We start from the raw sequence: 288,358 nt of genomic DNA on the forward strand, positions 1-288,358 counted from the left end.
CAGACAGGCTACTGGGCTAGATGGACCTTTGGTCTGACCCAGGACGGCCATTGTAAGCTCAGGGCTCAGTGTCGGGGGTCTCAGTGGACCCCCTTGATTTTCATGCACACCTGGTCCTGGGTGGCCAGGCTGGCAGCTCTCCTGCCCTAGACAGCCACTTTCCTGTGCCTAGTGCGGAGATCGTGGACGAGGTCCACGATGTCCGCACTAGCCCAGGAAGGTGCCCGCCTCTTGCGGTCCAGGGCAAGCTCCCGGGAGCCGCCAGCCTGGTCCCGGCAAGAGGGGGAGGGCTGGGGGGCATCGGGTGGGTGGCTCTGTGCCGTGCCAGGTGCTGGCAGGCTTGCACCTGGCACGGGCACCGTAGCCAGCCCGTGCCCCTTTAAGGGGTCCGGGGCCGGGAGGGGGGCATAGAGTTTCCCTGGTGTTGGCCAGAGTGGCCACCAGGGAAACCTGGGGAGGGCTAGCCTCCCACTAGTTCGAACTAAAGGGCTACACAGCCCTTAGTTCGAACTAGCTAGTTCGAACTAGGCGTTAGTCCTCGTAAAATGAGGTTTACCTAGTTCGAACTAAGCGCTCCGCTAGTTCGATTCAAATTCGAACTAGCGGAGCGCTAGTGTAGCACCTATTAAAGTTAGTTCGAACTAACGTCCGTTAGTTCGAACTAACTTTGTAGTGTAGACATACCCCTAGGGACTGATCTGAGTTACACTGGTGTAAACCCAGGATAATTCAATTGATTCTGTGGTAGAGCTCCAGATTTACATCTGAGTAACTGAGAGCAGAATCTGGCCCAGTGACTATACAACCCACTTTGGGGGTGGAGAGGGATAGAGAAGAAGGGACGGGAGAGTTTATAAAAATGCATTATCTCATCTTTATGGTCCCCTGGTATCTAGACAAAGAGGTGCAAATAATCTCTGCCCATTTCATGAGCTGTACAGTAGCCATCTATTGAAGTGTTTGCAGACATACGTCATTCAAATGAAAGGAAAGACCGATCATGCACATTGACTCCTACTCTATATGTATGTTCATGTTTCTCCTTTGCTAATGAGATTTTTTTTGTAAGTCTGCCCACATGCCTTCAACCCCCAAGCCATTCTAAGTGCTGTATAATTGTTGTATTAGCAGTTGTACACTCTAAGAGGTACAGACTTGCCCGCATTAAATACAGTAAGATCCCAGGAAATTGGGTGCTGGCACTCCTTGAAATGATGCTTCTGACTTCAGGTTTTGGTAGAGAAGGGAGGTTGCTTGTTGTAGGTTTTCTCTTTGTTTTCAGAATGCTGAACAGTTGTACACTTCCAAGTCTGATGCCTCAGAACAGGAGACTCATGTATCATCATGCATCCGTGAAGGGCATAGGTGGAGTGATTTGTTTAGTGCTGTGAAGCCGCTGCTCATGCTGCATCTTGACAAGTTCAATGTTCAGTGCAACCTGGATGGCAGCAGGCATACCTGAACTAACAGTTTCAAGATGAGCTTTTGAGGCCCCAGAGAAAATTTGAGTTCGGTAGAAAAATGGAACAAATTGTGAGATGCCAAGAAGACTTGGCACTGCTTAGTGCCAGTTTTACAGCTGCACTCCAGCTGCTTTTAATCAGTTGTCCCCTCAGAACATCCCTCTTCCCCTCAAGAGGTCAGGACTGGGAGCTCCTGAGCTTCTCTCTTCATTATTGAACGCTTCCCACGGCTTCCACACCCTCTCTTTTTATCCTCTAAGGCTACGTCTAGAATGCAGGCTTCTTTCAGAAGAAGCTTTTCCAGAAGAGATCTTCCAAAAAAAACTTTGTCCGAAAGAGAGTGTCCACGCTGCCAAAGTGCACTGAAAAACTATCTTTTTCGAAAAATAGCATCCACACCGAATGGACACTATCTCGCATGTAAACTGTAATTACTATGGGCGGAAGAGCCACCAGGGCACCTGTGCTTTTTCCTCTTTCCTCTTCTTGCGAAAGAACTCCCTCTTCCCCGTCCACACACGCCTTTTTCTGAATGAGCTCTTTCGGAAAAAAGGCTTCTTCCTCATAGAAAGAGGATTACCAATGTCGGAAAAAAAACCTCTCTGTTCTTTCAATTTTCTTTTGGAAGAATGTGATTGCAGTGTGGACGTAATTGAAGGTTTTTTTGGAAAAACGGCTATTTTTCCAAAAAAAACCCTCTGTAGAGTAGACATACCCTCAATCCCTCTTCAAACACCCTTCCTTTTGTGACGCCTTCATCCCCCATGACAGTATCTCCAGGCCTCTTGCTTCGAGCCATGGCCCAGTGGATCATTCTGCTCAAGTACCTGATCCCATAAGTGTCTTTGTGAGGTAGACCTTTCTATAGACATGTGGGGCCCAAACTGTGGGAAATCAGTTGCAGAACCGTGATCTGAGATTGCAAGGTATTCAGGGCCAGAATCTTGTCTCCGTGCATGTTTTGTGAAGGAATAATGACAGGGTCTCATACTCCAGGGAAAAGACTACATACAGAAAGGATGATCGTGCACCATCCAAGTCAAACTGGGCCCTCGTTATCTCCAGTTGGATTCTTATGCTGTGACCAGCCATGCGAAATCTGAGCAAACCTTTCAAATACAGCTCTTGTCCAATATAAAGTAACTTCAAATAAAAAAATTCCAGAGGCACCAGATCAACCTTCATTACACTTAAAAGCAAAAACTCCTTTAGTAGCAAGAGTGACATTTCAAAGCTAACCTTGTACAAATAAAAGTGACACTTACATAACTGTAGATTTGATGGGTGCAGGCATGACAAGCCAAACCTGCTTCTGCCCTTTTATATCCACAGTGTGTCTAGACAAATTCACTTCTCAAAAACAGCCTTTGAGATGTGTGGTTAATGAATATCTCAAAGATGGGCCATGTGCAGGGGACTGCAGATATTTATTGGCCTGAGGTAACGAATAGCTACAAGTCATTTTAAATAGACTCAGAATAAATCACTGGGTAGGTCTTAACTTTTTTATTAGAAGATTGTAATCTGCAATTTTCTGGGGGAATTTTGCAGATGATTAAACCTCCCCAACAGATGTGTCAGGGATTACTCTGACTTTATGTACGGAAGAGAGTCAACCCTGCTGCAGTGCTATGGTCAAAGCAGTTTTCTGTTTGCGTGTACAACTTCAAAAGGTGCTATCTGAAAGCCCCTGGGTCTGATTACTGCCACATGCACTTGCCTAGATTGTAAAATGCAGCATGTCTTTAACCCCTAAAAATATATTTTGTATACAGGCCCACCAAGGGAGAGAGGGCAAAGAGGCCAGTTGTCCGGGAGCCCAGCAGTACAAAAGAGCCCGGAGCTCCCGGCCACCACTACCCCATGCCCTTTAAATAGCTGCATCATGTGGTGAATTCCAGGCAGCAATGAGGGCAGAGGGGAGCATGTCGAGAGGCATTCTGTGGTCTGGGCAGCTCTGAGGGCTGGCTGCCTCCAGTCCTGCCCCCTGTGCCCAAGGCCCTACACCTTCCGGAAGCACAGAGCATGGCTACCCCTCACCTTGCCCGGAGACCTGGTGAGGCTGTCAGCCCCCCTGATTGTACGATGGTAGTCTCTGAATGTGGTGTCCTGGCTCACTTTGGCTATGTCTACACTGCACATTTATTTCGGAATAAGCTATTTTGGAATAGTTATTGTGAAATAGCTTATTTCAAAATTGCATGTCTACACTGCAGGGAAGCCTCAAAATTAGTCTGAGGCATGCTTCCCTAATGTAGATGGGCTATTTCAATTCAGAGCCCCAGCAGGCACTGGGGAAGAATAAGTTAGAATGGCCCTGGTGAGGGGCTATTTCAAAATAGCAGAAGTGGAGCCTCTACACAGCCCGTATTTCAAAATAACTAATTCGGAATCAGCGTTATTCTTCATAGAATGAGGTTTACAGAAGTCAGAATAAGCCTCCTGTTATTTCAAATTATTTCAAAATAACACTATTACTGTGTAGACACTCGCATTGTTATTTCGGAATAATGGCCGTTATTCCAAAATAACGTTGCTGTGTAGACACACTCAAATTTGAGAAGCATCTTTCCCCACAGGCAATCCATCTAGGGCTTTATAAAATGCCACAGTGGCTGTTGCTATTATTTACTTGTCCCAACTCCAAAGAGCAGGTGAAAAGCTAAAGAGGGAAGACGGTCCAGTGGTAGGGCACTAGTCTTGAACACCGTTTCAATTCCCTGATCTGCTATAGACTTTTTGTGTGATCTGGGATAAATCATTTAATCTGTATGTGCTGCAGTACTCCCTCTGTAAAATGGGGATAACAGTATTCCATTGTCTCCCCAGGGAGGTTGCAGATATATATATTAAAGAGTGTGAGGTGCTCCAATTACTAAAGCAAAAGAGGGACATATAAGTACCATACACAGCCTGAATAAATTGCAAACACAGATATGGTCATTTCATACTTTAAGTCAATCAAACTCTAATCCTGGAGAGACACTGTAAAGAGCAGTCAAGTTAAATACAAATGTATTAACTCACAGAGTTGTTGTTTTTTTTAAACAGCTGCCATAGTAATAAATTAAACTTCAAAATGTGCTATCCATTTTACTTGTTAGTGCTGGATAGAAAACAGATGAAGGGGTTGGGATGTCACAGCAGTTTATATAGAAGACATTGTACTTATTCACCCTGCATAGCTCCCATCGTCAGAATAGTTATATGGAAGCCTGTCTCTACAGACACTGAATGCAAATGGAGTCACCTCCTCCCCCTTCTGATTCAAGCAGGGTATGACTACACATCCTCTGTGTTAGAGTGCTCTCTGTGGCATAGCTTGTTAGGGCCATATGTTCAAGATTGTCATCCCAGCATAGTGAAAAATGAAACACTCATAGGTGCCAATGTCCCCTCTAACTGGAGGATGCTTGACTACTCCCTCCCACCTCAGGCCTTACCCTCTCTTCATCCCTCCCCCAAATCCCCACCTTCATTCTGCATCTTCCTACCTATGGTCTTCCTGTTATAAAAGACAATTTACTCTCACTCTGCCCCAACATGAAAAAAACAAAACAGTGTGGGGGAGGTGTGGGGGGGGGGGGCGGGGAATTGGTTCAACATCTTTCCAGATTTTTTGACATTCAGGGAATTTTAACATGTCTATGTCTATAATATAGAGGTACAAATATTTGGTTGGATATTAGCTGTGGTAGTGGTTAATTCCCTTCCAGGTTAGATTCATAGATCTCAAGGCCAGAAGACCTTGTGATCCTCCTTCTAACATCTATCTCTTAAAAAGATGTATTTTTAGCATGGGAATAACAGGTGTTGCTGTGTAATTAAAGGATATGCGGACAACTAAATGATCCATAATTGCAAATATGTCCATCCCATGGTCATCAGAGGAGATCAGACTTCAGATCATCACAACCAAATCATTTGAGCTAAGCACAGCCCCAATGGCTGTTAGTCCTCTTTGAGTCCAACCACTAGAGGGAGAGAGGATCTAACTCAGCTGCATTTTGCACTAGAGTGTTTCTAGATTTTAATCCAACAGCCTTCAGTGCCACGTAGGTATAAAAAGGTATAAAATAAACAGTAGCTAGTTCAAAATAGGAGGGGATTTCAAGTTTTTTTATTTTAGCATCAGTGAAATAAGACCACAAAAAATTATCTTCAGAGTTTGTGACGTCATCCATATATCACAATGGACATTTGTTCCTTTAGCCCATCCACTTGCTATGACTTTATATCTCCGGGGATTTGCTGTTTTACAAGCTGGTCGTCTTCCATCTTTAGTCAATGCTTTAAACATGCTCTACACCCTCCTAGTGATGTAGCTTAAAGGCCTGGCCCTGCTATATGGAAAACTCATTAGAATGTCCCAGTTCCTCAAGCTGGCAAATCAAGAACTCCACAAATTGGAAACATTCTCTCCTGCCCCTTCCTCCAGCCAAAGGACATCAACTGTGAGCCCCTTTACAGAATCACAGATTCACAGAATACTAGAACTGCAAGGGACCTTGAAAGATCTTCCAGTCCCCTGTCCTCACCCCGGGACCAAGGACATGATAACACTTTTCAAGTACCTAAAAGGGTGTTACAAGGAGGGAGAAATGTAGTGTAGCCACGCGGCACGGGGTTCGAACTAGCCGGCATTTAAAAATGGCGCCGGCCGGCTTCATGCAAATGAAGCCCGGGAAATTCAAATCCCGGGCTTCATTTGCAACTGTGGATGACTACATTACCCCCGCTAGTTCGAACTAGCGGGGTAGTGTAGACATACCCCATCACTGGAGAATTTTAAACGCAGGTTAGACAGACATCCGTCAGGGATGATTGAGATGTCCTCTCTCAGTCTTCCCTTTTCCAAACTAAACATACCAATTGTTTTTCAGTCTTCCCTCATAGGTCATGTTTTCTAGACCTTTAATCATTTTTGTTGCTCTTCTCTAAATCCTCTCCAATTTCTCCGCCTTTCCTGAAATGTGGTACCCAGAACTGGACACAATACTCCAATTAATGTCTAATCAGTGCAGAGTAGAGCAGAAGAATTAGTTCTTGTGTCTTACTCACAATACTCCTGTTAATGCACCTGTGGAGGAGGGTAAGGAGTTGCAAGGCAGCCTTCATTCCCTTGTATGCTTTATCCACATTACTACAGGGGGAGAATAGCTATCACAGGCTGTTACTTCTGGGCCTATGCTGGTGAGATGGAGTCTTAGATCATCAGTGCTCCTCCATATGCTGGTCAATGCAGGTAGGCTGTCTCAGAGGACTAAGTAAAATGCATCAGATTAGGCCTGGGTCAGCTTAGTTTTCCTCTGGAGCAAGAGAAGGTGGAGCTGAAACATGAAGGTGGAGCTGAAACATGATTCAGTCACAATTCAGTCCCTTTTCTCCTGCTGAGCAGTGCAGCTTACACAAGGTTATGCTCTGCCCCTTACACAAGGCATGTTGTAATTCCACCATCTCCATTCCTGGCTAGTAGCCCATTCATTAGTTAAAACACTGTGATGAGATGCGTGGCTAAAGATCACGGGTGCACACAAGCCCATTGGCAAAGGGTCCCCTGGTCTCAGTAAAGACCACTCCCCTTAGACCTGACAACCCAGGTTTACACCAAACACATGTGCAGGGTATTTAGCCATAAGGAATATCATCTTCATTATTGACAGAAAGCTCATAACTTGTCAAGACTCTTAATCAGTGTGAGCTCTATGGATGGATAATATTTAATGGACAATGTATTTATACTGAAAATCTGCTTTATGGATCTGCAAGGCTCAGCTGAGCACCCTTGCTCCTTCTCAAAACCATCAATGGAAACTACTAGTGGCACCACCAACCAATGGAAATCTCTTGGAGATGCATCAGACAGGGGTCGCCAGGGCCATGAATGAGAACAAAAGGCTGTTTGCAGTATAACAAAGGAGGAAGTAGCTCTCTGGCTCCATTCCCTAAGAAGATCCTTTTGGGAGTGAAGGGGCTTTCATGAATGATCGGTTCTGGTTCTACTGAAACCAGCCATCTCTGCAAAATGCTGAACTTTTGGGGGAAAACCTACTTGATTATCCAGGAAAGGTAAATGTTTGATAAATGTAGATCTAAATTAATGTTTCATGACTTTCGTTTTGCGTTGTGCACATTTATTTCCCTCACTTCTGTAGTGTCTAGTTAAATCTTTATTCTTACTGAAATAAACCCGCTTTGATTTTATTTGAAGTGCTCACAAGTGCTGTGTGATTTACAGGAGTGGGTGTTTAATGTAAAATTGGTAAACTGGGGTACATTGTACCCTTGGACACAGAGGATCGGGAATTTCTGTGAGTAGCCAGTGTCAGGGACTAGATATTGCAGGGGAACAATTCAAAGGGACTCCTAGGCCTTGTCTAAACTACACCCTTCAGTCGGCAGAGGGATGTAGATTAGGCACTTTGAAAGTGCAAATGAAGCGGGGATTTAAATACCCCATGCTTCATTTGCATAATCCCGTCATGGCGCTGTTTCGATCAAGCGCCATTTCAAAATTGAAATAGCCGTTTAGCTGCTGTTCTGCCGATAGCAGGGTGATTTTTCAACAGATCTTGTACTCCTTGTTTTTTGAGGAGTAAAAGATCTGTTGAAAAATCACTCCGCTGTTGGCAGAACCGTGGCTAAACCGCGGTTTCGGTTTCGAAATGGTGCTTGATAGAAACAGTGCCATGACGGGATTATGCAAATGAAGTATGGGATATTTAAATCCCCACTCCATCTGCACTTTTGAAGTGCCTAATCTATATCCCTCTGCCAACAGAAGGGTGTAGTTTAGACGTAGCCCTCAGGTTCATCTACACAGAGGGGCAAAACTCGAATTTAGGTAAGAAACCTTGAGCTACTCAATTGTGTAGCTTATGTTGAAATAGCTTAACTTGGCTTTTGGTGCTGTCTACACAGCAGGAAGTTGAAGGAAGAACACTCTTCCTTTGACTTCCCTCACTCCTAGTGAAATGAGGGTTACACGAGTCAGAGTAAGAAGTCCTCCAGCTCAACATTATTTTGAAATAAAGGCTCGTAGTGCAGACAGACTCTTTGTTATTCCGAAATAACGCTGCTGTGTAGACATAGCCTAGTTGTTAACCTGCAAGGTGAAGTTAGGGTGGACATAACTCTGAGAAGAAAGCTTGAGTGGCTGAAAGGCTGATGGTGCCAAGAAGCTGAGACCCAGCTATCACACAAATGAGGGCTTCCCACGGGAGGGTGACTCACAGCCCTGGGCACCGCAAGAACCATCACACTGTTGTTCTTCAAAGCCCCCCTCAAGGCCCACTTATACCATCATGAAATTGCCAGCTGATAACAGGTAGGGCTCTGTCCAACAGAGATTTCTGAGCACTGTTTCATTCACTGTATTAACTCCATTTATCTGAAGAAGTGGGCTGTACCCACAAAAGCTTATGGTATCATCTTCATGTTTTGTTAGTCCCTAAGGTGCTACAAGACTATTCATTGTTTTTTAAGTTTTTTCATTTGTCTCTTGCCACTTTCAAAAATTATTTGACTTGAAACCATCTCGTTCTTCAAGATTGCAGGCCAATATAACCACCTTCTTCTATAGCTGTTACGATCAGTAACGTGTTTCTATTACTTGTCCTCCCGTCCTTATTCCTTCCATTTATTTGCAATACCAAATCAGATTGTAAGTTTTTGGGGGACAGCGACCACTCTTTACTCTGGGTATGTTTACACTGCCACCCTAGTTCGAACTAGGGCGGCTAATGTAGCCATTCGAACTTGCAAATGAAGCCCGGGATTTAAATATCCCGGGCTTCATTTGCATGTCCCCTCCTGCAATGAGGAGTAATGGTAGTTCAAATTAGGAGCTTTAATTCGAACTACCTAGCCCATGCCGAGTGTAGCCGCGGGTAGGTAGTTCGAACTACCGGGCATTTAAAAATGGTGGTGCCTGGGAACATGCAAATGAAGCCCGGGATATTTAAATCCTGGGCTTCATTTGCAAGTTTGAATGACTACATTAGCCACCCTAGTTTGAACTAGGGTGGCTAGTGTAGACATACCCTCTGTGTTTTACCAATCATAAGGGGTACTACTGCAATACTACTACTGATAATAATTAATAATAGGTCTGAGCCAATCCATAATGTAGGCAGAGATGCGTTAAACACTCACTCCAAAGCTCTGCTAATGCATACTGCCCTGACATACTCTCTTCACCCTGCAATTCAACCATCTCTTTTGGGCAGAGATGATAAGAAAAGTATTGAGACCTTTACATTCCTTTCTCTAGTTGCCTGAAACAGATTTTCATCTGCAGGCCTGCAGCCATGTGTTGTGAGCCTACGGGAGCAGATACATGGCAACTCAGTACTAGGATGGGAGGTGTCCAAGGAGCACTAAACTGCAGCAGAAAGTGCAGAATCAGTGCCCCAAGGGCCACTATGCTGCTGGGGTCACCTCGTTTTGGAGGAGAGATAGAACCAAGGTCTTACTTGAGTACTCTTGGGTATTAAAGATTCCGAGGCAGTTGTTGGAAAACAAAACAGTAACAGAGAGAGCTACCCACAAAGCTCTGGGCAAATCCCAGCTCCAGTAATTGCAATCTCTTTAAGATCCCCCCTGCAGCTTTCATTGGATATGCTGTTTTAAAAGGTTCTACCCTAGTCTGGTGCCTTGTTTTTCTGTACTGTGCTGTTAACATTGGCTGTATGTCACCTCAGGGGGGGACTACATATCTGTAGTGGGGGAAGCAACCTTTACTTCATTCAGAATTCTATATAAGTGAAAGCTCTATTATATTTATCATACATATATGATCCTTTTTTTCATTATATTTTATCATAAAGCTGCATGACCTGAAGATAAGCCACAGGCACTTCATACAATTCTGGTTCTAAAACATTTCCAAAACTAGGACAAATATTAAGTGCCATCTTTAAACAATACAAGTAGGAAGTGATTGTGGTCACAAGGCAACAGCCGGGGCGTGGCAAGCAGAACTCTTGTGCACTAGTCCTATCTCTGCCTTTGGAATAGGCTAACCCCTCAGTGCCTCCATTTCCCCCTTGATGTGATTGTTTTGGTGCTGGCTTCCCACAAGAGTGTTGTGAGGTTCAATTGATTAATCTTCCCCAGGGGCTTTGAGCTCTTCAGATGGAAGACTCTGGCAGAGTGCAAAATATTACCTGTCAAGTTCATGTCTGGAGCAAATCCTTAAAATAAACCATGAAAATCAGAGTTTAGAGAGGAGATGCTGATCCAGCCTACCATTGAATTGCAGCAGGGAGTGGGCACAGGGTCTCCTTTTATGTTGCTTATTTCAAACAAACAAGTCTGGGAGACTCCTGTGGAAACTAAATGTAAAAACCAAAGCCCATTTCATGGGTATTTTTGGTTTAGCTCCACATGAAGCTCAAATTTATCATGTGGAGAGAATGTGAAACACATTTTTTCCCCACATAACACTCGCTTTCCCACAATGAATAAAAAATCATTTTCTTACATGGAGAAACAGATTTTTCAGTTCATTCACATGGGGGTAAAAAAAATAGCTCAGAAGGCAGGAACTCTACATCCCTCAGCCATGCCAAAACACCAGGGGCGACCCTGAGGGTTCCTCTAAAAAGCTTCAGTATGTAAAATAGTGTATACAGTGGCCACCTACACACAGTTTCCTAATTCCTTAGCTATTGCTCAGCAGTGAGTAATAAACTCTACAAATCTAACTCACATGGGCTCCAAACTGCATGCCAAGTTATTGTCAATAAACCCTCAAGATTTTAGGGACAGGAGAGTAGGTGGCAGAAGTCCAGCTTTTTATCTGACTGTGTGATCAAACGTGGGAGACATTTGGCTAATGTGAAGACACTACACAGTTTTGTTGTACATTCTAGTTGGAGTGGCTGGTATGCAAAATAACATGCAACTGTTTATCAAAACATTTGCCAGAGTAAGGGACTCTCGTTCATATTTTCTTTCTTCTCTGGGTTATTTCCCTCCTTTTTCTCTTCCCAGAATTGCATTCACTCTTGAGTGAAAAACACTTCAGTAAGAAAACAAAACCCAAACAGTAATAATTGCCCCCTCCTTACCAAAACCATTTCTTAAGAGCTGAAAAGTGCCATGGGATAATCAAACATCAAACCTGTGTTTTAATAGTGAATACAGTGCTCAGTGACTAGTGAAAGAAGCAGGGAACTGCAGGAAGACATAGGATGGTTTCATGGTTAAGGCAAGTGAGTATTATCCTGGGCTACGTCTAGACTGCAAGCCTCTTTCGAAAAAGAGCGTCTAGACTGCAAGCAGTACTTTTGAAAAAGCAAGCCGCTTTTTCGAAAGAGAGCACCCAGGCAGTCTGGATGCTCTCTTTCGAAAAAGCCCTGTTTGCATTCAAGACCGCCTTTTTTCGAAAGAGCACTTTCGAAAAAAGGCGTTCTTCCTCGTGAAATGAGGAGTACCGCCGTCGAAAGAAAAGCCGCGTTCTTTCGATTTAATTTTGAAAGAACGCGGCTGTAGTCTAGACGCAGGTGAAGTTTTTTCAAAAAAAGGCTACTTTTTTCAAAAAAACCCTGCAGTCTAGACACAGCCCTGGAGAACTGGATTCCATCCCTGGCTCAAAGTTCCTGAGTGATGTCAAGTCACTTAAGTCAAGCTTTTCCAAGGTGGGCACTAATTGTGTCTTTTTCCTCATCTTCTGGATGCTCAACTTGATATACTGAGGTCTGATTTGCAGAGTGCTGAGTACTGAGAACGGCAACAGAACACGATTGGAACTATGCTTTGAACATATACAATGCTATACAAATATGAATACCCTGCTTCTCCCAACCCCTTTGCATCTGTCCACTCCACCATCCTAATTCCTGCTCCCTCCTTCTCCTCTTCGCTATCCTACTGGTTATATGACCTCCTTCTCCTCCCTTATCCATCCCAGACTCCTACCTCTTGGGGATGGGGGTGTCCTTTGAGGCCTTACCGGTTCCACAGCAAACCTCTTCCTTTACATACATTTACTCTTCGTGTTACATTTACTATACATTCTATTGCATGTTTTGGGATTGGCTTGGTCTTTTTGTAGGAACTAATACCTTCACAGCATGCTCTGTCTATTCACTACCTTCCCTTTACCTCATCTTTACATTCCTGAATTATCTTATTCATTGATATCCAATCCATTGTAAGTGGTTCCTGGGTGAGACCCTTCTCTGAGCTAGTACAGACAGTCTGTTTTCAGCCTGCTTGATTCATTTACCTCCCTAATCCTGTCTTTCAAGAAATGAGACTTCAATTCCCACCTCTCCTCTTCTTGGTTTAACTTCCCCACCCATCTCTAGGCACCCGTCCCCCTTCATCTCTGCTCTTCTCCACCCTATTGGCTCTTGTGAACCCCTCTCCCAGTCTGGTCTTTTCCCTTCTGCATTCCAGTCAGGTTATTTCCTTTGCCTGGGTGTCAGCAAGAGGAGCACTGGTAAGACAGGAGCCCCTGACTGCCCAGAGAAGCAATTGCAGGGAAAATCCTGCTTAGCTCTTGCATCCTTTCAATGGAGCTTGTTCAGTGCAGATGGAATCATCAGAGAATTTAGCTGTCAACCTTTAACAAATCTCTGAGGCTAATGGTTTGGCCTTATAATTTTTTTTTAATGTGGGCAAATCATTTTTTCTAGTGTTCAGGATTCAAACATTAAAAAAGAGAGAATCAAGCTAGTGCAACATACAGGCTTTATTCCTTCCTCCGCAGACACAATCCTTTCTCATTAAGCATGTCCTGAAATTAGAATTGGGTGTTCCTAAATATTACCCTATACATAAGCATACTATCACGTGAAAACACCCTCTATTAGGAAGCTATCATAATGTCCCTCATCATATTTATTTGAGATTGTAAAATTAAACATGAACGTGATCCTAGTAGTGGGTGAATGTGTTAGCAGTTTCACTGATATATATGACCATTCACTGCCATGTCATATGAACAAGGTTTTATCTGTTTATCACATGGAGCTTTCTTTCAAAAGCATGATTTGTGCAGAGGAAATAATTTGATCCTGACAGGGTTCTCCGGGTTATAATGTTGGGAAGCTCTTTAGCATAATTTTGAAAGGTCTGTAGCTTTCCAGTTGCATAGGCCTCTGTGTGCCTCTCTTCCATTTCATCTACCACTCTTTGCACTATTGCTGGTTTTAGTAATGCTGGATCCCCAATAAGTTTACCAGGCTATATTAAGGTCTTCTGTGAAAGCATTGCTCCATTCAGTAATGGCTTGCCCTATATTTTCTCTTCGTTTTGCAGCTTTCCCTGTGCTACTTAGTGAATTGTATTTGTCTATGTCTCCTACACTTACTTTCTGTGTCTGGAAGTGAGCTTATTAACTAGCTCTGCATATGTCTATAGCTCTTGGAAGCATTGGTGAAGGTTCTGTGAATATTCTCGTTCAAGCTTTTGTATCTTTTGTCCCTAAATCTACCAAAAACTCATTCACCTTTTCAGATTTGACAATCGCATGCATCTGCCATTTTGCACAGTCTGACAATGCACCGATCTCTTGTTTCTCCACATTTTTATTACAATTCTTGAAAACATACCTTTTGCATTGGATTTTTGATGCATTCAAAATACTTTAGGAACACTTCTAGGGTTTTACATGGTCCCTTCTAGTCTGATGGGGTATGTCTGCACTAGCTCGTTAATTTGAGCTAGGTAGGCAAATGAGGCAACTGGAGTTGCAAATGAAGCCCTGGATATTAAAATCCATGAGGAGTAACAGTTAATTTGAACTAAGGACTTAGTTCGAATTAACGTTTCACTGCCGCGTGTAGCCGCACAGAAGTGAGTTTGAGCTAGTGAAATTTCAAAATGGCGACCGGACGGGAACATGCAAATGAAGCCTGGGATATTTAAATCCCGGGCTTCATTTGCAACTCTGGTCGCCTCATTTGCCTACCTAGCTCGAATTAACGAGCTAATGTAGACATACCCTTATTGACATATCCAGATGCTGTTGGAACAGGTGGCAACCTTTTTCTATTACAGCTAATAGTGTTTCTTGTCTTATCTTGTTTTCCTTTTTATCCACCTCCATTGCAATGTCATTGCTTTCCCCATATCATCAAAAGATTGTCCAGGTGCTAGACACATCCCCGTTCAGGAGCAATGTCCCTGTGCTCTTAGATAGGAATCTGGGATGACTCTACAATTACTCTTTTCTCCCTTTGTTTTCGTTTTTTGCAATATTCTTAATTTCTGCTTTCACATGCCAACAGGAACCAACACACTGCTGACACCTTGCTGAGGGGTGCAGGCATAAAAAGAAAGATATCCAAGACAATGTAACATTCAGGTTTAATTCCTTCCTCTACCTATAGGCTACATCTACACTAGAGGCTACTTGCACAAGAAGCTTTTTGCGGAAGAGTCTTCCACAAAAACTCTTGCGCAAGAGCACGTCCACACTGCAAAAGCGTATTGGAAAAGCAATGTGCTTTTGTGAAAGGGAGAATCCAGACTGCATAGACACTCTCTCTCAAGAAAGTTCTGATTTCCATTAACAGAATGGCCACCAGGGCACCTGTGCTTCCTCCAATAGGCTGTTTTTGTGCAAAAAACCTGTTTCCCATCCACACACACCATTTTGCATAAGAGCTCTTATGCAAAAAGGCTTATTCCTTGTAGAAAGAGGAATACCTATACCACAAAAACCACTCTTTTCTGTCGATTCACTGTAAATTTTCTTGTACAAAAACGTGCTTGAGATGTGGACACTCCACGGGTTTTTGCACAAAAACAGCCATTTTTGCACAAAAACCCTGTAGTGTAGATGTAGCCATAGTGTCTTCTCTCATCAAGCACCGAGGCTATGTCTAGACTGCAGGCTTCTTTCGAAAGAAGCTTTTCCAGAAGAGATCATCTACACTGCCAAAGCACATCGAAAAAGTGTTCTGCTTTTTTGAAAAATAGTGTCCACACTAAATGGACACTATCTTGCATTTAAGATGTGATTACTATGGATGGAGTGGCCACCAGGGCACCTCTTTCCTCTTTCGAAAGAACTTCCTCTTCCCTGTCCACACACGCCTTTTTCTGAAAGAGCTCTTTAGGAGAAAGGCTTCTTTCTCATAGAAAGAGGTTTACTGATGTCGGAAAAATGCCTCTCTTCTTTCGATTTTTTTTTAAAGAATGTGATTGCAGTGTGGAAGTAAGTGAACTTTTTTTGGAAAACAGATGCTTCTCCGGAAAAAAAACTCTGCAGTGTAGACCTACCCTTAGTGAATGGAGTGTTATCTCCATCTCTAGCTACCAACCTATTCATAAGCATACTACCATGCTGTAATGCCCTCTGTTGGTAAGCAATTTGCTGTAACACCTAGACTTGTTCTTAGAATCAGTGGAACCATTTTAGATAAAAAGCTGAGGCAGAAACCCAGCTCTTAAAATGGAAAAAAAATGTTAGGTAAACTTTACAAAAGAGAGTTCTAAGCTCCTCTACCAAAAATAAAAAATTGTCATTAAAACTCCTTAGCTCTAATTCTACAACTGCACAAACAGTCAGGTTCCATGACATTAGCTTCACTGCCTGGATTGAATCACATCATCTCTGCAGGAATAGCTGAACACAAGTATTCCTTGTTTCTGACCTAATGGTAGATACAACATTTAAACTGGATTAACTGCTTTTTATCAATACGTAACTGACTGCTATTTTAATAAATATTGTATATGTGTCAGTTTACCGTGATTTTGTTGTGGAGTTTTCCATTTACTTACACACACACACACACACACACACACACACATACAACAAGAAGAAAAAGATGCTACTTTATATAGTTATTACTTCATTGGATCAATTCCTGAGATGGTATAAATTAGTATGGCCTATACTGATTTACATCAGTTGAGGATATGATTTGCTAACTTTGAAAGAATTGCTTCCAATTTGTGCCAATGCAAGTCTGGTCAGTCTTTCTGGTGGTTCAGTAGCTAGTGCAATGTTATACTACATCACTTAACTGCCTGGTAACTCTGATTTTTCTAATGTGTGGCAGTGTGGAGTGTTTGTTTTGTGTGGTGCAATTACAAAGTTATCTCTTTATTTGGCAGAAACTGGCTGTTTTCAGAAAAGATTTGCTCTGGGAATGGTAACATGCCAATACTTTAAAATATCTGTACCTACTGAATAATCTGTTTCGCCCGAGTGACCTTTCAAACCATTTCTCACTTTCTCTTTGTTTAGTTTTGTTATCAGTTTGGTATCTTGTCAGTGTTCTGATGTGCAGTGTAACATGCAACTAGGAGGACTGGCAAAGCCAGAGGGATACCTGCTGAAAGCAGTAAATTGGTTAACGACAGATTTCTTATACATTGTTCCTTTGCTACTAAGGTTGAAGATAACACACTTTCTGACATAATGCTGGTGCACTAAACTCACCAATAGGTGGCCATGATGAAACAGGAAATTGAATACGTGAACACACTAATTTCATGCAGAGAATGTGCAGTTATTTGTTGTTGATTATAAAGCAGAACTTCATTTAAGATTTGGTTATCATGGGGTGCCAAAGTCTTCATCAAATACATTTATTCTCAGAGTTGGTGATACAAACCGTAAGGACCTAGGCCATTCTAGGGGACTCAAAAACCTTATGATAAGCAGCAATATTTTTGCTGCTATTCATATGGCACCTGAAATTGTTTGCAAGATTTGTAATGGAATTAGTGCTGTAGTAATGGGCTGGAGCACTGAGCTGTCAGCACAGCACTGAGAAAGTGCTTTGCATTGCACTGAGACCACTTGGCTCCTAAGAACAGTTATTAAAACAAAGAGAGAACTGCTACACCATTATCAAGTGTGTAGGGGAGGCGTTGGTTCACTTGATTCTCTGATGTGTTTTCATGATATTCACTTTTGTGCAGCCTGATTAAATATTGTGTCTCTCACTTGGTGGCATTAAAATATTTAAAATATTAAAACAATCTTTTCACGCGCGCATGAGCACATACATACACACACACACACACACACACACACACACACACACACACACACATAACCCCTGGAGACCCCGGTAAGCAGGCTCAGCAAGGAGACCAATAAGTAAAACGGGTATGGGCCTAGAATTACTATCTTTCATTAAAGACTTGTCCATAGAACATGACCTAGGAGAACTAAAATAATACAGATTATACTGACCAGACAATTTCTTTAGGGAAGGACAAGTTGTGTTTAGCATTATTTCAGCTAGTTGTGGTTAAATCTCCTGAGACCAGTCTTTAATCATAACTAGCAGACCCAATGCTAAACAGGACTTGACCTAGTCATGGCCAGTATTGTGTTAGATAACTCAGCTTGTCAAAAAGTCACAGAAGGGTAGCCATGTTAGTCTGTAACTTTAAAAACGAGTAATCCTGTGGCAATTTAAAGACTAACATAATGTATATAGTATTATGAACTTTCATGGGCAAAACCCACTTCATCAGATGAGATGATCTTGAGTGGACTCCTTGTGCAGCTGAAGGATTTCCACTACATATGGCTGAGTGCAGTGCCTTTTATTTTTAAAAGTCTACGGGTATGTCTACACTACCACCCTAGTTCGAACTAGGGTGGTTAATGTAGGCAACCGAAGTTGCAAATGAAGCCGGGGATATTTAAATCCCGGGCTTCATTTGCATCTTGCCAGGCGCTGCCATTTTTAAAGCCCCGCTAGTTCGGACTCCGTGCCCACGGCTACACGCGGCACGGAGTAGGTAGTTCAGATTAGGCTTCCTATTCCGAACTACCGTTACTCCTCGTGGAACAAGGTGTACCGGTAGTTCGGAATAGGAAGCCTAATCCGAACTACCTACTCCATGCCGCGGGTAGCCGCAGGCACGGAGTCCAAACTAGCGGGGCTTTAAAAATGGCGGTGCCCGGCAAGATGCAAATGAAGCCCAGGATATTTAAATCCCGGGCTTCATTTGCAACTTCGGTTGCCTACATTAACCACCCTAGTTTGAACTAGGGTGGTAGTGTAGACATACCCTCCGAGAGGTAGCCATGTTAGTCTGTAACTTTAAAAACAAAGAGTAGACTTGTGGCACCTTAGAGTCTAACAAATATATATATGGTATCATGAGCTTCATGGGTGAAACTCACTTCTTCAGATAAGATGATCAAGATAATCTCATCTTGTCAAGGTCACAATCCAACATGATAAAGGCTAATCCCTTAAGGACAGCTTCCAGCAAGACTGAGAGATGGTAATGCAACTCCTGTTACCACTGTATATGTTGTATATACATTATAGATTAATAAAGCCCTTCAGTTTTCATTGCTGTCTATCTAGCACCTTTCATTAGCAATACATTTTCCAAACATTTAGGGGAAAGATTCACCTACTTTTATTCTTTGAAGACTTGTTTCTTACACCAGTTCTGTGCCAGAGGAATTCAAACTATACTCCCTATAACTGAAGAAGGGATATTATTGGATAGACATGAAAACTTACATCTGCATTTTACCAAGACATATTTTTAAACAACAGAAAACATGAATTCTTTTAGTCTAAAGCAATTGGACAATGAGCCCAATACTGAGTCTATTGACGTCAATAGCAGAACTCACCTTATCTCCAATGGGGACAGATTCACAGCCTATTACCTTTGAAGAACTAATGTGATATTCCGAAGAAGTTTGAAGCTTGTTACTTTCAGATCGTTGTCATTTTTTTAAAACAACCTAGTATGACTTTATGGAGTTTGTTGCCTTTGCTCTAATGCCCCTTCCCTCCTTACATACTTTACTTCGGGAATATCTACACTTACTGGAGGATTGGTGCTGCAGCGATTGATTCCTTGGGGGTCAATTTAGCGGGCCTAGTAAAGACCTGCTAAATCGATCACTGATTGCTCTCTTGTCAACTTTGATACTCCACTGGAATAAGAAGAGTGAGGGAAGTCAAGGGGACAATGTCTCTTGTCAGCCCCCTGCAGAGGAGACCCTGTGACAACTCAACCTAAGGTATGTCGAATCCAGCTATGCTATTCATGTAGCTGGAGTTGTGTAAAATTAGGTCAACTTCACCCCATAGTGTAGACCTGCCCTCAAATATCAAATTTTATTTACTTCCAAGACAAAATCTGAATCTGATCTAGGAGGAAATAGGACTGAACTAGCCTTACAATCTGCAAGCTGGGATGTCTCATTTTTTGACCTGGAATGAATCAGTGCGCATGGGAATTAATAGCCTACATGTTGAACGATAACAGTGTGCCAGAACCAGAAATATTGATCTTATTGTCAAGACACAAGTTCAGAGTTCAATGGCAACCTCAACGGCTGTTTGTTGGGTTGAAAGATAACAGTGATAACACCATGTGAAATTGATATGATACAGCTAAATCTGTACAAAGCGTAAACTAGAAGTGTGCCCCTGTGGCTGTGCTTTTGATACCAGCAAGCTTGGAGAATCAGATATTTGCATGTCAGGATTAATGTAATACTTTGGGCAGAACGTGCAAGATGACAATAAAATCTGCCAACAAATAGACTGTTCCCTCACAGTACAGGGGAGATTATTTTGTCAGTGTGACTGGAATCTCCTTATCTCCAGGCTTATTTTTCACTTTAAGAGGCATAAGTGTAAGTCATCATCATTATCATTTACAGCCAGTCAAAGCTAGGAACAGGGTCTGTAAGTCTGGCCAAGACAATTCACTGCACAGCTACAGATGGTTTTTGTCCAGATGATGGTTAAATTCATTACCACTAAAATACCAGCGTAACTAGGAAAGTAAAGGAAGTAAATTGTGGCAAAGGGAGTTCAGGGGTGACAAGCAGAGGAGACAAAGTGAGGATTTAAGGATTCTATTCTGTTCCTGGCTCCATCACTGTCCAACTGGACAAATCACTTGATCTCTCTGGGTCTCTGTCTTTAATGTGGGAATGATAATACTTAATGCTTTGTCCGGAGTGCTGTGGATCATGCTACAGATTCAAAGATTTTTAAGACCAGAGGGGACTATTACGATAATCTAGTCTGACCGACTGCATAAGACATCCCTAGAATCTCACTCAGAGATTCCTGCCTTGAACCCATAACTTCCTTTACATACGTGCATCTATGCTAGATAGCAATGTAGCTGCAAGGCCAAATGTGTTTTAGTCATCCTATGCCCAATAAGTTTGTGAAGCTTTTTCTTTTGGATGGAGACCTCACAAAGGTTTTCTGTGCCTCTGGCAGCTCCTGCTTGGATTACTACAAATATTCTTATGGTTCTTGATGAGGGTTGTTTCTATTGTGGTAGCACCATCAGAAATCATGGCTCCATTGCACTAGGCTTTGCACACATGTAACATGAAGAAGCTCTTTGCCCCAGAAAGCTCAGTAGCTAGATTTTGACTTTAAAGTTAGTAATCCCAATGGTCACTCCATAACAGCCACTCCTGAAGACTATTCAGAAATCAGCCTCTGCTCAATCATAAAATCACGGGGTTAGACAGGGCTGCAAGGGCCAGCTAATCTAACCTATTGTGAAGATCCAGGATTTGTTCCATCTAAACTATTCCAGACAGATGGCTACCCACCCTCCTTTTGAAAAGCAACCAGTAGACGAGCTTCCACACCCTCCCTAGGCATCTGTTCCATTGCCCGACTGTTCTTACTAATAGGAACTTTTTCCTGAGATTTAATCTAAATCTGCTATGCCAGAGGTGGGCAAAGGGGGCCTCTGCAGACTGGATCTGGCCCACCAAGCGGATCCTCTGCCATTCACTCACCCCTGAGGCCAATCAGGACCTGGGGATGGGAGGCAAGTACAAAGTCTCTCGCTCCCTGCCCCTGCCCTGTAAGCACCATGTGACCCTTGCAGGACGGGGGCAGGGAGTGAGAGACTTTGTGCGTTCCTCCTGCTCCCAGGGTCTGACTGGCTTCAGGTTGGGGGGAGCTCACAAAGTCTCTCCCTGCCCTGCAAGGGGGCAGGTACCTCAAGGGATCGCGGTCTGTGGGTGGGGAAGCACAGATGTGTCCTGACCCCACCCCTTCTGCCAGAGGCCCTAACCGGTCTGGAGCAGCCCAGGGCCACTTCAAAAATTAGTGAAGTGCCCCCCATCTAAAATTATTGCCCACCCCTGTGCTATGCTGTAGTTTGCACACATGACCCCTTATCCTGCCCTGCTTGTAGAGCACAATGGGGTGGTTCTAGGCACTCCTGTGATATTCCTCCTTCTCCTCCCCACCTGCTCTTGGATAAAGAAGGAAAAACTCAGGACAAGCTTTAGGTTTCTATAGTTGTCAGGCACTCAGATAGAGTGATGGACAGAGGCTAGACAGGCTGCAATGCAAGGGCCTGACCTGGATCTCTTTGGGATTTAGCTGCTGTCTTGTTTATAGCGCACCCCTCCTCCCAGTCTCATGCTAATGGTTCAGTAGAAGCTGAGGTGCTCAAGCTAATGCCGCAGCATCTGGGACTGAAGGAAGGATGTGGTCTTGACCCGGACACTGTGGGTAGTGTCAAGCCCCCAGTTCACTTCCCCAGCTGGAGCTGGTTGGCACTGAGGCAGCCCAGTGAGGCCTAGCTGTTTGATCATGCATGACAGGCTGTGTTCGGGGAGGGGTGGTTTATGTTTTTAGGGAAGCTGTTGAGTCCTTTTGTTGGCACTGAGTCAGTTCAGTTGGGCTTTAGTTGTGTGTTTTTTGGTGGTGTGCATGTAACCAGAGCGTGCACACCACATATTTACAGCATCATATACAAGTAGGGCAGGAAGGAATCTCGAGACCGTCTAGCCCCCCCACACCGCATACTGACACTGGCTTCGTTCATAAGGACACTCGCACAGCTTCTGAAAGGCACCTCCATGCACACTTCAGGAAGCATAGTAATGAGTGGGCCCAGTTCTAGAAGTGCAGAACTCCCATCCATTTCCCACTGACTTAGTACGAGCTGAGGGTGCTCGGCCTGTGGGATCTGGCAGACTGAAAATCTACCCAGGCTCATGAATCGGGAGGTGGTAAATACCCCCCTCGTATGTTTTTCCTTCCTCCTCACTCCCCTGCCTTCTGTTGAACAAACACAGGGAGCAAATTTGCTCTTCATTATCTGCTGCCCTCTTCCCACAGCAGCTGTTCTGCTCATTTTGGGCTTCTGCATCTTGCCTTTAACAGTTGCCTGATTGTCTAACTCTTGACACAGGCCTAGGCAGTGTATTTCAGAGCACAAAGGAGGAGCACGTTGGAAGGATTAGGAGGAGGCTCGCTACATGGTTTGTAGCTATAGAAGCCAAGAATTCCCTGCCCTGCCCCCAAACGAAAGGCACTATCTCGTCAGTGTTTCCTACAGCTGAGTGCTTCCAAACAGTCAAAGCAACAGTCTGAAAAATGGATGTGCTTGCTCAAGCTAGCCAAAGGATGTTCATTATTGTTCATATGAAATGGAGGGTGAAAATTATTTACAGCAGTTTTTTAATTGGTATTTTAATTTATCACCAAACCCGAAAAAAATTGTTTTGCAAAAACTACTTTCAGTCAGAAGATTTTAGGTTTTTGAAAAATGAAATTTGTTTTACTAAAAAATGTTTTGTTTTCAAAATTGCAACCTCAACAAAAATATTATATGATAATGTACATTTTATTCATTTCCCCCCACGCACCCCGAAACTTTCAACCACTCTAGTTTTTCCCTAATATTTTGTACTTCCATAACACACACCTTCCATGTGAGAATATCAGTGTCAGCTCATGTGGTCCATTCCTTGGCCAGTGCGGGAGAGTTCCCTGCAGTATATTCTACGGGTCAGTTGGGCCTGCAGGTGAGCGCCCTGGACAGTCTCCTATTCACGCAGAATATAACAATCACCTCCTCAGTGAGCTGGGTCTTTGGGAGCATATCACACATACTCAGATCCCTCCATTTGCTGCCTGTCCATTTCCACTGACAGTCCAAGGGCCTGATCTTCAGAGCCATCAACAGATTACATTAGCAGCCAGCTCTCTATCCTCTAAGACAGCTCCTCTAGGACAATGCAGTTTGTAAAGCCAAGGAGAAAGCAAATGACAGCTGGAAACAAGGTGTTCTCATCTGAAGGGCTTCAGCTGTGGAATGAGTTAGAAGAAATTAGACTAATTCAAATCCTGCCCACCTTTATAACTAATTTGCCTAGGAAGCACTTAGATACTATGCATACACTTTTCAACCCTACAGATGGATAATGTTGCTAGTTTGTCATGGTTTGTTCTCCTTTCATCTTGCCCACCATAACTTTCTCTCTGCATGTCACCTCACCTCCTCCACTATCATCACTGAAATTATTGTCTGTCAGCTCTTGCATATATTTTTCAAACACTATGGCTACATCTAGACTGGCATGATTTTCTGGAAATGCTTTTAAAGGAAAAGTTTTCCATTAAAAGCATTTTCGGAAAAGCGCGTCCAGATTGGCACGGACGCTTTTATGCTAAAGCACTTTTTGCGGAAAAGCGTCTGTGGCCAATCTAGACGCGCTTTTGCGCAAAAAAGCCCCGATTGCCATTTTTGCAATCGGGGCTTTTTTGCGGAAAACAAATCTCAGCTGTTTACACTGGCCCTTTTGTGCAAAAGTTTTGCGCAAAAGGGACTTTTGCCCGAATGGGAGCAACATAGTATTTCCGCAAAATGCACTGATTTCTTATAGTAGGAAGTCAGTGCTTTTGCGAAAATTCAAGCGGCCAGTGTAGACAGCTGGCAAGTTTTTCCGGAAAAGTGGCTGATTTTCCGGAAAAACTGGCCAGTCTAGACACAGCCTAAGAGTCCAGCCAAAACTAACAAAACCTACACTGAATATATTGGTTCTCCCCAATTACTGGCCAGCGTCCAACCTGAGAAGGAGGTTCACAACAAAGCTAGCCAAAGGCTAAATACAAACTCACCTAACTGAACCTAACCTTCTAGAACCAACATAATCTGGATTCAAGCCAGGAAATGGGATTGAAATTGCTTTAGTGGGACTGATGGATGACCTCCTCCTGCCACTGGATTGTGGGCAGACATCCATTCTTACCCTCCAGGAACTGTCCATAGTATCCAACACTGCTTACCATAAGATACTGCTGCCACACCTGGAAGAGGTGACAGGGACCCACAATAATACTACAATGATATGAGTTCTTCCTAAAGGGATGCACCCAATGAGAGATGATGGAAAACTGCACCTTCGCCACTAATATGCAGATGAAGCACAGCTCCACCTACCCATCACCACTTATGATCACACCACTTCCACCAAGATGAAATCAGCTCTCAGATGAAGAACAGTTGGCTGAAACTGAGCCCAAACCTAAGCAAGACAGTGGTGATGTTGGTGAGTAGAGGAAAGCACTTTGACGATGGTTAGTGACTATATGCGGTCTCTATTTGCTGGAGGTACACAAACTGGTCAATTCACTCTATGGTAGTCTAGGAGGGATGGACTTTGAGTAAGACTATGAGATAGAAAGCATAAAGAAAGAATGTACACAGAGGAGAAATGAATGCAAGATCTCCAAAGACCCCTTTGACCTGGGAAATGTAGGTATATGACTGGACTTTTTTTGTGATGCCCAAAAGAAGGGTGATCTTGTGATTGAAGTATAGACTTAAGAGTCAAGAGATTTGGGTTCTCCCCCCAGGGTCTGCGTCAGACCTATCTCATCTCGTTGGTGGTCATTTTAGACAAATTTCTCAAATACTAGTGTCACAAGCCATAGTTGGGGGGCCTTACCCAGATTTGAAAATTGTGCCCTTAAAGAGAATAAGGATGGCTCAGTGGTTAGGATCTTGGGTAGGGATTTGAGAGACCTAGCTTTAATTCCCTGCTCTGCTACAGACTGCTAGTATCACCCTGGCTAAGTTTCTTAGGCTATGTCCAGACTGCAGGCTTCTTTCGGAAGAAGTTTTTCTGGAAGAGACCTTCTGGAAAAACTTCTTTCGGAAGAGAGCGTCCACACAGCAAAAGCGCATTGAAAAACCGATCAGCTTTTTCAAAAGATAGCATCCACATTGATTGGACTCTATCTTGCATTTAAGTTGTGATTACTATGGATGGAATGGCCACCAGGGCACCTGTGCTTTTTCCTGGAGGCCTCTTCTTTCAAAAAAAACCAACCCCTTTTTCCCCATACACACACACCTTTTTCCAAAAGAGCTCGTAGAAAGAGGTTTACCACTGTCGGAAAACTCCCTGTGTTCTTTCAACTTTCTGTCAAAAGAACGCAATTTCAGTATGGACATAAGTGTAGTTTTTCCAGAAAAACAGACGTTTTTCAGGAAAAACTCTGCAGTGCGGACATACCCTTAGGCTATGTCTACACTACGAGTTTTCTCAGTAAAAAATATGCTGATGAGGGACTCACTGCATGAGTCATGATCTCATTTGCATATTTTCTGCCAATCTGTTTTTGCGCTAGGGGTTTTTGCACAAAAACAAGCAGTGTGGACATTTTCTTTTTGCGCAAACCCCCTTTTTCTGCAAGATATTTATGCCCCAAAAAAGAAGGTATACTAATACTTCCTTTTAAAAAAAACGGTTTTTGTGCAAAAGAAAACGTCCACACTGCTTGTTTTTGTGCAAAAAGGGATCGGCATAAAATATTCAAATGAGACTGCGACTCATGCAAATGAGTCCCTCATTTGCGTATTTTTTGCCAAGAAAACTCGTAGTGTAGACGTAGCCTTAATATCTCTCTGTGCTTCAGTTTCCCATCTGTAAATGGAGAAAGGCAGTATTTCCCTAACTCACAGGGTATTGTGAGGCTAACGGGGAGCCATACGAGTATCCGGATTCATAGAAATTCACCATGCCACAGTTTCCCCTCTGTAAAGTAGTGGTGATAGAAGAAGAAGCAGTAACTAAATTCTACCGGTCCATCATGGTTTTTGTACTGCTCCCATCATTGTGGAATCTGGATGCCTCATAAATATTTGCATAGTGTAGTGATGTGGGATGGGGACATCGCTATTAAAAATGCAAAGTATTATTTTTGGTATCTCAGCTATATGAATAATAACATCAGAGGTAAGTGGAGCTCAGAATGTCCAAATACACTTTGCAGCAGGGACTCTGTAGTTACACAGCTCTTTTTTCTATATCAGCTTATTAGAGCAAGTGGAGAAAACATATGCACAGAGCCAATTAAAACTTTATCTTGTAATTTGGCAAGGCTGAATGTTGAGTGGTCTTCTTGGAACTCTGAGACTTGTTTAGTTATAGCCATTTCTGGGGCATTTGCGTTCATAGCTCCAGAGGGTCTTCCAAACGTTAATAAACAAAAGAGCCACCAGTCAGTAATGCCTGGAAATGGTTTCAGTGCTATTGTAATAAGTAACACATGGGAAATTAAGGCGAGAAACCACATTTTTTCCCCGTTAGCCAATCGACATACATTTTGTGTGTAATCAATGCCACTGTTTCCCATGCTGAGTTAGTCAGCTTCCCTGGTTGTGTTTTTGTTGTTCTTTTTTGTTTCTTCCACATAACTAAGCAGGAAAGAGAGACATCAAAAAACAGGAAAAACGGGATTATACAATGAAATTGACCCTGGAGCAGATGTAGGAACTAATCCTGGGCTGTTGTTTTTTTCCAGTTGTTTACATGCCAAGTCTGTCTGGGTATGTCTACACTACCCTCCTAGTTCGAACTAGGAGGGTAATGTAGGCATACTGCACTTGCAAATGAAGCCCGGGATTTGAATTTCCCGGGCTTCATTTGCATAAGCGGGGAGCCGCCATTTTTAAATCCCCGCTGCTTCGAACCCCGTGCAGCGCGGCTACACGGGGCTCGAACTAGGTAGTTCGGACTAGGTTCCTATTCCAAACTACCGTTACGCCTCGTGAAATGAGGTGTACCGGTAGTTCGGAATAGGCACCCTAGTCCGAACTACCTAGTTCGAGCCCCGTGTAGCTGCGCTGCACGGGGTTCGAAGCAGCGGGGATTTAAAAATGGCGGCACCCCGCTTATGCAAATGAAGCCCGGGAAATTAAAATCCCGGGCTTCATTTGCAAGTGCGGTATGCCTACATTACCCCGCTAGTTCGAACTAGCGGGGTAGTGTAGACATACCCTCTGTCTGTCTATCTAGATAAGGTATAGGTATGGCCCTGATTACCTGATTTGTCCTCACAATACCCCCATGAAGTACAGGGCATTATCTCCCATTTACAGAACAGGTAATGCTTAGATACTTACAGCTAGGGAAATATTCCTGAGAAGCTGGGCCTAAGTGACTTGCCCAAGATCCCACAGGAAATCTGTGAAGAAGCAGGAATTTGAACTCTAGTCTCCTAAATCCTCAGCTACTGCCCATAGGCTAAGCAGTGAGCTAAAGTCCTCTTCTGAGGAATGTCCCTTTAAAGCCCCATGGCATCCTTGGTTGAGCAACACATGCTAGCTACATTTTGCAGATAGAGAAACTGAGGTATGGCTGGTTAGTGCTCCCAGCTCACAAAGGAAGTCTGAAGCCAAGCCAGAATTGTAAACCAAATTTCCTGATTCTTAGTCCTTTGTCCCAATTGCATGGTTGAAGGTTGTATGAGAAGGCTTTGGGAAAGGACTGATATTCCCTAGATTTGCAGATGCCTCTGTTGCAACCCATGACATCAGTGTCACACTAATTTAGCCATACTTAATATGCCACTTTCTTTATTCTTGTTGGTTTCCTTCCTTCCTTCCAGGGGGCTATTTATTTAGGAGGTTTTAACAAGTTTACAAATCCTTCCCACATCACTATCAGAAACCATCCAATCATTACAACAGGCAGCTTTTGTTTAAAGAGACATTAAACAGGAATACAGTCATGAGGCCTTTCTGTTTAACAGGGTGTTATTACCGAGAGCGCATCATTAAAACATCTGTGGGGGAGTGAGCAGCACAGCCCACCATGCAGGCTCTTTCCGACCAGTTCCTCAGGGATCACATGTCCAGAAACTCCAGATCTATTTTTGAAGGTGGAGCCTGCAGCTCCCGGACCCTAAGTCACTGCTGCCAACTTTGGCATGTATGAATCTCTGCAGCCCTAGGTCTCTCTGCTGCTGCCTTGCAGGATGCAGTGTGTGGAGGAATCTAGCTCCAGGTTCTCTCCCAGCTGCCTGCTCCAGGGGTGCAGAGAAGGGATGGCCAAGCCCAGGGGAGGGCAAAATATGGTCAATGGGAGCTGCCTGGGCCATGCTGGCAGCACAAGCAGCGTGCAGAGGTGTGCACAGCATGCAGATTCGCACATGACCCCAAGAGCCAGTCTCTTTGAGCAGCATGAGGGGATGCAGTAGGCAGGGAGCCTGCCCCAGGCTGTTGCTGGGCTGCTGGCTGGGAGCTGCTTAAGGTAAGCACCTCCTAGTCAGGGCCTGCACCTGGCACCCCTCCCCCTCCTACACTGCAACTCCCTGTCCCAAGTCACATCCTAAGCCCTCTGAGCCCCCTCACTTGTGCCCCAAGTCACAAGCCAATCTTTCTGCACCCCCACTCTTGCATCCATACCCCATCCCAGATCCTGCATCTCAATCCCCTACCCCATGTACCAACCCCACCTGTCCTAGATCACAACCCAAACCTTGAACCTGCACCCCAAGTCACGGCTCCCTGCACTAGAGATGTCAATGTGTAATACACTACACAATTAACTGATAAGCCTGGGTTTATCAATTAATTTTATCAACTACATGCACTCCCCCCTCCTTGCCATCTCTGTATCAGAGGCAGCAAGTGAGGGGGGGTCCGTGAGGAGTTGGCTTTACGCAAGCTTCCCACAAGCAATGGATCCATCTGCCCCCCTCACACCCTGATGCTGCTGCCTCTGATAGAGATGCAGCAGCATGGAGGGCAAGGGGGCAGTCTGGAGCCAATACGGACAGGAAGCCAACTTTTGGCTCTCTGTGCATGCTAGCTCCATGGACCTGCTTCCCACCCTCAACCTCTTACAGAGGCAGTGTGTGGGGGGGGAGGGGGAGGCAGGAACTGGTGCTGGGGGAAGCTGGCTTAAAAGCCGGATCCCCCAGCACTAGCGCCACAGTGCTGCCACTGCACTGGGGTGGGAGGAGCAGGGAAGGCTGCTGCAAAGCAGGCTCTATCCGCAGCAGCCCAAGCTCACCATAGACAGAAGCTGGTCCGTAGCAGCAGAAGCTCAGAGCTCAGACCCCCGCGGACAGGGACTGCAGCCACCCTGCGCTGCTGCCTCTGTATCTGCTGGTCCATGCGGGGAGCTGGTTTTTAAACTGGCTCCCGCCTACCATCCCATGGTACTGCCTCTGATACAGGGGTGCCAGGGGTCTTACCAGGAGTGGGGCGGGGAGCGCACTGGCTGCCGGCCCCACCACCACTGACAATTGAATAGTCATGTAACCCATAAGCTGTCGTGTGGTTACATGACTATTCAGTTACACGATAGCTTCCATTCCCACCCTGTACCCCCTCTTCCAGGTCCGAATCCTCTCCTGTGCCATAGCCCTTCCCAGAACCTCTACCCCCTGCTGAGCCCCTCTCCTGTCACAACCCCCCTCACCCAGATCCCACGCCCTGCACCCCATTCTCCTACCCTGAGCTCCCTTCTGCACCCACCCTCCATCCCAGACCTGCACCCCCTCCATTAATGTCAGGGACGGGTGCGGCCCTGGACCACTTAGCAAAGCCTTGCTGTGGCCCCCTGCCCTCCCCGCCCGGCTCCCTCATTCCCGTTCCTGCCGGGGGAGGAACCCAGCCCCGAGCCTCAGCCCTGCTGCCTGGGCTGGCTTTGAGGGAGGGAGCAGAGCCGCTAGGGTTGTTGTGTGGGTGGCCCAGGGCAGAGGGGTCCCTCCCGGTGCAGGGGAGCTGGGAGGAGGCGCTGCCTCCGCCGCAGCCAGGCCCGGGCTGGCAGCTGCTACTTGATCTGCTTCCTGGGTTTGCTTTCGCTTTGCAGGGTCGCTCCAGGGGCTGCGGCTCTTGCTGGGCGGGGAGCACGGATCCCTGCGGTGCCTGAGCCCCAGCCGCGGGCAGCTCCCCCCGCCAGCCCCGCCCCGGGGCAGAGCTGGTGCCTCGCCCGCCCCGAGTCTCCCCCACCTGGGCCGGCCCCTGGGGAGAGCTGCCCGGTGGAGCGCGTCACCCGGGATCGCACCTAGCACCGAGAGCCGGGCTGCGGGGACGATGCTGCCGCTTTGCCACTCAGCTGGGCGCCGCCTGCTGCGGCTGGCGAGGGCGAGCCAGTGGCTGCCCCTCCTGAGCCCCCAGCCGGGCAGAGGCTGCCGATCCGAGATGCCCCGGGGCCTCCCGGCCAGCGCCACCAAGAAGCGAGGCTACGACATCACCAGGAACCCGCATCTCAACAAGGTGCGTGCCCCTGCGGCGGGCGTCGCGCGTCCACATGGGGCGGGGGTCGTGCGCTGGGACACGTGTGCGGGGCTCCGGGCTGTGCTGGACGCTGGGGCTGGCCGGGCCCCCTGCGCGTGCCAAGGACCAATCAGACCCCGGCGTGGCAGGAGCTTCTATCGCAGCGACTTTGATTGGCCAGTGCGGTCCGGCCGCGGACAGGGTTGGAGCCCAGCTGTCCGCACAGTGATCCGGGCATGGCCCCGGCTGGGATCAGGGGCAGGGTGCCACCACACAGCCCCAGCGTGCGTTTGGCCACTTGCTGCTCTGCCCCTGTGTGGCCACCTCCACTTGCCTTTGCATTCTGGGACAGTCTCTCCTTTCTCTCTTTGGGGGTTGTAGTAACACCCAAATCGGTCCTGCCAGCTGGGACCTAGTTAACAGAATTGGGTGTGTATTGAGGATGTTAAATATCCTGTAACTGACTAATCGAATTGTCCATGCATTTTTTGCATCGCCTATTCAGTTAGTGGATAGGGTGGCCCCTTTGAAATGCCAGGAGCCTGGGTCAGCTGGAGACTCCCCAGCTGATCCCAGGCTCCTTGTGGCTCTGCCCCTTTGAAACGTGGCCTGCGATATTCAAAGCAGTAGCCTGCGGTATTCAAAGCGGATGCCACACAAAGTAGCTGACCCCCAGGCTTTGTGCAGCCCTGCTGCTTTGAAGTAAACCCCTCTTTCCCCCACTTGCTGCCTCTATTTGATAGAGGCAGCAAGGGGGGAAGTGACTTGTCCTTAACAACCCTATTGTGTATGATCCAAATGAACTTCATTTAATCAAAATTAGTGTAGGGGGAAATGTCATAGCTCCTCAAAAGACCGTTTGCAACAGGTAGGAGACTGCACCATTAGAAATAGAATCCGCCATTTATTTCTTTGCATTAAGGTAGGACAGTCTGAGTTTGATTGCCTTGGTTTTTAAGCTTCTATTGAATGGGTTGACAGTGGTTATGCCCTAATACCACTTCCCATGTGGAATTGATTCTCAGTATTGCTCAAGCTGCAGCACAGAGAAACTTTGTAGCAGGGCATCTTAGTCTTCATTCCTTACTCCGGAAATACTCAGGGAGAATGCAAAATAGGATGGAAAGAAATTTATCTATGACTCAGACAGCTCCACATTTTAGATTGAATATGAGAACAGTATAAATATGTGAGTTTCAGAAACTTTGTGTCCAAATTTGTTACATTAATATTGTTACTAATTATTCAAAATACTTCATCTTTCTTAGAAATGATGCCTACTGTACATCTGGCAATGACTAGTTAGCTGATCACTTTTGAACTGATCAAAATTGTTACCTTATTATCCCCAGCTGTCTTTTGTGTCAGTCCATCATCTCTTGTCTTGTACTTGGATTGTAAACTCTCTGCACAGGAGGATATTTTATTTTAATGTTTGTACAGTGCACAGTGTCACTGTGAGAGACACTGCTCTATGCACTGATCACAAAGAAAAAACAGTTTCTTGCCATTTCAACCAGAAAGGACACTGTCTCAATGACTTAACTACCTGCATTCTGCTACAAAGACCTTTTAAATCTGCACTTGAAAGGGAATTCTCTGAACTGTCATTCATGCTAAAATTCGACACTCTCGGGGGAGGGGGGAGTTGAACAAAGACACCAACTACCTTACCCATTACAAAGATAGCTTCCCCAATTATCACCTCTAATACCATTAGCTCACAGACATTTACCTTCCTTTCCCCCCCCCCCCCCCCGCATCCCCCTTCTGTTCTGAAATGTGATTTGTCCTTTTCATATGTGTTCATTTTTTAAAATTGTATCCTTTGGTATATATGGTTGTGACTATTTTCTTCCACTATTTGATCGGAGGAAGTGGGTCTGGCCCATGAAAGCTCATCATCTAATAAACCATCTTGTTAGTCTTTAAAGTGCTACATTGTCCTGCATTTTACTACAACTCAAGGCAGTCCTGAATATGCAGTTTTGCAGATCATCTGTATAGTAGGGTTCTGGACTTCTGCCTCACTTTGAATCACTTTATGGCAAAATCTGTAAGGCTGAAAAGATTCTGAACATTGTCAGCTATGCATGAACATTGATCAATTGCTAGTGCTAAAGCATTGCAAATACTTTTTTCTTCAGATGATATCGTGTCATCTAGCCTTGTGCGATAGTACTTCATGCAGAGCAAAGTGTCTGGTGTTGCTATTGAGATTATGTGTATTGATTATTACTGAGTAATTATTACCTTAACCTTTGGAAGTGAATTGTTTGGTATGGTGCAATATAATATTGCTTCAAATTGGAATGGTTCACACACTAGAACAGATATCTATATGTGTTTTTTCTTTAGCACATGATCCTGCTCTCATTGAAGTTCATGGTAGAGGAGTGGAGATGGAGTGCAAATCAGTGAATTTATGGCCCTCTGAAAGTGCTGGGAGGGAGGGGGAGGAGAAAGTTCAGGGCTCTAGTTCCCCAGTGCACTAGAGGCATGTGTGTGGAAACAAGACAGGGGATCTGCAGGCCACAGGTGGAGCTCCAGTGGGCTGCAGGCTGCTGCAGCCTGCTGAGATGAAGGAGGACCCCTCATGCAGCCTGCTGACTATTCTTGGTTGCCCATTGCTGTTATAGACTGTAATCATCACCCCTTAACCTTCTCTTTGATAATCTAAATAGATTTTGCTTCTTGTGTCTATTCCTATAAGGCATATTTTTTCATCCATTAATCATTCTCATGGCTCTTTGAACCCTCTCTACTTTATCAACATTCTTCATTAATTGTGGGCACCAAATCTAGACTCCGTGGTATTCCAGCAGTGGTTACACCAGTGCCAAATACAAGAGGTACAATAACCTCTCTACTCCCATTTGAGATTCCCCTTTGTATGCATCTAAGAATCACCTTAGCTCTTTTAAACAAAATACAGGACTATGTAGCACTTTAAAGACTAACAAGATGGTTTATTAGATGATGAGCTTTCGTGGGCCAGACCCACTTCCTCAGATCAAATAGTGGAAGAAAATAGTCACAACCATATATACCAAAGGATACAATTTTAAAAAATGAACACATTTAATTGTATCCTTTGGTATATATGGCTGTGACTATTTTCTTCCACTATTTGATCTGAGGAAGTGGGTCTGGCCCACGAAAGCTCATCACCTAATAAACCATCTTGTTAGTCTTTAAAGTGCTACATAGTCCTGTATTTTGTTTCAGCTACACCAGACTAACAAGGCTATATTTCTATCCCTTAGCTCTTTTGACCACCATGTCACACCAGGTGATCATATTCAGCTGATTATCCTCCACAACCCCCAAATCCTTTCCAGAGTCACTGCTTTCCAGGATAGAGTCCCCTATCCTGTAAATATCACCTACATTCCTTGCTCCTAACTGTATACTTGAACATGTAGCAGCATTTCTAAGATAACTATGGTATTTAGAATAGCGTATAGTAATATTAATGTGTGCAATTGGTAGGAGCAGTTCATGGTCTAAGAGACATGGGGCTATGTTAAGGATGTGAATGGTTAACCAGTGAGGACTGTGGACTGGAGTGTGGTTGAGGGATGCTCTACCCCAGCTGGAGCAGCTCCTGCAGGCTTTGGCTACCTCGACACTGGCACCCTTTTCCGGAAATGCTTAAAACAGAACAGTTTTCCGTTATAAGTATTTCCGGAAAAAGCGTGTCTACATTGGCAGGATGCTTTTCCGGAAAAGCACTTTTCCCGGAAAAGTGTCCGTGGCCGATGTAGATGCGCTTTTCCGGAAAAAAGCTCCGATCGTCATTTTCGCGATCGGGGCTTTTTTGCAGAAAAGACTACTGTGCTGTCTACACTGACCCTTTTCTGGAACAGTTTTTCCGGAAAAGGACTTTTGCCCGAATGGGAGCAGCATAGTTTTTCCGGAAAAACACTGACAATTTTACAGTAGATCGTCATTGCTTTTCCAGAAAAGCAAGCGGCCAGTGTAGACACAGCCTCTATGTTTAACCAGTTAGCCAATTAAATGGGATTTTACACCCTTAGTCTACTCTACCACTAGTGATCAATATAAATTGTGCAACTTCAGCTATGTGTGTAACTAAGCTGAAATCAATGTATTTAGATCTACTGATTGCGGTTTCTTCACTGCAGTGCATTGACTGGAGATGCTCTCCAGTTGACACTCCTGGTGATTCTCATTAAGGGGGAGTACTGGAGTGGACGAGAGTGTGATTGCTAGTCAATTTATTGTCTCTATACTAGACATAATAGATCCATCACTGCCCAGTTGATCCAGTCCATAGTGAAGACATGCCTCTGATATGGGCTGTTGAGGCCAGAGAGGCTGCACTGGTGGAGCTAAGGGAGATACAGAGGTCCACAGAAGATACTTTCAGGGACACAATAGAGCAGTATCCCCTCGTCCAGGCGTGGGCAATAATTTTTGGCTGGGGGCCACTTCAAAATGTTTAGGGGCGGGGCCTAATTCAGAAGGGGCAGGCCAGAGTGCTTCTGGGCTTCCCCACCCCCAGACCATATTTGGTTAGTTATAAGGAAGAGCTAGGTAATAGTAATGGGGGATTTGATTATTAGAAATCTAGGTAGTTGGGTTTGTGATGACAGGAAGAGCACATGGTAAATTGCCTGCTGGGCACAAAGCTTGTGGATCTTATGAAACACTTAAACAGATTTATGTGCTGTGCTTGGAAGGAGCTGATGTCTTGGTACATACAGGCACCAATGGCACAGGGGAAAAAAGGAGAGGGGTACTGAAGGCCAAATTTAAGCTTCTAGATAAGAGATTAAAATCCTGCCCCTCTGTGGTAGTATTTTCTGGAATGCTTCCAGTTGAACACTATAAACCAGAAAGACAAGACACAGCTTCACGGGTTTAAGGCATGGATATGATGATCATAGATTCATAGAATCATAGGGATGGAAGAGACCGCAGGAGGTCATCAAGTCCAACCCCCACTAAAAGCAGGACCAATCCCAACTAAATTATCCCAGCCAGGATGTCAAGCTGGGACTTAAAAACCTCTAGGGATGGAGATTCTACCACCTCCCTAGACCGCCCCCACTGTAACTTGAGACAATTGTTCCTCATTCTGTCATCTGTCACTACTAAGAACAGCCTCTCTCCATCCTCTTTGGACCCTTCCTCCCCCTTTTCAGATAGTTGAAGGCTGCTATCAAATCCCCAGCTGATCTCAGGTTCCGCGGAAATGCTGTGCAAAGCCCAGGATCACATAGGGAGTCCCCAGCTGACTCTGGGCTCCGCATGGCATTTCAAAGTGGCAGCGCAGCATGGAGCCCAGGCCACTGATCCTAGGCTCCATGAGGGCACTTCCGCTTTGAAATGCACAAGAGCCCCCTCTGGAGACTCTGGTACATTTCAGAGCTGGCACGCCCGCGTGCAGCCTGGAATCAGCAAGACTTCCCGCTGGCCCCGGGCTGCACACTGAGTTCCGCATTTCTCCTTTGAAAAGTACAAGAGCCCCTAATTTTCAAAGGAGGAATACAGAAGTGCCTATCAAGTAGTTAAGTAGTCGATGGAAATTCCATCGACTCCTCAACTAGTAAATTAATCGTTAGTTAACATCTCTGCTCCAGTCCCCAATCATTTTGTTGCCTTCTGCTGGACTTTCTCCAATGCGTCCACATCCTTTTTGTAATGGGGGTCCCAGAAATGGACACAGTACACCAAATGTGGCCTCACCAGTGCTGAATAAAGGAGAATGATCGCTTTTTTAGATTTGTTGGCAATGCTGCTCTTACTGATGCACCCCAAAACACTGTTAGCCTTCTTCGTTACAAGGGCACACTGTTTGCTCATATCCATCTTCTCATCCACTGTAATCCCATCTCTATCTCTATATATAGTTTATTACAGGATAGGCTACTATATAAAGCCATGATACATCCACATTCTGTTCTGATCACCCCCTCTCAGAAAAGATACATTAAAACTGAAAAGGGGGCAAACAAAGGCAACACAAATTATTAGGATTAAGGAAGTGCTTCCATATAAGGAGACATTAAAAAGACTAGAACTATACATTTTAGAAAAGAGATGACTGGTGGGGCATTGTGAACCTAACTGTATCCAAGTGCAAAAGAGCAAGGGGTACAGTAGTATCTGGAATCTGGTAATGAGTTTCCACTGGCTTGACCAGTTTAGTGTATCCCAGTTCATTAATATCATTAACTTTATCTGATATGTGTCATATAAGTTATTATTGGGAAACTAATAACATACTAATCATTAATATTCTTGCATGGTGCGTGCACAGTAAATGCCCAAGGTCCTATCCAACTGTGAAAGAAATGTGCAATTAAAATGTGTTTTCCTGGACAAGTCTGAGGAGAGAATAAATAGGTTTCTTGCAGATAAAGGACAAACCAGTGCCTCTGGCCAGTTGTCCTCAGAGTTGATTAGCAATCATGTCAAGTTTTGCATTGCAGAGGACAGGAACAGATCACTCTGCATCTTAGCAAACACCAGTCTGGAAAGAAACCACCATAGCACTTCCTTCACCACCAGATCCCATCTCCCCATCCTCACAGCCTGAATAAACTTTATTTTGTGGGTAATCTGCAGAAGAATCCATTTCAAAGGTTCAATGGACAGTGACAGGCAAAGAATCCCAAGTTATCTTTCACCTAGAAGCCAAAGGTACTGAGCACTTTGGGTGTGTCTAGACTACATGCCTCCTTCGACGGAGGCATGTAGATTAGCCAGATCGGAAGAGGGAAATGAAGCCGCGATTAAAATAATCGCGGCTTCATTTAAATTTAAATGGCTGCCCCGATCTGCCGATCAGCTGTTTGTCGGCAGATCGGGGGAGTCTGGACGCGATGCCCCGACAAAGAAGCCTTTCTTCATCGACACAGGTAAGCCTCGTGAAACCAGGTTTACCTGTGTCGATGAAGAAAGGCTTCTTTGTCGGGGCATCGCGTCCAGACTCCCCCGATCTGCCGACAAACAGCTGATCGGCAGATCGGGGCAGCCATTTAAATTTAAATGAAGCCGCGATTATTTTAATCGCGGCTTCATTTCCCTCTTCCGATCTGGCTAATCTACATGCCTCCGTCGAAGGAGGCATGTAGTCTAGACACACCCTTTGTGTGTGTGTGAGATCCTGCCTCAGGTTATGTCTACACTACCCTCCTAGTTCGAACTAGGAGGGTAATGTATGCATACCGCACTTGCTAATGAAGCCCGGGATTTGAATTTCCCGGGCTTCATTAGCATAAGCGGGGAGCCGCCATTTTTAAATCCCCGCTGCTTCGAACCCCGTGCAGCGCGGCTACACGGGGCTCGAACTAGGTAGTTCGGACTAGGGTGCCTATTCCGAACTACCGGTACACCTCGTTTCACGAGGAGTAACGGTAGTTCGGAGTAGGAACCTAGTCCGAACTACCTAGTTCGAGCCCCGTGTAGCCGCGCTGCACGGGGTTTGAAGCAGCGGGGATTTAAAAATGGCGGCTCCCCGCTTATGCTAATGAAGCCCGGGAAATTCAAATCCCGGGCTTCATTAGCAAGTGCGGTATGCATACATTACCCTGCCAGTTCGAACTAGCGGGGTAGTGTAGACATACCCTCAGTGTGTAGACAGCCATCTCTCTGGAAGTAAGAGTGGTTAGGATCTTACCTTGATCAAAGTCTATATTTTTGATGAGTCTACACTGCAGAGAGTCCCATCTCATTATTTTAATAACTTGTTGACCGGCTATCAATATGATGAGCCTAGTATAAGATGAGTGCTAAGACTGAATCACTATAGTCTTCTGTGTCCATACTATGAGCTTGGAGGTTTCTGTCTTTTCTGTTCATTTGAAGGTCTAGGTCAGGGGTAGGCAATAATTTTTGGTGGGAGAGCCACTCTAAGATTTTGGTAAGTGGTCGAGGGCTTCACTTTTCAGTGGAGGAGGTGTGGGGTCTAGGGTGGAGGTTGGGTGCAGAAGGGCGCATGGGGTAAAAAACTGGGGTGCAGGAGATAGTGTGAGGTCTGAGTGGGAATTTGGGTGAAGGAGGGGGTTGTGATCTGGGTCAGGGGAGTGGGGTGTAGGATCAGAGAGGGGGTATGGGTGCAGGAGAGAATTCTGGTGTGGGGGAGGGCTATAAGAGGGGGTACAGAGTCTGGGAGGGAGTTGTGATCTGAGGTAGGGGGGGTGCAGAGGCTTTTGATGGTGACCTGGCAGAGGGAGTTATGGTGCAGGATGGGCAAGGGTGCCAGATGCTTACTTAAGCATCTCCTGTCCAGCAGCCCTGCAGCACCCCCAAGGCAGGCTGTGTTCCCTTCCCTGCCTGCTGCAGCCCCAGACCGCTGGAAAATGCAGGCCATTCCCTCCATGTGGCCCTCAGCTCCTGGAGGGGGGAGAGGCTTACTCTGCTCTATCCCTTAGGTCAATCTCTCAGCTTCCTATTGGCTGGTTGTTTCTGGCCAATAGGAGCTGAGGATTGGGTTGGGGGCGGGATATCACACAAAGCCTCTCCTTTCCTCCAGAGTAGAGAGGCATACAGAGCAGCCCTGTATTTAAAACCGCGGCTGCTCTGTCCCTGAGGGACCTGGCAGGGTGTCCATGGGCTGGATCCAATGGCTTGGTGGGCCGGATCCAGCCTGTGAGAGGTATCTTGCTCACTCCTGGTCTAGGTGTAGGGTGGAGGGAGATTTGATCTTATGCTTTTGATTTTTAAGGAGTCTCTTTCTGGCTTCAAAAACAGATGGCTGCTTTTCCATCTCTATTCCTCAGCCTGCAGGCCCCCTGGAGATTATCTAGTTGGAACAAACAATATCTGAAGCAACTGTGCTCCCTAGAAGGTTGTACTTTTTAAGCCCTTGTTTGGTCTGAGCTAATACATTCATAATCATGCTGGCCACTGGAGGATGCGGCATGATGAGTCTCTGCTAATATTTGTCATGAAGAGAAATGTTTTATCTCTCCAGCTCAGCAGTTGTTGGGCTAAATTCATCCTCAGTAAAACTCCATTGATTTCAGTGGAATTACAGCAAGGATGGGTTAGTCTTGGTATCCGGGGAGATCTCTTTCATTCCGGATCCAGCACTGCTTTGTCACTGTTTATACAATGTCCTGAATAGACAGTACGAGGCTCCAATTTAGTTCCAAATATTTCCTGCTAAGGGTGGGTTGTAACATTTTGGGACAAAGAAGTCAAGTCAAGGATATTGAATATGTGAAGCAACTGGCTAAACATCTCTTGTATCTACACCCATACTTTGCTTCCCAGGCCTGTGTTTATTCTGATGTTTTCCAGACCCATTTTAGAAGTCCTTTGGTGCTGTGACCAGAACACAAAAGATGTTCTCTGTGTGCTGGCACACGTCCTAGTGCAGCGGGAAGCAAGGTCAGCATTGCAGTAGCACGTGGTCATGCTGTCTCCAAACACTTGCTCGGCAGCCTGGTTCAAGAGGTGCCGTTGTAACATTGTGTTTCCAGCGTCCGCACAAAATTGGGATAAAATGCATTTGTGGCTGCAGGGATCCTCCGTGCAAAGCTCTGAAGTACTGGAGAAAGGTGCTGTGCTTTGTGTTTGATTTTCGAGCTGCAGGTGATAGGAAGCTTAAAAAATCCAACACTCATCTGCTTTTAAATCGGCAAATATGGGGAGAGGAGTCCAATTGGCGCCGCTTACTCTCATTTCAAAGTGCAAATACCAGCATGATTTTTCTGCACAAGGGGTATGCAACCATGCAGTTATCCTGGTGGCTGGCCAGCAACAGTGGTGATGGGCAGGGCAAATTCCCAATGTACACATGGCCTCAGAGTCTAACATGATCTAACAATATGGAATTTGGACTGGACTGAATGGTCAGAGAGAGACCTGTGTGTTCAATCTAAAAGTGGTTTCTGTATATCAGGGCTCAAGGCTGGACTACACTAGAAATGGTTGCTAGCCTAGAAGCATAGGGGACTGGTGCCTGTGAGGGAGGGGTGCAGGGAACGCCACTCAAAAGGACTCGGGGGGGGGGGGGAGATGAGGGAACATCCCATTAAGCAATCAGAAGTTTGGTAGGGGCACACAGGGGCAGTGTCTATGCTAAACGGTGCCAGTTAAGGTGGGGGTGATTGTAGTGTTTCAGTGCTACCAAAAGCCCTCGTGTCAGCTATGTTTATATATCAACAAAAATTGCTTTTCCTGGGACAGCTAATTTCACTGGCTGAGCCAATGTGAGTTTCAGCAGCGAAAGCCCATTTGTGCTGATATCAGTTGTGTCAACAATAGGAGTGTTTTGCCTGTATTTGGTGGTAAAACTTTTACACATAGACTAGGCCTGCATGCGCTGTGCCAGTTCTGGGGACAGATAAGTGCTTGGCCACTGTTAGCCCTTTGCAAATAAATAAGTCTAGGGGTGCTGAGGTATCCATTGGGAAACTTTTGCAGACACTTAAATTCATACACTGAGGTTATATCTACACTTGCACCCTCTTTGGAGAGAGGGATGCAAATGAAGACATTCGAAATTGCAAATGAAGCTGGGATTTAAATATCCTTCACTTTATTTGCATAATTGTGTTATGGCGCTATTTCAAAATAGCACTATTTCGAAATAAAACACTCTGTGTAGACGTGTTATTTTGAGAGAAAATCCTTCTCTCGAAATAACCCTTATTATTAAAATGAGGTTTTACAGTTATTTAACAGTTATTTCAAGAGAAGGGTTTTCTCTTGAAATAACGCATCTATACAGCGTGTTTTATTTTGAAATTGCACTATTTTGAAATAGCGCCATAAGGCGATTATGCAAATGACATGCGGGATATTTAAATCCCAGCTTCATTTGCAATTTCGAATGTCTTCATTTACATCCCGTCTTCATTTGCATCCCTATATCGAAAGAGGGTGCAAGTGTAGACATACCCACAGGGACCAATTGGTACAAAATAATAAACAAAAATTGTAACTCAGGCTAGAAACTGTCTCTGGAAATTAAATAGAAATAGGGAGCAAGTTTCACTATAAAAATGAAAACTTATAAAGCACAGAGGTTCACTTATTGGCAATTTCTTATGCTTTTTATACAGACACACTCGATCTTCTTTAAGGAAAGTTTGCCCTCGTCAAGCCAGGCTCAGTCAGTTTATGCCAGGGCTGAATCGTATGTGTGTGTGTGCATGCGCACGCACATGTGTGTGTATGTGTGTGTAAAAAAGAAACACATTTAAAACAACATGAGCTATCATTTGAAAGTTGCAGCAATAACTGTTTGGATAATACTTGAAATGTATCTCTTGCTGTGTGTTACAGCATATCCAGCATTCTCTTTTATTAGAGCCTGTTCCCACTGAAGTCAGTAAGGGTACATCTACACTGCACCCATAGCTCAAAATAAACTATGCAATTTGAGCTATGCAAATTGTGTACCTTATTTTGAGTCAATTTTGAAATAGCTTATTTTATAATTTGGTGCTGTCTACACAGCGCCATATTTCGAAATAACCCATTACTCTGAAGCGTCCCTTGCTCCTCGTGGAATGAGATTTACAGGGACATTGGGATAGAGAGCCTGTTATATTTCAAAATAATGAGCTTGTTGTAAGACACAGGATAGCTATTTTGAGATACCTCTAGTATCCTGAAATAACACTGCAGTGTAGATGTAGCCTAAATGACCAATAGACGTCACTGAGAGCTTAATGGGATCCAGGATGTCTGAGGAAAACTTTAGACTGAGGAATTCTGTATGTGGGGTGAGTCTCTGTAGAGTTTCTTCTTTAGGTGCTGATCCAAAGACAGTTGAAGACCATGGGAATTTTTTTTTTTTTTGGCTTCACATAGTTTCTGGATCTGGCCCTTAATGAGCAGCTCACAGCAATTACAACAGATACTTCGTAATAGTGTCATTGACCTTCTGTGTACCGATATGTGCCAGGAAATATTAATGAAATAATGACTCTGGATTAGCTGCATCTGGAATCTTAACACTTCAATTTTCAAGCAGCTGCTGAGAACACTGGGGAGTGGGGTGGAGCGTTGTTTATTTATATTTATTCTTGACATGTCACTGGATTTGCCTTGCATTTGTGCCTCTGTTAAAGGTACTGGTGTAACTGATGATCCAGTAGCTGAGCTATTGCATTGGTGCATGGCAGAGTCACATTTGACATTGATTCCTAGGATTGCCAACCCTTCCAGTTTCATCAGAAGGTTCCTGGAATCAGGCTTTATCTCCTGGAAGCTACTGAAGTCAAACTGGGAAATTTTTACCCCTTTTACCCCTTCTCTACTTATGCTACATCGATGACATCTTTATGATCTGGACACATGGCCAAGAAACACTGGAGACATTCCACAGAGATTTCAACAACCTACACCCCACCATTAACCTCAGCCTGGACCATTCCACACGAGAGATCCATTTCCTGGACACCACAGTACAAATCAACAATGGAAAATTAGACACCACCCTCTACAGAAAACCCACTGACTCATAAAGTTACCTACATGCTTCCAGCTCCCATCCAGCACACACCACACGATCCATCGTCTATAGCCAAGCCCTTCGATACAACCGCCTCTGCTCTAATCCCACTGACAGAGACCAGAAACTTCAGAATCTCTACCAAGCATTTATAAATCTCAACTACCCACCCGGAGAAATAAAAAAGCAAATTGAAAGAGCCAAACAAATACCTAGAAACCATCTACTACAAGACAGACCCAAGAAAACCAACAATAGAACACCACTTGTCATCACCTACAGCTCCCAACTTAAACCTGTCCAACACATTATCAATAAATTACAGCCTATACTGGAACAGGACACTAAACCCAAGAAGCTCTGGGAGACAGACCCACAGTCTCCTATAGACAACCACCTAACCTCAAGATGATTCTTACCAACAGCCACAGGACATACCACACTAATACCAACCCTGGTACTTTCCCTTGCAACAAACCCGTTGCCAGCTTTGTCCACATATTCACTCTGCTGACACCATTATTGGGCCTAACCAAGTGAGTTATAAGATCAAGAATACATATTCCTGCGCATCCAGAAATATAATTTATGCTATCATGTGCCGAAAGTGTCCGTCTGCTATGTACATCGGACAAACATCTCAGACACTTTGCCAATGAATCAATGCCCACAAAACAGACATTAGACAGGATCACAAAGTAAAACAGTTTCTTGCCATTTCAACCAGAAAGGACACTGTCTCAATGACTTAACCACGTGCATCCTACTCAAGAAGACTTTCAAATCTGCACTTGAAAGGGAATCCTCTGAACTGGCATTCATGCTAAAATTCAACACTCTCTGCAGGGGGTTGAACAAAGACCCCAACTACCTTACCCATTACAAAGATAGCTTCCCCAATTATCACCTCTAATACCATTAGCTCACAGACATTTATCTTTCCCCACCTCTAATATCATTAACTCACAGACATTCACCTTCCTTTCCCCACCTTCCTACATCCCCCTTCTGTTCTGAAATGTGATTTGTCCTTTTCATATGTGTTCATTTTTTTAATTGTATCCTTTGGTATATATGGTTGTGATTATTTTCTTCCACTATTTGATCGGAGGAAGTGGGTCTGGCCCACGAAAGCTCATCATCTAATAAACCATCTTGTTAGTCTTTAAAGTGCTACATAGTCCTGTATTTTATGGGAAATTTTAGGCCACTAAGGATGCGTTTAGACTAGGCTGTATTTTCGAAAGAGGATATGCAAATTCCACAGGAATCTGCATGTCTTCTTCTGATCTCACTTTCAAAAGCGGGTCTGGACATGGTTTTTTCGGAATCCCCCCCCTTTTTTCGAAAAACCACGTAAACCTCATTTTTAAGGAAGAGCGGTTTTTCAAAAAAGGGGAGAGGGAGTGTTCTGAAAAATCCTGTTCAGACTACTTTCACTTTAGAAAGACTTGCTTTCTAAAGTGAAATTGGAAGAAGAAATGCAAATTTCTGCGGAATTTGCATATCCTCTTTCGAAAATACAGCATAGTCTAGACATAGCCTAATAGTCCAGCAGTGCCTTGGGGCTAAAGCTGGCTCCCTGCCTGCCCTGGCTCTGCACTGCTCTCAGAAGTGGCCACCATGTCCTGGTAGCCCCTAGAAGGAAGGATGGCCGCAGTGTCTCAGTGCACTGCTCTTGCCCCAAGTGCTGACTCCACAGCTCCCATTGGCTGGGAATCATATCCAGTGGGATCTGCGGGGATGGCGCTTGTGGGCATGGGCAGCAAATGGAGCTGGGACCTCAGGCACATGCTGGCTGCTTCTGGAAGCAATTCAGAGCCAGGGCAGACAAGGAGCCTGCCTTAGCTCTAGTGTACCGCCGACCAGGAGCCACCTGAGTTACACATCACCTGGCTGGAGCCCACACCCCTCACCTCCTCCTGCACCCCAACTTCCTGCCCCAAACTCAGCCAAAGCCCCTCCCATGCTCCAAACCCTTTGGCCCCAGCCCAGAACCTGCATTCCCTGCCCCAGCCTGGTGAAAGTGTGAGAGTCGGGGAGAGTGAGTGATGTACAGAGGGGAGATGGAGTGAGCAGAGCGGGACCACATAGATGGGGCAGGAGTGGGGCACGGGTGTTTGCGTTTATGTGGTTAGACAGTTAGCACCCTGCTGGGGTCTTGTTCTTTGTGCACTACAGATTTTAACTCACTGAGCCAGATGCATCTATTGCAAGCAGGTGAAACTGTGATTTTGGATGGAAAGAATGTAAAATGAATTTCTTTAGCACCCCCCCCCCCCAGTCATAAAGCACCATTAAACACTTTATTCACGTTGCCACCATTTTGGCTGATAGGATTAGTTCAGAACTGCTGCTGCTGCTACATAAGCAGATGAGAACTCTAAGGAAAAGACAGTGTCTTGGAAAGAAGGTGTGGGAAACCTAACTAATTCCACCTTTGAACTGTCCTAGAGCTTGATCCAGTGAGCTGCTATGGACTGCTCATACTCCTCCAGATTGAGATCCTGATTTGCAGTCCTTGCTTGTAAACTTCCCTTAGTCCTGGGCTAGCACTTCCTTATTCTTTAGTGGCAACAGCCCATAAATAAAGTTAAAACTGGTTACAGGGGGTGATGGAAAAAGGAGTTATATAGAAGCCTTCAATAAAAAGTTTAATATAATAGAAAATGAAATCAACTTATTTTTCCATCTGTTTCTGCTTCCTGCTTCCTCTGTCCTTGTTTTTCCATAACTATTTAATATTATGTTGAGATGAGACAGTAAGTAAGTTAGATTTCTTTTGGACTTTGATTTACTGATCTCAAGGCAGATTGGATTTATAAACCATAAATAGGACAACTTTGGACATTGAACTTGACCCTTTTTCCAAGGTCTTTAAATACCATCATGTTATTTGTATGTCAAATAGATGGTTGTTTCCATTGTTCCCAAGCAGGGCAAATGACATGATTGACTGTTTATAACACCTAGAGTTCTCTTGAGCTTTGGCAGTATGTTTTGCCTTTCTCCATTTCCTACAAGTGAGGCCTACAAGTGATTGGCTTCTTCGGGTGTGGAAGGATGTGTGATGTAGTGGGGCATCTTGCTGGTCGCTAGTCTTGGGCTGTCCCCTACTGGCCCTTTCTGTGACCACGGCCCAGCAGGGGGGCCAGACACTGCCCTGACCGGTTCTGACTGGTGGGAGGGAAGGAGGTTGGAACAAAGGAAGTACATGGGGAGAGGAAGAGTGAGTCTGATTGCCTCTGATTAGCCTCAGGCTCAGCCTTCCCCTGTGTGACTCAGAAGGGGGCAGGCCTGACCTAGGCAAGCAGGCTTTAAAAAGCCAGAGCAGTGCGACCAGGGGAGCGAAGCGGACAGGGGACTGCAGACAGGGGAGTTGGGCAGAGGGAGTGACTGATGGTGATGAAGACCCGAAGCGCTTGTGCCAGTACTTCTCCTGTCTCCTCCACCTGTGCCTGTATCCAGACAGAGAACCTGAGCATGGATGCCTCTACCCAGGTCCTGGTGTGGTCTTGCTGTATTTGTGGCTTGCAATTCCCACTGAGTGATCTCCAGGCTGGGGGAGACAACCATTGTGAAAGGTGCCTGCTGGTGGAATCTCTCAGGCAGCAGGTGGGAGAGCTACAGGAGGAGGTGGCCAGGCTGAGGAGCATTCGAAGCCATGAGGAATTCCTGGACAGTATTCCTGTGGAGTCCACGGAGGTCACTGTCCTAGGATGTGGGACTGTTGACCAGCCAGTTATGGAGGAGGCGGTGGTGCAGGGTGAGAACTGGCAGCTGGTTACTTCCGGCAGCAGGCAGTGTTCCACCCCTGCTCCTAACCCTCCCACTGTGTTGTTACATAACCGTTACACTTTACTTTCAGCAGGAGACAAGGAGTCACCCCCCACAGTGGAGGAGACCAGGCCTTGCACCACCAAGGTTGAGCAGTCTCCTGCCACCACTGCGAGGAGGAAGCGTAGGGTAGTGGTGGTTGGAGACTCTCTTCTGAGGGGAACGGAGGCACCCATCTGTCGCCCTGACAGCTCATCTCGAGAGGTATGCTGTCTGCCAGGGGCCCGTATCCGAGATGTTACGGAGGCATTGTCGAGGATTATCCGGCCCTCTGACTACTACCCCATGCTACTCATCCACGTGGGCACAAATGATACTGCCAGGTGTGACACTGAGCGGATCAAGTGTGACTACAGGGCTTTGGGAGTACGGGTGAAGGAGTTTGGAGCGCAGGTGGTATTCTCTTCTATCCTTCCTGTCAAAGGTAGGGGCCCGGGCAGAGAGAGGTGCATCCTGGAGGTGAATGCCTGGCTGCGACGATGGTGTCGCCAGGAGGGATTCGGCTTCCTTGATCACGGGGTGCTCTTCCAGGAAGGACTGCTTGGCGGAGATGGAGTTCACCTTTCCAGGAGCGGGAAGGCCTTGTTTGGACACAGACTGGCTAACCTTGTGAGGAGGGCTTTAAACTAGGTTTGTTGGGGGCAGGTGAACAAAGCCCACAGGTAAGTGCTGCATGTGCGGGACTGGGAGATGGGTTGGAAATGGGGGGGACTACGGCCTATAATGGGAAGGAGAAAGGAGGGTCAGGGCACAACAGGGAGGCAAGATCAAATCAGTATCTTAGATGCCTATATACAAATGCGAGAAGTATGGGTAATAAGCAGGAAGAACTGGAATTGCTAACCAATAAATACAACTATGATATCATTGGTATTACAGAAACCTGGTGGGATGGGACGCATGATTGGAATGTTGGTATGGAAGGGTACGGCTTGCTCAGGAAGGACAGACAGGGAAAAAAGGGAGGAGGGGTTGCCTTGTATATTAAAAATGTACACACTTGGACTGAAGTGGAGATGAATGTAGGAGATAGCTGTGTGGAGAGTCTCTGGGTTAAGCTAAAAGGGGTAAAAAACGAGGGTGATATCATGCTAGGAGTCTACTACAGGCCACCTAGCCAGGTGGAGGAGGTGGATGAGGCCTTTTTTAAACAATTAACAAAACTATCCAAAGCCCAAGATTTGGTGGTGATGGGGGACTTCAACTATCCAGACATATGTTGGGAAACTAACACAGCGAGGCACAGGCTATCCAATAAGTTTCTGGACTGCATTGGAGACAACTTTCTGTTTCAGAAGGTTGAAAAAGCTACCAGAGGAGAAGCTGTTCTGGATTTGGTTTTAACAAATAGGGAGGAACTAGTTGAGAACTTGAAAGTGGAAGACAGTATAGGGGACAGTGATCACGAAATAATAGAGTTCATGATCTTAAGGAAAGGTAGAAGGGAGACCAGCACAATTGAGGTAATGGATTTCAGGAAGGCAGATTTTGATAAGCTCAGAGAACTTGTAGGTAAGGTCCCATGGGAAGCAAGACTGAAGGGAAAAACAACTGAGGAGAGTTGGAAGTATTTCAAAGGGACGTTGTTAAGGGCCCAAAAGCAAACAATTCCGCTGTGTAGGAAAGATAGAAAATATGGCAAAAGACCAGCTTGGCTTAACAAGGAGATCTTGCACGATCTCAAAATAAAAAAGGAGTCATATAAAAAATGGAAACTAGGACAACTAACAAAGGAGGAATATAGGCAAGCAACACGGGAATGCAGGGGCAAGATTAGAAAGGCAAAGGCACAAAATGAGATCAAACTAGCTACAGGCATAAAGGGAAACAAGAAGACCTTTTATAAATACATTAAAAGCAAGAGGAAGACCAAGGACAGGGTAGGCCCACTGCTTAGTGAGGAGGGAGAAGCAGTAACAGGGAACTTGGAAATGGCGGAGATGCTCAATGACTTCTTTGTTTCGGTCTTCACCGAGAAGTCTGGAGGTGTGCCAAACGTAGTGAATACAAGCAGAGAGAGGGTAAGTTTAGAAGATAGGATACACAAAGAACAAGTTAAAAATCACGTAGGAAAGTTAGATGTCAGCAAGTCACCAGGTCCTGATGAAATGCATCCCAGGATACTCAAGGAGCTGATAGAGGAGGTATCTGAGCCTTTAGCTATGATCTTTGAAAAATCATGGCAGACAGGGGAAATTCCAGAAGACTGGAAAAGGGCAAATATTGTGCCCATCTATAAAAAGGGGAATAAGAACAACCCAGGAAACTACAGACCGGTCAGTTTAACGTCTGTCCCAGGGAAGATAATGGAGCAGGTAATTAAGGAAATCATATGCAAACACTTGGAAGGTAATAAAGTGATAGGGAATAGCCAGCATGGGTTTGTGAAGAACAAGTCATGCCAAACTAATCTGATAGCTTTCTTTGATAAGATAACAAGCCTTGTGGATAAGGGAGAAGCAGTGGATGTCATATACCTAGACTTTAGTAAGGCATTTGATACGGTCTCGCATGATATTCTTATTGATAAACTAGGCAAATATAACTTAGATAGGGCCACGATAAGGTGGGTGCATAATTGGCTGGATAACCGTAGTCAGAGAGTTGTTGTTAACGGTTCTAAATCCTGCTGGAAAGGGATAACAAGTGGAGTTCCTCAAGGGTCTGTTTTGGGACCCGTACTGTTCAATATCTTCATCAATGATGTAGATATTGGGATAGAGAGTACGCTTATTAAGTTTGCAGATGATACCAAACTGGGTGGGGTTGCAACTTCTTTGGAGGATAGGGACATAATTCAAAATGACCTTAGCAAGTTAGAGAAATGGTCAGAGGTAAACAGGATGAGGTTTAATAAGGAGAAATGCAAAGTGCTCCACTTAGGAAGGAACAATCAGTTCCATACATACAAGATGGGAAGCGACTGTCTAGGAAGGAGCATGGCGGAAAGGGATCTAGGGGTCATAGTGGACCACAAGTTGAATATGAGCCAACAGTGTGATGCTGTTGCAAAAAAAGCAAATATGATTCTAGGTTGTATCAACAGGTGTGTTGTAAGCAAAACTCGTGAAGTCATTCTGCCACTCTACTCTGCACTAGTTAGGCCTCAGCTGGAGTACTGTGTCCAGTTCTGGGCGCCACATTTCAAGAAAGATGTGGAGAAATTGGAAAGGGTACAGAGAAGAGCGACAAGAATGATTAAAGGTTTAGAGAACATGACCTATGAAGCCAGGCTTCATGAACTGGGCTTGTTTAGTTTGGAAAAAAGAAGATTAAGGGGGGACATGATAGCGGTTTTCAAATATCTAAAAGGGTGTCACAAGGAGGAAGGAGAAAATTTGTTCCTCTTGGTTTCTGAGGACAGGACAAGGAGTAATGGGCTTAAAGTGCAGCAAGGGAGGTTTAGATTGGACATTAGGAAAAAATTCCTAACTGTCAGGGTGGTCAAATATTGGAATAAATTGCCAAGGGAGGTGGTGGAATCTCCCTCTCTGGAGATATTTAAGAACAGGTTAGATAGACATCTGTCAGGGATGGTGTAGACGGAGCTTGATCCTGCCTTGAGGGCGGGGGGCTGGACTCGATGACCTCTCGAGGTCCCTTCCAGTCCTATTATTCTATGATTCTATGGGGCTGGAAACATGATGGAGACAGCCTAGGGAGGGGGCTTGGAGACTAGGGGCTCAGGCACCCCGCCTTAAGAGGTTTGGGGCATCCTAGCCCCCCTCCTATTGCCACATCACGTCTATGCTGTGCTGTATTCTGGAAAATCAATAAACCCCTTTCTATTCTGCTGGCTGGTGGAGGCTGTTGTGGCTGCTACGGGGGTGCAGGATCGGGGGAACCCCAACTGCGTCGTCACAAAGGGATTCACCATCCTGAGCCCTAATGCGTTACACCTGGTTTGGTCAAAGGAGGACATTTTTGCCTTAAGACAAATTATCTGATTTGCAGCTTTTGGGCCTTTTCTAAGCTAACAGATGTTGTTCCCCCATGCACTAGTGCTAGAACCAGTGCAGATGAGACTGGCATTTTGAGCCCCATGGCCCACACAGCTTCAGTGTGCCCAGCACATTGCAATAGTGCTGAAAAAGTTTTTCAGCCAGGCTTTTACCACTGGTAGCTCTGGAGCAGCTGCAGTCTCTGGGAAAGTGGCACACAGCTGTCACTGAAATGTATCTTTTCAGTGCCCCCCTGGCCCAGTGAGTGCTGTGTGGTGTTGTTGGCAAGAGAAGCCTCAGCTAAGCAGCTGTGATTAGAGCTGATGTGGGATTATAGATGGTCTTATTTCTATTCAGTGTAGCAGGAGCAGTGAGCTAAAAGACAAATGGTTGTTTTAACTATGCTTGGGATTTTGAAGCCAAGAATACTATACAAGCAAAATTTAGGAGGTAAGTCAGGCTGAAAAATGGAAGCTTTTTAGACGAGTACTCCATCTTCTCATCCCTTCCCAGTTATGTTTTATTGGGGCTATTATTAAAACTCTAACTCTCTATTCAGACCTGTGTATCTTTTGGAGGGGCTTAATTTTAGAACTACCATGAATAGAAACAGGTCAGACAAGCTGTAAAGCTTTGGGCATGGTGAAACCTCTCCTACTAGTAAGGCTCTCTCACTCTGTGAGCAGCCTACATCAAGAAAAGACTTAGTACAAAAGCAAACTTATCTGTTCTTGGTTCTTAATGTGTGTCAATAGGGAAGATAAACCATCCTCTTTCTATTTTAAACCTCACTTTTGTGTGTGGGGGGATTTCTATCTTCAGTTTTAAATCTTTGATGCTTAACCAACAAATTGCTGCTATAATGTAATTTCTTTTCATTAAGAATATTTGAAATAACAAAGCTTTCTGTTCTTTGAAAGCTGCCAAAAGAGGGGAGGGAGGGAGAAAGAGAGATTCTGTCAAAAAAACAACCCCCCAAGCCCACACCCCATAGTTTTATTTGCTGCACTTCACATTTTTATTGTCTTATCCTACCAAGAGCATGTGCTGTATGATTTATTATATTTTTAAGCATTGGCAGAGTGCTAACTTAGTATAAAACAGAAGAAGACACAGTCACTACTTAGGCATGTTTATGCTCTAACCAGATTGTAAACACTTTTGGATTGTAAATTTGCCAAAATAGGGACCGTCTTGTTCTCTGTTTTGCACAACATTGTAAAGCATAGAATGAACTGGGAGACAGAGGAAAGACCTCTCTCAGAGGGGTTTCCTTTTTTTTAGTAGGGCTGGCTGGGTGGGTGTATTAATGGCAATACTTATCATGGATATGGTCGCTACAGCAAAGAGCACCAGCTAGAGTTGCAGTATGTTCTTCGAAGGATCCAAATGTGTTGCAGTCCTAAGTCGCCAAGAGGAGGGCTGCTATCTCAGCATTGTATGAGTAAAATGTTCCATTTCAGCCCACACTGAGAGAACATTTGTGACCCGTTCTGTGTGTGGAACAAGGATGGGTTTGCAGTAAACATGCTTGTGGGTAAATGATCAGCAATATGGCCCCAAGAAATTTTCTCCATGGGATTAAAGTATGAATTGACGAGCCTGTCCCTCGTCCAAACAGATTAACTGTATTCAGTTTTGTAAAACATGCAGTTAAGTCTTTATTATGTTGCATAACAAGGCTTTTGAGGGCAGTAGTACAGATATTTCAGATAAAGCAGCATTACGTTCTGCGTAGATACATGTCTAGATACATGTCAGCACCTTTAATTATTGGCATGGCTCAGTCCTAAGCAAATAACTCTTCCCCTTTCCTGCCTAGAGGACTGTTTCATTATGAACTTAGTTTGGTTATAAGTGCTGCATCCCAACCTACCACATCATGGGTGCAGTGTTGTTGCCGAAGATTTTGTTTGCAATTTGCAGTGGAAATGACAGAATATCAGAGGTGAAAGTCCGGTGCACTCTCCCAGCCAGGCTCCTGCACCCAGCCAGGCGAGGCAGGCAGCTGGATTACTGGTGCATCTGCACCTGTTCTGCTGTCCCTTCAGAGGACACTGAGCAGCACACATGCCATCCGTGGTGTGCACTGTTGCCAGTGATCCCTGGGAAGAAGCCATGAGAAGGGAGCAGCAGGCTAGGGGGGTTCTAGCATTGCTGCCGGTTTCCCTGAAGCAGCGCCTCCACACAGCCAGCCCACAGCTCCCTTATTGCAGCAGCAGGGACCTGTCCACCAGCCAGGTAAGGTAACCAGGCATCCCCACATACTCTCCCTCCCACTCCCAGCCCTGTGGCCTGACTCCTGGACCTACACACCCGCTGCTCTGAGCCTTCCCCCCACATTCCCAGCCCTGTACTCTGTCTCCTGCATATACTCCCACACACACCACAATCCTCTGCCCTAAGCCCCCCACACTCCACCACACACTTACATTTCTCACAGGTACTGTCATATTGCAACGCCTCAGCTCCTGCGCTGAGACCCCCTACTGCACTGAGATCCCTATGATGGACAGTACGTGTAAGAAATTTGTTACTTTCATCCCTGTAGTATCCTATATACATCAAACTCTCTGATCCATGGAAGCACTCAGAGAATTAGATGTGTGATGCTGTCACTTGTGAGCACTACTAACTGCAGGTACAACACAATACAACAAAATGAAGTCCAGTGCATACTGGTGCTACAGAGACAAACCACAGGGGAAAAACCTAATACTAAAGGTATCTTGCTATCAGATTCACCAAGCCAAGGAAATTCTGTGCAGACATTCTGTGGACCTGAGTACAGTGAAGGCCAAGATATCATCTGCTAAGAAATATTTCACATTGGCGGAGATTGTTAAAATATGGTCCCTTTAAAAACATGGCTGAGAGAATAAGGAATTGCTGCAAGTTGAATCCTTTGAGTCAGCGTGGCAAGAACTTGCTTTGAGTTCAGAAAGACTCTCATCTAAGGAGGATTGGGAAGAAAAGAGAAAGTCTTCAGTCTCATCACCTTAGCTTCACTCCATACTTCTCTCCTTCATATGGTCCTTCCCTGTCTCACTTATCGATTTGATTGATTTCTCTCCTAACTAAACCACCCATCCTGCTTGCATGTCAGGTCCCTTCTCCCTCCCTGTTTCTTTCTTGTCTATTTCGACTATAAGCTCTTTGTGGCAGGGACCAGCTACAACTCTGTATTTGTACAGCGCCTAGCACAATGGAGCCCCATACTTGGTTGGCCTGTAGGTTTTACTGTAATAAATGTGATTTATTAATACAAATATAATGATGTGTTCAGACAGCACCTTCAGTGATAGGGTTAAATTGCCATCATGTTGGATATGGTTGATCTGAAATGGGGCGGGGAGCCATCAGGAAGTTCAGTCCAGCCCATGTGCTGGAATTGGTACCTGCAGCGTTCCAATATGTCTCTGTGATTCTGTAAGGACTTGTCTATACTATAGAGGAGATCGATCCTCTGGAGGTTGGTCTTCTAGCATTCGAATTAACAGGTCTAGTGAAGACCTGCTAATTCGAACTGAGAGGGCACCCCCATCCGCACCGCCAGTTCTGCTTGTCACGAGGAGTAAGGGAAGTTGACAGGAGCATTTGCAGCCCAAAAATACGATTTATGTGATTAACGTAGCTGGAGTTTCACATCTTATGTCGACTTCCCCTTTAGTGTAGACCGGGCCTAAGGGACTATTATGCTAATAGAGTTTCCTCACCCTTTCCCACCCTCTTGTGGAGGGGATGGCTTGATAGGTGAAACAGGTGTGAAAGCTACAGTAAGACATACCACAGCCTCTGAATAGGGTGGTTCCTGAGGACTGGACTAGTTTGTTCTTTGCAGCATCTGCCTTGGTACCTTCACTAATGAGTTGTATGTTTACATGAGATTTTTTTAATAAACACGTGTCAGCTAAATCACATTTGAATGCCACTCCTGGGCATTCTGGGACTCATTCATTTTCACTTTTTGAAGGGGCTTCAGGGCACATGCTAAGGAGTCAGCTATGTGACATGACTCCCTCTGCACTGGCATGCCTCAGGGACCTCCCCTCTCCCTCCCAGCACTCTGCCTTCCAAAACTCAGCATGGGTGTATCCAATTGGGCCTCTTTCCATTGACTTCAGTGGACCCCAGGGCCCTTCTGAGTAAAAAGAGCTCCACAGATGGGTCATTGCTGGTTCTCAGGGTCAGGGCTGGATTAAGGGGGGGACTAGCCGGGCAGCTGCCTGGGGCGCCAACCTATGGGGGGTGCCTGATTGAAGTGGGAAGGGGCGCCGCGCGCCCGGGGGCGGGGCCACGCATGCACCGCTCGCCCACTGCCCAGGGCACAAGTATGGCTCAGTCCAGCACTGCTCAGGGTGTAAACTAAGGTCCGTGCGCTGTGGCACTTCCTAGTTTTGCTTTGTAAGTGACTTGCGGTAGAAACGGGAATATCTATTCATGCAGCTTCTTAATGATTTAAGCTGAAATCTCAGCAAGTGAAAATAGAGTTTGGCACAGGTGACATGATTGTTACTGCTACTTAATGTGCAGGTCCCTGCTGTACCCACAGCCACTGCCAAAGAACACCAGAACCAAACTACTTTGTGGTACATTGTCTCTCAACTTCATCCACCTCACGCTGCCTGTCTCCTTCCGAGTGCATTTCCTGCAACATTTGGAGGCACAATTAGTTAACTGAAAGTAGCCTTGTGGTCTGCTGGGAAATATATTCACTTTTTTTTAACAGCAGTTATTGGAGAAAAGTTAGGCATATTTCTTAAAAAGCCAAAGAAAGGTTAGTGATGGTCTAGAGTTGTCCTATAGTAATACCTAGATCTTATATAGTCCTTTTAGGTTGTATTCTATAAGGCCTTTGCAAAAGAGATAAAGTTCATTATCCCGCCTCTGTAAAATGGGGAGACTGAGGCACAAGAGTGCAGGTTAGTGGCAGAGCTGGGACAGGAATCCAGATTTCCTGAGCCCCAGTCTAGTGCTTTATCTATTAGGCCACACTGCCTATGAAAGTTACACAAATGCCTTTGAGACCTGTCTTTGCAAATTGTTATCAGTCAAGGGACATTTTCAATGTGAAGCCAGCAGGAATGCATGGCCAATGCATACTATCTTAGGAAGGTCTACCTAAGAGTGACCTGTTTTTGTCCATTTAACTTGCCTATCTCATGCAATCTCCAAAGAAGCTAATTAAATTAATTGACATACTTCAGAAAACAGTCCAGGAAAACAGCAATGAAGCTTTGGTTGGTGCCGTCATATTAATCTGTGATTTTCTGCTTGCTAAAAGTTAATGAATGCAGCGAGGGTATAACTGTAACTAAATCTTGTTTAGCACAACCACCTTTAGGATTTCTGTGCAAGGTCAAGTACCGCGTCTACTGGCAGCCCAAGAGCACTGCAGTATAGTTGCAAAATAAGCTTCCCATTGAAGCCAGAAATAAAGTAGATGGGAGTCCAGCAATCTTATTTCCTGGAAAGCTGGAAACCCTTCTGGCATTTATTAGGACTTTCCAGGGGCGTTTTCCTCTCACTTCACTTGCAAAAATGCCGGTGTTTGCCTTGCAGTTTATAATGTGAAGCCAGGCTCTTTGACTGCCAATTCTGATGGGAATAACAAATTGACATGAGGGGTGGTGTTTAATTCTTTATTTTTTGGGAGGGGATAATTAGAGCAGTTCACAGGACTATAAACATGCCAGAGTGTGACACTAGGGCAAGTGGGACAAACACCTTTACAGCTCTTCTAGGAAGCAATATACACCTTAGGACTTCATTTCTCCCTGTCTTCATGTTAGATGTCAGCAAGTCACCAGGTTCTGATGAAATGCATCCCAGGATACTCAAGGAGCTGATAGAGGAGGTATCTGAGCCTTTAGCTATGATTTTTGAAAAAACATGGCAGACAGGGGAGATTCCAGAAGACTGGAAAAGGGCAAATATTGTGCCCATCTATAAAAAGGGGAATAAGAACAACCCAGGAAACTACAGACCGGTCAGTTTAACGTCTGTCCCAGGGAAGATAATTGAGCAGGTAATTAAGGAAATAATATGCAAACACTTGGAAGGTAATAAAGTGATAGGGAATAGCCGGCATGGGTTTGTGAAGAACAAGTCATGCCAAACTAATCTGATAGCTTTCTTTGATAGGATAACGAGCCTTGTGGATAAGGGAGAAGCGGTGGATGTCATATACCTAGACTTTAGTAAGGCATTTGATACGGTCTCGCATGATATTCTTATTGATAAACTAGGCAAATATAACTTAGATAGGGCCACGATAAGGTGGGTGCATAATTGGCTGGATAACCGTAGTCAGAGAGTTGTTGTTAACGGTGCTAAATCCTGCTGGAAAGGGATAACAAGTGGAGTTCCGCAAGGGTCTGTTTTGGGACCCGTACTGTTCAATATCTTCATCAATGATGTAGATATTGGGATAGAGAGTACGCTTATTAAGTTTGCAGATGATACCAAACTGGGTGGGATTGCAACTTCTTTGGAGGATAGGGACATAATTCAAAATGACCTTAGCAAGTTAGAGAAATGGTCAGAGGTAAACAGGATGAGGTTTAATAAAGAGAAATGCAAAGTGCTCCACTTAGGAAGAAACAATCAGTTCCATACATACAAGATGGGAAGCGACTGTCTAGGAAGGAGCATGGCGGAAAGGAATCTAGGGGTCATAGTGGACCACAAGTTGAATATGAGTCAACAATGTGATACTGTTGCAAAAAAAGCAAATATGATTCTAGGTTGTATCAACAGGTGTGTTGTAAGCAAAACTCGTGAAGTCATTCTGCCGCTCTACTCTGCACTAGTTAGGCCTCAGCTGGAGTACTGTGTCCAGTTCTGGGCGCCACATTTCAAGAAAGATGTGGAGAAATTGGAAAGGGTACAGAGAAGAGTGACAAGAATGATTAAAGGTTTAGAGAACATGACCTATGAAGCCAGGCTTCATGAACTGGGCTTGTTTAGTTTGGAAAAAAGAAGATTAAGGGGGGACATGATAGCGGTTTTCAAATATCTAAAAGGGTGTCACAAGGAGGAAGGAGAAAATTTGTTCCTCTTGGTTTCTGAAAAGCCTGGTCTGCTGGGGAGGGGGAAGGGGGGACACTAGCTGCACCCCCCCCCCCCAGCAGACCAGGGAGACGCGGGTGGCGGACCGCCCGCATCCTCCACGGCTTTGCTCTGTCTCCCTGGTCTGCTGACCAGGGAGACGGGGAGCAAAGCCGGGGAGCCCGCAGCGGGACAGCCCAGGTGCGCCCGGGCTGTCCCGCTGCGGGCGTGCTCCACGGCTTTGCTCTGCATCTCCCTGGTCTGCAAAGCCTCTGGACCCCCCCCCAGCAGACCAGGGACACCCAAGCAAAGCCGCCGCCTGGGCGGCTTTGCTCCCGGGCAAACGAGCAAAGCCGCCCAGGCGGCGGCTTTGCTCGGGTGTCTCTGGTCTGCTGGGGGGGGGTCCAGCGGCTTTGCTGGACTCCCCCAGCAGACCAGGGAGACCGGGAGAAGCTTTTCTCGCTGCGGAGGACACGGGTGGCGACCCACCGCCCGTGAGCTCCGGGGCGAGAAAAGCCCCGTTCGTAAGTGCGGATCCGACATAAGTCGGATCCGCGTAAGTCGGGGACTGCCTGTACCTCAAATTCCCAGTGGCAAGGCTCAGCACCTCTTAAGATTTCTCTCACAGAGAAAGTAAATGAAGACAGTGAATATTGTGGTTTGAAGGGGTTGTGTGGAGTGTTTTTTTTAACCTGGGCAGACTTTTGACCAAAAACTATACCAAAAATTGCTTTTTATTGGACAAAAATCTTGATGTCTTGACCTTGATGAGAGAGAGGTCAGTTGCTGCTCCACACTTATATCAGGGTACATAGGGAATTCTAGCCTATGATATTCTATACATACCTGCCAAGTGATAGACGAATTTGAGGGTCTTGGGTGGGATTGTGCTTGTGGTAGCTAGTTCATCCCACTGTACCCGCACCACCACGGCTGCGCTTGTATTTTAGCATGCTAGCTTGCCCAGAACTAGCGTGGACCTCTACCCAAGATGGAAATCAAATCTTCAACTTGAGTGACTAGACCAAGGACACACAGCAAATTAGTGGTGCGACAGGCAGTTAAACCCAGTTCCCCCACAGCAGGTGCCCTGACCACGGAATCAGCCACTCTCCCACCTAGAATTGTTAGTGTATTGCCTCCAGTCTCCACTGAGGAAGTGTGCCGTTCTCAGCTCATTGACTAACATACTAATATATCACCTGGCAGATCAGCTGCTGCATTCCTTTGCTGTGTCAGCTAGCCATTCTTGTTTATAAAAAGAGGAGACACATTTCATGGTGTGTTGCCAAAAGGTTATATGGACAAGAATTGAGCAGCGAGAAACCACTGATCTGGGGAGAGGTATAATTCCAGCCACTAAAACTGGGTCATTATGTCTCCATTCAGAACACCTCATTAATCATTCAGATTACATTTCCAGCTATGGTGTGGCTAGACTACAGAAGTGAATGTCTGTATATTTTTATAAGCACTTGAACTGTGTTATTGAATGAGTAATATTTCAAATACAGAGCTCATGTAAGATACAAGCTTACTCTAAAAGCTGGTGGAAAGGCAATCTGGCTGTGATGTCTGGTTGTATCTTTGCTGATTGCTGCACGTGACTCCTGACTGGGCAGGTGCTGTGATGGGGATTTGATGAAGACTGAAAGATCAGTGTTCCAAGTTTTCTTTTGCTTTCCTTATGGCAAAGCATTTACAGCCTGATCCAAAGCTTACTGAAGTTGGCAGTAGTTTTTAAGGGTTTGGATCAGGCCCAAAAGCACATGAGTGTTTTCATCCTATGCAGCAAAGCACATAAGCCTGTACTTAACAGTGTAAACCTGCTCTGGAGCCCTGTGGCTTTACTTTCAGAGAGGAAAGATGCACAAATGAAATGCAATAGCATATATTGTATTAAAACAGACTTGAAAGGTAAATTCTTAAATAAAAAAATCCCAAAAGACTAATGCATGGTTAAGGATGAGAAGTGGACTCAGCCAGTAACTTGCCATATTATTATTTATGTTTAACCAGGAAGTTTAAAGTTAAAGCAGGAGGCGTCCTGTGGCAACTTAAAGACTAACAAATATATTAGGACATATATTTTGTGGTGGAACCCACTTTGTGCATTTGACGAAGTGGGTTCCAGCTCATGAAAGCATATACTCTAATATATTTGTTAATTTTTAAGGTACCATAGGACTCCTTGTCGTTTTTGTTGAAACAGACTAACATGGGCACCCCTATGAAACATGTAAGTCAACGGTGCTATAGAACATTTTGAATGCTCCGAATTCTCAATATTCATGTCACATCAACTTTAGAATTTAATTTAATTTACTTCTTGGGGAGGTCTGGGAATAGTCTGTTACTTTTGGAAGACAGAATTACCATGACAAACGTTCAACTTTAGCTAATAGCTGTCCACTTACAAGGTTCTTTGCAATGAAAAGGGCTGGAATTTAAAAAAAAAGTAAAAGCTGAAATCAGAGTAATGTCTAAAGCAGGGAGGGGTCTCAAACTCAATTTACCTTAGGGCCAGTGCCAGTCCTCAAATTCTCCTAATAAGCCAGCTTGCACCACCTCTGACAGGGCTCTGGGGGCAGGCAGTGAGTCTCTGCGCATTTACACACACACACACACACACACACACACACACACACACACACCTCTGCGCATTTACACACACACACACACACACACACCCATACACTAATCGAGCTAATCGAGTAGTCGAGGGAATTTCCATCAACTACTCGATTAGTCGAGAAGAGGGAAGGGGGACACTCGCTATCCTTGCTGCGCCTCTGCCTTTGCAATGTAGTAAGAGCTGTCTGCAGAGGTGCAGCAGGGAACCTGGTGCGAACGGGGACTGTTTAAGAGGACTGCTTCATTGAAGCCTGCTTCAGGCTGCGGGCAGCTCTTACTACATTGCAAAAGCAGAGGGGTAGTAGAGAACCTGGCATAGGCTCTGCTCACGCTGGGTCCCAACTGCTGCATTTCTGCCTTTGAAATGTAAAGGCAGAGGTGCAGCAGTTACGACCCGATGCCAGCAGGGACTGCTTCAGCTTTTAAGCTGGCTGCCCCCAGCTCCAGCTTCTGCTTCCCCTCCTTGCTGCTTCTGATATAGAGGCAGCAATGGGGTGGGGGGGGGAGGAGAGAGAGAGAGAATGCGATTAGTCCACTATACAACTACTTTTTTACATTCCTAATTTAAATTCCCCCTAAGCCCCCCAGGGCCACAACTGATAGCACAACGGGGCTAAAGCAGCTTCTGGCTCTTTTTGGTTCAACCATCTGGCAACCCTAGCAGCAACCCTATGGAAGGGGTTTGATGGAAACAGTGTGACTGGGGGGGAGAGCTGGGGAAGGAAGTGGCAGGGCAGGAGCGGAGCAGGGACTGGACTTGGGGGAAGGGTATGGACACCCTTCCCCAGGGCTACCAGGATTCATGTGCCAAGAGCCATGCGCGGGCCAGATTGTGGAACTGCTCGGGCTGCAGATGGCCCAGAGGGCCATGAGTTTGAGAACCCCTCATCTAAAAGTTTCATCTCAAATGGGCTTGATTCTGTGAGCAGTTTACTGAGATATAGTGCTTACTGACACAAGCAGAATCTCATGAGGCTGCTCATGATAATTAATCTGAAGTCCAGTATATTTTCAGGATTGAACCCAAAGTACATGCACTCTCCCATCAGGTCTTGGCAGAGTTCAAAAGTGTGGAGAATAGCCCTAAAAATAACAACCCAGACTGCCTAAAAATACTCAGGCATGAATTCTCATTGAGGACAATTGAGCAAAATAACACCATGCTGTGTCTGAACAGTGATCTTCCAAGACAAACAAAGTTAGAGGCTTTTGGAAAAATCAAATAGTTCATCTCTTCCCATTGCCTTTTCCAAGTAACCTTGAACTTTGCTGAACAATTCTCTTCCTGCTAGAGAACCTGCTGGAGAAATATCAGAAGGAAAACTTAAAGTAAATTTTGATGGGGATTATTGAAATTGGGGAGGGGGCACTTTTAAAATTAGGCTTATAACAGAAAACTAGATTTAATTCTGCATCATAGCTGTGTGCCCATGATATATGATAGTCTGTGGTGGAATGTTCTAGGGCTGTCTGTTTAAATGGCCTTCAAGACATAGTATATGAGCACCGATTTATAGAACGTAGCAAGTAACAAGGCAAACCTCTAAATGAAACTTGGGCTCAAATTGTACATATGCACACACACTCTATTTGGGTACGGCTAGACTTTCAGTATCCCGAAAAAACTCCACCTCATCTAGGGAATGCATTTGCTCTTCCGCTTTTTTTTGCGGCAGAGCAAACATACTCTTTCAAAAGCCCGTGTATTCCTCGTCCCAGGAGGAAGAAGGGGGCTTTCAAAAGAGAGTTTTTTTCTAAAATTCGGCCCAGTCTAGACAGGCCAAATTTTGGAAAAGCCTGTCCCAACAAAAGTAGGCATAAGGGATTGGTCAGCAAAGGCTTCCCCAGCCGACCGATCCACGTCTAGACTACTGCGCTGTGCCGGATCAGCTGATTGTCGGCACAGCGCGGTGGCCAGGTTTATTTTAATTAAGCGGGGATTATTTAAATCTCCGCTTCTTTGCCTATGCCGGGTAAACTAGTTTACATGTCTCCGTCGACGGAGTCATGTAGTCTAGACCAGGGGTTCCCAAACTTTTTGACACAGGGACCAGTAAAGCCATTCACGAGCTTCTGGAGTACCAGTAACATTCATTTGCATATTCAATAAGCAAATGATGAATATTCAAATAAGTTGTTTCTGGTCCTCCCAAAGCACCCAGTGCCAGTGTTAGCAAAGCTTTTGATACAGTCACCCACAATATTCTTGCCAGCAAGTTAAGGGCATATGGATTGGATAAATGGACTGTAAGATGGATAGAAGCTGGCTAGATCAGGGTTTCCCAAACTTTATACTTTAGTTAGAACCCGTTTTTTTTTCAGTACTGTCTTTTGCAGCCCAAAAATAAAAATGCATATAAAAAAAAGAATAAAAATGAATACATTTTCAGTGTTTCACCCGGCTGCATCCTCCACCCAGCCTGGGCCAGGGCTTGGGGGACCTGGCGCCACAAGAGCACTTCAGGAGGCGGGAGCAGGAGCAGATTGGGGGTAAGGTATCTGGCTAAGAGGGAGGGTGCAAGGAAGGGTAGGGTTGCCAGGTGTCCGGTTTTGTATTGGACACTCCAGTATTTGAAGGTTTGTCTGGGAAAGAAATTGAGAAATTACCAGACATATAAAATACCTGGTATTTTCTAATTAGGAACGTTTTATTATAATTAGGTGTATTAGTCCTCAGCTGCCTGGCTGGTAGATGTGCTCACGCTGTCTGAGTGTGTCTACCTGCCAGGCAGTTCGCAACTATTCCAGGGAGGGTATGGGGGGGGGGAGGAGGCAAAATGGAATCCCTGGCCAGACTCACTCGTCTGCCAGGGTCTGCATGTGCCCAGGTCAGTCCTGCTCCCCCTCCTTTCTCTTCCTGATCTCCCCAGTCCAGCCCTGCTGCCCCCGTCCAGCCCTGCTTCCAGCGGCCGTTTCCCCCTGCCTCCCACCAATCTCCCCCGGTCAGCCCCACTCTCCCGACGACCCTCCCCACCAGGCCCGCTGCCCCGACCAGCCCTGCTTCTGGCAGCTGATTCACCCGTCCTCCTCCTCCTGATCTCCCCCAGTCAGCTCCCCCTCCGCCCATGCAGCCCTGGTTCCACGGCCTGCCGTCTCTGATCTCCGCTGCCGGACAGCCCCGCTGCCCCCAACCCTGCTTCTGCCGCCTGCCCGTCTGCCCACATGCTCAGATCTCCATGGGACAGCCCCACTCCCCCAGTCCTGCTTGCGCCACCCACATCTCCGCGGGACAGCCCCGCTGCCCCCAGCCCTGCTTTCGCAACCCGCCTGCCCAGATCTCTGTGGGACAGCCCCACCGCTCCCGGCACTGCTTTCACCACCCGCCTGGATCTCCACAGGAGAGCTGCGCTGCTCCCAGCCCTGCTTTGGCCGCCTGCCTGTCCGCCTGCCCGGATCTCCACCGAGACAGCCCCGCTGCCCCCAGCACTGCTTCCCGGCAGCCAGTTCCTCCCCCACCCCTCCCAGCCCACCCCGCTCTGCTCCCCTCCCGGCAGTCATGCTGAGGCCTGGTATTTTTTTCCATAGTTTGGGAAATGCTGATCTAGACATACCCCTGTTCTGAAGGCATGGCTCATGGTAAGAATACTACTGCTGGTATGTGGCACCTTCATATCCTGAGTACTGAAAGGACACCCACCATCTTCCCCACTGTTCTCTGAAATGAAAACCCTCTGACTCTTCAGCAATGATAGAATCAGCGATAAAATCAGTGAGACTTCTGCATTGACCGGCAAACTCTCAACATCTTTGATATACAGTAGACTTCTGATAATCCGGCACCTTTGGGACCTAGGTGGTGCCAGATTATCGGATATGCTGGAATATCGGGAGGTACTCTGGCAGGGGGCTGTGATGGGTCTGCCAGGACCCGCACTGCGTCCAGGGGCTGGGTGGGGAACAGCACGGCAAGGGGAGAACCCTCCGCCGTTTTGCAGGAAGGCGAGGGAAGCCCCGCGCCGCCACCAAGAGTTTCCGGCCCAAGTCTGCCGCTCGTCAGTTTCAGCAGCAGCAGTGGCGGACTTGGGAAAGCAGCGCAGAGCAAAGCAGCTGGGGTGCTGCTGGGCGCCGAGCAGGGGGGTGAGGGGCGGCGCTGCAGGACCAATCTGGCAGCACCCCAGCTGTTTTGCTCTGCAGTGTCCCCAAGTCCGCTGCTGGTCAGTTTCAGCAGCGGCAATGGCAGCGGCAGACTTGAGGAAGAGGCGCAGAGCAGCTCCAATTGCCTGGCTGGCCGGAGCATTTCCAGGTTCTAGTTGGTGCCGGACTATCAGGAGTGCCGGACCTCTGGATGCTGGACAATTGGAGTTTTACTGTAGTAAAAAAATTTGCCACAGAGTGTGAATGTATGATGACAATGGAAATGTTCAAAGCCATCGTCTAGTCTTCTGTGAACAGTGAAATAGAGAATGATTATTTATAGCATCCTATCAGTATTTTTGCTCATTGCCTGTTGGTTGATTTATGGCATTTATGATCAGTGATCACTCCATGCTTCAGATCTTGTGTGTTTGTGGGAAACTAATGTATTTTGCAACTTGCTGCTGACCCATCATTTTTATGTACTTCTTACCTTACAATCAGATGATAAGCACGTCTTTATGTCAATAATGGCTTACAAAAACCAGTTTTCCAGTAAGTGACTTTTAATGTGCTTCATGAGCGATCTTATTTCTTTTGCCTCTTTTCCAGTTCTCTTTTTAGTAAGTGTAGGGCCCCTCTCCACCTGGTTACCTTCTTTATTGCCAATCTGCTTACAGGTTTTGATGGGCAGGTCTGGGTTCTTCTGGATCCCGCCACCCACTCAACTTTATTTTTTCCGATGGATTTATTTGGCGGTGCCTCCACTCCCCTCACTTCTTCCTGGCAGGGTCACCAGGGCAGCTTGGGAGGAAAATTCTAACCCAGGGTAATCCCCATGTACTTGCCAGATAGTTGGAGGTTCCCAGAAAATAACACAAACACATACACTATAGTAAACACAATTATATTAAACAGGAGACAAATATAACAGAACAGGGTAAAATACTATTTTTAGGGTCACCGGTGCCCAGCAACTGTAAGATCAGTGTCCCGTTGGTACGCGTACTTTATTGGGGCCCTTGATGACTTATGACCACAAATTTCTTCTCTGCAGTGGTTTAGCAGTGGAGTGGACTGGGTCCAGTACAGCCCGAAGGACTCACAAGTGGGAGAAGGTGGTAAATCCCTCCACAGGTTTAATATGCAGCAGGTTATAAAATCCTCAAACAAATTCCCTGACTAACTAAAAGATGGTGCACTCACACACTCCTTGAATGAGCCTCCAGTTCAGAGATGACTCAGTCTCTGCAGAGGGGCTGGTCTCTTCTGGCAGGGATCCTCTTCAGGCAGGAATCAGGCTGCTTTGGTCCCAGAATTTCCCCTCACCACAAAGGGGTGCAAGGCTCAAGGTGCAGGTTACACAACTGCACTAAAATTCAAACTGTAATCTCCTACCCCAGCATTCCTTGAAAGTAGGAATAAGAAATCCTCCGGAAAAGGCTTTATTTTCCGGAGAATAACGTCTAGACTGGCGCTTTTCTCCGGCTTTTCCCCAAGCCGGAAAAAAGCGGCAGCCATGTAAATGCAAATCTCGCGGGGGATATTTAAATCCCCCGCGGAATTTGCAATTGCGATGTGCTACATTAGCATCCCTTTTCCGGAAGGGATGCCAGTGTAGACACAGCCACAGAGAGAGCAGGCAGCAGCCCTGAACTAGCAGAGAGAGCAGAGCTGACCATGCGGTGACTCGTCTCACCTAGGCAGCTGGAGAGCTAATTCAGCCTGGCTGGGGAAATTTCCCAGCAAACTCTACAAACTGGGAATCAACAGAGGAGAAATAAAACCCAGCTGAGGGATCTTGCTTTCAGATCCCTAGAGGCTAGTTCTCAGGGGGAAACCCTGCATGCAGGCCTGGGGCTTTCCAGCTCCCACACAGCCAGCCCTCCCTTGCCCTGGCTGGCTCCAGACCCCTCAAACAATAGCTTCTCCTCCCCGTCCTGAACTCCCTGGAAGGGGCATCTCACTCCCTATAGGTTGCCAGGCAGACTCTGTCCCTGGTAGGGGGGGAGCCAAGGCAAACTCAGTGTGCCTCTCCCTGAGCTGCCAGCTGACAGAGCCCCGGGAATCTAGGTAATCTCCTTGGGGGTTACATAAGGTTGACTGGAAGCCATCAGTGGAAATGTTTGGGAAATGAATGTACAGTTGCAAGTCCATGGTTTAAAGGAATTAAATGAAATCAGAACTTTTGAAGTTTCACCATAGTATTGCTCAGTCTGTTTTCTGTGGTTAATCTTTAGTATTTTGCTTTTAGATGTTTCACTTTTTCATGTTACTTGTATACCCTTCTCTTACAAAACAGATACAGACACACAGAAAAAAGAGTTTAAGAATTGGCACTAATGTCTTAAAGAGTGGAAGACATGGAACAGAGAGGGTTTCATTTCAGTGCTACTGTGAAAACCATGGCACAGGTAGTAGCTCTGGTATAGTGTTACTATGTTATGCGCAAGATTTTGTTCATGTCCAACCCCCAGTATATTTTGATGATGTTCTGAGAGGTTACGTCTACACAGCAGCGCTATTTCACATCTTAAGAGCAAGCCCGTTATTTTGAAATATAACGGGCTTGCTATTCTCGTGTTCCTGTAAACCTCATTGCATGAGGGACATTTGAGAATAGAACATTGAAATTACATCTAAATAAGCTACGCAATTTGCACAGTGCACATTGCACAGCTTATTTTGAGGTAAGGATGCTGTGTAGATGCACCCACAGCGCGCGTGCGCACACACACATACACACACACACGTTTAGAAAATGTCAGCATGATAAGAGAAGACTGGTGGGAGGAGCTGATGTGTTTTTATATTTAACCATATGGGGTAGGTATGGCACAGAGTATTCTGTTTGCTGAAATGTGATATATTTTGCTTATTCCGCTGTGTGTATGGATATGACATTTTTGGTCTATACACGCACAGGGCCACTGATGGGGGAGGGGAAGGGCAGCTGCCCCAGGGCCCAGCAATTTAACAAGGCCTGGGGCATCCAGCTGCTGCTGTTATTGAAGTAGTGGCTAGAGTCCAGAGCAGGGTAGGCTAGGCAGTGCTGAAAGACTGGCTTCTGTCAGACAGGCTGGTATCACAGAGCCAGGCCCCATAACCCACAAAATAATCCCAACTCCTTATTGTGGGAATTGCTCAGCTGTGTCATCAGGCGCAAAGAACTGGGTAACTGAGTGTACGGGGTTCCCCTCATCCCCGAGTATCCCTCTCCCGGTTTCCCTACAACAAACCCACTTAGTCTGGTCAATGTCTATAAGTTTATTACACTTAGGTCACGTTATAGACACGCCAGGGCGAATTATCCCCTGCCCCGATTGGCGTCGACTGGTGTGCCGGCCCACTGGGGAAGGGGGTTCGGGCCCACCCTCGCTCTGAACCCCGGCCCAGGGCCCTAAGGTTCAGACCTAAGTCCGACCTAGCGGAGGGGGTCGGAAAACCCCTAAACCCCCTGCTCTCGGGGTCCACTCCCCCGCCCTGGGCCGCTTCTTCCCCCCTGTGTTTCCTACTTGGGGTCAGAGGACCCCGGGGTTATGCCTCACCCCAAGGCCTCCAAAGTTTCCGACCTGCTAGTCGCCGACTCCCTTCGCTGTTCGCCCGGGAACCTCCTTCCCTCGCTGGCCCAGATCCCACATTTAAATCGCCCGCCCGGATGGCGTCCCCTCCGACGTCATCCCCTCGCGCCACTTCTGGGTCGCCTGAGGGTGACGTCCCTGGTGACCTCACTATGCCCGGCCCCTGGCCTCTCCGGCGCTGTCCTTCTGCCCTGCCGCCCGTTACCGGCCCCAGCACTCCCCGCCCAAGACTCTCCGCGGCGTCCTGCGCCCGTGCCCCCCCGCCCCCGTCCTCCGGACACAGCGGGGACCATGGGGCTTCCGGAGGGGGCGGGTCTGACCAGCCACACTGAGCTGATAACCACCCAGAACAGTTTGTTTGATCAAGATTTGCTGGACTCTGTGAAGCCAAACTCTCTTTGTCTCAACACCTGACTTGGAAAACACCTGGGCTACATCTACACTGGAATGAATTTCCGGAAATGCTTAAAACGGAACAGTTTTCCGTTATAAGTATTTCCGGAAAAAGAGCGTCTACATTGGCAGGATGCTTTTCCGGAAAAGCATCCATGGCCAATGTAGACGTGCTTTTCCGGAAAAAAGCCCCGATCGTCATTTTCGCGATCGGGGCTTTTTTCCGGAAAACACTACTGTGTTGTCTACACTGGCCCTTTTCTGGAACAGTTTTCCGGAAAAAGGACTTTTGCCCGAGCGGGAGCAGCATAGTTTTTCCGGAAAAGCAGCTGATTTCTTACAGTAGATCGTCAGTGCTTTTCCGGAAATTCAAGGGGCCAGTGTAGACAGCTCGCAGCTTATTCCGGAAAAGAGGCTGATTTTCCAGAATAAGTGGCCCAGTGTAGACACAGCCCTGATGCTACAGACTTTCTGATTTGGAGTGAGGCTTCCTCCACGGAAGTGCTAACTGTCTTCCCTCTTGCCTCCATCACTCTCAGACTGAGTACCTTGGTGGCCTTGTAGCAGGCTTTATTGAGTATTAAACTAAATTGTAAAGGATAGAAATGGCAGATCAGAAAGCATGAGTTCCTGAAGCTGATGGTCATTGGCTTTTATGTGAGTTGGTGTTTTTTTTTCTTCTTTGGGATGTTGGGGGGGAAAGGATAAGAAGTGGAGGGTTGGTCAAGTATAGACTCATAAATCGATCGCTGGAGGCAGTTCCAGATGGTGTCAGTATTCCTCGCAGTCATGAGGAGTAAGGGAAGCTGGCAGGAGCATTTGCTCCTGTTGGCCTCCCACAGTGTGGACAGTGCCAAGCTCTGCTCAAGGAGTGTAGACCTGGCCAAAGTGATTTTTAACTTGTTCTTTCACTCTCTTAGGCCCAAATCTTAACTCATTTTCACTGTTGTTCCCATGTTTGACATCCATTTACTATGATCCTTTCTGGTTATCTCAACTGTCCTAGGTCAATATGGCCCAATAATATTTCTCAAATGTCCCTCATTTTAGTCCCCAAGTTACTCATGTTCCATACAAAATTTAGTGTGCCCTCACTTTTAATGTTGAAAACTTTAGTACTTACATCGGAAAAAGAATCCTGAAATAGAGACCTTGCTCTCTTTGTGGGACAAGAGGAAGGGATTCCCCACGCACACACATAGAAGGAATTCTTTCTAAACAAAATTTCTTGTGGGCTACCACAATAGTGGTGATTCATGAGGCACTAAACCACAGATTATATGCTGGTTAAATGCTCTTGGGAGAAAAAGAATCTTCAGTACTTGAATTGCATCTTATAGGAAAGGGCTCGCCTGCCAAGTTCAGGATAAGCAGAAAAATAAGGTGACTGACTTTTTTGGGAAATAAGTCTGTTTGGGCAGTCTGGAAGGGGGATCTTGTTTGTGGTTTCCCACAACTCTGTTTCCCTTGATGATTCTCACAAAGCCAGAGAGAATTTTTACCTACATATAGTGACTTAAGGAATAAAATATATTTAAAAAATTGTGAGCTTTCCTTCATTATGTTTTCTCAGAGACATAAATAGGAAGCTTTGAGATAATGGAATTCTTCAATGGATGCTCTTTGTAATTTAAATTTTCTCAGAAAAACATTTTCCATCAGAATAATTGCTATATGACCATGAAATGGCAATTTCTTTATGAGAGCTTCTTTGCTTCCATTCCACCTGTTCCCCAAAGTCCCCGGCCTCTCCTCTCCTGAGTGATCCTGGGAGCCAGTGAAATGGAGAGCAAGACTGCCCCAAACCATCCAATGTAACATACCCTCTGCATGCTCTTAAAAGCTAATTCCCCCAGCACCATCTCTGTGAGAGGCAGGGGAGACAGAGGAGTAGTGGGGATCAGGAGCAAGCCAGGAATCAGCTGATTCTCAGTTTGCGCCTAGTCCTAGACATTGCACCTCTGCTTTTTAAATGTATTAAGAGCTTGACGGCTCTTAATACATTTAAAAGGCAGAGCCACAGCGGAATTAGCTCCCAGGGCTGGAAGCTAATCCGCTGCAGCTCCCCAACTAATTGACTAATCAATGGAAATTCCATCGACTAGTCGATTAGATGATTAAACTAAATTTAACATCCCTATGTTCACTCACAGAGGATAATATGTTTCTGGTTATTTGAGAGAGCAGCGATTGTCTGGTTTTACCCACACAGTTGTTACTAGGGTATTCAGTGGATGAGGTACACCACATGTTGTGAGGGGCATGTGTAGGACCCATGGATTTTGAAAGGTGTGTTGTGGAGAGTGTTGATCATTGTAGCAGAAGAGCAATGTCTGCAGGTTTGTATCTGTTGTTCCTGACTGATTTTTCTCTGGGTCAGTAACCCCTGACTCAAAAAAGGTTCCCCATCCATGCCATAAATGAACATAATGTTGAAACCTTGTGTGTTGGACATAAATTAATATTTTACTTTATTTAAAATGAAGTTTGGTAAACCAATGACTTTTTGGGACCCAAAGCCTTTGGCATACTGGAGCTGAAGAGCTAAGTTCAGAGAAGGGTGTAAGTTAATTTGACTTACAACTCCTTAATATTTGCCCTTATACACCGATTTAGACATTTGTACACTTAGCAACATGTGACACAAGCAGGATAAACACAGTCTTTCCTCAACTTTTTCCTATCATTCAACTTTTTCCTATCATTTTCCTATCATTTCACTTTTTCCTCAACTCTTCTGAATTTGTCCCACAGAGTCCAAACCAATTCGTGGTCATCAAATACAGGCAGTCCCCGACTTATGCGGATCCGACTTATGTCGGATCCACACTTACGAACGGGGCTTTCTCACTCCGGAGCTCGCAGGCAGCGGTCCCGCCACCTCGACCTCCGAGCAAGAAAAGCTGCTCACGGTGCCCCTGGTCAGTTGGGGACCGTCTCCAGCAGACCAGCGGCACCGGGAGCAAAGCCGCAGCAGCAAAGCCTCAGAAGCGCGGGAACCCGCCACGGCTGCGGCTTTGCTCCCGGTGCCCCTGGTCTGCTGGGGACCGTCTCCAGCAGACCAGGGACACGGGGAGCAAAGCCGCAGCGGCAGCGGGGTCCCGCACCTCTGAGGCTTTGCCAGAGCAAAGCCTCAGAGGCGCGGGACCCCGCTGCCGCTGCGGCTTTGCTCCCCGTGTCCCTGGTCTGCTGGGGGGGGGGGGCGCAGCTAGTGTGCCCCCCCCAGCAGCCCAGGCTTTTGTTGTGGACCCTGGGGCAGAGCAGCTGGGGTGCTGCCGGTTGGTCCCGCAGCGCCGCTCTGGGCACTACTGGACCAACCCGGCAGCACCCCAGCTGCTCTGCCCCAGGCGTCCTGATTCAGCCGCTGCTGGTCAGTTTCAGCAGCGGCTGAATCAGGACGCCTGGGGCAGAGCAGCTGGGGTGCTGCTGGGTTGGTCCAGTAGCTCTGAGGAGCGGCGCTACTGGAGCAACCCAGCAGCACCCCAGCTGCTCTGCCCCAGGCGTCCCCAAGTCAGCCGCTGCTGAAACTGACCAGCGCTGACTACAGGAAGCCCGAGGCAGAGTTGCTCTGCCCCGGGCTTCCTGGAATCAGCCGCTGATCAGTTTCAGCAGCAGCTGACTTGGGGATGCTTGGGGTTCTTAAGTTGAATCTATATGTAAGTCAGAACTGGCGGTCAGTTTCAGCAGCGGCTGAATCTGGATACCAGTTCCGACTTACATACAGATTCAACTTAAGAACAAACCTACAGTCCCTATCTTGTACGTAACCCGGGGACTGCCTGTAAAAACCTTTCAAGATTAACTTCTATGGAAATTACATGAGGGATGAGTTTGCATGGCATCTTTTTTCTATTGTCCACTAGAGGAGCTCTAAGGGCTTGCAAAATGTAACTGATATTTCAAACAAGTTTTGAGTCCAATATCAAGAAACTGGTTCATAACAATTACTGTACAGTGTGGGGAAACTGCACATTTCTCTAAATTTTATTGTTAAAACTCATCTTCTTTAAAATAACACCATCACCACCCCCAATCAGAACTAAAACAGAACACTGACTGTCAATGTAGTGCCAACAGACAGTACTGAACCAAGAAGCCTCTACTACGGCTTGAGCTAAAAGATGTCTGGCTCTCAGCTAAGGCTGTAGAGCGCACTCATTCTTTCCCTCTGCAAGCGGCCTACGGGCCATTACATGGGACAGTGAACCGCACTCATTAGGTGTGTGGGTTACATAAGCTCTTTAGAACAGGGCAACTATCTCTTTTGTTCTGTGTTTTTGCAAAGCTTAGCACAGTGGGATCCAGCCTGTGACTGGGGCTCTAGGCGCTACTGTAATATAAGTAGTAGCATAGTACTGTTGAGTTATACACACACTGGGAGGTGGGATCTTACAAAAACAAACTTGGTGGAGGTGGAAGTTTTGTTAGTAAGTTGGAATGGTGCCATGGGTTTTCCCCTTCACATTCCTCAACTTTTTATGTTCTCCAGACAAAGGCCTCATGGAATAAGTTCCAGCCTAAAGCAAATGTTCCTGACTGAGCATAGAGCTTTGTCCTTATCACAAATTAAAAACCTTTCCATAACCTTCAACGATAGCATCACACAGTGCCACCCTGAATTGGACCAGACATGTTGGAAGATCTGATACATCTGTGAGGAAAAAGGATGATAGAGCAATAATTACAGAGCCATGATTTCAGCTGAAGGGGAGACTTGTCAATTTAATCCACTAATTTGTAGATTTGTCCAGTTTCTTTAATAAAATAAAGATCGAGCATGCTGTATGGAGTCCTCTTTTTTAGAATAAAAGTGTGTTATTTTTCTTACTAGAGATGGGTCTCAGATTAGACAGTTACACAGAAAAGCCTTCTGGCTGTGCCCTGGGTGTTAATTAGTTCAGAATCACGGTCACATCTTGTATGTATTATTGATTCATTCAGATCTGCTGGCTGAGGGGAAGAAGATGGTTGGGCATAACAAATTCCTTCTGTTTTACTTTCTCTCATTTTGAAAGGACTCCCATTTCATCACAGATACATTAACCATTTTACAAGTCAGACTGCTTTTCAGCCCCAAGTTCCTCAGTCACAGACCACCAGTTTTTTTCCTACTCACTCACCTGAATAGAGCAAGTATATTATCCTGCACGTGCTGTTAGAAGGATAAAGCATAACAAGATGTAGCACATGGAGTTTGGAGGTTTTAGTCAGGGGCTGGTCCAGTGTGCCTATTTTGGTTCAAAGATCAACTTTGTGTCTTGATAGTCTTTTTAGAAACATTCCAGGGAGTGTTTTTCTGAAAGCAATCTGTGGCTACGGAGATTTGTAGACATGCCAGAAATCTGTATGACTGTCTATGTATATTCAATCATTAGAAGATACAGCTTATTTGTAACTTGTTTTCTGTAGAAGTATTTTTTTTCTTGGTAACCTTGCATTAGGGACACTCTTGCATCCAAGGTATTTCAAATTTGAAAACGTGTTTTCTTTGTTAGTTCAGAGACCTCAAGTTTAGCACATAGCACTGGTTACTTTGTATATGTTGCTTGTGTCCAAAGCTACATTTGGACTTTTAATCGTGTTTAGCAGAACTATTTTCATAACTCCACCTGAACCATGTTACAACTAACATCATGTCAAGATTTTTAGCTGCCTGTATTGGCTGGGATCATATCTTCTTTAGAAAACAGATTCTTGCCTATGTAAAGATGTTGACCATCCGTGGTTTCAAAACACATTTTTTCTCAGTTCATGCAGTGTGGCTAACCAAAATGACTCAAAGTATCCTTCCTCCTTCCACTCACTCTCTGACCAGTTTTTGCCTATTCCCTAAATTTAGAAAGGAAGTACCTGAAAGGGAAGAAATCTCTAACACTTAATATCTTGTTCCCAGTCTCCTGCAATTAGGAAAGCTAATGTTTTAAATGAATAGCAATCCTGGTATATGTAGTACAAAGGTTGGCTACTGAAGCAAAAATACAACCATGTTAAGGGTTCGTATCGATTGTTCAGTGTGGAAATATTTGTGCCATTTTTGGAATTGTGCTATTTTAATGTTTTGTGAAGTACTAACTAGAACATTCTTTTGCCTTATTAGGGGATTTTGTTGTAAACCTCTTTTTGGTGGTTCCAGGATTCCAAATTCTGTACTAACTGTGGTGAGAGGCGCTGGCATGTGTCTTGGTTCTGGAGTGGAGAGGCCTGGGAAAGTCAATACTAAAATGTGTGTGGGCAAAATACAATATTAAAAGCCATCACATGAGACGTTTGAACTGATTTAGGGTTTCACTGTGTTATGCCAATTCAATAACTCTTCATATTCTGCATTGTCTTGTATCCCATGTGGCTTTGAGTAAAACAAGCTTAGGATGGGAGTAAGCTGCTGCCTTGTTCTGCCCTTTCTGTAAATAGGAGTGGTAGTTAGAATGCCCTGCGTCTCTGGAATGCTTTCAGTTCTGTGAGGTGGGAAAATAAGGCTGGGAGACAGGAGGTCCTAGGTTTGTTTGCAGCAAACTGACTGGGCCAAGCCATTTAGTGTTTGTCTATGTAATGCCAACAGATGGAACTTGACCTTAGTGCGTGAGCCTCTACCACCTGAGCTAAAAGTCAGCTGGCTCTTAGCTAAGGCTGTAGAGCAGACTCATTCTTCTCTCTGTAAATTGTCTCAGTGCCACTAGATGGGACAGTACACCACACCCAGAAAATGTGTGGGTTACATCTACACTGCAATAAAAAACTAGTGGCATCAAGTCTCAGATTTTGGGTCAATTGACTTGGGCTTGCGTAGCTTGGGCTCTAGCCCTCAGCACTGCCATGTAGATGTTTGGGCTCAGACTGGATCAGAGTTTCAGAGCCCGGGCTTGGGCTGAAGCCCAAATGTCTACGCTGCAGTTTTTAACCCTGCAGCCCAAGCCAATTGACCCAGGCCAACCATGGCATTGCAGCAGTGTTGTCATAGAATACTAGAACAGGGGGACCTTGAGAGGTCATCACAATGGCAGGATCAAGCACCATCTCCATCATCCCTGAGAGATGTCTATCTACCCTGCTCTTAAATATTTCCAGTGATGGAGATTCCACAATCTCCCTAGGCAATTTATTCCAGTGTTGAACCATCCTGACAGGAAGTTTTCCCTAATGTCCAACCTAACCCCCACCTCCTCTTTCCCCCGGCTGCAATTTAAGCCCATTGCTCCTTATCCTATCATCAGTAATCAAGTAGAACAATTTTTCTCCCTCTTCCTTGTAACTTTCGTTAGGTACTTGAGAACTAGGCTCCTCTCACTGAAGCCAGGTACCCTAGATAGCATAAGTTGGGCACCAAAAATTGAAGCATGTAAAATTAGCGCTGTTTTTAAAAATATTTGGGGTCAAAGGATTTACAGCAAATCGATGGCAGAGCTGAGAATAAGCAGAATATGAGCTGAGAAATAATCAGTGTTGATGAGTGATTAAGAAGAATTAGGCTTGATTGCAGCCTATAGATTGGTTGTGCTAGGAGCTATTGAAACACATAGTGAGAAATGCTCCTTGCTGTGAGGAGCTCACAATCTAAGGTCACGGGTAGCGAGGTGAGACAAGGAGGAAAGTGGGGTGGGGAGAATGAGCACATGTGTTGACTTTTATTTTTCCAGTGGGTGCTCTGCCCCCCCTCTGCTAGAGGCCTCACCTCCCTCTGCTCCTTTCCCTGAAGCCCCACCCTCACTCCATCTTTCCAACCTCACTCTTTCCTGTCCCTCCCCTGAGGCCCCCTGCCTGCCTTCTGCTGGCTCCTTTCCAACTGCTCCCATACTCCTTCTGCCAGCCATCGAACATCCCTGCCAAACAGATGGAGCTGCTGGATAGTGAGCACTCCCTATTTTTTTTCCATGGGTGCTTGAGCCCTGAAGCATCCACAGGGTCGATGCCTATAAGGATGACTACAGATTATTTGGGTGTACAGACTCTGATCCTGCAGTTAGAGCTGCAGTTTTGGACACAGACACCTGGGTAGAGCCACATGGAAGTGGATGAGTGCTTGTGTAGAACTTGCAGGATCAGGGGGCTGGAGCTAGACTGCACTAGACTGTATCCTGACCCTCCCCATCCTTTTTTTTTTTTTTTTTTTTTTTTTGTCTTTTCTATTCCTGGTTGATTTGTTTATAAAAATCTTTGTTGCTTATGAGAGTTCAGAAATGTGACCATTTTTGAGGACACAATTTATGTTTTCATTCTTTTTATCCCAGAAAGTGAATCTGAGTGATGACAGAACTTGCCCCCGTTTTGTCTTCAACACTCTCTGTTCCTTGTTCATTTTTGAGAGAGGTTTCTCTTACTAAGAAAAATGTTACTTTAATGGGCAATGCAGCTGCCCCTCAGGCTGTTTGACATTGAGTAATCCAGTCATTGGGCAGTTAGGTGATGTTTTAGTACTGTCCTAGAGTCTAAGGAGAACAAGTCTGCCCTTGAAATTTGAGTCATCAGTCAAGGGTCTGTAGAACAATGTATGACATATGCCTAGTTAATAAATGATTGGTTGGATTCGTTTTGTTTCATTTGACATTAATTGATGCTTTGTTGCAGCAGAAGAAATGTAAAATCTAGATTTTAATGTTCTGCACCATTCAAAGGAGACATTAAATTGCAACTCTTGGCACTGGGTGTAATTTTTCTAAAATCTATGCCGAACAGAACAGTTGTTTCCATTCCTTCTTTCCTAGGGACAAAGCTCTTGAAGTTACAAGTTCCATATATTTTTTAAAGTCCCCTAAAGCGGGTGTGTTGTGTAATACCACTGAGGTCCTGGTCAACAAATGAGGTTCCAGGTATTCTCACCTTCTTATCCACATCCACCCTGACTGAATTAGCTCTGATGCAACTCTCCCATTTCTGTATCCTACTATCCGTTTATTTTTCTTTCACTTCATGAATCTGATGAAGTGAGTTGCAAAGGTTATGCCAGAATAAAATTCTCAGAGAAGTAGCCATGTTAATCTGTATCTGCAAAAACAATGAGGACTGTTATGTCACCTTAAAGACTGAGGCTATGTCTAGACTACAATGATTTATCAGAAAAAGATATGCAAATTGGCTCCGTCTACACTGGGCCAAATTTCAGAAAAACCTCCTCTTTTGGAAGAGCCCTTCTTCCTCGTGGGAGGAAGAAGACAGGGCTTCCGAAAGAGTGCATCTTTTCTTCCGCAAAAAAAATAAGCAGAAGAGCAGATGCATTCCCTGGATGCGGTGGAGTTTTTCTGGGATACCAGAGGTATCCCGGAAAAACCCTGTAGTGTAGACATAACCTACCAGATTTATTTGGGCATAAGCTTTCCTACATAAAAAACATTTCATTAAATGCATCTGATGAAGTGGTTTTTACCCACAAAATCTTATGCCCAGGTAAATCTGTTAGTTTTTGAGGTGATACAAAATTCCTCCTTGTTTTTGCATAATAAAATTGTTAGTCTTAGGGTACATCTACACAACAGAACTTAACTCAAAATAAGCTATGCAAACTAAGCTATGTCAGTTGTGTAGCTTATTTAAAAATTGGGACCATCTACACAGCACTTATTTTGAAATAGAGCACTCTTCTTCTGACTTCCCTTACTCCTCATACAATGAAGATTACAGGAGTTGGAGTAAGAAGTCCTCCAGCTCAACAATATTTTGACATTATTTCAAAATAACTGCCTGCTGCGTAGATGCGGACTAAGTTATTTCAAAATAATGCTAATTATTTTGAAATAATGTTGCTGTGTAGATGTACCCTTAGATGCCACTGAATGTTTCAGGGTTGGGTTTTTTTTTTGTGAAACAGACTAACATGGCGGTCTCTGAAATCTTTCATTACGTGGAAGTGAACATTAACTCATTTCTATGAAAAGAATAAAAGTCCTGTTGTGCTCATGTGTGCTACATTAAAACATTTCAGGCATTCTAATAAAGATCACCATAAATTAATTTTGAATCACTTAGAAGGCTGGGCTGTCAAAAGGAATCCCAGATATTGTATATTAAAATGTTGGTGTACATGTGATGAAGTAACCGTAAAGAGCAGCTATTCTCTTTCTTTGAAGTCTTTGCAAAGCTGTTACAAACCTTGATTTTGAAACACGAGAGAATTTTGAATATCTGGCACATTTGGTTTAGGAATGTCAACCTTGCCCAAAGGCCTTACAATTAAGATAGAAGGCTACGGGACAGACTTTGATCTCAGATACATGGTACAGATTGGCTATTACAGAGAAAAATCTGCTACTTCTATTGCCTGTGCAGCTGCAATAATGGATGTTTTATGTGATACTTGGCAAACAGATTAGGATCTGGCCATAGTTTCAAATGCCTGTCCCGAGTAAAATGTGTTCTGTGAACAGCTCACTTTTCTGTTCGGTGTGGCTCCATCTATGGTTAAGTAATAAGTAATATGGTTAACCTGCCATAGAGGGTATTGGACTTCTCTACTGCAGCTGAGCTTTCCCTCTTTGGGGCATAAGATCATATCTGGGGTTGCCAACTTTCCTGACCAGACAGACTGGTGCCATTGCCATGAATGGTATCTGGTTGGGAAAGTTGGCATCTCTACTTCCTACACTAATATTAGGTGAGACTGTAGAATATGAAACTATGTTATGATTTAAATTATTGTGCTTGTGTTACAGTAGCACTCAGAGTATATAAGGTGCTCTATACAGACTGCCCCTTGAATAGCAAAAGGCCTCTACATGATAAGATGTCTCTTTATCCTGGTTTGAGTTGTCTATACTGTACTTTTTTTTTTGTCTTCCCTGTGTGTAGCCATTCATGGAAAATGAATTATGAATCTACCATTATTTCCATGTATCTTGAGTATGTGCATTAATACATCATGTATATTCTCTCTCTGTCTTATCTAGCTTATGGGCTTGTGTGTGAGAGAGAGTGAATGAAAGAGGACAGTGTGACGGTACTAAAAGCTCCAGATAGTGCCACACTAAGGAATACATTCTGCCCTCATTTCAGTGTAAGCAAATCACACTGAATTTAGTGGGAACTTCATGTTCCTAAATAAGAATGGAATGTGTCCCATAGGGGAGATAAAGATCTAATGCGTCATGAGGAGCTTCTGTGATCTGTCATCAGAGTCCAATGCAGATGGAAAGGAAACTGAATTTACTGAAGGGAATCTACTTTCACATTGATCATGAGCAGCTTGTGTAAGTGCCGACAAGCAGATTCAAACGTGGGAACTCTGCAGTTTAGTGGAGGAGCCGCTACAGCTTGTGCTGTAAAGCCAGTTGGTTCTCAGCTTAAGCTGTAGGGCTCACTCATTCTTAGCTCTTGCTGTAAGTTGTCTAAGTGCCACTACATGCATCTGACAAAGTGGGTCTTTGCCCACAAAAGCTTATGCTCCAACACTTCAGTTAGTCTATAAGGTGCCACAGGACTCCTCGCCGCTTTTGCAGATTCAGACTAACACGGGTACCCCTCTGATACATGGGACAGTGAATCACACCCACCAGGTGTGTGGGACTATGTCTAGGCTGCAGAGCTTTTCCGGGATACCAGAAGTATCCCGGAAAAACTCTGCCATGTCCAAGAAACACGTCCACTTTTCCACACACAAAAAAGTTGGAAAAGCGGCCACATTTTTTCGGCCTCCCTGTAAACCTCATTTTACGAGGAAGAAGGGATGTTCCGAAAGAGGTTTTTTTTATGAAATTTGGCTTCATGTAGATAGGCCAAATTTTGGGACAGCCTCTTTCGGAAGTAAATCGGAAAAAGACACGCAATTTACGTACCACAAATTGCGTTTCTTTTTCTATTTATCTTTGTAGTGTAGACATAGCCTGGGTTACACTCAGGCATTCAACACAACATGGTCCAGGTCAGCCAGAGATGTAGTATGTGTGTGATCTGTCAACAGACATAGGTCTGTGAAAGGAGACAACAGACATAGGTCAGTGAAAACTTTCCCTGAGCTGTTGGTAGACAGCTGTTTGTGCCATCTCAGGCTGCATGTGTTTGACAAAGTGCTAAACAGTTCCCACAGCAGGTCAGAGACTCCAGAAGGCCAATACTCATGGAATGGCACTTGAATTCATCATCTCCATAGCACCTTTTAACCTCTGAAAACCTGCATTCACATTCCAGCTTAGGTAGCAATTGAAAATTCAAATATGACTTTGTGTTTGTTCTTATGTGTGACCAGTGCAGCTCTCCATACAATTCATATAGAGCTTCATGACAGATTGCTTGTGCTCAAGAGAGTTCTGGTCTTAAGTAAAGTCATGCTCAGGCTGTGTTGGCAGAATGCAAGTCTCTTCTAGAGGCTATTTATGTCCTGTTGTTTTTGCATTCATGCTAGAGCTCCGGCCTTTGGGTCTTAATGCCTCGAGTGTTCTCTCAACTCTGAACTTTAGATTATTGAGCAAGGCAGAGAGTTTACATGATATACTGAATAGGGTTGCCAGGTGTCCGGTTTTCTATTGGACAGTCCCGTTTTTGGGGCCTCTGTCCAGAAAAAAAATCCAGAAAATAACGGACACCTCTGGTATTTCCTGGTTTTCTGGCTGGGCCCCGGACGGAAGCCTGGCGGGGGCAGGGAAGTGACTGGAAGGCGGGGCACGATCGGTGCTGGGAGCCCTGGTTGCATGTGAGAAGGAGGGGCAGCCCGGTCCATGCTTCTGCTTGTTTGTCAACCACGTGGTGGAGTCACAGCCGGACTGACTCGCATGGGACTGGAGCGCCCTAGGATCTGCACAGCCTGGGTCAGTCCTGCTCCCCGCCGGCTGATTCGCTCCCCTGCTCCCTCCGCCAGCTTTGCGTCCCGCTGGCTGGTTCCTGCTCTGGATGTCCCCCGACCAGTTCCCTCTCCCCCCCCCCGCCACCAGCTCTGCGTCCCGCTGGCCGGTTCCTGCTCCAGATCTTCCCCGGCCAGCCCCGCTGCACCCCCCGCCAGCCCTGCTTCTGGCAACCAGTTCTCTCCTCCTCCTGAGCTCCCCTGGCCAGCTCCACCCCTGCCGGCTGTCTCCCTCCCCGATATCCCGCGGCCAGCCCCGTTCCGCCCGACCTCCCCCACACCAACCAGCCCTGCTTCCCATCGGTGCCCCCATCTCCCCCAGCCAGCCCCGTTGCCCCCCCCCCGTTAGCTCTGTTCTCCCCTTCCCCCCCCCCCCCCCCGCTTCCCAGCCAGCACCACTCCCAGCCGGTCCTTCCCCCCGTCCCCCTATGAAGCGTGTCCGATGGTTTTTTTTTTTTTTGACTACCTGGTAACCCTAGCAGTGATCCTATCCCTGTGATTACCACAGAGATTTAAACTGAGACTGGGCCTCACTCCCAGGGGCCTCACTCCCTGGGCCTCACTCCCAGGGGCGGCGCTGTCCTCCTGGGGTGCATGAATGTCTCGGGCCGGCCCTGTCCAGACCCCATGCTTACCTGGTTCTGCAAGGCTGCCTGCACAAAATGGTCTTGGAGTCTTTTTTTTTTTTTGCTCAACAACTTTGGTCTCCCCCCCCTTTTTTTCCCCCTTCAACAGAATTTTTTCTCAGTGGGGTTTTTTTTGGGAGGGGGGGTTGGTATTTTTGTTTCAACCACCTGGCAACCCTAGCTCCACCCAAAGTTTCTGATGACTTTTGTCCCAGCCCAAGGAAGGGTTCAGGGCTGCTCTCATTCTGAATGCTCATCATAGGGTGATACAGGCCACATGCCAGTTGTCCTTGTCTCTCTCTGATGGGGTGTCTGTCCCATTTGAATTGCTTGTTTCAAACTTTGCTGCCACAGTGGAGGGAAATATGCTGAACCCCAAATGCACTTTCCAAGGGGCTGGACCACCCGATTGTGCTCCGATTGTGCTTGACCCTTCTTTTTCAGGGCTCCAAGCTATCCCAAAATGGTCTGCTTCACAGGACCCATCACTTCATATCCTGTCCCTGGCCATTTTGGGTTCATGGCTCCTTTCTTGGCCTCTTCTTCTTTTTTCTCCATTCCAGTCTGGCTACCTTCTGATCCGGGAAAGGCAACACACAGCTGGGATGGCCCCATGCATCAAGCATATCAGATAACCCATCCTGCTGCCCCATTGTGTGTGGGTAGCCATACACCACAGTGTACGGCTACTCTTCATGCTTACACAGTCTTGGCACACCGGTGTGCTACCCGTGGTCCCAGCACTGCAAGTGGGCAGTCACTTGCCCAGCCTAGAATGGAAGAGCAGGTTTTGGTTGCGACCAGAATGCTGACAAGCAGCAGGGCTCTCCGGGTTTGGGGACTGACTGGCAACCCCTGGAAGCCCCCAGGAATATGGGCAGTCTAACAGATTTAAAATATTTCAGTTAGGCCTAGGGACAGCTTAGGGAGTGATGTTTTCCCTTCCAAATAGGGCTGACTTGTTTCCAGTCATCCATGGCTTTCTGTTTTGTACCCAGCACGTTTCTGTGAATGGTTTATTGTTGGGACCCAAAGTCTTGTGTCTGGCCTCCACTAGCATGCTGAGCTGTTATGCTCTTGGCTTGAGACAGAAATCTTTTGGCTACTTTGCCTCACTAACTCATATTCTCCTGGCTAATAGCCTCTGTGACTTTATTTTTTCCTTTTTCCTCGTTGCTAGATGAAATCAGGTAAATCTGTTCATGGTCATGCAGTTCCCCACTTGTGCTATAGTTTTAAGTGAATTTCTTGGCCATTAGCTAGGGTCTGATTTAAACTCGGAGAGTTTAGGGAGAATGTTTGGCTAGAATCCCAGGCGGTCAATGAGTTAATGCACATACCTAAACGGATCACCTGCTGGGGGTTGGGAAGGAATTCCTCCCTCAGAGCCTTGCACAATTAGCTTGGTGCATTCTTGAGGGAGGGAAGGGTTCACATTCCTCGTAAGCATCAGCTACTGGACACTGCTGGGGGTCTCATACAAGACTGGACTGGCCAGTAGCTTGATCAGGAGTCTGATTATTCCTGTACTTGTAGATATGTGTCTCTTCTTCTCCCTTCTCACTGGGCTGTTTGTTTAACATTCTCTCAGGAGAGCTCCTCAAATCATGCTTGATAGACTTAGGTTCTGATAGTATTTACTTTCCTATACATTGAGTGAGCCAAAGGGTGGTGTGGTCTGTAGCTCCCCTCAGTGGAATCTCTCTGGTATTTCTTCAGGCCTGGCTAGGTCTGCAGAGACGCGTTTTACTATTTCTGCCCATTTCCCCCTTTGCAGGAGGTGAAGTATGTCCCAGCTAATGAGATTTTTGTTAAGACTTTATCTGCTAGATTTACAGCTGAGTGATGTGTGGAGCTTTTGTCTCCCATTTGGAAAAAAATGTGAGATCCAGGTACCTTTTGCATTCATGCTGGGCAGACTCTGTCTCGGATTCCAGTACTTTGGTGATGAGGGCGGAATGTCTTTCATGCCTATGGAATATATTTTTCACTGACATGACTTTTAGTAACACTTGGGACCTGCACCACCCTCCTATGCCTGCACCAAAATTTTAATTGCTAAATGGGATGCCCCCACATGTCCCTTCCCTGTCCCTCTGAATGGTCTTTTCTGCATCCCCTCCCCTGCAGGCATCAATTGCCACTGATTTTTCATGCACAGTATTTGCATATTATTGGCAAGGACAGCTACATACCTAATTAAACACTCACAAGATGCATAATGGTGTTTAAAAACACAACATCTACCCTAATTTGCCTTGTTCTATAACCCTGTGATTAACAGTCATCTCAGTTTCTGTGAATAATGCTCATTTCCAGAGTCAGCCTTTATGCGAGAGAGAGAGAGAGAGTGTAGACAAAGGCAACACAAGGGTTCTTCTGTCTTTGCTTGTCCCCACAGCCTGCAATCTTTTGGGGAGAATTTTTCCTGTTTTCCCTGTGACTCCCTGTAAATGGTATGTTCCTGAAATGGGGCAAGATGGGGAGAAAGTTTTTTCAAGGCTTGATGGGACCGTTGTGATCATCTAATACAACCTCCAGTATAGTTCAGCCATCCGAAAAAATAATTCCTATAGCAGATCTTTTGGGAAAATCCAACCTTGGTTCATAAATTGTCAGTAATAGAAAATCCACCATGATTCTTGGTGAATGTTTCCCATGGTTAATTCCTCTCACTATTGAAAATTTACAGTCTGTGTTGTCTAGCTTCAACTTCCAATCATTGAATTGTGTTATTCCTTTCTCTGCTATGACTGAGGAGCCCACTATTAAATATTTGTTTCCCATGTAGATTCTTACAGACTGTAATCAAGTCATCCCTTAACCTTCTCTTTGTTAAACTAAATAGATTGGTCTAAGGCAGGTTTTCTAATCCTTTAATCATTCTCATGGCTCTTCTCTGAACCTTCCCCAATTTATTAACTTCCTTCTTGAATTGTGGGCACCAGTACTAGACTTCGTATTCCAGCAGCAGTTGCCAGTGCCAAATACACAGATAAAATAATCACTCCTTGTTGAAATTTCCCTGTTTATACAACCCTGGATTGCATTAGGTCTTTTGGCCACCACACTGCACTGGGAGCTCACGTTCTGCTGTTTATTCACCCATCCCACCAAATCTTCAGAGTCACTCTTTCCAGAATAGAGTCCTTCCTCCTGTAAGTGTGCTCTGCCTTCTTTGTTCCTCGATGTATACATTTACAGTCATATTAAATCCATACTGTTTGCTTGTGCCCAGCTTACCAAGCAATCCAGTGACCTGTCCTCTTCATTATTTACCGCTGCCCCAATTTTTGTGTCACTTGCAAACTTCGTCAGTGATAATTTTATGTTTTCTTCCAGGTCACCGATAAAACTACTTAATAGTATGGGCAAAAAACTGATTTCTGTGGGACCCTACTGGAAATAGACCCACTTGATTATGATTCCTCATTTACAGTTACATTGTTAGACTTATCAGTTAGGCAGAGATGTCCCTCCCATCCCAGCTAGCAGAGCAGTGGTCAGCTTGCTAAGCCTTCTTCAAGGACGTTGTCTGCTGGACTAGCATGTGTGGAGTTGGGTGGAATTCTTCAGGAGATCTAAATATTCTGTACCCCTTCCTCCCTCCCCACACACACACAATGTTCAGGCAGTGTTTAGGGTTCAGGAAAGTATTGGGTTCATGCAAGTCACATGTTTTGATTTTGTCTTTGTAACCACGTAGGTGCACACATTTATTTATATAAAACCATATTTTAATAAAAGACGAGACTGATGTCCTCATAGGACCCTGGGTGCTGGGACCTAAGGCACAGCCCTGCAGGGTGTTTCTAGACTGGAGCTGGAGCTGGAGCTGGAGCTGGAGCTGGAGCTGGAGCTGGAGCTGGAGCTGGAGCTGGGTGAGAGCCAACCAGCCCAGAAAGAACGACTCACACTAGCACACTAAAAACAGCTGGGTGGGTGTTTGTAGCACTCGCAGAGGCTCAGGCTAACCATCTGAGCTTGGAAAAGATGGCTAGAGCCTTGGTGGCTGGCCCAAACCTCCACCATTGCAGCAACATCCACACAGGTGTATTTAGCACTCTAGTGTGGGCCCTGTGAACATAAGTCTGACTACCTAGGTGGGGGGAGGGGATCGCTACCAGCTTCAGTGTAGACATACCCATAGCATCTTATCCTGCCCACCCAGCTTTGGAGGCTTCTGAAATATAAAAGGCATTTGAGGGGCACTAGAAGACTCCCAAAGTATTTAAAGGATCCTACCCAGTTTCAGTCCCTACAGCTATAAGAAAGTCAGGGAGTAATCGATTCAATGAATTGGCTGTTACACTTCAAGGACACTTTGTGGTTCTTTTTAAAAAAATGATCAGTAAGTGGTTTCAAGGAGCAATATTATTGTTAACAAAAAAGAGAAATCCTTTATCTCCCCTGCTAAGTGTATTCAACAGTTATTCCTTCCAGTGCAATTGGAAATTAGCTCAGGTGCTTTGGATAAAAGTAATTTCCTAGCACTTAGTGACACCACTTGTTTGTTCTTCCATGGTCAGATCTGGTAGCCCACCACGTAGCCTAGTTCAGAATATTGCTGCTGCTTTCCAGAGTTGCTAAAGCCATACGCTAATGGGCCAGAGATAATAATTGGCTTGGCAGGTTGTTGAAGGGATTTTACATGAGTAATAGTCACGCGACATATGGGGTCCAGTCCTTTTTATTTCTTGTATCCTTGCGATGAAGGAAGCCTGCAATAACATCTCTGCTGTCTGTGAGCAGGCTGACAGATACACCCAAAGCAAACATTTCCTGTCATTTTTTCATCTTCTTTGTTAGACCCAGATCTCCTGGGACAGTCAAGTGGAAACTCTTTGACAAGGAACCTAGACCTTGAGTGTGTCTATTAACATGTTTCACTTTCCTAATTAAAGTCATTTGTATCCTCTGACCTGCATTTTAACATGCTACTATTTAGCAGGATTTGTAACACGCCCCATTGGGGCTCTTGTACATTCAAAGGAGGAATGCGGAACTCCGCGTGCAGTCCAGGGCCAGCTGACTCCGGGCTGCATGAAGGTGCCAGCTTTGAAATGTACAAGAGTCTCCAGCGGTGGCTGTTGTGCATTTCAAATCAGAAGCACCTGCACGGAGCCTGGGGTCAGCAGGAAACTCAGAGTCCCAGGTGTGCTGCCGGTTTAAAATGTCGCTCTGGAACCCTGGATCAGCTGGGAAGTCCATAGTGGCGTTTCAAAGGGGCAGCGCTGCATGGAGTTCGGTAGGGACTCCGTGAGACGCTGCCACTTTGAAGTACCTCCTCTTACCCCCCACTTTGCTGCCTCTATAGAGGCAGCAAGGGGGGAGGGAATTGACTAGTAGACTCAACTATCTGATAAGTATTTGCTTGCCAGATAGTCAACTAGTCCTTAACATCCTTAGTCAGAAAGGCGATACTGGACTTGGTCTGTATACACACCTGGCTGTAGGCCACCCTGCTTGCTGGGGTTTTTTCCCAGCCCCACAGACTCCTGCCTCCACTGCTGCCTCTACTGCAGGCTAAGATGGGGTCTTTTCTACTAGGGAGCCCTACTGCTGCTGGCTCACCCTTCCAGCGGCAGAGTTGTTTGGTCAGGTCCCAGTGAGCCCATCTGACTCAAAGCCCAATGCCCTGGCCAAGTGAGAGGTGGGGCGTCAAGGCAGCACAGCATCAGTTGCCCTTTGAGGTTCCTGAAAATCTGTCTGTAGCATCTCAAGGGATTCTAGGCCAGTCCCCCCCTGCACCCAGCTGCTTCCCCTTCCTTTGTATTCTGGCTCTATGGAGAGGCTAAAGGGAAGGAAGAAAGCTGCTGGCCTGACCTTGCGGCTCATCCAGTTCCATGCTGGAGTCCTGAGGTAGTGATACAAATTGTCCTGGCTGCCTCTTCGCTTTTCTCTCAGGCCCAGGAAGAGAAAAGAGACACTCACTCAGCTCCCAACTCTGGTATTACTGAACTACAGTTAAGAACTCTTCTCTAGTCGGCTCCTAAAGACAGAGGGCTTGAACCACGAACCAGCCACATCAAAGCCCTGGGGAATATTGCTGGCATAAGGGCTTCTCTTGGTGCTGGAGAGTTGCTGGAATGGGCTTATGCTTCAACCCTCGAAGTGAGTGGTGTGCTGGAGCTTTGTTCATTTGGAACAGTAATTGGTGCACTTCTCATGTCAGCTGAGGCTCCTCCAGACTTTTTAGCCCCAACAGACTCCCACAGTGGGTGAGAACTACTGCCAGAGGGTCCAAAGAGCTGTGACCCTTCTAGCCATGCATCCCTTTCTTCATCCAGTCTCTGCTGCACAGGGATTTGTACTGGCAGTAGATTCTCTGGAGGGATTCCCTATTTTGGCCCCTTCCTCCACCACATAGTGGTTTCAGGCTAGTTCTGCTGGCAGGGGACAGTCATAGAGTTGAATTTGCTTCTTGGGGCACACGACTGGAGCAATGGAATGCAAAGAGGATTCACTTTCATGCTACTAGTTGAATGGGAAATATCTGATTTGCATTGGCTGTTGCTGAGTTTAGGGGAGTTAGTGCCCTCAGTGTATTCTGAGATCAGAATTTAAACACAGAAATGTATGTGCCACCCAGGTCAGCATTGACATTCACATCCCCTGCAATCTGGTCTCTCATCTACCCTGTGTAAACAGCTGCCTTCCCCCTCCCCTCATGCAACAACGGCCTTTTTAACCAAGAGGAAAATTGGTATTGAGTGAATGCTGATTTTTAACAAGATTGCTGTTGAACTCAGAATACAAACCAACTTTCCTCCATGGTCTAAGGCAGGGGTAATCAATTATTTTTTGACAAGGCCCAAATTCTTGGCCAAGGGATAGTCAAGACCCAGAAGTGAGAGAAAATAATACAAGAATAATAACAATCATGATAATAAATAAAACGATGCAGGGCTCTGTTTAAAAGCATCTGGCGGTTTAGATTTGACTTGTGGTTTGCTTGTTGAATTCCCCTGCTCAAAGGAATCAAAAAGATTTTGTTATTTTTCTCTCTGCAGTGTTTCAGGAGCATAAAAATATCTCATTATTTGGGGGTTTTTTAGGCAGCCTTGGCAGTCTTGCATATTTACTTGGACGGTAGAAGAGAAATCTAAGTTGGGGTCCCGTTCAGCATAAAATAAACAATCTCTCCCACCCTCCCCGCCCCCAGCACTGACATGACGGTACTCCAGTGTAGAAGTCTGAACACATTTCCAGTTCAGACTTTGCCATTGACTTGTACAATTAACTTTGATGTTTTGCCTTTTTCACAAATATAAAGATAAAAAATCCTGAGGCTCTTGTGGGCCTGGACTTGCATCCCTTGAAGTCCCTTTCAATTTTGCCACTTGCTTCAGTGGGAGCAGCATGGGAGCTGGTATGGGTGGATGGATGAATATATTTTGTCTCCAGTCTGTTATTGAATTTTCCTTGATCTGGGAGTTAAGCTATGTAAATAAATTAACAAATGGAAAGTGTGTGTAGGCATGTGCCTTTTTTTTAAACACGTTGAAAATATTAACACTGGATGAGAGGAGAATTCATAAAGCATTTTACTCATTCCTGAAATATGCAGCAGATCCAGGAATAAAATAAGTGAAGCTTGTAGAGAAAAGCCTTGTCACAGAGGTCAGCATACATCTGGCTGCAATTAAAGCATGCATTTTTTAATACTGAATGAAAAATCGCTTTATAAATATGAAATGTCCTGGGGTGTGAACAGTGAAAGGGAATGGCAGTCAAGGGGACTATAAACCAAGGTCAGTGCTGCTGGGAAAAATATGCAATAGGTTAGGAAAATTCAAGATATTTTTTTCCTTGGCTCCAAATATCATAAATGCAGAGGCCTTCAGAATTCAGAGAGAAATTTAGAAAAGAAAAAAATCCCTTTTGATCTCTGTGCTCTGTCACACTATTAATTAAATGAGGCTTCTTTCAAAGCTGAAGCTCTTAGTCTAGTTCCCCTGGGATGGGTATCCATCTCCCGAAAACCACTACCCTGACTGACAACAGCAAGTTCAATAAAGAAGAATGTGATTGGCTTTGCACAGCGCCGGAGCTTCAATATAATGTTTGGGGGTAATCTTTTAGTGGGGGGACTGCCCAAGCTGGACGTTTTCAGTGGGATCATGCACTAGTCGTTGGCAGTGTCAGACCGATCCTTCCAAATCCCCTGACAGTGTTGTGCCTACACACAATCTCTACTCCCCGCCACTCCTCTCCTCCTAAAACACCTCCACTTCCCGATAGGGCAGCTGTATTGGAACCATGTTGCAAACACTTTTTCCAGTTTCTGCTTTCTCTAGATCCAGCCTTTAACTGGGATTTCCCACACCCAGCTAGCCACCCAGGACAAGAGGGAGCTCTGCATTAAGTCATAACGGGCTTTTTTGGAGAGGGAGATGTCTCATAAAACATGTCCTTCCCACCCTGGGCTGCTGCCTACTTCCCACCCACAGACCATGGAGAGTGGGTCTTCAAAATCCAGGTTTGTGGGCACAGTCCTGCAGAAGTGGCTAAAATGTCCATAAATATACCTAAAATATACCTGGGAGGAAAACAACCCATGGTAAGAGTCCTTACTTTAAAGCGGTGGTCTCCAACCTTTTTAACCACAAGATCACTTTTTTCAGTTTAATTGCAATGTAAGAGCTACCTCAAACCCAATACCCTTGCCCCACTTCCTTCCCGCCACTTCTTTGAGGCCCTGCCCCTGCTCCACCCATTCTCTGAGGCCTCACCTTGCTCTCTCCATTCCCCTTCCTCCCGCATCCATAAGGCTGAGGTAGGAGGTTGGGGTGCAGGCTCTGGTCTTGGGCCAAGGAGTTTGGAGTGTGGGAGGAGCTCCAGGCTTAGCCTGGGGTGGAATATTGGGGTGCAGGAGGGGTCTCTGGGTGCAAGCTCTGAGAAGGAGTTTGGCTGCAGGGAGACTCATGTCTAGGATAGGACATTGGGTGCAGGAGGGAGTTCAGGGCTGGGACAGGGGTCCAGGAAGCAGACTCTGGCTGGGTACCATTTAAATGACAGGGCTTCCAGGTGGTGGAGTAGTGGGGTTAAGGCAGGCTGCCATGTACAACAATGACTCCATGGTGCCATGTGCTGCCCCCATCTACAGGCCCTGAGCCCACAGCTTCTACTGGCCACGGTTCCCCGTTACTGATCAATGGGAGCTGCAGGAGTGGTGTCTGCAGGCAAGGACTGGATGTGGAGACCCCCTGCTCTGCATCTCTTAGGGGCTGCAGGGACATGCCAGCCACTTCCAGGAGCAGCAATTACCACAGGGATAATGACTCCAGCCACAACAGGTTCGGCATTTTAGAACTCACTACTCAACTTTGTGTTAGAGAAATGAAAATTATGAAATGCACAGACCAGTCAAAACCAAAACTAACCCGCTTTGCAATCAGTAAAAGAAGTAATAACAACCCCCCATGTATGTGTTGGGCTGGGAGAGGAGAGTGAAGGACAGTGTGTGTTTGTGAGAATGGGAGAGACATAGTGTGTGAGAGCGACAGAGATTTGCATTGCTAAACTTCCTCCATCCCCTTCTTTCTGTGTGGAGATACGGTACAGGAGTGGGGGGAGGAGGGACACCCTGATATCAGCACCCCTCCTCTTTTCCCTCTCACACCCTGCGCAGCAAGCAGGAGGCAGCTCCAAGGCAGAAGGCAGGAGCAGCATGAGAGATGGTGGAGGTGCAACTGAAGTGCCAGCTCTTGATAGGTTCATAGCAAACCAGTTAGAATCACCTGTCAGAGGCTCCAAGATTTACCGGTATGTCCTGACTTTCTGGTTGGTGACCACTGCCTTAAGGTAACATCAAATACTGCTTTTCTGAAAAGGATGTCTCTAAGGGTAAGTCTAGTCTACATGCCTCTGCCGACAGAGGCAAGTAAATTAGACATACCGACATATGTATCCCCCTCTTCATTAAAATAAAAATGACCGCCATGTTGTGCCAGTTCAGTGGATCATCGGCACAGCGCAGCAGTCAAGGCATGGATCAGTCAACAGGGAATGCCTTTGTCGACCACTCCCTTATGCCTCGTGAAACGAGGTTTACAGAAGCGGTCGACAAAGGCGTTCCCTGTCGACCGATTTGCATCTTGACTGCGCACTGTGCCAATGATCAGCTGAGCCAGCACAACACAGCGGCCATTTTTACTTTAATAAAGCAGGGGATATTTAAATCCCCGCTTCATTGACTATGTCGATATGTCTAATTTACATGCCTCTGTTGGCAGAGGCATGTAGTCTAGACATACCCTAATAGAGTGATAAATTTCTAGCCTTGTGGAGGAGAAGTTTTGAAACTGTGCTCTAAAAATGCACACTCTCTGTATATATAATCTTAATCTTAAAGCACAGATGCTTCTTAGGCCTTGCCTTCAAGGACAAGAAAGGGGTGGTTGTCAATTGTTATAGTACAATTGAATCAGTTGGCTGTGTCCTAACTTCAGCTAGTGATGATATCAGTAAGTTTCAGTCTGCCTTTTAATAAGCATTGAGGGCTTTTCATTTATGCTAAGCTATCTTCAATGACATAATTGAAAACTGCACACTTTTTGCTCATCAGGTCTTGGGGCAAAGAGGACATACTTATTGTTATCCACAAGGTACTTATGTCTGCAGTCTGTGTAGTGTAAATCATCACATGGCTTCTGCAATGGCCTAAGGGTTAAGGAAAGACAATGTTCTTTTAGCTTCTTTCTAAACGTTGTTTTCTTACTCTTTTATTAAGTAAATTCAGGTAATGAATTAATATCACTCTGGTCTATAAAGTGCTATGCTGCTGTAACTAGCATTCTCCCTAAAGGAATGTGCTGGAATACATTTTGTCCAGTGTCATAGAAATGAAACAGTATATTTCAGTTTTTGGCTCTCACTCTTCTGCAGCCCAGAAAGATTCCTGCTGGTGCTGTCAAACTGACAATTCATCATATGCTCTAAAGGCAGATCAAGAAATGCTATTTGTGTGTTTGAGTTGCAGCAGCATTGGAAAGCCTATGTGTATCTGTATTTTCTGTACAAGGCTTATGGAAGGTGAGGCTGCAAGAATCTAGGTCACATATCAGTCAGTGCCTGCATGCATTTAGCATCAGTTCATTTCAAAAGATTGCTAAGCATGTCACAAGCTATAGGAATGCTGCACCACTGTAATGCAGCCACTCTCTGAGGCTATGTCTAGACTGCAAGCCTCTTTCGAAAGAGAGCGTCTAGACTGCACGCGGAACTTTCGAAAGAGCAATCCGCTTTTTCAAAAGAAAGCACCCAGTGAGTCTGGATGCTCTCTTTCGAAGAAGCCCTATTTACATTCAAGAACGCCTTCTTTCAAAAGAAGCATTTTCGAAAGAAGGCGTTCTTTCTCGTGAAATGAGGTTTACCGCCGTCGAAAGAAAAGCCGCGTTCTTTCGATTTAATTTCGAAAGAACGCGGCTGCAGTCTAGACGCAGGTGAAGTTTTTTCGGAAAAAGGCTACTTTTCCCGAAAAAACCCTGAGTCTGGACACAGTCAGAACATCTTTATCAATCATCTTATGAGTCAATCCCTGGCCATTAATTAACTTATTCTTGCAGCTCCATAATGACAAATTGAAGTTGTGATACTGAGTTACACATGGGAATCTAAGAGCCAGAGCCAGAAACTGAACCCTGGTCTCCAAATCCTGCTTTACTGCTTGAACCAGAAGACCGTGTCTTCAGTAACAGCAAACAATAGCACAGCAGGTCTGCACAGCAGTCAGAGGGAATTTTCCAGGATAGGAGCAAACCCTAGTTCTTTTGAAAATTCCATGGGCTCTTCAGCGCCTATGCAGATTACACAGGATTTGCAGTCTTCACAAAGTCCTCTCAGAAGAGCCCACGTACAATAACCTGCATGTCACTGAATTCATTTACATTAGAAAGAGATATGTGACTGATATCAGCTCTCCTGGTATTTAACCTATGTTTCCTGAGACTCTAGGGCTGCATCTAGATTGGCATGATTTTCCGGAAATGCTTTTAATGGAAAAGTTTTCTGTTAAAAGCATTTTCGGAACAGAGCGTCTAGATTGGCACGGACGCTTTTCCGCAAAAGCACTTTTTGCGTAAAAGTGTCCGTGCCAATCTAGACGTGCTTTTGCGCAGAAAAGCCCCGATCGCCATTTTCGCGATTGGGGCTTTTTTGCGGAAAACAAATCTCAGCTGTCTACACTGGCCCTTTTGCGCAAAAGTTTAGCACAAAAGGGACTTTTGCGTGAACGGGAGCAGAATAGTATTTCCACAAGAAGCACTGATTTCTTACAGTAGGAAGTCAGTGCTTTTGCGGAAATTCAAGCTGCCAGTGTAGACAGCTGACAAGTTTTTGCGGAAAAGCGGCTGATTTTCCGGAAAACTGGCCAGTCTAGACACAGCCTAGGTATTTTACACTTGAGCATGGGCCATTAACTTATCCCTTTCAGCACCTGTTTAGGGTTGTGATTTTTTTTTTTAATGCTCCTTATTGTTTGTGTTTCCTGCCAGAAGCAGTATCTATATAGAGCCATCATCCACCTGACTTGTAACCAGGTGCTATGCCTGATACATAAAGCAATACATAGCAATATTCTGTGCTTTTCTCCTAGTGCAGGTTTACAATATGCTCATTTCAGGCAAGTGCTATGTTCTCAAACCAGTATCCCCATCAGAGTATACATAGGCCTTCTCTACACTGGAATCTTCTCCTTGGAATGTTCCAGCTCCACCAGTAGGAGTTCTACTGTAGAGTAGCATTGAGCCAGCACGTTTTCAAGACTTTCTTTAAACACGTTCAGATAATGAAGTGGTTAAAGCATAGATTGTAGTGCTAGAGCCTCTGTCACTGCTACCATCAGGTGAACTACATCAGAAGGAAATGCTAAGGGGGAAAAGACTAACATCCTTTGAGTCTCATCTCCGCTTACTCTGACTGGCCTTCCTCTCTGAGTGCAGGTCTACAGCTACCCAGAGATTGACACTATGGCAATCGATCCCTGGGGTCAATTTAATGCAGTGGTCCCCAACGCGGTGCCCGCGGACACCATGGCGTCCGCTGGGGCATTTATGTGCACCTGCCAAAACATCTGGGCTGGCCCCGCCCCCGGCGCGTGGTACATGCATGGTGCTGGCTCCAGGCATGTGGCGCATGGGTGGCCCCTGCCCCGGATGCGTGGCACATGCACGGTGCTGGCCCAGGGTGCGTGGGCGGCCCCTGCCCCGGGCGCACGGCACATACACGGTGCTAGCCCTGGGCTCAGGGCATGTGGGCGGCCCCTGCCCCCAGCGTGCGTGCAGTGCCGGCCCCAGGCGCAGGGCACGTGGGCGGCCCCTGCCCCGGGCACATGGCATATGCGTGGTGCCGGCCCTGGGCTCAGGGCGCGTAGGCAGCCCCCACCCCTGGGCACGCAGAGAATGCGTGGCCTCCTCCCAGAAGTGCGGTGTGTGAATGGCCCCGCCCCCGGCGCGTGGTACATGCATGGTGCTGGCTCCAGGCATGTGGCGCATGGGTGGCCCCTGCCCCGGATGCGTGGCACATGCACGGTGCTGGCCCAGGGTGCGTGGGCGGCCCCTGCCCCGGGCGCACGGCACATACACGGTGCTAGCCCTGGGCTCAGGGCATGTGGGCGGCCCCTGCCCCCAGCGTGCGTGCAGTGCCGGCCCCAGGCGCAGGGCACGTGGGCGGCCCCTGCCCCGGGCACATGGCATATGCGTGGTGCCGGCCCTGGGCTCAGGGCGCGTAGGCAGCCCCCACCCCTGGGCACGCAGAGAATGCGTGGCCTCCTCCCAGAAGTGCGGTGTGTGAATGGCCCCGCCCCCGGTGCGTGGTACATGCATGGTGCTGGCTCCAGGCATGTGGCGCATGGGTGGCCCCTGCCCCGGATGCGTGGCACATGCACGGTGCTGGCCCAGGGTGCGTGGGCGGCCCCTGCCCCGGGCGCACGGCACATACACGGTGCTAGCCCTGGGCTCAGGGCATGTGGGCGGCCCCTGCCCCCAGCGTGCGTGCAGTGCCGGCCCCAGGCGCAGGGCACGTGGGCGGCCCCTGCCCCGGGCACATGGCATATGCGTGGTGCCGGCCCTGGGCTCAGGGCGCGTAGGCAGCCCCCACCCCTGGGCACGCAGAGAATGCGTGGCCTCCTCCCAGAAGTGCGGTGTGTGAATGGCCCTGCCCCCGGACGCCTGGCACATGAGCGGCCCCACCTCTGGGCTCCCGGCAGCCACAAAAGGTTGGGGACCACTGATTTAATGGATCTAGTGAAGACCCATTAAATCGACCACCAATCGCTCTTTCATCAACTCCAGTACTGCACCAGAATGAGCAGTGTAAGGGAAGTCAATGGAAGAGTGTCTTCCATCATCCCCCCTACAGTGGAAACCCCGTGGCAACTCAACCTAAGGTACGTCAGCTCCAGCTATGCTTACCTTAGGTCAACATTGCCCCTAGTGTAGGCCTGCCCTGATTCATCAGCTTAATTCTGAGTGTTACTTTTTAGACAACTTGTGTGTGTCTAGACTACATGGCTCCGTTGACGGAGCCATGTAAAGTAGTTTACCCAACATAGTCAATGAAGCGGGGATTTAAATAATCCCCATTTCATTAAAGCAAAAATGGCTGCTGCGCTGTACCGACAATCAGCTGATCTGGCACAGCGCAGCAGTCTAGACGCAGAATGGTCAACAAGGGTAGCCTTTGTCGACCGTTCCCTTATGCCTCGTGAAACGAGGTTTACGGGAGCAGTCGACAAAGGCTTCCCTTGTCGACTGATCCCCGTCTAGACTGCCGCGCTGTGCCAGATCAGCTGATTGTCAGCAGTGCAGCGCCCATTTTTATTTTAATGAAGCGGGGATTATTTAAATCCCCGCTTCATTGACTATGTCGGGTAAACTATGTTACATGGCTCCGCTGACGGAGCCATGTAGTCTAGACACATCCCTAATGATCAAGTAAATTATGCTGGTTAAGCACCATCTGTGACTGGTAACACATCCAGATTACATGCCTGTTTTTTCACATGAATCAAGAAAAAACGTAGACTCTCCTTTTCAGTGATCCCCTTTCAAAAAAAGCATAAACAAGCATGTTCTTTCCCCATCCCCATGAGTCCCAATTCTCTGTTCAGCAGCCTTGCTGCCTCTTGGTGGCAGATGACCAACAAATGTTGTCATCTGTCACTCTTCAGCCTGGTCTCTTGCCTACCTGTGTCTCCCCTGGCTGAAAGCACAGCTAATGCTGAGATCTTCAGCACAAATGTTTCTAATTTGTGCAGCATGCTCAATTGGGTGTGTGCAGTTTTTAAGGGTAGTCATAATTTCCTATGCTAACATTTCAATGAGACAATAAGCAGCAACTCACCCTCCCATGGGAAGATTTGCTCATGTAATTTGCAGTAATAATTCAGCAGGCACCTTTTCCACAGAACTTCAGGGGGAAAGTATGGCCCAAAGCACAACTACTTGCACAGAAGTATAATGTCCATAAAACTACAGCTGATATTGTTTTATTTTTATAATTATTACCAGTGGTTAGGTTGTGGGTGTGCTGAGGCCAGTGCCTAGCATGCTGATCAGCACTGTCTCATCGGTTCATAGAATACTAAAATTGAAAGGGACCTCAAGAGGTCATTGAGTCCAGTCCCCTGCTTTGACAGTAGGACCAAGCACCTTCCAGATCATCCTTGAGAGAAGTCTAACTAACCTGCTCTTGAATATCTTCAGTGGTGGAGATTCCACAACCTCTCTAGGCAATTTATCCCCTTGTTTAATCACACTGGGTATGTCTACCCTACAGAGGTTTTTTTGGGAAAACAGCGATTTTCCAAAAAAACTTCAGTTATGTCTAGACTCCAGTTGCGTTCTTTTGAAAGAAAATCGAAAGAACAGAGGAGGTTTTCTGGCATTGGCATTTGGCAATCGTCTTTCCACAAGGAAGAAGCCTTTTTCTGAAAGAGCTCTTTCGGAAAAAGGCATGTGTGGACAGGGAAAAGGGAGTTCTTTTGGAAGAAGAGGAAAGAGGAAAAAGGGCCTGGTGGTCACTCAGTCCATAGTAATCACAGTTTAAATGTGAGATAGCATCCATTCAGTGTGGATGCTATCTTCTGAAAAGGCAGATCGCTTTTTCAATGCGCTTTGGCAGTGTGGAAGCTCTATTTCAGAAGAAGTTTTTTCAGAAGATCTCTTCCAGAAAAGCTTCTTCTGAAAGAAGCCAATAGCCCCTGACATTTAGGAAGTTTTTCCTAATGTCCAACCTAAACCTTCCTAGTTGCAGCTCAAGCCTATTGTTTCTTGTCCTGTCATCAGAGACCAAGGAGGACAATGTTTCTCCCTCCTCTTTGTAACACCCTTTTAGATATTTGAAAACTGCTATCAAGTTCCCTCTCAGTCTTCTCTTTTCTCCTTTGTTTTATTTTAGTTGGAGGTCAAAAATTGATGTTATTTAATCTTATTAAGTTCTGGTGTTTAGTTTCCTATGGAAAAAGATGTTATTTCCATAGTCTGTCTGGTCACGTTACCCTTCCCTCTACAGTAAAAACAAGCCAATACAGAATGACTCCAACAACAGGGTCCTAATGTAGGCCTGAGTAACAGTAGCAAATCCACATGTGTTAATAGCCAAGTTGTAGTCCCATTGACACTGTGTGGCAAAACTCCCAGAGGCTGAAATGGGGACAGGATTTATTTTGCCCTAAGAAAAGTTTCCATCTGAACTGCCCAGCTATTTGAGTGTCTTAGAAAAAAGCTAGTTGTTGCCTCAGAGGCACCAAAATAACACTGAGGCTGAGTTTGTGTCAAAACCGGGAAAGGCTGTCGAGAGGTCAGTAAATTCCTGTCATTTCATTTCTATGGCGACTTCATTACTTGAAGTCATGAAGCACCAATCTGTGTACAGTTCTGATGATATGTCTGAGAGGAGAAAGTCTGAAAGAATTGTATTGTAACCCATAAAAAGAAGCTGTTTTCATCAGCCACCTTTTCAAGTAATTTGGCAATGGGTAGAAGCAGAAGGATCTCTTTTAGTGACTGCCCTACAGTGCGTTTCCCTTCTTTCAGTACAGTAAACAGGCGCTCCACTGGCTCTGCTCCAATCTCCAAGACAGCTCCAAGAAATCAAAGATTTGCTGACAAAACCATGTTAACTGAATATATCTGTATCCAAAGGTTACATCTTCATATCTGTGGATTAATGTTTCCTATTCCTTGAACTAAAATAATTGTTACAAATCCTAGGTGGTTAAATTTGAAAAGGTGTGTTGTGGTTTGTTTTTCTCTGCAAGTAACCTCTGATTGTGGCTATCTCCCTTGGGGATACCCAGCTAGAGATGTCCCTTGCCTGGTATTTTAGAAGTACTAAGAACACACAGCTCTTTGGGGAGTTTTTGGATGTTCAGTCCCTCTGTAAACCAGTCCCTGTGTAACCTACACACCTGCTGGGCGTGGGGTATTGTCCCATGTAGTGGCACTTAAGCCACTTGTAGAGAGAAAGAATGAGTTTGCTTTACGGCCTTAGCTGTGAGCTAACTGGCTTATGCATGAAGCTCTAAAGGTCCCAGGTTCTGTTTCCCCTGTTGGTGTTGTACCTAGGAATCTTAAAATTAGGAGCTCAAAATTGAAAGGTCACTTTTGAAAATTTGAGCCACATAACTAAGATCCTGTGTATATGACAAAAACAACTGAATCAATAGAGTCCGTTCAAGAATTTGTTTATCATTCACTCTTCATTGAAGTCAGTGGGTGTTGCCTTTCACTTCATTGGAGCCAGGATTTCATAATTGGAGTTCAATTCACAGAAACTTGGAAGGAAGATGGGTTCGTTGGCCACTAAGTCATACCCTCTAGCTAAGGAACAAAGAAATCTCAGTTCACTTTTCTTCTTTCATTTCAGTACATAAAGGGTATGGCAGTGGCTTTTGCATGATCTGTCTAACCCCCAACTTCATCATTTCAATCACAGATCCTGGCTGAGCAAAGTCTGCACCATGCTTGAAACAGCTCTGTCAGCTTCCATTTTCAGCAGAGATTTTGTAAAACCCTTGTAAAGTTGGCTTTAAAGTTTTGTGCATGAGACACTCTAGCACAAAAGTTAACTCAAAATTACTTATAGTGTAGCTGTAATGCTGGCAGACCCGTGTCATCTGCTTTCCGAACCTGGGACATCTGAGGCATAGTGCATAAGCCTCTACCTTATGAGCTAAAAGCCAGCTGCCTGTTAGCTAAGACTTCAGAGCAGACTCCTCAGTCCCTCTGGGTATGTCTACACTACAGCGCTAATTCGAACTAACTTAATTCGAATTAGTTAATTCGAACTAAGATAATTCGAACTAGTGCATCTAGACTAAAAAATTAGTTCGAATTAGCGTTTTGCTAATTCGAACTAGCATGTCCACACTGAGTGGACCCTGAACCGAGGTTAAGGATGGCCGGAAGCAGTGCCAGCAGGGCATCAGATTAGGACTTAGAGCATGGAGCTGCTGCCTCAGGCTAGCTGAGGGCTGTGTTTAAAGGGACCCAACCCCCACCCCGGACAGACAGTTCTCAGGGGTTCCCCACTTGCAAAGCAGTCCTGGCTTGGAGTGCCCTGAGTGCCCACACTCGGCACATCACAGCACTCGGCCATCAGCCTGGCTGCGCTTTCCGCAGGCTTCCATCCGGGGGGGGGGGGGGGGATCAGTCAAGGGGCTTCAGGAGAGCTTCCACCCTGAGAAGCCTGCAGAGCCACCCCAGTCCTCCCCATTGGGGGCTCGTACCCCATTCCTCCCTCAGCTCCTTCCACTTACCCCTCCCTAGGCCCCCTTCCTGATGTACAAAATAAAGGACAATTGTGTTCAAAAATAGAAACTCTTTATTGAACAAAACTCGGGGAGACTGGGAAAAGGAGGTGGGAGAGGGGAAGAGAGAGGGTGGGAGAGGGGAGGGCAACTAAAATGATCAGGGGTTTGGAACAGGTCCCATATGAAGAGAGGCTAAAGAGACTGGGACTTTTCAGCTTAGAAAAGAGGAGACTGAGGGGGGATATGATAGAGGTCTATAAAAGCATGAGTGGTGTGGAGAGGGTGCATAAAGAAAAGTTCTTCATTAGTTCCCATAATAGAAGGACTAGAGGACACCAAATGAAATGAATGGGTAGCAGGCTTCAAACTAATAACAGAAAGTTGTTCTTCACAAAGAAAATAGTCAACTTGTGGAACTCCTTGCTGCAGGAGGCTGTGAAGGCTAGAACTAGAACAGAGTTTAAAGAGAAGTGAGATAAAGTCATGGAGGTTGGGTCCATGAAGTGGTATTAGCCAGGGGGTAGAAATGGTGTCCCTGGCCTCTGTTTGTGGAAGGCTGGAGATGGATGGCATGAGACAAATGGCTTGGTCATTGTCTTCGGTCCATCCGCTCCAGGGTCCCTAGTTTTGGCCTACTGGGCTAGATGGACCTTTAGTCTGACCCAGTACGGCCATTCTAAGCTCAGGGCCAGGGGTCTCAGTGGACCACCTTGATTTTCATGCACACCTACCCCCGGGTGGCCAGGCTGGCAGCTATCCTGCCCTAGACAGCCACTTTCCTGTGCCTAGTGCGGAGGTCATGGATGAGGTCCACGATCTCCGCACTAGACCAGGCGGGCGCCCGCCTCTTGCGGACCTGGGCAGGCTCCCGGGAGCCGCCAGCCTGGTCCCGGGAAGAGGCGGAGGGCTGGGTGGCAGCGGGTGGCTGGCTCGAGCCGTGCCAGGTGCAGGGTCTGCTAGCTGGGTGCTGGCAGGCTTGCACCTGGCACGGGCACCGTAGCCAGCCCGTGCCCCTTTAAGGGCTCCGGGGCTGGGAGGGGGGCAGAAGAGTTTCCCTGGTGGTGCCCAGAGTGGCCACCAGGGAAAGCTGGGGAGGGCTAGCCTCCCACTAGTTTGAATTAAGTGGCTACACAGCCCTTAATTCGAACTAGCTAATTCGAACTAGGCGTTAGTCCTCGTAGAATGAGGTTTACTTAGTTCGAATTAAGCGCTCCGCTAGTTCGAATTAAGTTCGAACTAGCGGTTTGCAGGTGTAGCGTCTATCAAAGTTAATTCAAACTAACGTCTGTTAGTTCGAATTAACTTTGTAGTGTAGACATACCCTCTGACTATGTCTACACTGTACGCTTATTTTGAAACAACTCATATTATTTTGAAGTAACAGAGTGCATGTCTAAACAGCAAACCCGTTATTTCAAAATAATTTCAAAATAATGGGCTTCTTATTCCAACTTCTGTACCCCTCATTTCACAAGGAGTAAGGGAAGTCGAAGGAAATGTGTTCTTCCTTTGACTTCTTGCAGTGTAGACAGTTAAGCTACTTCGACTTCAGCTACACCATTAACGTAGCTGAATTTGCATAGCTTAGCTTGACTTTAGCCTGCAGGGTAGATGTGCCCTCTGTAAGTAGTCTCAGTGCCACTAGATGGGAGAGTACCCCACTCTCAGTAAGTGTGCGGGTTACACAGACATGTCTGTATATCTTCGTGCATTATAGTGCTCAGCATCACCATCATAGCTGAGTGTCTTCCACACCAAGTCAATAGCAGCGTTCCCAATGGACTTCATGGGGTCTCTAGCACTTCTTTCTTTATAGTGTGGAGACTGCTAGGAGTAAGGGGACTTTGATTTGGGAAGAGGGGCTTTTCTTGGAAGGAGGCAGAGTTAGCTGGGGCTTGGGTATAAAAGGGGTATGTGCATTATGGGACAAAAGAGTTTTTCAAAGAGGAAGATTTTGCCACGTTTCCTAAAATAGTCAAAACTGGATCTGCCTGAACTCCTGTGCTGAATCCATAGTGGGTCCCCACTCTCACGTGCTTCATCTTTGGCTGTGTGATCTGCCTTGTCCAGAGGTAAAAGTAAGCCAGTGTGCCCCAGTATGCCAGCTGGGGGACTCAGCTGCAGTGGGAGAGGTGGCTTGCTCCGATCCAGGCTTCCGGGGCTTCCTGCAGGCTGCCATGCTAAGCAGCAGGCAGCCCAACAGGTGAAAGCGTCTGGCTGGGGGTGTGCCCCTCCCCATCGAGGACTACCCCAGTCCCCTCCGCTAGACACCCTTTCAGGAAGGTGGGGCCACATATAACTGGATTGCTGCTGCTCTTTTTCCTCTTTCCCTGATTCTCAGGGAGCAAGGGGAAAGTGCAGAGCCTGCTGCATTCTTCTCCCTCCTGGCTACCCAAGGGAGGGGCAGAGGAGGAATAGACTTCACTAATTAACTCCCTGAATTTTTTTAAGTTGGACATTTTGAAATCAAAGATCCTAGTTGCAGATCTGTTTTTGTTTATCCTTCCATTTAGTTTAACTGAATTAGCTCCTGATTCTTTCAGACCAAACTTGTCATCTGCAACCACTACCTCTATGAGGCCCTCACTACTCTCCCATACTAAACATAAGATGACATCACCTCTTATTGGTTCAGTGACTATTTGGTGAAGAAATCTGGCAGCTCTCACATCCAGGAATATCTGGACCCAACTATTAGTAGCACTTGTCCCTCCAATCTATATCTGGGATTTCAATGTCTCATATAATCACAGAATTCCCAGTATAATGTGTTTCATTAAAATATCAAGTGTTTCTCTCCATATTGAGATCCTATCCCCACTGTCTTGGATCTATAGCAGACCTCAAGCATTATCCCAGTGGAGCCTCTGTTACTTTTCTTCTCAAAGGGTATGTCTAGACTACAGGCTTTTGTTGACGGAAGTTCTGTCAACAGATACTGTCGACAAAGCTTCTGTCAACAAAGAGCATCTAGACTACATCCAGTTCTGTCGACAAAGCAAGCCGCTTTGTCGACATGACAGTGTAGACGAAAAGGACAGTGTAGATTCAATAATGCCTTCTGTCGACAGAACTCTGTCGACAGAAGGCGTTATTCCTCGTAGAATGAGGTTTACAGCCGTCAACAAAGCTGCTGAGTTCTGTCGACGTTATGTCGACAGAACTCAGCGGCAGTGTAGATGCAGGTATAGTTTTGTCAACAAAAGTCCACTTTTGTCGACAAAACCCTGTAGTCTAGACACACCCAACGTGATTTTGACCCAAACAGATTCCTTGTTATCCATTTAATCACTTCTTATCATCTTGTCATTAATAAACAATGCTACTCCACCACCTTTCCCTTTTCTTCTGTTTTTCCTGAGCCGCACGTAGCTTTCAATACCTGTATGCCAGTCATGACTGCTAATCCACCATGTTTCTGTTATCCCTATAAGATTTGCTTTCTCTTCCTTCTTTTGGTCTCTCCTACTGCTGCCTATGCCGCATTTACACATGAGCAAAATAAACTATAGCTTAGGGCTTCAGATTATGAAGGGCCTATAAGTACAAAATTACTAAAAAAAATTTTGGGGGGTAATGCTATGGGACCTCTTAAATTTGACAGCTTCGGGCCTCAGCATGTCTTAATCCAGCATGGACTGCTGGCTCAGTAGTTGTCATCATCTTCCCTCCTAAGTTCCTGTCAAGGAACTCCCCTCGCACATACACCAATTATACAATGCCAGACTCTCCCCCAAACTCCCCATCCACACTCCCCCTTAAACTCTCCTGTTTTTAACTTCTTGCTAGCTCCTGTGTCACTGCTTCTGCCATTTCCCTACCACAATCATCAGTTTTAACATTAGTCTGGATTCTTTGAATAAACACTGTTTGCCCCTATTATAATCACGGTTCACCTCTGAGTCATTTGACTTACTCTGCCATAATCAAAATTACTCCTCGTATTGCCAGAGGAAGGAAATTGCTTTGTTGGCCTCAGCCAGTCTTCCTCTGAGAAGACAGAGGCTGTAACCAAAGCTGTGCTGATATGGATAGCCAGCAGTTGTGCCAAGAACAATATAATTTGCATTTAGGCTACAGCATCTAGGGGAATAAAAAATTGCAACTTTTTATTAAGCCCATTTGAAGCTTTATCAGAAGGGTGACTTAACAGCTTCCTAAGAACAACAGCTGGTTCAGCTGTTTTGTTCAGCATATGGTAAAGCATGTTGCAAACTGACACATGCCTTCTATATAATCTCTGTCGCTATTCTTGTTTCATAGAAATGTTTATCAAACAATTGGCAGCAGGAAAGTGTTTTTATCACCAGTTTCATCACTGAACAATTGAAGACATTTTCTTCCTGTCTTGTTCTTGGACAACTTTATACTGGTGTCCTTGATCAGAAACAATTGGAGGAGGAAGAGGAGGAGAATAGCTTTGATTTTTTTGTCTTTTTCATTGCACAATCTCACAGAGTTTATTGTCATTTATTTCCTTGATTTATAGTAGTAGTTAGGTACTATCTAGTGCTCTGGACACTTATTGGGAAAAAATGTAACAAATCCAATAGTAATTAAAATGCTCTAAAGTTATGTATGTATGTCCTCACCTGGAACACTGCGTACTGTTTTGATCATACCTTCTGGAAAAAGACAGAGCTGAGATGGGTAAAGTGGATTATAAGAGAGGTGAAGATTAGAAGGTATTAGGACTTAGAAATGTCTGCAGAATGCTCAGAGATCCTTTACCAGGAAAGTGCAATGGAGGCGTGAGACATTGTTTAATATTTGTATAATACAGCTCAGAGGCCCCATCATGCTGGATAATACGAACATAAGAATGGCCATATTGGGTGAAACCAAAGCTCCTTCTAGCCCCATATCCTGTCTTCCGACAGTGGCCAATGCCAGGTGCTCCAAAGAGAATGAGCAAAACAGGTGATCATCAAGTGATCCCTCCTCTCACCCATTCCCATTTCTGGCAAACAGATGCTAGAGACACCATCCCTGCCCATCCTGGCTAATAATATATGTATGATAAAATTTAGACACAATGTAATTAAAATGAACACAGCAAAAGCTCATTCCCCTTGGTGTAACTTTATAGTTTTTCTCTTTATTTATTCATTTACCACTCTTCAATAAAGAAAGAGATGTGGGGCATTTGATACCTTGAAAGAAAAGAAAATTACAGCAGGTTAAAGACAACCATGGTGGAGTCTTGTGAGAGGATGGAGAGGAGAAAGGAAAAGAAAAATATCCTCAGGCTGACTAGAGAGAAGCTCAAATGCTCGGAGACAGCTGCCAACTCAGGACAGCCGAAAGGGCTCCCCACTCTCACAGCTCATTTTAGGAGGATGAAGGCAGGACTCAGTCCCAGGGCCAAAGGGTAGAAGAGACTAAAGGCCAAATCCTGGTAAAGTAGAAGTGGAAACAGTGGGAGGCTCTAACTCATGCTGACAATAAGGAGACCATCCTACTAGCTATCTGTCTAAATTAATTAAAGGAGCTTTTATCATGGCCATGATGCCATTGGTCAAGAAGACATGATATGTAATTAAGCACTGGCTTCGAAGCAAAGTTGTGGACTCCTCATCATTAGAGGGTTTTAAGAGCAAGCTGTACAAATGCCTCTCAGGAATGATTTTTCTTGGTTTCGTTGGTTCAGGCTCAGTGTAGTAATCTGGACTACATGACCTCTCAAGGTGCCACATTTTTGTGACTCTATTATTCTATGCCTAGCATAACTCATGAAATACAATACCATAGGACCAGAGGAGCTCCATCTCCTCCCCCCCCCCCCACCTCAGCTGATGCCCAACTAGACTCTCAAACATTACAGCTTTTATCTTAACAAATGAAACTGGAGATGTCATGGTATTTCACTACTAAGGGAAGTTGGTCATCCACCAACTAACTCCATGGAAGATATGGGGCTATGTAATGATGTGTGTAACAGAGTCCATTACTAGCTGAGCTTGGAACTGATTTGCCAGAGATTTTTGCAAGCCTAGGAACTAGAAAGCCACCAGTTCACATGTTAGTATGTGTGGAGTGGGGTTTCTTTCTTTCCTTTTGAACTGAGGGTGTGTCTATACAGCAGTGTTATTTTGGAGTAATGGCTGTTATTCCAAAATAACAATGCGAGTGTCTACACAGCAATTCTGTTATTTTGAAATAAATTCCAACTTCTGTAAACCTCATTCCACGAGGAATAACACCTATTCCAAAATAGCTATTTCGGAATAGCAGTAGTGTGGACGCTCCACTGCTACTATTTCCAAATAGCTCCTCCCCAGGGCTATTACTCTCCAATGCCTCCTGGGGCTCTAAATTGAGGTATCATGTCCACATTAGGGAAGCCTGCCTCGGACTAATTTTAAGGCTTCCCTGTAGTGGAGGTGTGCTATTTTGAAATCAGCTATTTTGGAGTATTTCTTCTGGAATAGCTTATTCCGAAATAAGTGGGCAATGTAGATGTATCCAGAGAGATTTCTCAATGCAAGATTCAGAGGCCTTATGTGGAGAGTGTTTCCACTGAGACCTGCTGTGCACACAGCTGGTATATGTAAGCTATCAACTCATTACTGCTTGCCTTGCCTTCACCTACCTTTTCCTTCTGATTGTTCTATCACAGGATGCAGCAAATAGGTGTTTTAGGATGTTAACCTCTTTAGGACAAGAACTGACTCTTACTCAATAGACAGCACCCAACACAATAGGGCTCCAATCCTGATTGGTGCCTCTTTGTTATTGTGATACAAACAATAATGTGTCAGGTCTCTTCTGTCATCTTCTGGGTTCTACTCCTGAGTGCCCAAGAAGCTCAACTTACCCATTCTGTAAAATGGGGACGGTATTACTCCACTTCACTGAAGTGTTTACTAAACTGGTGTTTGTAAAGATCTATGACTATCTCCTATGGAAAAACAACTATGGGCCTGAATTTACTCACTGAAACTGATAAAAGTCCTTCTGTGGACTTGAATAGTAATTGAATCAATCTCTATAAGTGTCATTTTTATTTCTCAAGACTATGGTGACACTTGATTTTTGGTTGGTTGTTTTCAGAAGAAACAGGAAATTAATTAGGCCAACATTCAAACTGTCTTAGAACCGGCAATTATGATAATTTATTACCCAACAGTTGTCTTGGAAAAACATTTATCAAAACTGCTCAATATTCCTTTCTAATACACAAATAAGGGTATTTTTAAATACACGTACAGGTGGACGATCCCTTACAAAAGCATTCAGTCAGACTATCTGTAGTAATGATTTCTTTTTGGAGCTTTGCCTGGACCTGTTTTAAAAATCTATTTGCTTGGACTTCAAAGGAATCCAGTTTGTAAACAAAACTCTTATAATTTTTAACATATGGATCTATTTGTTTTTTGTGAAGAAAAATTGGTGCCCTGGGACCCAGTAAACTATGAGAAACAATAATGAGATTTCTGCAAATTGTGATGCATAACCTTATCACTAGGGTATACAGGAATAACGTGGGGATTTGGGATCTTTACAATAAACTTGCGCCGATGGTTCAATAAATAAAACCTTGTGAGCATGTCAGTTCTGGATTAACACACTGAAGAAAAGTATCAGGGGGTAGCCATGTTAGTCAGAATCTGCAAAAGCGGTAAGGAGTCCTGTGGCACCTTATAGACTAACCTAAGTGTTGGAGCATAAGCTTTCGTGGGCAAAGACCCACTTCGTCAGATACATGCTGAAGCAAAGCTGAAATAAACAAAACTCCCAGTTATGTCATTGGATATCAGTACTTTCCCCTTGCTGCCCTATCCCATTTTTCAGTCTCTCGTTGTGTCACATCTAATGTTAGGGATGCCCTGATCGTGGAAATGGAGGATGGGGCCCACAGCCCGCAAGCACTTGGACACAGCACCATCTCTTAATTGATAGGCTCAATTTTGTGCTTATTTACATCAGCGTAAATCAGGAGTAACTGCACAGAAGCCTTTGGAGTTGCACTGCTGTGAAACTGATGTAAAAGAGAGCAGTATTTGCTCTGTAGCTGTAGCCCAACCAAATAAATCAAACTTTCACAAAGCTACTGTAACCCACGCATCACTGTCCCATGTGGTGACAATTGGACTACTTACAAAGAGAGAATGAATTTGCTCTACAGCCTTAGCTGAGAGCCAGCTGGCTTTTAGCTCAAGCTGTAGACGTTCATGCGCTAAGCTCCAGAGGTCCCAGGTTCAGTTGCGTTACACTATTAATACTGTTATAGCTCCAATGGCAGTTAATATACCTAATGCCGTAATTAGATCATTGGACCTCACTATCATTAATTCCCCAGCCTTCGCTATTTGTACTAAAGATCTTTACAAAGCAAATGAAAAGTTGAGCTGCTTAATGATAATTTTTTAAAGTTCCTAGTTTCCGTGGGAGAGGAAGGAGCTACTTAATGATTGGATTAGACACCAATAACTATTACACCAGAAGGGATGACTAGGAGCATGGGATTTGAACCCAGAGGGAGAAACTGCTAAAAAAGAATTTGTAAACCATGGTCATCAAAAGGTTTGTACAAGAGTAATCAGTGGGAATGTGTAATGGGAAATCTTTCTGGGGTTTCAGAGGAGATCTTAAACATGCAGAGTCAAGCTGCCTGAAAATCCAGATGCAACAAGAACTGTCATTATTATGTTTGTTTTAGTTTTTACTAAAAAATCAAAATGGCAACACCCCACAATATATGAGAAAACACAGGGCACCCATCCCCATATGCCTTCATGCTCATTCAACCCATGTTATACAAATAATATATCATAGATGGCAGGTATAATAGGCCAAGACTCCCCTAAGCCAAACTCTGTACTTTCCCTTGCTCTGCCTTTTACCCCAAGCTACCAGGAGCTCAGCTGTGACTGGAAGACTGCAACCCCGTGGTGGGACCCACATTGGAGCCAGCTGGTGGCCTGACATTGGGACTAGCCAGAAGTTCAGTGTTGGGGGTGGTCAGTGACCCAGCATAGTTCAACCAGGGCTCCTCCAGACATATGAGGGGGCTCGCAGGGCTCCAGTGGAGGGAGACAGTAGGCGTGGGAAGGGGAGGAGCCATGTGGCTAGCCTCCCTGAATGGGGGGCTCACACGACACCCATTCAGTATATATATAAGGGAGGTCTTGTGCAAGTCCCTCTATGCCACTAAAGCTTTGCCACAGAGCTCTGCAGGGAAAGGGACTGCTCCCCCTTCCAGTGCCTGATGGAATAGTACTCTGCACCCACTTCTAGTTGGCTGGTGCAGAGGGGATCAGAGGAGGTGGCCTCTTATGGAAAATGCAATAGACAATGGCAGAAAATAATAATCTTTCTTTGCTTCCCAACCATTACTTGGATTTAATAGAAATTTATTATTTTTATTTAATTATTGCATGTATACGGTAGCATCTATGTGCCCTAATCAGGGATCAGGACCCATTCTGTGCTATGCTTCCTAAGCATTGGCCCATGGCTCCCCATAACAGCAAAATCATTGGTTCTGCCACTCAAGCAGTCTCTGGATTTCATGGGACTCGGTTATATTGTAAAATACGGAACTTTTGAAAGACGCTGCAGATTAAGGCCTTGAAGAGTGCTGAACATCTACCTCTGGGTTTGATTTGTAATGGTGTTGTGGGTGCTCAGTACGCTGTATTGAAAAATTTTTCTGGACTGATATCCATCTGTTACAATGAGCCATTTTCCATATCTTTTTAAAAATGGATCGGAATGCGTGCTGATTGGTTTTAGCTCTTTTAGGAAGTAGATGCTACCTTAATTGCTATTTACATCAACACAAGAAAATTACCAATGCAGTATGGCTCTTAGGCAGAACTCTTGAATCTCAAAAATAAAACAAAAAGTCCCAGTGGATCAAAGCTTTTGATCTGAGGCATTATCTGATTCCAAATACACTGTATGCTGTATTAATTCAGTGCATAGTTTTGCCAAGGAGTTCTTTGCATAGACCTACTTTCAGGCCTTCTAATAAGCTCACTGAAGCAATGCTCCCATTTTTATTCCCACCCTTTCCATAGACTCTTCGGGTACGTCTAGACTACAGGGTTTTGTCGACAGAAGTTTTGTCGACAGATACTGTCGACAAAGCTTCTGTCGACAAAGAGCGTCTAGACTACATTCAGTTCTGTCGACAAAGCAGCTTGCTTTGTCGACAAAACCCTGTAGTCTAGACACAACCCTACATGCAATAACACCTTCTGTCGACAGAACTCTGTCAACAGAAGGCGTTATGCCTCGTAAAATGAGGTTTACCAGCGTCGACAAAACAGCTGAGTTCTGTCGACGTTATGTCGTCAGAACTCAGCGGTAGTGTAGACGCAGGTATAGTTTTGTCCAAAGTAGGAATTTGTCCAAAGTAGGAATAAGACCCTCCGGAAAAGGGCACTTTTTCCGGAGGATCGGGGCCAGTGTAGACGCTCTTTTCCGGCTTTTTTAAAAGTCGGAAAAAAGCGGCGGACATTTTTATTTAAATGCCGCGGGGGATATTTAAATCCCCCGCGCATTTACCTACTACGACTCATGAAATTTACATGCCCCTTCCGGAAAAGGGGCCAGTGTAGACGTAGCCTTATAGTATCTGTGAGAAAAATACACTTTTCTTCCTGTGTTAGTTGGGAAATATCAGGCATGTTTTTTGGGGTAATTTTTGGGGGGGGGGGCTGCTCTCAGAAGATTGTAATCTCTTTCCACTGTTTTAGAATGCATTTTCTGCATATCCAGATGGCGCGCATTACTATATAAACAGGGGCCAGAGGTACATTAGAACAGAGAAATAGTCTATCCATGTCCTAGCTTCAAGTCCGTCCAACATCAGCTTCTTCAAAGGAGTGTGCCAGACACATGTAGTTGTGGAAGAGCTCACCTCTGGTATTAGGGTTTCTATTTTTATTTCTGTTTCATTGTCTACTTCTTTTTTATTTTCAGTCGTTCTAAGCTATTTATTTGAAGAGGGGTCACTGTGGCTGGTAAGAACAGACTGAGATATAGTCCATTGTTTAAATATGCCTTTGTCTTTCCTTCCTAGGGCATGGCCTTTACACTTGAAGAGAGGCTACAACTTGGAATTCATGGTCTGCTTCCTCCATGCTTCTTGAGCCAAGAGGTTCAAGTTCTCCGTGTCATGAAAAGCTATGAGACCAAATCCAGTGATCTAGACAAGTATGTTGAAAAAGTCTTCTTCACTTTCATTTTTTGGCTGGGATTGTGGATTTTATGACCCACATGGAGATGGGAGGATCTCCCTGTTTTAAGCCTGCCAAGTTCAGAGCTCTTGTTCAGAATCACTCTTCCAGCTTCTGTTAACTAGCAGAGTTTGCCAGTTGTGTCTTTTCTAGCCTGCTCATTGTCTCCTCTGTTCACTCCAGTTATCTCCCACAGTACATATGGCCCTACACACCACATGAGCACCACCACAGTGGTTCACTTAACTCTACCCATCTATCAGCATGTTCAGTAAAATGCCTTATGGAAGAACAAAAAGAATGTGCCTGCTGATACGTGACATATTAAAATCCTATGCAGTGCTAAACACTTGCTTCTGCTTCTATTCCTAACCCACCATCACATTCAATATTGCTCAGAAGTAAGGTTAAGATGTGGTCACAGATATTTTTAGTAAAAGTCACAGACGATAAACAAAAGTTCACAGAAGCCCATGACCTGTCTTGAACACTGACTCTGTGGGAGGGGCTGATAGCTCTTCCAGCTCCACCACTGTGGCAGGAGCTGATAGTTCTTCCAACACCACCACTGCAGGCAGTGAGGCTGTAGCTGAAAAAGTCAGAGGCTCATTAAGGTAATGGAATCTGTGACCTCTGAGACAAAATTTCATCCTTACCCATAAGGGTTACTGTGGGAAAATGTTACGTGATTCCTTTCCACAGTGGCTGTGTGTTTTGCCTTTACTTCTGTACTGTTGCTGGCCTGGCAACTGAGAAATTCAAACAAATTGTACCCTGCTCACCTGCTTAGCACCTCTGCTGCATTTTATCACAAATGTATCACAGACGTAGGCACCAGTCTTGCACTGTGTGGCATGCAGGCAGACTGTGAAAACTGTGAGGAGCCCAGCAGTTTGCCCACATGCTACACATTGCAGGATTAGGCCCTGAACATGGAGTACTGCTGAGCTTGCACATTTCCATTATAAGTGTGTCATTTCCAGTGGCTTAGAATTTTTCAGACTTTCAGTTTTGTTGCTGAAATTTGACAAATTTATTCTTATCCAGGGAATCATTTTCAGGAAAGAAAAGAGATATTTTGACACTTAATTTATTAGCAAATCCTACATCCTACACCAAAAATAATATGGGCTCATCTAAGACTATGTCATAATGCATATGCACTGGTGGACAAAGTTTGGGTTACAGAGATGCCCTTACTTCTTATTATCTAATTTTTTAAATTATTATTATTTTAGTGCTTCTGTTGTGATATGTAATTTAACTGTCCAGGATTTTTAACACTAATATCCTTCCAGACTCTTTCTAGGGGGATAGGCTGATGGGGGTATGTAAGATTTGAAGGCCGATGTATGTTACAGACTGTGGGTGGATGGACAGGAGTTGAGGGTAAGTTGGAGCATTTTAGGAATATGAATCTATTGCAGTTTGCATATGTGTAGTCCTTAAAATTTGAATGGCATCCAGACCACTTGGTAGATTAATTCTAGCACCAGCCTTCATAGCCATGCCTTCAGCATTCTTTTCTGATCCTCCTCATTAGAGAGGTTTGTTCTACAAATCCAGATCCAGAGGATACTGCAGGTTTTGATTTTCTGAAGAACTGAACATGCACTTCTCCTGTCGAAGGCAACAGGGCTACAGATGCTGAATATTGCAAACTTGAGCTGCTTATCCAGAGACTAGTACTTGGTCCTTGCGGGAGTGTCCTACATTCTTAGCGAGTGAGATGTTATGAATCTAGATACCGTTGACTTCTTCCGTCGTGCACAGCATTGGTGGAATTGTCCACACCCAGGTTCTTTGATGTGTCTGGTTTTTTTTTTCTTTTTAAGATACATTATTCTTATGACACTGCAAGACAGAAACGAGAAGCTTTTCTACCGAGTGCTGACCTCAGACATTGAGAGATTCATGCCTATAGTTTACACGCCCACTGTCGGTCTGGCCTGTCAGCAGTATGGTCTAGCTTTCAGAAGGCCTCGGTGAGTAAACTGACCATTTTTTCCTTTCTTTAAGTGGACATCAGTGTGCCTTTGTGTTGAGCACCCCTATTTCTGGGGGTGGCCCAGCAAAAATAAAATGTGATTCTTAAACAAAAGACGGGCAATCCAACAACTTTAGGAGGGGTGTGTGTGCGTGTGCACATGTGTGCGTACATGAGTACAGAGGGTGGTTTGTTCTGAAATGGTATTGTACAGTCTGTGTAACTTAGCTACAGATGTAACTTGAAGCGAGACCCTTCGCCTCCCGCCCTCCTTTCGCATCTGCTCTCTCCATAGTATTGGTCTTCTTTTGGCAGTACCACCTTTGAGGAACATTTGGGTTTTAAAAACCTGTTGGTGACTCAGAGAACCTGCACGGTTTCATACGCTCTGTAAGATTTCACAGCAAAATGCATTTTAGGGGGAAATATTCTGCCTGATTCCTTGCAATAATTGAGCTTTTAAAAATAAATCTTTCTGACTAGATAATGCTCTAATTAGAGTGGTTCACTGTGTGGGTGTTAGTGCTTTCCTGAAAGTTCAGTCGTGAAGATTTATTTTTCCTATAAAGTGTCATATTTTTCCATTCTTCAAATATATCACTAGGCTAAAAACATAAGCCCTTACTATAAAGACTTGCAGTACAAGCCTATCATCATCTAATAAAGGAATGGAATAATAATAATAATTATAGGGTGTGTCTGGACTGGCAAGATTTTGCACAAAAGCAGCTGCTTTTGCGCAAAAACTTGCCAGCTGTCTACACTGGCCGCTTGAATTTGCACAAGAGCACTGACTTTGTAGTGTACAAAATCAGTGCTTCTTGCGCAAATACTTTCACGCTCCCGCTCGGGAAAAAGCCCTCTTGCGCAAGAATACTTGCGCAAGAGGGCCAGTGTAGACAGGGAAGAACTGTTTGGCGCAAAAAAGCCCCGATGGCTAAAATGGCGATTGTGGCTTTCTTGCACAAAATCGCATCTAGACTGGCCATGGATGCTTTTGCGCAAAAGCACTTTTTGTGCAAAAGCATCCGTGCCAATCTAGACGCGCTTTTGCGGAAATACTTTTAATGGAAAAACTTTCTAGATGCAGACACATAGTGCTTTCTATTTTCACCCTTACTGCACTACCTCTCATGGCAGTGAAGAGTATAAGCCTCAGTTGCAGGTGGGGAAACTGAGTCACTGGGAAAGTCTACACTGAATCTGAGAGTGATTCTCCCAGCCTGGATCTGCAGACTCATGCTAGCAGGCTTGTACTATGGCTCTGAAAATAATGTACAGACAGTGCAGTATAGGCTGGCGCTTGTGCTCTTGACACCTGCAGGGAGAGGGAAACTGCCCAGCCACAAGCCCTGCTACCACAAGTCTGTGAATCCTGGCTGGAATATTCACTTCTGTATGAGGAAGGCCTTGAGAGAGCCTGAAGATCTTTTCCACAAACATTGAAAAATAATCAATTTGGGATAAGATTGTTTTGTGCTTGTGTAACCCTTTTGCCAGGTTGAGCCAGCAGCCGCCAGGGCCAGCTTCAATATCTATCAATCTAAACATAGAACCAACTCGGGCTCCCCACCCAGCAACCTGGGAAATTCACACAGCACCGGAGTGTCTCTGAGAGGCAATGCTTCCCCACTCACAAGCACAGAGTCTGAGTGTAGGAAAGGAAAGAAACATTTAATAAAAGGAAGGAGGGAAGTTAGCATTAACTAGCGGGAAATACTGCAGAGTTCCATAAACATAAACCATGAGTAAGAGACCCACCCCTGGCAGGTTGGGCAGTGTCCTTTCAATCTCAGGCTCGTAAATCCAGCAACCCAAAAGTCCCCCTTCTCATGTCCACCCTTCTCTTCACCCCCTCTCAGTTTCCGTTGTGTTCAGAGGTACATCTGCAGAGTTCACCTCCCACCCTGGATGAGGGGGGTAGGCAGGCAAAGAGGCATTGTACTAGCTCTGCTGGCCACTCATCATGCCTCTGCACACCGTCCTGTTGGCTGTCAGTCACCATCTGCTGGATCCACTTCTTGGCCGTGACTTCTTCACTTCAGTCTCTTAGTCTTTCCAGCTCTTTTGCAGGCTGGACAGAAACACTGCCCCACCTCAAGTGATTTCAACTCCAATCGAGCTATTTAAAAATAACAAAGGGGGCTCCTCGTGAAGCCCTCTCTGTTTTTTGAACAGTGGAGAGAAGCAGGTTGAACCAATATTACAGCAGACCCTTGAGGGCATCCAGTCTGCTGATTAGGAATCTGCCCTCCCCTCTTACTTTCACTGGGCTCTGACATTTGAGCCCTTAGCCAACTGAGGCTCTTTAAACAGCAAGTGGCTGCTCCTTTGGGATAGGTTAAGCACAGTCTTTCTGTATTCCCACAATAATTACAAACATTGGTGACCATATTTCACTTTCCCTGCATTCAGTACTAGCATAATTTGTGATCCAGACCCAGCCAAGTTGATTACACTGAGCAAAATACTGCTCCAGCATCTGACTATCTAGCAAATCTAAGCAAAACAGGAGCAACCTGTATTTACATAAGCACGCCAGGGTCTCTTCTCCCCTCCCCGCTAGCTGACAGGGAAACAATCATTCAGACCCTGCTTACACTTATGATGCCATGCAGAAATGTAAGGCAGTGGAGTTCCCAGCTCGCTGCTTGATGCGTGAGCAGGCAGGTTGAGGTGGGGGCATGGGCAGTCTGGAATGGAGGCGCAGGGAGGCTAAGCCTCCTCAAACCTCATGCTGCTGGGCCAATTTGGGGTCCTGGCCAATTTGGGGATCCCTGGAACCAGGGGGTGTCTCTGGGCTTAGAGCTGTGCTGCTGCAGCCCGCAGCTGGAAGGGCAGGGTCTCTGGTCTCATAGCTCTGGAAGGGCCAACCTCTCTACCCTCCCCTGCCCCAGCTGGGACTACAGGGTGGGAGGGAAGCTGAGAGCAGCGAGTGGGATGTGACTTTGGCAGGAAAAGGCCAGGCCTCAGTTGGAAGAGGCAGAGCAGGGGGCTAGCCTCCACAAGGGGAAGCTTTACCTGCCACCCCTGGGAGGGGAGACCGTTAGTTTCCATGAGCCTCAAACTCCCTGGCCAGCGTTGCTGTGCCAGTATGCAGTAAAGAAGGTGAAGACATTTGTGCCAACAGATTGCTTCCACCTCCCTGCCCTGAAAAACAGAGGAGTGGGAGAAGGGCCTGTTTGTGCTGCCCCCTACATGTGACAAGAGATAAGTCTCTGGCATAATCTACCCTTAAAAATTGGATTGACTTAGCCACCCCACTCAGAGCTATGGAAAATGTGCTCTGAGTGTAGTACAGGTTGGAACTGCCTAGTCTGGCACCCTCAGAACCTGACTGGTCCCGGATGAGGGATTGTGCTGGACCAGGGGAGGTCATATCTAGCCCCCTGCTACCACTCTCCTCCCCGCCCCCAGCACTGGATGGGCCACCAGCCTCCCAGTTGGCTCCCTCTGCTTCCACTAGCCCTGCCGCCCTGCCAGTCCCATCCCCCCCTTTCCCTGCTAAGCCAGGCAGCACAGCTCCCAGCCCCGTGAGGCAGCCCACCTGGAGTGCGCTGGTCTCCCGGTTGCACTGACCAGCCCAGCTGATGTGCACCAGCCTACGGCCCTGCTGGGCAACCCTTCTGTCACACGCTGGGCTCTCTATCCCGCAGTCCAACTGCCACGTGCCAGCTACAGCCCCGTCAGGCAGTCCAGCTGGGTCACGCCTGGCAGCCCAGCTGTGTGGAGACCAGCTGCCAGCTCTTGTCCGGCAACATCTGTGGTCCTTCCAGATGTTGCTGGACAAAAGAGTCCCAGTTTACAGAGGTTCAACCTGTAGTTAGGTCAATCTTACCTCTGGTATAGACATGGCTAGGTCAATGGGAGAATTGTTCTGTTGCCTTTGGAGAAAAAAAACCCTTCCAACAACATAGGAAGCATCTACACCCTGATGCTACAACTAATATGCCAGTGTTCTGTAGCCATATCCTCAACCTAGTTTTGAGGGATTAGGGAAAGATCCTAAAGTAATCCTCCTCCCCAATCTCTCTAACTTGCAGCACTCTGAGACAATGACTGTTGTACTATTCACAGCACCTTTTCACCAGCCAAGGTTAGAATTGGGAGCTCCTGACCTTCAGGCCCATGCTCAGACTGGTAAACTACTCTGCCTGCATCTTTGATCTGATTAATTTAAAGTCTACATAACATACCGCAAGGTCAAACCATGTCTTTGACTTCTCCTCAATTTTGTTCCCAATCCCCTTGTTATCTCAGGCTACGCTACACTGCCAGCTTTCTGCGGAAGAGGATATGCAAATTGCGTTCACATTTGCATATCTACTTCCAATTCTTTTTGCAAAAGAGGTTTTGTCGATAAAAAGCCCCATGTAGACAGGGCCATTTGTCAGAAAAAAACCCTCTTTCATAAGGTCCTGTAAACCTTGATTTTTGAGGAATAAGTGATCTTGCGAAAGAGGTTTTTTTTTCCAACAAATGGCCCCATCTACACTGGGCTTTTTATTGGCAAAACCTCTTCTGCAAAAAGAATCGGAAGAAGATATGCAAATGGGAGCACGATTTGCATATCCTGTTCCACAAAAAAAAAGGCATTGTGGCTGTATCCTTATCAGAGAAAGGAGCAGTGTTTTACCTCACATGAGACTTTGTGCCGTTGTTGTTTTGGAGAAATTTCCTTCCTGAAACTCATTTTTAAAAACCCTCATTATTTTGCCCTTGTGGTTAGAACGTCTGGTGTTCCATTGCAAAGAGGCTCTGTTGTCAAAGTGAGGCAAGGAATCGTTGTGGATTCCAACCCATGGCTTCTGCAGAAAAGGGCAAACCATAGCACCCTGACTGCAGTTGACTTTTTAATTTACGAAGGTTACTCTTTCTCTTCTGATATACTGCACGCTGCAGTTTTCAGTTTTTATTTTGATAAAGGTTGTTTTCCCAAATCATATTTACATGTAGCCATTCTTCCAAGAAGAAAAAAATCTGTTTTATTATTTAAAGTGATGAGATTCATATGAGAAACATTCATTTTTTGTTGTTCTTATTTGGATCAGATTATAATTGTGTGGTAGTAAAAATGTCCTGTGGAGCAATGGAGTTAGATTGAAGGGGTATTTGGCTCAGTGCTGCATGCCATTTCTCCTTTGAAATCATTGAGACCAGCAGAATTTGATGGGAGCGGGGGAATTAAGGTTTAACTCTTGCAAAGAATTTGAGTTGCTACCACTTGCAGTACTGTTCTGCTGAACTGTGCAAGTAAACTGAAATGGTATATCTGAGAAGAATGAAGCTCTCTAGGATCACGGGCAAGTTTTAGTCTTGCCCTGTCTCAAAGCCATGCTGATAAAAGCCCAATTATGCTGGATAAGACATATTATTAGGATGCCTGAATATTGACTCCCTCAGAAAAAAAACTGATGCCTCCAGAAAAAAAATGGAATCAAAGCCACCTCAGAAAGTGCTACCAGGACAATCTCAGGAATAGCACATGCTTCAGTGCAATAAAACTGGATGTTCTTGGGAAGGCTGCATTAAATAGAGGAGCATGGTGCCACTCAGAGTTTTCCAAGCCTTCAAAGAGGACAGAAATAATTGATGCTCACCAATGCCTTTGTCTGTCTGGTAAGCTCATGAACATGTATGTCATGCTTTGGACTTCAGAGTCACTCCAGAATCCACAGCTCAGGAGAAAGTACATTGAAACAAGGCGTAGAAAAAAAGATGATCCAGCAGGGGACATGTGACCTGGACAAGATTCTACACAGTAGTAGTGCGACCTGTCCCAGGCAGTGCTCTTGCTGCCTGCACTCTTTCTCCCCACCACAGACAATTGGCTCCGTCCATCTGGGGATGAGCCTCAAGACACCAGAGATGTGCTGCCCCCTGAAAGCCAAGATCTTTTGTGACTTTGGATCCTGATGTCAGCCCTCTGGCAGGCCAGCCACAGTCCTGCCCTGCTGCATTGGACCAATTCCTGCCCTGCATCGGCAGAATCCAATTTCCAGCCAGAAATCTAGGCCAGGGCTGAACAGTCAGATGCCCTGAAGAGAACTTCGGCAATTATTATTTGTTATTATTGCTGGCAGACCACTTACCATCCTAAAGATTGGGAAGAGTCTCACGGAGAAAAAGTCACACAAACGTACATTTAAAAAGTGATCAGGACTTGTCTGGGAAATGAACAATAAGCAACTACTCCCACAGCATCTGCACCAGCCAGACCAACAAGGCCCAGGCTTCTGTGTGCTGTTGGCAGGCTGGCCAATCCGAGGGGGAGAAACAGGAAGACTCGTGAAGATATGTTTGCAGAACTCACAGCTGAGTCAGAGGAAAACCAGGCTGTCTGAGAGGTGGAGACTGTATAGGAGGACCTAGCAGGAGAGTCAGATGCAGCCGCTGCCCAGAAAATTGTGGTAGGAGCCAAGGACAATATTGCACTGACCAAGGAAAACATGGTAGTAGTAGCTAAGGCCATCATCACCATAGCAAAGGAGAGCATGGGAAACAACAGAGAAATGCAGAAGCAGCTCATCGACATTGAGCCAGAATGCCCTCCTGCAAAACATGCTCCTTTTAGACTAGCAGGCCCTCCTGTCCTGTACTTTGGGATCCAGCTTTGTCCTTCAGCCTCTGGGCAATGCTGAATCCTAGGACCAGCAGCAACCCCTAGCTGTCAGATCCCCACAGCTCCCCACAACTTCCGTTCATCTCTCTGACCCAACATCTGGACTCTGGGAACACTTGAACCAGGGAGTTCAGCTCTTTTGAGCCCTGCATTGTCCCAGCCACTTTTGAGCCATGGCACCCAACCCCAGAAGCCATACGGACAAGAGAACCAGAGGCAAGATGTATACTTGCCTGTGACTTCATGCCCTCCCTGCCTCCCCCCAAAACTGTTATATTTAGACTGTTCTTGTTATTGGACTTTGCTTTCTGTTTGTGCTGTTGCATTCATTAAAGGATTTTGTATAAATGGTTATTGTGCAGACTGGTGACGTGTTTTCAGATACAAAGATATGATTTTTCCAGAGGTGTCATTAAAACTTTTTTATTATTTTTATTGTTATTTTGTAATAAAAACCATTCACCGTATAGCCATTGTGAATCATCACTGCAACTAACACAGAAAATCCTATAAATAAGGAGGGAATAATGTAGGGGGGGTGCAAAAGCACACAGGGAATGCTAAACTTAAACCACACACATACAATACCTTAGTGTTCGCATTGTCTGTATCCCAACGCAACCCCCACAGACTAGCATATTCAACCATAAGACTCAAAATATGAACAATAGGCATTCCTTATAGTATTCCCCCAATTGTTTGTGTTTCCCTATGGGATGCCTTGCTGATTGCTCAAACCTCCAGGCAAGTTTCCACACTTCAGCCTCCCACCCATCTGTAAGGCTTTCCCCTTGTTCACACAAATCTTACGCATAACACAACATGCAGTTATAATGATTGGAATATTTTTTTCTGCTGCTTTAAACCAATTATATAAACAATGCCCTTTCAAACAGCCCATTGTAAGTGTCACTACGTTCTCCAACTACTGTGGTGGTTGAGCCTTCCCAAAAGGGAAGGGCAGAGCCCCCACCCCCTCCATGGCCTTGCTCCTGTCCCTACTCCATCTCTTCCCTCTGCACCTGCCTGGGATGAGGGGGCCCAAGAGCAACCCCCTGCCGCCATCCCCTGGGACCTTACCCACAGCAGGTGAAGAGTCTGTGGCTCCCCATAGCTGCATGAGTATCTCTTACCACAACCTAGCTCCAACAGGAGGACAGCCCTTGGAGACACAGCCAGATCATGGTAAGAGCCACCTGGGCAACTGTGGGAAGCTGCAGACCTTCCATTCACCCTGGGCTGGAGACATGGGCTGGGGGCTGCTCTGATTAGGGAGGCTCAAAGGAGCAGCTTGAGGTCAAGCAAGGGTTGATCAGGGCTAGGCGATGCAAGAGAATGCCTTTGCTGGCTAAGGGAAAGGTGCCAGCTAAAAAAAATTGTGGCTACGTATCTGGGTGGAAGGAGATGCAATCAAGATGGCAGGACAAGTGGGACATCAGGGATGTAGCAGAAGAGATTTCTCTGTGAAGGAAATAAAGGCGGGAGGGCTTTGGCTATGGAGGAGAGGGTTAGGGAAACCACAGCAGGGAGCAGAGCTCTTGTCACATGGCATGAGTATTGTTAGTCAAGAATTTGGGCCAAGAGGGCAAGGAAGAGCAGTGGGAGAAAGGCTGATAGGGAAACTGAAAATAAAAGAGATGCCATGGGTTGAGGTTTCAAGAACCTCTCAGGAAAGAGAATCAGAGCTGTTAATTAAGCCCAAGTGACTGTTTGTGCTTCTTAATGTCAGGAGAAATTACTGTGGGATAAGTACCATGCCAGGGTGTATAACAAGCAATAATGGGATGAAAGCGAAAGGAAAAAGAGAATTTGATTATTGTGAGGTAAGATCTGTTAGGCTGTGGAACATTCTCTCAAGGGAAGTCGTGGGTGCACCAGGGTTTGGGGAGGCTTTTCTAAGTAGAACCAAACAAAACATTAGAAAACGTAAGTGTAGGAAACAATTTTGTGCCCGCCAAGGCGATAGTAGTTAGGCCATACTAGCTCTTTTCCATCTATGCGTGGGGTGAATAGATGAAAATGTTTTAACATTAATGCCGTAGTTCTGACATGTAATGCTGTATTGCTGATGTGCAGAGTCCTGAAGATAAACTGCTAAGCATAGTCTCTAGCAAGCAATACACATCTTAGGCATGTGACTTTTGAAAACATAGCCATTAGTGTTTGTGTATCTGATACATGCAATTTAAAATGGAGATAAGGACAGTTTAATAAATATATCCCCTTAGGCAGGATTGGATGTGCCAGATCAGTCTTCATTTAGCTGAAGGCAAATTGCCCTGATACTGTATCAGTATTTTTCTTTCCTTTTTTGTGCTCTTTGTCACACTTAGTCCAAGTTCTTCACGTATCCATGGGGCCCCCTGCAGTGCATTCTAAAAGTGTAAGTGTGGGTCACAGTGGAATTTTCTCAGCATGAGGAGGAAATACAATCAGGCTGGGATTTAGTTTAACTTCCCCAAGCAAACTTGATCTTGCCTTAACCTTCACATTAGCACGTAAAATGAATAAAGGGTGTGTGCTTCCCGGGTTTAATAGATGAAGTCCAATTTTGATATAGTGTACTGCTGCTTACGACAGTGCATACAGTACACTATGCACTGCTTGTGTCCCTTTGCAATGCTTAATGCGGGTACACTGGTATATTCTTCCCCTCTTTGATTCTCAATTGCCTAGATGTTATCTGGTGTCTATCATGCTGTGAGAGCTGGGATTGGAGGTCACAAGTGCAGAACAGGTTAAGGAATGAACTCTGCTTTCTATCTGACTTTGAACCTGTGGTTCATTCTGCACGTCAAGTGCGGGCCGTGTATAAGAGTCTATTCTTGCAGCTGATTGGATGGTAGATGGGATCCCTACTGTCTTGCCAGAAGCATGACTCTGATCCATCCACACCTATGTATTTACATAGTACGGCAGAATACTCACTTAATGGCCTAATATTTTCACAGATTAGCACTGATGATGAACCATTGAGAGCTGTGGTTGCTTCAAACATGCAAAAACCCAGGCTGTAAATCTTCAGAACTGCACAGATTTTAACCACACATTGACTTTAATAGGAGCTCTGTGGCTGAATTTTCCTACAGTCCTTTAAAATACAAGGGTCATTCCCAGAGTTATATTTAAAAATACGGCAATTGCTGAAAATTGAGGCTGAATAAAGTCTTCAATTGAGTCTTGAAACCCCAGGGGAACTGTACTATTGAATATCATAGTATGAAGCATTCCACTGGGATTGGCAAAGGGTACGCGAAGAGCACTTAGTAGCAGGGCCTACTCATGAGAGAGATTAGGCCTGAATAATGATAGAAATGTAACCGTGTTAGTCTGGTGTAGCTGAAGCAAAAAACAGGACTATGTAGCACTTTAAAGACTAACAAGATGGTTTAGTAGAAGATGAGCTTTCATGGGCCAGACCCACTTCCTCAGATCAAATAGTGGAAGAAAATTGGCACGATTTGGTATATATGGTTGTGCCAATTTTCTTCCACTATTTGATCTGAGGAAGTGGGTCTGGTCCACGAAAGCTCACCACCTAATAAACCATCTTGTTAGTCTTTAAAGTGCTACATAGTCCTGTTTTTTGCTTAGGCCCGAATAAGTGCAACTAATTGCGATCAGACACAGGCATGCTGCTCATTATCTCTTGTTGATCAGAATTCAGAATGGAATTAGGGCATCTGGTCCATCCCTCTGCTGCCTCACAAGTGTTCTGTCTGATGTTTGTCGCTCTCAGCCCCTGCCACCAACTCCTCCATTTCAGAAAACGAGAGAAGAGCCATTTTCTAATGTCCTAAATTAGGATGATGTCAAAAAGGTTGAAAATTATGTGGAAAACTATGAATTGGATCAAAAAGTCATGACAAAGTCTCCTATCCTGCCATGGGTTCTCCCCTTCATAGAATCCCAATTAGAGATGCAAGGGGGTCCATGAATATTGCGGGAGTCTGGCCATGCCAAAGAAGTTGTAGGATCATGGTCTCCATCAGAAATACTTGTGCACTAATTAGTACAGATAATCTGATTGTTTGTTTTTTTACATTGTCTTGACTAATTCATAAACAATATTTGAAATGCTCGTTAGTGTAAATCTACTTTCAGTCCTCAGGATCCTGGAAGTTTAAATGTGTGCGGCTTTTTATAGTGAGTTTTGGAAGGTGCATGTTCTGAGGCTGATATTATATTCTGGTTTAACCACCTGAAACCTGCAACGACAGCTTTAGAAATGCTTACATGAGTAGTGAAGGCAGCCTTGTTCCCTCTCCCACAAATGGATTATTTCAAGATTTATTTTGCCCTATAAATCTCTGAATAGAATAGAATAGAATAGAATAGAATAGAATAGAATAGAATAGAATAGAATAGAATAGAATAGAGTTGACTCTTGGATTGGATTGTTTGTTTTTTCATTAGTATCCACATACTACTATTTCCCAGAGTTAGAAATAAATCTGACAATTGACAAAAAGTCTTCCATCTATGTGTAAACAAGCCTATAAAATCACTGCATTGCCATGTTGATTTTGTGCAATTTGATGACTGATTATTTAATATTTGGACAAATAAGTGCATATTAAAACATAATGCTTCCAAAGACTGTATCCCAGAGGGATGTTCTAAACTGTAGCTTTCCAAAAAGAGCCTGTTTTGAAGTTTATTTCAGAGCATCTAATCTGGTTACCACAGTGATTACAAAAGAATAATCATAATAATAAGGGGTATGACATGATGAGAAGGCTCTGAAGCCTAAGCTGAACAATGTATCGGTTTCATGTTTGATTTTGAAAGGATAAAGGGCCAGAGACTAGTATTCTACCCACACTATACTGCATCACCAGCAAAAAATACCCCCAAATTACCTGAAGAGGATCCATCAGTCGCATAAAGCTAGGACAGAGGATGGAGTAGTTCACATTATGCAGTAGCCAGCCGAGTAGGCATGGCTGAGGCAGCCCAGATGTCCTGCTGATCCCCGGTTGCTACTATATGGATCCCTTTGCAGTTGCTGGCAGTCAGCAATGGATTGTAGGAGACCAGGCTTGGTGCACAGCCAGCCCAGAATCAGAGGAGATAAAGTGGCTTAAAGCCACCTTTGTAGCCCATTTGTGAGCTCCATTGGGTAGTCCTCAACTGCAGCCAGGGATCTGGCCCATAATTTTATAAGTAATGGCTTTCCCCAGATTCCTTACCTCATCTGTACGAAATCCTGCTCCTGCTGGAGTCAAAACATCCATTGACTGAATTAGGGCCAGGATTTTACAGTCTTCCTTTTTGGACAGTAGCATTGAATTGTGATGTATTTCAGTCGGCCCTTAGCCACAATGGTTTAGGTGTATTTATTTCCTGTAATGCATATTTCTCTGCTGATACCAGATCTGATCAATTAGCTTTTGTCAACAATAAGGCCCTGCTTGCAGTCAGACCTGAGCACCATCCCTATAATAAACCTCTGATTCTTCACATTATGTTTATAGCAGACACATTGAAAAGTTAGATACAAGCATAAAATACTCAGGTGGAAATTTGTAACAACAGTATTTTTTTCTTAAAATCTGGAATGCTGTCACATAATTAGGGTTTCCAGGTGTCCAGTTTTGAACCTGACAGTCCAGTATTTGAGCTTCCTGTCCAGGAAACAAATTGAGAAAATACCGGACGTATAAATGTCCGGTATTTTCTAATTAAATAAGTTTTATTATTATCATTCATGAGTATCAGTATGTAGTTGCGTACTGCCTGGCTGGTAGACAGGCTTATGTGAGAGTGTCTACCAGCCAGGCAATACACAACTACACAGTAGAGGGGGGCAGCGGTGGGGCAGGATGGAATCCTTGAGGCCGGACTCACCCATGCGCTTCACTGGGACCATGCACAGGACTGGCAGCACCCCGGGATCGATGTGCGGTAGGGCCAGCCCTGCTTCCTGCCAGGTGGCTGCCCCCCGCTCTTCCCCCCAGCCAGCCCCGCTCCCCCCGACCCCCTACTGGCCAGCCCCACTCCCCGCCGGCCAGTTCTCCCCCAGCCAGCCCCATTCCCCCCAACCTCCTTCCAGCCAGCTCTGCTCCCTGCCAGCCAGTTCCCCCCCCCCCCCCCCCCCCCCCCCCCCCCCCCCCCCCCCCCCCCCCCCCCCCCCCCCCCCCCCCCCCCCCCCCCCCCCCCCCCCCCCCCCCCCCCCCCCCCCCCCCCCCCCCCCCCCCCCCCCCCCCCCCCCCCCCCCCCCCCCCCCCCCCCCCCCCCCCCCCCCCCCCCCGCGCGCCCAATCTCCCCTGGCTAGACCCTCTCCTCCTGGCCCCCTCCCGACAAGCTCTGCTCCCGACTGGCCAGTTCCCCCCCCTCTCCTCCGCCAATCCCATTTCCCCCGCAGCCAGCTGCGCCCCCACCCCATCTGAGATCAAGTGTGTCCAGTATTTTTGTCAAAACCATCTGGCAACCCTAATTACAACCCCAGAAACAGAGACACACAAAGCAGGCTGCTCCTTTAAAAAACAGAGAGGCTCAACTCTACACTTTATTGTAGGATGGCTGGTTGCCTCAGCCTACTCTGATTGCATGCTTCCCTAAACAGGCCGCAGACCGCATGCAGCCCACGTGTTGAGTAGCCCTGCTCTAGTACAATATTCTCTGCTTGGGTTGCTTCATTTTCCACTGGCTGGAGTCTCACAGACACTCATGAGGCCCGACAGTGCTTTTATTCCCATTTTACAGACGGGAAGCCAATACACAGACAGCCTAGATGACCCACCCAAGGAAATCTGTGGAGTAGCAGGGACTTGAACCTAGGCCAATCCTAAGCCAATGACTTAACTGGTATTGTTGTTAATAGTCTGTCTTTGAAAACCCAACAGCATCTTATTAAATTAAAGCAGAAAATGAACATTCTTATTTGCAATCATCTGCTATGCTCTTTTCAGGAGTCCCACAAAACATGAACCACGCCAAACATTATTTTTAGAAAAATCAGCAATAAACTGATGTTGTTTCCTCTGCCGGGTATGGCGTGTGTTCTGTCTTCTTGGGTTTGGCCTATTGGCAGGAAGCTCTTCGGGGCCAGGGCTGTCTTCCTTTCAGGTCTTGCACAGTGCCAAGAACATTGTCCAGGTCTAATAGATACCAGTATGTTTTGGATGGCTCACATAATAAGTAACTAAATGCAGGAAGAAGGTTATGCTTCACAGTTTATTTGGAGAGCACCTCAATGAATGGAAGCAGAAAAAAATAATGAAAGTATAAAGTGACAGACTAGCTCAGACTTGTTCTTGAGAATCAGATTAAGTTTATTATCCCCATTTCACAGGTCTTGGAATTGAGGCATAGAGGGATTTAGTCACACAGAAAACCTGTGTCAATGACAAAAATGGAACATAGGCTTCCTGGCTCCCAGTCCTGTGTCTTTTAGCCATGAAACTAACCATTTGCTGAGGGAAGATTTGGGAAAGAAGAAAAAGTAAAATCTCATTGTTCTCCATACAGATCATGTGGGTTAGGCAGGCTGAATGGATGAGAGGCATGTTAGAATCAAATAGTGTTCTTCATCCCTGAGCAGACTAGAGTGAAACCAGAAATAAGGAATCAGTTGAATATAAAACCAGTGCCAACTGCCCTTCTCTAAACCCAGTCATAAATGCAGATTGAAGAAAGGCATGTGACCTTACCTCCCATGAAGCTAACTCCTTCCCGAGGTTATTGTTTAGCTGGGAGAATGGCAGAATTTGTACATCCTGACTGGACTCAGTTAATTTTACTACAGTTAATTTTTAATCAGCCATGGTTATCCTTCTCCTCCGCCCCGCTCATGTTTGGCTTCTAGCTATCCACATATATATTCACTTTGTTTATTTTGGGGGTGGGAGGAACCACACATTGCATTATAGTGAGGTATGCTTAGAATGGCAAATGAATACAAAAAATGAGTGTGTCAGAAGAACTGCACATGCACTGTACTGAGTTTCCAAGAGCAGTTTGAGCAATGTCACTGACTTTTGTTAATTAATTTCATTCTCATTAAGTGCCAAGTAGGCTAGTGTGAATATTGCCTAGTTATCTTTTAATTTCCAGGAAGCAAAGTACTGTATGTAACCCTAGTCCAAAGAAGAATAGAGAGCATTCCAGAAGCAGGAGCCTGCCGTTCAGGCTATGTGCTTTCTTCTAAGTGAAATTTATCTTTCTGTAACACCAATACTTCCTGTGTACTGTGTGGTGGCATTAAATAGCTACGATGACTTCTCAATACATTAGTGAGTAACTTTGTCTTTCTCTATATCCCATCTGAAAAATGACTGTAAAAATGACTCTGCCTTTCATCCACTCCCTGCCTGTACTCCCATCTGCTGACGTTAGAGACACAAATAAGCTTTTACTCTGGTTAGCCCTATATAGCCAGTGCAACTCAGATCCTGAGCTAGATGCTGTCCCTGCTTGTGGAGCCATCAACATAATTGTTTGCTGGGTTCCACTGACAGAGCTAGTCACTTACAGCTGGGCAAACCCAGAGGACACTTAATACTAAATTTGTGGAAAGTTATCATGCATATTAGACTCGCCACTAAATCTGGCTCTTGGTCTGTAAAGTCACATATAATGCGCGCAACACTCAGCCCAGCCACCATGGAGGAAGGGGGGCGGGGCGGTGATGTACACGGCCAGCGGGCGGGGCCGTGTCCATCACCGCCCCCTTCCCCTCCGCCGCCGGGGCCCAGCTGAGTGGCGCTCACGCTGCACCGCTCAACTGAGCCCCGGCCAGAGAGGAAAGGGGGTGGGGTGCTGATATACATGGCCAGGGGGCATGGCCATGTATGTCACCGTCCCCACTTCTCCTCCCGCCGTGGCACTAAGTGCTGCGCCCCTCAGCTGGGCCCCGGCAGGGGAGCGAGCGGCGGCAAGCAGCCATGGATGGGGAGCGCAGACCCCAAATGGCCGCTTGCCGCCGCTTGCTCCCCCACCAGGGCCCAACTCAGCGGCACAGAGCATCACAGCGGAAGGGGAAGGGGGGGCGGGGTGCTGACGTACACGGCCAGGGGGCGTGGCCATGGACGTCAGCATTACAGACTCACAGACACTGGGCTACTATATATGGGTATGTCTACACTACCCCGCTAGTTCGAACTAGCGGGGGTAATGTAGTCATCCGCAGTTGCAAATGAAGCCCGGGATTTGAATTTCCCGGGCTTCATTTGCATGAAGCCGGCCGACGCCATTTTTAAATGCCGGCTAGTTCGAACCCCGTGCCGCGCGGCTAGACGCGGCACGGAGTAGCTAGTTCGGATTAGGCTTCTAATCCCGGGCTTCATTTGCAACTGCGGATGACTACATTACCCCCACTAGTTCGAACTAGCGGGGTAGTGTAGACGTACCCTATATGATGCCGAGTAAACTATTTTACATGGCTCCGTCGATGGAGCCATGTAGTCTAGATGTACCCGTAGTTTCAGTTTTTTTACATTTCCAGTTTTTCCTGCATATTCAAGTGTTGATTACCACAGAAATTATCACTATAATTCTATTTCCTTTGTTTAGAAAACCATGGTCTTGTTTTATCAAGACTCTAGGGCACGGGAAAATTCCTTTTGACTGCTGCCAAAAGCAACTAGTGACTGTAAAAAGATGTATAATCATCTGTTTTAATTGTTCTTAAATGAATCAGTGTTTTCCAGTTAGTTTTGTTCATGCAGAAATGTTCTGGGATTTGAATAGGTATGTTTTTTTCAAATCCCTATGAAATATCACCTTTGTAGCAGATGCATTTATATTGGAAGACAAAACCAAGAAATGATCTGAAATTACCTGAGCTGAATAGCTTTTGAAGCTTAGAAATTCCTATTACACCGAGCTTACTTCTTACTGACTCCAAAGCTCATTCATGATACTATGCAATTAATAATAATAGTTGTGTTACAGAATAATCACAGAATTGTAGAATCATAGGACTTGAACGCTATGCCTACACTGCATTGCTATTTCCAAATTCCAGAGGTATCCCAAAATAACTATTCAGTGTGTTTTGAGCACACCTCTTATTTCAAAATATAATGGGCTCGCTATTCCGACGTCCCTATAAACCTCATTTCACGAGGAGTAAGGGACATTTTGGAATAGTGATTCATTTCAAAATAAGCACTGTGTAGACGGCTCCAAATTTTGAAATGAGCTATTTTGAAATAACATGGAAATAAGATACACAATTTGCATAGCTCAAATTGCATATCTTATTTCGACCTATGGTGCAGTGTAGATGCACCCAAAGGGACCTCAAGAGGTCATCTAGTCCAGTCCCCTGTACTCATAGCAGGATTGAGAATTAACTAGACAAAGGGTTCTAAAACTTAATTATACCATTATGCCTTTCCCTTCTGACACAAAAATTACTTTATGACCCCAGGAGGTGGGGGGGGGGGACAAATCCTGAGCCTGTCCAACCCCCACTGCCCTGGGTTGGGAAGCCAAAGCCCAAGACCGGGTGCCTTGGGCAGGGGGGCAAAGCTGAAACTCCAGAGCTGAAGCTCCAGGCAGTAGGCCAACCACCGAGGGCTGAAGTCCTTGGGCTTTGGCTTCCCAACCCAGGGCAGCTGACTTGGGCTAAAGTCCGAGGCCCCAACAAGTCTAAGCCAGCCCTGGTGACTACATTCAAAAGGGGTTGTGTCCCACTTTGGGGTCCTGGCCTAGTTTGAGAACTGCTGATCTAGATCATCCCTAACCTGCTCTTAAATGATGGATATTCTACAATGATGGAGATTCTACTACCTTCCTAGGCGATTTATTCCGTTCCCTAATCACCTTGAACTATACTAAAGCTGGAAGGTCGGCTTAAGGCACACAACTTCAGCTACATAAATAACATAGCTGGAGTTGACATAACTTAAACTGAGTTTCAGCACTGTCCCCACAGCAACAGGTCGACAGGGAGAAACTCTCCCATTGACTTCCCTTACTTCTAGTGACTGTGAAGAGTACCGCAGTCGACGGGGGCAGCACTAGAACCACTAAATCAAATGCCAGAAGATTAACTGCTGCAGTGTCGATCTCTGCAGCAGTGAAGACAAGTCTTTAATTTTCTCTTTTCTAGACTAACAGTTCTTTCAATCTTGCCTCATAGGTCATGTTTTCTAAACCTTTAATCATTTGTGTTGCTCTTCTCTGGATTTTTTTCCAATTTGTCCACAACTTTCCTGAAATGTGGTTCCCAGAACTGGACAAATGCACCAGCTAAGGCCTAATCAGCGCAGAGCAGAGTGGAAGAATTACTTCTTTTGCCTTTGTTCGCTTCTTTTGCAACGTGTTACGTGCTTGACATATATTTCACTTGTGACTGACTATGACCCCTAGATTCCTTTCTGCCATACTCCTTCCTAGGTAATCATTTCCCATTTTGTATGTAAGCAACTGGTTGTTCCTTTCTAAAAGGAGTACTTTGCATTTGTCCTTATTGAATTTCATCCTGTTTACCTCAGATCTTTTCTCCAGTTTGTCCAGATCATTTTGAATTTTAACCCTATCCTCCAAAGCATTTGCAACCCCTCCCAGCTTGGTATTGTCTACAAACTTTGTAAGTGTAATTGCTATGAAGTTATATAAATCATTGATAAAGACATTGAACAGAACCATACTCAGAACTGATCCTTGTGGGATCCTACTCGTTATGTTCTTCCAGCATGACTGTGAACCATTGATAACTTCTCTCTGGGAATAGTTTTCCAACCAGTTTGTCACCCACCTTATAGTAGCTCCATCTAGATTGCATTTCTCTAGCTTGTTAATGAGAAGTCATATAAGACAGTAACAAAAGCATACACTGTCAAAGAAATCTGTCAGGTTTGTTTGACAAAATTTGTTCTTGCTGATTCTTACTTAGCACTTTATTATTTTCTAGATGTTTGCAAATTGATTCCACTCTATTTTCTTTCCAGGTACAGAAGTTAAGTTGACTGGTCTGTAATTCTCTGGATTGTTCTTATTTCCCTTTTTATAGACTGGCACTATATTTGCCTTTTTCCAGTCTTCTGGGATCTCTCCTATTTTTTATTACTTTTGAAAGGTAATTGCTAATGGCTGAGTCAGCTCCTTGAGTATTCTAGGATATATTTCATCATGCCCCGATGGCTTGAAGACATCTAATTTAATTTTTAACTTATTCTTTTCCTATTTTAGCCTTTGATCCTACTTCCTATTTCAGTGGTACATTAGATGTCCAATCACCACCTGCCTTTTTGGTGGAAACTGAAAGAAATCAATAAGCACCCCTGCTATTTCCACATTTTCTGTTATTTCCCTCTTTCCCTACTGAGTAATGGCCTACCTGTGCTTGGTCTTCCTCTTGCTTCTAATGTATTTGTAGAATGTTTTCTTGTTCCCCTTTGTGTCTCTAGCTAGTTTCATCTTATTTTGTGCCTTCACCTTTCTAATTTTGCTCCTGCATACTTGTGGCATTTGTTTATATTCATCTTTGGAATTTGATCTAGTTTCTACTTTTTATAGGACTCTTTTGATTTTTAGATCATTGAAATTCTGGTTAAGCCAGGTGCTCTTTTGCCCTACCTCCCATCTTAATGGCTCTTTCTAAAGCTGCCTGCTCTTTTCAATTATTTTTCTCCTTAGACTTGCTTTCCAAGGGATCTTACCTACCAGCTCCCTCACAGGTGTTTGTCTCCCCGAGTGGTAGGTAATGCTTATCACTAGTATGTGTTCCCTGATTTAGAACAGAGAGTAAGGATTGGTCTACGCTACAAACTTACTCACGCACCCAGGGATGTGGTTATACCAACCTAAACTCTATACCAGTTATACCAAAAGCACTATGTCAATGGGAGCCATGTCCCATCAACATAGCTACCACTTCTCAAGGAGATGGAGTCCCTCTGCCAATGGGAGAAGCTTTCCCAGGAGCATAGCTCACATCTGCTCTAACCGTTACAGCAGCATAAGGCCTGGGCTGCACTACTGAGGTAGGCCAATGCAAGGCAGCTTATGTTGACCTATTTTGTCAGAATCTACATTAGGACGCTGCTTCTGCTGAAGTAAGTTCTCTGCTACACCAACATAGTAACTCCACCTCCACGAGATACATAGCACTTATGTCAATGTCCATGTAGACAGGATGGGCAATAATTTTAGAAGGGGGGCCACTTCACAAATTTTTGAAGGGGCCCTGGGCCACCCCGGAAGGGGCAGGGCCTTGGGCAGGGCCAGGGCACTTCTGTGCTCCCCCGCCCACAAACCCTGATTGGCCTGGGGGTGGAGGAGCAAGTGATGTCTTTGCCCCTGCCCCCCTTGAGAGAACCGCCAGCTGTTCTGAATAACTGGCAGTTTCCTCTAGGCACCCGTACCCCTGGTGGGGGAGGAGACTTTGCGTGCTCCCCTGTCCCCAGGCCCTGATTGGCCTGGGGGTGGGGGAGCAACAGGGCATCCGTGGGCCAGTTGGTGGGTCGGATACAGCCCACAGAGGCTCTGTTGCCCACCCGTGATGTAGACACTGCCTCACGTAACATCGCGCCTTGGCTCTTAGCCCCAAGTGAGGCTGACAGCGGGAGCCTTCCCCCCAGTTTCTCCAATGCTGACGTCCTGAGCTGTCAGCTAAGCACTGGGTGAGCTCTATGGCTGACAGATGGGGCAATCAGTGCTGGGGTGGACAGTGGTGAGGGGCCCAGCTGTGAGCCCCAAGTTGTCAGCCCCAAGGCTGAAGTTGTCAGCCCCAGAGCTGCTGGGCTACATATCAGTGTGTTACAATGACTCATTTCAGTCAGTGGAAGCACTCCTGATGAGGACACACACCACTGATAGAGAGAGCAAGTGTGAATGTGAACTACTGCAGTTGCTGTACATTGACTTAAGTTGACTTCATTTTGTAGTGTAGAGAAGCCCTAAGGGAGAGATTTGTGAAACAAATCCTGCAAGGTTCCTCCACTCCTATTGACTTCAGGAAATCTCACAGGTTAGAGCCCTTGTTTTGGGTTGGTTGTAAGAAATTGCAGCCTGGACATCATAGCCATCAGTCCACAGACCTACGTAATGGAAGAGCTGTATGGAAAGCACATATATCACTTGCCTCACTTAAAATAGGCAAATAAGGGCCTTGGGCCAGAGCAAAGCCTCAGAGGCGCGGCACCCCGCTGCCGCTGCGGCTCTGCTCCCCGTGTCCCTGGTCTGCTGGGGGGGGGGCACAGCTAGTGTGCCCCCCCCCCCAGCAGACCAGGCTTTTGTTGTGGACCCTGGGGCAGAGCAGCTGGGGTGCTGTCGATTGGTCCTGCAGCGCCGCTCTGGGCACTACTGGACCAACCCGGCAGCACCCCAGCTGCTCTGCCCCAGGTCCTGATTCAGCCGCTGCTGGTCAGTTTCAGCAGTGGCTGAATCAGGACGCCTGGGGCAGAGCAGCTGGGGTGCTGCTGGGTTGGTCCAGTAGCACCGAGGAGCGGTGCTACTGGAGCAACCCAGCAGCACCCCAGCTGCTCTGCCCCAGGCGTCCCCAAGTCAGCCGCTGCTGAAACTGACCAGCGCTGACTACAGGAAGCCCGAGGCAGAGTTGCTCTGCCCCGGGCTTCCTGGAATCAGCCGCTGATCAATTTCAGCAGCAGCTGACTTGGGGACGCTTGGGGTTCTTAAGTTGAATCTGTATGTAAGTCAGAACTGGCGGTCAGTTTCAGCAGCGGCTGAATCTGGACGCCAGTTCCGACTTACATACAGATTCAACTTAAGAACAAACCTACAGTCCCTATCTTGTACGTAACCCGGGGACTGCCTGTATTTGCATGTATTTGCATATATATTTGCATGTATATGCAACCACACTTACGTTGTGGCCCTCGACATGTGCTGTGAGTATCATTGTGGCCCCTGGGGCTTCCAAAGTTGAGTAGCCCTGCTCTAAATAGACAGGACAGGCAAAAGGTATGAGTAAACAGAGGCACAAGGAGGTGAAATGACTTGTACAAGGTCACACAGAAGGTGAGCTGCAGAGATTGGAATAGAATCCAGGTCTCCATAATCCCAGTTACTGAGCCATGTTGCCTCCTTGTGTTCTGTGGCCACAGCCATGCACTGATTGCAATAAGCTCTTCACAAGAGAGTTTATCAAAGGGCTAAAGGGGGAATTGCCAGCCTCTACCATGTTTAAGGTTTTATTTTAGAGAATGGCCATAGAGCCAAATGTGACTCTTGCTGGACTGAAACAGAAATGTGGCAAAACAGGTCTCAGTGGTTGAACACGGGTAACATTAAGGGCCTAATCATGTAGCCTTTAAGCCCCCAGGTTATAAGAGCAACCCTGAGGTTGAGCAGCCTTTAACTCCTTGAAGGAAGGTTCCAGAGAGGCCGTTCACAGTAGTGAAGGATGGCAGAAGAAGGAGCAATGGTCTCAAGTTACAGTGGGGGAGGTCAAGGTTGGCTATTATTGGAATTGATCCTGCTTTGGGCAGGCGGTTGGACTCAATGACCTCCTGAGGTCTCTTCCAGCCCTATGGTTCTATGATTAATAAGTACGCTGGGTCATATTTCCATGCAGTAAGTGATAAGGGTCTAATGATTGGATTCAGTAAATCAGCTCCCACCTCATCTCCTCTCTTATCTTGTACCATTTTATAGCATGGTTTGCTTTTGTTTCATTTCTTAGCGGGCTGTTTATTACCATTCACGACAAAGGACATATTGCAACAATGCTAAACTCCTGGCCTGAAGAAAATATAAAGGTATGTTTCTTTTCTTTTTATGGAGCTGAGAAAAACTTGCAAATATTTTCCATTTCTCACAAGAACCCAACAGAGTTTGAGGCTTCCAAAAGGAAAGGCAGCCTATCCCTCTGATCTCAAATTTTGAATCGTAACTCACAAAGAAGAACTGCTGAGTATCTTTGCAAAGATCTTCAAGTGTTTTTCATTCTTTAATTAATTAATTTTCAGAGTACCCATCTGAGGCTTCATGATTAATGTGTTTCTGCTAATGAGGAAACTGGCACATAGAGGTTAAGTGACTCACCCGAGGTCACAATGGATGTTTGTGGCAGAGCTGGGAATAGAGCTTAGAAATCCTGAGGCCAGGTCTACACTAAAGGAAAAGGTCAAATCAAGATATGCAACCCCAGTTATATTAATTACAAAGCTGGAGTCCCCATACCCTGATTTGAGTTTCCCCTCGGTCCTCACATCAGGGAGTCCGATGGGCACAAATGCACCCATCATCTTCTGCAGGAGTACCCACTGCCAACAGGGGTGCCCTCTGAGCTCAATTTAGCAAGTCTTTACTAGACCCACTAAATCAAACTCCAGAAGAACGATCTCAGCAGTGTTGATTTCTGCTTAGTGAAGACACGGCCTAAGTCCTTATCCTGGGGAATCAGTCATAAATCTACCCTTCCCAGCTATCGGCAAATTGAACTTTATTCATCAGGAGCTGTACTACTGAAAACTTAACACTATCTGCTCCGTTGAGCTTATGTTTATATACAGGCAGTCTTACGTCGGATCCGTAAAATTTCCTCTCGAACTAAAAGAGTTGATTCCATGGTTTATTCTTTCCCTGAGCTCACAGAGCCCCTTTGCCCCAGCAAATAGCCCTAGTCAATAAACCTCTCTTTATTATCCCCCACCAAAGGAAGGAGACCTGTTGAGATATTTTATAATCCTTCATTCTCTTATTTTTTCTAAAAGTGCATGTGGGTCTTTGGCATTAACTTAGTGAATCGGTAAATAAAAATAATTTTGCCAGGGACTTCTCCTTTGATATCCAAGCCAGATTGTGCACTTAGGTCACCCTCAAGTGAATAATCAACATGATCTGGATCTTACTGCTCTGTTCCCTGAAGCTCCTGGCCAGTTTTGAAAGAACAGCTCTTGGCATTTGTTAACCACTGTCCTCCTGCATTAAGGCAGAATTGCCATTTTGTCCTGTTCTTACTATTTTTCACCTTCATCCACACACACACAGGGGAGGGCACGTAGGTCAATGGCCCTCAGGCTTGTCAATTCAAAAGCCTGGGTCCTTTCAGTCATCGACAGAGCCCCATGCAGAGCATTCCAGACAGTGCGGAGGGATGCCTAGGGGAGGCATGGCACATGCCAGGCTGCCTGGGGGAAGCTAGTCCCAGCTCCGCCCCTTCCACCCGAGGCCTGGCTCTTTCTTGCCCTGGGGCCTAGCAAAGCTGTAGGCCCCACAGCACACACATATGCAACAAGGTTGGCAAACATAGGAGACTGATTAACCTCTGTGAGAGCTGTGATTGGGTCCTTGACACTTTTAACGTGAGGCTGGTGACTGAATTGCTTCCCTTCGGGCTTCTAACATTAAAAATGTTGGCCATGCTTTTTCCCCCCTCTGGTTATCACAAAGAAACAAACAACCCCACAAGTCCAATAAACATGTAGGTGCAATAGGGCATTCCCTTAGCGATCATCCCAGGTATTTACTCCCCACAGTATTGTTTAAAAGGGCAAAGGTTGGTTGGTAGAGTGGGGAGTGTCCGCACTAACCCACCTACAAACATGTCAGATACCAGTGTTATCTGGCAATTGCTTAACTCAGGGTTAAGCCTTGTGTAGATGTTAATGCTTGGATGAGAGAAAAGACTCAAGCTACATCTATACTACAGATACTTCCATGGTACAACCCAGAGCATTGCAGCTGTGCCTCTCTAGCACCACAGTGCGGACAGTTGCTACAGTGATTAAAGGGTTTTTTTCATTGCTGTAGTTAATCACCCCTTCAAGAGGCAGTACTAGAAGTATAAAACAATTCTTCTGTCAACCTACTGCTATTTATTCTAGGGCCTCGGTCAACTTCACTACATTTCCCAGGGGAGTGGATTTTTCATATCCCTGAATAAAACAGACAGGTCAGCCTAGGCCTACGAAAGGAGAGAAAAAAATCATGGGGTGGAGAATAGTCCTCGGGTTATAGCACAGGCATGGGAGTCAAGGAAGCAGATATCCATTCCAAGCTCTGCCATGACTTACGGCAAGCCACTTACACCTGTCTCTCTACCTCAGTTTCTCCATCTTTAAAACAGGAACAATAATGGTGACCAAAGTGTCTTCACAGGCCTGAATACATGCAAAGTGCTTTGAGATCCGTGGGTGAAAGGCACTGCATGAGTGCCCAGTGTTCTCTTTATGAACTGGCTCTAACAATGAGAGAACAGGTTAATGCCAGCGGACTTGCATTTGGGTCACTTTTGAAAAGGGAAAGAGTGATCAATATGCCCAGTACAGAACTGCAAGTGAGATCTTAGGGTATGTCTAGACTACATGCCTCTGTCATCAGAGGCATATAGATTAGGCTACCCGGCATAGGGAAATGAAGCCGTGATTTAAATAATCCCGGCTTCATTTAAATTAAAATGGCTGCCACGCTCTGCCAACCAGCTGATGATCAGCTGTTTGTCGGCAGATCGGGGCAGTCTGGACGCGCCACAGTCGACAAGGAAGCCGTTGTCGACCGACGCAAGTATGCCTCGTGAAACCAGGTTTACCTGTGCCGGTCAACAGAGGCTTCCTTGTCGACCACGGCACGTTTAGACTGCCCCGATCTGCCGACAAACAGCTGATCATCAGCTGGTCGGCAGAGCGTGGCAGCCATTTTAATTTAAATGAAGCTGCGATTATTTAAATCGTGGCTTCATTTCCCTATGCCAGGTAGCCTAATCTACATGCCTCTGATGACAGAGGCATGTAGTCTAGACATACCCTTATAGTGCTGCTGAGGCATAAAATGCCGTTAGCAAAGCGAAGAGATAGGAAAAGCTAAATCACTCGATGGAATAAGGAGTAACAGTTAATCCGAACTAAGGACTTAGTTCGAATTACGTTTCACTGCTGCGTGTAGCTGCAGGCAGTTACTTCAGACTACTGGAATTTAAAAATGGCGACCGGACGGGAACATGCAAATAAAGCCCAGGATATTTAAATCCTGGGCTTCATTTGCAACTTTGAATGCCTACGTTAGCCTCCCTAGTTCGAACTCCCTAGTTCGAATCCTTACAGTGCTGCACCGGTGCAGGGGCATCACTAGCGCACTTAGCGAAGACGACCTGTGCCAACAAGAGAGCTTCTCCTATCAGCACAGATACTCCCCCTCCCATCAACATAGCATTGTCTACATGGGATAACTGCATCACTTGGCTGTGGATTCTCCATACCACTGAGTGACATAGTTATACCAACATAAGTTTGCAAGGTCTCAGAGTCCTTCGCTGACGCTCTCCACCCTGCTTCGCTGACAAGCAGAGAGAGGGTAAGTTTAGAAGATAGGATACACAAAGAACAAGTTAAAAATCACTTAGGAAAGTTAGATGTCAGCAAGTCACCAGGTCCTGATGAAATGCATCCCAGGATACTCAAGGAGCTGATAGAGGAGGTATCTGAGCCTTTAGCTATGATCTTTGAAAAATCATGGCAGACAGGGGAGATTCCAGAAGACTGGAAAAGGGCAAATATTGTGCCCATCTATAAAAAGGGGAATAAGAACAACCCAGGAAACTACAGACCGGTCAGTTTAACGTCTGTCCCAGGGAAGATAATGGAGCAGGTAATTAAGGAAATCATATGCAAACACTTGGAAGGTAATAAAGTGATAGGGAATAGCCAGCATGGGTTTGTGAAGAACAAGTCATGCCAAACTAATCTGATAGCTTTCTTTGATAAGATAACGAGCCTTGTGGATAAGGGAGAAGCGGTGGATGTCATATACCTAGACTTTAGTAAGGCATTTGATACGGTCTCGCATTATATTCTTATTGATAAACTAGGCAAATATAACTTAGATAAGGCCACGATAAGGTGGGTGCATAATTGGCTGGATAACCGTAGTCAGAGAGTTGTTGTTAACGGTTCTAAATCCTGCTGGAAAGGGATAACAAGTGGAGTTCCTCAAGGGTCTGTTTTGGGACCCATACTGTTCAACATCTTCATCAATGATGTAGATATTGGGATAGAGAGTACGCTTATTAAGTTTGCAGATGATACCAAACTGGGTGGGGTTGCGACTTCTTTGGAGGATAGGGACATAATTCAAAATGACGTTAGCAAGTTAGAGAAATGGTCAGAGGTAAACAGGATGAGGTTTAATAAAGAGAAATGCAAAGTGCTCCACTTAGGAAGGAACAATCAGTTCCATACATACAAGATGGGAAGCGACTGTCTAGGAAGGAGCATGGCGGAAAGGGATCTAGGGGTCATAGTGGACCACAAGTTGAATATGAGTCAACAGTGTGATGCTGTTGCAAAAAAAGCAAATATGATTCTAGGTTGTATCAACAGGTGTGTTGTAAGCAAAACTCGTGAAGTCATTCTGCTGCTCTACTCTGCACTAGTTAGGCCTCAGCTGGAGTACTGTGTCCAGTTCTGGGCGCCACATTTCAAGAAAGATGTGGAGAAATTGGAAAGGGTACAGAGAAGAGCGACAAGAATGATTAAAGGTCTAGAGAACATGACCTATGAAGCCAGGCTTCATGAACTGGGCTTGTTTAGTTTGGAAAAAAGAAGATTAAGGGGGGACATGATAGCGGTTTTCAAATATCTAAAAGGGTGTCACAAGGAGGAAGGAAAAAATTTGTTCCTCTTGGTTTCTGAGGACAGGACAAGGAGTAATGGGCTTAAAGTGCAGCAGGGGAGGTTTAGATTGGACATTAGGAAAAAATTCCTAACTGTCAGGGTGGTCAAATATTGGAATAAATTGCCAAGAGAGGTGGTGGAATCTCCCTCTCTGGAGATATTTAAGAACAGGTTAGATAGACATCTGTCAGGGATGGTGTAGACGGAGCTTGGTCCTGCCTTGAGGGCGGGGGGCTGGACTCGATGACCTCTTGAGGTCCCTTCCAGTCCTATTATTCTATGATTCTATGATTCTATGACTTCCTAGACAATACCCCTTAATTGACTTGTTCCTTTGTGATAACTAACTAGCACAGTAACCTCCGAAGGGAACAGACTTCTATCCGATATTGTGGCTATCACACTACATTACTATAAAAATCTGGGGAGCTGATACAATGTACTCTGTTCATTATCTGCAGGCCATCGTGGTGACAGATGGAGAGAGAATCCTAGGCCTAGGAGATCTAGGAAGTTACGGCATGGGCATCCCTGTAGGGAAACTTGCCTTGTACACAGCCTGTGGTGGAGTCCATCCACAACAGTGTCTGCCTGTCCTGCTTGATGTTGGCACAGACAATGAGGTAAGATTAGCTGCTTATTTTGTGCATTTTCTGGGTTCTTGGCTTGACAATTCATTCTCTGAATTCCGAGCTTTGTGTCAAAGGCACCTAAGATAAAAAGACAACTAACCCAACAACGCCCAGAAGCTGCCGGCTTGCTCTCTTCTCGTATTATGAGGTCACATCAACAGTGGCTGCCCTTATGTTCTGATGATGGGAAGGGGAAGCTGGAGCTGAGCCAGCAGGAGTTAAAAGGTCAGCTCTGTCTTTCAGCGTGAGAAGGTGAGTTCAGAGATTTCAGCCAGGCAGATACAGACTGACTTTTCCTGTGATAAGCATAAAGGAAACTGACACATCCCCGGTGTGTGGAAGCGATTATATTTCAGCAAATGGAGAATCCCCACTGGGTGGTTGGAGCTTAATTAATGGCTGTGTTTTGTCAGATTGCACACTTTGCTGCACACCATTACGGGACAGGAGGACTCCATCTGTTAGCAGTTTTATGCCTTATGACTCTAGCTTCAAAAGGCTGAAATTCAACATTTTATTGACGCCAGAAGAGACATCTGTGAGGATATGTTTTTAAAATATATTCCTATGCACATTTACTATGCCAATGCTTGTCAAATATGCAGGAAACTATTTTAAACTGTACTTGCTTCTCATTTGACCATAAGCCATCAGAATATATGATTCTCAGCTGGCCCAGCTAAACTGATGGGATAAAACTTTCAGTCTTGAATGCTTAAAGACAGTTACCTCAATCCAAGCTTACAGACCTTACTCAGTCACCGGACATTTTCAGAGGTGCTCAGCTCTCATGGGCTTCATTTGGAGTTCTGAGTGCTCAACATGGGGCCCTATGTGTCAGGTTGGACCACCCCAAAACTGAGGAAGTCGGTATGAAAAATTCAGGTCTCAGGTTTTGTCTACACTACCAAGTTTTGTCCCAAAAACTGCCTTTTGGAGAGAAAACAGTGAGGGCATTCACACTGCTATGGGACTTTTGTCAGGAAACCGAAGACTTCCACCCCTATGAGAGACTTTTTTTCTTTTTCCCTTCCTTTATAGTCAACTCTGTTTTCCCACAATAGTGAACTGTGGGATACATTACCCACAGTGCACTGCTCACACCGTTGTTGATAGTGTCCCCAATGTGGACATGATCTGTTGACAGAGAGATCAAATGTGAACGCCCTCTGGGGATTTTTGTGTCATTGACTTCTGGGTGTTCTCACACAGTCACTTCATTGTGGACCCCCAGTCCCAGGAAAGACATTGACTCCCACCTACCCAGAAGGTAACAATACAAAAGTGAGAGGGGAAACTGAACCATAAATACTTTTCATAAAAATAATGCAGACATTCCTCATGTTCTCCACATTGGGTTAATACTTAGGTGTTCCCAGCTTTCAGATCCATGCTCAAACCACAAGGCTATCCCACTCCCATGACAAAATTCACAAACGTAATATTTAAACACAGACTTGCCTTTGTGTTTAGTGCATCATGATGCATTTTAAATGTATTTCCCTGCCATCTTTCTGGGCTTACAGAGCATACAGATCCACCTTTGCACATTGATTTCAGGGAGATTTGTGGTGGTAAAAGGACAAATTGGAGAGAGTGGGATTGCAGTCTGGCCCATGGGGGTCAAGCACATTGAGGTTTGGCCTGGCCAAAAGTGGTCCAGCCACAGCTCAGGTTTGTATCCAATGCTCAATGCCATTTATGCCAATGTGCACCAGTGGTTGACTTGTGTGATTCTAGGTGGTGTAGTTGAGTTTTTGAATTTGGCATAAATGGGTGGTTTCTGTTATTTTTATGCAGGAGATAACATTATTAAATCAGAAGTCATACTGACTTACTGAGAAACTTGGTCAGTATGTTAGACTATGTCTACACTACAGCTCTATTTCAAATTAACTTAATTCGAAATAGTTCATTCGAATTAAGCTAATTCGAAATAATGCATCTATACACAAAAACTATTTCGAAATAGCACATCCATAATGAGTGGACCCTGAACCGAAGTTAAGGCTGGCTGGAACCAATGCCGGTAGGGCATCAAGTTAGGACTTAGTGTGTGGGGCTGCTGCCTGAGGCTAGCTGAGCTCTGTGCTTAAAGGGACCCTACTCCCCACCCCGGACAGACAGTTCTCAGGGTTCCCCGCTTGCTTGTCTACCTCGATGAGGGACAGCAAAGCAGTCCTGCCTTGGAGTGCCCTGAGTGCCCGCACTTGGGACACCACAGCACTCAGCCACATGGAGCCAGAGCTGCCCATGGGCATGCCGGTGCATCTCGTGGGGTCGCTGCCATCAGCCCGGCTGCACTTGCTGCAGGCTGCCATCCGGGGGGGGTCCATCCGGGGGGGGTCCTCCCCACAGGGGGCTTGTGCCCCATTCCTCCCTCACATCCGTCCACTTACCCCTCCCTAGCCCCCCTTCCTGATGTCAAATAAAAGACACGTATGTTCAAAAATAGAAACTGGGTTTATTGAACAAAACTGGGGGGGAGGATGAACCTCTGGGGAGACTGGGAAAAGGGGAAGAGAGAGGGTGGGAGAGGGGAGGGGGAAACCTGGGAGGAGTGAGCTGGAAGGGGGAAGCAAGGGGAAGAAGGGGGAGGGGAAGCTCAGGGCTCAGGGTTGGGGGTCTCGCCAGACCAACTTGACTTTCATGCTAACCTGGTCCTGGGTTCGCATGTGGCCTTTGGTGGCCAGGCTGGCAGCTATCCTGCCATAGACGGCAGCATTCCTCCGTCTAGTGCAGAGATCATGGACGTTTGGGGCATCCCCCCCAAACCTGAATAAGATCCATGATCTCCACCCTGGTCCAGGAAGGCACCCGCCTTCTCCAGCCCCTGTCAGGGTCCTGGGAGCTGGCAGACTGCTCCTGGGGAGCAGTGGAGGGCTGGCTGCCAGTGGCTTGCTGGCTCATGTTTTGGGGCCACTGGATCAGGGGCCCCGGTGGCCACTGCTGGCTCTGGGCTGGCAGGCTTGGAGCTGGCACAGGCACTGTGGCCAGGGTCTACCCCTTTAATGGCTCCGGGGCTGGGGGAGAGGAGAGTAAGTTTTCCTGGTTGTGCCCAGAGTGGCCACCAGGGCTCCCTGGGAAGGGCTAGATGCCCCCTATTTTGAATTAAGTGTCTACACAGCACTTAATTCGAAATAGCTATTTTGAATTTGTTGTTACTCCTCATAGAATGAGGTTTACCAAGTTTGAATTAAGGACTCCACTATTTCAAATTAAATTTGAAATAGTGGTTTGTGTGTATAGATGCTATGAAAGTTAATTCGAAATAACGGCTGTTATTTTGAATTAATTTTGCAGCGTAGACATACCCTTACAGGATACTTCCATATCCTGTTAAGGTTATTCAACCGGTGGTTTCAGACCTTGGAATCACCCATGTAGTTCACTTTCTAGAACAAGGGACAAGCCACTGCCCACTTAAAGATGTGTTAAAGTACTATATTTCAGTGGAAATGTATGTCTCTTCTAAGGCAGAGAAGAGCAGACTTAATCAAAATCAGAGGAAGACCCCTTTCAGATTTCCTGCTAAGGGAAAAACAGCTGGCTCTGGAAATGGATTTAGTTTTAACATACCTGCCAGCAGCTAAGATTTGCAAAGCTACAGGACAATAGAGCTTTGATGGGGCACCCTCCTCTGATAGCCAGGATTCTGTTCCTGAGGCCAGGGTGGAAATGGGATCTCTTTCCAATGACTCACTGAGACCTTCAAAACATCCAGCCAGCTGGTCCATCTGTCTCTTGCTATTGCTATTTCTGTCACATTCTCCCAGATGTTGTTTCTTTCTGTGCTGACTCACTACTTTTGGAGGCAACTGCTTCTTATCAGCCATCAATAGGATGCCGGTCCCAGTTCAGCACCTGTGGGGATGACTGAGGAAACAGGGTTTGCAAGCCTTTTAAACGTATGGGGTTGTGTCCAATATCAGCAAAAGGTTCTGAGAAATAGAAACCTGAGTCTGAAGTGAAAAAAGGAAGCAAAATCAAGGAGAGTAGCAAACACATACAGGTGCACTTAGGGGTGAGGTGCTTGGGCACAAAGTGCCAAGTACCCCCCAAATGCCATGGGTAAAGAGGGAAGGGCCAAATGCCCCATTACAGTGTAGTGCAATGCATTAAATACGGGGATGTGCTCCAATATTGTAGTAGTGGGAGTCATGTAAATATTTCCAGCAGCTGCCAGGCAAAGCTGTCCCATCCTATGGACAGTTTGTCCAATCACCCCAGGGCCTGAGCTTTGGGGCAACAGCAGGGATTGGTCCCCTCACACCCACCGGTGGCAGCGGGAAGAGGAGAGACCCTGCTCCAGCCTGCTCTGCTGTGCTCTGCTCTGCTCTGCTGGCTCCCAGATGCATCCATCTGCTTCCCACTGCCAGTAATGGGGGTGGGGGTAACCTTTTCTTCCAACCCCCTACGACACGGCCCAAGGGACTGGCTGAGGGCCTGGCGCCAGGAACAGACACTGAGCCTGCCCCCTGGACTCACTGGCATCGAGAAGCGGAGTGACACTGATGGGAGCCAGGGGAGCAGAACAGGCTGGGGCTGGGCCACCAGTGAGTGGAAGAGGGCTGATCCCCAGTCTAGCAATGACACCAGGGCCGGATTAAGGGGGGGCTAGCTGAGCAACTGTCTAGGGCGCTAACCTATGGGGGGTGCCTGATGGCAGCTGTAAGGGGCACGCAGCTCCCCTTACAGCTGCCATGAGGTGCCGCACACCCGGCTCCCAGATTGCGGGCTGCAGCCGCTCCAAGCGGCCACCCTGCAGCAGCCGCCTGGGGCAGGGGCCACGTTAATCCCCACAGCGCCGGCCAGCAGTGTCCTTCCCCCCGCGGCCACGGGGCCCCGCATGGCCAGGCTTGGCCCACTCCGGGCGGCCCCGGGCTGTGCGCCAGTAGCAGTAGCCAGGCTGGGCTGAGCCGGGTATATGCGTCCTGCCGCCTCCAGCTCCACGCACCCTCCCCCACGCGCCGGCGCGGGGGGCGGGGCCGTGCATGCACCCTCCCCCAATCCAGGGCGCAATTAACCTGTCTTCCCGGGGCACCGGAATGGCTCAGTCCGGCCCTGAGTGGCACAGGAGGAGTCCGGGGGGGGGGCCCAGTCATGTAGCTGATGCCCTCTCTTCTCTGGTGTCCCTTCCCAGCAGTTGCCATTCGGTGAAGTTGAGTACTAGCTGGCTCAGGCAATGAGTAAAGGGCTTTGAGGTCAGCTCACTGGTTCTAGTCCAGCTCAGGCTAATGAAATGGAAAGTTTGTCGGCATCTGCTGGCTCAGAGGAAATGGGTCGATGGCCTCAGTCTAGTTCCTAATGGAGAACGGTCCATGTTGCAAAAACCACCATTGTCCCTAGTCAACCCCACATGGGCAGTCTCAGGTGATAAACCAGGAACTGAATGAGCAATGGAGGTGGAAGTACCAACAAGCTGGGCCTTCCAGGCCAAGAATGAAACACTTCAGGAAGGAAGCATGTCATTGTACGAGCTCTCCCAGTCCTGGCGAGTGAGAACTCTGCCTCCCAGTGCTGTTCCTGGGCTTATTAATCATGAACTAAATCTGCATCTGGGGTTCAGGAAGGGATTTATGTTTGCATCCTTCTTCAAGGAGCCAACGGTTGCCCAGGGACAGGTCAGCCCACTGTGTTTTGTTGCTTAGCGATAATGAGTGAAACGGCCATAAATGTGACACACATGTACGTTTTGGGTGTAAATTTCTGTCCAGTAGAGAAGCAGGTGCCATAAACAGAATGCTTTGTGTCCTAGGCTCTCCTGAATGATCCACTCTATATTGGACTGAAACACAAGCGGGTCCGTGGGAAACAATACGATGAACTGATTGATGAGTTTATGCAAGCAGTCACTAACAAGTAAGTGGGGTTTAATGTGATTCTTCTCTAGCTGCTTCCATTTAAAAGCTGTTAAAACTTTCAAAGTAAACACTAGTTTAACTGATACCTAAGCAAAGCAAACCCATTAATGCAAACCCCGCGGGTGGTCTGGAAATGACCCTGGGTGCTCCAACGCTCCACATCAAAATTATTTATGTCTTTAGAGAGCTGAGAGGGGAGTGACTATTTATAACCATTTCCTGTCCATACATTAAGTTAGAAGTGTCAAATGGGCCCTGTGGGCTGTATCCGGCCTCCATGGTGCATTTACGTAACCCACATAAGCAGATTCAGGATCTCTCAGCGTTCATTTCTTTAAAAAGTATCTTTATTCATGGTTTTGAAGTAAACAGGGTGTAATTCAATGCCTGGCTGTCTGCCTGACTCTGCAAGCAGCCTGTAAATTACCTAGTCTAGGAGGTGTGAGCTTCTCTGCCTGCCATTAACCACATTAGTGTTAACCCTAAAGCCTGAAGATGCTATAATGTAAGCATCAGCTATCATATTACTTATTTTACCTGATGAACTGGGAAGGTGTTCAGCGTGAATTCCCTGGCTAAAGAATGTGGGTTTTGGAAGGGAAAGAGGTAAAGAGAAATGAAAGGAGAAGATACCCATTAACTGGGAGCAAAGATGGTCCAGTGATTCGTGTGTTAGCTCTGGGACTTGGGGACCCAAGTTCAATTTCTTGCATGGCCTGGGCAAGGTCTCTCTGTGCCTCCTCTCTCCTGTACAGTGTAGTGGAATGCATTAAACATGGGGATGTGCTCTAATATTGTGGTAGTGGGAACCTCCAAGGAGCTAGGAAGATGGAACTGAAAGGAGAAAGACAGAAATAGTGCAGGAACCAGCATTCTCACGGCATGTGACTGACTGCCATGCTAAGGTACCTAATAACAGAGTTACTCTGTGGTGTTAGTGCTGAGGGATGTTGCTGCTGCTGACACTGTAGCATTATTACTGCTGCCAGCATTGCGGTTCTTGGCGCTCTAATGTCATCTTCCCTAAGAGACAGTGCACCATGTCCATTCAGCTGATGTTATTCATAAAAAGACCACAGGCTTGGAACAGTGGTGAAGGATTTTGGCCAGGTTCATTGTCAATAAAGCTAGTGGCTAGCTCCCCTAAGAGCTACAGGTCTGTTAACATGTGTATGCCTGCAACAATGATACCTACTCTGTCAACACATCAGGAGGCTGTTCCTTAGGCTGGCACAAAGTTGCCCCTCCTATGAGTTCTTCTTTTATACAGACAAGTTACATATCTCATTCCAGACAAGGCTAGTTACCACCCTTATCCTTGTACCTGGTAGTTCAAACAAAATTTCCTTGTCATTATCCTGTCATCCCATCCTGATGGTGTGTTCCTGTGCCAGCTCTTAGGCCTGTGTGAGAAAACTGTATGGTTATGTACCATCCTTTCTTGTCACAAATGAGCTTACTTGGTGTTAACTAATACCTAGGTGACTGGTTGCCAAGTCCAGGCTGATTCTGGGTCACAGCCTTTGGTTCACACTATGAATTATGCATAGGACTCCAGCAAGGCTTACTCTACATATAGGCCATATTCTCCCCTTATCTTGATCTCCATGCAAACCTTCCATTGACATCAGTGGGAGATGCACTGGGAACTGAGGGGAGTCTGGTTTTCTCTGTTCATACCTCAACCCATGGACCATCATTGAAAATGGAGGTAAGTCCTCTCCACTGAATGAGTTTGATACATAGGCATGAAGCCTAATCCCTGCAACCCATTTCCCATTGAAGTCACTTGGACTGCTCACAAGAGTAATGACTGCAGGACTGGACCCTAAATCTATAGATATGGACCCAAACTGACAGACCGGACCAAAAAAACTCTGCTGTTCAGGTCTGGATTGGAGCAGTACACTGACACCTCCAATCTGCTTGCTCTGACATTTGGTGAATTTAGATTCAAATGTTGCGGATTAGAGTGGTCTCTGTTCGACTGTCATAATAGAGGTCACAACCTTCCAATAGATTCAGGATCAGTCATGACCACCTCCCCTTTCTTTCTGGGCAGTTGGGAGAGGGGGTGGGATGGCTGTACCACGTGGAATTCTGTGGTAACAGAGTTATGGGATGGAAAATGCTGAGACCCATCACTCATGGCTGTTGGTTACGTGCTTTGCAGAGCATTCTTGTGCCCAGGCAGGGAAGGTAAAAGTACATGATAATCCCCTTGACTCACTGAAGGGGATATTGGAAGGAAGAGAGAGAAAACAGCTATTTAAAAAAAAAAGACTGGAAGAGCCTTAACCTCTTAAGCATCATTTTCTGCCTTTCCTAAAGTAACAGATGTTGTTAATCAGAGGCTGCACAGTGCTGCAGTGCACTCCTACCGCCTGATTTATGAGGTGCTTCACGTTTGCCTGTCTTCCCGCCACATTGTTTCAGTTCTTTGCATTTAAAGGCACCGTGACTGTTACATGAATTGGGTCTCCCCGTTCCTTGTGTCCCTGCAGGCTATTGCTGCGTGCTCTGCTATGAACTGTAGGGTTATGTTTCTCAGAAGGTAGGTCAGGAGGTTCTAAGGGCAACATCTACCAAAGAAGTGTCCCTCAAAATGACCAGTGCCCTTCCCCCATGCCCAGATGAGTAGGGAGCAGCAGTACGGAGGGAAGTGGTGAGGACTGGGCGGTGCTTCCAGGAGCTGTAGGTTCTGGAGAAGCTGACTGCTTTAGAGACAGTGTCAGTACAACCCTCCATTTTTGTGACTGGCCCTTGGTCCAGTGGAAATGGGTACGAGACTTGGAGGACTGAGGTGATATCCTGCTCTCACCAAAGTCAATGGGAGTTTTGTCATTTCCTTCAGTGGAACCAGGAATTTGCTCCTGGTTCCCGTTCCCAGTTCTGCTACTGACTCACTGAGTGACCCTAGGCCCTTCACCTCTCCGCGCTGCAGATTCCCCATCAGCAATGTGGGATAATAATTATTACATACCTTTGTAAGCCCCTGAGATCTGTGGATAAAAAACACTCTGTCAAGTGATGAACATTATCACTGCAGCAAGGGGTGCATTAGAAACTCTTAAAACCCTGCAGAGTGGAAAAATTTGAACTCATGCAGGGTTTTTCTTTATATTGGACTAAGGCCTAAATATTTTTTTAAAGTTGGATCTTTTGTGGTGTCTGTTGACATTAGGAGTTCATGTCTTGTCTAATCTGGAAGACTCTTGAAGTAGAGAGACACGTCTATAGCATCACAAGAGCTTGGAAGCAATTGAGAGTGAAGGGAACTATAGTGTGACTGTTTTTAGTTGTTCTTTCTTGGCCCACTCTCCTATTTTAAGTCCAGCCTCCAGTGAACACAGTGGAGAAAGGATGTCTCCTAAACTTTCCTCTTCTCCCCTGGCAACAAGAGGACCAGGCGGAGAAAATTCAGAGCTCAACAGTGCCCTGCAACAACAGCTGGAGGCATTTGGGTTTTATGGTGATTAGTAGGGCCCTACTAAATTCACAGTCCATTTAGGTCAATGTCATGGTCATAGGGTTTTTAAAAATCACAAATTTCACGATTTTAGATATTTAAATCTGAAATGTCATGGTGCTGTAATTGTAGGAGTCCTGATCCAAAAAGGAGTTGGGGGGCGGGGGAAGGGTTGCAAGGTTATTATGGTGGATGCTACCCTCACTTCTGTGCTGCTGCTGGTGGCAACGCTGCCTTCAGAGCTAGGCAGCTAGAGACCGGCAGCTGCTGACAGGGACCCCAGCTCTGACAGCAGAGCCACCACGTCCAGTAAGGATGGCATGGTATGGTATTACCACCCTTAATTCTGCGTTGCTGTCTGCAGAACTGGGCCTTCAGTCAGCAGCTGGAATTTTCCAGCCATTCAGCTCTGAAGGCAGCAATGCGGGAATAAGGGTGGCATCATATGGTATTGATACTAAGGATGTGAAAGTGTAACCATGTACACAATTAACCTATGAGCCCGCTCTGTAAACAGCGCCAAATTTCAAAATAAGATCTTTTGACTTAGACTCGGAATTTGCGCAGTGCAAGTTGTGTAGCCTATTCCGACAAAAGGGTGCTGTCTAGACACACCCTCAGAGAAAATTGTGCTTGATATCACAAGGCCTGCGTGTGATGCTGATGTGTCTGGGTATGTTCTCTTTGTGCTACTGAGAGTTAGATGCCCTTGCAGTGTGATGAGACTCAATCTATACACTAAAAACATGCTTTAACCTGCAAATTCCCTCCTAAAACAAACTAACCAAGACCTGGGAATGAGCTGTGAAGTTTTTAAAAATATTTTTTCCTCCTCCCTTTCTCCAAAATTCCTTCTGCCTTGCTCTACCCCCACCTCCCATCATCTCTTCCATAGTCCCATTATACAATAACAGTGTTGCTGTGATTCCAAATGACTAGAAGTGCTGATGGATGAGCCATCCCAAAGCACCAGCCTCCTTTGTGAAAGCCAGCCTCTCTCACTTGCTGACAGATGTTGAGCAAGCAAAGTATAGATCCCGGGAAAGGCACTTCCACACTCCATCAGATTGTGTCACTGAAGCCTCATTAATCTGTCATAACTTCTCTCTCCTTTCTTTCCCATCACAGCTGATTACCAAGGCAATTGTGAAAACAGAAGCTGTCTCTTTTACAAGCCTGTTCCATTTGACAGGGTGCAGGAGACAATCAGAGACCAAGTGCTGGGCAATTTGAATGGACAGAGAGGGAAAGAAGCTCTAAGTGTAGTTCTTTTCATTTTGGTATGAACTAGATTTCTTTTCACTTGTCCAGTAGTTTATCCCTGCACAGTGTTCCACACAAGGTCTCGTGCCCTACAAGGAGCTGGGCCTTTGTTCTGCAGCAAGTTCCTAGGGTTTCAGCAGTTCTCCAATACTTCAGGCTGGAAATCCAGTGGCTGCTTTTATGATGCTAAACATTCTGGATAGTAGCCTCTGAGTGGTTTATTTGGACTTTAAATTTAAGATAGTTTATGGAACTCAAACTATCAATGTGAATGGACTTTGTTTTGTCAACTCAGCTCCAGTTTGGGGTTAGTAATAACTCCCCTAAGCGAGGCTGGATTTGCTTAGTTTCATTTTTTTCTATGCACATTTCACGGAAAGCTAGCTGCGCATTCCCCCATCTCTACCTCTGTGGTGCTTGGGGCTGGAATTTCCTCTATGGCCACCTCAAATTGGAGTGAAATGGCTTTAAATATGCACAGAGCAGCCCTTTATAAACTAACAAGCTGCAGCACAGCTCTAAAACCTGACAAAAAGATATAACAGTCCTAAGCTGGAGTGCTCCTGTAGCCCTTCCCTGGCACCTTCTACAAGTCTCCCCTGTGAGGAAGTGAAAGAGCTGAACTCCTCACATAATCACAGTGACTTGCTATGGAGCAGGGTCTGATAATGAGTGTGGGAGAGCAGGGTTGGTTCTGTACTCCTGGCTCTTCTAGCTTCACTTCCTGGTACTGATTAAGGACTCAGCGTCAGCCACTGCTGTTCTGGTGTCCCTCTGGCAATGAACTTTCACACTTTGTACATGACCTTGACTTATGCATAATGCAACAGCTTTCTCCTTCCCTGTGGGCTCTCTGGATTACACCTGTACTGCAAGACCTGATTTACTGTCACTTTTCTAGGTTAAATATACGTCCCAAGGGAGGGCAAGCAGCTTTGCTGCTATTGGTGCATTCTGCCATGAGGCAGCAATAATCTGTGTCTGGGGCTTCATGCCAGCACTATTCCATCGCCGGGCCCCTACCTGTCCCCAGATAATGCTGTGCCCCCTTTTAGCTGTACTAGCCCTTTCATGCCCTCCATTGTATAACCCTGCCTTACTCCTCAGCAGACTACTGCCTCTGGAGCCCAGCCGCTGTTCACATTGGCATGGAGGGACCCAGTCTGCGTCTTGCTCTGTATTAGAATGGAATCTATTTTCTGGAATAAGGGAAGGCAAATTGCAGATAGAACATGACAAGCAGGCTCATGGGCTCTTCTAGAGGAGCAGGTGGGCAACAAAACTTCCAGCCCCTCAGCTGTATCCAGGAGTCTCTCTGAGCGTGGCTAACCCAGTAGTCCATAACCTAGAGTGAGGGCTTCCTTGTTGTGGGAAGACAAACTATAAAATCCCAAGTGCCTGCATTTATTTAAAAATTGCTACCTATTTTCTACTCAGTCAGCTCCTAAGGGAAGCCTCTGAGCTAGACAGAGGCTATCAAAATGAAAGGGCCTTTTTTTTCTTTCTTCCAACCCACTGTCTCTCTGATGTAAACAGGCAAACAAAGATTCCAGCCTCTCCTGACAAATAACAGCACTGTCCCCTGTACCATCCAGGCTGCCCTGCAGCCCACATTGTTTTCTCTCCTTGTCCAGACACATGTACCATTTTGGGAGCAATGGCAAAACAAAACTTAGGGGAGCAGGAACCCAAGCACTAACCTAAGCCCACATCACAATTAATGAGCCCCATAAGCCCCACAACCCTAAGACTGCCACAGGCCAACTGCAGGTGGGTAATTTCAGGGCAGAGGTAACTTTGTATGCCTCAGCCACATCTGAGTGTGTGGCCCTGCTCATGCAGGAACTCCACATGCCCTCGAGCTACCCGCCAAAGGGCTACTGGCCCACTTACAGGTCAGGAGGAAGTTAGTGGATCCACAAAGCTTGGCCTAGACTCTGAACCCTTGTAAGGGCTGGTCTTGGACATCTTTTCCCTCTACTAGATGGATGGGAGATGGCAAACTCTTCAGCTGACTTCTCTGAGCAGGAATCCAGGACTCACAAGGGGCAGGGGGAAGTGACTTGCCTTTTTCTCTCTTAAAACATAGAAGTTTAGGGTTGGAAGAGAACTCAGGAGATCATTTAGTCCAACCCCAAGCCCAAAGCAGGATCAGCCCAACTAAATCATCCCAGCCAGGGCTTTGTCAAGCTAAGCCTACTTCTGTCACCTGCCACCACTGAGAACATCCTGTGTGGAACCTCCCTTCGGATAGCTGAAGGCTGCTATCAAATCCCCCTCACGCTTTTCTTCTGTAGACTAAATAAGCCCAGTTCCCTCAGCTTCTCCTCAACAGGCATGTGCTGCAGCCCTCTAATCATCTGCAGAGCCCTCTGCGGGATTCTCCAGTTTGTCCATATTCTTTCTGTAGTGGGGCCAGATGGGGGGGGGGGGACTGGGCGCAGTACTCCAGGTGTGGCCTCACTGGTGCTGAATAGAGGGGGATAATCACTTTCTTTGATGTGCTGGCAATGCTCCTACTAATGTAGCCCAATATGCTGTTAGCCTTTTTGGCATCAAGGGCTCTCTGTTGACGCATAGCCGCTGCTCAGCCACTGTAATCCCCAGGCCCTTTTCTGCAAAACTGCTGTTTAGCCAGCGGGCTGCTGCCTTTACCTTCCGTAGTGGACTCTGTTGATGTGGTACCTGACTGCCCCAGCAAAGGACTGAGTGTGGCTTTGGATGGGGCAAGTCCAGTACATCTCTTTTTCAGTGGCCAGCTTCCAGCCTGCAGCCCAGGAATCTTTCTGTGGATTTTTAACCTACATGCCAATCACTTTTGAGGCATAGACATAGGCTATTTCCCATTATGAAACTGGCAACTACTTGATGAGGAATGTCAAGGGCAAGGGAGAAAAGACTTTTCCTTTGCCTGGCTTTATGTAAGGCCAAATGCGTAAAGCAATTTTCCTCCCTAATGGGCTTGGAGAGCTTTTGTGACGTGTTACATTGTGAATCTTTCCACAAAGAAACTTGAGTAACATTTGTTCTGCCTCCAGGGAAATAGTTTATGCTTTCTGCTCACAGTGAATAGCAATGCCCTGTCAACCCTGAGCAGCAAATGCATCACACAGAGCCCATGGATTCTGCTTTTGAATGGTTTGACTTATATTATTCAGTCAGCTGCTTCTCGGAGTGTTGCCTCATGGAATCCCCCTCCTCCCCCCCGCCCCATGATCTTGTGACCTATAATAAGGCTGGAAGAAGTTGGTAAGACACATATACAGGGGGGTAAAAGTACCAGGCTGCATGGTCAGATTGTTTAGGAAATTACAAAGCATGTTCTCTACTGGAGGAACGGAAAGCAACTTCATCAGCACAATATCTGCCTGTTGCTTCAGGGGTTCACACATCTTCTCGTGTTTCACACTGTCAGCGCATTCCTAGATAGCCATACATCCCTATCTGCAGAGAGAGAAGAAAATATGCCCATAGAGGTCTTGCTTGAAGAAGTGAGTTGTGCCCACGAAAGCTCATGAGACCATCTACACGTTTTGTTAGTCTCTTAGGTGCTGCAAGGCTATTCATTGTTTTTTAAGTGCATCCTTCCTGTTAGCTTTATCCAAAGCATTGGTGCAGGCTGCAACTTTGAGGATCACAATGAGGGATGTAAAATCCAGTTTAATCAGTTAACTGGTTAAACATTAGGGATCCTGAGCAGGGAACCACTTCAGGCTGCCTCCTGGACTTGGGCAGGGCTGCCGCTTCTGGCCCACAAAAGGGTGTGGCTACTCGCCCCAGGCTTCCGGGCTACCAGCTTCCTCCCTGGCCCATGGGGTGGTAACCCAGGAGGGCAGGTCGTGGGTGGGTTGCTGCTCCCAGGTGCCAGTTAACCATTGCCCAATAAGCATCACCCAGTAAGGGTGATACTTACCAGGTAACCAGTTAACCAGTTACCCATTCACATCCCTAATCACAATGCTGGAAAATAAACACAATGACAGATGAGAAAGCCTATTGGAGGCCCATCTAAAGTCTGTCTCCTGAGAAGGAGAACAATTTCCTAAAGTTTTCTGGGTTTAATTGTTAAAACAGACTGCACTGTTGCCTTTGCTTAGAAAAACATGAAACTATGGAACAAGGCCCAGATTCTTACACCCTTCCTCACACTGAATAGCACGTCACTCACCAAGACCTAAGAATGTCGATATTACTGGCTGAGCTCCTTTGGCCTACGTTATTCAAGAGACTATGGTATGGTAATGCTGTCTGGACTAGATGATCATAACGGCTCTTCTGGACTCAGATCTACTATTTCAGTGGGGCTAAGTGTGGAAGAAGAAATGCTGCTTAATGTGAGTAATGGAACCAGAATTTGGACCAGAGTTAGTCAGAGATGCGAAAGGTTAACTGGTTCTGGTTAACTTGTGGGGGCTGGAGCAGCTCCCCTCCCACTGTGGGCAGGGGGCTGCTCCAGCCCCGAGGGGCCCTCCATGGACAAGGGTGATCCAGCCCAGCTGGAGAAGTCCCTGTGTGTGGCAGACCCTGGTGTGCTGTAGGCAGGGAGAGCTTTGGCTGCGATGGAGCAGCCCCTGCTGGCAGCGGGGGTAGGGTTGCTCCAGCCTGGCCACAACAGCCCCTCCCCCTCATTTTTAACTGGTTAACCAATTAAACAGGATTTTACATCCCCAGAGTTAGTTATTTGTGTAGGGCCAATGAAGACCATGACACAGTCCCTACTTCAAAGGGCTTGCAATTTAATTTTAGACATGATTCGAAGTGTAAGAGTAAGGAGTGTAGAAGGAGTTTGTGACTATTGCAGATAGGAGCTGGACCAGGAATATGGAACTTGCTGCTAAAATAGATAAGGACCATTGGACTTGCTGAGTCAAATACAAAACTTGACTCTTTGCCCAGGCTTCAGTACCCTCAAGCTCACTGATTCATTTAAAAAAAACACCATCATATGCCTGCTTCTTGGAGGCATGGGGGAGGGAGAATGAGAGCGAGAGAAAGAGAGAGAGAGAGAGAGAGAGAGAGAGAGAGAGAGCATCATCTTCTTTGGTGCCTGCATACTACAGCAATGAGGTCCATATAAATATTTGAGGGATGAATTGATGGATAGCAGGGACAAGGCATGTATGATCTGCTTTAGGCTGAGAATTAAGGCTCTCTTATTGATGGCAAACTTTGCAGCGTGTTCCTTGCCAAAATCTCTAGCTGGTAAGCACAGAATTAAGAATTACTTAGAATTTAGTCCGCTGATACTGCCAGCCATGAGTTTGCTGTTTAAACTTTTTGTTTTAAGCCCCATGCCATTCCCATAGTCCGTGGGATCCTGTTATGAAAAGGCTTCTTCAAACAGCTGGGCTACGTCTACACTGGCCCCTTTTCCGGAAGGGGCATGTTAATTTCAGAGATCGTAATAGGGAAATCCGCGGGGGATTTAAATATCCCCCGCGGCATTTAAATAAAAATGTCCGCCGCTTTTTTCCGGCTTTTAGAAAAGCTGGAAAAGAGCGTCTACACTGGCCCCGATCCTCTGGAAAAAGCGCCCTTTTCCGGAGGATCTTATTCCTTCAAAGTAGGAATAAGATCCTCCGGAAAAGGGCGCTTTTTCCGGAGGATCGGGGCCAGTGTAGATGCTCTTTTCCGGCTTTTCTAAAAGCCGGAAAAAAGCGGCAGACATTTTTATTTAAATGCCGCGGGGGATATTTAAATCCCCCGCGGATTTCCCTATTACGATCTCTGAAATTAACATGCCCCTTCTGGAAAAGGGGCCAATGTAGACTAGCCCCTGGGGTTTGCCACACGCTCTGCCTGGAAATGGACAGGCTTGGGCTCGTTCAATGAGGGCTGAGCTCACGTCCACATTTCAGTCCCTTACATGACCAGGCTTTGGGATTGCCAGCTCTTAATTGGACACTTGCCCAGTGGTCCACATAAAGTTCTGGTGTATTCATCTGTTTCTTGTAGCTAAATGAAGATCTAAAACAAATGTTCAGAAGTGTGTACACATTTATTTTCTGCATGTGATTTGTACCCAAGTTGGGGAGTCTCACAACTTTGCCCACCCACACAGTCCAGATTTGTGTGCGTATCACCTATTTTGCACATGTGCAAAAGAGCATACAGAGCCCTGAGCATAGACTTTAAACATTTGCACCTGAAACAACCTCATTGATTTGCTGTCAGTATCATTGTCCAGTTTTTATGCACAAAACCTGTCCTGCAGTGTGTCCTTTGGTAGCTGAAGCTCTCAAAGAGCTCTTTTAAAAATATTTGTAAATTAATTTTTTGTTTGATATTAGTGTTTGTGAAACTTTATTTTTCTATTTAAAACCTACATTTCTGTCCTAAGATGCTTGAATTCTTTTAAGCCTGTTTTCTGCTCTCTGGCAGGAGGGCTGAGAAACACAAAAACAATCCCTCAAAACTTAACTTTTAACAGTCAGCAAAGATAAAAATCAGCCATGCAGACTGGAAAGGCATCTTTACACAGAGAGAGTTACAAGCACAGATAGGCCCAATGAATATACACTGTAATGTGCCCTAGAGCAATGGGAATACAGTGAAGTCCAAAACTAGAAAGTCAAGCAATAAAGCTGCATTTTACTGGAAAGAGGGAAAAAACCCAATCTGCTCTGCATATCCATATTGGCTCAAGCGAGGCAGTTTGGATGCTGGAATACATCTGTTCAAGCTTCCCCGGTCAGTTTAAGACAAAATCTCACAAACTATTTACTACAGCTTTGCCTTACAATAAAGGTAGTTAAACTCTGGGCAGTTAACTCCTTAGGTACTGGACATTTTCCTTCATATGGGCTTCAGGGAAGCATGCTCTGACAAACCATATGAGAAAAGAGGAGCCATTAGTAAGTGATTTATGGACGGAGTCTGCCCTAACTCATCTTGCCTTTCCCCTGCTGGAAAACACAGTCCTAAGGTGACTTTGTGTGGCTGATTCCCAACTCTTCCTCAGACTGGGAGCCATAAATGCGAAGGTGGGGGTCCAGAATGGCCACAAGAGAGCTGGTAACATGCCAGCTATCTCTCTCTTCCTGGCTGTTCTTGACTGTTGTCATAAACGTATAAGTGCTGAAATATAATAGAGCAGAGCCTCAAAAATCCTTACCTTGCTAATTTGGCAGCTGGTTTTCCTAGAGGCATCCTGCACCTGCACATAATAAAGCAAGTCGTAGGGTCTTGCAACCATATATCACCTTGGGCATCTGAGATCACAGCTGTCCCAAAGTGAGCAGAATAGAGCTGAGCAGACAACTGATGTAATATTTCCTCAGAAATTCTGACAAACACAAATAAAGTCATTTGTGTTGAAAACACCCTCAGGATTTTGACCAGGCTCAGGATGGACCTGATTAAACAAAGCCACAAAAGTACTGCTTGGAAGGACCCGTAAAAATTAATGGTGAGATTTTCAAAGTGGCCTCGGTAAATTAGGTGTCTAACTTTCATTTAATTTCAGTGGGATTTGAGTGCCTAAATTCCTTAAAATCATCTGAAAGTCTCAGCCTAGCAGCTGCCCTTGAAGAACATTCCAGTGTTGCTAACTATTGCAATTTTATTGTAAGTCATGTGCTATTAGATGTTTTAGTAACATCCCAGTTCCTGAAATCTTGGGAGTGTGAGAGAATCTCAGGTATCATTTTTTTCTTAAGTTTCTAGCCCTACTGGCTATAGAGAAAAAAGCTTGAAAATATGATCTGAGGGTACCAGAAACCTCATAAACCAGAAGGCAAAGGAAAATAAAATATTTTTTCTAATTTCATTATTTTGCTATGGGGCAGACTAGTGATTTTTGCACATTTGGGGTTGGCAATATTGATTCCATTCTGAACCTTCAAAAATACCTTGTTGACAAAAGATCCGGCATTCTTTCACTATGCTGCCATTTTGAAAGGGCACAGAGAGAAATTAAATATGGATGGTGCATCATGCTCTCTTTGCACTGTGCTCAGGCAATGTTTGTTAAAGATAAAAATAGAGGGTAGGAGATGTGTGCTGCCATCACAGATCTGATCTAGAACCTCCTTTTGGACACTCACCAGACTGCTAAAGTGCATGTTTTCTCAGCTTGCTGGGGATGGGCAGAATTTAGGCACTGTCCCTGGTTTGGGGCCTCTAGGCACACAATTTAGAGCAGACCTCATGTCTGATACCCCTCTTTGAATTGGAAAACCCACAGTCCAATACTTTCGTGCCACCTCCCTCAAGCCTCACTAGCAGCTTTAGCTTGTTTCCCAGCATCCCACTGAAGATGTGAGACTTCTGGTTTACATTTCATCTCCTCAGGGCTACATGCCAGTGAAAGCTGACAGACAGACTCTGCCCAGGATTCTAGAACCCAAATGCTCTTTACCCAGATAGCACAAGAAATATAGAGAGCTATACAAAATAATAAACATCTACACACTTTTTCCTGCCTCGGTTTCCTCACCACTCCGGAGAGTCGTTTGGACATAGGCAAGAACCTTGACAGGAAACACTTCCTCATCCCTTCTGCGCATGGCTTCTCTTCCACAATATGGAATGAATCAATGGATAACCCTTTCTCTCAAGTGGCTCCCGAGAGATCCTCTTTTATTACCTGTATCCCAATGTTTCTCATACTAGGGGTTGTGTCCCAAAAGGGACTGGCAAGACTGCTGTAGGAGGGGTTGCTAGAGGAATGACTGCGGCCAAGTGCTCAGCTCTGACAGTAGCTCCACCACCAGCAGCAGCACATAAGTAATGGTGACAAGGGATGGAGGGGAGTTGGATATAGCCTGAAGTATTTTCAAATGGTGTCCCAGCTGCCCCTTTGTCAAGTGACTTCCTTATCAGCCCCATCATGGGATCACAATGTTCTACCAACTAATCTATTACTTCGTTACTACCCCATGAGGGCAGATTGATCCTTCTGGGTAGGAGTCATTCTGCTGTCTGGGAGAGCATGTGAGCTAACACATCCCTTTGGTTCTGTTTTACTACCTCGTGGAATACCAGTTCAACATGGAGGTAAATGGACAGCAGAGAAGATAAACAAGACCCATATTCAAAAGAGAGACTGAGGTGCCCTAAGTCTCAAATGGGATTCATAAGCTGTACATAGACAATTTCCCTTATCATCATATCTGCCTGCTATTGGAGAGGAATGTGTGTGGTAGGAAAAGATTTATGTGCCTGACACAGAAAAGAAAGTGTTCAGGAATAATTAACCCTCATGAAAATATGATCCCCTAGTCACAGAGACCTTCCCACCATTGTGATATTTGAAGTGCTGGTTGCACAAATTATTGCTGAGCAAGAACACTATTTTTACTAACCAATTAATGTTAACTCAGAGGTCAGACTGGCTTTAATGGCAATTGCTTGCCATTTTAGAGAGTGAAATAACAGGCATGCCTAGTTAAAGATTTGCTAATCCCACTGTTTGTATAGTATCTGAAGTTGTATTACACCAAGAGGAGACCTACCACATAGTCCAGTTGTGGTGATTTTTTTCAGCTCTGGTGAATGTCAGTACAGTACATATTAAAGGTGATGTGGCATTTTGTTGATCATCATTTTTTCCCTGCAAGAGCAAAACCACTCACTTGGCAAATAATCATCAATAGGATCGTGCACTGTAATTATATTTGCCATATACTGTACTTGCCATGTTACTTATTCCTTGAACATATTCCATGTTCGCCCAAACTTCAAGACTGCCAAACTTGAGTGGAAGAGAGAAATTTGGGAAGCTTCACATTAATGGTAGAGAGGGGTTCAATGTTCAGTGTTTTGGAGGAATTATGATATTGAATGTTGCCTTGGTAGCTTCCAGAATCAGTGATGTGAAAAAGAGTACATGGAATGTGTAACTGTTCCATCCCCAAAATGTGCTGTGTAATTCAAAATAGTCTGCAGCAGATTGGTGGTCTCTAGGAAAGGAATTACAAAGATAAGCAAGGTATATCAGTTGAAACCACATGCTCTCAGACCCTTTGAAACCTTATAGGACAAGGGAAAGAAAGTGTCCTGTTAGCCAGAAATGGGTGTCAAACTCTTTCCTTCTGGCTGTGTCTACACTGGGCCACTTATTCTGGAAAATCAGCCGCTTTTCCGGAATAAGCTGCGAGCTGTCTACACTGGCCCTTGAATTTCTGAAAAAGCAACAATGCTCTACTGTACAAAATCAGCCGCTATTCCGGAAAAACTATTCTGCTCCCGCTCAGGCATAAGTCCTTATTCTGGAACACTGTTCTGGAAAAGGGCCATTGTAGACAGCCCAGTAGTCTTTTCCAGAAAAAAAAGCCCCGATCGCGAAAATGGTGATCGGGGCTCTTTTCCGGAAAAGCGCGTCTACATTGGCCACAGATGCTTTTCCGGAAAAAGGGCTTTTCCGGAAAAGCAGCCTGCCAATGTAGACGCTTCTTTTCCAGAAAAACTGAAAACGGAATAGTATTCCGTTTTAAGCATTTTCGGAAATTCATGCCAGTGTAGACACAGCCTCTGTGTTTACATCATGTATTTCCCCCTTGTTGTTCTGGTTTGTCCCATTATCCTATAATTATACAAATCATTTTATAAATGGTATGAAAACAAGTTTCATCCAGCTAAATATTTTAAACAAGTCTATGGCAGCTCATTGCCGTTGAAATTCAAAGGCCTTTGGCTCCTTTGAAAAGCCAGCCCTAAGCGCTAACAATTTGGGTGGGAGGGATCTGAAGATAATGGGAAGGTAGGGCACTCTGTAACTGGAGCACAGCTAATACACGTCACCCCAAAGAGGCGACCCAATGAGATTATAAGTAGCTGATATGTTACAGTAAAGCATGGTGGATCTATCAGCCCATGGAAGTTCTTCTGGGTTCTACAGCTCCAGAAACGATTCTGTCTTCTCTAGGGTAAATGCTCCTCAGTTGCAGCTGTAGGACAGCACAATAAAAGCAATTATTAAAGCCTCACACCTTTCCTTTTGGAGAGAAGAGGAAGGCTAAACACCATGGATGCTGGTTGTGCTTCTGCATGACTGGAAGGTACTCAGGTATGTCTACACTACAGCACTAATTCGAACTAAATTAATTCAAATTACTTAATTCGAACTAAGCTAATTCAAATTAGTGCATCTAGACCTAAAAACAAATTCGAATTAGCGTTTTGCTAATTCGAACTAGCATGTCCACATTGAGTAGACCCTGAAGCGAAGTTAAGGCTGGATGGAACCAGTGCCGGCAGGGCATCAGGTTAGGACTTTGAGTGTGGAGCTGCTTAAAGGGACCCGACCTCCACCCCAGACAGACAGTTCTCAGGGTTCCCCGCTTACTTGTCTACCTCGATGAGGGACATCACAGCACTCGGCCATCAACCCAGCTGCACTTGCCGCAGAATGCCATCCGGGGGGGTCAATCGGGGGGCTTCCAGGATCCATGAGGCCCTGCAGGAGAGCTTCCACCCCGAGGAGCCTTCAGAGCCACCCCAGTCCTCCCCATCAGGGGCTCGTGCCTCATTCCTCCCTCACCTTCTTCCTCTTACCCCTCCCTAGCCCCCCTTCCTGATGTAAAAAAATAAAGGACATGTGTGTTCAAAAATAGAAACTCTTTATTTAACAAAACTGGGGGTGGGAGGGGATGAACCTCTGGGGAGACTGGGGAAAGGAGGTGGGAGAGGGGAAGAGAGAGGGTGGGAGAGGGGAGGGGGAAACCTGGGAGGAGGGAGCTGGAAGGGGGAAGCCAGGGGAAGAAGGAGGAGGGGAAGTATAAAACCATTGTACGCCATATCTTCAGTACTGTGTACAGATGTGGTCTCCTCACCTCAAAAAAGATGTTTTGACCTTGGAAAGGGTTCAGAAAAGGGCAACTAAAATGATTAGGGGTTTGGAACAGGTCCCATATGAAGAGAGGCTAAAGAGACTGGGACTTTTCAGCTTAGAAAAGAAGAGACTGAGGGGGGATATGATAGAGGTATATAAAATCATGAGTGGTGTGGAGAGGGTGAATAAAGAAAAGTTCTTCATTAATTTCCATAATAGAAGGACTAGAGGACACCAAATGAGATGAATGGATAGCAGGCTTCAGACTAATAAAAGAAAGTTCTTCTTCATACAGCACATAGTCAACCTGTGGAACTCCTTGCCACAGGAGGCTGTGAAGGCTAGAACTATAACAGAATTTAAAGAGAAGCTAGATAAAGTCATGGAGGTTGGGTCCATGGAGTGCTATTAGCCAGGGGGTAGGAATGGTGTCCCTGGCCTCTGTTTGTGGAAGGCTGGAGATGGATGGCACGAGACAAATGGCTTGGTCATTGTCTTTGGTCCATCCCCTCCGGGGTATCTGGTGTTGGCCGCTGTCAGCAGACAGGCTACTGGGCTAGATGGACCTTTGGTCTGACCCAATACGGCCGTTCTTATGTTCTAAGCTCAGGGCTCAGGGTCGGGGGTCTCACTGGACCAACTTGATTTTCATGCAAACCTGCTCTTGGGTTCGCATGTGGCGTTTGGTGGCCAGGCTGGTAGCTATCCTGCCCTAGATGGCCGCTTTCCTTTGCTTAGTGCGGAGCTTGTGGACGTTGGAGGCCTCCCCCCAAACCTGGATGAGGTCCACAATGGCTCAGAAGTATGAAAAAAACACAGAAAGAAGTTACGCTGACAGAAGCACTGGTGTGGCTAATGCTGTTGACAGGAGAGCTTCTCCTGCCAACATAACTACTGCTTCTCATGGATGTGGTTTTATTATGTTGATGGAAGAGGTATCCCCCCTAAGCATTGAGAGCTACACAAATGATTGTACAATGGTGCAGCTGAATTGGCACAACTGTGTCACTCTGAGCTCACTGTGTAGACAAGTTTAGTCTCTACAGAGGATCCCTTAGAGTTAGTAGGATAGTGAGAGTAAGGGTACATCTACATTGCACAGCTATCTCGAAATAAGCTATTCCGGAATAGTTATTCTGAAATAGCTTATTTCAAAATAGTACGTCTACACTGCAGGGAAGCCTCAAAATTAGTCCGAGGCAGGCTTCCCTAATGTGAACTTGCTATCTCAATTTAGAGCCCCAGGAGGCACTGGGGAGAAATAACTTAGAATGGCCCTGGTGAGGGTTATTTCAAAACAGCAGAAGTGGTGCATCTACACATGCCTTATTTCGAAATTGCTATTTTGGAATAGGCATTACAGTAGAGTCCCGATTATCCGACCTAAACGGGACTGACAGGTGGTCGGATTACCAAAAATGTCGGATAATATGGAGTACAGAACATTACCTGTACAGTAGTTGATTCAGGTGCTCCGGGCGAAGGGCAGCAGCACTTTGGGGATGTTCCACTTGGAGGCCGCCGAGAAGGGCGGCAGCAGCAGGGGCAGCATCAGCAGTACCCGGAGCAATGGGGCAGCGAGCAGGGCCATTCTCCTGGGCCACGCCTGGGGGCTGCAGGGCGGGAAGGGGCCAGGCAGGGATGGGGACTAAGCAGCACCAGCAGGAGGCTCCAACACACAGGCTGGACTCTCAATCGCCTGCCATGCGCTGCAATTCAAGGGATGTCAGCAGCTGAGGCAGGGGAAACGGGCCCGGTCACATGGCGGGCGGGTGGCCGGTGACAGCGTGGGGTTTTAGTTTTGCTTTCAGGGGCTACTGCTAGAGCCTCTTCAGCCGGGGAGGCTGCATGTGGCATGGCAGCATGGGGCGGCTGACCTTGGGGGCCGCATACTCACGCTGTGCTAGGCTGGCTGGGGATTTCTCGTGGAACCCCTGACAATGGTCCGCGGAACCCCAGAGTTTATCCAGCTATGTCGGATAAAGCGGAATGTCGGATTACCGAAGGTCAGATAATCCGGACTTTACTGTATTCCTCATAGTATGAGGTTTACAGGTTTCGAAATAAGCTGTCTGTTATTTCGAAATTATTTCAAAATAACGGAATGGCTGTGTAGACGCTCACATTGTTATTTTGGAATAATGCTAATTATCTCGAAATAATAGTGCAGTGTGGATGCATCATAGAGAACAAGGCAATGGTTTTTATAGGTCAGTTCTGTGTATTGGACTGAAAAGAGGAAGAGACTAAGGAGATCCGTGGAAAAGGGGGCAGACTTGCAAGAGAATTTTTCAAAAGAAATATAGGTGCTTAGGAGCCGGAATCTCACTGAAAGTTAATGTGCCAGAGGCTTCTAAGTACCTAAATCGCTTTAGAAATGAGATGCAGGTGCCTTACTTAAGCACCTTTGATAATGTAACCCAATGTCTCTTGAGGGGGGAGGAGAAGTGGGGAGAGAGAAAGCTGAGAGGGCTGGCTCTTACCAAGGCCAGATGGTTTATAAAACATGCCTGACCAGCTTGATTAAGTTTCTCATGGTGGAATAGTAAAGAAGGACAATAAATGTGCTTGTCATTGTCTCCTTGCTGACAGACATGTTAGAAATTGAAAGTAGCAAAAGAAAAAAAAAGATCTGGGACACTTGAGTGCGTGAGCCTAGCCACTTGGGGGGTTGTGAATGGAGCTTTTGATGGCTGTACACTTGGCTTTGAAACAAAGTATGATTTGCCTGGTATCACTTTCTAGTATAAAGCATTCGTGTCCCACTTTTTCATGTCAAATGTCAATGGGGAAAGGGAGAGATTGACGGGAGGCATGAATGGCCATGCTGCCTTTGCATTTCTTAAGTCCCAGAGAGGGTCATTTTTGTAAGATTACAACAGCCACCTAGCCTCCTTTGACCTAACTACAGCACTAAGGTTGCTAATCTCTGCATTGCCCATTCCTCATGATTCTCCCATTGTCTGATGCTAGTTATCTGAGAGACAACCCTACTCACTTTCTCTTTTATTTTACTAATTTAATGGTGACAAGATAGGAGACCAATGAGTGTTGAAAGTTTAAAGGGGCATATCTACCTGAAAACAGACTGCTGTTTTATCTACAAATACTAACTAGGGTGACTGTAACGGAAAGCATTTAGGGGAAGTTTTCCTCTAATTCATTAACTTTGTGCGTCATGTATAAGCTATTTGTATTTGTTTTTATTTCAATCTTTCTCAGTGCAACTGGGGAGAGAGGAACCTTTTTTAAAATAGCAGAATGTAGTTGTCAAATCAAATCATGCAGTGGTAGAGGGAAACAGGCTGGGACATGCAGTGGTGCTAGCGGCTTTGAGCTCACTGCTTTCAAGCACCTAGATTTCTAGGGGACTCTTGACTGTGTCCCTTTTACTGATATTTCTTTTGTAGACAGGGTATTGTCTTTCTAAAGAAATAAATTGAATCAAGCACAGCAGTTTATTTCCTTAACTTTCTAGGATTTGCATTCAAACTCTCCTCTGAAAATTGGTCAGTTTCATATTTAAAGTTATCCCCAATACAGAGTCAAAGTCCCATATGGATGGGACTTTGTAAAAATACTACATAGTATTAACATTTGGTAGTTCTACTCTTTTAAATATGTGGACTCTTATGGAAACTGTCTAGCCTATTAGGTGTTGATTGTCACAATGCACGATCTTGGGAAGATAACTTTTCCTACATTTGTAAGAATATCTCTGGTGACCTAACACGTGACCGTTATTGGCCTAGACATTGGAAAGGTAATTTCCCCTACATTTGCAGTAATATCTTAGATTGACCTCTAACATTTTGCATATTTGGAACATATAATAATAATACTTAGTCGTCCCCTCTGGGGATCTCACAGAGATTGACAGGTATACTCATACTCAGACTAAAGATCTGCTATTGTCCCCATGGGGAAACTGAGGCATGAAGGTAAGTGATTTGCCTTATATGGCAAATCAGTGTCAGACCAGGTATTAGAACCAAGATTCCCTGCTTCCTCTGCCTTTGACATAATTCCATCTGTGTAATCAGTACTAATGGGAAGGATAATCTCATGCTTAAAATAGAGGCACCAAGTCGCCAATTCAGGGTCCAGTTCCCATCTCTGCACTGACTCTCTGTGGGACCTCAAGAAGTCACCTAATTTTAATGCGTGTCAGTTTCCTCCTCTTACAAACAGGACTATAACTTATCTACCTTCAGGGCTGATATTGCAAGGCTTAACTCATTGTCCTCTCTGGAGCACATTGAGATACTCAGATGGGAAGGCCTGTTGCAATGAAAATTAAGGTACATTTCCCTAGAGTGGCAGCAGTCTCAAATTAGTGTGAATGATTTTGATATCACACAGGCACTTTCAATATACCACTTCCTTGGGTGATCTAGTGTTTTTTCCATATATATTTTCTGTACATATAACCATGTTGTCATAAAAAAAGAAATTAACAGGTATATATTCTTCTCTTCCTATCTTGTGGAGTGCTTTATCCACTTCTAATTGTCCTTTAACCTACAGGTATGGCATGAATTGCTTGATCCAGTTTGAAGATTTTGCTAATGCCAACGCTTTCCGTCTTCTCAACAAATACCGCAACAAATATTGTACATTCAATGATGACATTCAGGGTAAGTGCCAGGGAAATGCAACTGAATTCATAAGGCCATTAATTTTTACTGAGTTCAAATTTCCATTGAGTCTAATAGACCTTGCATACAAGCAGCAACAATGAAAACAAAAGCACAGTAATGTAGTATGAAAAAAGTGTTCCTGCCATTTCCAGTAACTCATCTGTCACTGAGAGAAAATGTAACACATGTTACAGTGCTTCAGTGCTTCAGTTAGTTGATCTGCAGCCTGGCTGAGACAATATCAATTATACTTAGCAATTATGTAGGGCAGCGGTTCCCAACCGCCGGGCCATGGACTGCTGCCGGGCCATAACCCACTGCCTGCCGGGCCACAGAGGCTGCCGAAGCTCAAGACAGCTGTTCACAGCAGCTCAGCTCCAGCAGCTGTGGTGACTGAGGCATGGCAGGAGGAGGCGGAGCAGGAGGCATCTCCCTCCCTCCTCTGTGCTTGGGAAGGGAGGGGGTGCGAAGGAGGGATCGTGCATGCCACCAATGGCTGCTCCTCCTGCCTGCACGGCCATTTTTGCTGGTGGTGACACTAGGGCTGAGGTGGCAGCAGGAGGAGGAGGAGTGCCCCTCCCTTCTCAGTAATGGAAGCCAGCCGGGGCTCTGCGCTCTGCCCGCGTGGCCACTTTTGCCGGCAGTAGCAGGAGGAGAAGAAGGAGGCTCTTTTCTCCCTCCCTCCTTGGTAATGGCAGCCCAGCTGGGGCTCCACACTCTCCCCACCACACACACACACCCACAGGGGCGCAAAGATGCACTTGCAGAAGGAGTGGGCATGAAGGAGGAGGGAGTGTGCATGCCACCAACAGCCGCTCCCTCTTTCCATGTGGCAGTAACAGTCACGCTCCCTACGGGGGCATCCTCCCTCTGGGGAGTGTTGGGGCAGGCAGGGACAAAGGGGTGTTGGGTGAGGCTGTAGTGGGGTCACGGGGCAAGAGGGTGTTGACATGGGCTAGAGGGGTCAGAGGTTAAAGGATCAAAGGGCATGGGACGTAGGGTTGATGTCCCATTCCACTGCTCAGATCATTCACCCTCCTCATTTTGTATCCCTAGCAAATGTATAAACCTTTCCTTTCCTTGACAGATGCACTGGGTGATTCACATGTGGGGATTTTTTGTTTGTTTTAAATCTCCATGATAAATAATACCCTCCCACTCTATCAAGTTGAGAGCAGGATCTTCCTTTCATATTAAACACTGGCTTCCCTTTTCCTCTACCTCTTGCCTCTTGCTTTTTTCCTTTTCTCGTCCTGACTGTCACATGCAGGAATGTCAGAGGATTGATTTTAATCTGCTATTTGCAAACAATGGGATTTGTCCTAATCTATGTCTGGAAAAGACTGAAAGGAAGCATGCCAGTACAATTTTCACACAAAGCCTGTCCGTACATGAGGTGCTTCCCAGAGGTATCTGTACACACTCATTCCAGCAACATCCTGCCAGGCTGTCTAAGGCATCCTTCACAGTGATGAAAGTCAGAGTGATCAGGCCCCAGCAGGACTTTGAGGCTACATCTACACAGCAGTGCTGTTTCAGGGTACCAGAGGTATCCTGAAATAGCTATTCCACATCTTTTGAGCGCGCCCATTATTTTGAAAAATAACGGGCTCACTAATCAGACATCCCTGTAAACTTCATTCCATGAGGATTAAGGGACATTTCGGAATAGCAATTTATTTTGAAATAAGTGCTGTGTAGACCACACCATATTTTGAAATAAGCTATTTCAAAATCAACTCAAAATAAACTCTGCAATTTGTGTAGCTCACATTGCATAGCTTATTTCGAGATCCAGGTGTAGTATAGCCCCACCCTGAGAGCTGAAGGTACATGGGAGGGAGAAGTAAGATGAGCAGTCATCTTGGAAGAAGCTTGTTCTGAGGATGGATTTGGTGGAGGCGTGTCAGACTGGGCAAGGGAAGAATGTGGAGTAACGAGAAAGAAATCCAAGTTATAAGAGTAGGGAGAAGGCCACAGAAGGGGATGGAAGGTCCATGCAACTTGGGATGCAGTGCAGAGGACAGAGGAAGGCAATCAGAGTAAACTGGGAGGCAGGAGCCAAACTGCGCAAGACTTTGCGAGCCCAGACAAAGCTTAAATTTGATATGGAAGGGGATGTGGAACTACTAAAGAGATTAGAAGAAGGACTAGAGCATGGGGGGGAATGGACTGAGGAAGGGAGAGATGGCTGTCTGGGAGATGGGGGAGAGCTCAGTAAGCCAGAGGAGAAGGGCTCAGACGCTGTGTTGGTAAGCATTTAGACAGAGAGCAAGGAAGATAACTATGGGCCAGACAGAGATTTTGGTGAGGGGGTTAGAAAGGGTTGGGCAGATTTCTTTCAGATTTTCAAAAGGAAGAGTGGCTAGATTGGGTGACTGTGTGAAAGGAGAAAGGGAGGAGATGAGAAGGGCATGATGGCTCTGAGCCCGGGGGACAGGGCAGATGGTGTAGAAAGCCCATGGGGGGGATTAACACCCTCTCTGAGGAGACCCCACAGTTGAATGCCTTGGGGCAAATCTTGGAGATAATTCACTAGAGGCCCCTTCATCCACCCCACCCCCACCCCCACCCCCAGCAGCACTGCAGTGATGTTGTTTCACTGCAAAGGATGCAGGATTTGGGGGTGGCCATGCTGGGCTCCGCCACGACACAGGTATTGGCTTGTGCTCCTCTGCTAGGCATGTACAGTAGCACATGTATATATTTGAAGATCTGGCCCTTAGGAATTTGTCTGATCATCAAAGGACCCCACATGCTAAAACAATAGAGACTTTCCAAAGTTCCTGATCTCCCCTACACAAAGCACATAGCTGGTACTGGGTGCATTGTAGCAGGTGAGGGAACAAATATTCATTAACCATTTGGGTAACCATGAGTCAGGGAAAGCAAATCATTGTTTTGGGGTTTCATGAGATTGCCTTTTACTTGTATGTCAGACAGCAAAAGAGGGAGGGGCCAAGTTCAGAAGTGTGTGTAAATGCCATGAAGGAAACTGGGGTATGCTCACCTGGACTCATGAAGTCTTGTAATTTTCATCCTCTTATCCATCCCTTCTGAGTTTGGCCGCTGAGTCTAAGCTAGGATAACCTATATACCTCAGGGGTACAGTTCAGGTGTGGGATAAAGTAGGGGGAGTCGGACTTTAGTTCATGTCCTCCTGTTTCCTACTGTGCTCCTCTCTTCTGATCCCTTTGTAGCTTAGGCCCTGACTCCATTTAAAAAGTTATGCCCATTTAACTTAAATCAGGATTTAAATGGTTTCATTAGACCAGTGCATAGCTCAATGTGTAAACACTCTTGCTTCAGTATACTTCAAGTCATTACAGAATAGATTTCATTCAAACTGAACCTGACTTGAACCTGATCTGATGTAGCCTAACAGTGTCCATACAGGGCTCTGCATGGGTTTAACAAAATCAGTTTTAAAAACCCACTGTGAGGAAGAATGGTGCAGCCAGGCTAGAGCTGAACCAATTCAAGCTAATTGGCCTGGAATACACATAAAAGTTAGGTTGGTAAAGCCTCTTCGGCAGAGGTATGAAAAAAACTCAGTTATGCTGACCTGACCCCAGTGTAGAAGCAGTCATGTTGGCAGAACAGTGGCTACTGTCATTGGGAGAGGCAGTGGTTTTGCAACCATGAAAAAACCCCTTCCATCAGAGTAAGCTGCATCTACACCCCAGGGTTGTCCCAGCTTAGCCTCTGTAGTGGGGATGCAGCCAAACAGCAACCTGAAAGGCTCAGTGGATCTGACGAATGACCTTACTGAGGCGTGTAAAGAATGGACACATTTCCCCATCTCAGAATCCTTTCAGCCTCCCTTTCTTTGGCCCCTAGATGTCTGAGAGAAAAGACACCATCTATTTAAAGATTAATTCCCACCATTGTTTGCTCAACAATATTGAGCTTCCTTCAAAGAGCATCCTAAGGCAACACAATAAGAGTGACTCTACAGATAAAAACCCTTCCCCGGCACTAGCTGGCCTGCTAACACCGAGTGGGAAGTTTGCCATGTGTATATCACAAACTGGGAAGAGGTGATTGTTTTTATTACAAAATCCATTAACCCAGGCCTGAGACAGGAGCTGGCTCACAGTGCCCTACTATGTGGGAGTTCCCCGTTCAGGGACTGCTCCTCATTTCTCTCTGGGGTTAATGACATCATTCCTTTCCCAGCCCGGTCTCAGTTCATTCATGGGGCAGCAGCTGGGATTTCAGCTACAAGGGATTATTTTGTTGACTGTTCCCTCACTCGGCTGAAAAGACAGGGATGCACCGAGCAGCAGGATGTGAGAGACGCATTGGGAATATCTCAACCCTTCTGTGGTTGCAGAACAGAGTAGCTCTCCCAGATGCAATGAATGGGGAAGACAGCGGAGACAATTCAGAACTCCTGCCATGGGATAAAACTTGTGCACTGCCCGAGACAGGCCTCTGTACATATCTGCCTCATCACTATTGAGGAAAGCAGCTGTTGTATTTATCAGGAGCCCTGCCTCATGCAAATCTGTCAAATCTAAAGCTGCATGACCCGTGCCTCATTCACTGTGTAGTCGAGAGCTTTGTCTCATTCAGCTCAGCCTTCTAAAGTGTGTGATGATCCAGTGCCATCAAAACCTATAGAAATTTTTCCATGAACTTCAGTGTTGGAGGCCTGGCTTACACAGCACTTTACACACCTGGGGGCATTTGCTTCAGTAAGAATACTCGTCACATGGAATAGAGCCAAGTAGCTCCACTTTTTTGGGGCACATCAAGTACATGGATGACTTTCATGGGCTATGATCATCTGCTCTTCCCAGTAAAGCAGGCTGCTGGGCAAAGTCTGTCTCTGGTTACAGAACGCAATTTGACAAATAATATTTGATCATGTGATTAAGGGACTGTATCATGCTTAGAGACATAGGGGCGGAGAAGAAGCTGCAGCGCTGTCTCTACACTGGCATTCCCTTTATATAAAGCAGTTACACAATAAAACTCTGTGCACACGGATCGCATCATTCCTCAGAACTTCTTTATATCTTCTCAAAGCCCTTGGACTATAGGAGAATGCTGCTCCCAAGTCTTAGCTGAGATGAGTGGTGTGTTTATTGTTTATGGGAGTCCTCAGATAATTGGGTAGGTTGGATTCCAGAGCTGCACGCTGTGACCCAGGCTCCAGGTGCAGGTCCATAGGCTGAGTAGAATTGGCCTTGTGTCTGGCAATATGGTCTGTAATTTTAGCAGACTGACCTGCACAGTCTCTTATTTTGTTGTTTCAGCTGACATGGAATATGCATTGGTCATTGTGACAGGAAACTAAGAGAGAAGAGCAGCAGAGTAGGAAGAGCGCATTGGAAGATATAATGTTATAAACAAAGCAAGCAATGTGCTGTTGGACAGCTTCTGAACAGAGCAATGTCTCTGTAGGGACCTACCCACCCTTTGTGGGAAGGCAGAGGGGGAGATTTTTCTCAGCGCTGCAGGGATTCTCCATTATCCTGCCCTCTCTGGCCTGCTGTGCGTGCCAGGAGAGCAGGCTCCAGCCCTTTCCAGTTGCTACTGCTACTGATTAAGAGCCAGCTCCCCCTCCTGCATCCCTTACACACCCAGAGCTCCCACCGACTTCCCTATGGGCTGCTTATGGAACAGACCAAGCTGTCGACTTCAGTGCAATGACACTGATATAGCACTGCTGAATGGCCCAATGTGCTTGATCCATTCTGGAGGCATGGAAAGTTGTACTCCCCCACCCCTCCGAAACACCCCTGCTGCCACAGACTGTTGACTGTAGTCAGCTTTTGTCTTTCACTGGGCAGTGTTACTAACCCTGTCTGACCCATGCAGAGAGGCAACATAATTTGCCTTTCTGAAGCTCCTCGCATGAAGTTCCTGATATAGTCACTTTCCAGGGAGACAAGATTTTAGGTGTATTCAAAACATGTATAAAGAACTTTACGTGTTAAAAAGGTGGTTGAGGCCTGGTCTCAGCACTGCCTCTTCTGTTGCAGTTCTTTGCATGGACAAGGTTCCTGGGACAATGGATAGCAATTGTTAGCTGCCTCCTTTGGAGGGAATGGGGTTTAATCCCTTCCGTGTCACTGATGAGCTGGGCAGTTCTTCCCCCACTGTGCTAAGTGCTCTGCATTACCAAAGGTCCCAGCCCTGTCATACTAGAACCAGAGGTACATGCAATGTTTCCTCTAACTTTTTCCATCCATGAGTGGAATATATTTTGTTATGTGCACCCAGGCATATGCAGGTGTGCACTACCAATAGAAACACTAGCTGGTGGCTGTGGGCACTCTGCTAATCAGCTGGTCGGCATTTGAATCTCTCCTGGATGGCCGCCCAAGTGCTCTGCTTACAGGGAACACTGGGCACATGTACCCCTAAAGGAGGGGGTATGCAGGAGTCTTCCAGGGGTACATTTGCCTACTTTTTAGACTGATCCATAAAAAGCACTAGCAAAAGTCAGTGCAAACTAAAATTTCATACAAATAGAGAAAGTCAGCAATTTATCAGTAACTGTGCTGTGACACTTTTGTATTTTTATGTCTAATTTTGTAAGCAAATAATTTTTGAGTGAGAGGAAATTTGGGGTACACAAGATAAATCAGACCCCTGAAAGGAGCACAGTAGTCTGGAAAGGTTGGGAACCACAGCCTTAGAGAGTGAAGCAGGGGTGCTGGACGCTCTCTAAAAGCATCTGAACCTCATGCCATCCTTCCCCCAAGGCCCCAGTCCTGTGCCACTTCTTCCCCTTAGGTCCCGCCTCTGTGCCGCCTTTCCTCCAAGACCCATCCCCTGCTCTCTCCTCTCTGTTTCCCTTCCCTCATTGCTCACCCTCCAGTGACTGCAGTGTGAAGGGTCTGGATTAGCACTATCTGAGCATCAGCAAGTTACTCCACTGCTAGGTCAGTGGGCCTGACTCGCTCCATACCATTTCATGGCTTCTTTTTTAACCTTTTAGCATAGTCCCCTTTGGGAGGAATAACAGCACTCACACTTAGGCTATGTCTACACTGGTGGCTCCTTGTGCAAGAAGTTCTTGCGCAACGGTTCTTGTGCAAGGAGTCCTGCGCAAGAACATGTCCACACTGCCATGTGTGAAATGTGCTTTTGCGCAAGAGCGCCCATGGCAGTGTGGATGCGCGGCAGGGATTCTTGCGCAATACAACTCTATAGCTAAAATAGCTTTCTTGTGCAAGAGAGCGTCCACACTTGTGCTTCTTGCGCAAGAGCTATGCTCTTTTCTTACAAGTGGAAGCTGTCTTGGCAAGAGCTTTTGCTCAAGAGAGCTTACACTTGTAAGAGAAGAGCGTAGCTCTTGAGCAAGAAGCCGTCTCTTACCACACCGTATTGTACATCTTCTTGCGCAGGAGCGGGTGGGCAGTGTGGATGCACTGCGGATTATTGCACAAGAACAGCCATTCTTGCGCAAGAAGCCGCAAGTGTAGACATAGCCTCAGAGACAGACATTAGGAGGTCAAATTGAAACTGTTCCTGGAACTCTTCACCTCATTATACTTTGGCTGGTTTTTACTTTCAATTATGTATGTGGATTGCATCTGGGACAGCTACTCTCCATTCATATGAACGAAGGGCGGGAAGAGTTGCACAGCTGGGACTTATTTGTTCCATGTCCATGAAATTGTATCTGTTTGGCTGCCCTTTCATGAATCAGTTAAAATGCTATTTGCTATTCCCTTGCTCCTGATGTTCACGAAGGGTCAGGTTCTAGAGAAGCATTGGTGGAGTGGACTACAAGGAGAGCCTGGATTAGTGATTAGAATTTGGGATTAGCTGAGCATCAGTTTCTTCCACCAGGTTCACTGTGCATTATGACTAAGGGAGATACAAAGGCTGCTGGGGAGTAGCCTCTGTTCTGAAGGCCAACATAATGTAAATAAGTGGTGGGGATAGGTGGGGTGAGGGTGAGGAACTGTTCCCATTGGATGGAATTGGAATTGCTCAATTGGCCCTATGGGTGATTCCTCCTTCATTCAGGGGTCAGGCTCTGTGCCTCTGTACTCGAGTTCTGCCCCACTGGTTCTGCAATGGTGTGAGGCAAAGCTTCAATAGGGTGGGCTCTGGACTTGCTACTGTAGACACTGTGACAGTCCTGCACCCTGTGCTGTGAACTGCTGGACTGGCTAGGGCATGTATTTCCAATTATTCAGGCACCTGGGTGGACCCAAATTGCTAACACAAGCTCCAATGTGAGGACTAGAGGTGGTGCAAGGAAGATTTCTTTATGCTTCATTCTCTTGTTTATCCTTGCAGCCCTAGACTTGGGGACCATATGGGAGGTTTATAAACATAGCCCAGAGGTGTAAAAAGAAGTGACCTCCTTTCTTCTGCAGTGTCTCTGTATGCATCTGCTGAGATGTCCAAACCCCCTGTGCTCCTCCACACCACACTCCTGGACAGGATCAGTCCCATAGTCAGCACATTACAATATGAACATTCTTCCTTGGGCTATTGCAGCAGAGAAACTGGTTCAGAGGACAATTGGAAAAAGAGCAGCTCCAGGACTCAAAGCAAAAAGAAACTGTTCCGCCCAAAGAGTATTGTCCACGCCCAGTGGAACCAGACTGTGGTTAAAGAAAAAAGGATGCCACTTCTTTGGGTGTCAATTAACTGCTAGCATCTGTCATGCTGGAAAGATTGTGCTTTCAGCACTAGACCTAACTCTCCCTTCAAGTCTGATCCCAGATCTGCCTCTGGCTCATTGTGTAAGCCCCAAAACCTTTCCATGTCTGCTTTCCTGACTTGCAAACTGGACTAATACTAGCCTTCTGCACAGAGTGTTTCTGGGCTTAATTATCGAATGCCTGTTCAACAAAACACCTTAAAGATGTCATTTGCTGTATATGGTAAGGGGCACAAGCCTCTCTTCCTGGTTTTACACTAATGCAACTCCAGTGCCATCTTGTGGGATCAGTCCTGATTTACACCGGAGAAGGAAAATCCGGCCTTGACTATTCTAGCCCTTGATTAATATTGTTCAGAAATGGCCTCTGGGCTTCTTACTAGACTATCTTTGGTTCCCTGAATCAGCTTTGTTTTAAACATACTCCACCATATTCTTTTCCTGAGGCTTCCCTGGACTCCCTGGAGCAGCTCCTGAGGACTGATTGGCTCTTTAGTGATACTCTCTTGAGTTTTCCATTCAAGATTCTGAAGAACAACATGATTTATGAACATTCACCCTTCCTTCTCTGCCCTTGTCTCCCCACCCCACCTTACCAGCAGACTAGCCAACCAGGCCCTCATTCACTAATCACTTCAGGAAGTAGTTATCTCAAATAATGATATTCAATCTGTCTGGAAAACAGAGAGGCCAACTTGCTGAAAGCTTTGTTCTTGCCACAGCCTCTGGTAAGGTTTTTCCCTTTGTGGTCCTTTTGGAATTAGAGCATTGATTAGCCAACTCCTTATAGAAACCAGCTGTGAGCTCGCCTTCTCCTCAGAGATGCTTTATTGCTTCAAGTGCAGAAATTGTAATGTCAAAGATAACTATTGATCCCAGGCCAGCGCACAGTAATTTTGATACTTGAGTAATGGAAGGGAGCTAGAGTTGGAAAGAGGAAGGAGGATTAGAAACACATTGGAGAGAGAGAAGTATTATAAACAGCAAAGCTGAGCTGAGGCTGGCCACCACTCAGTCATATCTGAAACCAAAGTGCAGAGGGATGAGTAATGGCACACCCTGTCCCTTAGGCATATGAGCTGCTCAAAAGCACATCACACAACAGCCTGAGTTAGGGCACCGTTTATTTGCTCTTCTCCCCCAACTTCTTAAATCTTTGTAAATAACGTGTTTAAAAAGAACCAAAGTCTCTTTTAGCATAAGTTCCCTTTGCATTTTCATTGGTTTAAGCTTGGTTCACAAGCACATCCAACAATAAGGATTACTCCCTGTCAGCCCCTAGAGGTGACCACCGAGGTTTAAAGCAATTTCATCTGGGCCAGCACCAAGAGAAACAAGGAGTTTCTCCAGTTTCATCTCTCTCTTTAATATTCTTCCACATGAACTTTCTGACATATCCAGGCTTCCATCACTGTTAGCCCGGTGTACTCAATGGAAAACTACATTGCCCTTATACCTGCTGGAATTTCTTCTTCCCAAACCAATTGCTCTGCCCCACCCCACCGTCATGTTTGGATTTTTGTGCAAACAGTTGAGATGCTTTCATGAAATGACGTGTGTACCTTTGTCCTGAGTGGAATAGGATCTGTTCATCTCTGTGTCATAGCCCCAGTGCTGCTGCAAGCTCTTGGACCATTCTCTGTCAGCTTAAAGGCTTGGGGCAGGAATTCCAGCCCAACAACTTCTGTGCAGTTCTGAATGGCCTTTCTCTGCGACAGTTACAGCTGAACTAGTGTATTGGTCGTGGGTTCATTGAAAGACCGTGAACAAGCATAATAAAGAAGATATTATAAAATCAAAGCATTAGCAAGCCAAGAGAAGTGACACCCTTGCAAGGGAAAATTGAAGTGGTCACAGTTTCTCTGCATTCCCAGAAACTACTTGGAATATGTAAAAGTTTGCATTGAGGAAGAAGTTAATTATTCTCCTCTGTTATAGGTAACAGGAATCTTGCTGGGTGGAGACAGCTGTGCTTTCCAAACCATGACTGCCAGGGAATGATGATTTAGTACAGAAGGAGCAAAGAGGAAACACTTCCCACATACTCAGGCTCTTTTGGTTCCTCATTTTCCAGAGTTGATGAACATCCGTCTCCATGAACAGGATATTCTGTTACAGCAATTTCTTTAAAGAGGTGGCTGTCTTTTGCCTTCCAGAAGTTCACTATCAGGAAACAAATGGGTGCATGCCATTTTCTGAGCAGACAACAGGGATTCCTCTTTGGTACAAATCTGAGGATCTCGTAATTTCTAACAAGGCCCAGAGTTTCAGAGGCTCTCATCTGAGGAATGATATTATCTGTCTAATAGAACTAAACTCTAGGAATTACGTGCTTAAATTAGTGTTGCATCTGATAAATTACATCGTAACCAGCTCATAGCTGGAAGCCTAGATGCACATACTGTGGTTATAACATAGGACAATTTGCTCTGAAAACATAGGCCTCTGCCACTTGCAGAATCATAGAAGTATAGGACTACAAGCAACCGCCATATTTCTGCTAAATCAGAAGCTTGATTCAGTGACAGTAATTTCTTCTTTCCTACAGGTTAGACTAGGTGTCAAGGTTTTTTCCCCACTCTGGCATGATAAATGCAGAAGTGGGGGCCCGCAAAAGTATCCCAAAACCTTATCTTTCAGGCTTTGGTATAAAACTTCCTCCCGAAATCTTAAAAACCTAGATTTTGGAAATAAAAATCCGCTGCCACCACCCAAGTAATGATAAGGCAACCAGGAAGAGACCACTTAGGAAATCTCAGCACCTAAAGTAAAACCAGGACACAAAAATTAACCAATACCAGGTTAATAAAAAGAAAAGAGAAATATCAGCACAATATTCCTGTTACACACATAATGACTAGATGGAAAAGTCACCAATTAATATACTCATGGAAGGGGGGGGGGGAGGAAGGACCCCAACGTGGGCCAAGAGCTTAGTTGCAAAAGAGAGAAAAACCTATTTCTAATTGCACAGACATAAGATTCCCATTCCCAAACCATAAAACAATAAAACCTAATGGATTTAGCTAAACTGTACCCTTCTTACAGATAGTGAAGAGTCTTTTCTTGGAGGGAGACAGAGGGTGTGTCTAGACTACATGCCTCCTTCGACGGAGGCATGTAGATTAGCCAGATCGGAAGAGGGAAATGAAGCCGCGATTAAAATAATCGCGGCTTCATTTAAATTTAAATGGCTGCCCCGATCTGCCGATCAGCTGTTTGTCGGCAGATCGGGGGAGTCTGGACGCGATGCCCCGACAAAGAAGCCTTTCTTCATCGACACAGGTAAGCCTCGTGAAACCAGGTTTACCTGTGTCGATGAAGAAAGGCTTCTTTGTCGGGGCATCGCGTCCAGACTCCCCCGATCTGCCGACAAACAGCTGATCGGCAGATCGGGGCAGCCATTTAAATTTAAATGAAGCCACGATTATTTTAATCGCGGCTTCATTTCCCTCTTCCGATCTGGCTAATCTACATGCCTCCGTCGAAGGAGGCATGTAGTCTAGACACATCCATAGTGTCTGTCCCCCTCAGTCGCTGGAGAGAAACTGCCCAGGGACAAAGGAGGGGAAAAGCCAAAAATTCCTTTGTCCCAGTTTAAAATTCCTATTGGGTGACTCTACCTGGCTTAGGTATAGTTAACCCCTTAGTCCCCAGGCTGCTGGCTAATCCTCATGATCATGACACTAGGTCTCAGCTAAAAAAGGTTTACTTGTTTACCTCTACCAGTGTAACTCTGGTGATAAACCCTCCTCTTGTATATGCAGTTTATGCTGGCTAAAAAGTGCTGTAGCTGGTATTACTCACACCCGATTCCCTAAGGAAACTAAACCAGACCAGCAAACACTTTCTAATGCCAGAATACAGGCAGTCCCCGACTTACGCGGATCCGACTTATGTCGGATCCGCACTTACGAACGGGGCTCTCTCGCCCCGGAGGTCGAGGTACCGGATTGCTACCTGCGAGCTCCGGGGCGAGAAAGCCCCGTTCGTAAGCTGCTCCGGTGCCCCGTTCGTAAGCTGCTGGTCTGGAGGGGCACCGGGCGGGTTCCCGCGCTTCTGAGGCTTTGCCAGAGCAAAGCCTCAGAAGCGCGGGAACCCGCCGCTGCTGCCGCTTCAGTCGCGGTGCCTGTGGTCTGCTGGGGACGGTCCCCAGCAGACCACAGGCAGGGGACTGAAGCGGCAGCAGCGGCGGTTCCCCGCGCTTCTGAGACTTTGCTTTGGCAAAGCCTCAGAAGTGGGGGAACCCGCCCGCTGCTGCCGCTTCCATTGCGGTGCCTGTGGTCTGCTGGGGAGGCAACGGAAGCGGCAGCAGTGGGCGGGTTCCCCCACTTCTGAGGCTTTGCCAAAGCAAAGTCTCAGAAGCGCGGGGAACCGCCGCTGCTGCCGCTTCAGTCCCCTGCCTGTGGTCTGCTGGGGACCGTCCCCAGCAGACCACAGGCACCGGGACTGAAGCCGCAGCCGCGGGGGGGTCCCGCGCCTCTGAGGCTTTGCCAGAACAAAGCCTCAGAGGCGCGGCACCCCGCTGCCGCTGCGGCTCTGCTCCCGTATCCCTGGTCTGCTGGGGAGGGGGGGCGCGGCTAGTGTGCCCCCCCCCCCCCCAGCAGACCAGGCTTTTGTTTTGGACCCTGGAGCAGAGCAGCTGGGGCTGCCAATTGGTCCTGCAGCGCCTTCTGGGCACTACTGGACCAACCCGGCAGCACCCTAGCTGCTCTGCCCCGGGTCCTGATTCAGCCGCTGCTGGTCAGTTTCAGCAGTGGCTGAATCAGGACGCCTGGGGCAGAGCAGCTGGGGTGCTGCTGGGTTGGTCCAGTAGCGCCGAGGAGCGGTGCTACTGGAGCAACCCAGCAGCACCCCAGCTGCTCTGCCCCAGGCGTCCCCAAGTCAGCCGCTGCTGAAACTGACCAGCGCTGACTACAGGAAGCCCGAGGCAGAGTTGCTCTGCCCCAGGCTTCCTGGAATCAGCTGCTGATCAGTTACAGCAGCAGCTGACTTGGGGAAGCTTGGGGTTCTTAAATTGAATCTGTATGTAAGTCAGAACTGGCGGTCAGTTTCAGCAGCGGCTGAATCTGGACGCCAGTTCCGACTTACATACAGATTCAACTTAAGAACAAACCTACAGTCCCTATCTTGTACGTAACCCGGGGACTGCCTGTAACTGTGTTCATAGGAGAGATTCTGCCTGTATAGAAATGTCACGAAAAAGAAGTCACATGTCCTCCAAACTGACACTACCATACAGACAAAGGTTTCTAGTGTAGGCGTGGCCTAAGCTGCCAGAGGAAAAAGTGAAATACCCAACAGCCAAGTCATACATCACACATCCCTATTGCTTTGCTCGCTTCTTGTGTATTTACTCTTGTAAAATATAAACTGTCATTCTCTCTGGTTACTTAAGTCACACATATCCGTATTGGGATATTAAAGCACCCTGGAGCTCTAACTGAATTTATCCTCATAACTCCCCTGTAAAGGAGGAAAGTTTACAGACCACCATTACAGGTGACCTGGGGCCCAGAGGACTTTCGTGACTTGCCTAACGTCACACCGGAAGTCTGTGGCACAGCAGGGTCTTCAACCCAGATCTTGAGTTCCAGGCCAGTGTTTTAGGGTATCATTCTTCATCAACAGCCTACTGTTGTCTGCCCCCATACACAGAGTTAATGTAAATAACAGCATCACGTACTTGGAAAGCAACTAGCCTGCTCTGTAAAGCCATGGCACCGGAATCTCTCCATAATAGTTTGGGAACTTTCTTAGCCCCCTGAAGAGGGCTCCCCTATCTTAGCAGTTGCTTCCTATTATGTACTTTCCTGTGGCCATCATCAGAGTGTCCGGTTAGGTGCCTTCACCACGGATTAGTTGCTCTCATCTGGCTTCCCCTTGGCAGCCACTCCCTGAAGTGGAGCAGATGCAGAAGGTGGACAATAGTGCACTAAAATGCACTATGCCAACAGATTTGCTTTTTGTCCAGACTGGAGGAAAGAGGAGGCTGATCAAACTGGAGCAGTTACAGTCCATTTGCACTGATGACCCTCCAGCCTCACTTCTTACCACTAGAAAACTTCAAACACCATCCCATGATGATCGTTGCTGAGCAATTCCCTAGCACTGAAATGGAACCAGTGCCCTCTGGTGGTTTTATAGCTCATGTTCTTTCTCCTGTAATTAGGGACATCTTTCATGAAGCTCCTTGGGGAAGGTGCAGGGGTGAAAGCTGCATTTTCCCCTGTTCTAATGTCAGGCCAAGCCCCTGGGCTGGCTCATCCTGCCCTCCCTCTCTGACTAGTGAAAACTTGGCCTGGAGTGTGGAGGGTTCTTTACCCCAGGTTCCCTCTGGTTGAAATTCCCTGTGCATGGTGAGAGCAGAGAGGCTAGTGTAAGGGCACTGGGGGCAGATCCAGGCTGCCCAGGAGGAGAGGGGCACAGGAACAAACCCATCATACTCACTGCAGCCTTTGCACCAGCACAAGCCATTGCACCTGTCTCTGGGCCTGTGGTTCCATAATATACAGCCTATGTCTGTCACAATCACCTCATCAGCCTGTAAATCCCTCAGCCCACCTCCACTGTGGCCCTTTGCCTGGACAGATGTCAGAGTTACACACAGCTAGTGATTAATGGGGTGAGGAGTGAGTCAGGCCAAGATCCTTCAATCCTATTTGAGGGGAGGCTGGAAGGAATTTTGAACAGTGCTGGTGATGCAGGTGCAGAGCATCTTACCGAGGCTGTAACACCAGTGGTTATGTCTACACTTATGGCATGGACACTGCTGGCCCCTATAGCATGAGTATAAATGGCTGCATAAACCCTGAGGCAATTCTTCAGTGAACAGAGGCATGCCAGACGTAAGATTGGACATAATGGGTCAGAGCAAAGGTGCATTAGCCCAGTATCCTGTCTTCCAACAGTGGCCAATGCCAGGTGCCCCAGAGGGAATAAACAGAACAGGTAATCATCACTTGATCCCTCTCTTGTCACTCATTCCCAGCTTCTGACAGACAGAGGCTAGAGACACTATTCCTACCCATCCTTGCTAGTAGCCATTGATTGACCTATCATCCATGAATTTATCTAGCTCCTTTTTAAACCCCATTAAAGTCTTGGCCTTCATAACATCATCTGGCAAGGAGTTCCAAAGGTTGACTGTGTGTTGTGTGAAGAAATGCTTCCTTTGGTCTGTTTTAAACCTACTGCCTATTAATTTCATTTGGTGACCCCTAGTTCTTGTGCTACGGGAAGCATTTACTTCCTGATTTACTTTCCATCAATCTTGATTTTATAACTGTAGGGTATATACCTTACCCAGCTCATTACATGTTCAAGGCCATGTATCTATTTCTATTGTTAGCAGTGTTGTGTTCTACTGCCAGAGCCTTTCATGGCTGTGTTTAGCTATATACTAGTGTGGACTCAGACTGCCTTTCATTGCAATGTGTAACTACACGTACCCAACACATCACTGCAAGCATGGCTACAGCCTGGATGAGCTATGCTTTTCACGACCCTCTCCCCTCTCCTACCCCCTGACTTCCTCCTCTTGACTCTGGAATAGTAGTTTTCTCCCCAGCTCTGGGGCAATAGATGGGCTGAGCACTAAGCCAGGTGTGAGGGGAGTGAAAGAGAACACAATTAGTCTGGTGCTGAAAGGGAATTGGAAGAGAGAAGGTAGGTCCAGGGGCTAGGGCAGTAGCCTGGAATGCAGGAGACCCAGCTTCAATTTCCATCTCCGCTACAGACTTCCTAAGTGACATTGGTCAAGTCAGTTAGGGTATGTCTACAATGGCTACCCAAGTTAGTTTTCATCTAGCTCACAGGGTTAAAAATGGCAGTGAAGATGCAGTAGCACAGGTGAGAAACATAAATATGTACCTAGTGGTCCTAACCTCAAGATAATTCTTACCAACAACCACAGGACATACCACACTAATACCAACCCTGGTACCTTCCCTTGCAACAAACCCCGTTGCCAGCTTTGTCCACATATTCACTTTGCTGATTCCATTATTGGACCTAACCAAGTGAGTTATAAGATCAAGAATACATATTCTTACGCATCCAGAAATATAATTTATGCTATCATGTGCAGAAAGTGTCCATCTGCTATGTACATTGGACAAACGTCTCAGACACTTCGCCAAAGGATCAATGCCCACAAAACAGACATTAGACAGGATCACAAAGAAAAAACAGTTTCTTGCCATTTCAGCCATTGAGGACATTGTCTCAACAACTTGATTACCTGCATCCTGCTTCAAAGGCCTTTTAAAACTACACTTGAAAGAGAATCCCCTGAACTGGCATTCATGCTTAAATTCGACACTTTACACTTAAGTTTGAATAAAGACTCTAATTATCTTACCCATTACAAAGATAGCTTCCCCAATTATCACCTCTAATATCATTAGCTCACAGACATTTACCCCCTCCCTCCATCCCCCTTCTGTTCTGAAATTTGATTTGTCCTTTTCATATGTGTTCATTTTTTTAATTGTATCCTTTGGTATATATGGTTGTGACAATTTTCTTCCACTATTTGATCTGAGGAAGTGGGTCTGGCCCACAAAAGCTCATCACCTAATAAACCATCTTGTTAGTCTTTAAAGTGCTACATAGTCCTGTATTTTGTTTAATCTTACAGAGGATACTGATGGCTATAGGAGCCATGTAAGTAACTGACAGATGGGTTCCTGCAAGTTCTCTAACAACTAGCAGCTGGATATACTGAATGGCACCTGCTGCCTTTGCCAGGAAATCCATCATGCTGACTGCGCCTCTATTCTCTTTTCAGGTACTGCCTCTGTTGCAGTCGCTGGCATCTTCGCAGCCCTAAGAATCACAAAGAACAAGCTCTCCGATCATAAGTTTGTTTTCCAAGGAGCCGGAGAGGTAGGTTTCACCCGCATTCAGCCCTAAATACACTATTTGTCCTTTAAAGGGATAAAAAACTTTAAAGGGATAAAAACTGAAGCATAAAGGCCCAGATCCACAAATCCAGACATAGGTGCTTGAGTTCCAGTTTTAGGTTCCATTGTGATCCACAGAAGTCTCACTCATCTGCCACCAAACCCTGTAGGTGCCAAAGTTTCATGCCTCTGGGTGTGTGTACTGCCACCCTATTTCAGACCCCAGGATGCCTATCTCCAAGCTAAGCGCCAGAGCAATCCACAAAGCAGGGGAAGACAGGAGAATGCTTGTGTCATCCATAGGCCCAATCTGCAATGCATAGGCCCATGCTCAGAGAGTCCCAGAGCACTCACACAAACACATCTCACTATCAAGTGGTACCAGAACATGCCAATATGAAGGATGGTACAAAAACATTCCCCATGGATAAGAGGAACACACTGACCCCTCCTAAAAGAGCATGAGGTGCTATACAGAATAAAAAGAGGGTTCCTGCCCCACTGAGCTTACAATCCATGTGCTTTTGGGGAGGAACAGTGTGGCTGTGTCTACACTGGCCACTTATTCTGGAAAATCAGCTGCTTTTCCGGAATAACTTTCCAGCTGTCTACACTGGCCCCTTGAATTTCCAGAAAAGCACTGACGATCTACTGTAAAATCATCAGTGCTTTTCCGGAAAAACTATGCTGCTCCCATTCGGGCAAAAGTCTTTTTCTGGAAAACTGTTCCAGAAAAGGGCCAGTGTAGACAGCACAGTAGTGTTTTCTGCAAAAAAGCCCCGATCGCGAAAATGACAATCGGGGCTTTTTTGCGGAAAAGCGCTTCTATATTGGCCACGGATGCTTTTCCAGAAAAATTGCTTTTCTGGAAAAGCGTCCTGCCAATCTAGACACGCTTTTCCGGAAATACTTTTAACGGAAAATCTTTTCCGTTAAAAGCATTTCCAGAAAATCATGCCAGTGTAGACGTAGCCTGTGCGTGGGGGAGGGACAGATCATCTTTTTCGGCTTCTCCAAAATGATTCAAGTTCCTCTGAGGGAAGGCTCAGGGTTTGATTTCTGCTTATGGGTTTCAGGCTGCCATGGGCATTGCCCATCTCATCGTTATGGCCATGGAAAAGGAAGGTATTTCGAAGGAAGATGCCATCAAAAAAATCTGGATGGTGGACTCCAAGGGACTAATTGTCAAGGTAAATCTGCCTGTGTTGCACTATTGTGCTCTCATGGATGGTGGGTATAAGAGGTGGGGGAAGGCATTGCCTTCCCAAACTGCCAAGTGTCGTCATGCCCACACTCCACCCTCTGCTTCAGTGCAGCTCCTGTGCTACTCCCGACTTCAGCCATGTTGAGGATGGGCTCTCATGCTTCTCACCCTTCCCATGCTGCAGGGTCAAGGAGGCTGGGACTGAGCGCTGCCCACCTCACTGTGCTCTGGGGCTAAGGAGGCTCACACCGGAGGCTGGAGACCTGCCCCTACAGTGGAGGATGGCTTCCAGGAGGAGAGGAGAGATGGAGACCTGTCCCCATGGTGGGGGGAGGACTTGACTACTGCAGAGGACAGGGGCCTCAGGAAGAAGAGGCGAGGTTGGGGGGGTTGCTTACCCCAGCCTTAGGTTCACCTACTGCCCATGCATGCTGTAGTGCTAGTAGATGTAGTCTAACAGGACAGGGAACAACGGGGCCTGACTCATTAACACAGAGCAAGCAGATCCAATGGGCCACAGGCAGCTTCGGAGTAAGTGGTTGCAATTCTGTTGAAGTCCATGGAGCTGCACATGCTTATGCACAGCAGGGTAGACTTTGCTTGCCTGTTTCTGATGCCAGCAGCGTTTGGACATCCTGGTGGCTGGGTCAGGGACAGCTTTGTACTTCAGGCCCCATGGGACCTTGTACAGCAGGGTAAATCTCCTCTCTCCAGGAGACAGAGCTTCCTTGAGGTTTGGTCCAAGACACGGGAATAAGCTCCCACACCAACTAAGGGCCATCAGAAACCCCACTGCCTTCCACCCAAAGTGTAGGGTGCATTTCTTTGGCCTGTACTTTTCTAACAGAAACAGAGAAACAGCATGTCAAAAAAGAAACTTACCAACACAAATCACTTCACTGCACACAGTTCTTCCACCATGGGATGGATGGGAGAACAAACCACATGTGGCAGATGTTAGTCACTTAATACATGACTGTGTGCAGATAATACCGGGATGAATATGGGGCAGCAGAATATAGAATAGAATGAGGCACTGAAATCTTACAAACAAGATTTAGCAAATCATTAGTCTAGACTTTTCTTGACTGCCATTGGTTTATCTGTCCTTTTTTCCCTGCAGGGCAGGAGTCACCTGAACCATGAGAAGGAGATGTTTGCTCAAGATCACCCCAACCTGAAAACTCTGGAGGAGGTAGTGCACAGAGTGAAACCTACAGCTATTATAGGTAGAGTCACAGAAGCAGGAATGCCTCATTTCCTCAGTTCTTGGGTTTTTCCTTTGTTTTTGGGGCTCCTCTGTTGTCCAATCTGACTCCCAGGACCTCCCTGTCTGTATTTTTTTCCTGCACTTCTCAACACCCATCTCTTCAGGCTATGAAGCACAAGCTCCCTCCTTCTGTTGAACAGGGATTCTTAGGGAGCCAATTGTTGCTGCCTTTGAGTGGCCAAAGTGGGCACTCTTGAGTTAAGCAGAGTTTTATGGCTCCTAGAGACTGATTGGCTGTGTCTAGACTGGCAAGTTTTTCCGGAAAATCATCTGCTTTTTCGGAAAAACTTGCCAGCTGTCTACACTGGCCGCTTGAATTTCCAGAAAAGCACTGACGATCTCATGTAAAATCATCAGTGCTTTTCTGGAAAAATTATGCTGCTCCCGTTCGGGCAAAAGTCTTTTTCTGAAAGACTTTTGCGCAAAAGGGCCAGTGTAGACAGCATAGCACTGTTTTCCGCAAAAAAGCCCCAATCGTGAAAAAAGCAATCAGGGCTTTTTTTGCGGAAAACTGCGTATAGATTGGCCACGGACGCTTTTCTGCAAAAAGTGCTTTTGCGGAAAATATCCTGGCAATCTAGACGCGCTTTTCCAAAAATGCTTTTAACGGAAAACTTTTCCATTAAAAGCATTTTCGGAAATTCTTGCCAGTGTAGACGTAGCCATCATTTATATTCCCAAATGACCAGCAAAGCAAGAGGCTGGTGGCAGTTTCCAATGTCCCCTGAAGGATAGTGTTGAGAGTAACCACAAAGCCAACCTAAACAAGGACCTGGTTGGGCTGTTTGCTGATCCTCTGCTCGGTAGAGGTTTTGTCACTGTAAATCTGACTTGGATGGCGTCTCTGGCAAGAGGTGGCCTTCTCCCTCAGAGTCATACAGTTTCAGTTTACTGAGCAGTAATGAGCTGAGGTTTAAGGGAACATGGGCCCAATCCATTGCAAGTCACAGAGTGAATCAAGAATTAACTGTTTACTTCGTAGGGGTAGCCGCCATCGCAGGAGCTTTCACGGAGAAGATTTTGAAGGACATGGCAGCCTTCAATGACAGGCCCATTGTGTTTGCCCTAAGTAACCCCACAAGTAAAGCAGAGTGCACAGCTGAGCAGTGCTATCACCTGACAGAGGTAAATGCGCAACTGTCTCTCCCAGCCACTGAGTGGAATGGCCAAAGAGACTTAACACAGCAGAGTGACTGCTCTGTGCTGTAGTGATCAGAGTCTTCTTTGGTGGATGACAGATTAACATAACTGCCTGGCAGAGCCCCACTGATGTACAGCTCACATCCAGTAAAATGACAGCCTGAGAGGCTCTTGCAGTTGACTCCCCTTGCGCCCCAAGGGCACCTTTCGTTCATGAACTCAGGCCTGGTCTGCACCCCAGAAATAGGTTGACCCTAGTTACACCACTCGGAGCTGTCAAAAATGTTGCACACTGTGCAACACAGGTTGAACTGATCTTCCCTTCCCCCACACTGTGAATACAGAAGAATTCTTCCCTTGACCTCACCACCACCTCTCAGAGAGGTGGATTAACTATAGCGATGGCAAACCGCCTTCAGTGTAGGAAGCATATACACCACAGTGCCACAGCAGAGACATACCCTTAGCATTAACGGTGGTGATTTGATGAGGAGGGCTTTCTGATGCAAACGCTTTCCTCTCTCCCCACCCTGAGAACCCAACTACACACCTAGCTCAGGTTGTACCTTTTTATTAGGTGTAAAGAAGAGAGGCCCTGATCCCACCCCAAACTCCTCAGACTGGCCCATCAGAGCTGTGCTTCTCAGTGCGCTCCTCAAATGCATGCAGGCCCTGCTCAGGTTTTCATGGAAGGCAACTTTGGGATTTAGATCTGGTGAGGGAAAAAAGGCTGGGTAAGGCACTGGGATGGAACTCGGAAGATCTGGGTTCAAGATTAGAATCTGTCTCAACCTTCCTGGAGGGCTCTGGGTCAGTCATTTAGGCTCAGATCCTCAAAGGTATTTAGACCCCTAACTTATATTCATTTCAATTTAGAGCCTAAATACCTTTGCATCTTTGGGCCTGAATATCTCTGCACATCTTTTCCCCATCTGTAAGATGGGGATATTTTCCTGCATCACAGAACACTGTATTTCTAGGGGCCATGTATGTAGCTCAATAAGTAAGTTAGAATGAGACTTTGTCTGGTATCTGGGCACCTGGCTCTTTCCCCTTGGCAAACAAAGTGCCTGTCAGTTTAAACAGCAGGCAGATTCCAATGGTGAGGTCTATGGTAGAGCTGTTGTTGAATGATCAGTGCATTTGCTATCACAATCCTTGGACTCCTAGAGCTGGACTCTGGGATCCCCTCAATTGTAGACATTGCCTCTCCAATATCTGTGTGTGTGTCTCTCACCAGGGCCGAGGCATCTTTGCAAGTGGCAGTCCGTTCTCTAAGGTTACCCTGGCCAGTGGACAAACCTTCTTCCCCGGCCAAGGAAATAATGCCTATGTGTTCCCTGGAGTGGCGCTGGGAGTCGTTGCCTGCGGGGTCCGACATATCTCCGACGATATCTTCCTCACCACAGCCGAGGTTTCAAATCTGTATTTAACTGATGCTTTCGAAAAATAAAAAAGCCGCTTCAGTGAGGTTTATTGAGCCCCAGGAGTCTAGTTATGTCCTTGGCTAGGAACAAGCCCAGAGCAATGTACATCATGTGAACTTCACCCCCTCAGCAAAAGGCTGCAGATTTTCCCAACACAGCTGGATGCTAGAGCTTCCATTGTGCCTACAGAAGCCCCCTGCATGAGCCAGCACTTGGATCCCCACTGGTGGGGAAGAACTGCAGGAAGGGCTAGGGGGCATGTCCCCTGGAGTCCTGGTCATTTTTTCTTACAGGCAACAATAACAAATCCAAAACAAAACAAAGATCCCCCCAAGCCTTTGATCATATTTGAAAACAGAAGCATTTATTCCACAGCCTTTACTATACTGCAGGAAGTGCTTGGCTTCAGTCAGTGGAGGGAAAAGCCAGCAGCCAGGTTTCTCTGCCACACTAGCAACTCCCACAGAGACATTTTTGCCACTTCACCTTTCTCTCAGCTTTTGTTGTAGGCTGTATTTTTAGAAAAAGGTCTGTTTTCAGATCTTAGCTTACAGCCAAGCTGCCTGTTGGGAATGTGCAACCAACTCTTTCTCAGAAATAGATTCCCTTCCTTCAAAAGTGGTACTACACAGTATTTAGCCCCATTTTCAAACTTGTAGTGAAATGTATGCAGATTTGAAATGTGAGTGGTTTTGCTTTTGATTACAAGGACTTCTCCTGCCTTTCTCAAGTGAAGACTTTGCTGCATACTCCCTTGTTAAAGCCTGGGGCAAGCATGCTGTAAGAAGATCTCCTATAACCTACCTTCCTCTTCTTTCTAGTCTATTGCTGAAGAAGTCACAGAGGAGAATCTTGCTGAAGGGAGACTCTATCCTCCCCTAAGTAGTATCAGAGATGTGTCCTTCAAAATCGCTGTCAAAGTAAGAAGTCAAGTATTCTTGTGAAGTTTTTGTTTACATATAAGCCAAGCTCCCTCTTTCAGCTTTGATGTAATTTATGACTACCAACAAAATGCACTGTCTCTATTACACCCAGAAACATGGGCAGCATATGACTCTTCCCCTTGGGAAGACTAGTCTCCTACCTCACCTCTTCCAGCTGAGGCCCCACCTGCCTCTTTCAGCTGAGGCCACACCTTCCCTTTCTGCTCTCAGCTCCCCCACCCTATGGCTTTCCGTGGACTAGATCATTCAGATGTATGTGAGGTTATTCAGCACCATGAGCCAATCACAATTCCAGGTGGCCACACTCTGTGTAATGCCCAGTTGGCTCCCAATGTCTGAATTAGGATGTTGAGGTGAAAAGACTTTTACTAATGTTAAGAAAATGAATCCCATAGGGTTAAAAATTCCATGTTCTATTTTTCTTGTCCTAAATTGTGTGGCTTTCTTCTGTCTTTGCCCCGCATATTCCATATGTGGGCCCCAGCATTGTCAGAGGCACAATGGGGAGATGACATAAGCAGGACAGATATGGAGCTTACATTTTTAACACCCTTTACCCTCAGGATGTCAGGAAAACCTGTACTATAGCGAATAAACTATATATAATTTCCAGCAGAGTTTCACAAAATTCCCTACTTGAAACAATTCTACTTTTGATGGAGTAGTAATGTGAATGTTTATGCTGAGGCAAAGTGGACCTTGCATGCAGAAATCAAGAGACCAGAGAGCTGGGTACTGTAGTGACTTGAGTAAAGCAATAGTACTTAAGAACTCCTGAGTTTTCATCCCAGGTTTTCCTATTTTTTTTTCTGTATTTGGGCAAATGGCTGAGACCCAGAGGTTAAAAATGGCCCATCTTCACATGCATGCTGCTGATTAAGAGTTGTAGAGCAGTTACAAGTGCTCAATGGAAACTGTGAGTGCTCAACACCTCTGCAAATCAGGACCAATGTTTGCAGACTCAGCGGGCCAATTCCAATGATGCCTGAAAGAAGTTGGAATCTTTCCACTGATTTCAGTGAGCTTTGGGTCAGACTGTGAGGGTATGTCTAGACTGCATCCCTCTGTTGGCATTGCAAATGAGGCAGGGATTTAAATATCCCGTGCCTAATTTGCATAAAAATGGCCGCCACATTTTTCCAACTCAGCACTTTGTCAGCAAAAAGCGGCAGTCTAGAGGGGAATCTGTTGAGAAAGAAAGCCTTTTTCGACAGATCCCTTATGCCTCCTGCAAGGGAGTCCCGGGAAACACTTGGGAGCAATTACTTTGAATGACTCTGGAGAGTAGTTATTTTGAAATACCAGTAGCTGAACATTCACACTAACCCTATTTCGAAATAGCAATTTCAAAATAGGTGTTATTTCTCTTAGAATGAGAGGTTATTATTTTGAAATAACAAGCCCATTATTTCAAAATAATTTCAAAATAACGGGCTTGCTGTGTGGATGTTCACCTTCTTATTTCGAAATAACAGGAGTTATTTTGAAGTAACGCTGTAGTGTATACATGCCCTTTGAGACAACTTCTGAAAATTTACCTCATGCCTCAGTTTCATCTTTTCTGACAATGGGGTGTTAATTAACTTCCCCACAAGGTGTCTTGAGAATCTGGAAGTCTATAAAGTGCTTTGTACAACTGATCAGTAATAGATCTTTAAAGATAAGGAAGAAATGCCACTCACTTTCCATGAAGCACATACAACAGCACATCTTGCTTCACAGACTAGTGGTGCAGCCTTTAACAAAGAAGTCTTGGCTGGTTCTGAACTGTTAGTCTGCTCTTCAGCATGTAGTGCTACTCAGATACTGAAATCCCTCTTCCTCATAGGTATCCCAGGGCATGTCGAAATAATTCCCCTTATTTTGAAATAACAAGCTGAGCATCCACACTATCAAGCCTGTTATTTCAAAATAATGGGCTTGGTATTTCAAAATAACAACTCCTGCTTGTGCCACGTTCTTTCGATTTACTTTCGAAAGAATGCAGCTGCAGTCTAGACGCAGGGGAAGTTTTTTTGAAAAAAGGCCACTTTTTTTGAAAAAAACCCTGTAGTCTAGATATACCCAGGATGGTTTACATCAGCCTAACTTTGTAGTATAGGCCCAGTTGTGAGGATAAATCACAGTAGGGATTGAGCTGTTCATTATGGTTTTGTTTTTCTCTTTGCAGACTGTTGACTATGCCTACAAACATAATCTGGCTTCCTGGTACCCAGAACCAGAAGACAAGGAAGCCTTTGTCAGATCCCTCATCTACAGCCCTGACTATGAGTCATTTGCTATCGATAATTACAGATGGCCACAAGCAGCCATGAACGTTCAAGATGTATAATTTTTTAAAACCTTTGATCCTTAATGCCATCATTGCCATGGAGGGTTGCCAGATGGTTTCAACAAAAATACTGGACACACTTGACATTACATCACAATCTACATTACATCTTATTTAGAAAATACTGGACATTTATATTTTCTCAATTTGTTTCCCGAACAGAAAGCTCAAGTACTAGACTGTCCAGTTCAAAACTGGACACCTGGCAACCCTAGCCATAAGTGCATCTTCAGGTGTGCAAAATTTTACTTATATGGAAACAGGCACTTTCTTACCTGCAGCTGCCTTTTTACTTTGCAAGTACTTGTCTAGGGAAAAGGACAATGCCAACAAATTCAGGGCTTATTCCAATAAGTCCTGCACTGCAGTTTCTACTTCCTTTAAAGCACTCCTGTAACCTTGCATAAGAGGTTGCTCTTCTAAACAAAGGTATGAATTGTAAATTTATAGCAAATCATAAAGGAACTGGCTTGGGTCTGCTCTTCTACAAAGAGATGATGGTAGAGGCCAAAGCTGTCATTGACATACACATAGAGCTGCCATGATTTTTATTATTTGCATTAATAATAAAAAAAGAGCTCTGGTCTCCTTTCAGCGGAAATCAGAAGTCGCTGCATAGGAGCCAATGGAGTTTGCTATAAGTTTACTTGAGTAGCTTATATCCTGGGACCAAATGGCTACAGCATTGCATGTGTCCCTTAACAATCAGTTTAAATGTATTAGTGGGGAGCATCCCGTCCTTAGTGATTCCTCTAAAAAGGAACAATATCAGCCCAATCTGAAGCTTTTGTTAAAGAGATAACTTAAAGTTTCAAGTATGTCTTTTTGCAGTGTTGTTGTAGCCATGTTGGTCTAAGGATATTATAGAAACACACTGGGCTCGTCTACATTGGCCCCTTTTCCGGAAGGGGCATGGTAATTTTTGAAATCGCAATAGGGAAATGCGCGGGGGATTTAAATATCCCCCGCGGCATTTAAATAAAAATGTCCGCCGCTTTTTTCCGGCTTTTAGAAAAGCCGGAAAAGAGCGTCTACACTGGCCCCGATCCTCCGGAAAAAGCGCCCTTTTCCGGAGGATCTTATTCCTACTTTGAAGTATTACGATCTCTGAAATTAACATGCCCCTTTCGGAAAAGGGGCCAGTGTAGACGTAGCCAGTGGGTGAGGTAATATCTTTTCATTGGATCAACTTCTGTGGTGAAAGAAACAAGTTTCTGAGCTACACAGGGTCTCTTCTTGTCTGGAAAAGGTACTCAGAAGCTTTGTCTACACTGCAGGCTTTTGCCAGCGGAGATTATGCTAACGAAGTGCTCATTAGCATTTGTCGTGCTGTCATTTGCATATTCTCTACCGATGCTTTTTGCGCAAGAGGTTTCTGTGCAAAAACAAGCAGTGTCGACGGGTCTGTTTTGCTCAAAAAAACCCTTTTGCGCAAGATCCTTATGCCTCAAGAAAGGAGGCATAAGGATCTTGTGCAAATGGGTTTTTTTGCCCAAAACGGACCCGTCTACACTACTTGTTTTTGCACAAAAACCTCTTGCACAAAAAGCATCGGCAGAGAATATGCAAATGACAGCACGACAAATGCTAATGAGCACTTCGTTAGCATAATCTCCGCCGGCAAAAGCCTGCAGTGTAGACATAGCCAGAGTGTCACATACAAGGTGATTGGTTTCATGGTGCATTTGTCCAGAAATTCTTCCTCATTTTAGGTTCTATGATTGAGGGGTATTAATTAGACCACTTCACCTTCAGTGGTCTCTTAAAATATGTGTTAGCTATTTACATTAAACATTCTATTCTTCCTTGTGACACTCTGCTTTCCCACACTTGAAGAATGATTCTGTGGAGCTTTAAAGCTTGTCTCTCGCCAACAGAAGTTGGCCCAATAAAATCTTACTTCACACACTTTGGCTACGTCTACAGTGGCAGCTTCTTGCACAAGAACAGCTGTTGCACAAAAACTTGCTGGGTGTCCACACTGCACGCGTGTTCTTGCGCAAGTAAATTTATAGTCTAGCATCAAAAACAGGGCTCTTGTGCAAGAGGGCAGCGTAGACAGGCAACATGAATTTCTTGTGCAAAGAAACCCCTATGGTTAAAATGGCCATCAGAGCTTTCTTGAGCAAGAGAGTGTCCACACTGCCATAGACACTCTTGTGCAAAAGCACATCTCTTGCGCAAAAGCAAATGCCAGTGTAGGTGCGCTCTTGTGGAAGACTTTTTGCCCAAGAACTCTTCCGCAAAACAGTTCTTGTGCAAGAAGCTGCCAGTGTAGATGTAGCCCCTGTGTAAGCTTATCAGTTTATTTAAACCCTTATTCTATTGGTTCATATCATCAAATGTCTGCAACCTACATAACTACAATCAGAATCTTACACTCCACAGATTTTAAAGTATTTGATTTTCTTAACACATTCTCCTTACCTGGCTCCAAAATGGCCAAAAAAGATCTCAGGGAATAGTAATAAGATTTTTTTTTTACTTAACATGAAACAATACCCAAAGCATCATGGCCAATAAATTTCGGCTGCTGGGTTAAATACAGGCTTAACCATACAAGTCTTGGCTCACCATATCTGACTGCCAATGCAGAGGGATGGACATATGTTCATTTTCAGACTAACACATGAAAAGGGAAAACAGAATCCAATTTATTGTAAAATGTTATGAATTGATGCATAAACAAAAAGTCTTAGATCATGGTTGGCTGAAAACAGACTCATAGCATAATTAAAGACAGCAATACTGCCACAGGGAACAGTAATGAACCAGTTATATCACATATCATGCTTCTTCACTGATATCACAGCAGTCAAATAGTTTTCCCTGAATTGCTGCAATGAGTGGAATTACCTATGTACATTTTTGTTTTCTGATTAGCTAAGACCTCTAATTTCTTTTCCCAATTAAAATATCAGTTAAAACTAAAATCTGCAACATATCTGAAGTATAAAGCCAAAATTGGGAACTTTCTAGTTGCTTTAAGCTCCCAGTCATGCATGGGTTTACACACAGACTTAACTTTACACACTGAGTAGGCCCACTAACATTAAGGGGGGTCTGTTACTCACAGCACATACAATTAAGTGTATGTGTAAGTCTTTGTAAGAATGAGGACCTAAGCCATTTGGATATCTGACACTGCAGTGATGTCAAGTTCCAGCAAGCATTGCGATTTGCTACAATTCTCAGGGTTTAACCTTAGGTTCTCCTCGGTCAGCGTTCAGCTCAATAAAATCTTTACATTCAGTTCTAGTGCCATAGAAATGGGCATGTGCCAAAACCTTAGCTGACTGCCCCATGTTTTGGAGGAAGACATTCAACATCCCACCTCGAAGAAGAGCGTATCCATCTCTAAACAAGTGTCAGTATCTGAACTAAAATCACTAATGATTTTTCTCCTTTACTTTAAGTTTACCAGTATTTGCATATCTTGCATGAGTTCCCACAATCTACAAAGAGCATTTTGAGCATGCCGGGGTGGCATGCCCACATCTCACGCAGCTCTTAAGCTAATATAAACTACATTCTGAATTCAATCAGTGACTAAAGCAGCAGGAGAAGAAACTGTTCCCCAACCAATGCACACTTCCATCCCAAAATACCTTCTGGATTGTATTATTGTCTTTAGTATTCCCTCCATCTATTAGGTGCTAGAATGACAAGTTAATCTCAATATTATTCTGCTTTTCCATGTACCGGTCCAATGGCACCCTTTCGTTGTTGCTTTATCTGTGAAACTGTGTTAATCAGTCTTGAAAATTCTCAGTGGTATTTTATGAAGATCGCAGACAAGCTGAATGTGCTGGCCATTTTATTAGAGAGCATTAAAGTGATTATGCAGGGCTTTTGTAATGCAATGACAAGTTTGTGTACTGTGTATGTTTCATTTATATAATCTGTTCAAGTTTACTTTAAAATGCACCATCCCTTTCATTTAAAAATCACATATGCCAAGTGGTTTCTGAAGAATATTTAAATTGGTTTCATATGGCATTCTAGACATTTGTCAGCGAGAGCCAGGCACACAGACTAAACCTGAAAATAGAATGTGCCGTTGCCTACCCTTGCAGGCACCAATCCAGCAAAGCAAGTGAGAGTTCCCATTAATGTCAGTGGAATTGCTTGTATGGTCAACTTCTTTACTTCATTGCGTGGCTAGATGACTATACATATGCTAAATTGAGGGGAGTTGAGGGGCTTATTTAACTGCACAGATTGCTAACATGAGTTGGTTGAGGTAGGAACAATGTCTTCCCTAAGCATTTCTGCAGCACCTCATTCAGTAAGATATTGTCTAGGGCTGGTGGGCATTTCTTGCAGTATAAATATGCAATAATAACACATCAGAATATAAGAACGGCCATGCTGGGTTAGACCAAAGGTCCATCTAACCCAGCATCCTGTCTTCTGACAATGGCCAATGCCAGATTCCCCAGAAGGAGTGAACATAACAGATAATCATCAAGTGATCCCTTTCCTGTCACCTATTTCCAGCCTCTGACAAACAGAGGCAAGGGACACCATTCCTACCTATCCTGGCTAATAAGTATTGATGGACCTAACTTCTATGAATTTATCTAGTTCTTATTTTAACTATGTTAAACTCCTGATCTTCACAACCTCCTCTGGCAAGGAGTTCCACAGGTTGACTGCACTGTATGACGAAATACTTCCTTTTGCTGCTATTAACACAGTTCCAATGTACAGAAACAGTCTCTGTCCCTGCTCATGTTCTGGAACTGTTTGTGCAGACAGTAGAAAGGAACAGCTGGTGATGTCCTGAGAGAGAGGTGGCCCTACAGCTATCAGTAACAGACCAGCACCCAATCAAGGGTGAGTTTTTGGAAGGGGAAGAAGAGCTAGAAGTAAAGCCCCAATGCTACAGCCCTTGCAAAACACCTGATGAGTTCAACAAGCCTGGTGGGAATCCTGCAGGCTTTAGCTCTCGTGCTGTAGCAACAGTGAGAGAAAGCACTGCTCGTGCCAGAGTGCAAGACGGGCAGCCATCTGACTATTATATTCTCTTGGACAATTTATATTCTCTTGGCTTCTGTAGCAATTGGCAGTATTGGTTGATCTCTAGCCTAATTAGTACATTTCTGTCCTTGCCTCAGTGGCTGGGATCCAGCTCTTGGCCAGTCTCCACTAATGTGCAGCAGTTCAGCCTTTAAAACACATCTTATTCCAATTCAGCCATTCCAGCTGGACAAGTGCCTGATGAGCAGAGGGTTCCAGCAGAGCTTGCATTCAAAATGAGGCTGGGAGCTTAGGATTTTCTAAAAGGTTTGCTTGAGCTAGGATTTCAGCAAAGCTCCCAGGCCCCACACTGTAACAAATTGAAAGAAGAAGCCATTCTTACAGAAATACTTATTCCACTTAGTACCCACACTGTCTGGGAGACAGTGGGCAGGATTTGTAACTTCCTTTCAGAATGCCTCTTGCTATCTGACTCCACGGCAGAGATAAATGTTAACTAGCATCAACAGCCGATTTTTAGGCCAACTGAATGACTTGAAAAGTACCAGTCTATGTGAAGGCCCTGGTGAGTGAAACTGCCTAGACAGCCAAATAGACAGCAACATGATTAGTGGCAGTGCAAGCTGCTTTACCAGCAGGCCTCCCCTTGAAGAAAGAGATGCAACCGGTTGGTGTGAGATTAGGCCAGTCTCCATGCTGATTCAGTTCATCTTTGCTAAGATTGCTAAGAAATATATTAATTAGTGGCCACTATCCATTAGCTACTGGACAGAGGCCATCAACTCCTTTCCTACTAGGGATGTTAGTGTATAGTCATTTAAATGATTAACAAATTAGCCTGGACTTATCAGCTAATCCAAACAACTACACACCTACATCCCCCCTTACTGCCTCTGATACAGAGGCAGCAAGGGGGGTGGGAACTGGTGCTTCTGGGAAGCCATCTTTTAAGCTGACTCCCTGCACATGCCAATTCCCATAGGGTTGCCTTCCTTTCCCTCCTCCCATCACTGCCTCCCACAGAAGCAACAGTACAGGGGGGCAGACAGGAGCCATTGCTCAGATCTGCGGAGTCACTTGCCTTTGCCCCCTGCAGTGCTTCATCTGTATCAGAGGCAGCAGCACGGGGTGGCGTGGGGCAGGAGGGATGCTGGAGCAGCCTCTGTCTGCAAGGAGCTGGGGACCCCTGTGGACTGGGGTGGCGGACAGGAGCTGGTCTGTATGGGGAGCCAATTTTTAAACCACCTCCCCTCGCAGGATGGCAGGGGGCTCCCCAGCAGTGGGCCTGGGAGCTGGGAGCACACTGGTGGCCGGCCCCAGTAACCATGTAATTGCTAAAAATAGTTGCGGCTACACAATTACTAAATTAAACGATATCCAACATCCCTATTTCCTATGGAGCACTAAATGGTGATCTGAGAAGTAGCAATTACTGATCACTCCCTGCCAACTTGACTAAGGTAACAATCCTCTGCCCCTGAAACTGTCTTCTTTCTGCCCCTCCGGATCTTGTCATCAATTTAACTAACCTACAGATCTGGTACCAAAGCAAGGAAGTTACTGCTTTGGAACTTTGTTTAATTCAACATAATTCTCATAAAAATCTAAGTCCAAAAGCAACAATCTTTAGAACAATTTTCATTGAGCTGTGAGAAATAGCTCACCACATTCAGGGAAAATAATCCCCACAAAGAAAACAAAAATAGGGTGAAAACTTGCTTCAAACCATTAACCGGGATCCTGGGATGTATCTAGACTCTGACCACACATTGCTTTCCCCACAGTTGGTAGTGCGCCTCTTACACTGGAAACAGCGTCGGTATCTCTCACACTGGTCTAGTAGCATGAGCTTGTTCCCAGCACTAAAGTTAAAGAGAAACATGCTGAATGTTATTGACTGAGGAAAAATAAAGAAATAAGCTGCACCAGCTCAGCCCCAGCCCCAGCCCCAGCCCCACTGCAGTCAATAGGAACTATACCTGCTAATACCAGCAGTGCAAGTGGTTCTGTGGCTGGGTCATGGATCACACAGAGCCCTCCTTGTACAGTTGTAAGGTAAAGTTTGCAGCTACAGGCAGTCCCCGGGTTACGTACAAGATAGGGACTGTAGGTTTGTTCTTAAGTTGAATCTGTATGTAAGTCGGAACTGGCATCCAGATTCAGACACTGCTGAAACTGACCGCCAGTTCTGACTTACATAGAGAATCAACTTAAGAACCCCAGGCGTCCCCAAGTCAGCTGCTGCTGAAACTGATCAGCAGCTGATTCCAGGAAGCCCGGGGCAGAGCAACTCTGCCTCGGGCTTCCTGTAGTCAGCGCTGGTCAGTTTCAGCAGAAGCTGACTTGGGGACGCCTGGGGCAGAGCAGCTGGGGTGCTACTGGACCAACCCAGCAGCACCCCATCTGCTCTGCCCCAGAAGTCCTGATTCAGCCGCTGCTGAAACTGACCAGCAGCGGCTGAATCAGGATCTGGGGCAGAGCAGCTGGGGTGCTGCCGGGTTGGTCCAGTAGTGCCCACGGGCGCTGCAGGACCAATCGGCAGCGCCCCAGCTGCTCTGCCCCAGAGTCCAAAACAAAAGCCTGGTCTGCGGGGGGGGGGGGGCACACTAGCTGCGCCCCCCCCCCCCAGCAGACCAGGGACACGGGGAGCAGAGCCGCAGCGGCAGCGGGGTGCCGCGCCTCTGAGGCTTTGCTCTGGCAAAGCCTCAGAGGCGAGGGACCCCGCCACGGCTGCGGCTTCAGTCTGGGTGCCTGTGGTCTGCTGGGGACGGCCCCCAGCAGACCACAGGCACCCGGACTGAAGCCGCAGCCGCGGGGGGGTCCCGCGCCTCTGAGGCTTTGCCAGAGCAAAGCCTCAGAGGCGCGGGGAACCGCCACTGCTGCCGCTCCAGTCTGGGTGCCTGTGGTCTGCTGGGGACGGTCCCCAGCAGACCACAGGCACCGGCACCCAAGTGGCAGCAGCAGCGGTTCCCGCGCTTCCGAGGCTTTGCTCTTGCAAAGCCTCAGAAGCGCGGGAACCCGCCCGGTGCCCCTGGTCTGCTGGAGACGGTCTCCAGCAGACCAGGGGCACCGGAGCAGCTTACGAACGGGGCTTTCTCGCCCCGACTTCCGGGGCGAGAAAGCTCCGTTCGTAAGTGCGGATCCGACGTAAGTCGGATCCGCGTAAGTTGGGGACTGCCTGTATTCATACGGGGACTGAGAAAAGCAGCATCTGGGCCTTTCAACTGAAGTAAGCCAGTGCAGAAAGCATCAGTGCAGTACACAGCTGTCTGCTGCCAGCCTCTTTGGCATGGGAGATGTTATGAGAGGAAGACCAAACCAAACTGGACTTTGGAGCAACCTTTTGGTAAATCTAGGGACTCAGTCCACCAGTTGCATATATTACCAATGTCAGGGTGCCCAAGAGATGCCTCTTTGTGTGTAAGGAGTGTCTGATCAGCGGCTCTGATAGGTAGCTCCCAACGTACAAGGCAGAGCAGAGTGGTTTTGTCCCACAAGAGGTGGCAGTAGGACACTCGTTAACTCCAAGACACCTTTGAAACCATATATACATCACCTATGGGCTATTGCAAATCACAAAACAGCTGATGGGCTTAGTTTTTGTCAGTCTTTTTCAAATGAAGATTGATGGCTCTGTCAGAAGGCCTTTAAAACAGACCCTAGTAAACACAGGGGTCCCTTGATGCACTAGACATGCAGCTAAAGGTACCATTCTCTCTGTACTGTCTCAGAAGGATAGCAGTGTCCAGCCATGTCAGCGATCTGACTGGCTCTATGATGCTAAGTGCTTCATAATGTGGCATTAAGACACTCCCTTTGGGCAGTGGTAATGGAGCACTAAAACATAATGTAATGTGCCTTGATACTCCTTTAATTATACTCTTTATGCTATTATTTATTTTTCAGAAAATCTTTATAGATCCACCTTGTTTGGTCTATTATGCAGCAAAGATTCCCACCTCTGCAAAACCAGAGCAGACAGGTGAGATGCTAGGGACAGAACCCATAGCTATCAAAGGGTACATCTGCACAGTAGCACATAGCTCGTAATAAGCTACATAATTTGAGCTATGCAAATTGCATAGCTTATTTCAAGATAGTGCCAAATTCCAATATAGGCTGTCTAAACAGCACTAATTTCGAAATAGAGTGGCTATTCCGACGAGTCCCTTAATTCTTGTGCAATGAGGTTTACGGGATATCATAATAACAAGCCTGTTATTTTGAATGTATTTTGAAATAATGGGATTGCTGTTAAGACACGCAGAACATTAAGACACGCAGCACCACTGTGCATACGTATCCAAAGTGCCCAGGTATCATGCGAGGATTTTAGCTGTAAGCAGTCTTGCACAGATGTTACTTAAGGTGTAACCTGAAGGCAACGGCTGTGTCTAGACTGGCCAGTTTTTCCGGAAAATCAGCCGCTTTTCCGGAAAAACTTGCCAGCTGTCTACACTGGCCGCTTGAATTTCCGCAAAAGCACTGACTTCCTGCTGTAAGAAATCAGTGCTTTTTGCGGAAATACTATGCTGCTCCCGTTCGGGCAAAAGTCTTTTTCCGAAAGACTTTTGCGCAAAAGGGCCAGTGTAGACAGCAGAGATTTCTTTTCCGCAAAAAAGCCCCGATCACGAAAATGGTTATCGGGGTTTTTTACAGAAAAGTGTCTGTGGCCAATCTAGACGCGCTATTCCGAAAATGCTTTTAACGGAAAACTTTTCCGTTAAAAGCACTTCCGGAAAATCATGCCAGTCTAGACGTAGCCAATGTGTTTAACACGGGTAACATAGAAAGCATAAGCTGACAGCATGTATTCTAGGCCATACATTTTACCTCCAAGGCTTTGGTGTTGATATACAGGATGAAAAAGTCCCAGCTTTGCTGTCAAAGCCCTGGGTGAGTTTTCAGGACTGACAGTTTGAAATAACAGTTTTATTGAGCAAATGGAATCCAGAAATCAGGGAGAAAGAGAGAATACAGACCAACTTGCATTGAAAAGAATTGCACTTTCAAACTCAATTATTTTGGCCTGGCTAGCCTTCCACTGTCATCACCTGCTTTCTTGCCTTCCAGCCCAACACAAAAACAGACAATATAAAATGTCACTATAAACCCACCACAGGACTCTTGGAAGTGAAGAACGTTTGTCAAACTGAAAGAATGTCAATAGACAATGTGTGACAGCTGAGAATGCATGTAAATGTTATTTTCTTGCCCCAAGTCCAAATGGCAGTGACTTGGGAGATGGGGGAGTTCCACCTTCCTCTGCAGGCTAGGTCACTGCCAGCATTAACTGGGTATGTCACATTTAATCAAATCCCTGCCATTGTAGGGGGTCTAGGGCACTGGTGCATCTCTGTTCCCCTTTTTTTTCTGTCTATGGCCACATAACAGTACAGTCTGCTGTAGGATGTAATACTTTGGTCTGATTTTGGTTTGCTGGGTGTTAGTGTGTGGGTGCAGGGTGGTATTACATAAGAACAGCCATACTGCATCCATCTAGACCAGTATCCTGTCTTCTGACAATGGCCAATGCCAGGTGCCCCAGAGGGAATAGACAGAGCAAGCAATCCTCAAATGATCCATCCCCTGCTGACCATTCCCAGCTTCGGGGGCTTGAGACACATGGGAGGTTTGACTAGATCAGGCCTGGGCAAAATATGGCCCATGGAGGCAGTGGGGAGCCCCAGGAAGGCTCCCCTACTTGCCCTACAGCCCCACATACTACTCAGAAACATGTCTTCAGGGTGTTTTCTCTTTATGATTCCAGACAGGAGGGGAGAAGATTCAGATGCTGGTCCCGCTCCCAGCATAATCCCATTGACTGGTTTCTGGACAGAAATTGGCCAATGAGAGTTGCCTGTTTGAATAACAGGTAGTCACAAAGCACAACCCTTCTGCTCAGTTACTCACTCAAGCACATGACTGAGCAGGCAGAAACATTTTAAGCTCTGCAGGCAAGCAGGCAGGCTGGTTTGGCTGCTGGATGGTAAGTCCCCTGGCCAGAACCTGCCTCTGTAACCCAAGTCCCTCCCTTCCACAATCCTCTGCCCCCTACTCCTATCCTGCTACTCCACATGCACCCTTACCCCCTCTCAGATCTGGCACCCAAATTTCCTGCCTGAGATCACAATCCCCTCCTACTCTAGGTCACACCACAAAACCCTGCACCTCAGTTCCCTGCCCTAGGTTGCAACTGTCTCCTTCACCCAAACTCCCTTCCAGACTCCATTATCCTTCTTGTATCCGAATCCTTTACCCCAAGCTCCCTTCTGCACCCAATCTCCATCCTAGACTCTGCATTTCCTTCATTAATATCATGGAAGAGTGCAGTCCTTGACCACTTTCCAAAACCTTGGACTGGTCCCCCCCCCATCAAAAATTATTGCCCACCCCTGGACTAGATGGTTTTGTGACCCACCTCTGTCCTTAAACTCTATCCCTGTGGACCTAGTTGTATCTCTAGGAACCTGAATACCCTTTAGAAATCTGGTCCTTACATCCATTAGCTTGGAAATAATACTGGACTCAAACTTCTTACATGGTCCAGCTACTAATGCGGGACAAAGGCCTGTACTGAGTTAATATGGTTTTGCTTCAAACCCATTCTAGCATGAAGCAGCACTGAGATCGGTTATGAGGTTGCCACTTCCCCATGCACTGAAAGCAAAGCACTGCAGCAGGTGTGACTAGTGAAAGGAGAGGCACTGTTGCAAGGCAGCAAAAATGGGAAAAAAAGATGGGAAAGCTTCTCAGTGTTTTGGGGATCTTACCGCTCAAACAGCTTCTCTTCAGCTTCCCGCAGCCTTTTCATTCCAACGCTCTTCTGCCAGTCATCCTGCATTGCTAAATTCATCTGGAATATTTTCTCAAACTGAGATCCTCTATCTGCAATCCACCTGAAACATTTTTTAAAAAGTCCCTCCTGTAATTCATAGACGCATCTACCTTCTACTCCCCAACTCTGGGACCTCATTTTTTACAGGATCATTTGAGGTTTACAGGATCTTTTGAAAAAGGCTTCTATTTTCAAAAGAACTGTGTCTAGACTGGTTTCACTTTCGAAATAGCGCTTTTTCGAACGAGCGCCATGATGCGAATATGCAAATGAAGTGCAGGAAATTCAAATCCAAGCTTCATTTGCAATTTTGAAGTGTCTAATTTACATCCTTCTGTCGAAAGAGGGATGTAGCCTAGACACACCCTCAGTCAGTTTGTCCTGAGGTTTTTGTAGCCGCAGCCCCAGCATGGTGGGCTGTCTAACATGACTCCCTCTCCCTGCCAGCACAGAACTGTTGGAGGCTGTGACAAAGTTAATGACTTTCACATGGAGCCCACTACCTGAGCCAGAAACCCTGTGGTGCTTAGAAACCCCATACCGCCTTAGGTAGAGCAGGCTGCTCTTGGCAGAGTGTATGAAAGCCTCCAGCTCCGCTGAGAACCCCCCCCCCACAAATTCAGGCTCTTGTCTGAAATGTTCAGCCAGAAATAAGCCTAAGCCACAAAGTTCAGCTGTGAACTTGCACAGACTGAGTCAATCTCAGCAGAACGCTCCAAGTCTCCCCACTTAGACCTGATCCAGCAAAGCGCTTCAGCCAAGCTTAATTTTAACCAGGCTTATAGTTCCCACTGAAGACAATAGGACTACGCATATGCTTAACTGTAAGCCTATGCCCAAGTGCTTTGCTAGACTGCAGCCTTAAAGAGGAGCAAATGCACCCTGCTGCCCCTTCCCAGAGCCTTGAGAGGCAATTTCATTTCTGCTGTTGAATTTTCTCAAGGCTTCACAGGAAATGGTGCACTGGATGGAGTTGCCCTGCTTACTCTCGCTTGGCTCTCTGCAGCATGTCGGCTTCTCTCCTCTGCTCCACCAGCTGATTGAGAATAGCCGTCCTCTTGCGCTCTGCCACTGAGTGCAGCTGATGCTTGTAGAACTCCTGGGCTCTCTGCCTTTTTTCTGCAAGCTTCTCATTGGTCATGTCACTCTTCCCAAAGATGAGGTCTGCTGAGTCAGGCTCGCAGACCGGCAACTGTATTGGCTTCAACTTTACCTGTGTTAGGTTGAGATGAAGATTTTTACCATGCATCTAATCTCACGTATGGCTCTGAAAACTTTGAATATCAGGAGCTACGGTTGTGAAAAAAAACCGATTAAATCAGATAATACACTTTCTCTATTCTCGGTGTAAATGTCACAATCCTAGAGGATTCTACCACTTCCCTTGCTTATTTTATAGGCTAATAGAGTTCAATGCCAGGAAGCACTGATTGGTATTTAAATCCATAATTTTCCTTTTAAAATTTCACCTTATAGAGGAGCCAGCATGATGTAGTAGATAAGGCATTGGACTGGGAGCCAGGACACCTGACCTGGTCTGTGACCTTCAGCAAACCTCTTCACCTCTCTGTGACTCTCCTTCCCCTCCTGCCTTCTGTGTGTTTCATCCATTTAGTCTGTTAGATCTTCAGGGCAGGGGCTGAATGCTGCCTAAGCTTTTAAAATCTAATGGCAATTTCAAGCAACATTTTTCAGAAAAATTCCATGATAACTTTGTATAGCTCAACTCAATCCAAACAGATTCCATAACTAGTCTGAGGGGAGGACAAGCTATTTTCTCTGCCAGCACACTGAAAACTCTGCCTTATTTTAGGTGTTACAAAGACTCACCATCTGGACAGCTTTAAAATACTGGCTGTAGTGCTAATTCTTAAAACTTCAGAGGACCTTATTACAATTTATAAGTTTTTTAATGTGTCACCTTCGGATATGATTTATTTCCACTCTTCTTCACAACTTTCTGAGACGCATCCCAGTTTTTAAAGACACAAAACTTAGCCACATAATAGTTCAGAAAGTTATGAAACATGGGATTTTGTTTTGTTTTGTTTTAAAAACTTTGTCTAAGTTACACTATGAAGTCAGTGGACTTGGCCTGCTGAGAAACTCACACTTAATTATTAATCACAAATGTTTACCTGTGTATCCAAGGCTCTCTTATAACACTGCATTTCTTCCATCTTTCCCTTAAGATATTTCGCTCTTTGGGCAGCTAGCCTAGAAAGAAAAATACAAAATAATCTCAAGAGTTTAACTGAAATGGTACTTCTAAGACATAAGCATGCAGGACTCATCCAGGCAAGTCCTGTAAAATACAGGTTTATCAATAGTACGTCTTAGTCCATAACTTTTAGCTACCAGCTACAGCACATGATTCTCTCTCTTACCAAGATGATTCTGCTCCCTCTAAAATAAATAAATAAATAAAAATAGTACAAATAATAATGCTGAATTCCATTCTAGAGGAAGACATTCAGAATACTGAGCTTGAGCTGTGTGCGCGTCATCCTAGCTTACACACAATAATAGAGCAACAAGTCACTGGCCACATCAGATTATTATGATTATTATGATTTGCACTATGCTGATGCATACCTTGGAAGCTTGGATTCCCTAAAGTTAGCAGAAATAGAGTTCAGATCTCCTCATGCTCCAAAAACACAGTCAGTTCCTTCTATCTGATTCAAAGGAAGTCTCCAGTATCTACTGGCAGTATAGGATTTATGACAGTATAAGTATTCTGGTTCCATCTGGCAGAGGACAGTGATACCTTAGCCAGCTAGTTTCTTAAATCATTGTCCTTATGTTTGAAGAGGCAAAAAAAAAAAAAAGTTCACAAGGATGTGACAGGTTGAAACACAGAGGACCCCTTGAGACTGTCCCTGGTGTACTGATCATATCACTTATCTGCCCTTTCAGATGCCCCACCACCCTGCCCCGTTGGGCCAGATGCTCTGGTCTCCCGCAGCAAAGGCACAGATTTGGGATAATAGCCCCCCAGCAGAGCAACACAGATACTTACAACGGCTCACCTCTGGAAGATTCAGCTACAGAGGCTTGACAGCACCCAGGATAACAGCCCCGAATAAGATCAACTGCAAATAAACCCATCTTACTCTATATAAAAGTTTTGCAGAGAAAACTCGTAAAATGTTTGCCTCTGTGACGGGGTGTGCAGGTGGGGTTAAGACCCTGCGGGAGGAGGAAGTCCCACCCCTTCACCAAGACTGGGCATGCTCCAAATGCTGGGGCAGCATAAAAGGCAGCAGAGCAGCTCAGTCTGGGCTGGCCAGCAAAGGGAAAAGACCTCCAGCCAGAACTCTGGAATTGCAACAGCCAGTGATCCAGACAGTAGGAACCAAAGTTCCAGGAGATTGCCACTATGCAGACACAGCGGAGCCTCAGGGAGAAGTGGCTACCGGGGAACTGGGAGACCCAGCTGCTACATGGGACCACACCTCAGTGGCACCAGTTGGAATCGACCCAGGAAAGGTGCAGGAACGGCCTCTCCTGCCCAGGTACACTTGGTATATTTCAGCCATATTCCCCACCAAGGGAGCGGTAGACCAATCTGCTGCTCACAGCGTCCTGAGTTGGAACTGAGTGGAGCAGGGCCAGCCCAGGTTCCCCTAATGGGGCTGCTAGCTGCCCACCCTACTGACTCTGGCCATTAGGCAACACTGCCACAAGGCAAGGGCTGCTTATAGACGCTGGCAACTAAGTCACCCGACCCTGAGACAAGGGCTGCTTATTGACTCATACTGCCCTGTGATCAGGGCTGCTTACGGACTCAGTGTTACCCTGACACAAGAGGATATTTACAGATTCTAGAGACAATCAACAACCCTGCAACCAAGTAGGTGGCGTCATCATCCTGGAATATTCTCACACCTGTGATGGGGTGTGTATACCCCACCACAGCCTCCTTTAACAATGATGCACAGCTGTTGCTCCCCATCAGGTTACAATTATTTACACTGGGTTTGATAAAAAAAAACAAGTGTTTTTATTAAGTATAAGAAAGTAGGATTGAAGAGATTGCAAGTGAAAAGAGACAGATCAAAGAGACAGATTCACTCACATACAGGGATCAGTGATAGAGATGTAGCCGTGTTAGTCTGGGGTAGCTGAAGCAAAATGCAGGACAATGTAGCACTTTAAAGACTAACAAGATGGTTTATTAGATGATGAGCTTTCGTGGGCCAGACCCACTTCCTTTTTGATCTGAGGAAGTGGGTCTGGCCCACGAAAGCTCATCATCTAATAAACCATCTTGTTAGTCTTTAAAGTGCTACATTGTCCTGCATTTTGATACAGGGATCATTCACTCACAAAATAAAGCCTTTTCCGAAAGATCCCTTATCCCTCTTAAAATAAGGGATAAGTGATCTTTCAGAAAAGGCTTTATTTTCCAAAAGATCTGCATCTGGACTGGCGCTTTTTTCCGGCAAAGCTCCGTGCCGAAAAAAGCAGCAGCCATTTTTATGCTAATGAAGCGGGGGAGATTTAAATCCCCGCTTCCTTAGCGATTGCGATACGTCTAATTTGCATCCCTTTTACGAAAAAGGGATGCAATCTAGACGTAGCCAAAATGTCTCTATTAACTTGAATGGATTTACAGCAGCATAAGTAAAATCAGATATGGGATAGCAATGACACTAAACAAGACACACACGAACAGTCTTTACCCCATGAAGCCCCTTCTGTACCATACAAGAGTAATCCAAGTCATTCTGAAATCAGCAATCCCTATCTTTGTGCCATTTCATATAAGGCAGTAGTGGCTTCCCTTCATTCCCCATACTAACATTGTAGGCATGAATTGGTGAATGTAGATTTTTAAGGATATTTATGAGATGTTTTGTTGCTATATTTCAACATGTATCTCTTTGGCCTGTACTGTAGAATTGACCTATAATATCACAGAGACACGACTAGCTGGGTGGAATGATTCCAGGTTGCACTGGAGAGACACAAGAGGAATATTTTAAAATTGTATTTCTGATCACACTCTCCAAATCCAGAATTCAAAACAGAACCGGACAAAGGCTAGGTAACAATTTGTGCTAATACTTCTTTCATTGAAACATGCCTTTTTCGGGGTGCCAATGCTGTTTATGAATTCAGGTCAAATTCAGTGAACAGTTTTAGGGGGAAAAACAAAAGAAAAATCAGAAATGTTGGAATGGTTCGTTTCCAAATGTCATTTCAAATCGACATTCGACATAGTCCATTCAGCCCAAACACAATTTTTTCTGTTCTTTGTTTTGGCAGGAAAAAATGAAAAATTCAGTTTCTGCTGAATTATTCACTCAGCTCTAAACAGAACAGCTTTTATTACCATTGCTTCTGGGTCCTAACTCTAGTGCCAACAGCAAAAGAAGGGTAGAATGAATCTACTCCCACCAGTACCATACCCACCTCCTACGCTCAGCAGAGCTAGGAGCCAGACTTACTCTTCCGCAAGCTGCACTTGTTCCAACCGATCCATCAGCTCTCTGTCCTGCTTTAGTTTTACTTCCTTCTCCTTCTTCTCCTCCATTTGCTTCAACAAGTCTTGTGAATACTCATCTTGCTTGGCATAGGGAGGAGGGGTAGGCGACCGTTTAACAAAAACAAACGATTTCTGCAAGGAAAGAAAAACATGTTACATATCTGGTGGAAGAAACAAGGCTGAAGACAATACCATGAAAATATGGCATTATTTCCTTAAATGCAAACACTGGGAAATCATTTCAGGCAGAGATACATTAGCAGCATCCAGAGAAGGAGGGAATCCCATCAGAACCAGGAGAATCTCCCCATCGATCCTCCTGGATAGGTGGCAGAATATTGATAAAGGTCTCACTAATGTCCCCAAGCATCCCAATCACTATCACAGTTGTTATTACTGTGCTGTGATAGATAATCTTCACTTACATTACAGGAAAGAATAAAGGCTTCTATTACAGGAATTACTGGTGTATTCAGCAGGTCAAACAAAATGATGATAAAATCTGAACATAATACATTAATATTCTCCCTTGCTGAAAGTTTCCACATTGACAGGGTTTGTCTAATAATGCTTTGTGTTTCCACACCCCTGTGACCCAGTTTCTCATGTTTATTTCCTTCTTATGCTAATAGAAAGTCAACACACAGATTGGGCAGAAAGTTAGCAGGATGAGAATAATCTTTTTTGAAAGCTCTTACGTGAAATTCTGTGGATTTTTCATTCTTGTGGTTTCTCATTGCTTCAGCCACCCCCAGATTAAAGGCAGCATTTTTTTGGTTCTGTTCTCTGTTTGCTAAGAATTTCATCTATCATGGGAGGAAAATAAAATACATGCATTTTAAATGGAGGTGTCAACAGAAGTAATGTCACAGCAAAGACATCCTCCAGTAATTACATGTCTATTCTCAGGACACCCAATTTAAGTTCTTCCTTTTATCATGAAATGCATCATTCTGCCCATTAAAGGCCTGATCCCCAGCCCATTGATGTCAATGGGAAAATTCCTATAGACTTCAATGAGTTTTGAATCAAGTCCTAATAGTTTAGATCAGCCGTGGCCAACCCGCAGCTCGCGAGCCATATGTGGCTCTTGCCCCCCAAAAGTGTGGCTCGCAAAACCGCGCCTGCACCACCACCCCCAGCTTCCACTCCCTGCCATCTCCCCTCCTCCCCCACCCCCAGCTTCCCTGTGCTTACTGGGTCGGAGCTGTGGGGTTTTACAAAATGGCGCCTAAGATGGCAGGCATCTTAAAGAGGCAGCCTCCTATTTTTAATTTTTTCTTTTTTAATTTTTTTGTTTTTGCTCGACAGTTCTGTTCTGGAGGGGATTTTTTGTCTTGACAACTCTGGTGTGGCTCTTCACATTTTTTCTGCTGCTGTTTTGGCTCTCTTTGTTAAATGGGTTAGCCACCCCTGGTTTAGATCCTACTATTATTTACTGCACTTTTAAAAGATTAGATTAACAAAAAATGAGAATATAGTTGATAACATTTTAATACTTTCTAAAACTAATCACTATTTATAGTGTATAATGATAATACCACTTAGCTCTCTATAGTGTATTTCATCCCATAGACCTAAAACTGCTTTACAAAGGGAGTGTCATCATCTTCCTGTTACCAAGTCAGTGACAAAGCTGGGACCGGACCCATGTCTCCTGACCTCTAGAGCCCTATTTACTAGGCTACATTGAGGACACAATTTTCTTCTCCTATTCACCTGGTAGATTTGTGTGATGACATTTTGCTCTATATTTGCAGAAATCATTTTATGTCTCTTTGAGAGCTCAGCATTCCCAATGCTTGTGGTTTTATAAGCAGTCTTGTGATAGTGGTTGTTCTTCTTAAATTCACACTCATAAAATAGTGTGATTAGGCAAGAATCTCTGCTCTCACTTTTTCTTTTTAAAAAAAGTTTGTAGCATCCTGGTTGCAGCGAAAAACTAGAAAATGTGACTCAAAAGCCAGGAGTAAAAAAAGAACTAAATTTGTTAATTTGTATTATAAAATCTCATTTTTTAAAGTTTTGAACACTTGGGTGGCAAGACTTAATCTGCACTTGGTGACTGAAATAATTCTCAGTGCTGAAGACTTAGGCACAGTGCTTTTTGCACCATTTAAGCCAGCCTAGGCCAGTGAGTGGACCACATGAGTGGCCCTCCTTCATATCAGTGGGCTGCAAGATTGTTGTAACAAAGAGGATCTCCCGGGATAGTGAAGTTTTGCTAACTGCGCGTGCATATCTAGAATTTGCAAAGTGTGCCAGTTGAACCATAGCAGTGCTTTGAGTGCAGAGGGAGCACCCGGCTCTCACAGTCAATGTTATGCAATCAGCATGGATCTCACTTCATGTGCCCTTGCTTCATGTGTGTATCACGTTAGTAATACAAATAGAAAAAAACTATGTGGATAGAAACCAGCAGAATCTGGCAATCCTGCACATGGGCAATGGGCAGCAAAATGTCTTGTGAGACACTCATAGATTCCCAGTGGGCCACATTGGACCCATGGACCACAGGTTGCCCACCACTTATTTAAGCCCTCAGTCTGTGGACAAAAGCGATATACACAGACTTGTGTGGATCCTCGTCACTGGAGCATACTTCACTCCCAGACCAAAGAATGTAAAGAACTGCTGTGCAGAGAGAATTCTGCTATAAGTCTTAAGAACTCTGGGCACAAAGATTTCTGATAAGCAAGATGTGAGAGTATCAGTTATTCCCATCAAGAGCCTGATAAATGCCTGCTGATTTCACTGGACTCTTTCCACTGAATTCAACCAACCCTTGGACCAAGTGCTTCATGTAGCAGGTCTCCTTTTATTTCCTCATTTTTTTTTATTGCATAGACAAGTATCTACATCAGTGGTGCTTAACTCGTGAGCCATTTCCAACCCAATCAGCACATAGCTGCAGCCCATATGACACACTTAGGGCCATACAGGTTGTATATATACTGTGTGGATGTGACCTATATAGTATAACCCACACACCTAGTGGATGTGGTGTACTGTCCCATCTAGTGGCACTGACACCTCTTACAGAGAGAATAATGATTGTGGTCTACAGCCTTAGCTGAAAGCCAGTTCATGTGGTAGAGTCTCATACACCAAGCTCCAGATGTCCTGGGTTCCGTTTTGCCTGCCAGCAATACAATAGTGCATTCAGGGCCGCATATGCAGCCTACAACAGCAAGTAAGTTGAGAACCTGGCCCTATCAGATGGGGGGAAGGGGTGTCAGGAGGGCCATTTGGCCCTGGCCTCATATTTTAAAAGTTGTAATTCATTCTGATACTATAAAGCGATTTTGCTTGAGCTGAGGGTGAGTTTAACCTTTAAATGAAGTGTTTATCTCTGCATAGGAGATTTTTGTATTTCTGTTTTTTCTTATTTGTCTTTGTATACAATAACCATATCAGGCTCAGCTGTAAGCTACCTCTTCGTCCAGTTTTAGATTCCCCTATTATCAGCTATTTTGTGATAATAAACTTTTAATTCTAGTTGTTTAATAAACTTTATAGCTAATCTGGCAATTGGCCTGTTTTCATATTCATAGTAATGCACCAGTGATTAGAGGAATTTAATAATGGGAACATATTAGCAGATGAAATTTCAAGACTTTGAAACAACACCATAAGGGCTATAGTAAATATCACCCTCAAATTGTTATTATATAATATTCATTGTCAACTATATACAATTAAAATTTTGTATAACTAATAGCCTTTAACAAATTGTGTGTTTACATAAGAACATAAGAATGGCCATACTGGGTCAGACCAAAAGTCCATCCAGCCCAGTATCCTGTCTGCCAACAGTGGCCAATGCCAGGTGTCCCAGAGGGAGTGAATCGAACAGGTAATGATCAAGTGATCTCTCTCCTGCCGTCCATCTCCACCCTCTGACAAACATAGGCGAGGGACACAATTCTTTACCCATACTAATGGACTTAACCTCCATGAATGTATCTAGTTCTCTTTTAAACCCTTTTATAGTCCTAAACTTCACAACCTCCTCAGGCAAAGAGTTCCACAGAATGACTATGCGCTGTGTGAAGAAGAACTTCCTTTTATTTGTTTTAAACCTGCTGCCCATTAATTTCATTTGGTGGCCCCTAGTTCTTATATAACTTTTCCTTATTCACTTTCTCCACACCATTCATGACTTTATAGACCTCTATCATATTTCCTCTCCCCCTTAGTCTCATGAGGAGGCTTACAGGATCAGTCGGCAAAGGCTTCCCCAGCCAACAGATCCGCATCCTTTTTGGATTCCTTTGAGAGTTCAGAGAACTAAGGGTATGTCTACACTACAGAACTAATTCGAACTAAGCTAATTCGAATTAGTGCATCTAGACCTAAAAACTAATTCGAATGAGCATTTTGCTCATTCGAACTAGCATGTCCACATTGAGTGGACCCTGAACCGAAGTTAAGGCTGGCCGGAACCAGTGCCGGCAGGGCATCACGTTAGGACAGGCTAGCTAAGGGCTGTGCTTAAATGGACCCGACCCCGGACAGACAGTTCTCAGGGTTCCCCGCTTGCTTGTCTACCTCGATGAGGGACAGCAAAGCAGTCCTGTCTTGGAGTGCCCTGAGTGCCCACACTAAGCACATCACAGCACTCAGCCATCAGACCGGCTGCACTTGCCACAGGCTGCCATCCAGGGGGGTCAATCAGGGGACTGTCAGGATCCAGGAGGCCCTGCAGGAGAGCTTCCACCCCGAGGAGCCCGCAGAGCCACTCCAGTCCTCCCCATCGGGGACTCATGCCCCATTCCTCCCTCACCTCCTTCCACTTACCCCTCCCTAGCCCCCCTTCCTGATGTAAAAAATAAAGGACACGTGTGGTCAAAAATAGAAACTCTCTTTATTTAACAAAACTGGGGTGGGGATTAACCTCTGGGGAGACTGGGAAAAGGAGGTGGGAGAGGGGAGGGGGAAACCTGGGAGGAGGGAGCTGGAAGGGGGACTCCAGGGGAAAAAGGAGGAGGGGAAATATAAAACCATGGTACGCCATATCTTCAGTACTGTGTACAGATGTGGTCTCCTCACCTCAAAAAAGATATTTTGGCCTTGGAAAGGGATCAGAAAAGGGCAAATAAAATGATTAGGGGTTTGGAACAGGTCCCATATGAAGAGAGGCTAAAGAGACTGGGACTTTTCAGCTTAGAAAAGAGGAGACTGAGGGGGGATATGATAGAGGTATATAAAATCATGAATGGTGTGGAGAGGGTGAATAAAGAAAAATTCTTCATTAGTTCCCATAATATAAGGACTAGAGGACACCAATGAAATGAATGGACAGCAGGTTTAAAACTAATAAGTGAAAGTTCTTCTTCACACAGCACATAGTCAACCTGTGGAACTCCTTGCTGCAGGAGGCTGTGAAGGCTAGAACTAGAACAGAGTTTAAAGAGAAGTGAGAGAAAGTCATGGAGGTTGGGTCCATGGAGTGCTATTAGCCAGGGAGTAGAAATGGTGTCCCTGGCCTCTGTTTGTGGAAGGCTAGAGATGGATGGCACGAGACAAATGGCTTGGTCATTGTCTTCGGTCCATCCCCTCCGGGGTACCTGGTGCTGGCCTGTCAGCAGACAGGCTACTGGGCTAGATGGACCTTTGATCTGACCCAGTAGAGCCATTCTTATGTTCTAAGCTCAGGGCCCAGAGTCGGGGGGTCTCACTGGACCAACTTGATTTTCATGCAAACCTGCTCCTGGGTTCGCATGTGGCCTTTGGTGGCCAGTCTGGCAGCTATCCTGCCTAGATGGCCACATTCCTGTGCCTAGTACGGAGGTCGTGGATGTTGGAGGCCTCTCCCCAAACCTCAATTAGGTCCACGATCTCTGCACTAGACCAGGTGGGCGCCTGCCTCTTGCAGCCCCGGGCAGGCTCCTGGGAGCCGCCAGCCTGGTCCTGGGAAGAGGTGGAGGGCTGGGTGGTAGCGGGTGGCTGGCTCATGCCATGCCAGGTGCAGGGTCTGCTGGCTGGGTGCTGACAGGCTTGCAACTGGCACAAGCACTGTAGCCAGACCGTGCCCCTTTAAGGGCTCCGGGGCCAGGAGGGAGGCAGAAAAGTTTCCCTGGTTTGGCCCAGAGTGGCCACCAGGGCAACCTGGGAAGGGCTAGCCTCCAACTAGTTCGAATTAAGTGGCTACACAGCCCTTAATTCGAACTACTTAATTCGAACTAGGTGTTACTTCTCATAGAATGAGGTTTATCTAGTTCGAATTAAGCACTCTGGTTAAATTCAAACTAGCAGTTTGTATGTATAGCCCCTATTAAAGTTAATTCAAACTAATAGCTGTTAGTTCGAATTAACTTTGTAGTGTAGACATACCCTAAGTGATGAAGATCTATATTCAGTGGCTGAATAGTTTCAATGAAATTTGAAGAGATCTCTGTGATGAGATCATCTTCCTGAAATGTATACATTCTACCAACTTTAAATTGGACTGCGAGCCAAAACAACTGCTTCAAGAAATATTGGATCACAGCCTATTGACTGAATTTCCTAACATCACAATTGTATTACGTATTTTTGTCAGTCTCCCTGCATCAGTGGCTTCAAGCAAATGCACATTTTTAGGAATGCTTTTCTGTATTTGTTATGTGCAAACTTGCTTACAACTGAAGAAAAATCCCATTTTTGTGCAACATCACAGTTAATGTTAAACATTGCAAGCCCATTCAAATGCTCTTATCCCATTGTAGAACAATGATAGTTCTTTACTTGTTTTAGCATGTTGATTCACCTGAAGCCACTGACGCAGGGAGACTGACAAAAATTATTAAATTCCTCTAATAACTGGTGCATTATTATGAATAGGAACACGGGCCAATTGCCAGATCAGATATACAATTTATTAAACAACTAGAATTAAAAGTTTATCATAATAAAAAAAGCTGATAATAGGTTAATCTAAAACTGGACAAAGAGGTAGCTTACAGCTGAGCCTGATATGTTATTGTATACGAAGACACATAAGAAAAAATAGGAATAGAAAAATCTCCTATGCAGAGACAAACATCTCATTATAATAACAGGATTAATTACAACTTTCAAAATATGAGGCCCCTTTGTCTCCTGAGGCCTGGGCCAAATGGCCCTCTGCCATCTGCCTCCCCCTCTCTGCCCCATAAGGTCTGATGGAAACTCACAATTAAAGTTACATTTTTAATATATATCCTATAGGTATAATGACTTAATTGTTTATAAGTCTATGTCTCAAGTGTTCATTTTCATATATTCTTTTGGTTTTAGTATGATCCTGTGGATGAGAAGTTAGCTGGGGCTGGGCTGGGGCCCTAAACTCAAAGTGGCCCAGGCCTCTGTCATTCTCTTATAGAGCCTGTTGAAAACCATTAATCAATGGACACCTTTTCAACCAAGCTCTATGAAACATTCACAACTCAGCTCCCCTTTGTGTTAGAAATTCTTTTTCTGAGTGCTCCAGATTGCATGGAATACCTGCTGCTTATGAAGAGCCTCCTGGTCTTTCGCTGATTGGTATTGAGCCAATATCCTGTCATCATCCAACTCTTTCCTCCGTCTTTCTTCACTGAAGTACACTGGGATGTTCCTCTGAGCACGCTGCATACACAGATAGCACATTTCCTGGAAGCCCATAGAAATATAAAAGAATGTATTTTATCTCTTTTAACTTTTCACCCTTCTATTCATCTATAATGAACTTCCACAAGTATTCGAGAAAACCCAACCTTCCTATATGTGGTGTTTAAATTAAAATATGAAAGGAAAATTGATTTCTTCTTACTAAGAGCAACTAGAGGCACACTTCCTGGGGAGTGGCAAAGAACCTATTTTGAACACTAATTGGCCCCTAAATATGTACCGTATATTCCGGCGTACAAGACGACCTCTGAAGTTAAAAAACATCCCCCAAAAATCGGGGGTCGTCTTGTACGCCGGATGCCCCGCCGCCGGAGCCCCTCCGCGGCTTTGAAAGCCTCGGGGGAAGCCGGCGGCGGGGCATCCCAGGCGCGCATGGGCTGCCCGCCCGCCGGAGCCCCTCCGCGGCTTTGAAAGCCTCGGGGGAAGCCGGCGGGGGGGCATCCCAGGCGCGCATGGGCTGCCCCCCCGCCGGAGCCCCTCCGCGGCTTTGAAAGCCTCGGGGGAAGCCGGCGGTGGGGCATCCCAGGTGCGCATGGGCTGCCCGCCCGCCGGAGCCCCTCCGCGGCTTTGAAAGCCTCGGGGGAAGCCGGCGGCGGGGCATCCCAGGCACGCATGGGCTGCCCCCTCTCCGGAGCCCCTCCGCGGCGGCTTCCCCCGAGGCTTTCAAAGCCGCGGAGGGGCTCCGGCGGGCGGGCAGCCCATGCGCGCCTGGGATGCCCCGCCGCCGCCTTCCCCCGAGGCTTTCTGCTGGACCATCTCCAGCAGACCAGGGACACCGGGAGCAAAGGAGGCGGAGGGGCGCTGGGGTATAAGATGAAACCCTATCTTTTAATTAAAAAGATAGGGGGTCGTCTTATACGCCCAGTCGCCCTATACGCCGGAAAATACGGTAGGCACTTCTGAGAACTCTTAGCACAGCCGGATCTGGAATTGTCTGCCCATGGAAAAAATTACATGAATCCATCAGGAGACAGAAATGAAACTGACCAAAAAAACCCCCTCTCTCTTAGAGTTTGGCTACACTTGCAGCAACATGCAGGGTACATGCCAGAGTGAGAGAGAGGCTATATCCACACTGCAGTACATACCAACACACTGCAGTGAAAGGCTCTGGCTGCTCCCCAGTGGTGGAGCCTTTTCTCACTGCCTCCCCCTGCCAAAGCCTTTCGCTGCTGCTGGCCTCATTCACTGCAGCAGAGAGAGGCTCCAGCAGCGGGAAGGCAGTGGGACGTGACACTGCTACAAATAGACTCGTGGGAGGCATGGCAAGAGTGTGTAGCGAGCCACTCAGAGTATATACCATAGTGTTCTGGCATGTCTTTACTCGCCTAAGCCTTGTCTCACCATCTCCATTGCTACTTATACCTGTGCTGGCTGAGTGCACAGTGTTTGTGCTCTACTCACTGCCCCATGTGTAGATGTAGTTTTAGACTTTATAATTTCCAATTCAGAACAGGAAGCAGAATTTTTCTAAAAAAGCGGCAAGGAGTTCTGTGGCACCTTACAGACTAACTGAAGTGCTGGAGCATAAGCTTTCGTGGGCAAAGACCCACTTCGTCAGATGCACTAGAATTTTTCTAGTTCAGATTGACAGTCAAACATGGATACAACAAGCTCATAGAGTAGCCTGGTTTTATGTATAGTCAGATATGCACAAACTGCAAAGTTCACACTTATATTGAGGTATGTCTACACAGCAGAGCTAAAATCCAGTTAAGCTACACAAGTTGAGCTACACCAATTGTATAGCTTAAGTCAAAATAGCTTAATTCGGCTTTTGGCACTGTCTACACAGCAGGAAGTTGAAGGAAAAACAGTCTTCCTTCAACTTCCCTTGCTCCTCGTGAAATGAGGGTTACCGGAGTTGGAGTAAGAAGTCCTCCAGTTCGACATTATTTCAAAATGATGGCTTGCAATGTAGACACACTCTTCGTTATTTCAGAATAACTGTCAGCATCACTGGGACATAAACCCCAATTAGAGATGCTGAGTGTGCAGAACTTTTGACAAATCTTATTCTATGGATCCTAAATATGCATTTAGAAGCCTAATTTTAAAGGTCTGTTTTTTGAAGATCTGACCCCAAACTTGTAAAAGATCTACAGGATGGCCAGCTGACATGGTTTGAACATAGAAACAGCCACAGTGGATCTGACCCAAGGACCATGTTATCCTATTATCTGACTCTGGTAGTGGCCAGTACCAGAGTTATAGATTCTAAGGCCAAAAGGGAACACTGTGATCATCCAGTCTGACCATCTATGTAATACAGGCCAGCCATAGGACTTCCCCGAAATAATTCCTATCTGAACTATAGCAGATCTTTTAGATAAACATCCAATCCTGATCTTAAACTGGCCAGTGATGAAGAATCCACAGATACCATTGGTAAATTATTCCAAGGGTAAATTACCTTCAGTGTTAAAAGACACTTCAGAAGCAGGTGTGAGAGCCCCACAGGAGGCAGATGTGGGATAATATGCCCTCGCATCTCCACACACACACTTGACCAAGTCTCTCATCCTGGTCTCTAACATTTAGTTTGGCTCTGACCTTGAGTCCCAACATTTTTGTTGTCATTAATTATGACTACACTGGATATTCTTGATGTCCAAACTAAACCTTTTTTGAGTCAGAGTGCAGTGTCCCCACATGGCTTTAGTAGCTCCCATAAAACTTCATGGTGTAAAAATAGTTGACAAAATATGCAACCTTAGCACTTGTTTAGGCAAAACAACTATGTGCAAAAGGAAAACTAGTTATTTTCCATAATCACTAATGTATGGAAAGCTTTATGGTTAACATTTCCATAATGTATTTCTATATGCTTCTTCAAAATACAGTGCTGATCAGGGTTTACTCATACATGTATAATGAACTGCATTTCTAAAGGTCCAGTATGAGCTATAAAAACAATAACAGAATGTTATACTGAACAGCCATTAGGGGCAGTTTTAAATCAATCCTCGGGTATCCACATTTTACTATGATTAAAAAGTAACATTATAAGTACATAAGATCCACATATTGTACCTGTCCTGCCCTACCATGATCTTCACAAGGAGGGGATGGAGTTCTAGGTCTGGCTGCCTGATTTAGACTGGGACCACCATCCGTTTCAGTCTTTGAGAAAGATGGAACAGCAGGTGATGTTGCACTAGGAATACAAAACAGGACACACAAATCAGTTTATTACAAGGGCTATGTACAGACTCCGCCACACTGGGCATAAGGCAGCTTTGTAGTGGAGTTCCTGGGCATCGCTGAGCAACTACAATGAATGCACATCAGAGGCATATGGTGAGGATACATTCAATAGCATTCGTGAGGTCTTGAATTGACCAATAAATAAGGCAGGGAAAGGAAACGTGCATTCAGCTTTCTCCTGTTTCACTGATTGTATTCAAATGAATAGGGAGAGAGAGAGAGAGAGAGAGAGAGAGAGAGAGAGAGAGAGAGATGATCCTGAACCACAACACTCTCGTGTTGTGGAAACTTCCCTAAACTTTTCAGATATCTAAAAGGGTGTCATAAGGAAGAGGGAGAAAACTTGTTCATCTTGGCCTCTGAGGATAGAACAAGGAGCAATGGGCTTAAACTGCAGCAAGGAAGGTTTAGTTTGGACATTAGGAAAAAGTTCCAAACTGTCAAGGTGGTCAAACACTGGAATAAATTGCCCAGGGAGGTTGTGGAATCCCCATCTCTGGAGATATTTAAGAGTAGGTTAGATAAATGTCTATCAGGGATGGTCTAGACAGTATTTGGTCCTGCCATGGGGGCAGGGGACTGGACTCGATGACCTCTCGAGGTCCCTTACAGTCCTAGTATTCTATGATTCTAAAGCTCAAGCTGTCCCAGATCCAGTTTCCTCTCTCTATTTAACAAAAAGACAAACTATGTCATTTTAAATGTCATGCAGGATGGACGTGGCACCCTTGGGACACAGGACAGATAAGGGGGGCCCTGAAGGTTGGGAATTTGAGAGGCTCCTCCAGCGGCGCAGTGGATAAGATGCCTGCCTGCGGAGCCAGAGGTTACAGCAGACATGCATTGTACATACATTTAAATACATCACACGTTGTGAGGTACTACAGTGATGGGGGGCCACATAAGTACCTAAGATCATAGATTGCTAAGTGACAGATACTGTAAACAAAGAGAAAGCAGTGTGGTGAGAGAACCGATTCTACCTACCTATGAGTCTGACCATTCTACTGTGCCCATGACAGTAATAAGTGTTTTTAGTACCAAAAAAAAAAAAAAAAAAAAAAGCTTCTGAGTTAACTGATTAAAGCCTAAACAAAAAAAGGAGATGGGCACTGTTCTGTCCCCATGGGACATGAGGAAGTTTGAATTTCTCTCTGCTCTGTAAAGCAGTATCAATTAAATTAAAACAAAGAGCTCCTACATGTTTAATCATGGTTGAGTTGGGTCTCACTCACCACCCAGAACAGCTGTTTTTGTAGAACAAAGCTCAGACAAGCAGTAAAAACATTAGAAGCCATAGGCAAGCGCTTTGATCCTTGCTTCCATTAAATGTTAATAAACCGCAGACTGTTCTCATCAAGCAGGAGAATTGGGTTCACTGGACTCCACAGTGAATGGTAAGAGGATCCGGACCCTCATGAATAATTATTTACATTTGTTTACCAAATTATCAGATACAAAATGGAGATGGTGTCAGAAGAAAATGAAGTAGACATCAAACACTCAAAAACCTTATCATACCTCCCAGCTAGCAAGAAACTGGGATAAGCCAATGGTACCTCCTTACAGTAGAGCTGGAGATTTTTAAAGGGTTGTTGCATGATAAAAGCTGCAGTCCATGGGAATTTTTAAGCTTTCATTAAATAAAAGTTTATTTCCTAAGTTAAAGAAAATAAGCTGGTACAATGATCCACTAATCTAGGGATGAGTTCAAAGTTAGTGTCTCAGGAACATTCCATGGAAAATGCCCATTTATACAATTCACCCCAAATAGCTTAGATTTTGACATGTTTGTACAAAAATTCTAATAAACATAAATTAAATCTACTTACTTACCTGACTTCAGAGGATTACTGTTAATGGACACAAAAATACAAAATACTGACCACATTCTAAAGCCGGGCTGGGCAAAATATGGCCCGGGGGCCGGATCTGGCCTGCAAAGCCACGGGATCCAGCTCGCAGGCCACCCTGCTGGGACACTCAGGAACACAGCTGCCGCAGGTTTAAAGCACAATCCGGTGGCTCTCTGCTCTGAGGGAAAGGGAGACTTTGTGTGATCTCCCCACCCCCAGCCCAATCCTCAGTTCCTATTGGCCAGAAACAAACGGCCAATAGGACTTGACCCCAGCCAATCTTGCAGTTCCTATTGACTGGAAACAACCAGCCAATAGGAGCTGAGAGATTGGCCTGGGAGATGGGGTCAGTGCAAGCTTCTTCCCCTTTCTGGAGCTGGCAGCCATGTGGAATAAGGATGTTAAAATGCGGTTAATTGACTAGTCAACTACTTGATAGGTCCTTCCGCATTCCTCTTTTGAAAAGTACAAGAGCCCCCACTGAGGCTCTTGTACATTTCAAAAGAGGAATGCTGAACTCCACATGGAGCCCGGGGCCAGCGGAAAGTCCCGCCGACTCCAGGCTGCATGCGGGTGCCTGCTTTGAAATGCCCAAGAGTCCCCAGTGGGGGCTCTTGTGCATTTCAAAGCCATGGAACCCGGGGTCAGCGGGGTACTAAGAGTCCCCCACTGACCCCTGGTTCCATTGTATGCTTCATGCTGCTAGGAGCCCAGGGTCAGCTGGGGAGTCCTCAGCTGACCCTGGGCTCCACTGTTCCTTTGAAACATGCAGAGGTGGTATTTCAAAGGGGCAGTGGAGCCCAGGGTCAGCTGGGGACTCCCCAGCTGATCCCAGGCTCTGCGTGGCATTTCCCCAGAACCTGATGTCAGCTGGGGACTCCCCCCCAGAACCCGGGTTCAGCTGAGGATTATCCCCCAGAACCTGGGGTCAGCTGGGGATTTGGATCAGCTGTGCGGCGGCTGCCCCTTTAAAACGCCACCTGTGGCGTTTCAAAGGGGCAACTGCCGTGGAGCCCGGGGTCAGCTGGGGATTCCCAGCTGATCCTGGGCTCTGTGCAGCAGCAGAACCCAGGGTCAGCAGGGGACTCCCCAGCTGACCCAGGGCTCTGGGGAAATTCCGCGCAGACACCGGGACCAGCTGGGGACTTCCCAGCTGACCCCAGGCTCCACTGCTGCCCCTTTGAAACACTTATCAGCTGTGCAGCAGCTGACCTTTTGAAACACTGCCTTGGGGTTTCAAAGCGGCAGCACCGCACAGCTGTGCGGCGCTGCCACTTTGAAGTATCCCTTTCCCCCCTTTGCTGCCTCTATTATAGAGGCAGCAAGGGGGGCAGAATCGACTAGTCAAAAGCTTATAGGATAGTTGACTAGTCTTTAACATCCCTAATGTGGAGGGAACAGCCTGCAGCTCTAAGCGATCTGGGGCTGCAGCAGGCAGGGAGCCCAGCCTGCCTTGGGGAGTGCTGCAGGGCTGCTGGATTAGGTAAGTGCCTCCCAGCCGGAGACTGCCTCTGGCACCCTTGCCCCTCCCACATCCCAACTTCCTCCCCCAGGTCACCATCCAAACCCTCTGCACACTCTGCCCCAGGTCACAATTCCCTCCCAGCCTCTGTACCACCTTCTACCCCCTCCCCCAGGCCAGCATCCTCTTCTGCACCTAAACACACTCCCAGACCCAGCACCCCAATTCTCTGATGCAGGTCCCAACCCCCTCCTTCACCCAAATTCCCTCTCAGACCTCACGCCATCTCCTGCACCCTGAGCCCTTACCCGATGTGCCCTTCTGCACCCAACCTCCATGCTAGACCCCACATCTCTTCCACAGAAAAGTGCAGCCCTTGACCAATTTCCAAAATCTTGGAGTGGCTCCCCCACCAAAAATTGCCCATCCCTGTTCTAAAGCCTTTACTCAGAACTCCAGGCTATGTCTACACTACGGGGGATTTTTTGCAGAAGAGCAGGCACACTCTTTCAGAAGCTCTGTCTCCCTCCTTCCACAAGGAAAAAGGGCTCTTCCGGAAGAGAAGGTTTTTCCAAAATTTGGCGCAGTGTAGATGGGCCAAATTTGGGAAAAGCCTGTTCTGAAAAACTATCAAAAAAAGGTACGCAAATTGTGGAGCGCAATTTGTGTACCTTTTTCCGATAGACCATTGTAGTCTAGACATAGCCCCTGCTGCCACATCAAGCAGATTCAGGGAACAATTTTAAAAGTGCCTAAATGAGTTAGGAGCCTATTTGCCATTTTCATAAATGACTCAAGTACTTAAAAGCTGAAATCTCACTGAACGATAATGGAAAGTAAACTCCTAGAAGTGGGACTCATAAGGGGAAACTTAGGTGCCCAACTAACAATTTAGGCATTTAAATCCAAAATTGTAGGTCTTCAAAACCCACCAGTCAGATGCTGGCTAACCCTGGGCCCCTAAGAACTTAAGTTTCAACTGGTAATATCCACTAGGTGGGGCACCTGGCATTGGCCACTCACAGAATACAGGATACTGTCCTAGATGGACCTTTGGTCTGACCCAGTATGGCCTTTCTTAGGTGCCTAAATTTCTGTTAGTGTACAGCCAATGTCCTGATACCACCAAGCAGCTCAGCACTTAACTGCTCCTAAGTCCCAATGGAATTCACAAATTAGGCATTCTCCAGCCTGTCTCACCTGCAGCGCCTGATCCAGTAAACATGCTCAGCATGTCTATCAATAAAGCTTTGAACAAAACACAACACCTGGATGAGGAGGAAAAGGTAGTGTGGATGACTTAGGTGCCTAACCTGTTTGATGCTTTTGAAAATCCCACTAGGCACTTATCTGCATCTTTAAGTGCCTATATTCCTTTGGAAATATATCCCCAATTCATATTTGAAAATGCAATTTAGTCACTTTTGAAAATTTTACTCCCCTTCCTCCTTACACACACAGTTTAATAAATATTTTTTTTTTCCCCTTCACAATTAATAGACACTATTGCAATGGGAAAAAATTGTATGCATTTAAGTGCAAGATGGAGACACTAGAAAGCTTATTGTTACCCTTATCCACTTATCCCTGGGAGTCTCACCTTTCAGGGGCATTCTTCTGCTTGATGTTCTTCTCCAGCTCATCGGTCAGACTGAACGCTGACACCTTGGCAGGAACAATAGATTGTCGGGACACAAGGCGCTTCACGGGAAGATTCTCTATACATGTGAAACAAGGCAAATCGCAAGAAAAGCATTGCTGTGACAACTTTCTCTCAATAACATCTGATTTATGTCTCTCTTCATGCCTTATCCCAAAGTTGACAACCTAGTTTCAGACCCCATTCCTTGCCCATCAGTAAAGCACAATACAGAAGGTGGCTCATTGGGCTGAGACTACATACTTGTCTCTGCAGGCAAAGAATGCCAGGATAAGCTAGGTGTGAAGGTAAACCAATATATTTATACTGGTATAATTCCCCAGGTGGGCACTTACACCAAAATAAGTGACCATGCATGGAATTAGTCATTTATTGTTACCAAGATACTAATAACAATTTCCTTTGGAGATAAACTCTAAGCAGAGGAATTCATAGTGCTGAAGGATTATTTATGTGATATTTATGAGCAACTTGAACATGAGGATTAGAATGAATATTGCTTCCCAGCTTTAAAGATAATATTTTGTAGTGGCATAGGTTGGCAGACTTCAAATGTTCATCATGGGAGGATGCTTTCTTTCCAAATAAAAACCAGCTGTGATTGTCTGAGGCATGCCCCATAGTGGAAAGCTAATAGATGTTCTGAATTTTCAATGCTTTTTGCCTAACCAAACTCATAAAACTGCATAGCGTTTTGCAATACCATCCACTTATTAGCGGTATTATGGTGAAAGTAACCTGTGGAACTGGGAGGGCTTGACCCTTTCCAAGAAGTATAAGTTAGAAAAGTTAGACGTCTGCAAGCCACCAGGACCTGATTAAATGCATCCTAGAATACTCAAGGAGCTGAAAGAGGAGGTATCTGAGCCTTTAGCTATCATCCTTGAAAAATCATGGAAGTCAGGAGAGATTCCAGAAGGCTGGAAAGGGGCAAATATAGTGCCTGTTTATAAAAAAGGAAATAAGAACAACCCAGGAAACTACAGACCAGTCAGTTTAACTTCTGTGCCAGGAAAGATAATGGAGGAGGTAATTAAGAAACATCTGGAAGAAAATAAGGTGATATGTAACAGCCAGCATGGATTTATAAAGAACAAATCATGTCAAACTAATCTGATAGCTTTTTTTTTGATAGGATAACAAGTCTTGTGAATAAGGGAGAAGCAGTGGATGTGGTATATCTAGACTTTAGTAAGGGATTTGATATAGTCTCGCATGACCTTCTTATCAATAAATTAGGCAAATACAACTTAAATGGGGCTACTATAAGGTGGGTGCATAACTGGCTGGATAACCATTCTCAGAGAGTAGTTATTAACGGTTCATAGTCATGCTGGAAAGGCATAACAAGTGGGGTTCCACAGTGGTCTGTTTTGGGACTGGTTCTGTTCAATATCTTCATCAACAATTTAGATGATAACATAGAGAGTATGCTTATTTAGTTTGCAGATGATACCAAGCTGGAAGAGGTTGCAACTGCTTTGGAGGATAGGGTCATAATTCAAAATGACCTGGACAAACTGGAGAAATAGATTGAGGTAAATAGGATAAAGTTTTATAAGCACAAATGCAAAGTACTCCACTTAGGATTAAACAATCTATTTCACACATACAGGATGGGAAGTGACTTTCTAGGAAGGAGTACTATGGAAAAGGATCTAGGGGTCATAGGGTGTGTCTAGACTACAGAGTTTTTTGAAAAAATGGCCTTTTTTAAAAAAAACTTCACCTGCATCTAGACTCCTGCCATGTTTTTTTGAAATTAAATCCCAAAATGTGGCAGTTTTTTCGACAGCGGAAAACCTCATTTTATGAGGAATAATGCCTTTTTTTCAAAAGTGTTCTTTTGAAAAAAAAAACGGGACTGTGTAGCACTTTAAAGACTAACAAGATGGTTTATTAGATGATGAGCTTTCGTGGGCCAGACCCACTTCCTCAGATCAAATAGTGGAAGAAAATTGTCACAACCATATATACCAAAGGATACAATTAAAAAAGATGAACACATATGAAAAGGACAAATCAAATTTCAGAACAGAAGCGGGATGGAGGGAGGGGAAAGGGGGAAGGTAAATGTCTGTGGGCTAATGATAACCAGACTAACACGGCTACATTTCTACCACTATTCTTTTGAAAAAATTCGTTATTGTATGCAAAGAGTGCTTTTTTGAAAGAGAGCATCCAGATTGCCTGTGTGCTCTCTTTCGAAAAAGCGGCTCTCTTTTTCAAAAACACTGGTTGCTGTCTAGACGCTCTCTTTCGAAAGAGGCTTGTAGTCTAGACATAGCCATAGGGGACCACAAGCTAAATATGAGTCAATAGTGTGACACTGTTGCAAAAAAGCAAACATGATCCTACCTGTCAGGATGGTTAAACACTGGAATAAATTGCTTAGGGAGGTTGTGGAATCTCCATCACTGGAGATATTTAAGAGCAGGTTAGACAGACATCTATCAGGGATGATATAGATAGACAGTGCTTGGTCCTGCCATGAGGGCAGGGGACTAGACTTGATCTCTCAAGGTCCCTTCCCGTTCTAGTATTCTATGATTCTATGAATTGCATGACTGATCATTGCCATGATGGAGGCTCACAACTATTAAATTTGTGTCACAATACATGCCAACTGCACACTTTTAAACCTGGCCCCTATTGTCTAATAAGTGAATGATAATGAACCTATATCACTATTCAGTTCACTGTTAACTCTACCTTTCTTACTGCTACTATTACTATGAACTCTCTCTTTTTCTATTGGCTCTTTTTCTTTGTTCGACTTTTCACATTCTTCTATGATAGTTTCCAGGGCTGCTTTGTTGTCTGTTTCCTTCAGCTCAATCCTGGAAACAAGGAAAATACATCAGTCTGTTTTGTAGAACTTATGCCTGAATAGAAGGCAAAATATATGCATTAGCAACCTGGTCCAACCACTATCTTTAGCACTACTGTAAAGACTGTCATTTTCAAAAGCGAAATATACAAGAGCCAGGCACCCAGCCCGGAAGGCACAGCCCCCTGCCCTCCAGTAGCAGTGCAGAAATAAGGGTGGCAATGTCATATCATGCCATCCTCACTTCTGCACTGCTGCTGGCAGTGATGGTGCTTTTAGAGCTGCGCTTCCAGCCAACAGCTGCCATTCTCCAACTGCCCAGATCTGAAGGAAGCATCACTGCCAGCAGCAGCACAGAAGTTAGGGTGGTAATATCACAACCCCCCTACAAAAACCTTATGACACCCCCCCCACACACACACACACACACACACAACTCCTTTGTGGGTCAGAACTACTAAACTTACAACAAAGTGAAGTTTCAGATTTAAATGGCTGAATTCATACAATGTATGATTTTTAAAATTCTATAACTATGAAGTAGACCAAAACGGACCATGCCTTTGGTAGGTCCCTTTCCATGTTGAAGGCTTTATCAGCATGAATATGGGATTCAAACCATCCCACTCTAATAAACCCTTCTGATGATCACACCACATCAATATACCAGGTAATCTGTACAGGCTACACACTTGACAGAAATGTCACTATTGTAGATGCTTTGGAAATTAATAAACATTTCATCAGTGCTATGTCTTATGTTCCCCTTCATTCAAAGCCAGGCTCCCATTGAATCCCAGCCTGCAAGGTGAAAGAGAGCACTGTTAAGTACTCAGCATCTTCCACTGTGTGGAAAATGCGCTGAGCAATTTGGTAATGGGTACTCAGCACCTCTCATGATCAGCCTCTCAGTTATCTGCAGGTCACCCAAATGAGACTCAGAAGGAGAGGAAAAAATATAACAAATATATTTTAGAAACCTCTGAAAATTACTTAAAATATCATGACAGCACCATAATTTTACAGAAACGAGAGGTCCTGTGACACAAGCTCATGATACTATATATTTTTGTTAGTCTCTAAGGTGCCACAGGACTACTCATTTGGGTTTTTTTAAGTTACAGACTAACATGGCTACACTTCTGAGACAATTCATGATGTATTAGAAATAAAAACAAATTACTTATACTATTGGAAAGTCCTTATTTTCTAATGGTGAAAATTTACCCTTGATGCTTCACAAGGCGTCATATCTCATTGCTGTTACATGAATGGATAGTTCCTGTTCTGAACAAGTGTCATAGGAGCAGGAAGGATGAGACAGGATGGAATGCCTTCAGAGGGGGAAAAATGGAAATGGTTCCCTGGGAGTCTGGGGCTATGTCTACACTATGGGTATCCCAGAAAAACTCAGCTGTGTCCAGGGAATGCATCTGCTCAACCGCTTTTTTTTTTTGCGGAAGAGCAGATGTGCTCTTTCGGAAGCCCTGTCTTCCTCCTCCCACGGGGAAGAAGGGCTCCTCCGAAAGAGGTGTTTTTTCTGAAATTTGGCCCAGTTTAGGCAGGCCAAATTTTGGAAAAACCTCTTCCAAAAAAGGTACACAAATTGTGGAGCACAATTTGTGTACCTTTTTCTGATAGGTCATTGTAGTGTAGATATAGCCTAGGTACCTCAGTTAAGTTAGAAAGGGAAGAGAATTACCACAGTCCATTGATGCTGATGGAAGCAAGATATCATTTAAACTTGTTGACATGTGACTTTCTCCTCTGGATCTTCTATCCAGCAGACTAGAAATAGGAATTCATTCAATTGAATGCCACATATACCAGTAAAATTACATGACAACATGACTTTTGTAAGTCTCAAGCCAGATCCATAATATAGGGGAAACTGTTCATGTAAAAATCAGGTAGAGTGATGTATTTAAACTCTTTGAAATCTTACGCAAAAGAAAAAACAAGGCAGATGAAGCATTGTGAAAAACATTATCTAATTTCATCTACACTTGGAAGTTATTCAGACTATGGTAAAGTGTGAAATTAAAGAACAACAACTATTCCTAAATAACTACATGAGTGGACTCTCTTATCCTGGGATAACAGTGCCTTGTTCCAATCTCACTTAATCCTTTTTTAAAGAATAAGATGCCCACACATAGAGTTATCCTGGAATAGCTAACCTGAATAGGTATTCTGGAGTAATAATTCCATGTGTAGACAAGCCTTGACACAATAGATTCAGGGCTACCAAATGTAAGTTAGGAGCTGCTAGCTTGGCCAGTGAACTGGTAAAGAAGCAAAAGTACTCACCTTGGAAACATGACAACACTGCAGGCACGGGACTGAGACATAGCAGTTTCTCTGCCTGAAATTACTGAATCACCCGTTCCGGGTCTCTACAACAATGACAGACATTCAAGATGACTCGGAGATCATTTTCTAGCAGGTAACAAACAAGGCAACACTTTCTACTTATATAACAAAAGGCTTCTGTTCCAAAATCTTGTCACAAAATTCTATTTTGTTCACATTTGCTCTTCAGTTGAACTGGTGGAATCTGTCCCAGCCAACCACTGATAATGGATTGGATGATAATATTGTCATAATTTCTGAATGGTCAGAAATCATTAGACTCAATAAAGAGACTATTTCCTTTCCAGTAGAGAAGCAAGAGGAGACAGGCACATGCTTAAAACCTGTTACTAGCATGATTTCAAAGCACTGCTTAGTTGCTGGTTTGTACAGTTCTGCAGATTATTTGCTTGAACAGATAGCAATTATTTCAGACAGCAATTAGTTTAAGGTTTTATTCACAAAGCTGAAGCAATTCTTTCCCACAACTAAAATGTCTACCCTTGTACAAGGAGAGACACAGACTGAGTCAGGCCGCCTTTGCCCAGAGTACTATTATTCGTTATTATTTGTACAATAGCAATGACTAGAGGTGCTGACTGGGGCCCTGTTGTGCTAAAGGTTGAACAAACATGTAGACAAGAGACAGTCCCCATCCCAAAGAGCATTATGACAAGATGCAATATGTAGGCTGGGGAGCAAGACACTAGTTAGAACTCAGGAGATCAGGGTTCTGTTCGAGAATCTATCACAGTCTTCTGGTGTGCCCTTGGGCAAATCTCTTAGGGCACATTTACACAGCAGGACTAAAGCTGAAATAAGCTACACAATTGTAAGTCAAAAAAGCTTATTTCAGATTTTGGTACTATTTACACAGCAGAAAGTCCGAGAAAGAGCACTCTTCCTCCAACTTCCCTTACTCCTCATAAAATGAGGGCTACAGGAGTCAGAGTAATAAGTCCTCCAGCTTGACATTGTTTTGACATTATGTTGAAATAACTGCTTATAGTGTAGACGCAGACTATGTTATTTTAGAATAAGATCAGTTATTCCGAAATAACACTGCTGTGTAGATGTACCTTTAGGGAATGTCTAAACTACAATCAGAGGTGTGACTGCAACAGTAACAGCTAATTCGAGTTAAGGGGTTTACTTTGAACTCCCGTTTCACTGCCATGTGTAGACGCGGGCAGTTATTCCGGGCTAGTCAGTTTCCAAAATGGTGACCACCCAGGAACATGCTAATGAAGCACGGGATATTTAAATCCCGGGCTTTATTTGCAATTTCGGTCACCCTCATTAGCCTCCCTAGTTCGAACTAAGGGGCTAGTATAGACGTACCCATGTAGATATATCCAAAATAATTTTAATCTAGCAAGCTCAGGCATCCATAGCAGTGAAGTCATGGCAGCACAAGCAAGCCTCTTGAGTGCATACTCAAGACTGCCTAGAAGTCTCATACCATGAATAAAGCTAGCTTGGGTATGTCTAAATGTGCTGCATTTGCACCTCCAATTTCAGTATAGACATACTTCAGATGTATGTGCTTCAGTTTCCCATCTTTATTATAAAGATAACAACATTTCCTTTGAGCTATCCTGTCTGTTGACACTGTATGCACTGTTGATCAGGAACTGTCTCTTACTACATGTATCCACAGCACCAAGCCCAACAATGCTCTATACCTAGTAGAGGCATCTAGGCACTACTAGAAAACAGATAATAATACATTTTAATAATATGTGAGGACAAGGTAATAATTTAGTACAAGACTAGCTCTGTGCACAATGTTACTTACCACCTGCCTAAGAGGCATGATACTTATTCAAAATAATTGAAGTGCCCTTGGGGAAATGATAAACTTACATTGGAAAGAGCTTTCACCAGGTTGCCACTGCCATCCATAGCTTGAAGGAAATCTTTGTAAAATTTCATTTTCACTTTGTTGTCCCGGACAGCGAGAACTCCAATTCCCTTGAAAGTGAATTCGACATTCTGTTTGGTAGCGATGGATCGTGAGAAAAAAAGCAGGGTCTCTTTTACACATCCTTCCACTATCTCCCTGTTAAAGGGACCCTCCAGGGATAACATGATGAAGTTCAGTTGAACAATTGGGATATCACCTGAAAGCAACAATCAGGGAACCCAGTACTTCAAACAGCAAGAATACTTCCCAAATCACAGCAGCAACCCCACAAGGCTGTGAATTAATCAATCATATTTTGCGCTTAAGTAGCACCTTCCTATGAGAGGCTCAAAACTCTCTATAACCATGAATAAAGCCTCACACAACCCTTATGGTGTTGTTAGCATGTTCATTTTACTAACCTTCTTACAACTCCATACAGCAAGAGTGCAGAACCTAAGGCCTGGGGGCCGAATCTGGGCATCCCCCCTGCACTGGGGAGCCCGGGATGGTACTCTGGCCCCTCTGCCGACCCACTAAGGGCTGGCGCATACAAAATCTACTAGCCTAGTCCCTTTGGTGTGTGAGGGGAATGTCTTTCTCCTTCTCAGTCAGGGGCCATGTCAGTGAGCGTTTTGTGTTATTTTTGTTTTTCCCTTCTTCTTACTTGTGTGCAGCCTCCAACTGATTTTTCTGTGGGTCAGTGGCCCCCACCCCAAACAAGATTTGCCACCCCTGCCATATAGCTTGTCGTCATGGACAGTCGGTGCAGCTGGGGCTGAGGGGAGGCAGGCCTCCTGCCCCACCTACAGCCCCACCCCCTCCACTGAGGCCTTGACCCCACCACGGGGAGGGGAAGAACATGTGTGCCCCCTTTCCCACAGAGCGGGGAAGAATGCGTGCACCCCAGGTTCCCCAGAGCACCAGAGAGGGAAGAGGCTGTGTGGCCCTAGCCAGCCCGAGCCTCCCTGGCCCCTGGAGCACTGAGAAGGGCGAGCAGCATGAATCTCCAGCTTCCCTGGCCTGGAGCAGCGGGGAGAGCAGGCACTGGGGGCAGCAACACTCTTCCAGAATACCTACAGCAGGCGTTCTGGGTGGGGGGAAGGAGGAGGCATGGACAGGGCCATGTCTGGCAGTTTGGGAAGGCTGTGCCTTCCCCCACCTATGATACCAGATGCCCATTCTCATCATTCTGAAGGATCCCAAACTCTTTGAAAAGAAACTGCTATACTAGCTTTACAGGGATAATTTATTCAATATGAAAATACAAAAATGAAATATGGCAATTATATAACACCAGATTTCAGGGCAGGAAGTGAAGAATATTGTATGTAGTTCAAATGGAATGTGAAGCCAGAGTAGGAATTTAACCAGGACCCCTACTCTTAAATACAATGATGAAGGATCTTTGATAACCACAAATAGTCAGAACTTTTATTTTGCACCTCATCTTAGAGACAGCGGGACTGATTCTGCATTCATTAACTCCACATAGCTATCTCAATGCACATATACCCAACGTAATGTAGAGGAGAATCAGGCCTGGTCTACACTCAGTTTTTGTACCAAATTAACTGTTTCAGTTAAGAATACAATTTTTAAACAGAGACTGTTAAATAGTACCACCATGAGTACATACGTATTTATATAGGCATCATAAAGGTGTCATATCTTTATAACTTATTATGGGAATAAGCATTACCTGTACAAATACAGCGAGTCCTACAATAAGCAATATCCTGTATTAGGCACCATGATAACAGAGTAACTGTATCCACACTCAATATCAATTTAATTATACCCATTTCAAAGCAATATAGTTAAAATGGTACAAAATGGTATGCTGGCCAGTTCTTAGCACTCTTGCCTTCAATAGTACAGTGCCCTAGCAATTTCTCTGTCTTCTGTACCAGTAGTCTGTCACCAGGGGGCACCAGACTGAGACTCAAATTCAGAAAAAGATTTTTTTTCCCCACACAGCCTCATGGTTGCTGCTCAAGGGACATAATCAAAACCATTGCTCCCCACTCTGTGAAACCATGGTGGTACTGAAGTGAAACTACTCTGTTCAGTAGCTGTATAAGTGCTTCATATTGTTTGTTCATGTCTATCTTAAGCAGAGCCGACAGTCAATTATTAAGGTGTGTGCCACTAAAATAAAATTAAAAAACTGTTGCAGGCCACTTTTGACTAGGAATTGTGCATGTGTAAAACCTGATACAAAGCTTTAAATTTGTAGGGCTGAAATATTGCGCAAGATGTATACAGAACTTCAATGGTAATAAAGTTTATTAAAATATATTGCAGCTACTATAAAAGCTCTATGGATCATAGAATCATAGAATACTAGGACTGGAAGGGACCTCAAGAGGTCATCGAGTTCAGTCCCCTGCCCTCATGGCAGGACCAAGTACTGTTTAGACCATCCCTGATAGACATTTATCTAATCTACTCATAAATATCTCCAGAGATGGAGATTCTACAACCTCCCTGGGCAATTTATTCAAGTGTTTGACCACCTTGACAGTTAGGAACTTTTTCCTAATGTCCAACCTAAACCTCCCTTGCTGCAGTTTAAGCCCATTGCTTCTTGTTCTATCCTCAGAGGCCAAGATGAACATGTTTTCTCCCTCCTCATGACACCCTTTTAGATACCTGAAAACGGCTATCATGTCCCCCCTCAATCTTCTCTCTTCTAAACTAAACAAACCCAATTCTTTCAGCCTTCCTTCATAGGTCATGTTCTCTAGACCTTTAATCATTCGTGTTGCTCTTCTCTGGATCCTCTCCAATTTCTCCACATCTTTCTTGAAATGTGGTGCCCAGAACTGGACACAATACTCCAGCTGAGGCCTAGCCAGCGCAGAGTAGAGCGGAAGAATGACTTCTTGTGTCTTGCTCACAACACACCTGTTAATGCTTCCCAGAATCATGTTTGCTTTTTTTGCAACAGCATCACACTGCTGACTCATATTCAGCTTGTGGTCCACTATAACCCCTAGATCCCTTTCTGCCATACTCCTTTCCAGTCGCTTCTCATTCTGTATGTGTGAAACTGATTGTTCCTTCCTAAGTGGTATTACACGGTCAGAAGGTAAAAGTAGAAACATTCTAACCTTGCATAGGATATAAATGTAAAAGTGATGGTGTCTTGTAAAGAAATTCCCTCTTGTTGGTGTCTTATCAACAAAGCCTATGTTATTATCAGTTGTTCCTTTTGAAGGAATGTTATATATATGTCACGTTTGGATGCTTAGCTATTAATCTTGTCAGATATTTTATAGCACAGTACAAATATGTTGCAAGGAAAAGAAAATTCCATAATCAAACTTCTTACCAGGAGTGTGTATTTTGGCAATTTTGAGTCCATGAGTCTGTGCTAGTTTCTCGGACAGAAGAAACACAGGTCGTTGCATAAGGATAAATTTATTGTTGCCGACATCTAATTTTTGTCTTAAAAAGGAGAATGTTCCAAGCCCTGGTATTTGAACACCCTGAAACACAAGCAATAATAAATATTCAAGCAGAAGGAGAAACATTTTGATTTGATATAATCACGATCAATTCATAATTTATCACAGAGCATGTCCTTTCCACCCACAACTTATGTTTTCCTGGGCAGGGGAGAGGGATGGACAGTTCTTAGAGTTCTCTGGAAACATCAAAAAAGTGTTAAGCTTCCTTACATATAGATCTACTTTGGGATTTTTTTAACTAATTTGACTATGATACACTATGCTAACTAACCCAGTTAACAAGGTAAGAGAAGTCTGTGGCACCTTTGTGGACTACAACGTACCTTTAATTTGGTTTGCCTCTTGCATGACTCTGGCTTTAGGAGGAGGCATGCATAACAGGTTTTAGTGGCATGGGCATGCATCAGAATCATTTGGAAACATTTAAGTTTAAGAGGTGGAATAAGATGTGCGGAATCCTACCTTGTTCATAGAGAGCTGCCTTTCCACAAATTCAGACACGTTGGCCCAAATACTAAAGACTTCTAAAATGCAAATGAAACATAATATGCGATGATCTCTAGATGACAAGCACAGAAGTTCATCACACTCCATGGCAAATAGAAGCCTTCTTTTCTTACTAATAGCACTTCAGGATCTCACTGTAATCACAAGCATCCTGCATACCTTATATATACACTACAGGGCAATGGTTCTTGCTCCATAGTTAAGATTTCAGCCAAGGTCCACTTTAAACCTTATTTGGATCTCAGTTCTTTCTAAAACCCTCAGTAAGAGTCTGGGGGTGAAACAGATTTTTCTATAAATTCTAAATGATTTCAACGAGGAGTTCCTGCATCCTGACACATAAAAGTAGGAGTGGTCAGAGTTCAAAAATTAGTTTTGCTCAGATTTTTAATATGGAACAATACGAAGGCCTTTTGTTTCAGGCAATCTAGAGATAGCACAGCAAAACACCACAGGAAGCTTAACTCTTTCATTAAAACAAATACCCCTCTTCCTTTCAAAAACAAACTTTAAACCCAGTCACTAGGGAAACTTGTCAAAAGAATTTCCAAGCAAAATCTTCTGAGAGGTCTGGACTAGCCCTTCTGAGTCTCAGAGGAACAACTGCAATCAACAATGCTCTTATATTTCATACACCATGTTTTTGTTTAAGCTATATGTTAGCCACACACTCTACTCTTCTAGCGCTCCAAACACTTAACTAAAATGAGTTAAGTTGGACAATCCCCCCTCTTATGAGACTAGTATTTCTCCCATTTTTACAGATGAGGAAACGGAGATCCAGGCTTCTGTACAAAGGTCATGCAGGAAGTCAATGGCAGACTCAGGAATAGAACCCAGACACCCAGGCTGCCATGCCTGTGCCTATGGCATGTAGCGCTGTCGGGTGAGTGGCAGGATGGATGGGCATCCATGACATGCACCTAACACACAAAAGAGCTCTGGTGTACACACGCTGCTGTATGTAAGAGTCTTCCCAGTGAAAGTCATAGGAGTCAGACTCTGGGGGTTGGGAAGGCCTTACCGTCTGCTGTGAGCTTTGGGAGCGTCGGGAACACACTCTTGCCCGATTCGAGGATTGCAGCATGGATATTGTCCAACATTTTTACAACCCCCACCAAGGTGAAGAAGCAGAAAGCATAGAGACTAATGTTGCTTTTCCTCTTCCAGGAGGCTGTCACTTTCCTTCCTTCCTGCCCACCTCACCCCTCACTTTCCCTCTCCTTGAGCACACTGCCCTCCTAGCCTCTCCCCCATCCCCTGCTCCCTCCTCCGAGACTCTGAAGGAAGGAGAGGGCAAAAAAGCCAGCTGCTGGGACCAGGGATCAATGGGGGAGGCACCGGTGAGGGGAGGAGGAGCCGTATCCAGGACGCGAGAGAGGCTCACGGTTGCTAGGGATGACGTCATAATAGGAAGTCTAGAGCCCCGCACACCAGTCAGTGCCTGCCAGAGCTGCTGCCCCAGGCTGCCGGCGGAGATGATCCTAGGTGTGTGTGTCGCAGTGCAAGTGTCAGCCCTGTCATGTCCAGGCAGGAAGGGTTTATTTGTATTTGCTCTTTTATTAAGTTCTAACCCTGCAAATGGCCACAAGTCCTTAGTGGCTTAAGGGCAAAATTTTCCTTTGTGAAGTTAATCTACTTTCAGCTTGATGAGAATAAAAAGACTAAACAGTAAAGCCAACATGAATCCTCTTTCAAATGCAACTGCACACGAGTGCCAAAGTTTTTAATTCCTGAAACCGCTTAATACAAAATGCTGCTGTTTAAAATATCTGTATATGCTCTATACTGCATGAATGGTTTAGGAATTTTTATATAGTGATCAAAATCAATTTAGAATGAAAGACAGAGTTGAACGGTAGAGCCTTAGCAGCATACAGTTTGCATAACTAGTATTTCATTGTGGAGTTTGCATACAGGTTTGTATTGGGCGTGAGGATTTAACGTATGTGCACATTTTCTTTTGTTTAAATACACATTAGACCTCATTGCAGCCATATAATAGCCACAGGACAGTTTTATCTCAGGAATTTCTAGAACTGCTGAATACACTGTGATCTAGAGCCCCCAAATACAGCTGGTCCCCAAGTTACGAATGCATCGACTTACAACCATTCGTATTTACAACCAACCTCCTATACAGCCAGAACACGAACTACGAACAGCACGGCCATATGTATGTGAATGCAATCCAACTTACGAACAGATTGAGTTACAACCTAGTGTTTGGTATGTAACTCGTTCATAAGTCGGAGACCGGCTGTAACATATGTAAATACATTTAGGCTATGTCTACACTGCAGGCTTCTTGCGCAAGAACTGTTTTGTGCAAAAGGTCTTATGCAAAAGCATGTCCACACTGCCAGGTGCTTTTACACAAGAGTGTCCATGGCAGTGTGGATGCTCTCTTGCGCAAGAATGCTCTGGTGGCCATTTTAGCCATCAGGGTTTCTTGTGCAAGAAACCCCTGTTGATCTTCCACACTGCCTTCTTGCACAAGAGCTCTTGTGCAAGAAGGCTTATTCCTCGTGGGGAGAAGAATAACACTTGTGCAAGAAGCCCTCTGTTCCGATGCCTTACTGTAAATTTACTTGTGCAAGAACGTGCGTGCAGTGTAGACGCTCCACAAGTTTTTGCCCAAAAACAGTTGTTCTTGCTCAAAAAGCCTGCAGTGTAGAAGTAGCCCTAATGTATTGGATGGCCACAGTTGACTCTCTTGGGCTATCAATCCTAACACTGTTCTACACTTGTTAAAACAGCTCTCTTCTTTGATATGCTAGTACATATCCCAGTCTCTGTGACTTTCACTTTATGCATCTGACAACCAGTTTTTACCCTCAAAAGCTTATGCCCAGAGGTGCATTGCTTCATCTCTGGTAGACTTTACTCTCTCCATGTGGTTCTTCATCAACTGTCAATTGGGGAAAATGATGCAGACCCTCTGTTGGGACATGTATGATAGTCTATAGATTACATACAAAATAACCAAGCACATTGTTTATCTTTAAACCCACATGCTGAATGGCTTACGATGTATTGGTTATATATCATTGTTCGGCACATTAGATGAAATATGGAGATCAAGGCTGGGTCCACAATAGGAGCACCTTGCCAGTAAAAGTACTCTTAGACCTTGTTTACAGTGGCATGTTTTGTCTCCAAAAACTGCCTTTTGGTGACAAAACAGTAAGAGTGTTCACACTGCAATGCAACACTTGTCAGAAAAAACACCCAACAAAGACTTTTTTTCCCCACCCTTTATCATCAACAAAGAGCCAGTGTGGACTCTGCTGTTTGTTTAGTTCAGAGAACTGACTTCCCCCAGTATCCCACAATGCCTGGCGTGATGGCTCTGCTCAGTGTTTTGTGATCTCTGCTGTCCTGCAGGCATGCACTTCTCCCCTTTCAACGCTCTGAGCAGTATCTGACAGCTGAGTATGCTGCTCATTTTGGGGAACAAAGAACACATTATTCAGATGTTCCCATTCTGTCCTGCTAGGAACACAGCAGCAGACAGACTACTGCTGCAGGGGCAGGGCTGGGGAGACTGCTGTGCTTATTTGGCATTCCTTCACAAGGAGAGCTCACAAAGCTACAAGGGAATCCCAAAGACTCACAGGGATCAACTCTGCTTTCCCACAACACTGCACTGTGGAAAGCTTACCCACATTGCTTTGTTCTATCTGTGGAACAAATAGTTTTTTCTAACAATATGGCTATGAAATGTCAATAACAGGAGAGAGAAAACCCGGTTTGATTGTTTTTCACTTTTGGGGACTTTTGCATGTCGATAGCACCTTCATCATCAAACCTTCCCAGTACACATAGCCGTAGTGGGTATAGCAAAATAAGCTATACTCTCAAAAGTGTAATGTTGCTAGTATAATTCCCTCTATTCTATGTAGTTCTGCTGGCAGAGCTATGTTTAGCAAGGATCCCATCCTCTATTGACAATGCTATGCCAGCAAAGTACAATGACTTGAGCAGAGCCTCTCTTTGCGTCTCACTTACATGCTGTTCTTTGTATAGAGACTGGACTAGAGCCTGATCTAAACAGGTTTTTTTGTTTTGTTTTTATTTAACAGGAATGTGATTTTCTAGCAAACCAGCTGTCCCTTTAACCTGTAGTATGGACAGTTTTATGGATATGAAAGTTGCCTGGGAATGGTGTAACTGTTTTCCCTTCCCTGAATATACCAATTTAATTGCATTCACCTTAAAGGGACAGATCCTTTAAGAAGTAGAGTGAGTGTGTTGTTTTTTTTTTTTTTTTAAACAAACCCTTAGATTGACCTTTATTTATAACTCTCCTTTTCCTTGTGGCATTGCCACCTGTAATAGGTATACATAAAATCACAAATACTAAGGTGGAGGAACAGCTAGTTACACTTTAGGAATTAAAAGGAACATTGCCCACTTAACAGACATGTTTCCTTAACTCTATTATAAGAGCTTTAAAATTAGTTTTAAAATCTAGTTTTCTTTTATAATACCAATAAAGCTTATGGACTCTAAGATCAGAAAGGGACCATCATGATCATCTAGCGCAGGGCTACTCAACTTTGGAAGCTCTGGGGGCCACAATAACACTCATAGCACATGCTAAGGGCCACAACTTAAGCGTGGTTGCACATTCATGCAAATATATGCAAATAGCTTCCTTCACACTGACAGGCATGAATACATAGTTTAAGGAAAGATTACATAACACGCAGGCCTCTAAGTCAGTTCTGCTGATATTAATAAAATGCAATACTTACCTGATTTCCAACCATATGACAGCACTTTTAATGAGTAATGACAGTCCAGGAATTTAACTAAAACATATCAACAGAAGACCATTATATTGACTACTATTTTTTTGTTTTGGCTTCCACCTGCGGGCCACATGTACCCAAACTGCACCGCAGGCTGCAAATAAATGGGCCTTGGGCCACAAGCGGCCTATGTGTTGAGTAGCTCTGATCCAATCTAACCTCTGGCACATTGCAGGCCACAAAACCTTTTACTCACTCCTATAATAGACTGCTAATCTCTGCCATTTATGCGGTTTACTTTCTGCATTACTGTGACCTTGGACAATGAAAAGACTAGTCACTTCCCCTAGTAGGCTTGAAGCAGTCCCCCAATCTTGCATTTGTAAAACCCTGAGCACAACAATCTTCAGAAAGTTCTAAGTAGATGTCCTCTTAAAAAAGTATTTCACAATCTTTCAGGTGTTAGTCTCAACACTCATGTGAGGAAGGCAAAGGCTACTAGCCTCATTTTATAGCTGGGGTACACACAATAAGTGACTTTCCCAGGGTCACTAGAAAGTCTACAAGAGTAGGGAGTTAACCCATGTGATCCAAATTCCAGGTTCATGCTCTAGTCTAATCACTTGACTATCCTCCTTCTCTGACATGAGTCACTGTCTCCCTTTGTCTTGTTTTCTATGACTAGACGTCAAACAATCTTAAACTGAACTTTAAAATCCCAAAATGTGTTTTGTTTTTAGGCACAAAGTATGCAGTACCCAACCTATGAGGTAACTTACTGATTTCTAGCCCATCTTTCCATCTGCGACACTTCCCTGCCTCATAGCTAGAGGACTAGATATTACCATGTTCCAGCTGCACTACATACTTCAGAGATTAAGGAAAAGTGAAATATGACCACAAATAGTTTAGGGCCCTGGCTTGCTGACTTCCATTAAAGTTTGAGTTTTATTTGGAGGAATGGAAAAGAAACTAAAAGTTAGAAAAATGTGCAGAAATCAGAAGAATAAAGTATTTTCAAGTCAAACCAGATCATGTGAGACTGAATTCAGTCCATAGTTTCAAATGAAAGCAAACTGGGTAGACTGTTTCTAGCATAAAAATATAGGTGAGAGAAGTTAGATAATTTGAGAGCAATGTATAATTTAGCTATAATACTGCCATCTGTCTAGAAGAGGTTTAATAACAGGCAAATTCCCCTTTACAACCACTTTTAGGATCAGAGAATATAGTTTGCAACAACTGGAACTGTACTGAGACATTAAGCATGAAACAGATGTTAAGAAACCATTCCCTCTAGCCAAAGGCTATGAAAAGGCACTGATTTAGTTCAAATCCCCAAGACTAGGAATACAAGAGAGAGTGAAAAGATTACCAGAAACAACAGAAGGGTGTCCTTGTGCTTCTTTGGAATAGAATCAGAGCAAAGTACAAAGGACACTAGAACATCAAACAGATGTTAGCTGGTTGTCAGGGCAGATTCATGTAGAGCAAGGTCATCTCAAGACTATTACTGACTGTTTATGATTATCTCTTACGCTTGCTTTAAACCATTTATGAAAGCCCTTAGTTTAAACTATTATTGTAAGATATTGATGCTACCCCACTATCTGCTAGTGAGAAAGTCTAATTCATACTATTCAGAGTTCCATTTTTTCCCCCCTCCATAGAAGATTAGATTGTGCATCATGATGCAAACAAGAAGTAAACTGCTCAGGCTAAGTAGTTACCCATCAAGAGTCTCCACCATAAATAGTCTCTGCTACCCAAACCTTCCTTCTTCTTTCACCTAGGCTGTCTCTAGACTGGCAAGTTTTTCCGGAAAATCATCTGCTTTTCCAGAAAAACTTGCCAGCTGTCTACACTGGCCACTTGAATTTCCGGAAAAGCACTGACAATCTCATGTAAAATCATCAGTGCTTTTCCGGAAAAACTATGCTGCTCCCGTTTGGGCAAAAGTCTTTTTCTGAAAGACTTTTGCACAAAAGGGTCAGTGTAAACAGCATAGTACTGTTTTCCGCAAAAAAGCCCCGATCGTGAAAAAGGCAATCGGGGCTTTTCTGCGGAAAACTGCGATTAGATTGGCCACGGACGCTTTTCCGCAAGAAGTGCTTTTGCAGAAAAGCATCCTGCCAATCTAGGCGCACTTTTCCGAAAATGCTTTTAACGGAAAACTTTTCCGTTAAAAGCATTTTCGGAAATTCATGCCAGTGTAGACGTAGCCCTACTGACAAGACAAGCCCTTTGATAACATTAAAGAATACTTATTTGGGCCTAGGAATGAACCTGTGATGGCCATTTTAAATTATAGATTGCAGTGGAGAAAATAAATGCCTAAAGTCTTGTTCTTCCCATCCACTCCCACAGCTGGAAGAAAACACATACTCTTTGGAATCAAGCCCTTCAAGGACTTAGAAGAAAGGGAGAAAATAAAGTTATGCCAGTTTATACCAGCTGGGGATCTGGCTCTTAGACTATTAATGCTGAGTAAAATATAAGAAGTGATCATGTCTCACATCTAATTCAAAGATATTAGTAATGTAAAAATGTGATTTTGCTTGGAAGCATCTCCTGAGGTTAAGATAAGAGTTCAATTTGGTTTCTCTACAATGAAACAGAAAACTGCAATACTTCATATAATTTGTACAAATATGGTTGATGTACAGCCATTTTAACAATGGGACAAACTAATACAAGTACATAAGAACACTTTTAAAGATGTAAATATACATTGATTTTTTTAAGTTTATTTTTTAAGCTTAAAACACAAAGATGAGCAGTTTTCAGTTTTTAATTTTAAATAAGTTTCAATGGTACTATAAAATCAACGTAGTCTGCTCGGACTTGGATTGCGCCACCAATTTTCTTTAGTGGGGTGATTAACTGTAACGAAGACATGACTATATAGTTGGAGAACACTTCAAAAGACCTGATTCAAATTTATGTTTTCCAAAAGAAAGGATTCTGGGCCAGTCGTCTTTGGAAGTTCTCATACCTAGAAGAGACAAAAGTTTGTCACAATTAATATGGCTTCTCAATAATGCAACTCAAGATTTTTGGCTTTCCATTTTCCTAACCATTGCTAAAGAGCTAGTCTAGATGACAGATTAAGTAATCTGTACAGAGGCAAGGTTTACATATCTCTCCCCTGCCGCTGCACACGCACACGCAGAAAACTCCTTGAATACATCTTCCCCCTGGATGGTTCTCTCAAGCCCTGCTTTCCCAGTCATGCTTCAGGCACTCTGAGATAGAGATGTATATTCCATTATATCATTACCTTTACAGTGTAGCTAATTAAAACTTAATAAACCAAACATGTCATGAATTATATACTAAACTACATTAACAGTATTCAGGTTGCACAGTCCAGCATGCAAAAGTTAGAAAATGCCAGTTTAAGGTTGCCCATTTATCCTTATTTCTGTCCTCTGAGTCCATCCTGTACTATAAATGAGGCTCTTGATCATGTGGAAAATATTGTATCTGATTATGTAACTGAAGACTAACACATATGCATCACTCCTGATAACTTAACAGACACTGTAGCTCAGGAACAGACAGCATATGTTCTGCTTTCCCATAGTTAGTACAATTATAAAGAGCAAAGGCGGCTTCTGGAATCAGCCACAAACTGCAGGTAGCGACTAAACTGTCTAGTAGCAAACAATGAGAAAAGTACAGCATTTTAATTATCCAAGTTTAGTATTTACAGAGGCTACATAGAACAGAATACAAGGAACTACTCTAGAGTAGCTAAATCAACAGAAGAACTTTTAGTTACATAGCTTCAAAGTAAAGCTACTGTATGCCATGAAAGTGAATTCAGTGCTATGAAATTCACAATTCTGGAGCCTAGAAATAAGATTATTACTTGAGGTATTTTTCCTTTACCATTTCAGAACAACATTTGCAGGGATGAAAGCTTCAGAGGGATTTGGTGTCATCTGTGCCTGAGTAACTGCAAATGATGAGGCAAAGTTATAGAAGCTATCCAGCATCTTCTGGGTGAACTGAAATACAAAAAAAAACATATTGTAAATCAAATCCATATTTACAACTTTGATCATGGTTTTCATTTTTAAAGTACTATTCCAATAATTAGCTAATCTTCAAGCCTCATGTTGGGTGGATTAAGTCTCTTTTACACATGGGGGAAAGGAAAGCAGAGAGGTTAAGTGAAAAGGAAGTCTATGTTGGAAAAGGAGAGGATGTAGCATTACTAGCTCCCACCTCTACCCTCAAACACGGCCTATTCCAAGAGAATGTATCTTAGAAACTAAATATTTTGACTTTTATTCATTTGTTGTTTATTTTCAAAGGCTTAGTTTCCTGGAGCAAATTTCTGAAGAAAATCCTTAAACAACCTCAAGATAAACAAAATTTGTAAAATCGTGTGGGAGTAATGGATGATGTAGTGAGAAGACTTGGGCGTTGTTCTACAAACTACACTAGCAAATTAGTGGCAGCCTATCAATAGTACCTGTTGATGATGATTTTGCCTACAAGGATCTCGTTTTCTGTATTGTTCACTTAGAGATAATTCCATGTAAGAAGAGGTTACTTACCTCTAACTGTAGGTTCCTTAAGATGTGTAGTCTTTATTTGTATTTCACTATGGGTTCTGTATATGCACCCTGAGCCCAGAGTTGGAGAACTTGAAAGTAGCAGTTTTTGGTTTGTGCATGCATCCTGGCTGGCCTTATGATTCTGACCAAGGAGACAAAGGGTGGGATAGACCAACTGCTACTTCACATCCTTCACCACCACAAATCAGATAAGATCCAAAGTAGAGGGAAAAGAGGAGGGCTAATGGAAAACATATAGGGAACACACTTCTCAAAGAATCTCCATTGCAGGTAAGTAACTTCCCCTTCTTTGAGTGATGGTCCCTATAGTATTCCACTCAGGGGCTGTCTCTAGACTGCAGGATTTTTTCGAAAAAAGTAGCCTTTTTTCGAAAAAACTTCACCTGCATCTAGACTACAGCTGCATTCTTTCAAAATTAAATCGAAAGAATGCGGCTTTTCTTTCGACGGCGGTACTCCTCATTTCACGAGGAATAACGCCTTTTTTCCCCCTGAAAGTGCTCTTTCAAAAAAAGGCGCTATGTAATGCAAACTGTGCTTTTTCGAAAGAGAGCATCCAGACTACCTGGGTGCTCTTTTGAAAAAGCAGCTTGCTTTTTCAAAAGTACTGATTGTAGTCTAGATGCTCTTTTTCTAAAGAAGCTTTTTCGAATGTATCTTTCGAAAAAGCCTTTTTCGAAAGAGGCTTGCAGTCTAGACATAGCCAGGGTGTTTGACAAGCAGTACCTAAGTAAGAAGAGGTGAACAAATGAAGATGGTAGAATTGAGTGGGAAATTGCCATCCCAAATGAAACCTCAGTAACTGAATCTTATACCAGAAAGTAACACTATGCAAAAAGTTGGATGGAGCTCCATGTGGTGGCTTTACAAATGTGATGGGGCGAGGCAGCCCCGCATTGAATCCACAGGACCCAGCCAGGGTTACCTGGCTGCCGAGGCCCTTCCCCCACAGCCCTACCGAGCATGCCCAGGCTGCACCTCAACTATAAAAGCCTGGGGAAGGGCTCAGTCTTGGGCTGACAGCTGGAGAAGGACCTATGAAGGAAGATCCTGACCAGTAGCGACCCGAGACCCCAGAAGTAGTCAGCGGAGATGCCGAGGCGAGTTGGGGGCATCACAGAGGCTGCCCACTAAGGAGACGTCATCCCAGGGAGGACAGCAAACCTGACAAGTACATGGGAAGTAGCTCCAGCGGACCAGGTAGGAAGTGGCCCAGTGCAGGAGCGGGAGCCGCCTCTTCTGCCCCGGGAACCTCAGCGCGGTTCAGCCTTTTTTCCCCGAAAGTGCTCTTTCGAAAGGGAGTGGCATGCCGTCCTGTCACTCATTGGCCCTGGGCTGGGACCCGGTGGAGTAGGGTGGGCCCGGGTCCCCCCTACCAGGGATGGGGCCCTCTATCACCCTGTTCTGCCAGTGCAGGCCTTGCCTTAAAGGGCACTGAGACTGTGTTTGTGGACTCTGGCTGGAGGGCCTTGCCTTAAAGGACTATACAGAGACCGTACTCATGGACTTGGGCCCGTGAGCCAGGTTCTAGAGGGATAGTCGGTATCTGGGTTTGTGGACTTGGGATTCCTCCCTGTCTGCCAGAGGAGACAGGAAGGAGCGCCCCACCACAGAGGGGTACCTCCTGAAGAGATGCAACAGTCATGGCTGGAGCGCTCAGGGACGGAGGGAGGTTTGAGAGCTGACAGAGCAGAATGCAAACAGATAGCCAATTGGAAATTCTCTGGATGAAGACAGCATAACCTCTGACTCTCTCTGCTACAGTGACAAATAGCCTCAGTGACTTTCTGAATAACTTTGTACTCTGCAGGTAAAAGGCCAAGGCTCCTCAAACATTTAAGTGGAGCCTGTGCTCTTCTTTGTATGCTCTCTGCTGTGTCCAGGATAAGAAGCATTTCCAATTAGATTGGCAACATTTCCTAGATGCGTCCTTTCTGCTATTAAAAAGGATGTCTCATAAGGCCAAGGAGCACTCCAATTCAAGGTCTGATAAACACCCTGAGGTGAAGCAGTAGTGGATTGGGGTGCCTGATCCTGCCATTGCACCTGGTCAGAAGCTATGGGAAGATTGGGAAACTAGTCAGATGATGAGATGACAGGAATAGGAGGTTGGGGAACCAAAGTGTCTGGGCCAAAAAGGGGCAACCAGGAGGACTGGCACCACATCCTGGCAAATTGTATGTAGTATTCATGGCAGAAGCAGTAGAGAAAGGAAGGCATAGTTAAACTGATATGACTAGGGGAAAAAGAAAAAGGTCACCCTGGGAACATTAAGCTAGGGCTCCACTGGAGCAACACGTGGCACATCTGGTTGCCCAGAAAGAGAACAGATCCCTGGTTGGGGTTTGCCATCATGTAAAAATGTCATGAAGCTCCATGTTGTAAAGTTCTCACTTGTGGTCAATCAGAAAGTGTCTGCAATCAAGTTCTGCATCCCTAGACGGGAGGCTGCAGATAATGCATCAGCAGTCAGATCACCCTATTTCCAGAGACTGACTGCTTCACAGAGAGGCAGATCTTGCTCCCCTTGTTTGTTGATGTAAAAAACCACTCTAGTGTTGTCTGAGGACATACATAGAGTTGATGCAAGGAAGGACTCACATGCCTTCCATATCACCCATAATTCCAAGACCCTAGAGTATATTCTGTACTCTAGAGATGTTACCAGTGCAGCCCACATGGGCTCCCCAACTTAGCTGCATCTATAATAATATTATTTGTCTAGGAAGGAGGGGAGAAAAAGGGCCCCTAAGCATAGCAAGGAGATCTCTTCGTGGGAACTTTCAGTGTGAGGTTCAGAGAATGGCAACTTAGGGAGTAAACTAACTATAGCCATGCCTAAAGGCAACAAAGGTTTTGTCTTGCAAATGGAGTGACATGGGTGGGATATCGCTGAAGCCACCATGCCATCGGTGGGGGGGACAATGATGGTATCCGGCCATAAGTTGGTGGATTTTTCATACACACATAATATATATCTCTAGAATGGATTTAGATGAAGACTTAGTCTCATGGTTCCCAATCTACTGACTAGGCTCCACTGTGGAGTGGATCTTCTAGCACAAAAGTCATACTTTGCAGCAGGAGGTTCATGCCTTGCTGACTCATTCCCATGGATTGAGGCAGGGGAAGAGGTGTGGAGCAGTCCCCAGCCGAGGTCTGATTGAAGCTTCATGATGGACTCGAAGAGTTACTTACAGAAGTCAAGTGCCCGTCCTTCTCAGGCACGGCTGGTCAAGGACTCAAACACTGTACTGAGTTTGGGCCTCTTCCAGACAGCAGAGGCTGAATTGATGGTCATCACTGACTGAAAAGGAGGATTGCAGGCAGAAGGCACCGAGTTTGAAGCTCAGGACATAGTGTGGTATCCAAATGGGACATGGGGGAGAATGGAATACAGGGGAGGGACTCCTCACAGCCTAATCTAATTCTAAAATTATCAAAACTATTAAAAGTTATTAAAATTTCTAAATCTACAAACTATTTACAGCTAAAATAAAAGTGTTCTTCAGAAATTATGTAAGAATGAAGGACAGTAAAGATTCTGACTCTGACCATGTTGAGGTGAGCAGGGACTCAGAAGGTGGTCAGTCTACCTTGATCTCTATCACCTCAGTCAGACGCATGAGACAAGCCAGGGTCCATGCATGGACCAATGGACAGTATTTTCAAATTTTCTGACTCGGGGTACGTAGAGTGCCTGAGTAATCAACAGTGGAAAAAAACAGAGACTATCACTTGAAGAAAAATCCAAATTCAATGCAAGATAATTCCATTTAATTTTTAGTTTGATATAAAAGAAGATTCAACATAAAATGGAACAAGCAGAAGTCATATTACTCTTTTTTTAATACAGGCCAGTTGCAACTGTTCCTTACGCAAACTGGTCCTTAACCAGCAATTATCTCTAGTCATAATCTCTAACTTTGGAGTAACCATATTCTTGAGAAACAGTATGAATCTTTGCCAGTACCGTATAGGTGTGGCAGCAGAGCCACCTTGTGGATATATAGCAAGAACTGACAGGAGTTCCAACAGCATAGTTAAAAACACCTCCCTGAACAACACTAAGCCAACAGAAATACTCTTCCATCAACATGGATCTGCATGGGGAAGACAGCTGTTAGCATTGTTGTGTTGGCCAGCAAGAGTGGATTTTTTTTTCCACCCCACACTTCTAGCTAACACAGCTATGCTGACAAAACTTTGTAGTGCAAAATAAAACATAAAAATATATTAATTAAGCTTGGAACAGACTTGTAAAAAGTAATTTTCAGATATCAAATGCCTCTCCCATAACTGTAACTACTGTGAGTTGTCCACTATCAGAAAGACATATTACTGGGCTAGAGAGTTTTTGGTCTGACCCCGTATGGCTGTTCTTTTTTGGTAGTTTGTTAAGAATAGAAGACATTAGTTTCTTTGGCAATTATCTCACAAGGCACATTTTCTTAGTGGTACAACAGGCAGTAATGGAAGAACTGATGCTTCAGAGAAATATTGTTCAGAAATCATTCTATATTTCTATTCTCCCTCCCCATGCATGCTTAAAATATTTACTTAAGCTTCAGTGGGGTAGCCGAATTAGTCTTTAAAGTGCTACCAGACTACTTGTTGTTTAAGTTTCTCCTGTTACAGACTAACAAAATATGTAGATGGTATCATAAGCTTTCACGGACACAGCCCAAAGTGGCTGTGCCCATGAAAGCTCATGATACCATCTACATATTTTGTTCGTCGTTGAAGTGCTACCAGACTCATTCCGATGGACTGCGGCAGGGGGAGAGATGTGGAGCAGTCCCCAGCCTGGACTCCAAGAGGTACTCATGATGGACTCCAAGAGGTACTTACAGAAGTCAAGTGACTGTCCTTCTCAGGCACAACTGGTCAAGGACTCAAACACTGTACTGAGTTTGTTGTTTAAGTTTTTCATATTTACTTAAGAGAATTTGTTTAGGTGCACTAGTTGTGCCTGTTGAGTACTCCTCACTTGAAAGTCTGACGGGTAGCCATGTTAGTCTGTAAGTTTAAAAAAAAAAAAACAACATCTTAAACAATGAATGGTCCTGTAGCACTTTCGAGACTAGCCAAAATATACACATAGTATCATGTGCTTTCGTGAGTACAACCCATTTCTTCAGATGACAAATGTGGAGCAAGAGACAAGGAAACTTGCACAGATCCAAATAGACATCATCTTCCTATCCAAGTGCAAACAGATGAACATCATACCCAATGAACTCCAAAAACATGTCTTGGATGAGCTGTTATATTCAAAACCCAAATGACATCAAAAGTTAACTATCAGGTACTTACAGCTCACTCTATTAGCTTCATTTAGCATGTACAATTTAATAGACAGTTTTCTGGGTTTCCCCCCTCCTTTTCTGCTATATATTTGGACCCCTGGACTCCTTGTTCCATATTTGTCATCTGAAGAAGTGGGTTATGCCCACAAAAATTTATTATACTATCTATATTTTTGGTTAGCCTCTAAGGTGCTACAGGAACATTCATTTTCTAAGTTTTTCCTCACTTGAAAATCATTCTGAAGTTCATCATACCTCCACGGCTAGTTGTGATGGCAGCCTGAAATCAGCAGTCATTAACACAGCTAATGTGTTAGGCTTTTTAAAGTGCTAGGGAGTCATTGTTCCCATCACATCACAGATATTAACTTCAGTGCAGTTGATCATAAATGCCTGAAAAGTTTCTGTAGAACTGAAGCAACAATATATTGTCTGGCTGAAGCCAAAACAGGGTCTGTCCCAAGCAGCTGCAATTAGCATAATTTCCTGTGGTTCTGTACACTCCTCCCCTTTCTCTCCTCAATTACCCACATGAACATCAAAAATCCATTTACTTCCCCATTAGAGGAGTCTCAAGAGATGAGACATTGCTTAATTCTAGGCCCAAAATATAGTAGTCCTAAGTATGGAGAGCTGTTTCCCCAAGACAAGACAATGGGTGGCAGAGTGAAGATTCAAAGGTTCCTTTCTACTGACTCAAGACTGGGAGGAGAAAACGGGCCAGAGGTACCACTCAGATGCTGGAGCACGAAGAAATTATGGTTAAGGCAAAGGGAATATGTATCCAGTTGAGCATGAAGCAAAACAGAGAGCAGCATGGGACATATCAGACTCTCTTCACCAGTACCAAAGCTATGAAGAACATATCACACCAGCAAGAAGCAGGAGGATCCAGCTAGCTAAGGCTGCCACACAAGCCTGCTGATAGTGATATCACAATATCTGCCTCAAGCAGGCCAACAGCTTTGGCCATTCCCACTGTTCCCCAAGTAGCAGCCCTGAGCTTCAACATGCAGCACAATCTTGGATCAACAGTAAGTTTCTTCAGAGTGTGTTGGCCTGGTTATTGGAATATTCATTATAGGACTACATTGGCTTAAGACCAAACAAAAGTGTCTGGAACAACAGTCAGGAAAGAAAATGGCTCAAGATAAGCCATTCCTCAGCAAACACTTGAGCTGTTAAAGGACAATGCCAGAATCACTGGTTCATTGTCCTGCAGTGCTACAAGATTAGCTTTCAACATGAGAGTCAAAGTTTGGGAACACAGGAGAACAAAAAAGGGGGCTTAAAAGGGACCCTTTCCTCAGAAGAGTGAGTGTTCAGGGGAACCAGACTGAGGATTGATTTACACTAAAACATACTATGGACAAGTATCAGAGGGGTAGCCGTGTTAGTCTGAATCTGCAAAAGCGGCGAGGAGTCCTGTGGCACCTTATAGACTAACCGAAGTGTTGGAGCGTAAGTTTTCATGGGCAAAGACCCACTTCGTCAGATGTATACATCTGACGAAGTGGGTCTTTGCCCACGAAAACTTACGCTCCAACACTTCGGTTAGTCTATAAGGTGCCACAGGACTCCTTGCCGCTTATACTATGGACAGTTACATTAGTCAGGAGAGTGAAAAAATACCCCCCTGAAGACAGTTATGCCAGCAAAATTCCCAAAGGCAATACGGTGCTGGCAATGGAAGAGCGATGAGGAGTCCTGTGGCACCTATAGACTAACTGAAGTGTAGGAGCATAAGCTTTCGTGGGCAAAGACCCACTTCGTCAGATGCATGTAGTGGAAATTTCCAGAGGCAGGTATAAATATGCAGGCCAGGATCAGGTTGGAGTTGACGAGGTGGATCCAATCAAGGAGGATGAGGCCCACTTCTAGCAGCTGATCTGGAGGTGTGAATTCCAAGAGAGCAGAAGCTGCTTTTGTAGTTAGCAAGCCATTCACAGTCTTTGTTTAATCCAGAGTTGATTGTGTCAAACTTGAATCAGCCATACTGTCACTGGTACATTCTCCTGCACATCTACCAACATAATATATGCCATCATGTGGATTTTTCATACCCCAAGAGACAGTTATGATATTGGTCCGACATGCAGACCTGGCCTAATACTAGAGATACATTTAGTCAGTCAGTCAGTCTCTCTCATACTCACACAGCTTTGTGCATACTACTAAACAAAAGTTTTGTTTTAAGAAAGGTATTTGATCACTGTACACAACTGCTCCAACTCCTAAGGGAAGAACAGCAGGTGTCCAAACTCAGTCAGGGTAAGCATAATTGACACACAGTACTGTAGCTCAGTGTTAGTGTAAAAGTGGAGGAATTACAGTGAAATTGGTAAAGGGAGGAGGCCTACAGCAGGGGCAGCTGAAGACACTATGAAGGGGACAGAAGTGCAGATGCACTTAACTGTTACTCTGAAAGAAGACTACCTTACCATTTGAGCTAATATTCCACCCCAAGTGTTTCCCATCCCCCAAGTCTAGGCACTGTATTTTAGGCTCCTAACTGTTGGGGGAACTTTAGAATCCTACTTGATCTATCTTTCTACAGCACCAAAACCTCAGTTTCTGTTCCTGTGCTGGAAAGACCTAAAAGAGCCTTTTAAAGTATGGTAACTTTACTTGAGTTATACGTCATGAACATAGAACTATTTGACTGAGGATGGAAATATACCAGCATTCCACTTAAGTATGTAGAATACTGCAATGGTAAAAAATGCACAATTTTTATATTTTCCTAAGGAAAAATCTTATTTGAATAAATAAACTACCAGACCAAGATTAGCTTGACGACATATAATTGGTGGCTATAGTTTTGGAATTACTTGCGGTAATTTTTCACACCTGCCTTGACAGAGAGCTTGATTCTTAATGGGCTCTTACACCAAGAGCGAAAACCTGATGGAAACAATGCTTTTAAATTACCTGAGTGAATGAGTCTACTGATGATACAGCAGCACTTGCTACCGGGGTCTGCTGAGCCAAATTTTCTAGCAATTCCACTGAGATCCCAATCTGGGCTACAGATGGTGTCTGGGGGATGTTCATTGCTCCAAAGGGGTGTTGGCTGCCTTTCCCTGAAAGAAATAGCACAAGCAGTACAAATGTCAGACTTGGCATGAGGACAACTACCATGTTAAGTCAGTAAAATTTCTTATGAGTGAGGTGTCTTGTTACTTGCCAAGTAGACATCTTTACATACAAAATCATGGAAAACAATGGTGTACTGCTCATACTAATTGTGTGAAAAAATACAATGGATAATTTTAAAATACAGAAGTACCTTTAATCTTGCTAATAAAAAAACAGAGAGACAATCCCTAACAGAACCTTAAAGGGAAGGAGTTTTATAAGGAAGAATTAATCAGTTTCTAAAATCCCCTAAGAAAACTAATCACTCCATTGAGCCAGTTGAGTTATATGTTTGTATATAAGATTCAGAAGCATTTGAACTGCTTGGTATTACTGACTTTTCCAGTACAACACCTCAACTACCTAACCCAGGTCACCACTTCCTCCTACCCCAGTTAACCACAAAAAAAACTCTGCTTCCCCCCTTCCTCAGGTCACAGCTCCCTCCCAGATCCTGTACTCCTTCCTACAATCCTCCCCCAAGCCAGAATCCTGTCCTGCACCCACATCCCTTCCCGTATCCCAAATATCTGCCCCAGATCACAAACCTGTCTTTCACAAAGACTCCCTCAGACCCTACATCCCCACCTTTACCCCAGTTCCTTAACCTGAGCTCCCATCTGCCCCCAACTTCCCTCCTAGACGCTGCACTCCTTCCACAGAAAAGTGTAGCCTTTGACGACTTACCAAAATCTTGGAATTGTGCCCCCATCAAAACTTATTGCCCACCCCTCGGTTAAAAGATCAGCTAGAACTTGTATTGTTAGATTAGATGAAGGGTTCTCTTGGCCCTCTCAGTGAGATTTGTCCTGCATTCTATACCATAGATAATGTCATTACTTTGACGCTACTTCCTCTCCTCTCCCATCCCATCCCCAAGAATCCCAATACAGATCAATCCCCAAAATGATAACTTGTGCTCAGTGCCATAAAGACACAAAATTAAAGTGTCATTCTAGTTGAGTATGGACTTCTGGGGGTACTGTTTCTCTCAACTGCCACAACAGGTACCACCTCCTGCCCCCAGTTTACAAGAAGGAACAGTATAACTGCAAGCCTTGCAAACTCAACAATAGACCCCAAGTCAAGGTTTGGTTTTGTGACTGGTTTAATCAATAAAGATTCTGCAACAGAAACTTTGTTAATAATTGTACTGATGTTCAAGAAAATGGTTCAGTGCTTCACAGACATGCTGGAAGGGCATAATGAGTGGGGTTCTGCAGGGATCAGTTGTGGGACTGGTTCTGTTCAATATCTTCAACTATTTACATAATGTCACAGAGAGAATCATAGAATGATAGAGCTGGAAGAGACCTCAGAAGGTCATCAAGTCCAGCCCCCTGCCCTAGGCAGGACCAATCCCAACTAAGAATGCTTATGATGTTCGCTGGTGATGCCAACCTGGAAGGGCTTGCAAGTACTTTGGAGAACAGGATTATAATTCAATTCAAAATAATCTCAACTGGAGAAATGGTCTAAGGATGAAATTTAACAGGGAAAAAGGCAAAGTTCTCCACTTTGTAATGGATTGGTTCTCCCTCACATACAAAATGGGAAGCGATTGCCTAGGAAGAACAACAACAGAAAGGAATCTAGGAGTCCTAGTGGACCACAAACTAATGAGTCAACAGTGTAACACTGCTGACAAAAAAGAAAAAAAAACCACCATCATTCTGGAATACATCAGCAGCAGTGTTGTGAGCAAGTCATTAGAAGTAATTCTTCTGCTCTACTGCACACTGATTAGGCCTCAACTGGAGTACTGTATCTAGTTCTGGGTGCCTTATTTCAGGAAAGATGTGGACAAACTGGAGAAAATCCAAAGAACAAACATGACTTAAATTCTAGAAAACATCATCTATGAGGAAAAACTGAAAGAATTGAATTGGTTTAGTCTGGAAAAGAGAAGACCAAGAGGGAACATTGTAACAGCTTTCCAGTATCTAAAAGGTTGTAATTATTCTCTCTAAACTCTAATGATAGGACCAGCAGCAGTACATTTAAATTACAGCAAGGACTGCTTAGGTTGGACATTAGGAAAAGCTTTCTAATTGTCAAGGTGGTTAAGCATTTGGAATAAATTGCCTACTAAGTTTGTGAAATCTGCATCATTGGAGATATTTAAGTGCAGGTTAGAAAACACCTGCCAAGGATGGTCTATATAGTGCTTGGTCCTGTCATGAATGCAGAGGACTGGATGCGATGACCTTTAGAAGTCCCTTTAAGTTCTATGATTCTATAAAAATTAAGATTCCAACTTGCTCTGCCAGATTTGGTTCTACAGCACTAAGAGTAGTAAACACATTTTACTCAAAGTGAACAGACATGACTAAATACACACAACAGATCTCACAAGTAATAAAACCGCATTTTTCAATCAATTTTCATGAACTGCCACTTAGACTGAAGAAGAAAAAGAATGTGATCCCTATAGATGCCACTCTCTAAATTTTCTATGTATTACAGGTTGGATCTCCATTGTCCAGGTCCCAGATAAGGGAGTTTGCTGGACCAGGGAGGATCAGGGAGTGGAGAAGGGTGCCATCTTCCCTGCTGGGCTCCTCTCCTGAGCCCTGCAAGCCCCAGCAGCTCCACAGGCTTCGGGCTCTTTTGGCCTGAGACCTCTTGCAGCCATGTGGGCTCCGACAGCCCCACAATCTCCAGCCCCCTGCCAACTGCAGGTTCTAGTGCCATGCAGGCTCAGCTGCCCTGCTCCACCCCCAGCCTCCAGGGCTCTCTAGTCCAGCAGCATTCATGGCACTGGACCAGAGACTCCCAAACTACAGAGGTTCAACCTATGCAGCTAATGAAAAATAGCAGCTGGTTCTTACTGCTTTTTGGTAGAGCTCTCAATTGCTATCTTTGTTGTATCTTTAATTCTCTAACACTAGTTGATTTCAGGACCAACATTCTTAAGACCTACCTCAGTCAGAGGCCAGAAATGGTTAAGTCATCCTTGTCCAGCTTTGTCTCCTTATCTCTTGTCTATAGTTTTGACTGTTTATTACCTGCTTTGGAACACTGCCAGCATTGCAAAAGTCTTTCCATCGTAATTATTGCTTTTCATTGTATTAACTTCCTAAACCTTTATGGAGCCCAGAATGCGGCAGCCATATTAGTCAGTCCAGAACCATAGCCCACTATAACTTCTTATGACCAAATTAAAGTTAAGTCTCCTCATCGGAGACACAGAATAGCAGTGATCTTGCTGTTAAGAACATTATTCCTAAAGTTGTGCTCTTCAGTACTTTTCCTGCTATAAAGTGAACAAATCACTGACTGTTTTGCAAACTATAAAGTGGATGTACACATGTACACTGCTCACGGGTAAAGACTGTCATGAACTAACTCTGGAAAAAAAGCAAAACATTATAGATTTGCACTATTCTGTACCTGATTTCACCTCTGGTTTCTTGAAGCTGCAGAAGTCAAGGAATCTGATTTCTACAACCTCTGAGACAGAATTGCAGCCTTATGCATTAAAGCAGGGATGGGCAATAATTTTGAATGGAGGGCCACTCCAAGAGTTTGCTAAGAGGTCAAGGGTCGCACTCTTCCATATTAGTTGAGGAGTCTGGGGTTTGGGATGGCAGTTTGGGCAGAAGGGAGCGTGGGGAAGAGGACTGGGGTGCAGAAGGAGATGTGGGGCTGGAGGGTCGAGTTTTGGTGAAGGAGGGGGTTGTGACCTGGGGAGGAGTGCAGTAGAAGTGTAGGAGGGGGTACAAGGATTTGGGTTTTGACCTAGGGCATGAGGAGGTTGTGACATGGGACAGGGATTAGGGTGCAGGGTCTGAGAAAAAGTATTGGTGCAGGATAGGGAGTGCAGAGGGTTTGGGGCAGGAGTGCAAGAGAGGGGACAGATGGTTGGGGTACTTCGGCATCTCCCAGCCAGAAGCCAGGTGGGACCCTCAGGCAGGCTTCCTGACTGCCGCATCCCCACTCAAAGAGGCTGGCTGTAGGGGTTATGTGATCTCTGCATGCCATGTGCCCCTGGAAGTAGGAGAGACCTCCCCATCCTGCCTGCATTACAAGGAAACTGGCCAATGGGAGCTGCAAGATTGCCTCTGGCTCCCAGCACAGTTTGCAAAGCTCCCAGGGTGTGTGGCGTGCTGAAAGGACATGGATTCCAGAGCCAAGCTGCTTCGAGTGGGTGTGGCTCCCACTGAGCCATGGGCCAATGACAGGCCAGATGCAGTGATCTGGTGGGCCAGATTCATATGATGGGCCTTATTTTGCCCACCTCTGCATTAAAGGCTAGAGTTCACAAAGAAATAGCTATTTAATTAGAATAAATCACTACTCTGACATCCCACCAAAGTGAATTCTACTATAAGCTGCAGGGCTCTTACTATAGTTTAAAGGTAGAAGTGCGGCAGCCAGGACCTGGAGCAAATGGGGATTGCTTACTACATTTAAAAGGCAAAGGCACTGAAGGGATAGCAAGTGCCCCTCCCCCTTATTGACTAATCGAGTAGCTGATGGAAATTCCATCAACTATTCAATTATCTGATTATCAAAACCCTAATCCTTATGGGACCCCTTTGATACACACCTGTTCAATGACTCCCTACTTACATTTTGAAATCTATCAAGTAGCTAAGTTAACCTTCACAGTTACATGCAAGCCCCACTCCACTTCCCTACACTGCTGCCAGCTTTGTACCAACTCTCACGGCGACACCTCTCCCCACATACTGTATCAGAGGCGAAGCACAGGGCAGGGGAGGGCAGAAGCCAGTGCTCATGGGGGAACAGGCTTTCAAGCTGGCTCCCCAAGCATTGGCTCCTGAGGCCCCCTTGTGCTGCTACCTCTGATACAGCTGCCTTCCCCCTGCATGTAAATGTGTAACCGCTGAAATTTTCAGCAGCTACATATTTACCTAAGTGCATTTTAACATCTCTACCACATCCCTGACCATCTACGGTAACAACTAGTGAAGGACTGATCCTCCACGAACCTACCTCATTCTTTTTTTTTTGAACCAATTGTAATGCTGGCCTTCACAACATCCCCTGGCTACAAGTTTCACAAGTTTACTGTGCACAGTGAGATTTAGTAATAGGGTTCCTAGGTGCTTCACAGGACAATTTTTTTAATAAATAGCGAGACAATATGTTCCACTATCTTACTGCATATACTCATTTGAGACAGACAATGAAGTGGATTTTTAGTCTGCTTTATTATTTAACTGTTATATTTCACTGCTCTTACCAGATTTTAAACCAGAAATTTTGAAGATGGCACTCGGTTTCTCATTGGTGACAAACCCCAGGAGTTGCCACACTGCCATCCCACTCTGGTCAGGATAGCAGAAGTAGACAGATCCTCCCATGCCCTCTGGAAATGGGATAGTTCCCAGCATAAAGACCACAACATGGTTGATGTTTTCATAGTCAGGTAAATCAAATACAAACTTATCCTGGGCCACCTGTTGTGCCACTGCTTGCACCTAGAATATAAAATCAAGTTTTAGTTTAGAAATTTTAGTTTTTACCATGTGAGCCCTGTTTTCAGAAATCCATTTAGTGTTTGAAAGAAGAGGAAATGAGGCACATGCCAGTTTTAGTTTGTAAACAGACAAAGGAGCAAACACAACACATGGGAACTGTGCAATAGGCTGCTAAAAGGATTCAGAGTCCTTGTTCTAGCTATACAGGCTCTATAGCACACATAGGGCGGTAGTATCAGAGTACCTTGGTTCCCCATGTGGATAGTGGTAAAATGTGGTGCAGAAGAAGCCGCCAAGTCTATTAAGTAGTGGTTGTCGACCACATGGCTAGCAGAACCCTAATCATGGAAACCTGTTTAAATAAGAAATAAGATATGGCTTTATACATTTAGTTCAAGGCTAGCTAAATGTTAGGGCATAGAGCCACCCTTGTCCTTATTACCGAGTCCATGTACATGACACATCAGTACATGCTTCTTGATATAGATCATTCCTACTCAGAATAAGCCACAACACAACACGCTTGGACCAGCCACCTCACAGATACCCAAACATCTATATTACCAAACAGGATTGTAGTCTGCTGCCACTTAGAGCAATCTACTGGCAAAATGACATTACACACCCCTCAGTCAATAAAATTTGGGTACCACCCTTTACGAGGGGAAGGAAGGCACACTGGGATGGGGTCTGCATAGAACTGGCACATCTAGAGAGTGAGGGAAGAAGACTCCGAACACATTTCCTTGGGAGCTGCTCCCAAGAAGCAAGGACGGGAGATAAGCGAGAGCCATCCCGGCCTGCAATCTGCCTGCCACAGGACGACCCTTTCCAAACTTCCTCACCACCACTGCTATCACCAGATATAAACACCCCGCACCAAGAGACACGCCTCCATAGGCTGAGCACACACGTCCCTCAAGCACCCACCCCCACACCGCCCCCCACTCCTCAGAACCCTCCCCCGACAACCCTTCCCCATGCCTGGCTCCCAACCCGCCCCCTCCCCATAGAGCCCCCCGAGCTCGCTTCCCCTGAACCCCGCCCCGCCGACGGAAGCCTGCGGCCTCAGGGGTCTCCCAGGCCGAGCGACCCCGCAGAAGGGTACGAATCTACCCGCAGGGACCCCGCCTCCAGCCCCACCGCCCTTCATAGGCCCCGCCCCCACGCCTGTCTCTCCAGAGGCCCCGCCCAGCCCGCCAAGGCCCCTCTCTCCGGGAAGCGCTGCTCACCAGCCTCCCCGCCACCAAACAGCCGAACATGGCGGCAGCTGCAGAGCCCTACAGCCGCAGAAGCTTCGCGAAGCAGCCGGCCACTCCACAGCCTACATAATGCCTAGTCCCGCCGGAAACAGCCCCTGTGAACCCCTAGTTACGGGTCTACTTCCGGGGGAGGGGCGGGATTCGTCGGTGTTAGTCACGCGGCCTACACTTCCCAATATGCACCGCGCCTTCGGAGAGTCGTCCCGGGACCTGTAGTCCCAGGCTACGCTGCGAGTGGGTAGGAAAATGCATGCTGGGATATGTAGTCTGTCCCCTGTCACAGCCGTTTCCTTCGTTCTGGCGCAATGCATGCTGGGATACTGTCAGTCTGGGCGTTTGTGGGATATAAATTAGCGCTTCGGTACTAGGCCATAGATTTCTGCGGCTGAGAGCCCTGCCAAGAATCCTTCAGGGAAAAACAAGAGTCCTAGGCTATCATAGACAGTGCAGGCTTTTTGTGCAAGAACAGCTGTTCTTGCACCAATACTTGCAGAGCATCTACACTGCATGTGCATTCTTGCATAAGTAAATTTACAGTAAAGCGTCAGAAACAGGGCTTCTTGCGCAAGAGTTATTCCTCTCCCCCCAAGGAATAAGCCCTCGTGTGCAAGAGCTCTTCCACAAGGCGGCAGTATAGATGAGCAACAGGGGTTTCTTGTGCAAGAAAGCCCTCTGGCTAAAATAGACATCAGAGCTTTCTTGCACAAGAGAGCGTCCACGCTGTCATGGATGCTCTTGCGCAAAAGCACGTCGAAGTGTAGATGCACTCTAGTGGAAGACCTTTTGCACAAGAACAAGAACTCTTGCATAAAACAGGTCGGCTACGTCTACACTGACACCCTTTTCTGGAAATGCTTAAAATGGAACAGTTTTCTGTTAAGTATTTCCAGAAAAAGTGCGTCTACATTGGCAGGATGTTTTTCCGGAAAAGCACTTTTTCGGGAAAAGCGTCTGTGGCCAATGTAGACGCGTTTTTCCGGAAAAAAGCCCCGATCGTCATTTTCACGATCAGGGCTTTTTTGCGGAAGAGACTACTGTGCTGTCTACCGTGGCCCTTTTCCGGAATAGTTTTTCCGGAAAAGGACTTTTGCCCGAACGGGAGCAGCATAGTTTTTCCGGAAAAACACTGACAATTTTACAGTAGATCGTCATTGCTTTTCCGGAAAAGCAAGCGGCCAGTGTAGACAGCTGGCAAGTTATTCCGGAAAAGCGGCTGCTTTTCCGGAATAAGTGGCCCAGTGTAGACACAGCCGTCTTGTGCAAGAAGCCTGCAGTGTAGACAGAGCCCAACATTTTTTTTTTTTCCACCATGAGGGAAGACTTCAGGCAGCCTAGCTGTAATGATTTCCCTGCAGTAAACAGCTCTTCACCCTGATGTACTAGAGCAAAGCACCACATCTTAGTGCCTGGGATTATACTGGTAAGCATCAAGGACACAAATTTGCTTCACATTTATCTATCAGGTTCTAGATGGTGGTTTGAACTGCCCCTAATGTATTTCACAAGCCGCTAAATTTGCTCAGGCTTTGCTGGCAAAGGCTTACAGGATAAAACAACCATAGAAGAAAAGATCATTTACAGTTTTGTTCAAACACACATCTAAACTAAAGCATAAGAAGCACCATTCTTCAGCAGTTTATCTTCATCTGTGGCAAATTCCTGCAACATGCTCTCTTCTGGCACCTATAATTAGTATGTATGAAGCCACAAGCAGCAGGTATGAATAACACACCCATATTATACCAAACATGCCTGATTTCTTGTCCACCATCTATCTTAAATAGCAGTGAAGATTTTAAATCCCCCGTTAGGCCCCAGCTTCCATATCTATAAACTGAATTTAAGAGTGCAATCCTTATCTCCACTGTGATAGAGGAATTAGGATCCCCTACTTTCATGGAGCAAGGAAAAACCAAAGTAGTACAACACACCTGGTACTTACAGAAAAGAAACATACTTGCACAAAAGTATGCTTTTGAGCCTGCTACTATCAGAAATAAAGCGTACTGTATATAATAATGGATGTTTGTTATTCTTAAAGAGGAATCCAGTGTATGATTGAAAATATTTGTAGTTTTATTCCAAGTTTAGAACTTTAGATGCATAAAGAATACTATCGCACATCACGTGCCTTTACAAGTGGATCTCAAGAGCCAACCATGGAACAGCCCAAACACTTTGCCATAAAGATTCAGAGTTGTGTTACAGTAACAGAGCTAGTAAACTAGGCCCAGATTATGCCCATAAATGTAACTATACAAAAACCTACATTTAAAAAAAATTGTTAAAATTACAAAGGCAAGCACTGAAAACTCAGGAAATGTTAGAAAATTATCATTGTAGGTGTTTAAACGCCAATAGCGACTATTGGCAACCCAGCCTATCCCATTCCCGTGACTTATGAAGCTGTGTATAGGCAGCCTGGACTGCAGTAAGCAGTTCAACTACAGGCTGAGTAACTGCAGAATGATAGGAGAATGCACTGTTGGGCATTTAAAGAGAAGGTTCCACTATCGATTAACTAGGTTAAAGCTCAGTGAACAGAACATTCCCCTTGTGGTGGCAGTCTGCTGTCTGCTCCATATTTGTGAGAGTGAAGGGGAAAGTTATATGGCACAGTGCCTAGCCAGTGATTACAAGCAGCCTGACACTGGGGCTGTAAAAATCTCATTTAATCAGTTAACCATTTAAACAGCGGCAGGCAGGTCCATGAGGGTCCCTGGCCAAGGGCTGTTCCAGCCGATCAGTCCACCATCCATGGGGGGCCTTGCCAGGTTGAAGCAGCCTCGGCTCGCCCCCCCCCCCCCCCCCCCCGCCCCTGGCATCCGCAGTTGTCCCTGCCAGGCTGGAGCTGCCCCCAGCAGTTAACAGTACCCATCATCCATTAAGGGTGATACTTACCGGTTAACTATTCACATCACTATGACAGTGAGGGGCAATGCAAATTAGAGAGGATTTGAAAGAGTTTTTAAAATGGCCAGATTTGAGAGTTATGTATGTTACTCTCAGTGGGGTTCCCCTGTATTCAGTGTGCTTGCCTGTAAACTCCACATATACTCTTCAACACAAGCAATTAAGAGCTTAGGGCTTTTTATTGAGGAAACACAGCAGGGACAAAAAAGAAGTTCCTGGGAGGGTGAAGTGTCTGTGTGTGCATGTGATCTCAGGCATTTGCTTCAGGACACACCTCTGGTGACTGAGTGTGAGGCTGCCCTCAATGACCCCCAGCCTTCCTGTGTTGTAAGGAAGCTATAGAACTCACTGAAGAGGGAATGTGGTTCCCCAAGGGCTGGAAGGGATGCCTGTACATGTAGCGGTCCTGGAAGGGCACCATGCACTTCATCACATCCACCGTAGTCTTCAAGACTCTTTCCTGTTTCTTCACTTCCAGTTCCCTACATACTCTCCTTCCTCAAGCTTCACTCTCATCTCCAACAACAGTGTATTCCCCCATGCACTTAAGCACTCCCTGTCCAAGTAGACAGATTGCATTTGCTTCTTTAACATGTCAGCCCCAGCTGGATAGCTAGCAGAGCATGTGCAACATGCTCACTGCTGTTCCCACTGTAACGAAAAGCGAAGGGCAGACTTTACAGGAGATACATTGTAGAGCGTAAAACCTAATGTCAGAATAAAAGGAAGGTTGATCTAGAGAGACAATAGGCTATGTTTTGTACAAGGCCACAGTTTTAGTGGCCACTATGCAGCAGGTACACCACAGAGTTCTTAGGGGAGCAGCTGGACTCCTTAGTGGCAGGAAAGGTAAGGGACGGGCTGGGGCTTGAGCCAGTGAGAGCGAGGGGGGGCCAGGCATGGTGGCAGAGCAGGGGCTCATGCAGCCCGTGTGCATTTGCCACCCCTGTTTGGTAGGAGAGAACAACTTTCCCTTACCACCAGAGCAGGCAGGCAGGAAGGGTGTATGAGCACAGTAAAAGGGCAGTGCAGGAACTCAAGCAATGCTTAAAGTGCAGCAGGGGAGGTTTAGATTGGACATTAGGAAAAAATTCCTAACTGTCAGGGTGGTCAAATATTGGAATAAATTGCCAAGGCAGGTGGTGGAATCTCCCTCTCTGGAGATATTTAAGAACAGGTTAGATAGACATCTGTCAGGGATGGTGTAGTCGGAGCTTGGTCCTGCCTTGAGGGCAGGGGGCTGGACTCGATGACCTCTTGAGGTCCCTTCCAGTCCTATGATTCATCATGGATGAGCAAACAAAGATTTACTGCAGAGGCATCAACTAATAGTATCCCCTGCTTCATCCAGATTGCCACACGAGATATCCATCTTGTCCAAATCACAGAGAGTATTAGGCAGCAGATGCTGACTGATTGTGGCTAGAAACTTGGACCTTTGCAGAACAAAGTTTTGCAGCATGATACTAGACCACTAGCTTGGTGTGGAAAAGTATCCTACTGTGGAAGACAGAATGAGGCAGACCTCCCCAGAAACCTAGTGGGAAGGATTAATGAGTTCCTGTATGAGAACTTTATGGAGATGTGCAGGGAGGATTCCTGTTCCATCTCCAGACATGATAACAAGCTGTTCGAGGGACACACACACACACCCCACCCGTTGTGTAGGCACAATGGCCACCACAGATCACACCTAATTACCTTTACCCACTTGTTGATTATCACTTGTTGCAGCATGATAAAAAAATGGGAACTCACTAGAAGTGCCTGACTGTGAGACATCCTTGGAGAGAGGAGTCTGTTTCGGGATGGGTTCTGTTCAATATCTTTATCAACAATTTAGATGATGACAGAGTACACTTATTAAATTTGCACGATACCAAGCTGGAGGGGTTGCAACTGCTTTGGAGAATAGGGTCATAATTCAAAATGATGTGGACAAACTGGAGAAATGGTCTGAGGTAAATAGGATGAAGTTTAATAAGGACAAATGCAAAGTACTCCACTTAGGAAGGAACAATGCGTTTCACACATACAAAATGGGAAGTGACGGTCTAGGAAGGGGTACTTCAGAAAGGGATCTATGGATCATAGTGGACCACAAGTTAAACATGAGTCAACAGTGTGACACGGTTGCCAAAAAAAAGCAAACATGACTCTGGGATGTATTAACAGGAGTGTTGTGAAGAAGATGCAAGAAGTCATTCTTCTGCTCTACTCTGCACTGATTAGGCCTCAGAGGGCGTATTGCATCCAACTCCGGGCACCACATTTCAAGAAAGATGGAAAAATTGGAGACGGTCCAGAGAAGACCAACAAAAAAGGATTAATGGTCTAGAAAACATGAGCTACGAGGGAAGGCTGAAGGAATTGGGCTTGTTTAGTTTTGAAAAACAGAAGACTGAGAGGGGACATGATAGTGGTTTTCAGGTATCTGAAAGGGTGTCTCAGAAAGGAGGTGGGAAATTATTCTCCTTGGCCTCTGATGTTTTGTCTGTTAGCTTGACTTCAAACCAAGCCTGTCCTACATGAGCTTGTGTTTTAGGCCTTCATCTTACTACAATTACCTACTAACTAGACAGATGACCCTCTGAAAGTGAAACATTTAAAATCTCTGGGGATTGTTTAAGAAATAGCTGACTGGCTTTTATTTGACAGAAAAAGAGCCAGACATGCCTCAAATTGGTACTGCGGAGGACAGCCTTTGAGCTAGCTCTCAGACCCCCCCCCCCCCCCCAAAAAAAGCGCTCCTGATTCATTACTAGAGAGAAAAAAACATGTAATATCTTACCGCATTCTTCCTGGGCTGTGTATGTTTACAGAGTTAGAAAAGGGCAAGTGAAAAGAATAGAGATCAATTGGTTCTGGACAGCAGAATGACTATTTTGCACTGTCTCAGGTCACTTGCACATTACTGGCTTGGAACGATATAGTAGCACAAAGAACATAAATGTATTTTGCCAAAAGGTTAGACACTTCATTAGCATTAATATCTTGTTCTAATTTCTCTCATTCTTGGTTAACTGTACACATTTTAACTTCTAAAAAAACCCTAACAGAAGTTATGTAGTGCATTTGTTCTTACAACTAAATCTTTCACCCAGACACCATAGAATACCTACAATTTAGTCTATTTGGGAAAGGGAATGTTTTATAAAACCTATCAGGGATGGTCTAGACAGTATTTGGTCCTGCAGTGAGGGCAGGGGACTGGACTCGATGACCTCTCGAGGTCCTTTCTAGTCCTAGTATTCTATGATTCTAAATATCCATTTAAAAAAAGTCAGTAAAAATAGTTAGGATTAAAGTATTCCCCTAAAGTAGTCAAAAATCTGCATTATAGCACTAAGATAATAAAGAAGAATCAGAAAGCTAGAGCGGTTTATATTGTTTTCCCACCATTTAACCAATAAAAAACAAAAAAATAAACAGTAAAAATGACAAAATACTATAAGGGATGAAAAGATCATTTGTTGTTGTTTTTTAATTCCTTCGGTTTTAATAATCTATAATGCAATTAACATTGGGAAAGGAATAGGTGCAAAATATTTTAGCACAGTCATCTTCCTCTCATATTACACTTTAAGGAACTTGTTATACAGATAAATGTAACTGAAATTGTGAACCACAATAAATATTTCTGTAGCTACTTCACACTCCTGTATTATAAAACACATACTACTTTAAAACACATGCAAGACTGCAAGCTCATATATAGTCAATTCCTACCACAAGGTTAACATGCCCCTCCAAATCATGCACATAGCTAGCTAGCCTATAACATTGCATTTCTACTACTGCTACCAGCTATACTCAAGGAAAAGCAATATAATAGGTCAGTTAAATCATGAAATTCATTTTGGGAAAATAAATGAAGTGGACAATGCATAAAGCTTTACAAAAATATTTTTTATTAATGAAAGCAGCAGAGTCTGAGCAGGACAACAGTACAAAAAATGTAAACATCACTAAGTTCAGCTCCAACTAACTGAACAGTGGGGGGAAAAATCTATTCTAAATGCAACTACAGTGCAGCTAACTGTATAATTAACTGTTGGTTATAACTGTAAACCAACAATGTATTTTCTACTTTTAATTTAAAAAAGTAATTTATCGTTGTCTGTCCCAGCGCCAGATACTGGCATCATCACAAACAGCTATGAGGATACTGCTATCCCTGCTAAAACTAGTTTGTCGAATGGCAGCAGCACATTTGGGATGGGTAAGTGTTGTACATCTACAAAAAAAAAAAAATAATTTAGTTGCAATGTTAAATTTGCATTTGCTATTACACTTATGAGTACGGGCTTGCTAGATCAGACCTGTAAAACGTTATTTGACTGACACCCCTGGAACCTCTGTCCCAAATGAAAGACTGACAAGGCTTAGTCCTTAGTGTATTCTGTGCTCCTTGTTCAGCCTTTGAAATCCACAGGAAATTAATTTTCTTTCATTGCAATTTTTTCCTCCACCCAAATTCAATGTTCATAAAGCTCTAGCTCAAAGTGGATCTGAATAGGTTACTGTAATAAACACACTATTTTTTAGTTAAGAATACAGTATTGTAATTGGGAGATGAAAGATAGCAAGATTTCCAAGAAGAACCTCACATATGACTGTTCAAAAGATCACCGGACCAGGCCCAGGTGGTCAAATGGAAGATCATGTTACAAGCCCCTCCTAATCATGCATATAGCTAGCCTATAGTAATATATTTCTACTAATAATACCCTAGTCTTTTCCCCTCCCACCTCCATTATGTGCCACACTCACCTAGTAAGTTTCCTCCTAATTACTGTGCAATTTCTTCAAGGCATATACTCTCTTTTACTATATCTACATATAATGCCCAGTAAAATGTTGCCCTGCCCCAGCCAAACTAGGGTCTCTGGGCACTACCAATAATGTTGAGCTTGTATAAGGTTATTTACTGTACAAAGTGAGAATTGGAGATGTGGCTATCATCACTCCAGAATGTGAGTTATGGGTAAAGTGAAACAAAAAATGTCCTACCACCATTTAAGAGATGAGCATGTAAAGAAAGAAAGTGCATCAAACTCCATGTCTCAGTATCACAAAGGAATCTAGGGGAGTTTAGAAACTTATATACACACTCACTTAGCTTTATGAGGATCTTCTATTTCCAAATCCCAAACATAAAGTTTGCCAACTTGATTGCCCAATGCAAGCATCTTTGAAAGAAGAGAGAATACAGATGCTTTAAAATATGGTATGAAAGAACAGAAGCCAGGCTTCATAAAGCCTGTAGGACTGATGACATTTAAAACACACAGACAACACTTCACATACTCAAATCACTATAAAACTAGTGATCTGTACTACACCGGTGTGTCATATACATTTGCCTCAGTTACCTCATCAGTAAAATGGAGATTAAAAGATTGAATATTTTTTCCCCAATGCCCAGTGAAGAGTCAGAATTGAAGTCTAATGTTCCTGACTGCCAGTTCTAAGCTCTTCACTCCAGACCATGTTGCCTCCCATCACCTCAGGTCATGCAAGCTGAAAAGTTTTCCTCATAGACCACTAAGGCATCTAAATAATGTAACTTTTCTTCAAATAGAGCAAAAGTTCAGAGTTCACTCTTACCTTTTGCCAGAAGTCCATTGAAAACCTCATATACCAGATATCACACTGACTGTAATCAAATCGCCCTAGTATTGTCACATTTGACTCACTGGGCTTGATTTTATCTATGTCATCCTCCATTTTGCCTGGTTTCCAGCACACAATAGCATTTTCACAAGACTGTAGGAAGAACAAGAATAATCATTTAAAGGGATGGGGGGAAAAAAAACAGGCACACCAGCCATGCTTTTTCCAACTATATTTTTACTCAAACTTCCCCTTTCACAACTACCCAAATACATAAAAAAGAAAAAAAAATCAAGGATGTCACTTGGAATCTTAGTTGTCTATCCATAGATCTTATACGATGCAGTAAAGAGCCAGTTTACCCCAAATTACTTGCCAATGATCTTTAATTGCCAAAGGTGTGAGAACAACGTGCGCTTGGACAAATCAAACAGAAAAGGGTAGAGTTCTGTACTATGCAAATTTCAAGAATTTTAGTAATGTTCCAAATATGTTTCTTGCTAGAAACAAGTTAAGTTGTTTTCAAATCTCAGCGTAGACAGGATTTTAACCCAAAATATGAAGAGCAAACATTACCAGTGTTCCAACACAAATCAAAATCATTCCATAATGCAGACTTTCCAATTTAAGTGAATCTGTTTCATTTTGTTCTTTTTTCCTGCAAGAGCTGTGTGATCTCCCAGAAATGGACAGTATCATTTTTCCCCCCTCATGAACATTCCACCCAGATTCTGGCTCTTCCATTCTGATATATATTTAACTAGTGTTCTAAAAGAATTTATATAAAAATTTAAATATAAGATGCTTATATACCCAAATTCAATTAGTTAAACTCACACTCTACTTAGAAAAATCACCCTGTATGGCACAATAAGTTAATTTTCCAGCCAGTAAATCAAAGAAACAGAAAGACACCCTAATCTACTACACACTCATTTAAAAATCAAGACCTAGAATGTAAGCAAATATCCTTGTGACTAAAAAACAGACACTTTACCTTGGAAAGAATTAGATCTCCTAACCATCGTACACAGTCAACATAGTTCCTATGTATATCTCTAGTAGAAAAGTCAGGAAAGTGAATTTTCTGAGAAATAAAAGGCCTGTGGAGGGAAAACCAACAAGTCATATCAAGAAGGACAAAAAGAGGTAAAAAAACATAATTGTAAACACTGTAATATATTCTAAGAGTAGAACCTTTTTCTGATGTATATAATAATTTGGTGTATAGCTTTCTGTAAAGTAAATACTACATGATTATCAGTGAATTAGTTGAGGTCCCAAACTACATGTGGGGAGCAGGTAGAGGGAGGAAGGGCTGAAGGTACTGGAAAGACAATTTGTTAGCCTCTGAAGGAATTCGGCAATTGTCTCTCTCAAACACTTTGATCAGTGTTAAAACAGAAGGCATCCTAGAAGTTGCTTCAAGCAAAATATAAAATGTGTGTGGTAAGAACACACTAAGGGTTTTCTTTTGTATGAAGTGCCATTTAAGATTTGGTAACATTAAGTAGTAAGCACGTTTATAATATTAGTCCTATTATAAAATGGTTTTGTATCCTTTCACATATTTCACAAATTGGAGGCTACTCAACTCTAGGATTGATACAAACACGTAAAAACATTACTAGCTAAATTTGTCCTTAATATTAAGGGAAAACAATTCATGTAAGTAAAAGGTAACAACTTTTTCAAATCAACATATTTCTCTGAGACTGGCTCATAGGAGGATTGAAAATTTCAAGTGACATTGAAAGTGTATAGCATTTCTGCTCTAAAGCCCCCAAATAAGTTACAGATTACAGTAACTTGTATTATTTGCACTCCGGGAAATTAATTACAATGTAATCAATTTTTCTGGTGTGTATTTGTTACCTTATTATAAATCTGTAATGGGCCGGGGAAGGGTGCTGCTATGTATTTTTATATACTTCAGAAATTAGAATGGATTAAAATATCAGTTCCAAAAACCTTCTCCCAGTGCATAAACAGAACTATTTAAATAAGTGTCAGAACCTGAAATTATACAGAACAGTATTGCTACCACAAATCAGTAAAACAAGCCTTCTTCCAAAGCTGTTTAGGGACCCACAACTCCTAAGTCCACAGAAAAACCTGGCAGGAGCAGGTAAAGGCTGTTGATTAAAAGATTCATATTTAGTAGATATATCCAGGAATAGAGATCAAGATTGTGTTTACCGGTTGGTTTTATTTGGATTGTACTCATAAGACTCCTTAATGGCATTCATCATTCTCTTTGAATTGATTCTCCAGAGTTTCAGAGAGTGATCCATACCACAGGACATTATTTTCTCACCAAGCAGGTCATAATCCTACACCAAAAGAGAGCCAGCTTTAAGCCTTCAATATTAAGTTTCAACATACTAAAGTCACTGATTCTATTTTTTGTCTTTATTTACACTGAATGCATAATACGTTCAAGTCATATTTTCAGGCTAGAGAGTAAACATTTCAAAATGGAAAAAGTGTTAAATATTAATATTTAAGTAATAAAGCTTGCTCCCTGTAAAAGGTATCAGATATTGGTATGCCTGTTTTATTCTTTTGAAGGCAAAAATTGAACCTTCAATGAAGCTGAAAGACAAAATTTAAGATGACTATTTTCTCCAACACAAAATCTGTGGAACTCATTGCCATATGATTTAATAGAGGCAAAAACTGTAGCAGAATTTAGCAAAGGATTGGATACAAATAAATACCATTCACCATTACAATATACAGAACAATAACAATTTTAAAGGGGATATAATCCTTTATACTTCAGAGCATAAAACAGCAACTGGCAGGGGTTAAGAAAATGTTTTTCTATAGGCAGGTTATTCCTTATTTGTCCACTATGTGGTTACTTGTATCTTCTTCTGAAGTAACTGATACTGGTTTATATCAGAAACATTGATCTGATTTGGTAGTGCAATACTGATGTATGTGAGGAAAGAATATTTGTGCTAGAAAAAAAAAATCAATCACCTAGATAGATGAAAGCTAAATATTTCTTATATACCAATAAAATCTTAGTATCTGTACATAAAGAGATCTATAAACAGCAGGCATAAACTTAAGTAACTAAGTAACCTTTTTCCTCCCTTATCCATTCCTCCCTTCATATTTTTTGTTGCTTTCCTTTGTGTTATGTATCCAATGTGACTCAGAGGTCAGGACAGTACAGAAAGCTCCTCTTAGGTATAAACCATGTCTAATGTGACATGTGTGTCAAGTCCTTAATTACTAAATAAATAGTACTGAATTAATTGTATAGTACAGTAAGCCAAAACAGGAAGTATGGTAAGTTTGACAGTATTCTGTTGTGCATGAAAGCATCAGGTTTTTGTTCTACTCATCCTTACAGCACACTTGTGCAGCGTCTCTCAACACCAAATTCCATTTGAAAGATGTTTTAGAGATAGACAAACTCCAATTGTGTGATGCTTTGATTATGTAAAGTTTGTGACGGTTCCCAAATACTATGTTTATACAGGTATCTAAGAAACATTTGTCAGACAGATTATTTGTATATATCAAAACTGCAAGACAGAAATAGTATGAAAGTTTTGATGGCAAGAAGCAATCATTGCATCACTTGAGAGGTGAATCTACAGGAGAGCGCATACCATAAGCATCCTAAACAAGTAACAAAAGAGACCTCCTTGGAGGAATTGCTTTAAATCAAATCAATTAAATAATTTTAAACTCATATTGCATTTGCCCATTTTAGTGATTTTCATAAAGAAAGATTGATTTCACTGGTTTGCAACTATGTAAATGTTGATTCACAAACCAATGCAGCCTTTATACTAAAATCGTTGTTTTTCTGCTGACCAGAAAGATAAGGTATAGCTACACATGTTTAATTAAGCTATTATATTTCTTAATACACAATAAGAATCTGAACAGGAATGTATTTACTTTAGAAAATTATGAACAATGCATCTCTTATTTACTAGAAGATTATTAAGTTTTACTTGTGAATTATATCAAACAATTTGAATGGAAATTAAAATTCAATTAAATTCACAAAAACATTTTAAATTATTTTTATTAGTTATATAAAACTAACTTAAATATGCTGAAACAAAATACAGGACTATGTAGCACTTTAAAGACTAACAAGATGGTTTATTAGATGATGAGCTTTCGTGGGCCAGACCCACTTCCTCAGATCAAATAGTGGAAGAAAATAGTCGCAACCATATTAAATATGCTGGTTACCCAAGATAAAAGTCTATTCTATATATGTATAAAAATTATAAATATTTTACATATTTAAAATATGTAATTGGCACTATATTTGTTTGTCTTTCACTTTCTGCCTACTTCAGATTTGTATTGTAACCACAAACAAAAGTCAAAAGGCACATGTCTAAAAATTAAGCACATATGGCATAAAGGTCCTCGTCTGCAAGCTCTTTGAGGTAGAGACTGTTTCTTTATTCTATAAAAAACTATGTGGTCTGTCTCACTAAGTTATGCATTATAAAGGCAAAAAAAAAGAAAAAGGATAAAGCTATTTTAAACGTTGGTTGCTTCATCCAACTACCTACTGACACTACACCTTTTAAATATTAGAGTAACAATTGACCAGTTTCTCTTACCCTCTCATGAGGTGTCTCAGCTGAGGTCAATTGGGATACTTGCAGCCTCTAGAGGCATTCATTAGAACAGTATGTTCTTAGTGAAGGACTTTAAAGAATTCCTTCCAGTACCACTCTTTAGCCCCACAGAATCCCTGTTTGTTTGCTTTCAGAACATGTTGCAAAATATCCAGCTTCTCTACAGTCCGAGTTATGCAGATGTTCAGTTTTTAGGTTTGGCAAGTATTTTAGTGATGATGCTGTGTAATTTTAGAATTACATTAGGCTAAACGTTTTTCAAAGTGTTTGATTCATGTATTTTGGATTTGCTAGTCACAATATTTAAGCCTAAATGTAATTCAAAGAGTTATTGGGTTTCCTATACATAAGGCTGAAGGCACTGCCCTGTAGTTTTTCCACTTACTGCACTTAAAACCTCATCCCTGTGCCCCTCTACTCCTCCAAATATTGCAACCAACGTGTCTGTTTGGATGTTCCACAGTCTCAGTGCATGATCTAGAATAAAAACATAGAAACTGATAAATTAACCTTTATCATTAGGACCCTACCAAAACTCATGGTTCATTTTGGTCAATTTCATGGTCATAGGGTTTTTTAAATAGGAAATTTCATGATTTCAAACTATTTAAATATGAAATGTCATGGCATCGTAACTGTAGGGCTCTAACCCAAAAGTCAAGTTGTGGAGAGGGTCAAAAAGTTATTACGCAGGGGGGGGAGGGGGGAGGAGTGCCACGGATAGGAGCAACACCTTCAGAACTAAGCAGCTGGATTCCAGCTCTGAATGCAGAACTACCGCCAGCAGCAGCACAGAAGGGTAAGCTAATATGGTGCTGCCATCATTACTTTTGTGCTACTGATGCAGAGCTGGGTGCCTGACCAACTGCTGTTGCTCTCTGGCCACCGAGCTCTGAAGTCAGCACTGAAGTAAAAGTGGCAATACCCCGCCCCCAAATAAGTCTGTGACACTCCCCACAGCTCGCTTTTGGGCCAGGATGCCCACACTGAGAAACACTGGTCTCCCTCATTAAATCTGTATCCTAGAGGATAAAAGCACAAAAAGATCAGATTTCATGGAGTGCAGAACAGATTTTACAATTCATAACGTGTTTTTTATTGCTGTGAATTTGATAGGGCCCTATTTATCAGCCATCTGTAACTGAATAAAGTTAATTTAGCCACCATTTTCAAGAATAGGAATTTATAACCCAAAAAATGTAGTAATGTTACTCTATTATTACAAGAAAAAAAGTTGTATGCAGTTAAATGTTAATATCACTTTAACATTGTAGATATGATTGAGAAAGTCTAAGGATGAATTTCCACCTAGCCTATTTTCAGGCGTTAAGTCATTTCCCAAGGGGAAAGGAAGAAAAAATACATTTCATCCAAAAGTTAATGTCTCATTCATTTTCAGCTCAATTATTATTTTATATTCTAGAACAGAGGTGGGGAACCTTAGGCCCAGGGGCTAGATGCAGCCCCCCCAGCTTGCCTAGATCCAGCCCCCATGGCTCAGTGGAGTCCGTGCTTCATTCCCCCAACAGGGCTTGAGTATACAAAATTTACTAGCTTGAGTACCCCAAGGCTCTGGTGTACATGGGAAACGTAGGGATTGTCTTTCTACTTCTCAGTTGGGGGGTCAGGGTTTTTTGTGTTTTTGCTCCTTATTTCTGTGCTGCCCCGGCTGATTTTTCTGCGGGCCCCTGACCCAAACAAGGTTCACCACCCCTGTTTTAGAAAGTGTGCTAAAAATTCCTTTGATCATCTGAGTTATTCACCTATGCAAGAAAAAAAGGGTACTTTTCACTCTTATAAAGTATTGAATTCCTTGATAAACAAAAAAAAGAAAAAAGAAAAAAAAATCTTTCAAAGTGCTGTAAACCAAAGGCAAAATTGGGCCATAAATTACATATATGCAACTTCTACTGAAGTTAATGGCAATTGGCTAGTTGTTTCAGAAGGCAGAATTTGGTGCTAATTTTAATGAAGAGCCACTGACATTTAAAAACATCAGGCTTAGAAAAATGAAAGATTTTATGGATTCGCTACACTAAAGAATGTATAATAAGATGATGTGTCAAACTAGCTGCATTTTACTGTTCCCTTTTCCTCCCCTGCCTTTATCTTCCCAGACATATTGGAAGTGGCCAAGCAGTTCTTGGACTCCTATCACTGTCAAAGCATTATATGGAAAGCAACATTTGATCCAATAATCATACATGTGACCGCATAACTTTCAATTCTTTAGAATGTCAAAGTATTTAATTATAAATACAATAAGCTCAGAAAGTTATGGTTCCAACAGCTTGACCACATTACACACAAAGCTGCAGAAAGCACTTTCAGTTTCTTGACACTTGTTCTTGTAAAATCTCATCCATAACACTGCATTAATGCATGATGTTCTGCATTTAGAACAGAATATATTTTTAACTCTAGAAAATGCAAAACATCACTCTTGTGAACACGCTATCTAGCTTTAAGTTCACCAAGTTGACAAGGCTATGAATGCTTGCACAGTCAAATTAAGACCATAGGAAACAACGCTCTTTTCACTTCTTCCTAATCTGTACTCTTGTCGTGTGCATACCATAACCAACACCACTAGGTGGCAGGACAACTCAGCATTTAAAAACAAGTTTAAATGATCATCATAAAGCTCCATCGTTGTCAAACCTAACATGGATGTTTTCTTTCTTTCTACTGAAACAATGTTGCAGTCCCCAGCACTAATGAATGCAGTTATGTTGAGTACAAGCATCAGGTTCCATCAAGTATATGTAAATCCAAATTAACTGATGTTAATTTGTTCTAGAGTTTCAGGGTTTAAAATTGGTTTCAGGATATAAGAGAGAATGTGGGTGAGGTAATCTCTTTTATTCCAACTTCTGCTGGTAGAAGAGAGACAAGCTTTTGAGCCTCCCAGACCTCTTCTCTAGATCTAGAAAAGAGTTATGATAGCTAACTCAGAACTGTAAGTGTCACAGAGCTCTGAAGTTTGTGAACTTGTCTCTACACCAACAGAAATTGATCCAATAAACAATATTCTCTCACCCATCATGTCCACCTCAATGCTTAACATTAATCTGTGTGCAAATGGGGTTTAGCTAATCTCATTACACCTATGACCACTTGCATGGTATTTAAAAAAAAATCCTAAATAGATGGCTCCTAAACAAATAAATAAATTAACTTTCATACCTTTGCTTACAGACAAGAGGAGATTTGGGTCCCTTGGGTGAAATTTCAGTTCATTGATTGCATTTCCATGGCCTACATAGTGCTAAGAGAGATTTCAAAGATAAAATCATTTCCCCTCTCTCATACTGAGATAGTTAGAATAGATGTGTTGTAGATTATCTAGAGAACCGCAATCTGCAGTTTGAAGCTGTGACCACTCACCTTTATGCACTGCATTGTAATAGGATTAATTATCCTAATAATTCCCCTCGAGCCAGCCACAGCCAGAAGAGGGTGACTTGTATTGCTATCGTAGGTCCACGCACAAGTATAAAAGTTTTCATCTGCCTAATAGGTGCCATGTTAAGGACTACAGAAACAGTGGGAGAGTTTCCTTTAAGAGATTAAGGTATTCATATATTTGTTAGAACTACAGTTGCTCTTTTGTAAAAGTTTATTAGCGTATGACTAAAAATAAGCAGATGAATATTTATTCTGATTGCTAAGTCCCCTATAACGCCACTCTCTTCCCTGTGCATGTTTCTTTCCTTGCTGCTCCTTTTTTTTTGCCACTTCCTCTTGCTGCACCATGCTTCTGAAGTATTAGTGTTGGGAGGCATAACATTATGTAGAATCTATTTGACAATATTTTATACAATACGTTTCATGATTCTGCATTTGTAATATTGGAAAGGCAAAACTAAAATTTGTAGGATACTAACAGGAGTTTGGATCTGAAATGAAGAATGTTCCTTAACAGATATTTACAATGCTTTATCACCAACAAAAATTAAATTGTTCCACATCAAGAGAAAGTAAACAAATATTTCATGTTAGTCTTACTGAAAGACCATTTTATGACCCAGCTGCTTTAGAAGGATACATCAGCATCTACATAAGACTGCAGTAAACGGATTTCTCCTTGGGAATGACACTCATATAAAGTAACCTAGAAAAAAAGGTTTAATGGATTATTGGTTTCATATAATATGAAATTGCAGGCTTGTGATTTTTATATTCAACTGTGCAACCTGATGGATGTGTTGATCTCTCACTACACAAGTCATCTCCTATCTGTTCTTGTGCTCATTGTAGAAGGGGTTTGATGCAAAAGAATTCACGTTTCTTATCAGAATAATTATGTATTTCAACATTCCTCCTGGTGGCACTTCCCAGAGATGAAGGCTGCTGACAAGCTATATCAGACTCTGGAATTAATGTAATTAACTCTAACCTACGATTTTTTATTAGCTATTGACATGCCATTGAATTGTCTAGTTTAATTTCTTTGCATAGAACCATGATCCTTGTTATTTCTCTACATTAGTTAGTGCTTGTGATAAATGACACACCGACAAACTTGAAAAAACTGAAAGTGTCTTATTTACTCACACAACAGACATTGTTTGGGTTGTGCAGAATACTCCTTGTTAACTAATTATTCTTAAGGCTACTATTAAGTGGATGTCTTTTCACCAAAAATCTATCAACTCATTTCACACAGGCTGCTAATCTTAACTCACAATCAGTACTTGGCACACTGACATCAATAAAAATGCTTCTTTCATCCTATTGTACATCACTTAGTCTTTTAATCATGAATCTGAGAAATCAACACTTTACTTAACAGACTCTTAGTATCTCCCTTCATAGATATTGCAACTTTTGCTCAATTGAAGGGATTTTAGTAAAACATGAGCCATATTCTCAAACCACTGAAGTGGGCCATCACATTGCAATTCACTGGATTCGCCCATTTTAAAATTGCAGGAATTTCTTAAGCCTTGAAAAATGGAATATAAAACATCACTACAATATTTTAAATATTGAAAACTGGTAACCATATTGGAGGAGGGAAAAGAAACCAAGATACAGATGCAGAATCACATGTAAGGACAACATGATTAGACAAAAGCTGAGCATTATTACTCACTCTATTGCTGCCTACAGTGGCAAACACTAATGGATCTCCTTCCTTACTGTGCCAGTTAAACTGGACACCAAACAACGGCTGACTGTGGTCCTCCTGCAAAGGAAAAATAAGGTAAAGGGAAACATGAGAGAATGAAGACTAGACATTATTTCTCAAAAACTCACGATTTGTGGCAAAAGGAGCCTATTTTGGTACAAGCTCTTCCCATAAAAAATGTCACTACATTTATAGTCATTTATATATTCTGACACTATATACTCACTCTTAAAAAGGAGGAGGGAGGAGTAAAGCACATGAACTTTTTTGTCTTCAGAGGAGATAAAAATGTGTTCCTCTGCACAAAGTGAAGTGAAAAAAGATGCCATCTCTTATGTACTAGTTCTATTTGCAGCTGACTGTGCTTGTTTTGTGATCCTGGACATGGTAACCTCTGGGTCTTAAGCTGGGTCCATACACATTTTGTACCACTAACTATTTCAGTTAGGGCAGGTCTACACTGTAGGGACAAGTCGATCCAAAGATATGCAACCGGAGTTATGTTAATAGCATAACTTAAACCAACATAGCTTAGATCTACTTACCACAGGTTTCAAACTAGGGATGTAAAATTTCGATTTGGCTAATCAAATAGTTGATGCAATTTGCATCAACTATTCGATTAGTCGATAAGGGTGCTTCACCTTTGAAGTGTAACAGCCCCACGCTGTTGCTATACTTCAAAGGCTAAAGCACTGCGGGGAACACGGGGCCAGCGGGGGACTCAAGCAGTCCCCCTCTGGCCCCATGCTCCCCACAGTATTTCAAAGCAGCAGTGCCGCATGGAGCCTAGAGTCATTGGGGGAGTCCCCTGCTGGCCCTGGGCTTCACGCAGCACTGCTGCTTCGCAGCACCTCTTCCTGCCTCTTCTCATAGAAGCAGCAAGGGAAGGGAAATGACTAGTCAGCTAGCCTATCGACTATCCGATAAGCATTTGCTTATTGGATAGCTGACTTGTCATTCACATCCCTAGTTCAAACTGCACTGAGCTGACAGAAGAAACTCTCTTATTGACACTCCCCCCCTTACTTATTTTGTTCTGATGGAGTACTGGAGTCAACGAGAGAGTGATCAGCGAGTCTTAATAGACCTACTAAATCAACTCCTAGTGGATTGATTGCTGCAGCATCTATCTACCCAATAGTGGAGACATACCCTAAGGAGGTGTGATTTTTTTTTAAACCCAAATAGTTATTTTGTTACAACTTCTAGTTGGGATGCAGTATATCAGTATAAAAGGCCTCATCAGCATACCTTAATCTTTATAGACTAGACAAAAAGCAATACTGAAATAACTATGTCCACATTGGGTGATGGAAGGTTACCACTTAAAATAGACAAATATAGTTAAGGTGGTACAACTCTCTGGAGTAAAGTCATAGTTAAATCATGCCACAAATGGCTTCAATACTAATCTAGGTCACATTATGCCTATAAAGTAAGCACTTTCATTTGAAGTTAATCCCAATTTGTAAGATACTATAGAAATTAGAAAAAATATTAAAATAATCATTTAAGATATGTCTGCAATTACAAATGTAGCTTTTCAATTATAACAAATACTCAGGTGCTCTTAAATAACATTGTATTTTGGTCTGCCACTTCCATGGCATTAAGGGATCATCTGGAACTGTCCAGGCAGGGAAGAGATATGTTATGATGCCATTAAGGTAGAAGCTATTAAGGAAAAAACACCAGAACAATTAGCACTGACAACTCTATTACAGCCTCTAAATAACTAGTTTTACCAATGTAGGGGAAGGGAGAAGGCCACCAGCCCTTCAAATAGCTTCATGGAGAACAAAGAAAGCTGACAGCTTTATTGTAATCCTGTTGGTCCCAGGATAAGACAACATGGTGAGGCAATATCTTTTACTGAACCAACTTCTGTTGGTTAAAGAGACAAGCTTTTCTCAGGTGCCTGAAGAACTTCTGTAGTTCAAAAGCTTGTCTCTGTAACTAACTGAAGATGGGCCAATAAAAGAGCTAGAAGGACACTCTTGTAAGGGACAGGGAACAGAGAAATAGTCAAACGCCTCCAAAAAACTCACATTTGAAGTAGTTAATACTGCCTAGGTCACCATTATGGGACAGAGCATGAATGTTTTAAAATCAGTTGGTTGTTTCTAATCTTTGCTCCAACTGATATAGAAAATATTTTCTTTTTAATAAGGCTAATGGTTAATATCACCAGTCAAAGATTACCATGGAAAATAAATAGGCACACAAATATCAGCTTGCCCTGCAGGGTGAGAAATGGATGGTGTACATGTGGCAATTTAGTCCTGGTCCTACTGAAAGAATGGGAAATTTGCCAAATATCACTCCAAAACAGATAAGAGCTAAAAAGACACAAGATCTGAGTTCATTCAGACACTAGGAAGAGGACAGAGGATACATGACATCTCTGCATCTGTTATGACAATTTGTTTAAACAATTTTTTTCTTACTTACCTGTCCAAACCTGAGTGAGAGTTCAGGAAAAGCAGAAATCCCTAATTATATTAATTTTAGAAGGAAAACCATACAATGCTCAGCTGAGGTCTTGGAAGGTGAATATAGTATTTTATTTTAAAAGGCAATGTTTCAAAACAGCTTAGACAACTTACATCAAGCAACTACAGATGTTAGATACCATGTAATTGAATAATTGTGTAACCACATAAAATTTTAGCCGTTACACAACTATTAGATAGAACCTGGGGGCGGGACTGGCAGCCAGCGAGCTTGTGGCTCCACTCCTAGGAAGCCCTCTGCCACTGTGCGTTGCTGCTTCTGCGTCAGAAGCAGCAAGCACGGGGCAGCAGCAGCCACTGTCTACAAGGGACCCCGAGCTGCCTAGGAAAAGAGGTTGCACCTTCATCCCAGAGAGCTGCCATTGTTCGCAGCGAGCCCAGGCCCGCCGTGGACAGAGGCTGCTCTATGGCAGCCTGCCCTGCCCTGCCTCACTGCTGCCTCTTAAAACCCAGCTCCCCACACACACTGGCCCTGCCTGTCATTTCCCCCTCCCCCACCGGCAGCAAATAGGATGGGGAGAGGAGAGGGGAGACAAGCAGCTCTGTGGATATCATGCAGATAGCTGGCTTAAAAGCTGGCTCCCCACGTGTATCAGTCTCTACCTCCCCCTGCCTCTGCATTGGTGCCTCTGATGAAAAGGCAGCAGCACAGGGGCTGGAGGGCAGGCAGCTCCATGGGTGGCAATACACGTGGGAAGCTGGTTTGAAAACTGGCTTCCCTCGTGTACCAGCTCTCACTTGCCCCCCTAACCCTCCATACTGCTGCTGCTATCAGAAGCAGCAGCACAAGCGGGGACGTGGGGGGGGGGGCAACTCCACGGAATCAGGTGTTTATGGGGAGACAGCTGATACAGAGGCAGTGGGGTGGGGGTAGTGCATGCAGGCAACAGGATTAACTGTTAAGACCAGGCTTATCAGTTAATTGTGTAGTTGAATACACAATAACATCCCTATAAAGGGCTGCAGTCACAGAGGACCCCTTGAGACACTCGCCTCTTTGCTCTCTGGGGTTTCTCATCAGCCTGTCCTGCTAGACCAGCTCACCTGGTATCCCCCAGCCAAGGCACTAAGTTGAGATCACCAACCCCCTGAGGAGCAGTACAGACACTGGAACAATTCAGGTCTGAGGAAAACGCCATTTTGGGCCCAGCTTCCAGGAAAACCACTCCCCAAATGGGATGAGAACCCCAAATGAATTATTTAGGTAAGCCCCCTTTAACAATTAAAGGAGGGTATACACACTGATTGCTCCCCCCAGTAAAAATTACAGTAAGCATGGGGGGAGGGAGTGTTGCAATCCGTACAATAAACTAGTTTTCTTAGCCTGTGGGGCAGTAGATTTTTCTTTCTATTGCAAATCATCTCCGCACACACACGTTTACTGCTTAACCTTTACATCTATACATATTCAGTTACCAATTTGAGCTCTCTCAACAGTTACCCCCTGAAAAGACATTTTACTTATTCCCTCAGGGTGTGTCTACACAGAACCCTAAACTCAAAATAAGATAAGCAATTTGCGCTATGCAAGTGGCATATCTTATTTTGAGTCTATTTTGAAATAGCTTATGTTGAAACCTGGCCTGTTTACACAGTGCCAGATTTTGAAATAATGCACACTTTTGAGACATCCCTTAGCCCTCATGGAATGAGGGCTATGGGAATGCCAAAATAGCGCACCTGTTATTTTGAAAAATATTTCAAAATAATGGGTGGCTTAATACATGGGGTAGCTATTTCGGGATATCTCCGGCACCTCAAAACAGCCACACTGTGTAGACATACCCTCAAGGACTTTGACAGCTATTTTGTAAAAATATTATATCAATACAAAAGAGACTGCACGCATGCACACACAAAAATGAAATAAAGGGTTGCTTCATTTGGAAAGTTAGACTTTTGTTTTCTTGGCATTTAAACTACATTTAAGTTAGCTCCTACATAAGCATTTAAAAATATTTGAGTGATTTTTCAAACTCAGTCAGAAAAACATTTAAAATTTACAGCAGTGAGTAATAAACATACTTCATGATTTCCTTGAAGGCAAATGTATAAAAACAGTAAGAGTAATGGAAAGCAAGACTAGGAAGTTAGAAATTTCCTACTTCACACATCTCTACAGGAAAAAAAAAAAAGTGAAATTTCATTCCGTAAGTTGTTTGGGTGATTTTTCACTCTTAAGTGTAGTCATGTTACACTTTTGTATGGGTCAAAGATGAATAAAATACATTCTATACCACGTGACATAGGCTATTTCCCAAGGGATCATACATGATGTCTGTACTCCATGTGCAGCATTTAATTTGGGTTATTTTTGTGGTGTTCGTCACTATTCTAGCGGCCTAATATTGCATAATTAGCTTGGAAGGACAGAGAATGGGGATCACTTTCCTTTGAAGCATGAGCACAGGTGAAATTTCAGACACAACATTCTCCAACAGCTAGTGTCTAGTTTCCAACCTTATCTATTTGAGACTTACCTTGAGACTATTTACACATTTAAAGGAATATTTGCACTTCTTGGATTTCCATTTTCCTTTCCCCCAGCTTTTTCTTCCTGGTGCATTAGGAGTGTTTGTTGGGGTATCAGGGCGTTCAGTATTAGTACCACTTTCTATACTAACAGCATCATCCTGAAAATATACAAATCGGTAGATATCAGCATCTAATTTAAGAAACACAAATAATGGAAAACTAGCTGCTTTTACTCTCCTCCCCCTAGGAATACTCCCTGCACACTGACTTTTAAAAAAATGTTCCCAAGGGGAAAATAATTGTATAGATTTCTAAATAAAAACACCATGGGCATGCAATGAGCATGCAGCAAGCAGAGAGCTGCTCCAGGTCCCACCAGTTAACCCATTAAAGGTGATGCTTACCAAGTAACCTTTCACATCCCTAGTAGAGACAAGAAGAACAAACGAGTAAAATGGCACAGGACTATGCAGGGAAGTAAAAAGTAAGTTTAAGAAGGTAAATATCAGAGCCGTTCACAGCAGGGGACCATTCAGGAGAGAATTAAACTACAAAAAACAGCCTTGGAATTTATATATAGAGCCAAGCTCAATGGGACCCTGATCCATGACTTAGGCCACTAGGCACCATTGAGGTAAAAATAACTCTAGACAAAGCTTCAAGTTTCCATTAACTTCAACTCTCTCGTCACAAAATATTTTGAAGTCTGACTTACAGCAATGACCACAAATTGTCATCATCAAGGACATTTGGTAACAGCAGCAGGTACTGCAATGTAAACTAATAATTCAAAATGAATATTATGGGTAAAGTACTGTCTATTTAGTGATAACAGATCCCCATCAGAAGCTAAATCACTGGCATTATTCAAGAAGTATACTGAAAATTACTCAACTTCCCAAATTAAATTATTGATTAAAAAGCAAAGACAGCTTTAGGAGCTGGCATGAGACAGGATTGAGCAGTCCCAGCTCATGCAGGCTCCGGGAGCCACCTGCACTATAGCTCTGCATTTTAAGAGCCCGATGGGTTCTTACTACATTTAAAATGCAGAAGTGCAGCATCCTGGACCAGTGCAAGCCGGGACTGCTCAGTCGTGGCTCTCCTTGAGTCCAACGGCCCCTGTTCACAGTGGACAACTCTGACCACCATTAAAAGGGGATGCTTGGCAGCAGCAGACCCTGTCCATGGGCGGAGGGCAGCTCCCCACTGTGACCTCTTCACAAGGGCTGCTTTGCAGCAGCCTCCACTACCCCCCCACCCACTGCCTCTCAGAGGCAGCCGGGGGAGGGGTAGGCAGTATCCTGGAGATGGTGCTGGGGGGAACCAGCTTTTAAGCTGGATTCCCCAAGCACCAGCTCCTGTTCCCCCTCACCCCCCCCCCCCCCCCACCCACTGCCATGGAGGACAGGGGAGGCAGAGGCACAGTGGGGAAATGGCACAAGCAGGGACTAAAATAGCCCCCAATCGTGCTGGTTCCCACCAAGGCACTTCAGGCTTTGAACCTGTGGGGTTCAAACTACATTTGGGGTACGTCTAGACTACATGCCTCTGTCGCCAGAGGCATGTAGATTAGGCTACCAGACATAGGAAAATGAAGCAGCGATTTAAATAATCGCCGCTTCATTTAAATTTACATGGCTGCCGCGCTGAGCCGACAAACAGCTGATCAGCTGTTTGTCGGCTCAGCACAATAGTCTGGACGCACGGGTGTTGACATCAAAGG

The 288,358-nt window shown here is 44.9% G+C and overlaps 4 protein-coding genes across 7 annotated transcripts in view; 1 reads left to right on the forward strand and 3 right to left on the reverse strand.

Moving 5' to 3' along the window:
- Positions 1–30,171: 30,171 nt before the first annotated feature.
- On the forward strand, positions 30,172–196,043 carry ME3 (malic enzyme 3). 2 transcript variants are annotated; one of them, XM_075919399.2, is made up of 14 exons: positions 30,172–30,719; positions 111,847–111,980; positions 113,839–113,988; positions 136,211–136,286; positions 141,602–141,763; positions 147,531–147,634; positions 168,669–168,778; positions 186,211–186,308; positions 187,402–187,515; positions 188,653–188,758; positions 189,782–189,924; positions 191,180–191,353; positions 192,188–192,286; positions 194,481–196,040. In XM_075919399.2, the coding sequence occupies exons 1-14, from the start codon at positions 30,537–30,539 to the stop codon at positions 194,640–194,642; spliced, it is 1,815 nt and encodes a 604-aa protein (XP_075775514.2). In that variant the 5' UTR covers positions 30,172–30,536; the 3' UTR covers positions 194,643–196,040. The 2 variants fall into 2 exon arrangements, with proteins under 2 accessions (XP_075775514.2, XP_075775515.2); XM_075919400.2 differs by lacking the exon at positions 30,172–30,719 and adding an exon at positions 51,216–51,389 and having other exon boundaries at positions 194,481–196,043.
- Positions 196,044–201,162: 5,119 nt separating this feature from the next.
- CCDC81 (coiled-coil domain containing 81) lies at positions 201,163–246,176 on the reverse strand. 2 transcript variants are annotated; one of them, XM_006118366.5, is made up of 15 exons: positions 239,870–246,176; positions 238,801–238,862; positions 238,200–238,356; positions 234,823–235,079; positions 232,915–233,000; positions 230,487–230,614; positions 227,715–227,832; positions 222,623–222,746; positions 219,425–219,571; positions 212,656–212,763; positions 211,920–212,089; positions 208,602–208,680; positions 207,450–207,676; positions 206,399–206,524; positions 201,163–201,487 (listed from the first exon to the last, which is right to left on the reverse strand). In XM_006118366.5, the coding sequence occupies exons 1-15, from the start codon at positions 239,946–239,948 to the stop codon at positions 201,346–201,348; spliced, it is 2,010 nt and encodes a 669-aa protein (XP_006118428.2). In that variant the 5' UTR covers positions 239,949–246,176; the 3' UTR covers positions 201,163–201,345. The 2 variants fall into 2 exon arrangements, with proteins under 2 accessions (XP_006118428.2, XP_025038041.2); XM_025182256.3 differs by lacking the exon at positions 238,801–238,862.
- A 153-nt stretch (positions 246,177–246,329) lies between these two features.
- Positions 246,330–263,476, reverse strand: HIKESHI (heat shock protein nuclear import factor hikeshi). 2 transcript variants are annotated; one of them, XM_075919402.2, is made up of 6 exons: positions 263,321–263,451; positions 262,333–262,440; positions 261,851–262,088; positions 256,432–256,583; positions 247,497–247,615; positions 246,330–246,597 (listed from the first exon to the last, which is right to left on the reverse strand). In XM_075919402.2, exons 3-6 carry the CDS (start codon positions 261,999–262,001, stop codon positions 246,543–246,545), a joined length of 477 nt encoding a protein of 158 aa, XP_075775517.1. In that variant the 5' UTR covers positions 262,002–262,088; positions 262,333–262,440; positions 263,321–263,451; the 3' UTR covers positions 246,330–246,542. The 2 variants fall into 2 exon arrangements, with proteins under 2 accessions (XP_075775517.1, XP_075775516.1); XM_075919401.2 differs by lacking the exon at positions 262,333–262,440 and having other exon boundaries at positions 263,321–263,476.
- Positions 263,477–269,714: 6,238 nt separating this feature from the next.
- EED (embryonic ectoderm development) overlaps positions 269,715–288,358 on the reverse strand; it is a 21,748-nt gene continuing 3,104 nt past the window's right edge. Inside the window, exons 2-12 of the mRNA XM_075919403.2 lie at positions 286,638–286,790; positions 281,606–281,698; positions 280,556–280,621; positions 279,895–280,020; positions 279,694–279,775; positions 276,893–276,984; positions 274,079–274,212; positions 272,877–272,982; positions 271,874–272,032; positions 271,382–271,455; positions 269,715–270,500 (exon numbers count right to left, since the gene is read on the reverse strand). Coding sequence (XP_075775518.1) covers positions 270,374–270,500; positions 271,382–271,455; positions 271,874–272,032; positions 272,877–272,982; positions 274,079–274,212; positions 276,893–276,984; positions 279,694–279,775; positions 279,895–280,020; positions 280,556–280,621; positions 281,606–281,698; positions 286,638–286,790 — 1,212 coding nt within the window. The 3' untranslated portion in view covers positions 269,715–270,373. The remainder of the gene's footprint in view (positions 270,501–271,381; positions 271,456–271,873; positions 272,033–272,876; positions 272,983–274,078; positions 274,213–276,892; positions 276,985–279,693; positions 279,776–279,894; positions 280,021–280,555; positions 280,622–281,605; positions 281,699–286,637; positions 286,791–288,358) is intronic.

Source organism: Pelodiscus sinensis, chromosome 1 (assembly GCF_052426305.1).
Source record: "Pelodiscus sinensis isolate ZL-2025 chromosome 1, ASM5242630v1, whole genome shotgun sequence".
NCBI classification, from domain to species: Eukaryota; Metazoa; Chordata; order Testudines; family Trionychidae; genus Pelodiscus; species Pelodiscus sinensis.

Coding starts and splice junctions, on each gene's coding strand:
- ME3 (XM_075919399.2), top strand. CDS start 30,537: ATGCTGCCGCTTTGCCACTCAGCTGGGCGCCGCCTGCTGCGGCTGGCG. Junction 111,981..113,838: donor AAATCCAGTGATCTAGACAA/GTATGTTGAAAA, acceptor TTTCTTTTTAAG/ATACATTATTCTTATGACAC. Junction 186,309..187,401: donor TTTTCCAAGGAGCCGGAGAG/GTAGGTTTCACC, acceptor TATGGGTTTCAG/GCTGCCATGGGCATTGCCCA.
- CCDC81 (XM_006118366.5), bottom strand. CDS start 239,948: ATGTTGGACAATATCCATGCTGCAATCCTCGAATCGGGCAAGAGTGTG. Junction 238,863..239,869: donor CCCAAAGCTCACAGCAGACG/GTAAGGCCTTCC, acceptor TTTGCATTTTAG/AAGTCTTTAGTATTTGGGCC. Junction 212,090..212,655: donor AAAAATCCACAGAATTTCAC/GTAAGAGCTTTC, acceptor CTTTCCTTGCAG/AAATCGTTTGTTTTTGTTAA.
- HIKESHI (XM_075919401.2), bottom strand. CDS start 263,350: ATGTTCGGCTGTTTGGTGGCGGGGAGGCTG. Junction 262,089..263,320: donor GTTTGGTGGCGGGGAGGCTG/GTGAGCAGCGCT, acceptor TTTATATTCTAG/GTGCAAGCAGTGGCACAACA. Junction 256,584..261,850: donor AATTTCTGGTTTAAAATCTG/GTAAGAGCAGTG, acceptor TATTTCTTTCAG/GGAAAGGCAGCCAACACCCC.